This window comes from Oryctolagus cuniculus, chromosome 15 (assembly GCF_964237555.1).
Source record: "Oryctolagus cuniculus chromosome 15, mOryCun1.1, whole genome shotgun sequence".
Classification (NCBI taxonomy): Eukaryota; Metazoa; Chordata; class Mammalia; order Lagomorpha; family Leporidae; genus Oryctolagus; species Oryctolagus cuniculus.
Window position 1 is genome coordinate 64,604,757 of NC_091446.1, and position 282,261 is coordinate 64,887,017.

Consider the following 282,261-nt stretch of genomic DNA (forward strand, 5'->3'; position numbering starts at 1 on the left):
GACCAGGACTAGAACCCGGTGTGCTGGCGCCGCAGGCAGAGGATTAGCCTATTGAGCTGTGGCGCCGGCCTCTATGAACTTTCTTAAGACTACTTGTTGGTATGGAATTCAAAATTTTTGCCCCAAAATAAACATATCTTCTAATTCCATTTTTCCACGAACTTTTAAAAATACCCTTGTATCTTGATAGTATAGGATGCAAGTGGGATGGACTGAAAAATTCCTGCGCATCCTCTTGCTCAAATAAAACACGTGCTGAGAATCAGTTCGCAATGTCTGGTGATAATCAAGAGTCCAGAGTCTCAGAGAGTACCTTTGTACCTCTTCTTGGTGTTAATCAGAATGATCCTGAGACCTGGGAGAAAAGAGGAAAAGCCCAATGGGTCCTCCTCTTTGCACACAAAATAACTTTAGAGGGGAGGGGCTCTCAGGAGTGCAGCAGGGTGATGGTAACTCCCCAGGAGAAAGGGAAGGGGTTGCCATGGGAAGAGGACAAGGAAGGGACAGGAGGCACATCACAAACCAGGGAGGCAGCAGGAAGGCACCAAGAGTACCTGAATTTGAATTAGTCTGTAAGAAGAGTTCAAGTACCCAGAATAATCTTCCCTAAGGAATGGAGGAAGGAAGTATGTAACGTGTGGTGTATTGAGTACTGGCAGGAAAGGGATAGGAAATATGCTATTAGCAGTAGTGACAAGAAAAGGCACTCTATTTTAGAATCCATTGACTCCCACCTTGCGTGTGTATCTCTTGGCTCCTCCGGCCCCTCACTTTCACTCAGTCACAAACCACTTCGTTTTTATGTCCAGTCCTCCCCACCCCAATTAAAAAAGACCAAAAGCATACAAAAGGGAAGAATGACAAGGGATTAAATAGAACTATCTTATAGATTTATTAATGAAAAATACTTTACAAAAACAGTATGCTTGGCCTAAAATAGTTCAGCTGACTCAGGGTTTACAACAGTGACTGAGCAGTGGCAGTAATGGCTCTGCTGCTGAGGACAGGAGGGTGTGTTAGTGTGTCTGACTCCATCTGTTCAGAAGGGCAAATATTATATTGGCAGCTCTGCATTCTAGGTTTAAGGTTTAGGAACACAGGGAAGGTGGAGAGGCCATAACATCCAGGCAGGTGTGCTGTCCTGAATGATGTGGTCAGGACCAGGACCGCAGGGCTACATATCCCTCTAAGGATAGATGAGAAGACAGGTCAGGTAGGCAGGATGGATAGGAAAAACAAAACATACAAGTTGGGAACACAGTGGAGAACAGATGATGATGGTTTAGTTGGAGGTGGGGGCATAAAATATCCAGGAATAAAATGGTGACCTTAAGATCCTAAGGAATGGCTACTGTCAAGAGTAGTATTATGGATTAATCTTTAAAGTGGCTCAAATAAAGCCTTAAACAGCAGCTGCTTCCTTTTGCTAGGGGAAATAGAATGTGGAATTTCAAATATACCCTCCAAAAGAGCCAGGTCTCAAGTTTCAAAGTTCCTGGGATCCCTAGGAGAAACTGCCAATTCTGTGTTGAGGTGAGAACAGCACAATCATGGGCAGAGATGCAAAGTACCAACTCTGCCATAGAAGAAAGGCGTGGTCCCAGCAAAGGAAGACAATGACCCTTACCACCTGCTGTGCTGTAGGGCTCCAGCCCTGTTCTGCTCTCTTCCAGGGGCATCTGCTAGAGCAAACAGAAACCCCTCTCCCCCTCTCCTCCTGTGTCCAGATTGGGAAACATAACTGCTTTGCCTCCAGTCATCGTCTGGGGGCATATCTACTCTTCGAGGACCAGGGGCTCGGGACCCTGGAACAGGACCTGGATTCCAAGCTGACCTCAGGGGTACATGAAGACTGCTGGATGGTGGGGACACAGGGAGAACAACGGGAGGCAGGGAAGGTGAATGGGACAGATCTCCCCAGGACTGAGCATGAGGAACCTGCAGGCCCTGGCTTCTTTCTGGTAATGTGGCAGTGTGGGTTAGCTGAGGCTTGCACCCTGGAGTAGTCATGAATCTGGCCTCAATACGCTGGTTGGTCTCTAACCAGGGTCCCCAGGAGGCGTCTGTTCTGGAACGATGAGGGAGACTCCGGTAGTTCAAAGTCCTTCCTGTGTACTTGAACCCTTGGGAAGTTTCACCCCCGTCACACACAGCCAGAAACTGCTGGACACTCCTTGAAGTTCCTGGGGAGAGAAAAGAAACCCAAACACTGAGCATCTTCAGAAAACCACTACCCTTCTCAGAGGACCATTCCTAGCTATTCTGCCCCCTCCCCAATCCTCCAGGAGCATACACACAAGGGAAAGAAGCAACCCAGTTTTGCATTTGACTCTGTTTTTTAAAAATTTTAATATACATAAAAATCAAATCTCTTACTCCCAACCTGGGCGAATGAAAAAGACTCCCGGACACTGTCATATTTCTTCCTTGCTCCACTATAATGTTTCCTCTTTGTCTCTCTCTCTCACACACACACGGCTTCCTTTTTTTTTTTTTTTTTTTTTTTTGACAGGCAGAGTGAACAGTGAGAGAGAAAGGTCTTCCTTTGCCGTTGGTTCACCCTCTAATGGCCGCCGCGGCCAGCGCACCACGCTGATCAAAGGCAGGAGCCAGGTGCTTCTCCTGGTCTCCCATGGGGTGCAGGGCCCAAGCACCTGGGCCATCCTCCACTGCACTCCCTGGCCACAGCAGAGAGCTGGCCTGGAAGAGGGGCAACCGGGACAGAATCCGGCGCCCCGACCGGGACTAGAACCCGGTGTGCCGGCGCTGCAAGGCGGAGGATTAGCCTATTGAGCCGCGGCGCCGGCCACAAATGGCTTCCTGATATAGCAAATGTTTACTCTCTCATGGTAACAAGTTTACTCCTGGAGCCACCGATCTAAAATCTCACTCATCTTTTCCTTACATGGTACCTTCACTCCAGTCAAGCTGCCTCTTACATTCTTGCTCAATTTCTAAGATCTCCACTTGTGTTCACCCCACTTCTCACGATACACAATATAGAATGCCTTTTCTAAACACTTATTTGACCTTGGTGTTACTGATATATTGGGCTAATAATTGGAGGTGGTGAAGGAATGACCTGCAGGTGTGTAGCAGCCGCAGCCACTCAAATGGTCTCTATTCAGGATATGCCTGTAGTACTCCCTCTTTCCCTTTTAGAACCACTGCCTTAAGTTGTACACTCAGCGTGTGAGGAGGAAATGGAGAACATCTTGCCATGGAGAGTCAAAGCCAGAAAGCTGCTGCCCACATTCCCTAGGACTATTTGGATCTATACACATGGCATGGGTACCCCATATACAAGGTCTTTCCACATCTCCCATTTATTCCTTCTCAACCAGGGGCAGGGATCCTTTCTTCAGCCAAGGGCCATGTGGATATATGTAACATCATTTGCAGGCCACACAAAATTACCGACTTGCAGGCCACACAAAATTAGCCCACTGTAGATTTATTGACTTTCGAGTCTCACCTGGTTGCCTTGGTAGGACCAGACCAAATGATTTCATGGGCCTTATTTATATGGCCCACAGGCCAGACTTTCCCATTATCCTGTAGACCTAGACCATCCCTTCTGAGACTCAGTGGATAAAATGTGAGAAAACTAGCTAATGGAGTTGATACTTTCTGGTTGGGGAGGGCGGGAGGATTCCAAAGACTCTCATTGGTTACTTAAAAGCTTATTCCATCGTCAGTGAAACAGTTATTGCTCACAAATACAGATTCCAGGGGTGCTGTTCCAGGCCCCTGGTCTAAGAACCATGGTGCCCAAAACATTATTTAGTCATAATTCATCCAAATCAATGCTTGATCTTAAATGTGTAATTCGTAGCCTTATACCACCCCTCTTTGGGACACCCCTGTCCCAATAGGTACACTGATTATCCTCAGAAGTCCCTGGAAAGGTACCATGTTGTGGCATATATTTGTAATGTTAGATTGGGTGGGAAGTTACCTGGGGATCTATGGGGCTCCCCTGCCATGCTGGGCATCAGGACACCTGGGGACAGGAACTGTGGCTGGGGAGGGTAGAGTTGGGGACCAAGGAGACACACAGGAGGGTCATGGATGACAGGGAGGGAAGAGGAGCTCGAACAACGGTGCCCGGTTTCCAAAGGCTTTTTCCTCACGTTTGATGAATCCTTATAATGAGACAAGACAAAAAACAAACAAAAAAAAACATAGAGATGATGATTAACAAACAGCAGGATGTGGTTGGGTAAACACAGGCAAGCAAAAGGAAATGGAGGGAACTAGAGCGCAAATATGCCTCATTCTGGAGAAGGACCCAATCCACCAAGTCACTCTAAGAAACCAAACTTCATCTCCTTTTCCTTTAGCCATTCTTCCTCAGAGCCCTCACTTTCCAATCCTACCATTCAGTTTCTTAGCAAACTCCTTAATGCCAATAATAGAATTAGAGAGTGAGATAGAAATTAAAAATAAAGAAAAAATTGAGAGAGAGAGATACAGAATGCCTTAGAAGTTGTGAAACAATTCTATTCTTGCTCTAAGTATTGGAAACTAAAATGTGTCTGCTTAAGTGTAGAACTGATAACTCTACACCATTATTTTTCTTGCCACTGCCACATTCCACAGTGTTCCCTGTTGCCTATCAAGTTTGTATTCACTAATGCTATGTCTTGTTCTGTACTCATTACTCACTTGTGTGGTTAAAAACCCACAAGTATTGCCTTTAACATCTGAAAAACTAATATATCCAAAATTGAGCTGATTTCCTCCTGATACCATATTTTCCTAAGTCACCAAGACTCAAACATGGGCATTGCTCTTGATCTCCCACTTCCCATGCACAATTCTTTTAGTTGCCGAGTATTGTCATTTCTACACAGGATTTTAAATGCACCTGCAGCATTGCAGCAGCCTTCAATCTGATCTTCCTTTTATCTACCTCCTTAGAATGGACTACAAGATCCTATGTGATATGGGGCACTTCCAGTCTTTCTCACTTTATCTCCTTCCACTCCTGGACAATTTTATATTTTAACTTCCTCTTTTTTTAAAAAAGATTTATTTATTTATTTGAAAGTCAGAGTTACACAGAGAGAGGAGAGGCAAGAGAGAAAGAGAGAGGTCTTCCATTTGATGGTTCACTCCCCAATTGGCTGCAATGGCCAGAGTTGTGCCAATCTGAAGCCAGAAGCCAGGAGCCAGGAGCTTCTTCCAGGTCTCCCACTTGGGTGTAGGGGCCCAAGCACTTGAGCCATCTTTTACTGCTTTCCCAGGCCATAGCAGAGAGCTGGATCAGAAGTAGAGCAGCCAGGTCTCAAACCAGTGCCCACATGAGATGCCAGCGCTTCAGGCCAGGATGTTAACCCGCTGTGCCACAGTGCTGGCCCCTGTAGTTTAACTTTCTTAATGTTTCTCAAACACACCAAGCTCATTTCTATCTCAGGACCTTCATATTTAGTATTTTATTAAAAAGAATGTTCTTCTCATGGCCCGAACCTTCCTATCACCAGAGTCTCTGATCAAATGTGACTTCTAGAGAGCTAGTGTCCCCCAGTACCCTAACAAATTAACAACAGGCATTTGGCCTAGCAATTAAGATGGTCACATCCTACAGGAGAGTGTCTGGGTTCCATTTGCGATCTGGCACCCGATTCCAGCTTCATACTAATACAGACCCTGGAAGGCAGCAAGGATAGCTTACATAGCTGTTCCTACCACCCACATGGGAGAACTAGACTCGGTTCCCAGCATCTGGCAGTTCTAACCCAGCCACGAGTGCTTACAGGCATTTAAGGAGTGAACCAGCAGATGGGAGTGCTATATGTCTCTCTGTATCTTTCAAATAAATGAATAAACATTTTTTTTTTTTTGACAGGCAGAGTGGACAGTGAGAGAGACAGAGAGAAAGGTCTTCCTTTTGCCGTTGGTTCACCCTCCAATGGCCGCCGCGGCCGGTGCACTGTGGCCGGCGCACTGCGCTGATCCGATGGCAGGACCAGGTGCTTCTCCTGGTCTCCCATGGGGTGCAGGGCCCAAGCACTTGGGCCATCCTCCATTGCCTTCCCAGGCCACAGCAGAGAGCTGGCCTGGAAGAGGAGCAACAGGGACAAAATCCGGCGCCCCGACCGGGACTAGAACCTGGTGTGCCGGCGCCGCAAGGCGGAAGATTAGCCGAGTGAGCCGCGGCGCCAGCCGAATAAATATTTTAAAAATTAGCCCTGGAGCTGGCATTGTGGTGTAGTAGGAAAAGCTGTCAACTGCAATGCCAGTATCCCATATGGGAGCCAATTCATGTCCTGGCTGCTCCATTTCTGATCCAGCTCCCTAAGACTTGGGAAAAGCATCAGAAGATGTCCCAAGTACTTGAGCTGCAGCCACTCAAATGGAAGACCCAGGAGAATCTCCTGGCTCCTGTTTTCAGGCTAGCCCAGCCCTGGCTGTTGCAGCCATCTGGAGAGTGTTCCAGTGGGTAGAAGAAAGAGCTCTCTCTTTGTCTTTCCCTCTATCTCTGTAACTCTTGCAAATAAATAAATAAATATTTTCAAAAATTAGTCTAAGAAAAGCCACTATTAACATCTATATTCTTTATTTTCCTGCCTTGTTTGTTTTTTTATCACACTTATCATTGTCAGAGGTTCTATCATTTATTTATTTATTTACTTTTAACCATGCAATAATGTCTTTTATTATGTATGTTTTTTCCAATATTTCTTTAATTTCTGTATACATAGGCAAAAGTGTGCTGTTTGTCACATTCTTCTTTTTTTTTTTTTTAAGATTTATTTTATTTATTTGAAAGAGTTACAGAGAGAGGTAGAGAAAGAGAGAGAGATCTTTCATCCGATGGTTCACTCCCCAGATGGCTGCAGTGGCCAAAGCTGTGCCAATCTGAAGCCAGGAGCCAGGAGCTTCTTCTGGGTCTCCCACATGGGTGCAGGGGCCCAAAGACTTGAACCATCTTCTACTGCTTTCCCAGGCCATAGCAGAGAGCTGGATCAGAAGAGGAGCAGCCGGGACTAGAACTGGCACCCATATGGGATACTGGCGCGTCAGGCCAGGGCTTTAACCTGCTGTACCACAGTGCTGGCCCTTGTTTGTCACATTCTAACTGCAAGCTTTATCACTGTCTGGAAAAGGAACAATTATCTCTAACACATGCTTAATCAGGAGGCCAGTTCATCTGCTGACCCCTGAGAACATGGAGATGAACGTGATAGCCCGACTGTCCACCATCTGAACCCTCATTCACCACCATTCGGGAACCTTCTTCAGGCCCAGGTCAGCAGGACATTTCTTGCCAACAATCATTAAATATCCAAGAAGGCTTTCATCATCATCCTCTGCTGCAGAAATCTGGGATATATGTTTCTTTGGTATCACCAGAAAATGTGTTGGTGAATGAGGGGCAACGTTAAGGAAAGCAAGACACTGGTCATCCTCTAAAATGATTCTGGCTGGGATTTCCTTGCGGATGATCTTCCCGAAGATCGTGCTACCACCAGGCTGGGCAACCTGAGCCTTGGCGAGCTCATCTGCCATTCGGGCTGTCTCCTGTGTACCTCATTTGTTTATTTATTATTTTTCTCCTCTAGTTGAATATACTTTTCAGTATCCCCAATGCCACCAATGCTGGCATTGTAGACAGCAGGTTAAGCTGTAGCCTGTGACTCCAGCATCCCATGTAAGCACCGGTTTGAGTCCTGGCTGCTCCACTTTTAACCCAGCTCTCCGCTGGAAAGTCATGGGAAGGTTGTCTAAGTGCTTGGACCCCTGCCACACGAAAGGGGAGACCCAGTGCAGTTCCAGGCTCCTGGCTTCAGTCTGGCCTAGCCACAGTCATTGCAGCCATCATCTGGGGAGTAAACCAGTAGATAAAAGATTTCTCTCTGTGTGTCTCTCCCCTCTCTCTGTAACTCTGCCTTTCATCTTAAAAGATTCCAGCATCTTGAATAGCACCTGGAGCAATGCAGGCACTCAGTAAATAATACATTAAATACAATAACTTATATGCCACTATATCTAATTTCCTTTCATAGATTTCAATGTATTCAAGGGCAGAATATGTATTGTTTCATCAGTGTATGCTCACAGCACCTATCATGGGTACCAAAGTAAAAGTGTTTCAAGGGGCAGGCATTGTGGCATTAGTGGGTAAGTCCGCTGCCTGCAATGACAACATCCCATATGGGCACTGGCTGGAGACCCAGCTGCTATACTTCCTATCTGGCTCCCTGCTAATGTTCCTGGGACACCAGTGGAGGATGGCCCAAGTCCACTCCTACTCATGTAGGAGACCCTGCCTGTTGCAGTCATTTCAGGAGTGAACCAGCAGATGGAAGATTTCTGTCTCTCTCCCTATAGCTATGACTTTCAAATAAATAGATAAATAAATAAATAAGTCTTAAAAAAAGATTTATCTAAAAAAAAAGTGTTTCAAGATAAAAGGGATAATTTCCCAAGGACCCAGGAACCAGTTTTCTCAGCTACTGAAACACTCTTCCCTTGAACATCCAGTATATCCTACTTCCTGCTTTCCCTTCCATCTCTCTGGTCTTTTTCTTTTCCTCAGATTCCTTTTCAGGGTTCTTCAGAAGAACAATCTTAAATCTGATGTTCTTCAAGGAAATGTCCTAGCTCCTCTCCTCTTTCTGTAATATTCTTATCTTCTGTTCAATGGCTTTGATTCCCAATTTTTTTTCTTTTAGGAGATTTATTTATTCAAAAAGCAGAGTTACAGGGAGAGAGGAAGAGACAGAGAGAAGAGATGTCCATCTACTAGTTGACCCCCAAAATGACCACAATGGCCAGGACTGGCCAGGCCAAAGCCAGGAGCCTGGAATTCCATCTGGGTCTCCCACATGAGTGGCAGGGGCCCAAGACCATCTTCCACTGCTTTCCCAGGCACATTAGCAATGAGCTGGATTGGAAATGGAGCATCTGGGACTTAAACTGGCAGGCAGCATCTAAACAAGCTGTGTCACAGTGCCAGCCCAGATTCTCAAATTTTAATTTCCAGCTCACAAGTCTCATACCCAAAAGCCTACCAGATATCTACACTACAGTTAAATATATCCAAAACTTAATGTATATATTACCTCAAATATATAATTATCAACTCCAAAAGCTTGAGTGTGTCAACCTTGATTCTCCTCTGTTCAAACTGAGCAAGGAAGGTGCCATGTCCTATTGATATTGATTCCCTAGTTGGTTCTCCAATATGTCTACATCTCTGTAGCCTTCTAAACTCCTTATTATGACATACAGGGCGCTCTCTCTAGTCCATGACGTAACTCCTTGTTTGCATCCTTTCCAGGCTCACTGGTCAGCACTCTTGGTCATCTCCCATCAGCAGATTTACCATAACCAATGAGCTTCTAATTTAGTTAATATTTGTTTCAGGTCCCTTTACCTGCTATATTTATTTATCGTATTTGAAAGGCAGAGTTACAGAGAGGTGGGGGGAGAGACATCCCCTGGTTCACTCCTAAAATGGCCACAATGGCCTGGGCAAAGCCAGGCTGAAGCCAGGAGCCAGTGGCTTTATCCGGATCTCCCACAAGGATGACAGGGGCCCAAGCACTTGGGCTATTCTCTGCTGCTTTCCCAGGCCATTAGCAGGGAGCTGGATTGGAAGCTATGGCTAGGCGTCGTGGCATACGAAGTAAAGCCGCCACCTGAGATGCCAGCATCCCAGCTGGGCATTGGTCAGTGTCCCGGCTACTCCACTTCCATCTGGGACTGAAACTGTGGGTGGAAGACCTCTCTCTCTCTCTCTGTCTCTTCCCCTCTCTCTGTAGCTCTGACCTTGAAAATAAATGAATAGGGGCCAGCGCTTGGCCTAGTGGGTGAGGCCTCCACCTGCAGTGCCAGCATCCCATATGGGCACCGCTTCAAGTCCCGGCTGCTCCACTTCTGATCCAGCTCTCCCCTATTGCCTGGGAAAGCAGTAGAAGATGGCCCCTGCACCCTCGTGGGAGACCTTGAGGAAAATCTTGGCTCCTGGCTTTGGATCGGCGCAGTTCCAGCTGTTCTGACCAATTGAGGAGTGAACCAGCGGATGAAGACCTCTCTCTCTCTCTCTCTGCCTCTCCTTCTCTCTCTGTGTAACTCTGACTTTCAAGTAAATAAATCATCAAAAAAAGAAAGAAATGAAATGAATAAATATTTTTTTTTAAAAAAAAAGAAGAAGAGTAGCACGTGGGATTCAAACTGGTGCTCATATGGGATGCAGACGTTGTAGGTGGTAGCTTAACCCATTGCACTGCAATGACAGTCCCTCAAAGTTTTTGAATTATGTATTTTTTCAAATAATATATACTATATGAGCCCCATTTATTTTTTTTCTTAAGATTTATTTTATTTATTTGAAAGGCAGAGTTACAGAGAGACAGAGAGAGAGATCTTTCATCCGTTAGTTCACTCCCAAATGGCCACAACAGCTGGCCTTCCAATCTACAGATTATGAATTAGTACCATATAAAAAGTTACAATGAGGAAGATTTCATTTTCATAAATTTTATTTTCATTTTTCTACAAACTTATGTATTTATTTGAGAGGCAGAAAGACAATGAGAGAAACAGAGGGAGAGAGTGTCCCCATCCACCAGCATACCTCTCAAATGCCAACAACAACCAGGAGGCAGGGGGCTAAAGCTGGGAGCTGGGAAATCCCATGGTCCCAGGCCTCCCATGTGAGTGGCAGGAACCTAAATACTGGAGCCTGCACCAGCAGGAAGCTGGAGTCAGGAATGAGAGATAGGAATCGAAGCCAGGTTCCATGTGGAACACAGGCATCCCGAATGGTGACTTCACCTCTAAGCCAAAGACCCATTCCCAGGAAGATTTTTTTTTTTTTTTTAAAACATTTTCCTCTTCTTGTTAATGCACATGCTCTACACACACTGGATCCCACTCAATCACATACTGGGGAATAAAAGGCAAAAAAGCATGCCATCCTATTTCTTCCCTTCTTCCTTTGATCAGTGAGTTTTGTGAGTATAGTAAAGTGCTGACCCAGTCAGCAGTTTTGCTCCTTGGATTCTTCTTTTTTTTTTTAATTTAAAAAATTTTTTTATTTTTATTTTTTAAATTTTTTTGACAGGCAGAGTTAGACAGTGAGAGAGAGAGACAGAGAGAAAGGTCTTCCTTTTTCCATTGGTTCACCCCCCAAGTGGCCGCTACGGCCGGTGTGTTGCGGCCGGTACGCTGCACCAATCCGAAGCCAGGAGCCAGGTGCTTCCTCCTGGTCTCCCATGCAGGTCCAGGGCCCAAGGACCTGGGCCATCCTCCACTGCACTTCCCGAGCCACAGGAGAGAGCTAGACTGGAAGAGGAGCAACCGAGACAGAACCAGCACCCCAACCAGGACTAGAACCCGGGGTGCCAGTGCCACAGGCAGAGGATTAGCCAAATAAGCTGCGGTTTTGGCCCAGATTCCTCTTAAGGCTACTTTAAACCCTTTCAGAACTGTCATAGGAAAGGGAATATTCTCTGGGATCCAATTAAGTGCATGTAAATAAAATAATAACAATGTCCTCATTTTGCTGAGTACAAAAGGCAACAACCTTCAATTCCTCCCTCTCTCTGTACCTGCCCTGTAAATTGAACTGGCAAGGAAGAGAGTGATCTGAATGGATGGACCCTGATTCTACTTACAACACTGTGGTTAGAGACTGGAGCCTCCTCCCTCTCTGAGACAATGGTGCCACTGAGACCGTGTGAGATGCGGCGAAAGTTCTCCGCACTGTACTGTTCATCCTCCCCACACTCCCTGCTGTGGCCTCGGCAAGCTGCAGCCTTCAAACACACAGACATATACAGACACATAACACCAGACCTGTCATTTTCCCACAGACTCTGTCCTCAGGGATACGGGAGCAAATAGGCAAGACTTACTAGTAAATACTTAATTGTAAATACTTGAAATGGACATATTTGAAAAGTAATGACCATGTAGCAATCCCCTCTCACTTAAAAGAAGTCCAAACTTAGACCTTGTTCACTTCTCCACATTACCATGTCTCTGCCTTATCACCAACGCTACTGTTCACTTCTCTCCATAATTCCATCCCCAACACAAATCCTAGGTCTAGCATTGTAGTACCCGAGGCTGCTACCTGAGATGCAGGCACTATATTGGCTTCATGAAGACTGTGCTCCATTTCTGCTGTTGGGGTCTTTGAGAGACCAGGACCAGGGGCTGAGTGCAACCTCCTTCCCATGCCATCTGCAGAGCCTAAGGAAGAAAACAAACACAAATTAAAGCTATTTCTATGCTGGGGTATTAACTCTGAGCATAGCAGCACAGACTCAGAAGTTCCTGTTTCATTAAATAGCAAATATGCATTCCTGAACCCAATAGAGGACACATTTCCAGAACTTACAAACAAGATTTTCAGAATATGGGATAATTTACAGCCTTTGAAGAACTCTGTAGACAAGAGGCTCTTTGGACAGATGGTTCAATGTCCCCATCTCACCTCATTTTATTTTTCTAAGCATAATCAACTCCTGCCAGACTTGGGCCTAAGACCTATAATACGTACAGAGGGAACTCCCTGACATGGTGATTTTCTAGAGTATCTGTAGTGACAAAGGAAACAATTACATCCAGTCTAGCTCAGAATCAAAATGAACACAGTAATTATGAACCAAACCTCCTCATCTTATAAATCAAGAAAATGAGTTCTAGGGCCTGACAGGTAGCTAGTAGCTTAACCAGAATTAAAATCCAACTCAGTTTATAGCACAGTACTCTTCATCATCTCACAGTATCTTCATCATCTGATAACCTCCTTTTATACACAAGACTTCTTCAGGAATATTTTACATGTGTAATACTCTTATTTCCCCTGTTTCCCTCAATCACTTAAATTCCAAACAACCACTAAATGCTATGTCTTCCTGGAAATATTTCTAGATTGTTCAAAAAGCTGCTCTAAACTGGATATTGACCCCCAAAAGGCTATCCCCAGTCCAACTAATGAAGTCTCCCATTCTGAAACTGTACATGTCCTTGACCTACATTCAACATACTGAGTGTACGTCCATAGCCAATACATCTCTCTCCCTCCCTCCCCCCCCTTCTCTTTCTCTCTCTCCGAGATCTCTAAGATTTATTTCTTTATTTGAAAGACAGAGCATCAGAGAGACAGGCAGAGAGTGAAAAAAAGACAGAGATTAGAAGCTAGCATAGTAGCGTAGTGGGTAAAGCTACCACCTATGATGCCAGCAACCTATATGGGCACCAATTTGTGTCCCAGCTATTCCACTTCTGATCCAGCTCCCTGGTAATATCCTGGGAAAAGCAGTGGAACATAGCCCAGGTGTTTGGGCCTCTGCCACCCAAGTGAGAGATCCGAAAGAAGCTCCTGGCTTCCACCTGGACCAGCATTGGCTGTTGCAGCCATTTGGGGAGTGAACCGTGGAAGGACAATCCCTTCGTCTCTCCCTTTCTCTCTGTAACTCTTACAAAATAAATAAGTAAATAAAAAAAAAGAAAGAAAGAAAGAAAGAAAGAAAGAAAGAAAGAAAGAAAGAGAAAGAAAATAGAGAGATCTTTCATCTACTGGTTCACTCCCAAAATGTCTGTAACAGCAAGTTTGGACCAGGTCAAAGCCAGGAGCCATCATGCCAGGGATCCAAGCACTTGAGCCATCCTCAGTTGCCTTCCCAGGCACATTGTCAAGAAGTTGGATTGGAAGCAGAACAGCTGGGTCTTAAACCAGCACTCTGTGGAATGCTGGGAGCTGGGATCATGAGCAGCAAGTTAACACATTATGCCACAATGCCAGCCCCTCCAATTCATGTCTTGATCTGATACTTAGATTGTAATATATGATGGTATTTCAAAAAGTTTGTGGAAAATGTAATTAAAGATAATGTGCACTTTCCATGAATGTTTTGAAGTTCCCTCATATATATCTGGCTAAAGCATAATATTTCTGATATAAGTATTAAAGATCAGCTATTTTCAGCAGCTTTCTAGTGTTCAAAGGTGGTGGTTACAATACCAACTCAGATTCATCTGTAAATTTTAAAAATTACAGTTTCTGGCCGGCACCACGGCTCAACAGGCTAATCCTCCGCCTAGTGGCGCCAGCACACGGGGTTCTAGTCCCAGTGGGGGCACCAGATTCTGTCCCGGTTGCCCCTCTTCCAGGCCAGCTCTCTGCTGTGGCCCGGGAGTGCAGTGGAGGATGGCCCAAGTGCTTGGGCCCTGCACTCCATGGGAGACCAGAAGAAGCACCTGGCTTCTGCCTTCGGATCAGCGCGGTTGGAGGGTGAACCAACGGCAAAGGAAGACCTTTCTCTCTGTCTCTCTCTCACTGTCCACTCTGCCTGTCAAAAAAAAAAAAAAAAATTACAGTTTCTGAGGTCAATGTTGTGGCACAGCAGATTAAGCTGCCACTTGTGACACCAGCACCTCATATCAGAGTGCTGGTTTGAGTCCTCACTGTTCTGTTTCTGATGCAGCTCCCTCTAAAGTGCCTGGGAATACAGCAGAAGATGGGTTCCTGCCACCTATATGGGAGGCCCAAAAGGAGTTCCTTGCTCCTGGATTCGGCCTGCACCAGCCCTGCCTGTTGTGGCCATTTGGGGAGTGAACTAGCAGATGGAAGATTGCTCTCTCTCTGCTTTCTGATTAATAAATAAAACAAAACTTAAAACATAAAGCTTTCTGGATTTCACCACAGACCTGAATCAAAGCTTTATCAGATTTGGGAATCTTAATTTTTTATAAGTCTCCTAAAAAAGTATGAGAAAATATCCTGGGACATTTGTGTGTTATACACTTCCTAAAAAGCAAACTAGAAATCTCCATTAGAATTGAAAATATAGTGGCTGGGACCAGCACTGTGGCACAGTGGGTTAATGCCCTGGCCTGAAGCACTGGCATCCCATATGGGCACCGAGTCCTGGCTGCTCATCTTCCGATACAGCTCTCTGCTATGGCTTGGGAAAGCAGTAGAAGATGGCCCAAGTCCTTGGCCCCTGCATCCGTGTAGGAGATTTGGAAGAAACTCCTGGCTCCTGGCTTTGGATCAATGCAACTATGGCTGTCGTGGCCATTTGGGTAATCAATCAGATGGAAGACATCTCTCTCTCTCTCTCTCTCTCTCTCTCTCTCTTTCTCTCTCTCTGCCTCTGTAACTCTGCTTTTCAAAGAAATAAATAAATCATTTTTTAAAAAAGAATTGAAAATATATTTGGGTCAGTTGTTTGGCACAGCAGTTAAGATTTCCCAAGTGATGCCTACATCTCATATTGGAGTGTGTGGTTTGAGTCCAGGCTCCTCTGCTTCTAATCCACCTTCCTACTAGTGTATACCCTGGGAGGCAGTAGACAATGGCTCAAGGATCTGGGTCTCTGCCATCCAAGAGTAAGATTCAGAACAAGTTCCACGCTCCTGGCCCAGTTCTGGCTGCTATAGGCAACTGAAAATGAACCAGTGGATGGAAGATTTCTCTCTGTCTCTGTTTCTCTCTGCATTTCAAGTAAAATGAAAATAAACAAAAATTAAAGAACAAAAAAGAATTGAAAGAGCTAGCAGGGGGTTACGGTGCTGCTTATAACACAGGCATCCGATATGGGAATGTCGGTTCAAGTCCAATCTGCTCTGCTTCCAATCCAGCTCCCAGCAAATGCACCTGGGAATGCAGCAGGAGATTGGCCATGGAAGACTCAGACGCAGTTCTTGGCTCTGGCCTGGTCCAAGCCTAGCTGTTGTGGCCATTTAGGGAGTGAATCAACAGTGGATGATCTTTCTCTCATTCTGTGATTCTCCCCCTATCTCTGTAACTCTGCCTATCAAATATACTTTTTTTTTTTTTTTTGACAGGCAGAGTGGACAGTGAGAGAGAGAGAGAGACAGAGAGAAAGGTCTTCCTTTGCCGTTGGCACACTCCAATGGCCGCCACGCTGATCCGATGGCAGGAGCCAGGTACTTATCCTGGTCTCCCATGGGGTGCAGGGCCCAAGCACTTGGGCCATCCTCCACTGCACTCCCTGGCCACATCAGAGAGCTGGCCTTGAAGAGGGGCAACCGGGACAGAATCCGGCGCCCCGACCAGGACTAGAACCCGGTGTGCCGGCGCCGCAAGGTGGAGGATTAGCCTAGTGAGCCATGGCGCCGGCTCAAATATACTTTTTTTTTTTAAAGATTTACTTATTTATTTGAAATTCAGAGTTACACAGAGAGAGAGAGAGAGGCAGAAAGAGAGAGGTCTTCCATCTGCTGCTTCACTCTCCATTGGCCGCAATGACCAGAGCGAATCCGAAGTCAATCCAAAGCCAGGAGCCAGGAGCCTCTTCCATATCTCCCATGTGGGTGCAGGGGCCCAAGGACCTGGGCCATCTTACACTGTTTTCCCAGGCCATAGCAGAGAGCTGGATGGGAAGTGGAGTAGCCGGGACTCAAACCGGTGCCCATATGGGATGCTGGTGCTTCAGGTCATGGCGCTAACCCACTGCGCCATGGTGCCAGCCCCCTCAAATATACTTTTTAATTGAAAATATATTTACCTTCTTACCCAATAATTCTACTCTTGGGAAAAAGAAAAAATACCAGTTTGTACCATATATCTAAAATGTTGTTTTCTTCTTGCATTGTTTGTAGTTGCCAAGAACTAGAAATAAAGTAATAGTCATCTATAGCAGAATGGCTAAAGACCTTACAACATCCTCAATATCAAATATTGCTCAGCCACTTTAAAATGAATAAACTGGGGCCAGCTACTGGGGCATAGCAGGTAAAACCACCACCTGTAGTGCTAGTATTCCAAATGGGCGACAGTTTGAGTCCCAGCTACTCCACTTGCGATCTAGCTCTCTGCTGTGGCCTGGGATAGCAGTAGAAGACGGTCCAACTCTTTGGCCCATGCACCTATGTGGGAGACCAGGAGGAGGAAGCTCCTGGCTTCTGGCTTTGGATCAGCCTAGCTCCAGCCACTGTGACCATTTGGGGAGTGAACCAGGGATGGAAGACCTGTTTCTCTCTCTCTGCCTGTGCCTCTCTAACTCTATCTTTCAAATAAATAAATATATCTTTTTTTGAAAATCAAACAAAAATAAAGAAGAACAAACTAGGGGCCAGTCTTGTGGCATAGTGGGTAAAGCTGCTGCCTGTCATGCTGTCACCCCATGTGGGTGCTAGTTCATGTCCCAGCTGCTCCACTCCGACCCAGCTCCCTGCTAATGGCCTGAGAAAAGCAGTGGATAATAGCCCAGCTGCTTGGGCCTCTGCCACCCACTTAGGAGACCCGGATGAAGCTCCTGACTCCTGGCTTCAGTCTGGCTCAACCCTGGCCATTGCAGTCACTTGGACAGTGAACCAATAGATGAAAGACCTTTCTTTCTCTGCCTCTCCCTCTCTCTCTCTCTACAACTGACTTCCAAATAAGAAAAAAAAATTTTTTAGGCCGGCACCGCGGCTCACTAGGCTAATCCTCCACCTTGCGGCGCCGGCACACCGGGTTCTAGTCCCGGTGGGGCACCGGATTCTGTCCCGGTTGCCCCTCTTCCTGTCCAGCTCTCTGCTGTGGCCCAGGAGTGCAGTGGAGGATGGCTCAAGTGCTTGGGCCCTACATCTGCATGGGAGACCAGGAGAAGCACCTGGCTCCTGGCTTTGGATCAGTGCGGTGCGCCGGCCGCAATGGCCATTGTAGGGTGAACCAACGTTAAAGGAAGACTTTTCTCTCTGTCTCTCTGTCTCTCTCTCTCACTGTCCACTCTGCCTGTCAAAAATAAAAAAAAAATTTTTTTAACAAAGAATAAACTGAATTAAACAAGATGACTCAGAGGGATTTTCATGAAATACTGGTAAATTAAAAAAAGATGATCTACAATACAACCTCCAAGCAAAAAATTATATGTGTATATTTAAGTCTATACAGTGTTATATGAGCAGAAAAATATAGAGGTATACAGACTATATTATTATCTGGGGAGACAAGAGATAAAAGGTAGAGACTGAAGTGAAGAAAAAGAGACAGGACATTTAGTTATAATAAAAATAGCACTATGCTAGTTTCCTTTTACATACATCTCTAAACATAATTTTTTAGCCTCTCCTCAGATGACTATATAGAGTAAGTTTTTTTTTTTTTTTTTTTTTTTTTTTTTGGACAGGCAGAGTGGACAGTGAGAGAGAGAGACAGAGAGAAAGGTCTTCCTTTGCCGTTGGTTCACCCTCCAATGGCTGCTGCGGCTGGCGTGCTGAGGCCTGCACACCACGCTGATCTGATGGCAGGAGTCAGGTACTTATCCTGATCTCCCATGCGGGTGCAGGGCCCAAGCACCTGGGCCATCCTCCTCTGCACTCCCAGGCCACAGCAGAGAGCTGGCCTGGAAGAGGGGGCAACCGGGACAGAATCCGGCACCCCGACCGGGACTAGAACCCGGTGTGCCGGTGCCGCAAGGCGGAGGATTAGCCTAGTGAGCCGCAGCGCCGGCCTTATATAGAGTAAGTTTTAACAATTACAGCTGTCTGCCTGTGCCAGCATTCAATATGGCTGCCAGTTTGAGTACTGGCTGCTCTACTTCTGATCCAGTTCCCTGGCTAATGCTCCTGGAAAGGCAGCAGGTTACCCAAGTCCTTGGGCTCCTGCACCTATGTGGGAAATGCAGGTAGAGTTCTAGGCTCCTGGGTTCAGCCTGGCCCAGCCCTAGCCGTTGTGGTCACCTGGGAGAGTTAATCAGAAAATGGGAGTTCTTTCTAAGAAAGACAGAAAGGGGCCAGCACTGTGACGCAGCGGGTTAATGCCTTAGCCCGAAGTGCTGGCATCCCATGTGGGCGCCAGTTCAAGACCCAGCTGCTCCACTTCTGATCCAGCTCTCTGCTATGGCCTGGGGAAGCAGTAGAGGATGGCCCAAGTCCTTGGGCCCCTGCACCTGCATGGGAGACCTGGAAGAAGCTCCTGGCTCCTGGCTTTGGATTGGCGCAGCTCTGACCATTGTGGCCAACTGGAGAGTGAACCATCGGATGGAAGACCTCTCTCTCTGGCCTCTCCTCTCTCCGTGTAATTCTGACTTTCAAATAAATAAATAAATCTTTAGAAAAAAAAAGGAACGAAGCTTTATATTTTCAGTGCCATGCATGTCATCTATAAAAAGCTATATAAAATATACAATAAATGATTTTTGATACATCACCGCAATCAGTTTTGAAGTACTTTCATTACCTCAGAAATTCTATATCCATTAGCAGATATTCCTCATTTTTCTCTACTCTTCTTCTCTGCTTCAGGCAACTAGTAATCTATTTTCTGACTCTATATATTTGCCTGTTTTGGAAATTTCAGATAAATGTAAATGGAATCACACAGTATTTCTTAAAAGTTTTATTCATGTATTTATTGAAAGGCAGAATGACAGAGAGAGGGAGGGAAAGAGAGAGAGAGATCAAGATCTTTCTTTCACTCACTGGTTCACTCCCCCAAATGGCTGGAATAGCCTGGGGGAGCCAGGCCAAAGCCAGGAGAAAAGATCTCCATCCTGACCTCCCACATGGATGGCAGGGGCCACATTCACTGCCTTTTTAGGCACATGATTAGGAAGCTGGATCAGAAAGGGGGTGGCTAGAACTCAGACAGGTATTCCAGTATGGAATACAGTATTGCAAACAGTGGCCCAACACTGGCCCCAGTATGTTATATTTTGTTGCTATATTAAATTTGACATGATTATAGTTACCAAAGAATTACATAATCTGTGCTGTTGATCTATTCTGAATTTCATAGTATGTTGAAGTTGGGCAGACATTTTACTTACAGATATCACCCTATAGATATCTACTTAAAAAAGGAAAAATAACTCTTGTTATAGAAACTTTCAAATACATTAAAAAGTAAGGAGTAAAAGAAAATATTGTAATACCCTTCCCAGTATTTATTAACAACTTGGAAGCTGGAGCCAGGAATTAAAACTCAGGCACTCTGGTTTAGGGTTCAGGCATCTTACTCACTAAGCCAAAAATGCACTACAGGTAGATTCTTTTTTTTTTCTTTTTCTTTTTCTTTTCTTTTCTTTTTTTTTTTTTTTTTTTGACAGGCAGAGTGGACAGTGAGAGAGAGAGACAGAGAGAAAGGTCTTCTTTTGCCGTTGGTTCACCCTCCAAAGGCCGGTGCACCGCACTGATCCGATGGCAGGAGCCAGGTACTTATCCTGGTCTCCCATGGGGTGCAGGGCCCAAGCACTTGGGCCATCCTCCACTGTACTCCCTGGCCACAGCAGAGAGCTGGCCTGGAAGAGGGGCAACCGGGAAAGAATCCGGCGCCCCGACCGGGACTAGAACCCGGTGTGCCAGCGCCACAAGGCGGAGGATTAGTCTAGTGAGTCGCGGCGCCAGCCTAGATTCTGTTTTTTTTTTTTTTTTTTTAAAGACAGAGTTTCAGAGAGAGGTAGAGACAGGTCTTCCATCTGCTGGTTCACTCCCCAGATGGCCGCAATGGCTGGAGCTGTGCCAATCCGAAGCCAGGAGCTTCTTCCGGGTCTCCCACACAGGTGCAGAGGCCCAAGGACTTGGGCCATCTTCTACTGCCATCCCAGGCCATAGCAGAGAGCTGGATCGGAAAAGGAGCAGCTGGGACTAGAACCGGTGCTCATATGGGATACTGGCGCTTCAGGCCAGGGCTTGTAACCTACTGCACCACAGCACCAGCCCCTCTAGGTAGCTTCTTAAAATCAGTTTATGTTCACTATTAAGTAAAAAAATAACGGTTTGTAGACATTCTTTCACACTGTTTTCTTAAATATAATCTTGAGACTAATTTGCCAGTCTGTATCAATGGATTTTTAAAAGTTTATAACCTTCATCTAGTTATTGGACTTCTAATTTTTTTTAAGTTTTATTATTTATTTTCATCTTCTCTGAAAGACAGAGAGAACTTTTCCAATTGTCAGTTCACCCCCGTCTTCCAAGGGCCTGGAACAGCCAGGGATTGGTCAAGCCAAAGCCAGGAAGGTGGAATTTAATATAAGTATCACACGTGGTATCAGGGACCCAAGTACTTCAGCCAGCATCTGATGCCTCCAGGGTGCGCATCAATAGGAAGCTGGATTGGAAGCTGAAAAGTCAGGACTCAAACAAGGCATGCCACTACGGGATGCAGGAGTCCTAAGCAGTGAATTAACCACCATGCCAAACACTCATCTCTTTTTAAAAGTTCATTATGGGCTGGTGTTGAGCCAGCATCCCATATGGGTACTGGTTCAAGTCCAAGATGCTCCATTTCCAATCCAGCTCTCTGCTATGGCCTGGGAAAGCACTAGAAGATGGCCTGGGAAAGCACTAGAAGATAGCCTAACTCCTTGGGCCCCTGCACCTGCGTGGGAAACCCGGAAGAAGCTCCTGGCTCCTGGCTTTGGATTGGTGCAGCTCCAGCCATTATGGTCAATTGGGGAGTGAACGAGTGTACGTAAGACCTCTCTCTCTCTCTCTCTCTCTGCCTCTCCTTCTCTCTCTGTGTAACTCTGACTTTCAAATAAATAAATAAATCCTTAAAAAAAATTCATTCTAGAGATAATCAGACCCGGCAAAACACAAATGCAAAGATATTCCTCACAGTGCTACAATATAAAAAAATTGTGAACAATTTAAATATTCAATTATAGAAATATATAGAAATCAAAACCAAGTGTAAACATGAAAATATTGAATTTATCAATGATTTTTCTTATATTTTATATTTTATTTTTCTTATATTTTATGTGGTTTTAAAGCTATCTACAGTGAAAAAATGTTCCTATTTGGAGTAATCTATTTTAAGGTTATTTTGGCTTTTTTTTCTAAAACATAATATCTGGGGTGGGTGCTTGGCCTAGCAGTTAAGATGTTACTTGGGGAGAGCTCCGCCCATACAGTAATGCTTCTTGCTAATGCACAACCTGGAAGACAGTAGGTAATGATTCAAATAGTTGGGTCCTTGTCACCCAGTCTGGGAGAACCAGATTGAGTTCCAAGCTCCCAGCTTCATCCTTGCCCACTAATGGCTATTGCAAGCAATTGAGGGAATGAACCAGCAGATGGGAGCTGCCCCTTTTTCAAATGAACTAAGTATGATGTCTCAAACTTAAAAAAAAAAAAAAAAAGAAGAAGAAATATATATACACACACACAATGTTTAACATTCAACTAATTCAATATTGCAAAGTATTATTTTGTATATTCATTACTATTTTTAAAAAAGATTTATTAATTTGAAAGGCAGAGTTACAGAGAGAGAAAGGGGAAGACAAGAGACAGAGAGAGGTTTTTCCATCTACTGGTTTACTCCCAAAATGAACACAATGGCCGGAACTGGACCAAGCCAATGCCAAGATCCCAGAACTCTATCCGGGTCTTCTACATGGGTAGCTGAAGGACCAAGCATGTGGGTCATATTCTGCTGCTTTCACAGGTACATTAGGGAGCTAGATCAGAATTAGAGCAACTAGAACTTAAAACCACACTCAGATGGGATGCTAGCATTGCAGGGCTGGCTTAACTCAGTGTAGTCTGGAAATGCCCCACTGGAGACTTGGTTCAGTGTGGACACCCTTGTTGCAAGGTGAACTTGAAGGGTGATCTTGGGATTAGTTCAGTTCCTAAGCCACAGAAGAATGACTTTTTTTCTCTCAGACTCTCCTCCATCCCCCATCTCTTGCTAGTCACTCTCAAAGACCTATAAACCTATAAACCATTCTTTAGCACTGAATACTGGAGAAGCCACAAACAAATATTTAGTGTTCCATGCTTTTTTAGAAGGAAGGAATTGGTCCCCTATTCCCACACTCTGGTTCGAAAAACATCTAGTTCTTGTCCTGAAGACTTTCTGAGTAACTTCTGAATAAAGTCAGAAGTTCTACTACTTCTTTCTTAACTAGAAATATAGTATAGAATACTACTCCTCTTCTGATTTTGTCATCCTACTTTGAGCTTGTATGTTGGCATCTACTCCTCCCCAACCCTGGCCGAAATCTTACCTATTTGGCTAAGGGGGTGCCAGGGCACATCCTCCTGCCCCCATCCAGAACATCCAGCTTGAGAAGCCCGCAGACTGGCCTGGTAGAGAGACTCCAATTCTGAGGTCTCCTGCTCTGTGTCTTGGTTCCAATGTGGATGCAAAAGGATATGATTTCTCTCTGAATAGGTTACACAGGTATGGGAATTGTGGGGGGAGGACCTAATTCCTGGCCCAGGAACCCCATGTTCAAGCTGAGAATCACAGAGTCTAGTGACGTTCACCCAGGAATCCAGAGGCAAGGAAGTCCCCAAGTCGATACTGCTGCCCACCTCCTTAGGCCTAGCTTCTCTTACTTGGGACAGCTTTCCTTGGTATACAGATGGCTCTACCAACCTGGGCTGTCCTCTCCCAGAAGTTTCACCATTAGACAGTCCAGAGTTCATGGCAAGAAGAGGATGGTCATTAGGGTCTTCCCAGGAAGGCAGCCTGTCTCTTCCATCCACAGAGGGCTGCTGTTTTGCCCAAAGACAATGACCTTTCCCTTGATCCTGTAGGACAGGAGGCTTAAAGTTAGAGGGAGAAGAGTTCTTCCTTAGACTGTTTGGCAAATGTCTGTCCTGGGAACCTGGACTGTCCCTCGTAGAGGTACCTTGCATCCTCTGGAACTGCTCCGCCAGAGAACGGACAAGTCCCTTTTTGCTGGGAAAGTCTGGCCTATAGGGCTCCTCGCTGCCTCTGTCCACTTTTGAAGTCAGTGACGTTTGGGGGCTTTGGGTTTGGAGGCATTGGTTAGTTTTCTGCACAGTATCAGGAGAATGAAGCACAGATGAAGACGAAGCAGGCATTATGGGATGGCAGGCCCTATATGGGGGAAGGCTGGGCTGAGCTGATGAACTTGAAGAGCTACAGTTTGGAGCATGTACCTCTCTCTCAGAGGTGGCTATTCCAGTTGGGTATGACCCTGGCATCACCAGGGATGGGTCAGCAGAATCTCTCTTTTCTTGGAGCAACTGTTCTTGAGCAATGCCTCTTCCTTCTGGTGGAGGGAACTTGCTGCAGTTGCCATCATCCCTGTGGCCTTGCGGCTTACCCTCTGAGGCATCCAACGGCACCCAACCATGAGAATTCTTCTCTGTCCTCTCTGCTGGTTTGGGTAAACCCTGCCTATGGAATGCAGAGTGGTCAATACTGTCCACCTCAACTGAAGTCAGAATCTTTGAGGCAGATCTACTGGGAGAATTGTGCTGTGGGGAAGATGGCGCAAGTGATTCTGGGAATAGTGATGAGCGTGGCTCATGGCAGGAAGCAGATGAGTGGAAGAAAGAACTGGCCCCAAACTCTGTATCCGTGTGGGATTCCAAGTGGGCCTCTGGGCTTAACAATACTTGGAGCGGGATAGGCTGTTCACTGAAACAAATTGAGAGATCCAGTCAGAAGCTGCCTTGATTGACAAGAACACTTTCAAAAGGAACTGTTCATTCCATTTCCATTTCTAGCTATCCTTAGAGAGAATGGTTAAAAATAAATAGAGAGACAAGCACAAGTGTCAACCATTCAGAGGTTCACAAAAGACACACGGTCAGCCCCACCCCGGTGAAGAGGTAATATTAATCCTTTTTTATCAAATGCTATCAACAAAGTCGCACAGTACAGTGCAGTCTAATCACATTCTACCTGCAAATTAAAAAAAAAATAATATAAATTGTTAAACCCACAAGCAGATGACATAGACAGTAAGCAAAGCATGAAAACACACATAACAAACAACAAAACTCCAGGATGCTGTACAGGCAGGGAAGTCCTCCTACCTGAAGGATCCTGAGAGGTGGCCCAGCCAAAGGCACCAAAAGGCCACATTTAGAGAATACAGGGTGATATGGGCTCAGGAAATTACATAGAAATCAACCATTTCTAATGTGTTTTCATAATTTGGACAAGACTGTATTATTCCCTGAGATGTTTCCTCAAAATAATATACTACAATTATCTTAAGATTTAGGAGTAGAAATAGAAATTAACTGTATATGGCCAGCGCCGTGGCTCAATAGGCTATTCCTCGACCTGCGGTGCCGGCACCCCAGGTTCTAGTCCCGGTTGGGGCACCGGATTCTGTCCCGGTTGCTCCTCTTCAAGTCCAGCTCTCTGCTGTGGCCCGGGAAGGCAGTGGAGGATGGCCCAAGTGCTTGGGAGACCAGGAGGAAGCACCTGGCTCCTGGCACCGGATCGGTGCAGCGCGCTGGCCGCAGCAGCCATTTGGAGAGTGAACCAATGGAAAAGGAAGACCTTTCTCTCTGTCTCTCTTTCTCTCACTGTCTAACTCAGCCTGTTAAAAAAAATAAAAAGAAAAGAAAAGAAAAGAAATTAACTGTATTTTGTTGGTTTCTTACTAATTGTTTTGTATTTCTGACATAAAAAACTCAGTGTTACAAGCATGTAAATAAAACTTCAATCATTCACATATATCAAGTGGTGTAACTTTCCTGTAAAGAGTTTAGCTGCCTAAACTGCTGATATACAAAACGAGTTTCTAAATTTGAACAAGGGGAATGTGTTAGGTGCAGTGGGTAAGTACCATTTGGAACCCACATCCACTGTATTAGAGTGCTTGGGTTAAAATTCTGGCTCTCCTTCGAATTCTAGCTTCCTGCTAATGTGCACCCTGAAGAATAACAGATGTTGGCTCAAGTAGTGGGATCCCTGCCACTCACATGGAAACCCAGATTGAGTTTCTGGTTCTTAACTACAGCTTGGCCCAACCCTGGCTATTGTGGGCATTTGAGAAGTGAAATGGAAGATCTCTGTCTACCTGCCTCTCTCTCTCTCTCTATCTTAAATAAATTAAATTAAATATATATATATATGTAAATTACATTTGAATGAAAGCACAGGTTGAGCGTCCCTAACCTGAAAATCCAAAATCTGAAATGCTGCCAAATCTAAAATTGCTTGAGTGTCATGTCAATATTCAAAAGGTTTCGTCAGCGCCGCGGCTCAATAGGCTAATCCTCCACCTAGTGGTGCCGGCACATTGGGTTCTAGTCCCGGTCAGGGCGCCGGATTCTGTCCTGGTTGCCCCTCTTCCAGGCCAGCTCTCTGCTGTGGCCCGGGAGTGCAGTGGAGGATGGCCCAAGTGCTTGGGCCCTGCACCCCATGGGAGACCAGGAGAAGTACCTGGCTCCTGCCTTTGGATCAGTACGGTGCGCAGGCCACAGCGCGCCAGCCGTGGCAGCCATTGGAGGGTGAACCAACGGCAAAGGAAGACCTTTCTCTCTGTCTCTCTCTCTCACTATCCACTCAGCCTGTCAAAAAAAAAAAAAAGGTTTCAGATTTTGAAGCATCTCAAGTTTTAGATTTTCAGATTAGGGATGTTCAACCAGTAAAGACTATGCAAATATTCCCAAATTTGAAAAATGCCAAACTCTGAAATACTTCTAATCCCAAACATTTAGAGTAAGACATTCAATCTACATACTGTAAACTTTTGTGGGTACAGTCACCCAGCCACCCTTATAACATGAAGAATATGATATAGGGGAAGCCTAATTACAAAAGGCAATATTACAGAAGGAATAAGGAAATGCATTTTATATCAAACAGGCCTGGATATGAATTCCACACTTCTACCACTTGGATATCTTACTTGTCCTCTCTGAACCTCACTTTCCTTAAAGTGAAACATGCTAGATAATAGCCTCTATCTCTTAAGTTTAGCATTATGAGAATGAAGTAAAACATCCAGAGTGCTTACTTAGCTAAATGATTGGACTCGACAAATGCTCAAAAACTGTTAGCAACTTTTATTATTCTTATTTTTTTCAATTATTCTTATATTTGAGAACTACTCAAACCCATTAACAGCTAAAAATAATTTTTACTTAAATTCATGTATTCCAAATAAAAGCCAAATTCCAAGGCTACAATGTAGGAACTACACCAGTGGCTTCTGAGATTTTTTCTTAGCCTTGACCATAAAGAAGCAAGGCAAAAGGAATTTCATGTATTTTCTCTGTGGTTTAATCAGAGCAAGACTACTTTGTCTGATTCTGTAAGGGACAAGAAGCACTGGAATTCCAAAATAAACGACATGGTTGCTATTGCAACATCAAATGTAGCCTAGATTGATACATGTAAGAACAGAATATGTACAAGCACAATCACTGTGTTATTATACAAGTCCAAGGACAAACTCACCTGCAGGAAATTTGGACAAGTGGTCTACTTATGCTGCTGTACTTTTTGCATCTTTCTGGAAACTATTAAGCAAAGGACCAGCAGTGCATTGAGTTTTTCACTGTATGTCTCACCTGAGAGAAGAAAATCTTTTCGGAGGGCTCTTCTCTCTCCCCCTACAGTCACCAAGACAATGAGAGCTCTTGTACAGAGCACGCACGGTTACTTCCTCCCCTGCCATCCATATACTAACATGGCTCCCAAGCACTACCTTGTCAGCTGAGGGAAGGCCCCTCCCTGAGAGGGGAGGCAAGCTGAGGGCTGCGACGGCTGCTGCGATGACTGCTGCTGATGCATGCGATCCTGCAGGCTCCGTGCTTTTCGAATACTGATTTGCAACTTCTTATCGACTAGGGCTCTGCTGTGTGTGCTAGAGCTGGCACCATGCAGGGCAAGTCTTAGTTTAGCTAAAATGCAAAAGAAAATATAGCAGAAACAGAACACAAAATACGAACAAAAATAAAAAGAATAAAACTGAACTAAAAATGAGCAAATATATGCAGTAAAACTCAAAATATGCAGCAGGAATGCAATGCATGGACCATGCATGTGCTGTCCAAGGCACATAGCTGGCTCTGGCTGTAAGGAACATTCATGGAAGCCAGGGAGGCCAAACAGGTTAATTCAAATGAAAACAAAACAAAACAAAAGCTAAACTAAAATGAGTCAGGAAGATAAACTATTGCTTACATCTTAGAAGTTGCCACTCTTTACTCTTTTCAACTGACCTGTCCAACTCCAGTCTCTATACTCTACTCTCAACTCCCCCTTCCAGATGGCCAATAGCAGATATAAGATCCATACCTGCATCTGCATTTATAGAGCACAACTTCTTAAGGGTCACATTTAGGAATCAGATTCGAAGCCTCAGTCCCTTGATGCAACTTTATTGTGTTGCATACCAGGGAGGGAAGGGAGAAACAAAAGGAATCAATCAAATAAATTACAGTGGAAAGTCACAGTGCTAGGAAATCGTAACCAACTCATTCAGTTTTCCTACCATAAGCTCCAACTCAATAGTCAGTGACCAGAGAAAGAGCAGACTAACCTCATGTCTGAGGTCTGATAATCTTGGAGTAGGAAGGTAGGCAGAGCTGGAGGATTCTTTTGTGGATTCCTGTGAGGTTACTCCAGTAAATATCCATAGGCCATAGTGACCTTGCAGAGCAAAGACAGCTAATGGGCCTCAGTGTGGGAGCACGAGTGAGGAGACATAAAAACCATTTTTACCTCATATGAGTGACAACACAAATAAAATCTATTGTGAAGTTAGTCAAAATTGCATAGCCATAGCAGTTAGAGTTACTTACAGATAGCTTCGTTACAGAGAGCCAAAGCTGCGGCACAGTCTCCCTTTTGTTCCAGATGCAGCGACTCTTCAAACACTGAATCTGCCTCCTGTAGGGACCGCTCAAAGCCGTCACTCCTCCCTGAAAGGGCCAGCACTTTTCATTTTCATTACAATTCGTTCCAACTTTTGTTACATACTGTAATTTCCCTTTAGTACATGCAGATCCTTGCTGCTGAGCAACTGGAATACCCCTACTCCAACTGTCCACTGCGAGTGAGAATTCTCCAAAACACGTAGGACATCCACTTTTCTATTAACTGAGGTCTTACGGAGGCCATGAAAGAGACATGTCATCACTGGCCACATATTTCAACTACAGGACCTCTCAGAGTCCCTCAAGGAAAGAACAAAATGTCATCTCTTATGCCTAGAACTGAGCTCCTCTTCCATAAAACAGCAGGATACATCTTGTCAACTACTGTCAGAACACCCTAGACTTTCACTCACATCTCCACTACCATCTTACGGCAAAGTGGCTTCACTAATCTGTGGGAAGACATCTATACCACCTCTTTCCTATGTTAATTCACAGTGTTCTCTGCCCCATCCCAAACTGAAAAATCAGTGTACTTCCTGTCTCAGTGTATAGACCATTGTAGTTGGTTCACATTCAGAGACCTTTCATCAGCACTATTAAATACTTTTATCACGGCTTTGTTCAACAAAACTACCTCCAAAAAGTCACCTTCCTGTAAAGTAAACTTGGAATATTCTTTTGTCTTCTCAAAGTGAATGTGTGCCAAAGCCAGTGCAGAAGACTCCATGCACAGTGGCAGATGAAGAGGTTAGGAAGAATAGTAAGAGCAACTCTTGCAAATAAACCCTTGTTTATGTGCCCCTTTTATTTCTAAATTCACTCATAACCATAAACTGGCAGAAAGCTGTAACACATGTTTACCTACAATTGGAAATGACATTGAGCTTTCACAAGGTTGTAGGGGGAAAAAAATCAAAATGTCTAAGTCATTCCTCTCACAATGTCTCCACCTATCTTCCACTTAGCTTCAACAGCACTAGAAAGGTAAGAAAGGCTCTCCCACATCCCTAACATTCGCTCCTAATTCTTCATGGCTTTTTGAGAGCAATGGGAATTATAGGTTCGTTCTGAAGAATCTGAACAGAGGTGTCATCCCATCTCTAGAGGTATGGTTTTTATAATATTTAGAATCAAATATTGAATCTATATAACCTTTATAAACAGAGATGGGGAATAAAGCCATTAGAAACATTTCTGTGCTTTGTAGAAATGTAGGTAAATTGTAATGGTTCAACCACTGCAAGATTTTAATTCTTATCCTCCAGAATCTTAGCTCTCCAGGGAGAATCTGAACCCTAATTGTAAGGAGAATTGAAAATGAAATATAGCCAACAGGATTTCCTCCAAGATTTAATGTACTGCCCAAGTGACAGGGGTAAGGGTGGTGGTGGTGGCAGAGGGTAGGCAAGGAAAGAGACAAGAAGGCCCCTCTTTCAGAAGCAATATAAACCTGTGACACCATTGACATATAATGAGGTCAAAAAGGAAGAAAAGACTATCCAATTACAGAGACAGTAAGGAATTAGAAATTTGAAACTAACTTTGAAACAAATACAATGCTCTGGGAAATTTAAGGCAACAACTATCTTAAAGCAACAGACAGTAGGACAGGAGTAGAGAAATTGCTCCAAACTAGGACAACTTCGTCTGGGAAGCTTTTCTAAGTGTTGATAAAAAACAAAACAAAACAAAACAAAACGAAACAAAAACACAGAAATGGTCAACAGAATGCAGCCACCCAAATGGCAGTGATCCCAGCCTTTACACTGTTTTAGCACCACTTGTATTAAGAATGATAAATCCACTTTGTGGAAAGAGAAACTAAGAAATAGCCTTCATAGCCTATCCTAAGGTAGACACCTCAGCCTTGTTGAATTCTCATTTCAAAAGCTAGTCTCTTTTGGTGCAAAATGTTATCCTAATGAGAAAAAAGTGACTAACTTGGGCACCTTAGGTTAAGTCCATGCAAACAATAAGAGATTGTGAAATAAATTGTCATGGTATCAAAAATAAATTAGGCTTTGAGCTGTGTTCCTGTGTGGCAGATCCACCTCCCTGAATCCAGGATGGGTGTCTTCAGAGAAGGATTCTTTCCAGCAAGTAGAAGTCCCTCATCAATAAGCCTTGCCACTTCCTACTTTAACCAGTTCTCACTGGAATGGCTGATACAACTGTATTACAGAGCAGACAGGGAACTTACAAGCTTAGGCCCTTTTTTCTACCCTTTCTCTCTGTCCCAGTTACCCACAACCTAATGCTCACAATTACCCTGACTCTGCAGTTCATCCAAGTCCATGAAGCGGCTGGGATGAGGGTTGAATCCTTTAGCTGCCTCTAATTCCTTCTCTCGCTTCCTTCGAAGTTCCTGTTCCTGAGCCCTCCTGGCCACCTCTTCCTGCAATTCATCCAGTTCACTTTTAGAAGATATCTCTCCACCTGGAATACAAGCAAAGGAGTAGGTAAGTTAACACATTTCCACAACCAACACTAAGCATTGCATTTATGACTCTGATACTACTTTTCCTTTTGAATTGTTGTCTTCAATTTAGACTCCATGTTTTGGATAATGCTTTCCATGTAAGATTCAGGGTGGGACCTGAGCCATGAATAGTAATAGTAAAATCAATCAACAACAGCAAATATTTATTGAGTGCTTTATAACAACAGGACACCTAACATTTGTTGAACAATAACTATGCACCAGGAAAAGTTTATTTTATTTTTTGAGGATTTTTATTTATTTATTTGAGAAGCAGAGCTACAGAAAGAGACAGGGAGAGACAGAGAGAGGCTTCTATCCATTGGTTCACTCCCCAAATGGCTACAACAGTCGGAGTTGGGCAGATCTGAAGCCAGGAGCCAGGAGATTCTTCTAGGTCTCCTAAATGGGTACAGAGACCCAAGCATTTGTGCCATCTTCCACTACTTTCCTAAGCCTTAAGCAGAGAGCTGGATTAGAAGAGGAGCAGCCAAGACATGAACCAGTGTCCATATGGGATGCTGGTGCCAGAGGTGGAGGCCTGGCCCACTATGCCACTATGCCTCAGTTCTGGCCCCACCAGGAAAAGTTTAAGCACTTTCACATGAACCCACTATTTCAATTATTACCACCAATTTAGGAATGAGGAAACTGAGTCACAAAAAGGGAAATAATTTTTTTAATGTTTATTTTCATTCATTTGAAAGTGAGCCAGAATTGGGGGAGAGGCAGGATCTTTCATCTGCTGGTTCACTCCCCAAATGCTCACAATAGCCAAGGCTAAACCAGGCCAATGCCAAGACCTGGAACTCCATCCATCCAGGTCTTCCATGGTGGGTGGCAGGGAGCCAAGCACTTGATCCCTCATCTGCTGCCTTCCAGGATGCATTAGCAAAAGCTGGATAGGAAGCAAAGTAGCCAGGAATGGAACCTGCACTCCAACATGGGATGCAGGTGTCCCAAGAGGCAGTTTAACTTGCTGAACCAAAGGATAAATATTGACCAAAGTAGCACAGATGGAGAATGGTGCAGCTACATTAAAACCAAGTTAAATTAATAATCCATACTGTTATCCATTAGGGAGCACTCTCTAGAGGTATTGCCTTTGACTCATGGGAAGATTTTTTCACTGTAAATTTCCACCATCTCTTTAACGAGCCTGTAAAATGTACATAGTAAAATTTCAACTTTATGGCTGGCGCCGCGGCTCAATAGGCTAATCCTCTGCCTGCGGCGCCGGCACACCGAGTTCTAGTCCCAGTTGTGGCACCGGATTCTGTCCCGGTTGCTCCTCTTCCAGGCCAGCTCTCTGCTGTGGCCTGGGAGTGCAGTGGAGGATGGCCCAAGTGCTTGGGCCCTGCACCCAGATGGGAGACCAGAGAAGCACCTGACTCCTGGCTTCGGATCAGCGCAGTGCACCAGCCGCAGCGCACAGCTGCGCCGGCCATTGGAGGGTGAACCAACGGCAAAGGAAGACCTTTCTCTCTGTCTCTCTCTCTCACTGTCCACTCTGCCTGTCAAAAAAAAAATCAACTTTATAAGTGTTCATAGAAGGATCTAAGTAATCTAGATTTATCTAGATAAATCTAGAAGGAAGCTTATGATAAATTAAGTTTAAAATAGATAGAATAGGAGCCGGCGCTGTGGTGTAGGAGGTAAAGCTGCTGCCTCCAGTGCCCGCATCTCATATGGTCACTAGTTCAAGTCCCAGCTGCTCCACTTCAGATCCAGCTCTCTGCTACGACCTGGGAAAGCAGTAGAAGATGGCCCAAGTCCTTGGGCACCTGCACCCATGTGGGAGACCCGGAAGAAGCTCCTGGATCCTGGCTTCAGATCGACACAGCTCCGGCCATTGTGGCCATCTGGGTAGTGAACCAGTGGATGGAAGACCTCTCTCTTTCTCTCTCTGCCTCTCCTCCTCTTTCTGTGTAACTCTGACTTTCAAATAAAGAAATATTGTTTAAAAATAAATAAAAGAATAACATGACTTCATTTTATATTTTTAAAACTGGTAGTGGCCTATATACATATACATAAGGTTTTCCATGTTCTTGTGTAAGCCCAGAAGAAGATGTAAAAAGATAAAATACTGGCCGGCGCCGCAGCTCACTAGGCTAATCCTCCGCCTACCGGCGCCGGCACACCGGGTTCTAGTCCCAGTTGGGGCGCCGGATTCTGTCCCGGTTGCCCCTCTTCCAGGCCAGCTCTCTGCTGTGGCCCAGGAGTGCAGTGGAGGATGGCCCAGGTGCTTGGGCCCTGCACCCCATGGGAGACCAGGAAAAGCACCTGGCTCCTGGCTCCTGCCATCGGATCAGCGTGGTGCGCTGGCCGCAGCGCGCCGGCCGCGGCGGCCATTGGAGGGTGAACCAACAGCAAAGGAAGACCTTTCTCTCTCTCTCTCTCACTGTCCACTCTGCCTGTCAAAAAAAAAAAAAAAAGATAAAATACTATAATGATAACACTAAATTCCTTCAGTTTCAGGGCTCAAAGGGAGGTTACTGAATTATTAGACATGATTTACTTCTATAATTTTATCATCAGATAAAAGTGGCTATTGAGTGCTTTAATATCTTGCACTTGTCAAAGAAACCAGCTGGTCAGAATTGAGGACTATCAGGGAAATCCCGAGATTCAAGAGTACTGAAAAGTGTTGGTCTTTTGAAAAGAAGGAGAATAGGCATATACCTGAAATTTCTCAAAGTAATGTTATTCAACATGAAATTTTAAAATGTGGGAAATAAACCAAATTTATAATGTCATTGGGAAGACGAATTTCTTTCATCAATCTCTAGCTATAACTGAGTGTAACCCAGGATTCCTGGCATGTTAGCCTCCACAAGCACTGCTGTGCTCTGCTAGGTGTCAGCAACCTATAGCATTCACACGCAATGGGGTTCACACCTTCTTATTAGTGCTGCTTCAAATTTTCATCCTAGCCACCTTCAAGAACTTTAAGTGACTATCAAGAGAACTAGTAATTAGACTGGCTAGGACATAGAGGCAATGGTAAGGCCAGTTTGCATTGCTCATTTACCAATTCTGCCAGAGATTACGTGCCCCATTTTGATATTTTAATTCATAGTATTAAGAATAAGAAATCTGGTTCCCAGGGCCGGCACAATGGTGTAAGGGGTTAAGCCACTTCCTGTAGCCCCAGCATCCCATATGGGCTGCTCCACTTCCAATCCAACTCACTGCTAATGCAGCTGGGAAAGCAGCAGAGTCTGGCCCAAGTGCTTGGGCCCCAGCACCCACGTGAGACCCATAAAAAACTCCTGGCTTTGGTCTGACATAGCTCCAGCTGTTGCAGCCATTTGGGGAGTGATCCAGTGGAAGGAAGATCTCTTTCTCTCTGTCTCACCCTCTCTCTATATAATTCTGTCTTTCAAATAAAATGAATAAATCCTTAAAAATTTATTCCCCAAGAGATTGCCTTTATATTAAGGAACCTATTTATTATGAGGAATAGAGTTGTTATCAATACTGTTCACAATTATTTCTGTTCCTTCCACTTCTAGAAGGGCTATCTGCAAGATGGAAAGAAACATTCAGGCAAGCTCTGATAGAGAACAAAAAAGAAACCCAAAGATAAAGCAACTCAAAAGCATCTACATTTGCATTCTGATGATACACGCAAAATACAACTGTCTTCTAATTTCAAATATGCCCAGGACAGGCTGTTCCCCAAACAGAACTGGTAGTCAAATCCAACCCCCCAAATCCAGAGTCCTGCTTACCTGAGAAAGGCTGACTCTTTTTCCAGCCACTAACAGATGCTGTGGAATCCACCTCTAGGATGCTACTGCTGTGAGACTTCGGGATATGACGCCAAGAAGGGACAAAGCCAACTGATCTCTTAGCACTCGGATCCCTTTAAAAGAGAACTCAGAGTGGTGATTACTAGCAACATTCCTAGGGCTAAATTCCTCCAAGAAAACAACCCACTAATGTAATCAAAGCTTCTGCTAAACTGCTTCTGGAAAACTGAAACATCCACTCATTCCATCTTATTTCATTTCAGTTCCCATCTGGCACATAGTAGACATTCGAAATCTACTGAATGAGTTAGTGAAAACATTGCTCTTATATGTAATGCCTTCCTCGTTCTTACTAAATCTTTGTAGTATCTTCTCATAAGCAAACTGAACAGGGTCCTGTGGTCAGCAAAGAATAGTTGAAAATATGAGGATGTGACTGTCACCCTTGTGGGAGGTATAAACTTTCCTTCTAAAGCAGTTATACTGTTGGGAAAACTTCACATATGCCAACTCAGTAAATGCATGGAGATCCAAAGTATAAAGATCAAAATGAGCCCTATGGGCAGGGTGCAGTGAGTTCTATTATACTGGCATCAGTTTTGTATAAGATATGACTATCATTACCTCTGTAAAACAGAATCCTCAGAGCCTTAAAAAATAATTCCAATATGGAAAGAATAAACAAGTTGAGTTTCTTCTCTGATTTTAGCATTATAAAAGCTTTGAATCACTAATTCATTAAAAGATGTTTACTAAACAATTATTTCACACAAATTTTCTAAAATGTGTGCATTTAAACTACAATGTGATGTTCTGGGATATATATCAATAGTACTAACATAACTGCAGTGAAGCAAATTAACCTACCATTTCACAGATAACCATTATTTTTTTTGTGGCAAAAAAAAAAACAGTTACAATCTATTGACTCTGCATAAATTGTACATATAATATAATTTAATTACCTGTGTATAGTTCCCACACTGATTAGGTATCTAGACTTGTTCATCCTATCTATCTGAAAATTATGGAACATTTCACAAACTTATGTGTCACTTTGCACAAGGGCCATGCTAATGTCTGTATTGCTCCAATTTTAGTATACACATTCCTGAAGCGACCACTGAACAATTAGTTTGTACATATTTTAAATAAAAGCATTCGCTCATTTAACAAGTCCCTTTGCTTTTCCTACCAGCAGAGGGCGTTCTTGCAATACAAAGGTGACGGAGCACAGTGAGTACTGGGAATAAATCCCCTCTCTCCACTTTGTCCAAGCCATGGCTGAAAGCCCCAAGTACGAAGCTCCTGCTGCTGCAAGGCACAATAGCTCTATTCAAAGGCCAAACAATACCTGTAGACATTCGAGCTCTCAGGCAGAGCTGCATCCAAGCTGACAGGGCTGTTGCTGTTTCTCTCACTGCTCTCATAGCCAGATTCCATTCGCTGAATTAGGCGAGGGTGCTGCTCTAAAAGGTGAGAGCCTGGTCGCACTGGGCCCCAGGGCTTGTACTGGGGGCTTGGTCCTTCAGCTTTAATGTCATAAGTAGGTGGCTTGCTTAGTTCCTCTGGTGTGAATTCTTTAGCTATCCCAATCAAAACACAAGAACAGAAGAGGAGGTAGATTGAGCACTTGCCCCAAATCAAGACCTAACTAACCCCTCCCTCCAGTTGCTCTTCCAATGAATGCAGATCCTTAAGATCCCAGGTTTTTAAAAAATTTAAATCAATTTTATTTGAAAGCCCTATTCTTCCCTAATTATCTCCTCACCTGAATCCTCAGAAAAGGGGCTAAGCTGGGTGTAGCCACAATGCTTCCTTTTGTCCTTACTAAAAATACTGTCAATATTCAGAGACTCTCGCTTGGGTCTCCATGTGGGACGATACTTGCTGGAAGAGCTGGATTTTGACTCACTGCTGGTGCTCTCTATTTCCCAGTCACGAGAGTGTAAAGGTAGGCTCCTAGGCGCTTTTTTGTCTGGCTGCTCTGCTCTCCCCCCACAGGCAGAGCCTACGCTGGTCTGAGAAGCCAGGGAAGGTCTGTTATGAATCATGTTGCTGACTGTCTCTTTAAAATCTCTCAGCCTGTTAGTGCTGCTCGATGGTTTGGAGGCATTCCTAGGCGCTTGCTTCTCTTTCAGTGTTTCTCCTACAAAGAATGAAACAAATACAGATGTTGAAAGTAATCACAGATACCCAGACCCAAAAGCCTAAAAAGCAAGGGAAAGGCCCTTGAGAATAGAGGAGAAGCCAGCAGTCTGGGGTCTGAGAAAAGTTTGACAGCAGAGCTGGAGAGAGGAGCAGTGCAGAGTGGCTTGCCTTCACTGTGGTAGCCGGAGGCCTGCGGCTCATCGCCTTTCCTCCTCACCCGGCCAGAGCTCCTCTTGCGCTCTATCAGGGAGCCTTTCTTGGATGTGTGTTTCTGATTACATTCACTATCAGTCAGGTGTCCTGAAAGAAGGAAATGAGGGTAAGCTGGTTTCTAAGACTATCCTCCCGAGGATTTATGGCAGTGCCACTGATTTAGTGTACCCATGGGTCAGAAGTGGTAGAGGCAAAGGCCGTCTGATTTCAGAGTAGGCATTTTGGGGGGCTGGTATTATGGCATAGAGGGTTAAGCCACCACCTATGATGCCAGCGTTTCATATGGGCACTGGTTCATGTCCTGGCTGCTCCACTTCCAATCCAGCTCCCTACTAGTGGTCTGGGAAAAGCAATGGAAGATGGCCCAAGTGTTTGGGTCCCTGCCACACACATGGGAGACCCAGATGAACCTCCTAGCTCCTGGCTTTGGCCTGGCCCAGTGTTAACTGTTTGGCCATCTGAAGAGTGAACCAGTGGATGGAAGATCACTTTCTCTAACTCTGACTTTCAAAATAAATAAATCTTCAATTAAAAAAAAAAAAAAGTAGGGCGGGAGTAGGAGTTTCTCAGCAAATCAATATGGAGAAGTTTAAGTATTTAATGGGCACTTCCAAGTTTACAATGTCTCCTGAGCAACTGTCAGCCTCAATCTTGTTCATAATCTTTGCCATTGACACAGAAAGACAACAGATGGGTTCCTTGGTAATTTTTAAAAGGCCAAAGCCTTAAAGATTAGTCAAAATATCATGTACTCATATATTTCCCCTCATTACAGAATTTCCCTTTAACTTATTTAGTAATACATACCCAGGAAAACCTGATTTATTCTACATTTGGAATCATTCCAGGAACCCAGCGTTGGCCCACAAGAGTTCTGACTATATATAGCATTAGGACTCAGTTCTAAATCTTCCTGAGGCCGGTGCTGTGGCATAGTGAGTAAAGCTGCTGCCTACAGCTCCCGTATGGGTGCCAGTTCAAGTCCTGGCTGCTAAAGCAGTAGAAGATGGCCCAATTCCTTGGGCCCCTGCACCTGCGTGGGAGACCCAGAAGAAGCTCCTGGCTCCCGGCTTTGGATTGGCACAGCTCCGGCCATTGTGGCCAACTGGGGAGTGAACCAGCAGATGGGAGACACTCACTCACTCTCTCTCTCTCTCTCTCTCCCTCAGCCTCTCTGTAATTCTGCCTTTCAAGTAAAAACAATAAATCTTAAAAATAAACAAATAGGCCGGCGCCAAGGCTCACTAGGCTAATCCTCTGCCTGCAGCACAGGCACCCTGGGTTCTAGTCCCAGTCGGGGCGCCGGATTCTGTCCTGGTTGCCCTTCTTCCAGTCCAGCTCTCTGCTATGGCCTAGGAAGGCAGTGGAGGATGGCCCAAGTGCTTGAGCCCTGCACCTGCATGGGAGACCAGGAGGAAGCACCTGGCTCCTAGCTTCGGATCGGCGCAGCGCGCCAGCCACAGCGGCCATCTGGGGGGTGAACCAATGCAAGGAAGACCTTTCTCTCTCTCTCTCTCTCTCTCTATCTCTATCTCTATCTCTCACTATCTAACTCTGCCTGTCACAAATAAATAAATAAATATAAAAATAAATCTTCCTGAAAGAAAGATCATTTAAAATAACATTTTAACTCTGACACTCTCATTCCCATCCCCAAGCCAGGCTTCACTCAGAAATGATACTCCATGGCTCCTCAATACTAGCCACTGGGAAACCCAAGAGAGCTGGGCTATTTTCTGTAGCTTGCCCTACTTCATGCCTACAATATGCAAATATATAAGTATGATTTAGATCATTCAGTAAAGGTCAGATTCTAAAGGATATAATCAGCTAAGTTGTTGGAAGCCAAACATGAATTAAGTTTCAAGATAGGCTTAGAGAAAACCCACTCAATTCTGAAATGCACTGAGAGCTGAGAGAAATTTGTTTTCATCTGTTAATAAGTAAAAAATCCTCTGCATATTCATGTATCAGTAATATAGTGATATGTAAACATATAATTTTTTTTTTGGACAGGCAGAGTTAGAGAGTGAGAGAGAGAGAGACAGAGAGAAAGGTCTTCCTTCCGTTGGTTCACTCCCCAAATGGCCGCTACAGCCAGCGCTGCGCCAATCCGAAGCCAGGAGCCAGGTGCTTCCTCCTGGTCTCCCATGTGGGTGCAGGGCCCAAGCACTTGGGCCATCCTCCACTGCACTCCCGGGCCACAGCAGAGAGCTGGACTGGAAGAGGGGCAACCGGGACAGAATCCGGTGCCTTGACCGGGACTAGAACCAGTGTGCAAGCACTGCAGGCAGAGGATTAGCCTAGTGAGCCGCGGCACTGGCCTGATATGTAATTTTTAATCAATTGCCCTGCATAGTATTTTATTGCTTTTATCTGCTCCTTTGCTATCTATGAGTTCCAGAAAGATTTAATAAAGGAGGAAATTATCTGGAGCAACAAAATCTTATAAATGTTAAACCAATGGCCATGCCCTCCCGCCCTAAACACACCTTTAACAGGAACCTGACTCTCCTGGAAATTATGGGTCGTTTATCCTATGTCTCTGGTTCATGGTTTCAGAAATATGGTCTTAAAAATGCACTTAGGAGAGCCGGCGCCGCGGCTCACTAGGCTAATCCTCCGCCTACCAACGCCGGCACACCGGGTTCTAGTCCCGGTCGGGGCGCCGGATTCTGTCCCGGTTGCCCCTCTTCCAGGCCAGCTCTCTGCTGTGGCCAGGGAGTGCAGTGGAGGATGGCCCAGGTGCTTGGGCCCTGCACCCCATGGGAGACCAGGAGAAGCACCTGGCTCCTGGCTCCTGCCATCGGATCAGCGCGGTGCGCCGGCCACAGCGCGCTGGCCGCGGCGGCCATTGGAGGGTGAACCAACGGCAAAGGAAGACCTTTCTCTCTGTCTCTCTCTCTCTCACTGTCCACTCTGCCTGTCCAAAAAAAAAAAAAAATGCACTTAGGAGGACAGTGCTGTGGCATAGTAGGCTAAGCTGCCGCCTGCAGTGCCAGCATCCCATATGCAAACGAGTTTGAGTCCCGGCCACTCCATTTCCAATCCAATTTCCTTCTAATATGCCTGGGAAAACAGTGGAAGATGGCCCAAGTCCATGGGCCCCTGCACCCACGTGGGAGACCCAGGAGCAGCTCTAGGCTCCTGGCTCAAATCAACTCCAGCAGTTGCAGCCAATTAGGAAGTGAACCAGAGGGTGGAAGACTCTCGCTCTCTTGCTCTCTCACTCTCTGCCTTTCAAATAAATAAACAAATCTTAAAACAACAACAACAAAAAAAACCCTCATACTTAACACCATTTATTCAGTAGTCATGAAAAGAAAAATCATTGTAATCTAACCAAACCTCTGGGTCCAACTACTAATTTATAATTGAGGGTAAAGAAACATGTTAAAGAATACCATGGGGATACAATCAGCAAACTATAGAATGTGGCATATCTAAAGGACAACTACTTGGTTCTTCAACAATAAATTACATGGAAAAATAGAAGAAAAACCTATACATTTAAAAATAATAAAAAATAAAAGTCTTATTGAGGCTGGCGTAGTGGTGCAGTGAGTTAAGCTGCTGTTTATGACTTTGGCATACTATGTGGGAGTGCTGGTTCAAGTCTCGGCTGCTCCACTTCCAATCCAGCTCCCTGCTAATGTGCCTGGCAAGATGATCCAAGTGTTTGAGCCCCTGTCAACCATTAGGAGACCAGGATGGAGTTCCTGGCTCCTGGCTTCAGCCTGGCCCAGCCCAGGTTGTTGCAGCCATTCTGGGGAGTGAACCACTGAATGGAAGTTTTCTACCTCTGTCTTTCCTCTCTCTTTGTTTCACTCTGCCTTTCATATAAATAAAAATAAACCTTTAAAATTTTTTTAAAAGTATCAACCTATAGCAACATATAGACCTCATCTGTATTCTGAGTCAAACATACAAACCATTAGAAAGTTATAACATTTATAATTGGATAAACGCTAATTGGTTTTAAGGAGTTTTTAAGTGTGATAACAGTATACTTAAAATGACTTATTTTTTAGCAGTATATACTAGGATACTTACGGGAAAAGTGATATGATATCTGGGATTTGCTTCATATTAATTCAGGAGTTGGGGGAAGTGGGCATAAGTGCAGATAAAACTAGATTGACATAAAGTTATAATTATTAAAACTAGGTAGCAGGTCCATGGAGGGGCAGTAAAATATTCTATATACTTTTAAACATGTTTGAAATTCCCAATTTTAAAAAATGGCCGTGCACACACACTACAACCCACAATCTGAAGTTATGAGCTTGCTACGTCTCAAAATCCCCAAGGGAATGTGCATTGTTTTATGCCTTGGCTGTTTTATCTCCCATAATGAACTTTCCATCTCAGCAGTAACTCACTATTCTTCCTTTCATGGCTGGTATTGATTTCTTCCAACATAAGCACTGTCTCCTAAAGATTAACAAAACAATTTAAGAATGTGTTCTCTGCCAGGAACACACAATAACAAACAGGCTATCTTTCATCTTTTGCTCCTCTGTCCTTCAGGAAATCTAGAAAGCTGTTAAGTAGGTGTCCCCCACCCATAAATACACCTGCTCTCAACACCCTTCACTCAGCATGAAGCATGGCACAATAATATGACAAGGTGCAAGACTACAAGGGTGTAATAGAGTACAATGGTAAGGACAGGGATCAAAAGGATAGCAAGAGAAAAGCAGGCTTCAGCATAATTACAATAATAATCACACTACCATAGTCCTTACTGATATGCTGCTGTTGACAGGAGTATGTGCAAGGGAACATTACTGTTCTTTCAGAAATGGGTTCCTTCTTTGTATCCCACTGCATTACCCAACTTCTGTGCCTTTCAATATTGAATGGCAAACATTTCTGATTTGCCCCAGTTTCTTTTCCTTGGGAGCAGGCATTGAATCAGGCAAGCAGAGTCCACTGTGTAAGTCCCTACCTGTGTCCCGACTGCTCTGGGACATGGAGTCATTCTCCACATTACAGATGACTGTCCCCTGAGAATCAGAAGAGAAGTGACTGACCACAGACTCATGGTGGGAGTGTTTGTAGGGATAGCTCTCCGTTGAGGAATCTGTTCGAGTGTCACTTGAGATGGAGGGCTCCCTCCCTGAGGGAAGGAGGAGACATATATGCAAAAGTGAGGAAGGAGAGAACTATGACAGAGAGAAAGCAAAGCGATGGATGCAACAAAGGTCCATAAGGCAACAACTTCCTAGATGGAAGGGTGAGAAGGAGATACCACAAAGCCATTCTTCCCAACTCCCAACTTCCAGATCACCCAGACAAACATACAATTCCTCCCGTCTCTGCCCCTACCTTGCTGAAGCCCTCACTTTGCCTGCCACTGTGAAAAACTGTGTGGTTTTTAGTAAACCTACGGGGGAAAAGTGGAAGAAATGAAAAAGTTGTGAAAAATAGATCTACTTAGATGAAAAGTCCTAGGCCAACTGGTCATACATAACCAGTTGTTCTGCTATCCCAAAATTTTCTCCTATACTGTGATCAATGTTACTTCAAAAAATATAACTGACATTATGTGCATTTTTAATACCTGATGATTTATGGGGCTGTAACATATACTCTAGTGTGGATTTCTTTAAGCAGAATGCTTTGCTCTCAATACCCATCTGAGATAAGCATGACAGGACAAACGGGCGTTTGACTGAACGGAGCAGGAGTAGAGCAGGTTAAGGTGGGGTCCAAGAGTAGGAAGAAAGCACCAGGTAAAAAGCAGAAGGGGGGTACAAAGGGGAGGGAGAATGATTTTAAAGTCAATTTCCTTCTTTTTCAAAATCATAGTCCTAGACCTAGAAGAGCAAAAGAACATTTCGCTGTGACTCCTTTTCAGAAATCAAGCCAAAACAATTAGAATTATACTTCAGATATATTATGAGCCTCTGTAGGCTCCCCTGAGACTTCAGCCATCAAGCTGTAAGCTGTTTCTAGAGGAAGGCATTATTTAAGTTCCAAACAATTGACTTGGAAGTGAACAACTAATTCACAAACTAAGGAATATCACTACTCTTACCATTTAAAAAAATATTTCATTTCCCCAAAATGACTAGCTTTGTAGTGACTTAATTTTTCTTGTCTTAACTCACTTTAAGTCACTGTTGAATTGCTATTAAGAATCTTTACCAGTGTTAGAAGGCTAAATGCTGGGGCTGGTGCATTGCTGGCATACCGTATGGGCGCAGGTTCGAGTCCCAGCTGCTCCACTTCTGATCCAGCTCCCTGCTAATGTGCCTGGGAAGGCAGTAGAGATGGCCCAAGTGCTTGGGCCCCTGTACCCATGTGGGAGATCCAAATAAAGCTCCTGGCCATTTGGGGAGTGAACCAGTGGAAGGAAGATCCCTCTCTTTCCCTCTCTCTCTCTCTCCCTCCCTCTGCCTCTCCCTCTCTGTAACTCCGACTTTCAAATAAATAAATAAAATATTAAAAAAAAAAAAAGGGCTAAATGCTGAGGTCTCCGTATCTCAGCTTCAGTAAACAAAATTTCCTTTTCATTTTTGAGTTTGGGTCAAGTGATTGAAGCAATAACTACAAGGCTGAGGGAAACAAAAACCTGGCACAAGGCTTCAGCACAAGTTGACACTTCTTTCTCATCTTTCTTTCTCCCAGCTAGGCACACAGTGAGGTATGATTCCCAACTACCTGATCACAGGGGAAGGGCAGATGGGAGAAGTAAAGAGCTAGGCTGCTCACCCGAATCTTCACTATCATAGCATGTCCTGCTGTACGACTGGAACTCAGCGTGGGAAGGCAGGTCCTGAGTGGATACTGGGGTTCCCTGGGGATCTGCATAAAGCAGCAGCAAAGGCTGATAATGACCTTTGATGCATTTGGTCACCACATCTTTCCATTTGGGCCCAATCTGAACCAGAAACAAACAAAAAATATGACAGTTATATTTCATACCCATAATTTAAAACACATCTTTGTGTTTTTTTCTAAAGAAAATAAAAGAGATGAAAACAGAAGAATTGTGTAAAAAGACAACAAATCTTACATTTAAATATAATTAATATTTTATAAATTTTTTGCTAAATCCTTTTAGAAAGCACTAAAATTCTATAAGGAAGAATAAATAGAATTAATTTTATTTCTGTGAAACATCAACTTAGTTATGAAATACAAGTTTTCAAAGGTAGATATTCTATATACTTCACCCACCTTGGGGATCAATTTCTTTTTATAGACATCAGATTAAAGCACTCACTTGAAATTTGCATATCCATAATTTTCCTCCAAATATTAAAATTACTTTTATGAAGCTGAAGAGGGGACAGAGACTCTCTCACATACTGCATTAGAATAAATGACATTCAGTTTCAGAGTTCACTCATGGCAGGACATGAAATGTCAACCTGCCTAGAATAGACGGCTGAACCTTCTGGACTTACCAAGGGATTCAGCTCCACTAGCACAGTGGAAAGCCTAGTGACAGAACAGCCATGGAAACCATAATCCAACCAAATCCCCAAACTCGTCCCAACTTAAGCTCGAGCTAGTGGCATTCTCAGATGGCATGCTCTTCACATTGGACAACTGGATAGTACTTCATTCATATTCATAATAGATGCATTTTTATATGCTTTTCACATAAAATATTATTTAATAATTTGTAAGGATTTGTGAATGAAGGTGAAATAAAGACCTTTCATAACAAACAGAAATTGAAAGAATTTGTTGCCACTCCTCTAGCCCTGCAAAAGATGCTTAAAGATGTGTTACACACAGAAACACAGAAACACGGTCATCAATATGAAAGAAGGTAAAGGAAGGAAACCTCACAGCAAAAGATCACAGGAAGTTCAAAGCATATATTCGAAAATATCTTTGGGAAATGGCAGGGCAAAGTTACTACTTATCAATACTCACACTGAACATTAATGGCCTGAACTGTCCAGTTAGAAGACACCGATTGGCTGATTGGGTTAAGGAACAAAACCTATTTGCTGCTTACAAAAAACACATCTTTCCAACAAAGATGCATACAGACTGAAAGTGAAAGGCTGGAAAAAGATATACAATGCCAACAGAAATGAAAAAAGAGCGGGCGTAGCCATCTTATTATCAGACAAAATAAACTTTAACACAAAAACTGTTAAGAGAGACAAAGAGGGACACTATATAATGATTAAGGGATCAATTCAACAGGAAGATATAACGATTATCAATGTATATGCACCTAATTACAGGGCACCAGTTTATTTAAAAGGTTTGTTAAGGGACTTAAAGGGAGACTTAGACCCCAATACAATAGTACTGGGGGACTTTAATACTCCACTCTCAGAAATAGACAGATCAACAGGACAGAAGATCAACAAGGAGACAGTAGATTTAAACGACACTATAGCCCAAATGGATCTAACAGATATCTACAGAACATTTCATCCTACACATAAAGCATTTACATTCTTCTCAGCAGTACATGGAAACTACTCTAGGATTGACCACACGCTACGCCATAAAGCAAGTCTCAGCAAATTCAAAAGAATTAGAATCATACAATGCAGCTTCTCAAACCATAGAGGAATGAAGTTGGAAATTATCAACTCAGTAATCCCTAGAGCATATGCAAACACATGGAGATTGAACAACATGCTCCTGAATGAACAATAGGTCATAGAAGAAATCAAAAGAGAAATCAAAAACTTTCTGGAAGTAAATGAGGATAACAGCACAACATACCAAAACTTATGGGATACAGCAAAAGCAGTGTTAAGAGGAAAGTTTATATCAATAGGTGCCTACATCAAGAAATTGGAAAGGCACCAAATAAATGAGCTTTCAATTCATCTCAAGGATCTAGAAAATCTGTAGCAAACCAGACCCAAATCTAGTAGGAGAAGAGAAATAATTAAAATCAGAGAAGAAATCAACAGGATTGAATCCAAAAAAACATTACAAAAAATCAGCCAAATGAGGAGCTGTTTTTTTCAAAAAATAAACAAGATTGACACCCCATTGGCTCAACTAACTAAAAAAAAAGAGAAAACACCCAAATCAATAAAATCAGAGATGAAAAAGGAAACGTAACAACAGACACCACAGAAATAAAAAGAATCATCAGAAATTACTACAAGGACTTGTATGCCAGCAAACAGGGAAATCTATCAGAAATGGATAGATTCCTGGACACATGCAACCTACCTAGATTGAATCAGGAAGACACAGAAAACCTAAACAGACCCATAACTGAGACAGAAATTGAAACAGTAATAAAGGCCCTCCCAACAAAGAAAACCCCAGGACCAGATGGATTCACTGCTGAATTCTACCAGACATTTAAAGAAGAACTAACTCCAATTCTTCTCAAACTATTCAGAACAATCGAAAAAAATGGAATCCTCCCAAATTCTTTCTATGAAGCCAGCATTACCTTAATTCCTAAGCCGGAAAAAAGATGCAGCATTGAAAGAGAACTACAGGCCGGCGCCGCGGCTCACTAGGCTAATCCTCCGCCTAGCGGCACCAGCACACCGGGTTCTAGTCCCGGTTGGGGCACCGGATTCTGTCCCGGTTGCCCCTCTTCCAGGCCAGCTCTCTGCTGTGGCCAGGGAGTGCAATGGAGGATGGCCCAGGTGCTTGGGCCCTGCACCCCATGGGAGACCAGGAAAAGCACCTGGCTCCTGGCTCCTGCCATCGGATCAGCACGGTGCGCCGGCCGCGGCGGCCATTGGAGGGTGAACCAACGGCAAAAGGAAGACCTTTCTCTCTGTCTCTCTCTCTCACTGTCCACTCTGCCTGTCAAAAAAAAAAAAAAAAAAAAAAAAAAAACTACAAACCAATATCCCTCAATAAAATTCTGGCCAATAGAAACCAACAACACATCACAAAGATCATCCACCCAGACCAAGTGGGATTTATCCCTGGTATGCAGCAATGGTTCAATATTCACAAAACAATCAATGTGATACACCACATTAACAGACTGCAGAAGAAAAACCATATGATTATCTCAATAGACGCAGAGAAAGCATGTGATAAAATACAACACAACACCCTTTCATAATGAAAACTCTAAGCAAACTGGGTATGGAAGGAACATTCCTCAATACAATCAAAGCAATTTATGAAAAACCCATGGCCAACATCCTATTGAATGGGGAAAAGTTGGAAGCATTTCCACTGAGATCTGGTACCAGACAGGGATGACCACTCTCACCACTGCTATTCAATATAGTTCTGGAAGTTTTAGCCAGAGCTATTAGGCAAGAAAAAGAAATTAAAGGGATACAAATTGGGAAGGAAGAACTCAAACTATCCTTCTTTTCAGATGATATGATTATTTATTTAGGGGATCCAAAGAACTCTACTAAGAGACTATTGGAACTCATAGAAGAGTTTGGCAAAGTAGCAGGATATAAAGTCAATGCACAAAAATCAACAGCCATTGTATACACAGGCAATGCCAAGGCTGAGAAAGAACTTCTAAGATCAATCCCATTCATAATAACTACAAAAACAATCAAATACCTTGGAATAAACTTAACCAAGGACGTTAAAGATCTCTATGATGAAAATTACAAAACCTTAAAGAAAGAAATAGAAGAGGATACCAAAAAATAAAAAAATCTTCCATGCTCATGGATTGGAAGAATCAATATCATCAAAATGTCCATTCTCCCAAAAGCAATTTATAGATTCAATGCAATACCAATCAAAATACTGAAGACATTCTTCTCAGATCTGAAAAAAATGATGCTGAAATTCATATGGAGACACAGGAGACCTCGAATAGCTAAAGCAATCTTGTACAACAAAAACAAAGATGGAGGCATCAGAATACCAGATTTCAGGACATACTGCAGGGCAGTTGCTATCAAAACAACATGGTTCTGGTACAGAAACAGATGGATAAACCAATGGAACAAAATAGAAACACCAGAAATCAATCCAAACATCTACAGCCAACTTATATTTGATCAAGGATCCAAAACCAATCCCTGGAGTAAAGACAGTCTATTCAATAAATGGTGCTGGGAAAATTGGATTTCCACGTGCAGAAGCATGAAGCAAGAGCCCTACCTTTCACCTTAAAAAAATCCACTCAACATGGATTAAAGACTTAAATCTACAACCCGACACCATCAAATTATTAGAGAACATTGGAGAAACCCTGTAAGATATAGGTACTGGCAAAGACTTCTTGGAAAAGACCTGGAAGCCAGGCAGTCAAAGCCAAAATTAACTTTGGGATTGCATCAAATTGAGAAGTTTCTGGGCAGGCGCCGCGGCTCACTAGGCTAATCCTCCGCCTTACGGCACCAGCACACCGGGTTCTAGTCCCGGTCGGGGCACCGGACTCTGTCCCAGTTGCCACTCTTCCAGGCCAGCTCTCTGCTGTGGCCAGGGAGTACAGTGGAGGATGGCCCAAGTCCTTGGGCCCTGCACCCATGGGAGACCAGGAGAAGCACCTGGCCCTGCACCCATGGGAGACCAGGAGAAGCACCTGGCTCCTGGCTTCGGATCAGCGCGATGTGCCTGCCATAGCGCACCAGCCACGGCAGCCATTGGAGGGTGAACCAATGGCAAAAGGAAGACCTTTCTCTCTGTCTCTCTCTCTCTCACTGTCCACTCCGCCTGTCAAAAATAAAATAAATAAATAAATAAAAATAAATAAATAAATAAATTGAGAAGTTTCTGTATTTCAAAAGAAACAGTCAGGAAAGTGAAGAGGCAACGGACAGAATGGGAAAAAATATTTGCAAACTATGCAACAGATAAAGGGTTGATAACCAGAATTTAAAAAGAAATCAAGAAACTCCACAACATCAAAACAGACAACCCACTCAAAAGATGGGCCAAGGACCTCAATAGACATTTTTCAAAAGAGGAAATCCAAATGGCCAACAGACACATGAAAAAATGTTCAAGATCACTAGCAATCAGGGATATGCAAATCAAAACCACAATGAGGTTTCACCTCACCCCGGTTAGAATGGCTCACATTCAGAAATCTACCAACAACAGATGCTGGAGAGGATGAGGGGAAAAGGGACACTAACCCACTGTTGGTGGGAATGCAAACTGGTTAAGCCACTATGGAAGTCAGTCTGGAGATTCCCCAGAAACCTGAATATAACCCTACCATACAACCCAGCCATCCCACTCCTTGGAATTTACCCAAAGGAAATTAAATTGGCAAACAAAAAAGCTGTCTGCACATCAATGTTTACTGCAGCTCAAATTACAATAGCTAAGACCTGGAACCAACCTAAATCCCCATCAACAGTAGGCTGGATAAAGAAATAATGGGACATGTACTCTATAGAATACTATACAGCAGTCAAAAACAATGAAATCTGGTCATTTGCAACAAAATGGAGGAATCTGGAAAACATCATGCTGAGTGAATTAAGCCAGTCCCAAAGGGACAAATATCATATGTTCTCCCTGATCGGCAACAACTAACTGAGCACCAAAGGGGAAACCTGTTGAAGTGAAATGGACACTATGAGAAACAGTGACTTGATCAGCCCTTGTCCTGGCTGTTGATGTACAATGTAATACTTTATCCCTTTTAGTATTTTTTTTGTTCTAGTACTATTGGTTGAACTCTGTAATTAACACACAATTATTCTTAGGTGTTTAAATTTAACTGAAAAGTGATCCCTGTTAAATATAAGAGTGGGAATAAGAGAGGGAGGAGATGTACAATTTGGGACATGCTCAATTGGACTTGCCCCAAATGGTGGAGTTAGAAATGTGCCGGGGATTCCAATACAATCCCATCAAGGTGGCATGTACCAATGCCATCTCACTAGTTCAAGTGATCAACTTCAGTTCACAATTGATCACACTGATAGGTCTAAGAGTCAAAGGGATCACACAAACAAGACTAGTGTCTGCTAATACTAACTGATAGAATAAAAAAGGGAGAGAACGATCCAACATGGGAAGCGGGATACACAGCAGATTCATAGAATGGCAGATGTCCTAAATAGCACTCTGGCCTCAGAATCAGCCCTTAAGGCATTTGGATCTGGCTGAAGAGCCCATGACAGTATTTTCGGCATAGAAAGCCAAGACACTCTGGCAAAAAAAAAAAAAAAAAAAAGAAAGAAGAAGAAGAAAGAAGAAAGAAGAAAGAAGAAAGAAGAAAGAAGAAGAAGAAGAAGAAGAAGACCTAAATGAAAGATCTCTGTGAGTGAGATCCCAGTGGAAAGAACAGGGCCATCAAAGAAGCAGGTACCTTTCGGCCGGCGCCACGGCTCACTAGGCTAATCCTCCGCCTTGCGGCGCTGGCACACCGGGTTCTAGTCCCGGTCGGGGCACCAGATTCTGTCCCAGTTGCCCCTCTTCCAGGCCAGCTCTCTGCTGTGGCCCGGGAAGGCAGTGGAGGATGGCCCAAGTGCTTGGGCCCTGCACCCATGGGAGACCAGAATAAGTACCTGGCTCCTGCCATCGGATCAGCGCGGTGCACTGGCTGCAGCACGCCGGCCATGGCGGCCATTGGAGGGTGAACCAACAGCAAAGGAAGACCTTTCTCTCTGTCTCTCTCTCTCACTGTCCACTCTGCCTGTCAAAAAAAAAAAAAAAAAAAAAAAGAAGGAGGTACCTTTCTCTGAAGGGAGGAGAGAACTTCTACTTTGACTATGACCCTGTCTGAATAAGATTGAAATCAGCAAACTCAAAAGGCTTCCATAGCCTTGGCAACTCATGACTAGAGCTTAGGGAGATTACTAACACCATAAACAAGAGTGTCAAATTGTTAAGTCAACAACAGGAGTCACTGTGTACTTACTCCTCATGTGGGATCTGTCCTTAATGTGTTGTCCAATGTGAAGTAATGCTATAACTAGTACTGAAACAGTATTTTACACTTTGTGTTTCTGTGTGGGTGCAAAGTGATGAAATCTTTACTTAATATATACTAAATTGATCTTCTGTATATAAAGATGATTGAAGATGAATCTTGATGTGAATGGAATGGGAGAGGGAGCGGGAGATGGGAGGGAAGTTATTGGGGGGAAGCCATTGTAATCCATAAACTGTACTTTGGAAATTTATATTTACTAAATAAAAGTTAAAAAAAATAATTTGTAAGGGTATTTTTTATTAAAAATACCTAAAGCTCAGAGAATTCATATAAGTCACCCCAAATTCAAAAACAGCAAAAAAGGAGGAACAATGTTGCAGTGTAGTGGGTTAAGCCGCCACTTGCAATGCCGGCATCCCATAAGGGCACTAGTTCAAGTCCCACTTGCTCCACTTCTGATTCAGCTCCCTGGTAAAATGCCTGGGAAAGCAGCTAAGGACAGCCCAAGTGCTTGGAACCCTGCATGCATGTGGGAATCCCAGATAAAGCTTCTGGCTACTGGCTTTGGCCCGGACTAGCCCTGGCCAATGTAGCCATTTGGGGAGTGAACCAGTGAATTGAAGATCTCTCTGCCTCTGCCTCTCTTTCTCTGTAACTCTATATTTTAAATAAATGCAAATAAATAAATAAACAAGTCAACAGCAAAAAAGAGGCAAAAAAGAATGTAGGAATTTGACAAAGACTATTATTTGAGGAAAACATTGCTTAAAGAACATGAATTGGGGCCGGTGCTGTGGTGTATTGGGTAAAGCCGTCGGTTGCAATGCTGGCATCCCATATGGGTGCCGGTTCGAGTCCTGGCTGCTCCACTTCTGATCCAGCTCTCTGCTATGCCCTGAGAAAGCAGAAGAAGATGGCCCAAGTCCTTGGGCCCCTGCACCCGCATGGGAGACCTGGAAGAATCTCCTGGTTCCTGGCTTTGGATAGGTGCAGCTCCAACCATTGTGACCATTCGGGGAGTGAACCAGTAGATGGAAGATCTTTCCCTCTCTCTCTCTCTCTCTAACTCTGCCTTTCAAATAAATAAATAAATAAATAAATCTCTGAAAAAAAAAAATAAAAAGAACATGACTTAGTGTAGATTATGGTCAGCAGTCCCTGGCCTAGCTGCTAACATCATAACAGCGGGCTTCCTACTCTTGCAGATGACCTAAACCACTTCAGCCAGATTCTGAGCTTTAGATAGTACCAAGTTTCTTGCATTAAGTACCATTATGTGTTTTCCCTATACTATCTCCTCAGAATGTAAATCTGTGATAGGGCACTTCTAACAATTGAAAAATAATTCACAGATGCCTGAGATGAAATATCATCCACTAATAATTCTAAGATTTACAACTGTGTCAACCTTATAACCCATTTTGAGGCATTACACTGTTGCAATTCAAAACAAACAATTAACACACTGAAAAAACGAACTTTGAGTCAGACATTTGGCCTAGCAGTTAAGACGCTTGTATCCCATACTGAAGAGACTGGGTTTTGAGTCCCAGCACAGGCTCTCAGGACTAGTTTCCTGCCAGTACGAACCCTGGGCGACAGTATGTAATAGTTCAAGTAGTTGGGCTCCTGCCACCCACATCAGATCCAGATTGAGTTCCAGCTTCCCAGTCCCACTTGTTACCAACATTTGGAGAATGTATCAGTGGATGGAAGCTGGTTTGTTTGTCTTCCCCTGTGTGTGTGTGTATGCCTCTTATGTCTTACAGAGGCTGGAGGATTACCACCCAAAATTATGAAAATGAAACACTGAAGATAAATAATTATCTTTGTTTTTTTGCTGCAGTCACCAAAAACCTCAAGGAAGACGTGACTATTCTTACCTCCTTGACATGAGCATCATCAAAATACATCCATTTGCGGATCTTTGTTTGAAAAAAGAACGTAGAATAATGTTTGCCATAGTAACAGATCATTCCTACTAAGTACAGTTCAGACTGCTTGGCCCGGTCATCAGTCACTCTGAAAAACAGCTTTGGGGAAAGAAGAAAAAGCAGGGAATTATCATATACTCAACCATCTCACATCACCTCTCAGTAGACTCAATCTACATTTCTTAATTAAAATACTGAATTGTGGGGCCGGCACGGTGGCACAGCAGGTTAAGCTGTCATCTGCAGCGCTGGCATCCTCTGTGGGCTGCTGACTTCCCATACAACTCCCTGCTCATACATCTTGGGAAAGCATCGAAAGATGGCCAAAGTAGTTGTTGGGCCCCTGCCCCAGTGTGGGAGAAACCAGATGAAGCGCCTGTCTCCTGACTTTGGCCTAGTCCAGGCATGAGCTTTGTGGCCATTTAGGGAGTGAACCAGTGGGAATGGAAGACTCTCTCTCTTCCTCTCTCCCTCTCTCTGCCTCTTTATCTGTAACTCTGACTTTCAAATAAATAAGTCTTTAAAAAAAAAAAAAAGATACTGACTTGCCTCTCCTCCTTCCAGTCTAAGCTTTTTTTGATAGTGCAAATCAATTATCAGAAAAAACTCTAAAAAGGTTTAAAAAAAAAAAAAGAAAAACAAGACAGATAGTGGCCAGTAAACTGGTACGGTGGTGATGTTTCTTCTGTTTCTTCATCCCTTCAATAATATTTTTTTTACTGGAGCCTAACATGAGAGGATCAGAAAAGCTGAGGAGGGAAAAAAAACTCCTAAGTTTCAAAGGTTTCTTTACCATAAATGGAACTATCCTACTGAAAACCTAAGTGGAAGGAAGAAAGCCCTTAGCAGAAGCAATACCAGTACAGTCACACTGGTTATCAACATTTCAATTCCTAAGTGTGCAGCACTGTCCTAAGTGCTAAAAGACACACCAAAAATTTTGTGGAAAAGGATTCTGATCTTGAAGAACTTCTCTGGTTGAGAAAACAACAATAATAATTATTAAAGGACACATCATATAGATAAAAGGAATTTTTGAAAAGGAGTTTTAATTGTGCATAGTCTACTCAGATCAGATTCCTTGGGAGGGAACCAGCACTGTGGCGTAGCAGGTAAAGCTGCTGCCTGCAGTGCAAGCATCCCATATGGGCATCGGTTCAAGTGTCCCAGCTGCTTAATTTCCAATCCAGCCTGCTATGTCCTGAGAAAGCAGTAAAAGATGGCCTAAGTCCTTGGGCCCCTGCACCCAGGTCAGAGACCTGGAAGAAGTTCCAGTCTCCTAGTTCCTGGTTTCGAATCAGCCCAGCTCCAGCCATTGCGGCCATTTGGGAAGTGAATCAGCAGATGGAAGATTCTCTCTCTCTCTCTCTCTCTCTCTCCCTCTCCCTCTCCCTTGCTTTCTCTGCCTCTCAAACTCTGCATTTCAAGTAAATTTTAAAAATTAAAAAAAGAGATTCCTTGGGAAATAGACCTAAAGTAAGATCCCAGATAGTTCTTTCATTCTCAATCATAGCTTAATGACATGAAAAAACAAGGAAGGCTCTTCTTAATCATAGGACTATCTCAGAGAGAAACTGGTAGAAATAAAGCCAAAAGTTTCTAGTTCTTCTTGAACTAAAAGAAAACTCTGGCTTCATCTACACTGGAACATAGGGCTGACATGGTAGAGACCCAGGTCTGAAGTATTTTTCCCTGTTTATATCCCTGAATAGGTTCACAAGAAACTAAATTCTCATCAAGCTGTTTTGTTACCTTCTGGTTCCTCACTGTGAATTTCACTCTTGAGTTCAAGTCACCAACTTTACCTCCTTCAGTTTCCACAGCAGCTCTAGTCAGGACTGTTCACTCCTGTTCACACCTAACCACATTCCATAGTTGAATACACATCTGAACTCTACACTGCTATAAACTAATACTGAGTAGAGCATGCAACAACTCTATAAATTGATTGATTTTCATCAGAAGCAAACCTTTCCTCATCCTGTCTCTCAAGGCTAAGGTTATCCCATTTCTATTAAAACACCTTTGCCATCTATACAAGGAAATATGTGAGCATGTACACACGTGCACACATATCTGTGTACACAGATGCACGTGTATCCGTCTGAAACACTGTATGTGTCATCTAGGACATACTTTTTTATTCAGGGTTCTCTACCCTTGAATAATGCTAAGACACAGAACTCTAAGTCACAGAAAAGGGTAACTATCACTTACATCTCCCAGCTTAAGGCAGGTGCCCAGGCTGTGGATGACGTCCTCTGCCAAGTCTGAGTGGTCCGAGTCCCATACCAGCCCAATTGTAATAATCTGCGGAGCATTCATCAGTACACGGCGAATCCGGATCCTCTCTCCACAGTTGCTCTGAAACATATTTACATAAAAGGCTTGTTCAACACATTTCCCATCAGCTCTGCCTCAATTCCACTGACCTCAGGGTTTGCCTTCCCATCCTGAATTCCAGCCCTGACTTGACTCACAGGACAGTTGCGCAGATCTCCCATAGTGCTGGCATTCTGCAGTAGCTCACCAAACATGCTTGGAGAAGGCTTTTCTCGTCTTTCCAGCATACAAATAGCCTGGTTGCTTCAGGATGGGGAAAGTAAGAAGATGACAGTAGGAGTTGCATTGAGTTATAGGTAAATAAAACAATTCAATCATGTGAATTTCTAATTCACATGTTTGACTTTCATCCTCTGCCCACATATCATAGCCCCATGTCCTGACCCGCCTCAGTGTCCCACACACACAGTGAATGCCTCTATCTATCCCTATACCCAAAGCTCATAAAATCCTCATTCCTCCTTCCACTTTGCTGGCCAGAACTGAGCCTAAGAAAAGGGGAGATTCAAGGGCTGGTGCTGTGGCATAGTAGGTTAAGCATCCGTCTACGGTGCTGGCACCCCATATGGGCACCAGTTCAATTCTCGGCTGCTCCACTTCTGAAACAGCTTCCTACTGATTGCCTGGGAAAGCAGTAGAGGATGGCCCAAATGTTTGGGCCCCTGCACCCACGTGGGAGACCCAGAAGCTCTTGGCTCCTGGCTTCAGATCAGCCCAGCTCCGGCCATAGCAGTCACTGGGGAGCGAACCCGCAGATAGAAGACCTCTCTCTGTCTCTCCCTCTGTCTGTAACTATGCCTCTCAAATAAATAAATAAATCTTTAAAAAAGAAAAAAGAAAACGGGAAGTTTGGGAGAAGAAAGAAGGAGAACAAAGGTTATTTTAAAATTACTGTTCTGAATTCCTGCAATATAGCATAGACTCAGCAATAATGATATAAAGTATTTGGTTGCCTTCAGTTAAAACCCAGCTGTCGCTCCCCCTCTTCGTGAAGGAACGACACAGGACCCTGCGCTGTTCTTTCTGTCTGCTCGGCCCTCCCCGGGTTTGCTGCTGGTTCTTCCCGGGTTGGCTACTATCCCTTCCACCTCCGTGGAAGGGCAGTTCCCCCTGGCCACATTCCCCACTTCCGCAGGGGAGCGGCACACCGCCGGCCGGCTTTCTCGGGGCTGCACGGGTTCCCTTAGATGTTCCCCATAGATGTTCCTGATGCATGCCGTCTCTCTCCTCCTTTATAGTCCTCCTCCGCCAATCCCAACTCGGCTGCCCACACGCCGAGTACGCTGCTCTCCTCCAATCAGGAGCAAGTCCTACAGTTTATTAGTTGAACTGGAGGCAGCTGTGCGGAAGCTGTTTACTTCTCTCCCAGCGCCATATTGTGGGAGAGCAGATGCATAGAATAAGTCCTAATTCGAGTAACTTAGTCTAGTCCGGATTGCTCCCCACACCCAGCCAACTGATAAAGTGTCTGAAGGTTCAACAGAAAACCCTGTAAGGGGGCCAACATTGTGGTGCAATGGGTTAAAACGCCACCTTTAATGCTGGCATCCCATATGGGTACCAGTTGGAGTCCTGGCTGCTCCACTTCCAATCCAGCTCCTTGCTAATGCACCTTGGAAGGGAAGTAGAGACAGCCCAAGTGCTTGGGCCCCTGAAAACACATGAGAGACCTGGATGAAGCTCCTGACTCCTGGCTCCTGTTTGGCCTAGCCCCAGCCATTGTGGCCATGTGGGGAGCGAACCAGTGAATGGAAGATCTCTGTCTGTAACTCTACCCTTCAAGTAAATAAATAAATAAATCTTAAACAACAACACCTGTAAGACTCACCAAAGTGAAGTGGTAGAGATGTAATGCACCATCTGGATGAAAGGCAGCGGATCAGAAGTGGCACCGCAGCTGGTACATACACACTAGGCAGGAGAGAAGAAAGCACAACCAAGCAATCATGGTCATGAACTGTCCTGGCACCCATTTAACACCCCAGACCCCATGAATAAGGTGTTCTTGGATAAAACGTCAAAGAAGAGATGTGGATATAGATAGGGTTCACCTGCTCAAACAACGTCATTGCAAATTTCTGGTGAGATATGCAGTGTTGGGCAGTACATATATCCTCTTTGGTCTCATCAGCAATGTGGAAGTGAATTCTCATCAGGAGGTTTTCCTGACAGGAAAAGAACAAAAACAGCATCAATAATACTTAAAAGACAAATGTACGAATTGGTAAAGCAGTTTACCCAGAGAAATAGCAACCCTACTAGAAAACAGGAATATCTCTAATTAAAAAAAAAAAGCTTTAGAACAATATCAAAACCAGGAAATGTATAGTTATATAATCCAGTTTATTCAAATTTCAGCAGTTTTACATGCACTTATTTGTGTGTGTGTAGCTCTATGCAATGTTATCACATGTACAGTCATGTAATACATGTGATACATGTATATGTGATTGTACACAATCAAGATATACAAAAATTCCATCACCACACTATCTCATATTACCCCCTCTATAGCCTTATCCATCCAAATCATCTCTAATCTATAGCAACCACTAATGTGTTTTCCCATCTCTATCAATGTGTTATTTCAAGAATGCCATGTAAATGGGACGATACAGTACATAATCTTTTGAGATTGCATTTTCATTCAGCATTATTCCCTTGAGATTCATTCAAATTATTAAACAAATCAATAGCTCACTTTATTTTAATCATGTACCCCTGAAGAACATTTGGGTTGCTTCCATTTTTTACTATTATGTATAAAGCTTCCATGAAGATTCACATATAGATTTTCATATTAAGTTTTCATTTCTGGAATACATGTCCAGGAATCCAACTGCTAGACCATATGATGGCATGCATTTTTAGTTTTTTAAGAAACTGCCAAGGGGCCAGCGCTGTGGTATCACGTAAAGCCACCACCTGCAGTACCAGCATCCAATATGGGCCGCCGGTTTGAGTCCCAGCTGCTCCACTTCTGATCCAGCTCTCTGCTATGGCCTGAGAAAGCAGAGGAAGATGGCCCAAGTCCTTGGGCCCATGCACCCTTGTGGGAGACTGGCAAGAAGCTCCTGGACCCTGGCTTCAGACTGGCCCAGCTCTAGCCGTTGCAGCAAACTGGGGAGTGAACCAGCATATGGAAGACCTACCTACCTCTCTCTCCCTCTTTCTCTTTCCCTGCCTCTGTGTAACTCTGCCTTTCAAATAAATAAATTAATCTTAAAAGAGAAAGAAAGAGAGAGAGAGAGAGAGAGAGAGAGAGAGAGAGAGAGAAACTGCCAAACTGTTTTCCAGAATAGCTATATTCTTTCAGATTCCTACCAGCAAGTATCAGTGATCCAGGTTCCCAGGGGTACCTCTGATTTGGGCCCAATTTTTACCCTGTAGTGGGGTGTATATCACATTCAGATATTTTTAACAGTTGTACAACAGAAAACTTTTTGAAGGTTGAAGGAGCATAGAGTTCAAAAGAGTCAGTATCTTCTACTAAAGTTATTTGGTGCAATGTAGCTGTCTATAAAGTATATCACACTTGTGCCAGGGACTCAGTTATTCCCTGCCCAATTATCTTTAGAAACGGAGGAGTTCAATAGGCTGGCGCCACGGCTCAATAGGCTAATCCTCCGCCTTGCAGCGCCGGCACACCGGGTTCTAGTCCCGGTCAGGGCGCCAGATTCTGTCCCGGTTGCCCCTCTTCCAGGCCAGCTCTCTACTGTGGCCAGGAAGTGCAGTGGAGGATGGCCCAAGTACTTGGGCCCTGCACCCCATGGGAGACCAGGATAAGTACCTGGCTCCTGCCATCGGATCAGTGCGGTGCACCGGCCACAGCACACGACCATGGCGGCCATTGGAGGGTGAACCAGTGGCAAAGGAAGACCTTTCTCTCTGTCTCTCTCTCTCACTGTCCACTCTGCCTGTCAAAAAAAAAAAAAAAATTAAAAAAAAAAAAAGAAAGAAAGAAAGAAAGAAACGGAGGAGTTCAAAACTTGTGGTTCCCAGCTTCATCCAATATCAGGATCCCCTAGGAACTTGTTAGAGATGGGTATTTTTGGAACCCACCCCATGCTACTGAATGAGAAACTCTGGGAGTACACTTAAAATTTGTGCTTTAATGAGCCGTCACTCCTCTGAAGGTGAAAGCCACTTTTTTATGCAGTAGCAAGCACAAAATGACACTATGTCTGAAGGAAAATAATATATACCCTATGTGACTGACACCACAATAGCAATCTGCTATTGCAGTGTCAGAGACACTCTGGAGTTCTGTAAAACTAGAGAAACTCCCAATTCTAACTGTAGAGATCAGGGCACAGCAAATTCCATCATGAAGTAGCCAGTCCCTGATGGGGACCATCAACAGTCCCACCACATATCAAAGAGGGCCAGAGGCCAGCACTTACAAAGCACTCCGCAGCATCATCCATAATCCCCAGCTGGAAACGCTGTTCATCCTGGAAAGTCTTTGCCAGAGCACTGCGCAGAGTGTCAGATGGAAGCACTTTTTCATTACTGCATTGAAACTGGTTAAAGATTCCCTGTAGGGAAGAGGTTAGACAAGAGAGAAAGCACAATGCTGTTACTAAGCTTCTCACATTCCAGTCTGTTATGCTAACATCTTCATGCTGATAGCTACAGAACTAAATGTACTTCCCATATGCTTGCAATTGATTAAAAAAATCCAGAGTCAAAATGAAGGGCATGATGTGTGCTAATAGGAGTCCTCACTCCTACCTCTGAGTGTGATGCCATCAAGGACACATTAGGACAGACCATGAATTAATGTAATGCAGTTATCTCATTTTCTTTAATACACATAGAAGTAGATAGCTTAAAAAGTACAAGTTGCATATATACAGAATGTCAGAAAATTATTCCTGGAGGGCCAGTGCTGTGGCACTGGCATCCCATAGGGGCGCTGGTTCAATACCAGCTGCTCCACTTCTGATCCAGCTCCCTGCTAATGACCTGGGAAAGCAGCTGAAGACGGCCAGGAGCCAGGAGCTTCTTCTGGGTCTCCCATGTGGGTGCAGGAACCCAGGGACTTGGGCGCCATCCTCTACTGCTTTCCCAGGCTATAGCAGAGAGCTGGATCAGAAGTGGAGCAGCCGGGGACCAGCGTCATGGCTCAATAGGCTAATCCTCTGGCTGCGGTGCTGGCACACTGGGTTCTAGTCCCAGTGGGGGCGCTGGATTCTGTCCCGGTTGCTCCTCTTCCAGTCCAGCTCTCTGCTGTGGCCCAGAAAGGCATGGGAGACCAGGAGAAGCACCTGGCTCCTGGCTTCGGATCAGCGCGGTGCGCCAGCCGCAGCAGCCACTGGGGGGTGAACCAACAGAAAAGGAAGACCTTTCTCTCTGTCTCTCTCTCTGTCTAACTCTGCCTGTAAAAAAAAAAAAAAAAAAAAAAAAAAAAGTGGAGCAGCTGGGACCCAAACCAACACTCATATGGCATGCTGATACATCAAGCAGTGGCTTTACCTGCTACGCCACAGCACTGGCCCCTAATTGTCTCTGACTTTACAGGTCTGTAAATCCTGATGAGTGCATCTTCCAGAGAATGGAAGCACAGGTGGCAACAAGTGGCACCTGATTTGATAAGTCCTTTTCAGGAGGTATTAGAGCCTCCCCAGAGAGTAGAATGTGTTCTCAGACATCATGCATCCCAGATCCTCACTAAGCCATTCAGCTAAATGACTCATTCAGCAATGTATTACATTCTAGTAGGCCAGAAGAAAATTCTTCATTTGAAATTATTAGTAATTCTTTCATACAAAAAGAAATACCAGTGTTATTTTTTCAGGACAAATTAGCAATGAGACCAGAAGTTAGACTACTTTATAAACATAACCACATGATTTAAGAATAGGAAGCCCTCTTGGGGCTGACACTGTTGTGCAGCAGGTTAAAGCACCAGCCTACAGTACTGGGATTCCATATGGGTGCCAGGTCGAGACCCAGCTGCTCCACTTCCAATCCAGCTCCCTGCTAATGCACCTAGGAAAGCAGCGGAGGATGGCCCAGGTCTCTGGGCCCCTGTACCCACATGGGTGACCCAGAAGAAGCTCCTGCCTCCTGGCTTCAGATTGGCCCAGCTCCGACCATTGCAGCCATTTGGGGAGTGAACCAGCAGATGGAAGACTCTTTCCCTCTGTCTCTACCTCTCTCTGTAACTCTGTCTTTCAAATCAATAAAATAAATCTTAAAAAAAAAAAAAAAAAAAAGAATAGGAAGCCCCTCCAACCTTGAGTGGTCAATTCTTGTTCTTCATCTTATTTGGTCAAATAGCAGCATTTAACTCAGCTGATTTGTAAAATACTTTCCCCCCTTGGCTTCCAGGGTACTACACTCCCCTGATTTTCTTTCTACCCCATTGGCTACTCAACAGCCATCTCCTTTGCTGGTTCCTCTTCAATTCCAGGACTCAGGTCTCAAGCCTCTAACTTCTTGACTTGGCTATAGACTCACATTCTTAGCGGGCTCATCTAGTATCATGGTTGTACATACACATATATTGACAACTCCCAAATTTACATCAACAGCCCAAATTTCCTTCCTAATTCCAGATTTGTATAACCAACTATATACTAGACACCTACATTTGAATACCAATAGGCATCTGAAGTTTAACATGCCCCAGACTCTATGTGGGTCGCAGAAACGCAAGTTCTTGGGTCATTCATTATCTGATGCCTCCTAGAATATATTAGCAAGAAACTAGATAAGTAGTAGAGCAGCCAGGCCTTGAATTGGCACTCTAATATGGGAGGTGGATGTATCAAGCCCATCAGCTGAGCTTCTTATCTTTCCCCTACAAATCAGCTTCATCTGCATTCTGTTCCATCTCAGTAAATGACACCAGCCTTTCAGGTACTTGGGCCAAAAACCTTAGAAGTGATCTTCACCCACTCTTGCTCACACAGTTCACATACAATCAAATCCTCTTAATTCCATCCTCAAAACACACCCCACACTCGTCAACATCTCATCTGCTTTCACTCTAATCCAATCCACCCTATATTTTCACTGGAAGACTATTGTTTCCTAACTGATCTTGTCTCCCTGAGGAAACACACAACAGTGAAAACAGCATTCTTTTTTTTTTATTTTTTTATTTTTTTTATTTACTTGAGAGACAGATACAGATAGGAGATCTTCCATCTATTGGTGCACTCCCCAAATGTCCACAACAACTAGGGCCAGGCAAAGACAAAGGAGCCTGAAATTCAATTTGGATCTCCCACATGTGTGCCAGGTGGCCAAGAACTTGAGCTGCTGTCCCCCAGGTAATGCATTCACAAGAAGCTGTACGTGGAAGTGGAGCTGGGACTTGAACCTAGGCACTGTGCCAGTATGAGATGCAGGCATTCCAGGAGGCAGAGCTAACTACTACACCAAATGTACTCCCCAAGGTGTTTATGTAAAAGGATAAATCAGATCATGCTGTTTCTCTGCTCAAAATCCATTGTCCCCCCACTGACACAGTAAAAGTTAAATGGCAAAGCCTTACACAATTTGGCCTGCTAATCTACTTCTAGCTTACCCCACACCAGTCACACTGTTCCTCACTGTACCCCAAATCAATCATACAGGTTCTGGACCCAGGGCCAGAAAACTTGAAATCTCTGCTGGGTCACTCTTCCTTTAGCTATCTGTATGGCTCAGATGCTCATTTCCTATAGGTTTTTATGCAAATATTACTTCTTCAATATAGTATTTCCTGGTCATCCTACTCAAAATTATAGGCTCCATTTTCCCTTATCCCAAGTCCTCCATGCTCACCTGTTTTATTTTTTTTTAAAAGATTTCTTTTTTTAAAAAAGATTTATTTATTCATTTGAAAAGCAAAGTTACAGAGAGGCAAAAGCAGAGAGAAAGAGAGAGGGAGAGAAAGAGGTCTTCCATCCGCTGGTTCTCTCCTGAAACGGTCGCAATGGCCAGAACTGGGCCAATCCGAAGCCAGAAGCCAGGAGCTTCTTCTGGGTCTCCCACGTGGGTGCAGGGGCCCAAGCACTTGGGCCATCTTCTACTGATTTCCCATGCCACAGCAGAGAGCTGGATCGGCGGCAGAGCAGTTGGGACTTGAATCAGCACCCATATGGGATGCCAGCAGTGCAGGCAGCAGCTTTACTCACTACACCACAGTGCCAGTCCCAAGATTAATTTCTTTATTTGAAAGGCAGAGTTATACAAACAGAAGAGAGACAGACAAGAAGAGATAGATTGTTCATCAGCTGATTCACTCTACAAATAGCTGCAATGGCAGGGGCTGGGCTAGACCAAAGCCAGGAACCAGGAACTCCATCCAGGTCTCCCACATGGATGGCAGGAACCCAAGCACTTGGGTCATCTTCCACTGCTCTCCCAGGCACACTAGGAGGGAGCCAGATCTGAGGAAGAGCAGCCAGGGTTGAAATCAGCACTCATGCTGGCATAGCAGGAGGCCACTTAACCTACTGTTTGCCACTATGTGGACCCCCTTACCATGTATTTTACTTATCAGATTCTACTCTCTAGAATATAAGCACACAAATTTGTATGAGGCCACAAATTTTTAACCCTTTACTCCCTACTACCTCTTAGCACTTAGAATGGTACTGGAATATAAAGGGTCAACAAATGATATTTTTGAATCAATGAATGAATGAATGGTGTGGAATGGATAGATCTTACTAAGGAAGATATTATTGAGTTTCCTCTCTTTTTAAATTTTTAAGATTTATGTATTTGAAAGGCAGAGTGACAGAGAAAGAGTGAGACACAGATGGCAAGAGAGCTCTTTCACCCTTTCATTCCCCAAATGTCTACAACAGCCAGGGCTAAAGCAGCTGAAGCCAGGAACCAGAACTCCACCTGGGTTTTTCACATAACTAGCAGAGAACTAAGTACTTGGTTTAGTCGTTTTTTCAAGAGTCCAAAACTTTGTCTAAAAACAAACCAATGAGAAATTATTTCTAGGGCCAGCACCATGGCATAGTGGTTAAAGCCCTGCCTGCAGCACCAGCATCTTATATGGGCACCAGTTCAAATCCCAGCTACTCCACTTCCTATCCAGTTCCCTGCTAATTGCCCAGGAAAGCAGCAGAGGATGGCCCAAGTTCTTGGGCCCCTGTATTCACATCAGAGACCTGCCTGGAAGAAGCTCCTGGCTCCCAGCTTTGGATCGGCTCAGCACCGGCCATTGCGGCCATTTGGGGAGTGAACCAGTGGGTGGAAGACCTCTCTCTCTCTCTCTCTCTCTCTCTCCCTCCCTCTCTCTCTCTCTCTCTCTACCGCTCTCTGTAACTCTTTCAAGTAAGTAAAATAAATATTAAAAAAGAAATTATTTTCAGGATATTTCTGTACAAATTTGATATTTTCAAACTTTGACTAATTTATTCCCCTTAACTGGGCTTCCTAGTACTCCAAGGCATCCACTGTTCCTAATGAATAACCTACTTTTGATACATAGCAGTAGTCATACACCATCTTAGGGAGAAAAACAAATGTAATCAATCCCATTACTTTTTTTTTTTCTTTACTAAAAAGTAGTTTATTACACAAAGTTTAAAGAATCCCCAAGCACCCTTAGATTTATAAAAAAAAAAAAAAATCGGCATCCTTTGTAAAGTTACAATTTGTATATATGGTGATACCTTTCTTCTGTACAGCCCAAGTCAGAGACGCTGATGAGGAAACTTTTAATAGAAACAAGTAATTCAAACCACTGAATTTTCTCAGATCACTTGGCTATGTCCTATGATTCAAATGACTCTGAGAAAGGACAGGGCTCCACTAGGAGATGGCATAGTGTAATAGCTAAGAACATAAACTCCAGAGCCAAACTGACTAGGTTCAAACTTCAAAAAGTTCATGGAAACATGTATTATGAAAAAATTACTACATAGATTTCAAACTTTAGTTGCACACAAAAACTTATCTTTTAGTTCCATTTTTCCATGGACCTTTTGAAGTATCTCAAATATCTATCTTGGATCAATACCTGGCAGCATGATAGGTACTATCCACGTTTTAGGTTATTATGTTATTGTATCTGGAGTCATTTTATGTTACTAAAGAGGCTTTATGCCAGGGTTCTGTGGTGAAGACGGGCCCAGAGTCAGATGCTTCTATCTTGGGCTACTTCTGGGGTCTCTGAGACCTGAGTAGGAAGAACCAAACTTCTCTATTCAGCTGCTCCCATTCAAGGGAGGCCGGTTTCCCCTGACCTAGATATAACAAGGGTTTCATGGACAGACAAAGGAAAAAGTCTCAGGTCAGAGTTCTGCCTGCACCCACAATGGGTCTGCAACAAACAGTTCTGGCTGTTGCTTTCAGTGGTTTCACTGTTTCCATGCAATATTCTTTTTCCATCTATTATAAGCAGTCTTCTCCAAATACACAAAGTATCTGAGTACATTCTGAATAGCCTCTGGCTGCATCTCCTTTATTTTCTTACTTTAATTATTGTTGTCTTGCTCTGCTATTGTTAGGAAGAAGCAAGTGTACGAGGGATGAAGCAGCCTGAGCCTGCCAGCACGCATCTGGGAAGCTGCAGCTCCGGAAGAAGCTGCAGCACAAAGCCCCTCTGTTAAGGCAGCACACTAACCACTGTGTGTCCCTCTCACATGAGCACAGGGGCTGGAACCGGCCTCCCCCTGTTCCCTTTTTCACCCTCCTCCCACCTTTCCCAGAGGGAGATCCTGTTCTCACCAAAGAAAGCCAAGAACATTTAGTTCAGCAGTAAGAACAGGTGGCAGCACCAATAAGGAACAAAAACTGGTATTCTTCCAATCGCTGAGTTCTATGGCAGGGAGGGAGAAAGGGTAGGGAGACTAAACCCCTGTGGGGTCCCTGACAGTTCCATTTCAACAAGAAAAGAAAACCCACCTTTGAGGTTTCTCTTTGATCTTCTTCACAGGGTGAAACCAAAGAGGTCTTCCTTTTCTTCTCAGGAAAAGGCAATTATTTTTTGTCTGTTAACTATTTTCTTGGATACAGTACAAAAGCAACAAGACTCTAATGACTAAAAGCAGGTGATTCCCCACCCGGCTCTCTTGGATCAAGTAGCAAACAATTCTATCCACATGAACACATAATTATTTGGATTAGTAAAAACCATGTAAATACGACAGAAGTGCCATAAAGACAGAAAATCTTTGTGCTCTGGCTGCTACAAATGCAGCTGTTGCCCAAGCTTTTTCCACTGAAACACAGGCTTTTGTCTCTAGGCAGGGAACAGTTGTTTGTTTCTCTCTTGAGATTTCCTAGTTTTACATCTAAAAGAACTCAAGAGTAGAGTAGAGAAGGTGTGGATTTAGGAGAAAGGCAGTGACTAATTTTGGTGCTTTGTGGATCCAAAGTCTTTGGAAAGTGCCCCAGTCAGCAGTCTAACCCATCACTGAGGGGGATCCAACATTATCTTCTGCAAAGGCGAGACACAGTTTCCACCTTGCCACTAACTCAACTCCTCTGGTTTCCTTCTTTATCTGGGCTTCCCAAATCATCCTTTTTCTCATGATCACTCCTTTCTCTACACCTCCTGGGAAATCATAGAACCTAAATGTGGCCAATCTAGCCTGTTTGTAAACATAATGCTCTGGAAATAAGATACAGGACTAGTCCTTAAGGATACTGACTTCCAGAAAACAGAAATTTCACTGGTTTTGTGTGTTCAAAAGAATATTGTGGCAAAAAAATATGCAAATTTACCCCTTGGTACTCAAAATAATAACAAAGGATTCTTAATATTTTATTGTAGAAAATTCCAAATGTACAAAGAGTAGACAGACTAGCATAATAAACTCCCAACTATCCATCATCCAGTTTCAACAATTATCCACCCATGGCCAACCTCACCAACTGCCCCACTCTTAGAGCATTTTGAAACTCATGTAGACATTTTTCATTTGTACATATTTCAGAATACATCTGTTAAACAGAGAACTTTTTATTTAAAACATAACAACATTGTCAACACACCTAAAAAAGGTAAACAAAAATTACTTAATATCATCAAACATCTAGTCAGTATAATAGGAACTTCATCCAACTTTGGGGAAGGCAGAGAACAGCTGGGTAGTTTCTCCCTTGGGATTCTCTAAACTTATGTCTAAAAACCACTACCTATTGGGCTTCCTAGTTAGAAAAGTATTCATATATCCTATATTAGTCCATTTAATCTAAATTCGGTTATAAGTACCATATCTCCCCCAAGAGTCCAAGGGTTTATTTGCATTTGATTCATAACCCTGTATTTTGCATTTGTAGTTGTGGGGTTTAAGACCGTCATAACCTACCTATTACACTCTTTCCCACTATCTATACAAAACACAATTCCACATACACACAAAGACAGAGACAGAAACACCAAGACTCCCAGACAATGCACAAAAGACAGAGATGAGCCACATTCTGGGGCATTGCTTTTAGCGGGGAATCATAAAATAATGTTGAGGTGTGGTGTTGTGGCCTAGTAGGTAATGTCACCATCTGCAATGTTGGCATCCCATGTGGGCACTGGTTCATGTCCCAGCTGTTCCACTTATGATCCAGCTCCCTGCTGACTACCTGAGAAAAGCAGCAGAAGTCCAAGTGTTTGGATCCCTGCATTCACATGAGAGACCTAAAGGAGTCTCCTGGCTCCTGGCTCCTGGCTTCAGCCTGACTCAGCTCTGACTGTTGCAGCCATCTAGGGAGGCAGTGGCGGAGGGTGGGGCAGCAGATGTTAGAAGATCTGTCAGGGCCAGCACTGTAGTATAGTGGAGGTAAAGCTACCGTCTGCAGTGCTGGCATCCCATATGAGAACTCTCTGCTATGGTCTGGGAGAGAAGCAGAAGATGCCCAAGTCCTTGGGCCCCTGCACCCAAATGGGAGACCCGGAAGAAGCTCCTGGTTACTGGCTTCGGATCAGCCCAGCTCTGGCTATTGCAGCCATCTGGGGAGTGAACCAAGGATGGAAGACCTCTCTCTCTCTCTCTCTGCCTCTGCCTCTCTGTAATTCAGCCTTTCAAATAAATAAACTTATAAAAAAACAAACAAAAAAGATTTATCTCTCCCTCTCTATATATAACTCAGATGTTCAAATAAATAAATCTTTTAAAAAAATTAATGTTGAACATATTGCCTACTGATTTTTTTTTTTTTAAGATTTATCCATCTATTTATTTAAAAGGCAGAGTTATAGAGAGGCAGAGGCAGAGAGAGAGAGACAGGTCTTCCATTCATTGGTTCACTCTCCAAATGGCTGCAACGGCCACAGCTGCGCTGATACAAAGTCAGGAATCAGGACCTTCCTTCGGGTCTCTCATGCAGGCGCAGGGGCCCAAGGACTTGGGCCATCCTCCACTGCTTTCACAGGCCATAGCAGAGAGCTGGTTCAGAAGTGAAGCAGCCGGGACTTGAACTGGCATCCATATGGGATGCTGGCACTGCAGGTGGCAGATTTACCTGCTATGCCACAGTGCCTACCCTACCGTACGGGTTTTTGACAAAAGTGCTCAGACCATACAGTGGAGTAAGGATAGGCTCTTCAATACACGGTGCTGGGCAAAACTGGATTTATATATGTAGAAGAATGGAATTAGATCCATATGTCTCACCATTTGCAAAAGTCAATTCAAGATGGATCAAAGACCCATATTTAAGACCTGAGACTATGAAGTTGCTGGAAGAAAACATAGGGGAAACACTCCAAGATAATGGCACAGGGTATGACTTCTTGGACAAGATTCCCAAAGCACAGGCAACAAAAGTGTAACTAAATAAATGAAGCTTTTGCACAGCAAAGGAAATGATCAACCGAGTGAAGAGATACCTTACAGAACGGGAAACATATTTGCAAACCACCTATGTGACAAAGGATTAATATCACAAATATATCAGCAACTTAAAAAACTCAACAATGGCCAGCTCTGTGGCATAGGAGGTTAAAGCCCCAGCCTACAGCGCCAGCATTGCATATGAGTGCCATGTCTGGTCCCAGCTGCTCCATTTCCAATCCAGCTCCCTGCTAATGTTCCTGGGAAAGCAACAGAGGACGGCCCAGGTCCTTCGGCCTCTGCACCCACATGTGGGTCCTGGATAAGGCTCCTGGCTCCTGTCTTTGGATCGGCTCTCAGCTCCAGCCATTGTGGCCATTTGGGGAATGAACCAGTGGGTGGAAGACCTCTCTCTCTGTCTCTACTTCACTCTGTAACTCCATCTTTCAACTCAATAAAATAAATGTTAAAAAAAAAATAGGAAGCCCCACCAATCTTGAATGGTCAATTCTTTTTTTTTTATAGAAAACTTTTATTTAATAAATATAAATTTCAAAAGTACAACTTTTGGATTATAGAGGTTCTTCCCCCCATAACCACCCTCCCACCCACAAACCATCCCATCTCCTACAACCCTCTCCCATCCCATTCTTCATTAAGATTCATTTTTAATTATCCCTATATAAAGAAGATCAACTTTATACTGAGTAAAGATGTCAATGGTCTACACCCACACAGATACACAAAGTATAAAGTACTGTTTGAAGATTAGTTAGGACAGAGGTCCTACAAGGGGAGCAAGTGCACAGTGACTCCTGTTGTTGATTTAACAATTGACACTCCTATTTATGACGCCAGTAATCACCCGAGGCTCCTGTCATAAGCTGCCAAGGCTATGGAAGCTTCTTGAGTTCACAAACTCCGACCTTATTTAGACAAGTTCATAATCAAAGTGGAAGTTCTCTCCTCCCTTCAGAGAAAGGTACCTCCTTCTTTGATGGCTTCTTCTTTCCACTGAGATCTCACTCACAGAGATCTTTCATTTAGGTCATTTTTTGCCACAGTGTCTTGGCTTTCCATGCCTGAGATACTCTCATGGGCTTTTTAGCCGGATCTGAATGGAATGGTCAATTCTTGGTCCTCATTTCATTTGGTGTCTCAATATCATTTAACTCAGCTGATCTGTGAAATATTTTCTTCCCATAGCTTTCAGGGCACCACACTCTCCTGGTTTTCTTTCTACTCCATTGACCATTTCCTTTTTCAATTCCAGGACTCAAGTCTCAAAGCTCTGACTTCTGGAATTCCATATAGTCATTCACACTCTTAGTGGGCTCACCATCAAGACAAAGAGCATAATAAATGTTGGGGACGATGTGGACAAAGGGAAACACTAACACACTGTTGGTGGGAATGTAAATTAGTACAGCCACTGTGGAAAACAACGTAGAGACTTCTTAAAAATCTAGAAATAGACGTGCCATATGATCCAGCAATCCCCCTTCTAGGTGCATACCCAAAATACTTGAACACGATGTATCAAAGATACCTGCAACACCATGTTCATAGCAGCACTGTTCACAATAGTCAAAATTTGGAATCAACCAATGTGCTCATCATCAGATGAATGAAAAAAGAAAATGTGGTATATATACACAAAGGAATATTATTCAGCTATAAAAAGAATGAAATTCTATAATTTGCAGCAAAATAGACACAACTCTGAGGACATCATGTTGAGTGAAATGAGACAGGCCCAGAAAAAAATACTGCACGTTCTCTCTTATATGTGGGACCTAAATTAGAAGAAGGAGAGGAGAAGAAGGAGAAGGAAGGAAGGAGGAGAAGGAGAAGGAAGAAAAGGAGGAGAAGAAAGAGGAGGAGGAGAAGGAGGAGGAGGAGGAGGAAGAAGAAGAAGAAGAAGAAGAAGAAGAAGAAGAAGAAGAAGAAGAAGAGAGACAGAAAGGTCTGGATCAATATTGCTGAAAATATAGTTTTATATTTCCAGATACAGACATTTCAGGACATCTTACAAACAAAAAGGTACTTCTTACCCCCCCCCCCCCCCACCTTCAGCACCATTCCGGCTTTTAAGACTTACACTAGCGTTCTTAAAAAGAAAAATCACTAATTGAGAAGATTTGTCAAGTTTAATCAATCAATGCAAAATTCTTTTTTTTGCTTATTAACAAAAAACACTCTGTCCTACATCCTGGCACTGCAAAGCCTCTAGTACAATCCCTGGAAGGAGAACAAAATCTTTGTAGCATACTAAGTACAGAGGACGGATTTCCTCCCCTGAACAGAGATAAATAAATAAGCCAACACCAAAGTAAAGTTATACCCTAGGGGATGGGGGCATGACACCAGATTCAATATGAATAATAATACGAAGTCTGGGCTACAGACAACAATTAAGGTCCAGAAAAAATCTTTTAGTGATACTAGATGGGAATAAATTTGGAGTTTCTGAGGGAGCAAAGTAATTAGCACACAAACTTCTTTTATTTGCTAAGTCAGGGTTGATAGGCATATAGTTCAAAGTAAGTAAAACAACAGACTGACTCAAATTCTTTTCAATGAAAGCCATTATTACTAAAACCCATGCAAGGTTCTGAAGCTGAAATTATTTTAGGGACTTAGGATCAAGTAACACAGGGGAAAAAAATAGTACATTTTGCCAGACCAAAAGAAGTGAATAATCATAAATATTTTGTAGAAATCACCAAAAGAAACTATGAGCGCTGCATAAAATATATAGAGAGAAGATCACAAGGCATAGGAATATTGACAAATGTTCATAGAGCAGAAGGAAAGAAAATATTAAAGACACGAACTGAAAGATGTTCACTGAAGGCCAATTCTAAGTGCATTTTAGAAGTTGGTACAAGGTAAAGTATGCAACTGAGAAAAAGAACAGTGATGCATCTCACCTAATAGTAGGTTGTAGGGGTCGACACTGTGGTGTAGCGGGTAAGGCCGCTGCCTGCGATGCCAGCATCCCATATGGGCACTGGTTCAAGACCCAGCTGCTCCACTTTTTTTTTTTAATATTTATTTATTTATTTATTTGAAAGGCAGAGTTACAGAGAGGCAGAGGCAAAGAGAAAGAGAGAGGTCTTCCATCTGCTGGTTCGCTCCACAACTGGCCAACAGCCAGAAATGAGCCGATCTGAAGCCAGGGACAAGGAGCTTCTTCCGGGTCTCCCACATGGGTGTAAGGGCCCAAGGACTTGGGCCATCTTCTATTTCTTTCCCAAACCATAGCAGAGAGCTGGATTGGAAGTGGAGAAGCCAGGACTTGAACCAACGCCCATATGGGATGCTGGCACTGCAGGCAGAGGCTTTACACACTACGCCACAGTGCCAGCCCCTGCTGTTCCACTTCTAATCAAGCTCTCTGCTATGGCCTAGGAATGGTGTAGAAGATGACCCAGGTCCTTGGGCCCCTGCACTCACATAGGAGACCTGGAAGAAACTCCAGGCTCCTGGCTTTGAATCAGCCAACCCAGCTCCAAGCCCTTGTGGCCATTTGGGGAGAGCATCAGTGGATGGGAGACATCTCTCTCTCTCTCTCTCTCTCTCTGCCTCTGCCTCTGTAACTCTGCCTTTCAAATAAATAAATCTTAAAAACAAAAAGAAAAGAAAAGTAGGTTGTAGACTAAACATTATACTCCAAAATAAAGAAAGTTGAGAGGCCAGCACTGTAGCACAGTAGGTTAATCCTCCGCCAGCGGCACTAGCATTCTATATGGCTGCTGGTTCTAGTCCCGGCTGTTCCCGTTCCAATCCAGCTCTCTGCTTTGGCCTTGGAGAGCAGTAGAAGATGGCCCCAGTTCTTGGGCCCCTGCACCCACATGGGAGACCAGGAAGAAGCACAAGGCTCCTGGCTTCGGATCGGTGCAGCTCCTGGCATTGTGGCCATCTGGGTAATGAACCAGTGGATGGAAGACCTCTCTCTCTCTTTGCCTCTGCCTCTGTCACTCTGCCTTTCAAGGAAATAAATAATATTAAAAAAAAAAAAAAAAGAAGAAGAAGAAGAAGAAGAAAGAAAGAAAGAAAAAAAGAAAGACGGTTGATTTGGGAGCAAGTATTCAGCACAGGATTGAGACACGGCTTAGAACACTGCAGCTCCTATCAAAGTCCTGGGTACGGTTTCGATAAAACACACCCCAGGAGGCAGAGGTGATGGTACTGGGTCCCTGTCACCCAAATGGGCAACCCAGCTTGAGTTCCAGGGTCCTGACATTAGCCTGGCTAAGTCTTGGCTATCTATGAACCTTAGAGGAATGAACCAGCAGATGGGCGAACTCGCTCTCTTAGCCTCTCAAATAAAATGAAAATAAATAAATTAAAATTAAAAATAAATTTGACTTTATAGAATTGGCAAGTTCTTACAGAGTATTTCAACTTGAGAAATTTTGAAGTTCCTTGTTACAAGAAAATATCAAACTTAGTCTTAGAGAATACAAACAGGGGGCTGGTGCTGTGGCACAGTGGGTTAACGCCCTGGCCTGAAGCACCAGCATCCTATATAGGCGCCGGTTCTAGTCCCGGCTGCTCCTCCTCTCATCCAGCTCTCTGCTATGGCCTGCCTGGGATAGCAGTAGAGGATGGGCCAAGTCCTTGGGCCCCTGCACCTGCATGGGGGACCTGGAGGAAGCTCCTGGCTCCTGGCTTCGGATTGGCACAGCTCCAGCCATTGCAGCCGTCTGGGGAGTGAACCATTGGATGGAAGACCTCTCTCTCTCTCTGCCTCTGCCTCTCTGTAACTCTGCCTTTCAAATAAATAAATAAAATCTTAAAAAAAAAAAAAAAAAAAAAAGACAAAAGCAAATGAAAGGAAAAAGACAGACACCAACATCTCAGTAACAGAAATCCAACAACTATTAAAGAGTATATCACTCCAAGAAAGCAGAGTTGTTTTTTTTTGTTTGTTTGTTTGTTTGTTTTTTTGACAGGCAGAGTGGACAGTGAGAGAGAGAGAGACAGAGAGAAAGGTCTTCCTTTTGCCGTTGGTTCACCCTCCAATGGCCGCCGCGGCCGGCGCGCTGCGGCCGGCGCACCGCGCTGATCCGATGGCAGGAGCCAGGAGCCAGGTGCTTTTCCTGGTCTCCCATGGGGTGCAGGGCCCAAGCACTTGGGCCATCCATCCTCCACTGCACTCCCTGGCCACAGCAGAGAGCTGGCCTGGAAGAGGGGCAGCCGGGACAGAATCCGGCACCCCGACCGGGACTAGAACCCGGTGTGCCGGTGCCGCAAGGTGGAGGATTAGCCTATTGAGCCACGGCGCCGGCCTGAAAGCAGAGTTATTTACATTATGGTCAGGGCACTGTGCTAGACACTGAAGAAACACTAAGAGGGAGTAAGAATTGAGCTCCCTTCCCTAAAACGTATTTGGCCATGCTAAATACTGGTAAACTCAAACAGGCATATTTTTTAAAGTTCATGAAGAAGGAAACTTTCTGAAGCTGAGTTCTGCAAGGTGGATGTGGTTTGGCAAAACACAGAAAATAATCCAAAGTGAATGGTGTCTGAAATGTTTGGGAGATAGGCATAGCAAGGGTCTGCTACCAAAGCTGAAATGGAGAGTGTCTAGGGAAGAGAAAGAGAGAAAAAGAAGTGTGAAATTAGGTCTTAAAACATCTATAATCACACCTTTTTAAGTGATTTAAGAGACAACTAGGAGTCACTTCAAGGTCATAAGAAGACAGTAACTTTAAAATAGCAATCCAGGGTATTCTTAGGTTAAAGTAAATAAAGTAGGGCTGGCGCCGCAGCTCACTGTGGCACCGGCACCCCGGGTTCTAGTCCCGGTTGCTCTTCCAGTCCAGCTCTCTGCTGTGGCCTGGGAAGGCAGTGGAGGATGGCCCAAGTGCTTGGGCCCTGCACTCGCATGGGAGACCAGGAGGAAGCACCTGGCTCTTGGCTTCGGATTGGCGCAGCGCACCTGCGGTAGCAGCCATTAGGGGGGTGAACCACCGGAAAGGAAGACCTTTCTCTCTCTCTCTCTCTCATTGTCTAACTCTGCCTGTCAAAAAATAAATAAATAAATAAAGTAAATAAAGTAGGAAAATACTACACATAGAGAAAATTTAGAGATCTAAAAACAAGTATTCTTCTTACAAAAATACTAAGCAAAAGACTTATTGCTAGAAGGATCACAAGCCAGAGAGGAAACCTAGAATGACAATCTCTATGTTGGAATTCAGGCAATTTCTAGTTTTTTTTTAGTTTAGTGTGCTTTCTAGAATGATCACAGTACTTTTCTATATTTTATAACAAAAAATGATCACACAAAAAAACGAATATATTACGTACTTATAATCACTTCTCAGCCTTTTGGCTAAGATCAAGTGTAATATATATTTGCATATGTTCAAATGCTACATATAGGGGCTGGCACTGTGGTGTAGAAAGTCAAGCTGCCGTCTGCAGTGCTGGCATTCCATATGGGCATCAGTTTGAGTCCCAGCTGTTCTTCTTCCCATCCAGCTCTCTGCTATGGCCTGGGAAAGCAGTAGAAGATGGCCCAAGTCCTTGGGCCCCTGCGCCCATGTGGGAGAACCAGAAGAAGCTCCCGGCTCCTGACTTTGGATTGGTGCAGCTCCGGCCATGGCGGACATTTGGGGAGTAAACCAGAGGATGGAAGACATCTTTCTCTCTCTCTCTCTCTCTCTCTCTCTCTCTCTGCCTCTGCCTCTCTGTAACTTTGCCTATCAAATAAATAAATAAATAAATATTTTTTAAAATGCTATAAATATAGCCAAAAAATAAATAAATATCCATGTGCCCACAACCCAATTAAAGAAATGGAAAAATAAACACTGAGTTTGAGGCTCCCCAGGTGTTACATCCTCCTCCTCTCATCTTGCAGAGGCAACTGCGATCCCAAATTTGATGAAAATCATTCCCTTTTTCTCTATTAGTTTTATGATATGTATGAATCTCTGAAAAATATGTAGTTTGGTTTTGCCTGGTTTTCATTTGTATATAAATGGAATAAAAATTTACATAATCTTCTGTGACTTTTTTAAAAAAGATTTATTTACTTATTTGAAAGGCAGAGTTATGGAGAGGCAGAGAGAGAGAGAGAAAGAGAGAGAGAGATGTGTCGTCCACCCGCTGGTTCACTCCCCAGATGGCTACAAAGGCTGGAGCTGTGCCAAACTGAAGCCAGGAGCCGGGAGTTTCTTCCGAGTCTCCCACACAGGGGCAGGAGCCCAAGGACTTGGGCCATCTTCCACTGCTTTCCCAGGCCATAGTAGAGAGCTGGATTGGAAGTGGAGCAGCTGGGACTCGGACTCGAACCGGCACCCATATGGGATGGGGCACTATAAGAAGTGGCTTTACCGGCTATGCCACAGCACCAGAACCCGACTTGGTTTTTCTTTAATTCTAAGTGGTATCTTTGAGATTACTGAAAACTGAGAAATGTAACTGCAGGCTATTCGTTTTTACTACTACATGATATTTTACTATGGGAATAAAACTATAATTTTAAAATCCACTCTACTATAGTTGAAATCAGTTATTTACATTTTTCTTTATCACACAAAAAAGACTAGTTTCAACATTCTCATTATCTTTTCAGTATATCACATATCAAGACATTTTTTAAAATATGCCTAGGAGTGAAACTTCTGGGTGGTAGCTTATGTATAAGTTCAATTTTACTAAGCGATGACAAAGTTTTCCCAAGTAGTGGTATCAGTTTATATTCCAAATAGCAATGTATATTCCAAATAGCAATGTATAAAAGTTCCCACTAGTCTACCTTTCTGGTGACAATTTTATCAGCTTTTTTAATTTCTGTCAACCTGAAAGGTTAATTGCATTTCTTAAATTACTAATGCAAGGAAGCATCTTACATATGCTTGGGGTCCATTTAGGTTTCCTATTCTCAGAAATGCCTATCTATATCTTTGCTCATTTATCTTTTTAAATTAATTTTTATTTTCATTTTACTTGAAAGGCAGAGAGACAAAGAGAGAAATAGAGAAAGATCTCCCATCACTGGTTCATCCCCCCGCCCCACCAAACACCTGCAACAGCAAGGGCTTCATCCGAGTCTCCCATGTAGATGAAAGGAACCCAAGTATTTGAGAGGAACCAAATATTTGAGTGTGCACCTACCTTTTAGGATGCACATTAGAAGGAAGCTAGATGTGAAGTGGAGTAGCTGAGACTGAACCAGGCAAATTGATATGGGATGCAGAGGTTTTAAGCAGTGACTTAACTGTAGCACCAAACAGCTGGCCATCATCTATATTTTATTTATGCTTGCAGCGCTAAGCTAGATACTAACCCTTTGACGACTTACATATATCAGATATTTTCTTCCAGTTTGCAGTCTTGTCTCTTTATTTTATGGGGTCTTAAGTTCTTGAACTTTCTACAATAAAATATTTATTCATTTTTAATCTTGTATTTTGTGCCTTTTTTACTTATTTATTTTCATTTTATTTAAAAGTAAAGAGACAGAGAGAAACCAAGAGAGATCTTCCATTCACTGCTCACTCCCCAGATGCCTGCAACAGCTAGGGCTGGGATAGGCCAAAGCCAGGAGCCTCCAACTCCATCTGGGTCTCCCAAAAGGTTTGCAGGGACTTTAGAACTTCAGCAACATCTGCTGCCTTCCAGAGTGCACATTATCAGGAGGGTAGAGTTAGGAAGTGGAGTAGCTGTTGACATAAACCAGTCACTCTTAAATGAGATGCAGATATAAGCGTCCAAAGGGCAACTTAACCACTACACCAAATGCCCACCCTCTCATGTCTTATTTAATTTAATAAGTCCTTTCCTATCTTTGAGTCATGACATTATTTCATATTTTCTTTTGAAACTTTAAAAATGCTGTCTTTCATATTTTAGTCCTTGATTCATATCAAACTCTTATTTTTGGTATAATACCAAAATAGGATCTATTTCTCTTTTTCTATATGGATAACCAATCATCCAAACACCATTTATTGAAAAGTTCACTTTCTCTTTTGATTCACAGAGCAAACGGTAAGCTTCCAATGTCTGTTTCTGAATTCTTGATTTTGTTCCATTGATTTATTCATCTTACTGTAGCCAAACCACACTATATTAATTATTATAGTTTTATAACAATCTTGATTTCAGGTAAGGTATGACAGTCATTTATTCTGTTGGCAGAATACTCATTATTTCTGGCTCTTCCCTCTTGTAAAAATCATGATAGGATCGTATGTCTTGGCCCCACTGTGGTTCAGTAAGACAAGACATTAGCTCTTGCCAATAAGTTGTGAGGAGAAGGAAAGTTACAGCCTTTATCTGCCTATGCCAGTTCTATGTTCCCCTGGCATAGCAACTAATAATATCCAGTATGATTTTAGCTTTGGCAACTGAGTCCTGAGTGACTATAATGAGTAGGGTTTCCCTACTAACTTGGATGGAATTCCAGGCTCCTGGTTTCAGCCTGAACCAGCTGTTGGAAGGCATTTGGGCAGTGGATCACCAGATGAAAGCTCATTCGCTCAGTCTCTGCCTTTCAAATAAAGTCAAAGTAAATAAATAAAATTTCAGAATTGACTTTTCTCAACCTCAAGAAAAAACTTGCCAATCAGACTATACATTAATACCACAGCTTAATATATGAAAACAATGGAAGACCACATTGTTTAAAAAAGCTAGAGACATACAAATCCTAGGATACAGTAATTCCAGTCCTGGATATCCACACAAAAGAAACAATACACATATGTAGACATATACAAGTATGTTCTTAGCAATGTTGCTCATAAAATTCAAATACCAAAAACAATTCAAATGACTATTAGGAGTAGAATGGACAGTGATTTATTTATGCAAAGAAATACAACAATGAAAATGAATAAAATAAATCACAAAAACATGAATAGTTTTATAAAAACTATTGCTGATTGGCCGGCGCCGTGGCTCACTAGGCTAATCCTCCGCCTGGCGGCGCCGGCACACCGGGTTCTAGTCCCGGTCGGGGCGCTGGATTCTGTCCCGGTTGCCCCTCTTCCAGGCCAGCCCTCTGCTGTGGCCCGGGAGTGCAGTGGAGGATGGCCCAGGTGCTTGGGCCCTGCACCCCATGGGAGACCAGGAAAAGCACCTGGCTCCTGGCTCCTGCCATCGGATCAGCGCGGTGCGCCGGCTGCAGCGGCGGCCATTGGAGGGTGAACCAACGGCAAAGGAAGACCTTTCTCTCTGTCTCTCTCTCTCTCACTGTCCACTCTGCCTGTCAAAAAATAAAAAAAAATTAAAAAAAAAAAAAAAAAACTATTGCTGATAAAGACACAAAATGCATATATAATGATTCTATTTAAAATGAAGCTTCAAAACCAAGTAATTTTAAGGTAGTTTTTTGTTGTTCTTGTTGTTGTTGTTTGTTTGTTTGTTTGTTTTTGACAGGTAGAGTGGACAGTGAGAGAGAAACAGAGAAAAAGGTCCTCCTTTGCCACAGGTTCACCCTCCAATGGCTGCCGCGGCCAGCGCGCTGGGGCCGGCACACCACACTGATCCGATGGCAGGAGCCAGGTACTATCCTGGTCTCCCATGGGGTGCAGGGCCCAAGTACTTGGGTCATCCTCCACTGCACTCCCTGGCCACAGCAGAGAGCTAGACTGGAAGAGGGGCAACCGGGACAGAATCCGGCGCCCCGACCGGGACTAGAACCCGGTGTGCCGGCGCCACAAGGCGGAGGATTAGCCTAGTGAGCCACGGCGCCGGCCTTTAAGGTAGTTTTATCATTGATGTATCCATTCTATAAACAAGGACACGATTATCACAAACAGTAATAAAGTGGTTTTCCCTAAGAAAACAGGTGATGTGGCCGAGAAAAAAGGTAAAGTGAATATCTATGGTGCTAGCAATATTCCATTTATTTATTTATTTAGATTTTGTTATGTATTTATTTGAGAGGTAGAGTTACAGACAGAGAGAGGGAAAGACAGAGAGAAAGGTCCACCATCAACTGGTTCATTCCCCAAATGGCCACAGTGGCCAGAGCTGGGCTGACCAGAAGCCAGAAGCCAGGAGCCTCTTCCCGGTCTCCCACAAAGGTGCAGGGGCCCAAACAGTTGGGCCATCCCCTCCTACTTTCCTAGACCATAGCAGAGAGCTGGATTGGAAGAGGAGCATCTGGGATTAGAACTGGTTTCATATGGGATGCTGGTACCATAGTCAGAAGCTTAGCCCACTATGCCACAGTGCCAGCTCCAGCAATATTCTATTTTGACCTAAACACAGTGGCCACTTGAAGATTACTCATTACATTGAATTTCTGTGATAATTTACATAAATATCTTTTTTTTTTTTTTGACAGGCAGAGTGGACAGTGAGAGAGAGAGACAGAGAGAAAGGTCTTCCTTTGCCGTTGGTTCACCCTCCAATGGCCGCCACAGCCGCCACGCTGCGGCCAGCACACCGCGCTGATCCGAAGCCAGGAGCCAGGTGCTTATCCTGGTCTCCCATGGGGTGCAGGGCCCAAGCACTTGGGCCATCCTCCACTGCACTCCCTGGCCACAGCAGAGAGCTGGCCTGGAAGAGGGGCAACCAGGACAGAATCCGGCGCCCCGACCTGGACTAGAACCCAGTGTGCCGGCGCCGCTAGGCGGAGGATTAGCCTGTTGAGCCACGGCACCGGCCTACATAAATATCTTACAGTCTTTATTAGATTTCTTCAAATCTACCACATACACATTGCTGCTATGACAAAAGCTTTTTTCAATTTATTTTCTGTTTGTTGCTACTTATAGAAACACAACTAAATGTGCTATCTTAATCTTTTTTTTAAAAGATTTATTTTTTATTTATTTGAAAGAGTTACAGAGAGGTAGAGACAGAGAGAGAGGTCTTCCATACGCTGGTTCACTTCCCAGATGGGAACCGCCTAAGCTGCGCTGATCTGAAGCCAGGAGCCAGGAGCTTTTTCCAGGTCTCCCATGTGGGTGCAGGGGTCCAAGGACTTGGGCCATCTTCTACTGCTTTCCCAGGCCATAGTAGAGAGCTGGATCAGAAGAAGAGCAGCTGGGACTAGAACTGGTGCCCATATGGGATGCTGGTGCTGGCCCTTCAGGCCAGGGCTTTTGTGTGTGTGTGTGTGTGTGTGGCCGTTGCACCACCGCACCGGCCTCGCTACCTTAATCTTTTTTTTTTTTTTTTTTTTTTTTTTTTTTTTTTTTTTTTGACAAGCAGAGTTAGACAGTGAGAGCGAGAGAGACAGAGAGAAAGAGAAAGGTCTTCCTTCCGTTGGTTTACCCCCAAAATGGCCACTACTGGCCAGCGCGCTGTGGCCGGAATGCTGCGCAGATCCCAAGCCTGTGAATCATTAAGTCCTCTAAGAAGTGAAGCCATTCTATTAAAAATAGTTAACACTCATATAATACTTACAAGGTAATTTATATTGTTTTCACTGACCATTTTTAAAGATTATTTATTTGAAAGGCAGAGTTAGAGAGAGACAGAGAGGGAGATCTTCCATCTGCTGGTTTACTCCCCAAAGGGCTGCAATTTGCCAGGACTGCGCTGGACAGAAGACAGGAGCTTTATATGGGTTTTCCATGTGGGTGCAGGAGACCATCTTCCACTGCTTTCTCAGTTGTGTTAGCAGGGAGCTGGATTGGAAGTGAAGCAGCCTGGAGTTGAACTGGCTCCCATATGGGATGCCAGTGTTGCAGGCGGCAGCTTAACCCATGGCACCACAATACCAGTCCCCTGTTGCCCTTGTTTTAAGTGTGTTACTTTTTTTTTTTTTTTTTTTTTGACAGGCAGAGTTAGACAGTGAGAGAGAGAGAGAGAAAGGTCTTCCTTCTGTTGGGTCACCCCCCAAATGGCTGCTACGGCTGGCACGCTGCGCTGATCCAAAGCCAGGAGCCAGGTGCTTCCTCCTGGTCTCCCATAAGGGTGCAGGGCCCAAGCACTTGGGCCATCCTCCACTGCCTTCCCGAGCCACAGCAGAGAGCTGGACTGGAAGAGCAACCGGGACAGAATCCGGCGCCCTAACTGGGACTAAAATCTGGGGTGCCGGCGCCGCAGGCGGAGGATCAACCAAGTGAGCCGCGGAGCCGGCCATTCTTATATGCAACAATCTGCTATACACTCTTAGGGATTCTTTTATTAATCAGTAGATTCTGGGGATTTTTAAAAATAGTCAATCATGGGGCCAGCACTGTGGCATAGTGGGTAAAGTTGTCACCTGAAGTGCCAACATCCCATATGGGCGCTGGCTGGAGTCCCAGCTGCTCCACTTCCAATCCAGCTCTCTGCTGTGGCCTGGGAAAGCAGTAGAGGATGGCCCAAGTCCTTGGGCCCCTGCACCCACGTGGGAGACCTGGAAGAAGCTCCTGGCTCCTAGCTTCTAATCAGCGCAGCCCTGGCTTTGCGGCTATTTGGGGAGAGAATCAGCCGATGGAGGATCTCCCTCTCTCTCTCTCTCTCTCTCTCTCCCTTTGCCTCTCTGCCTCTGCCTCTCTGTAACTCTGCCTTTCAAATAAACAGTATAGTCAATAACATCATCTACAAATAACCAGAACTTTGTTCCTTCCTTTCTAATCTTTGTATTTTTCCTTTGTTTTTCTTATCTTAGTATACTGGTTAAAATCCAGTTCAAAAGGCCGGCGCCGTGGCTCAATAGGCTAATCCTCCGCCTTGTGGCACCAGCACACCGGTTCTAGTCCCGGTCAGTGTGCCGGATTCTGTCCCGATTGCTCCCCTTCCAGTCTAGCTCTCTGCTGTGGCCCGGGATGGATGTGGAGGATGGCCCAAGTGCTTGGGCCCTGCACCCCATGGGAGACCAGGATAAGCACCTGGCTCCTGCCATCAGATCAGCGCGGTGCGCCAGCCGCCACGGCCATTGGAGGGTGAACCAACAACAAAGGAAGACCTTTCTCTCTGTCTCTCTCTCACTGTCCACTCTGCCTGTAAAAAAAAAAAAAAAAAAAAAAAAAAAAAATCCAGTTCTAAGATACAATATATTATTTTCATATTCTATAAAAATATTTTTAAAGTGGGAAATAACAGCAACATCCTTCAGGTAGAATCAAGTTATGATGATTCACTCCTTCACATACTTTCAAGAAATGAAGCTCTCTAGCCTGGATGAAGGACTATTTCTTCAAACTACTATTCTAACAATTTAAATTTCTCAGCTACTAGAATCAAGTTCAGCTCATCCACACTTTCAAATAATCCATCTGTATTATAAGTCTATTTATACTTTTCAAATTTATTATATAATAATTAAAAGAATGCAAACATTGCAATCTAAAATGTGAAGCGTATGTAAACTACAGCCTAATTATTTAATGTTTATGTAGCACTGAGAGATTGAAAAGCTCTTTAGGGGGGAAAAAGTTAAACCTTTTATACCCTTACAACATAACAAAAGAGGCAGGGTAGGAAAATAAATCTCTTAGACCAGGCCGTGATGTAATCAGGAAAGTACCAGAATTCCAGCACATTCCCAGAGTTATGAAGATCCAAAATAACAGCCTTTGATCTCCTAAACCCATTTACCTTCCATCACAAGCAAATTCTTCTCTGAAGGGGTTTCAAGATATTTCCTCCAACAAGTTAATAGAATAACTTTCCTTTTGTACTTGGGTGTCTCAGAGTGTGTCCTGTGCAGTCTGGTTGTTGGTTTTCTTTATCTCCCAGGCTTATAATGATACTGATTTACATTAAAATAACAATTTGTCCCTCTGGAAAATGAAACATAACCTTGTGGCAACCAATTGTCCAGAATCTCATCTAGGTCAATGAAGAGTACAGCATAGCCCTGACCAAAGGCATGGTAGATGTCATATAAGTTCCATTATCCCTTCATGGTACAGGTAAGTTTCTACTTATAGTAGATTCCTCTACCAGGGATTTCTCCAGGATTTACATCTCTCCAGCTAAGTATCTCCCTAGCATTGTCTTAATGTCATGAATCAGACCTCCCTTGCACTTGTTAACCAAGCGCTGGGTTATTTCTTATTTACCTAAACTTAAAATCCATGTACCATTCAGAAAATCAGGTCAAATGTTCCTTTGAATGAACTTCTGTTTAAATGAGCAAAGTAAAAAATGTTACAATCAACTTGTAATTTAAAATTCACACTTAAACTCCTCAGTTAATCAAGAATTTATTCTGTTTTGCTACAAGTTACAATGATTCCAAACAAAGATGCTTGTGAACCAAGTAACAAAAAGTTCACAAGACTCACTTATCTCCTAAAGATATGTCTACCATGGACTTAAAATTTCAAATTCATACTGGCCAAAAGATCTTTCTTTTTTTTTTTTTTTTTAAAGATTTACTATTTATGTGAAAGGTAGAGTGACAGAGAGAGGAGAGACAGAAGGAGATCTTCCAACTACTGGTTCTCTCCCCAAATGGCTGCAATGGCCAGGACTGGGCCAGACTGAAGCCAGGAGCCAGGTACTTCTTCCAGGTCTCCCACATGGGAGCAGGAGCCCAATCACTTTGGCTATACTCTGCTGCTTTCCCAGGCACATCAGCAGGAAGCTGGATCAGAAGTGAAGCAACCAAAACTCAAAATGGCACCCATAGAGCATGCTGGCGTCATGGGCAGTGGCTTAACCCTCTATACCACAATGCAGTTCCCAAAGAATTTTCAAGGGACCAGTGTTGTGGTATAGTGGGTAGAGCCTCAGCCTGTAACACTGGCATCCATGTGGATATTAGTTCAAGTCCTAGCTTCTCCACTTCCAATCCAGATCCTTGCCAATGCTCGGGGAAAAGCAGCAGAAGATGGTCCCAAGTATTTGGGCCCTTGCCATCCACATGAGAGAGACCTGGACAATGTTCCTGGCTCCTGGCTTTGGTTTCGCCCAGCCATGACTGTTGCAGCCATCTGGGGAGTGAACAAGAAGACTGAAGACCTCTCTGTTTCTCCCTCTCTCTTTGAAACTCTACTTTCAAAATAAATAAATCTGGGCCAGTGCTGTGGTGCAGTGGGTTGACACCCTGGCCTGAAGTGCCAGCATCCCATATAGGCACCAGTTCGAGACCCAGCTGTTCCACTTCCAATCCAGCTCTTTGCTACGGCCTGGGAAAGCAGTAGATGGCCCCAGTCCTTGGGCCCCTGCACCCGCGTGGGAGACCCAGAAGAAGCTCCTGGCTCCTGGCTTCTCATGGGCATAGCTCTGGCCATTATGGACAACTGGGGAGTGAACCAGCAGATGGAAGATCTCTTTCTCTCTCTGCCTCTCCTTCCTCTCTGTGCAAGTCTGACTTTCAAACAAATAAATAAATCTTTAAAAAATAAGTAAATAAATCTTCCAAAAAATAGATGTAAAAGCAACTAAATTAAAAATATAATGATTACATCCAAGCATCTTCATGAAAGACCAAAAATTCAGACTTCATGAGATTAAAACATGACTTCGAAAGTTTACTCAGAACTCATTTAAATGAAGCAGATCCATCTAAACACAAATTAACCATCATATATTTGGACCAAGGAAACAAGGGAAAGCTACAAATTGCAAAAACAAGTCACAGCGATGCAGTCCTTCACACATCACAGTTCTCTCTCTTTTGCAGCATACCTAAAAATCTCTGAGTCAGAAATGTCTCGATATGGTTCCTGCCACCCATGTGGGAGATCTGGATTGAGTTCCCAGCTCCCAGCTTTGGTCCGTCTCCGTTCTCGTCTTGGCAAGTATTTAGGGAATGAACTAGCATGTGGGAGCACGTGCTCTCTCTCTCTCTTCCTGCCTGAGATCTTGTTTTAAAAACATTAAACGTGAGGGGCCAGCATCATAGCATAGCAGGTAAAACCACCAACTGCAACAACAGCATCACAAACAGTGTGCAGGTTCAAGTTCCAGCTTTTTCACTTGAGATCCAGCTCCCTACTTATGGCCCAAGAAAAGTAGCAAAAGATGGCCCAAGTTCTTGGGCCTCCACCGTCCACCTGGGAGGCCCAGATGAAGCCCCTGGCTTTGGTCTTGCCCAGTCCTGGCAGCTGCATCCATCTGGGGAGTGAACCAGCAGATAGAGGATATTTCTCTCTCTCTGTAAGTCTGACTTTCAAATAAATAAACCTTTTTAAAAATAATATGAAATATGGGGGCCGACACCCGTGGCGCAGTAGGTTAATCCTCTGCCTGTGGCGCCGGCATCTCATATGGGCGCCAGTTCTAATCCCGGCTGCTCCTCTTCCAGTCCAGCTCTCTGCTATGGCCTGAGAAAGCAGTGGAACATGGCCAAGGTCCTTGGGCCCCTGCACCCGCATGGGAGACTGGGAAGAAGCTCCTGGCTCCTGGCTTCAGATTGGCGCAGCTCCAGTCATTGTGGCCATTTGGGGAGTGAACCAATGGATGGAAGACCTTTCTCTCTGTCTCCCCCTCTCACTGTTTGTAACTCTACCTCTCAAATAAATAAATAAAATATTAAAAAAAAATAATATGAAATACGGTGATGTGAAAAATGGAGAAGTGGGAAATCTTTTCATACTGTTATTACTCAATAAAAAGAGTTTCTTACAAAACCTAGTTTTTACAAATAATAACTTCATTAAAATAATGAATTGTTTATTCTTTCAAAACGACAAATTAGCTTTTCAGGTAAATAAAATAGAAGCACACTTGAGTAAGAATCCTATCACATTAAATCAGCTATTAAAAGGTTTAGGAAAAGAAACCATCAATCTGAGCCATATAGTAATTCTTTCAAGCAAGCAAAGTAAATCATATCCATTTTGGTACTAAACCACAGGCAGATAATTCAGGAGTAAATTTAGAATTGCAATGATTAAGCAAATATCTTCAATATTGACCATCTAGAACTCTCATATTAGTAAGAAGAAATAATTTGAAATAACTGCCATTTAAAAAAATTGGTGGGGCCAGTGCTATGGTGTAGCGGGTGAAGCCGCTGCCTGCAGTGCCAGCATCCCATATGGGTGCCGGTTCAAGCCCTTGCTGCTCCACTTTCAATCCAGCTCTCTGCTATGGCCTGGGAGAGCAGTGGAAGATGGCCCAGGTTCTAGGGTCCCTGTACCCACATGGGAGGCCTGGAGGAGGCTCCTGGCTACTGGCTTCGGATTGGCGCAGCTCCGGCCATTGCAGCTGATTGCAGAGTAAACCAGTAGATGAAGGACCTCTCTCTCTCTCTGCCTCTCCTTCTCCCTGTGTTACTCTGACTTTCAAATAAATAAATAAATCTTTCAAAAGATTGATTTGAAAAGCAAAGCGTCAGAGAGAGAGAGACAGAAAGACCTTCCATCTGCTGGTTTACTCCCCAAAGGCTATAACAGTCAAGTCTGGGCCAGGCAGAAACTCCATCCTGGTGTCCCACATGAGTGGCAGGGGCCCATGTACTTGGTCTGTCTTCTGCCATGAAGTGGGGCGGCCAGGACTCAAACCAGTCCTCATAAATGGAATACTGGTGCAGTGGCTTAATCCACTGCACCACCCGCCAGCCCGTCAAGTACTTACCTTGAGAGCACAAAAGATACAGGAATCTCCCATGCACTTGTGAGTTGTGAGCTGCCTAAAACTACGTCGGAAGATGTCCAAGTGCCACAAAACCTGATGAAAATGGTAAAATACATCATTAATCTACAAAGAAGCACAATTAACTTTAAATTGAAGAGCTAGGGCAAACATAGGTAATGGCTGCAAAAGATTTATTTCTAAGAGAAAGCTACTTCTTTTTTTAAAGATTGATTTAGTTATTTATTTCCTTAAAAGGCAGAGTGACAGAGAGAAGGACAGAGAGATAGAGAGCTTCCATCTGCTCGTTCATTCCCCAAATGGGTACAACAGCCAGGTCTGGGCCATACCAAAGCCAGGAGCCAGGTGTCAGGAATTCTACCCTGGTCTTCCATTCAGGAGAAAGGGGCCCAAGTACTTGAGTCATCTCCTACTAGCTCCCCAAGTTCATCAGCACAAAGCTGGATCAGAAGCAGGGTAGCTAGGATTGTACCTGCCTGATGATGCCAGTGGAGGCTTAATCTATTGCACTGCAACAGTGGCCCCAGAAAGCTCATTCCAGTATATTAAAACACACACACACACGGCAAGATATCTAACAAAGGAACAAATGTCCATATGCTGGAAAAGATTAATTTGAACATTAAGAGAAAGTCATGGCAACAATATGGTATAACATAAATTAAATATGACCCTGAGGGGCAGAAGACACAGATTGAGAAACTCAATTCAATTTGAGAAATTTAATTAATCAGAGTACCTAAGTTCAGTTTTTAACTCTGGTTCCCACTTCAAGTTTCCTACCAACGTAGACCCTAAGAGGCAACAGGCAATGTCCCAAGTAATCAGGTCCCTCACCACCCACATTGGAGACCTGGATTGAGTTCCTAGCTTCTAACTTCAGCCCAACTCAATCCTGGCTGTTTCAAGCATTTGGGGAGTGAACTGGCAGATGGGAGCTATGTCTGTCTGTCTTGTCTGTCTACCCATCTTGCTCTCTCTCTGCTTTTCAGATTAAAAAAAAAAAAAAAGTGATCCTGAAAAGGAAATTTATGGGTCACAAGCTATAGAATAAGGGTCTCTTTAATGATTCACTCAAGAAAAGCAAGAATATTTTAAAACCATTTGGGGCCATTTGGGGAGTGAACCAGTAGATGGAAGACACCTCTCTCTCTCTATCTCTCTCTCTCTGTCTCTGTCTTTCTCTCTGTGTAACTCTGTCTTTGAAATAAATAAAATAAATCTTTTTTTTTTTTTTTAAAGAATCCTCGGGGGCCACTGTTGTGGCATAGCAAGTAAAGCCATTGTCTACAGTGCAGGCATCCCATATGGGCACCTGTTCAAGTCCCAGCTGCTCCACTTCCGATCTAGTTCTCTGCTGTGGCCTGTGAAGGCAGTAGAAGATGACCCAGGTCCTTGGGCCCCTGCACCCATGTGGGAGACTCAGAGGAGTCTCCTGGCTCCTGGCTTCGGATCATCACAGCTCTGGCCATTGCAACCAATTGGGGAGTAAACCAGCGGATGGAAGACTTCTCTCTCTCTGCCTCTCCTTCTCTTTCTGTGTAACTCTGACTTTCAAATAAATCAATAAATTAAAAAAAAAAAAAAAAAAAAGGAATCCTCAATCTTTGAACCTTTCTGAGACAGATGTGACCTCCTAAGACAATTCTGGCTCTGCTTCTGATGCCAGCTTCCTGCAAATGTGCAACCTGAAAGGCAGCAGGTGATGGCTCAAGTACTTGTGTCCCTGTCACCCACATGAGAGAACCACATGGAGTTCCAAACTCCTAGCTTGGGCCTGGTTCAGCTCTAGTTGTTGCAAACATATGGAGAACGAACCAAAAGATGAAAGATTCCTCTCTTCAGCAGCTTTCCCAGGCCATTAAGCAAAGAGCTGGACTGGAAGTGGAGCAGCTGGGACACTGGTGCTGCAGGTGGAGGCTTAATCTACTATGCCACAGTACCAGCCTCAAGGACACAAGTTCTTGAGCCATCACTTGCCACCTCCCAGGATGCACATTAGGAGGAAGCTGGAATCTAAAACAGAGCCAGGATTCAAACTCAGGCACTCCAATTTGCAATGAAGGCACCTTAAGCAGCATTTTGATTGCTATAACAAATGCCCACCTCTAAATAACACCTTTTTGTTTGTTTTGTTTTTGTTTTTGTTTTTTTTTTTTTTGACAGGCAGAGTGGACAGTGAGAGAGAGAGACAGAGAGAAAGGTCTTCCTTTGCCGTTGGTTCACCCTCCAATGGCCGCCGCGGCCGGCGCACTGCGCCTATCCAATGGCAGGAGCCACGTGCTTCTCCTGGTCTCCCATGGGGTGCAGGGCCCAAGCACTTGAGCCATCCTCCACTGCACTCCCTGGCCACAGCAGAGAGCTGGCCTGGAAGAGGGGCAACCGGGACAGAATCCGGTGCCCCGACCGGGACTAGAACCGGGTGTGCTGGCGCCGAAAGGCGGAGGATTAGCCTAGTGAGCCGTGGCGCTGGCCTAAATAACACCTTTTTATAACAAATGTATTAAGTTCAACTTATCTGTAGCAAACACTGCTTTCATATCAAAAGTTAGAACATTATAGGAAAGGCACTATGGCACAGCAGATTAAACTGCTGCTGGGGATGCCCATATCCCATATGGGAGATTACCTAGTACAAATCCTGACTACTCTGAACTTCCAAGTTAGCTTCCTGCTAATGTGCCTGGGAGGAAGCAGATGATGGCTCAAGTATTTGTGTTCCTGTCATCCACATGGGAGAGCTCCTGACTTTAGCCTGGCCTATTCTCAGTTGTTACAGGCATTTGAGTAGTGAATCAGTGGATGGAAGATCTCGATTCATTCTCTCTCTCTCTCTCTCTCATGCTGTTTTTCAAATAAATAAATAAATAAATCTTTTTTAAGTTACAATATTAGCTCATAGTTACAATTATATTCAACTTGCAACATGATTATAATAGAGACTCCAAAACCATCAATGTCTCAATCTTTAAGTATGGATAAAGAAATATGTATGTGTGTACATACAGCATTTGTTGTATAAGGCACTAGAAATTAAAATGGAAAGTAACAAATATTGTTTCAATTGGCAATATAGCTACCACACATAGAAAGAAACAGAATTACAAAAACAGGATTATGGCCAAGAAGGAGATAAATACACATCTATATCTATTGCCTGTTTCTAAATTATGAAAAGTTTTATCAGTATATAAAGCCATTCAAAAAACTCATATGCATCATCTAGGGGAAAAATCTGACGAATCCTAGTTAACTGCATAAAATTTGTGATAGTGATGAAGGAAAGTACATAAACTCTTTTTGAAGATTTAAAGCATATGATTTTTTTTAATGTTTTCAAACAAAAACTTGGAAATTTGAGAGTATAAAATTATTATTACATAGGTAAGTTTGGCAAGATTCTTGTATAATAAATGAGGAAACTCAGATACTATTACCTGTATTAGGTTAGTCTGTTTACACAAGAGCTAAAACTAGAATCCAGATCTCATAATTCTCAAGTTCAGTGCTATTTATACCAAATGCACTGTCTTTTCTTTTTTTGTTTGTTTGTTTTTAAAGATTTATTTATTTATTTAAAAGCAGAGAGAGAGAGAGAGAGAGAAAGAGACCTTCCATTGGCTGGGTCACTCCCCAAAAGACTATAACAGCCAGTGAGTGCTGGGCCAGGCTGAGCCAGAGTCTGGAACTCCATCTGGGTCTCCCATGTGAACTCAGGGGCCCAAAGACTAGGGCCATCTTTCACTACTTTCCCAGGCATATTAGCAGGGAGCTGGATTGGAAGTGGAGCAAGTGAGACTCATACCAGCACTCACACAGGATGCCAGCCTTGCAGGTAGCTTAACTCTGTGCCAAAACACTGGCCCCAAGTTAATACTTTATCTAAGTATAACTACCTTGGTTAGCAGATTTCATTTACTTTTACTCTGAAAAGCAGAATAGAAGGGACAGTAATTACTTAAATGTTAGACCACAGGGGATGGATCCAATAAACTAAGAGCCTGAATGGACAGTCAGGAATTTTGAAATTCTGAGACTACTATGGTGGCAAACAATAGCAAACAGGCAAATCTAGGGTAAATAATCACTTTGGGAGAATTTACTTTCCACTAGCTCTGTTCAAGTATATCTGACAAGATACCAATCATGAGCTAATACATGAGAGGGCACCGAGGGGTGAACTGGACAAACATTGGACTCCCTTCAGTGTGCAGGCCGGGAGTCTGAATATTATGAGAGAAGAACAATATGCCTGCAAGTCTTTCACTTGTGAAAAGAATTTTGTTTTCTATAATAAAGAAAAGCAAATACAGTAATAAGACCTGTAGTTGCAAAAGAAAACTTTATAGACTGATGAGGAAAAAAGTAATAAACAAGTAGGAAGATCACCTGGTTCATGTAACCTTCCTTTGCACAGGTAAATAATCATTGTTATTATTATTATTTCTATTATCATTATCAACAGATCGTTTTATAAATGAGGTAATAGAGATTCAAAGACAAAGCAGCCTGCCTAAAATTACATAAATAAAACTTTAAAAATGATCTGAGGTTACTGAGTTCAAACCAAGACTGTGAAAGTATTATATTTAAGAGTTCCCAGAAATACAGTATGGGCGACTAACAGTCAAAATTTACCAAAAATAAATAAATAAATAAATAAATAAAGCAATGACCCTTACCTGCAGGGCACTGTTGAGGAAGCAGCTGTTTTGCCCCGGCTCATTGCTGAGGCCTTTGCTGGGGGCTATGGAGGTTGAGCTTCGAGGTGCAAACATCCCTTGGACACTACCACGGCTCCCTGAAAAGTAATTTCTCTTCCAAGACATTATTGTTCACATTTAGCCTAAGAACACAGAGAAGGTTTTATTTCTTTATGGCAGAGAATTTTCATCTGCCGAAGTCCTCAAAGGAAAGGAAATTCAGAATTTAGTGAATTTATCATGAAAGATTTTGAGTTTACAACTTTCCAAGCATCACACATGAAACTCAAGGGGCTCAGGTATCCTCTCAGATCCAGATGAGAGAACCAGCCCTCACTTGCTCCAAACAATGTCACATGGCACAGGATTAATGCAAACAGAGAAATCCCAAGTATAGATTTCTTCAATTTTTCTTCAACTGCCTCCAAAAGCCCTGGTGCATTGGATGTAATCCTCAACTCCAGCGGTATCCAGGATCAGAGTAAGACTTGTTCTTCAGGCTTGTTTACAATGCTTCTTGTGGAATGAAGACTTTTCCAACTAGAAGGTGAGGCACACAGATAAGCAGGAATCCAACATAACTCTCCTTGTTCTCTGCGGTCTTGTCCCAACATTCTCTGAAATAAAAATTCAAGTTCTAAGCAACTGACAAAGATTCCACAAAGCCAAAAAGTTGGTTTAGATTATCTGGAGTTTTTGTTGATGTTCTTCTTCATAATGTGCCCCAACTTCTATCGTCCCGTCCAGATCTCCAGAAAGTTTCTTCTCCTCCTTTCTTCTGAGACTAGAATAGCAAGCCGTGCCAGAGAGCTTTAACAGAAAGAAAAAATCAAAAGCTTGCGTCACTTAATGACTCTACTGGCTTTGCACTGTTCTGCCAAGATCAACGTTGCCTCACCTCTCACATAAACTTGAAACCTTGGCAAACAATGCCAAAAAAGAAGGAAAAAAACCCAAACAACAACAAAAAGAAACACTCAAGCTAAAGAGGAAAAAAAAGAAGTGTGAGCAGCTTTACGTTCATAAGAAATGTCATGAAAATTTCTTCAAACAGAAGGAAGATGATTGGGATAGAAATAAAAACCAAATAGAAACTTTCCAGAAGCAGGCTAGCAAAAAAACAAAAAATTCACCAAGTAAAACACAAAACAAACTAGGAACCCAGTTTCTTCTGGGTGTTGTTGAGTAAAGTACTTTTCTAAAGGTGTTTTCCGTGGGTATACTTATGAAAATCTGCTTAAAAGTGGGAGGGACAAACTGGCAGTCTGGATTGTATTCTGAATAAAGATGTCCCAGACAAACACCCACAGTAAGTAAACCACAGGTCCTTAACATGCAGTCCAAGAGAATTAAATCTTTTCCTGCCTTGTTTGTTGATTTTTGCTACAGAATCAGAGGGATAATTTGGGGCACAAATCACTTAATCCTCAGATTATATTCAAGGGGCTCACAATCAGAGGCCATCCATTGATCAACCTTACTTTCCCACTAATTAAAATGCCAGTGAGGCAACAGTGAGCAATTTCAAACAAGCATTTTCCCTCCAAAGAAATCATTTAATGTCCAGATTTAAGTTTTCCTACAAGACTGCCATTTCTGCATAGGGAAAAAATTAAGAATAATTTGTTAAATTTGTTTTCTAAAAGTTCTTCAACCCTCTCCCTTCCTTCCCACCATAATATGCATCACTAAAAAAGCAAAAATGCTGTGACATCTTAATCATTCTCTGAAAGATCACTTAGCATTATCCACAGCATGTCCAGTGGAAAAACTGAAGCACAGGAATATTAAATGGTTGCATAAGACTGTTTTTCCCCTTCTTTAAATTCTCAAACTATTTATAATCTTTATAATCTACATGTCACAAAGTATTTGATTATATACTATACTGTCATATTATTCACTATGTTTAATTACTCTCTATTTGTTTTATATGGTATCACTCATGTATCCTGAACCTGCCTTTATAAAATGAAATATTAACTACTGTCAGCTACATGTTAAAATTATGCTTACAGTCCTTATTTCATCTTCATAAGAGCCCTATCAGGTAGGTATTAATAGTTCAGTTTTACAGAACAGTAAAGTGAGGCTTGAAGACATTAACTTGCCCAGTACAGAAACAATGATGAACAGAACTGTTTGACTATTACACTGTGATTTAATTATGTGTTTGATATGCTATTCCAAAAGTTCCTATCACAGTACTTGTCATAAGGATGCACTCAATAAATATTAACATGGTGTCAGGAGGGAATGACACCACCCACACAGACTCCAAGACCCTCACCTGTCTATGCACACCCTCATGCACACCCTACTCAAGGCCGCTAATCAACTTCCAACAAGCTATGCAGCATTCCTTTAGCTCAAGTGCTGCAAAGCAGTGACAAGTACCAAGCCTTCGCTTTGCTCTCAGCCAAAGGACTTGGCAGGCAGGTGAGGTTTCCAGTATCCACATTAGGAGCTTACTGAAACTCAGTCTGCCTATGACACATACAGCTGAGTACAGGGAGCAAAGGAAAAAAAAAAAAAGTCAGTAACAGAAAGATTCTCAGGCTCTGAATGGCATCATTCATAATGCAAGGTAAGGTAATAAGTTCTCACACTTCTAGGTGTGTCAGAAACTATAAGGGAGAGCCCAAAGAACAAAGGCAAGAGAGGCAACAAATGGTCTGGAGAATTACTAATGATGAAAACATTTCACTGAAGTTACAGGTCCAGCAACAAATAACATAATCCTTCTCTACTACCTACCTACATAGATCTAACAACCTATTTTTAAAAAGAAAAAGAACTCCTTAGGCAACACTGAAGAATTCAGGTATAAGAACATAATGTCTGGGGCCAGTGCTATGGCATAATAGGTTAAGCCTCTGCCTGCTGTCCCAGCATCCCATATGGGCACCGGTTCCAGTCCCGGCTGTGCCACTTCCAATACAGCTCCCTGCTAATGGCCTAGGAAAGCAGTAGAAGATAGCCCAAGTGCTTGGGCCCCTGCACCCATGTGGGAGACCTGGAAGAAGCTCCTGGCTCTTGGTTTCAGATCTGGCCATTGCAGCCATTTGGGGAGTGAACCAGTGGATTGAAGATCTCTCTCTCTCTGTCTGTAACTCTGACTTTCAAATAAATAAATAAATCTTTTTAAAAAAGAACATATCTGCGATTTACTTTGAGGTGGTTCAAAAGGAAAAAAATTAGTTGTGCATATCTACTTGTATATGAGGATACTTTAAAAACTTCATGGTGAGGCAGGTATTTAGCCTAGTTAAGATGCTGGTTTAGGTGCTTATGTTCCCTATCAGAGTGCGTGAATTGGATTCCCAGCTACAACTCTAGCTTCTGACTCCAGCTTTCTGTAGACCATGAGACATAGTGGTGATGATTCAAGTAACTGGGTTTCTGTCACACACACAGAAAATTTGGATTGAACTCTCAGCTTCAAGTTTTGGACCCAGCCCAGCCCCAGCTGTTTCGCACATTTGGGGAGTAAACCAATGGATGGGACTCTCTCTCTCCCCCTCTCTCTGCCTTTCACCTAAACTAAACAACAACAAAAGAAATCATGTAAAAATGGAATTAAAAGGTAAATTTATTTTTGTACAAAAACATAATCCCAGTGAGACAAGGTCTCCTGACTTTGTATTCTGAATCTGTAAAACACAGACATAACATCAACTTCACAAAGTGGTTGAGATTAAGGCAACAGTTTGACAAAATATCAGGACATTTGAAAACAAAGAATGAATAATGAGTTCACTGAATGAGTGAACTGCTGCGCTTAAAAGTAGAAAAACTTTGTTTTGGGGTTCTCAGAACATTAGAAGTTATAAACCACCATGAGTAAGTCTTCTAGTTGTACAAAAAGAACAACTTGCCTCACAAGGGACAAGTGATGTATCAGCACAAATTAACTACATATTGAAAGATTTTAATTTCACAACTATTTTTAAAATAAAAATTTTAACTTAAAAAGAAAATAACTGAGCCTGTTGCAAGGTAACATTTTAAAAGGTCTTCAAAGAATGATCATGCAACACTGATCAATGATTCAAATGGAAAAAACACGATCAGCATCCCATGACAAGCAATAAAGTCAAAAGTAATCCAAACACTGTGAAGTCAAACATTATCATACTAAGACAGACAAATAGCTTAACCAGAGAAAAGTTGCTCACATTCCTAGCTCTGTTCATCTACATGGTACTTCAAAACAATCATGGGAAAATGGAATCAAAATATATTTATTTTGGTGCAAAATAAATTGGAAACCATGTAGTGTTTTCAGAACACACATTTTCCACAAATTTTTGAAGAGCCTTTGCATATCCAATTTCAGAAATATTTCACACTAAAAATCAACTTATCTTTGGCAGAGCGCCAGAGAGAGAATAAGAGAAGGAGAGATATCTTCCATCCATGGGTTCACTACTCAAAAATGGCCACAACGGCTGGGGCAGGCTGAAGCCAGGATCCAGGAACTCCACCTGGGTCTCCCTAGTGCATGGCAGAGGCTCAAGTATCTAAGCCATCATCCACTGCTTTCTCAGGCATGTTAGCAGGGAGTTGGTTCAGAAACAGAGCAGCCAGGACTCAAACCACTGTGCCACAATGGTGGTCCCTTAAAAAATATTTCTAAAAGCAAATAAATGCCGGCACCGCGGCTCAATAGGCTAATCCTCCGCCTGCGGTGCTGGCACGCTGGGTTCTAGTCCCAGTCGGGGCGCTGGATTCTGTCCTGGTTGCTCCTCTTCCAGACCAGCTCTCTGCTGTGGCCCAGGAAGGCAGTGGAGGATGGCCCAAGTCCTTGGGCCCTGCACCCACATGGGAGACTAGGAGAAGCACCTGGCTCCTGGCTTCAGATCAGCACGGTGCGCCGGGCAGCGGATATTGTGGGGTGAACCAATGGCAAAGTAAGACCTTTCTCTCTGTCTCTCTGTCTCTCTCACTAACTGTCCACTCTGCCTGTCAAAAAAAAAAAAAAAAAAAGGCAAATAAATAATTTTAAGCCGGCGCCGTGGCTCAATAGGCTAATCCTCCACCTTGCGGCGCCGGCACACCGGGTTCTAGTCCCGGTTGGGGCGCCGGATTCTGTCCCGGTTGCCCCTCTTCCAGGCCAGCTCTCTGCTATGGCCAGGGAGTGCAGTGGAGGATGGCCCAGGTGCTTGGGCCCTGCACCCCATGGGAGACCAGGAAAAGCACCTGGCTCCTGGCTCCTGCCAGGATCAGCGCGGTGCGCCGGCTGCAGCGGCGGCCATTGGAGGGTGAACCAACGGCAAAAAGGAAGACCTTTCTCTCTGTCTCTCTCTCTCACTGTCCACTCTGCCTGTCAAAAAAAATAAAAAAAAAAAAAAATAAATAAAAAAAAAAAAAAAAATAATTTTAAAAAATATTCTTGAAAATAAGAAAGAGAAGAGGAAAGGGGGTGGGAGAGAAGGTTGGAGGGCAGACACAGTGGGAAGAATCACCAAGATCATAAAGTTGTAACTGAAATGTATGAAGTACACAACTGCAAAGCAGTATAGTCCTACTTACATACATAAGGACATACTTCTAAGGGTACAACCTAACAACTAGCTATGAGACCCCAAAATCCATTAAGCTGGCTGATAAAAATAGCAGCTTATGTGTTACTAAGATCAAATGGATAGGAACAAGTGGTAAAGATATAGATACAATCAAGAGTTAAAGTGATCATATTAATAGGACTGTTTGGAAACAAAAATAGACAGAATTAAAAAGGAGCAAAGACTCCAACAAGGGAAGCAGTCCATACAGCAGACTCATAGAATAACAACTGCTGTAAGAAGCATTCTGACCTCAGAATCAGCCCTTAAGGCATTCTAGTCTGGCTAGAAAACCAAGACATTATGAGAAAAAAAAATGTCCTATATAAAGAACGCCTGTGGGTGAGACTCCAGTAGAAAGAAGTGGCCACCAAAGAAAGAGGTACCTTTCTCTGAAGGGAGGAGAGAACTTCTACTTTGCTTATGGCCTTGTCGAGCTACTGGATCCAAAAACCTTTTATAGCTGAAGCAGCTTATGTCAAGTGCCTTGGGTGATCACTGATATCATATATAAGAGTTAAATAAACAAGAGTTATTGTGCACTAACTTCCCATGCAGGACCTCTGTCCACAAAGAGTTACATCATGAGACTTAGTAGTAAAACTTGTTCTCAAGAATCACTTCCTGGGGGCCAGCACTATGGCATAACAGGTAAAGCCGGCACTGCAGGAGGCCGTATGGGTGCAGGTTCAAGTCCTAGCTGCTTCACTTCCTAACCAGCTCTCTGCTATGGCCTGGGAAAGCAATAGAAGATGATCCCAGTCCTTGGGCCCCTGCACCCATGTGGGAGACCCGAAAGAAGCTCCTGGCTCCTGGCTTCAGATCGGCACAGCACCGGCTGTTGTGGCCATTTGGGGAGTAAACTATTGGATGGAAGACATTCTCTCTCTTTCTCTCTCTCTCTGCCTCTCTGTACCTCTGCCTTTCAAATAAGTTTAAAAAAAAAAAAAGAATCACTTCCTTTTAGTGCATTTAAAGAATATTATAGTGTCTAATAAGTTACAGTCATGTCTAAGAGCTCACAAAAGATATATTATCCTTGGGTTCTTCCTTAAACACAATTCAGTTTCAAAAAAGAAAGAAGGGGGAGGAAGGAAGGGAAAAGAAAAAGAAAAACAAAAGCAAAAACACCTTCGAGAAGCAGAAACAAAGAACAGCCCTTGTTTAGACTGTTGAGGAAAAGTTCTCTTAGATTTTTTTATTCCATTCTTTTTCTTTCTTTCTTTCTTTTTTTTAAAGATTTATTTATTTATTTCAGCGTCAGAGTTACACAGACAGAGGAGAGGCAGAGAGAGAGAGAGAGAGAGAGAGAGGGAGGTCTTCCATTTGCTGGTTCACTCCCAGTAGGCCGCAACAGCTGGAGCTGTGCCGATCTGCAGCCAGGAGCCAGGAGCTTCTTCTGGGTCTCCCACGCAGGTGCAGGGACCCAAGGACTGCGGCCATCTTCTACTGCTTTCCCAGGCCATAGAAAAGAGCTGGATTGGAAGTGGAGCAGCTGGGTTTCGAACCTGGCGCCAAGCCAGAGCGTTAACCCACTGTGCCACAGCACTGGGCCCCTCTTTCTTTCTCGGACCAAAGAGGAGAAGGGAGAGGATGAGGGGAGAGTGGGTAGAAGGATGGGAGTAGTGAGAAGAATTACTGTGTTCCTAATGTTGTATTTACTAAATACATATAAATAAATAAATAAAATTCTGAAAAGTTATCAATTAAAATTTTTTTTAAAATCTTCCCTAGGTCCCTGCTGAAGAATAAACTTTTTTTAAACATAGTTCTCAACTCAATCTAATCTTTTTTTTTTTTTTTTTTTTTTTGGACAGGCAGAGTGGACAGTGAGAGAGAAAGGTCTTCCTTTGCCGTTGGTTCACCCTCCAAAGGCCACTGTGGCTGGCGCACTGTGGCCGGTGCATTGCGCTGATCTGAAGCCAGGAGTCAGGTGCTTCTCCTGGTCTCCCATGCGGGTGCAGGGCCCAAGCACTTGGGCCATCCTCCACTGCACTCCCGGGTCACAGCAGAGAGCTGGCCTGGAAGAGGGGAAACCAGGACAGAATCCGGCGCCCTGACCAGGACTAGAACCCGGTGTGCCGGCGCCACTAGGCAGAGGATTAGCCTAGTGAGCCGCGGTGCCGGCCTCAATCTAATCTTAATTATGTTATTCTTTTTCCTAGTATTTCCCTATATGAACCAAAGTGTTTTCTCATATTGCATCCTTATTAATTCTACTTGGGATTATCACTATCCATCTTCCCTTCTTTATGAAACCCAGCTTTCCTATCAAACCTCCCTTGCCAAAGTCAAGCCTGAAAGGACTACTCCCATGGCTGATACAAATTATGCTAATTTCTTATAAGGGCAATTAATGCTTATATCAATATTTCTAGAGGCCTCTCTCCCTTTCCAGGTCTCCCCTACTCTCAGAGACTAGAGGTTTTACCTCACCCAATTTGAAAATAGGGAATGGATGCAAATCAGAAGCCAATTATGTTACATCCACATTCCTGTGATTATTATGGAACACATCACAGGATTTTACTAATTTCTCTTTATAAAATTTATTTTAAAGGCAGAGAAATAGAGAGAGATCTTCCAATCTCTGGTTCACTCCCTAAATACTCACAATAATGAAGGCTAAAAGCAACACTTAAACCAGGAGCCCAGAATTCAATCACGGTCTCCCAGATGGGTGGCAGGGACCCAGGAACTTGGGTCATCTCAACTACCACCTCCCAGGTGTGCATTAGCAGGGAACTGGAATTGGAAGAGAAGTGTTATTCAAAGCCAAGTTCTCCAATATGAGATGCAGGCATCCCAAGAGGGTATCTTAACAGCTGTACCAAACACCTACCCCTATCATCTCCTTCATTTGTCATATCACCTATCTTTCTATTTATAAACTGTGATTCTAATTAAAAAGTATGATTCTAAACACATACATATAGATTTTTTAAACTTTCTATACAACTGCTTCATCTTATAAAGCAAGATATTCTATTTTATTTATTTTTTTATTATTTTTTATTTTTTTGACAGGCAGAGTGGACAGTGAGAGAAGAGACAGAGAGAAAGGTCTTCCTTTTTGCTGTTGGTTCACCCTCCAATGGCCGCCGCGGCCGGCGCGCTGCAGCCGGCGCACCGCGCTGATCTGATGGCAGGAGCCAGGTACTTCTCCTGGTCTCCCATGGGGTGCAGGGCCCAAGCACTTGGACCATCCTCCACTGCACTCCCTGGCCACAGCAGAGAGCTGGCCTGGAAGAGGGGCAACCAGGACAGAATCCGGCGCCCCGACCGGGACTAGAACCCGGTGTGCCGGCGCCGCAAAGTGGAGGATTAGCCTAGTGAGCCACGGCGCCGGCTAAAGCAAGATATTCTAATATTAATGTGACTCAGTTACAACTTCAGGTATTTCTTATAGTCAATATAAATACTTTGATGAATATCACGCAGTTTGAGGCTGATGAGATCAGTGAGATAATTTTGTACAATGCCTGCAAGAGTCATACCCTAGAGCCAGCGCTGTGGCACAGCTGTTTAAAGCCCTGACCTGAAGCACTGGCATCCCATATGGGCACTGGTTTGAGTCCCGGCTGCTCTTCTTCTGATCCAACTCTCTGCTATGGCCTGAGAAAGCAATAGAAGATGGTCCAAGTGTTTGGGTCCCTGCACCCACATGGTCGATCTGGAAGAAGTTCCTGGCTCCGGATCAGCTCAGCTTCAACCATTGCATCCATCTGGGAAGTGAACCAGTGGATGGAAGACCTCTCTCTCTGTAACTCTTTCAAACAAATAAAAATAAATCTTTAAAAAAAAAAAAAAAAGAGTCGTTAGCCTTAGATAACGGCTTTAAAAAAAAAACTTGGGGCTGGCACTGCAGCATAGCAGGTAAAGCCACTGCCAGAAGTGCTGGTATCTCATATGGGCGCCAGTTCAAGTCCCAGCTGTGGCACTTCTGATCCAGCTCTCTGCTATGGCCTGGGAAAGCAGTAGAAGATGGCCCAAATGCTTGGCCCCTGAATCTGCGTGGAGGACCTGGACAAAATTCCTGGCTCCTGGCTTCAGATTGCCCTGCTCCAGCCATTCTAGCCATTTGAGGAGTGCACAGCAGATGGAAGACTTCTCTCCTCTCTCTCTCTCTCTCTCTCTCTCTCTGCCTTTGCATCTCTGTAACTCTGCCTTTCAAACAAATAAATCTTTAAAAAAAAAAATGGAAGCACTTCTTAAGCCTAGCACATTAAAGAAAAAAAAAAACCTCATAAGTATGCATTATCTGTCCAGTGGCCATCTGTTCCAAGTAGTTATTCACATATAGTTTTCAATATCTGTATTATCTTGCTTAGCTTTCAGGCCAGCCAATTAAATGATGATTAAGAACCATCAATATGGCCGGTGCAGCGGCTCACTAAGCTAATCCTCCACCTTGAGGCGCCGGCACACGGGGTTCTAGTCCCGGTCGGGGCGCCGGATTCTGTCCCGGTTGCCCCTCTTCCAGGACAGCTCTCTGCTGTGGCCAGGGAGTGCAGTGGAGGATGGCCCAGTACTTGGGCCCCGCACCCCATGGGAGACCAGGAGAAGTACCTGGCTCCTGCCATCGGATCAGCGCGGTGCGCCGGCCGCAGTGCGCCGGCCGCGGCAGCAATTGTAGGGTGAACCAACAGCAAAGGAAGACCTTTCTCTCTGTCTCTCTCTCTCACTGTCCACTCTGCCTGTCCAAAAAAAAAAAAAGAACCATCAATACCTGGTAATGGCAACTAAGTTGAATATGTAAATTTTTTCATATTTAAATTAAAATTGATTAAAGGCCTCTTACCTAGTACTCCTATATGATTGATTTTTCCCCTATAGCAGTAACAACCAAAGGGGTAACAGAATCCTGCAGACAACTGTCCCAGACGTTAAAAAAAAAAATCACATACTACAGGCCACGTAACAACTGGAATAAATTCCTGATTATTCCCAAAGACTTTTGGCAGAAACTGTATCATCATCATCTTCATATACATTTACTAGTTTCTGGCCATGCCCTTAAACCATGGAATAACTGATCACAGTTAGAAAGAAGAGAATCAGCTCATCAGAATTTTATTACTGTGTTGCTCTCAACTCTGAAAAAGACACAGGGATAGGTAACGTCAGATATACTTCTATGGAAGTAGAACCAAAAATTTGTGTGGAAGGAAGCATATAATTTTATTACCTTTTTCCTTGTATAGTAGACCCACTAAATTATATATCCCACATTGTTTACAAGCCTTCTGTGAGCAGACCAAAAACCTCCTCATGCATGAGCTGATGGGAAACAGTGGGTCTCAATCTTTTTGCAAACCTCTATATCACAAGGCAAACACTAATGAGCCTACGCTTCAAGGCTCCTCTCTTACACAGGCCCCAAGACTCAATAACTAATTTTCTATTTTTAAAAATATTTGAGGGGGCCAGCGTCGTGGCTCAATAAGCTAATCCTCGCCTGCAGCGCTGGCACACCGGGTTCTAGTCCTGGTCAGGGCACCGGATTCTGTCCCGGTTGCCCCTCTTCCAGGCCAGCTCTCTGCTGTGACCTGGGAGTGCAGTGGAGGATGGCCCAAGTCCTTGGGCCCTACTGCTGGTCTCCTGCATGGGATCAGCGTGGCTTCTGGCTTCTGGCTTCGGCTTCAGATCAGCATGGTGCGCCGGCCGCAGCGGCCATTGCAGGGGTGAACCAATGGAAAAAGGAAGACCTTTCTCTCTGTCTCTCTCTCTCACTGTCTACTCTGCCTGAGAAAAAAAAAATTTTTTTTGAGGGGCCCGGCATTGTGGCATAGTGAGTTAAGCCACTGCCTAAGACACTGGCATCCCATATAGACATTAGTTGGTGTCCTGGCTGCTCTGCTCCTGATCCAGCTCCCCTGCTAATGTGCCTAGAAAAACAGCAGAAGATGGCCCATATCCTTGGCCCCCTAGAGCCACATGGGAGACCCAGTGGAGTTCCAAGCTCCTGGCTTCTACCTGGCCAGCCTAGTCATTTCAGCCATTTAAGGAGTGAACCAGTGGATGGAAGATCTGTGTGTGTGTGTGTGTGTGTGTGTGTGTATTCTCCCTCTCATTCTACCTTTCAAATGAATATAAACAAAATATTTTAAAATAATTATATATTTAGGAGTAGGCATTTAGCCTAGTAGTTAAGGCACCTGCATTCCATAATAGGAGTGCCTGAGTTTGAATCCCAGCTCTGGATCTTAAATCTAGCTTCCTGCCACGATATAGACCTGGAGAAGCAGTGATTACAGGTCAAGAAGTGGATGAGGTTCCTGCCACCCATGCTGGAGAGCTGGATTGTGTTCTCAGCGCTGACTTCAGCACAGGCCCCACTGCAAGCACTTGAGGAGTGAACCACCAGAAGGAGCTCCCTGACTCTCTCAAAAACAAATAAAAATAATTTTTAAAAGCAAATATCCCGGTTGCCCCTCTTCCAGGCCAGCTCTCTGCTGTGGCCCAGGAAGGCAGTGGAGGATGGCCCAGGTGCTTGGGCCCTGCACCCGCATGGGAGATCAGGAGAAGCACCTGGCTCCTGGCTTCAGATCAGTGCAGTGCGCCAGCCGCAGGGCGCCAACCGCAGCGGCCATTGGAGGGTGAACCAACGGTAAAAGAAGACCTTTCTCTATGTCTCTCTCTCTCTCACTGTCCACTCTGTCTGTCATAAAAAATAAATAAATAAGAATAAAAAATAAAAAATGAATGCATGTGACTGAGACCAATTAAGACTACACAGGATTTGTTCCTGCATAATCTGAGAGCCTTTTGAGGAAACCAGATATAAGGTGTAGGAAGCATAGAACAGGAAGTCTTTTAAAGGAATTCATTTCTCAAACAACTAAATAAATTTTAAGGGCCAGGACTGTGGTGTAGGTTAAGCCTCTGCCTCAGTGCTGGCATCCCATATGGACAACAGTTCAAGTCCCAGCTGCTCCTCTTCCAATCCAGCTCTCTGCTATGGCCTAAGAAAGCAGTAGAAGATGGCCCAAGTGCTTGGGCCTGTGCACCCATGTAGGAGACCTGGAAGAAGCTCCTTGGCTTCAGATTTGCCTAGCTCTGGCCTTTGCAGCCGTTTCAGGGGGTGAACCAGCAGATGGAAGAACTTTCTATCTGTCTCTCCCTCTCTGTCTGTAACTCTACCTCTCAAATAAAATCTTTTTAAAAAATAAATTTTAATAAAGTCACTAAGTACAGTTGTAATCCCATATGTAGAGACTCTATGACATTTATCCAAGTGATAATTTCAGAGTGTCTCCACCAAGAAATGTATTAACAACAAAGGGAAAGATATTAACTTTACAATGGAGAAAACCAGCAAAAACCATCTCAACCAAATGAGCCAGGTCAAAATCACCAGTACTAACAAAAACTGACATCATGAGTGTCATGATACAATGCAGTAAAAAGGAAGCAGCATTATTTCTGTGGTAGTCTTGCCTGAATCACATAATCTCAGTCCAAATATGAGAAAATATCAGAGGGACATCTGACAAAAGACTGAGAAACTTTCACAGAATACAAGACACTAAGGAAGAAAAATAACTAAAATGCCATATGCGGGGGCTAGTGTTGTGGTTCAATGGGTTAAACTGCCACTTGTGATGCATATGATCCCATATGATCACCAGTGTGAGTTACAGCTGCTCCACTTCTGATTCAGCTCCCTTATAATGTACTTGGGAAAGCAGTGGAAGATGGCTTAAGTGCATAGGCCCCTGTCACACATGAAGGAGATGGGGATGGAGTTCCAGGCTCCTGGCTTCAGCATGGCCCAGCTCCAGTCATTGCAGCCATTTGGGGAGTAAACCAAAACATGGAAGATCTCTCTCCATGTCTCCCTCTCTCTAACTCTGCCTTTCAAATAAATAAATAAAATCTTTAATGGCCGGCGCTATGGTGCAGCGGGTTAATGCTCTGGCCTGAAGCGCCAGTGTCCCATATGGGCTCTGATTCAAGACCTTGGCTGCTCCACTTCCAATCCAGCTCTCTGCTATGGCCTGGGAAAGCAGTAGAAGATGGCCCCAGTCATTGGGCCCCTGCACCCATGTGGGAGACCCAGAAGAAGCTCCTGGCTCCTGGCTTCGGATCGGCGCAGCTCTGGCTGTTGTGGCCATCTGGGGAGTGAACCATCGGATGGAAGATATCTCTCTCTCTCTCTCTCTCTCTCTCTCTCTCTCTGTGTAACTCTGACTTGCAAATAAAGAAATAAATCTTTTAAAAAAATCATTTTAAAAATAAGTAAATTTAAAATAAGAATAATCATAATATAGGTAGTTGGACCAAGAGCAAGATAGAGTTACAGGAATTTACAGAGAAAGAAGAAACATTAACCTAGTTTCTGAACCTGGTAACCAGTAAAAATTCCATGTGAAACCTCTTGGTTCACTATGTTTAACATCACAGTATAGCAGTTACTGATGTAAGTTTTATTAGTTCAGGAATCCATTTTTCAGAGCTTGATTTATTCTAGAAGGAAGTAATAAAAAAAAGTTTAAAAATCTACCAGATCAAGGGTAAGTAATGTAAAGTAACAGAGGCTTGTTGGGGGTGATGGAGTGAAGGGCTCTTGTTTCTAAATTATGTAAAATTCATAGATCAAGTATCTTTAATCTGTAACTTCCTTATGTAAAGTAAAACTAAAATAGGAATTCAAACTCACGTCCCTGGAAACAGAATGAAAGGGGTCTGTACCAGAGGTACCAATCATTGAGACATATAATATCCCAACAATATAAAAGCTGTTTAATAACTGGGTAACTATTTCTTATGTAGAAAAAGGGCCAGATTTGGATCTCCATTTCCTTTCATTCCATTCTCAGTGGTACTGTGGCTGTTCAGATCCTTACCACCTCTGGACCACTGTACCACATTACTGACTCATTATCAGTCCTTTGCTCCTACATGTGACTACCAGAGGACTCCTAAAATACAGTTCAGAACACACCACTCTCCCTTTCAATAATCTTCAATGGCTCCTAGGCCCCTTGATGGGAGTGTTCTTCTGCCTAGGTAAGAATAAGAGTATTTTTCTAGTTCACAGAGGGAATTAATGGATGGATTTTTCAAAAGTTTCTCTACCCTATTTTTTTCTTGTCTATTTATCCTACTACTAGCAGGGGGAAAAAAAAAACATAAACAAATAGCAAACTCAAGGGCGAAAAAAAAATCAAAGCAGCCAATCAGACCTATTTTAGCAATTTATTTTTTTGCTAATTGAACCATTCATAATTATGATTTTACACTGCATATTTTTGGTACTCACATATACTGCCAGTTAAAGTAATTCCTAATTTATTAGAACTAAATATGCGTGGCACCTGCACAAAGTTTAACTAACACTGGGACTTACCACCATTTCCAGGTTCATCTTTTTTTTTTTTTTTTTTTTTTTTTGACAGGCAGAGTTTAGACAGTGAGAGAGAGAGAGAGAGAAAGGTCTTCCTTCCATTGGGTCACCCCCACAAGGGCTGCTACAGCCGGTGTGCTGCGCCGATCCGAAGCCAGGAGCCAGGCACCTCCTCCTGGTCTCCCATGTGGGTGCAGGGCTCAAGGACTTGGGCCATCCTCCACTGCACTCCTGGGCCACAGCAGAGAGCTGGACTGGAAGAGGAGCAACCAGAACAGAATCCAGTGCCCCGACCAGGACTAGATCCAGGGGTGCCAGCACCACAGGCGGAGGATTAGCCTAGTGAGCCGCGGTTCTGGCCCCCAGGTTCATCTTCTACTCACTCAATGATCAGACATTTCATTGACTACTCAATTATGTGCTTCTCCATTCACCCTCTACTCCAGGTAAACTGGACTCCTTTTGGTATAATGAATATATTCTGTACTCTGCTTTTCATGGCTTCGGCTCTAATATGGCCTCTAAGCGAGAAACTATTCCTCTCCATCTCTTCTTGCTGATAATTCCATCAAAAGCCTTCCCAGATCCTCTCCCACTTACTTTTCTAATTTCCCAATTTCCTTCATCTCCTCTCTGCTCTCAGTGCATAGGGGGTATGTTTGGTTTTTTTTTTTGTTTTTTGTTTTTTTTGACAGGCAGAGTGGACAGTGAGAGAGAGAGACAGAGAGAGAAAGGTCTTCCTTTTGCCGTTGGTTCACCCTCCAATGGCCGCCGCTGCAGCCGGCGCACCGCGCTGATCCGATGGCAGGAGCCAGGATCCAGGTGCTTTTCCTGGTCTCCCATGGGGTGCAGGGCCCAAGCACCTGGGCCATCCTCCACTGCACTCCCTGGCCATAGCAGAGAGCTGGCCTGGAAGAGGGGCAACCGGGACAGAATCCGGCGCCCAGACCGGGACTAGAACCCGGTGTGCCGGTGCCGCAAGGTGGAGGATTAGCCTATTGAGCCACAGCGCCAGCCTAGGGGGTATGTATTAAAACATCTACTTTCTCCCTCACATTGCAGTTATCTGTGTACAAGGATTATAGTACATAATCTATAAGTACATCTTTATATTCTATATAGGGGTCAAATATAATAGTAGTCATTGGGGACTTAATAGTGAGAGAAAAAAAAATTTTGTCTTTTATTTGAAAGACAGCAAAAAAGAGAGCTTCGATTTTCTGAGTCACTCCTCAAAGCCCCACAACAACTGGGCCTGGGTCAGATGGAAGCCAGGAGCCAGAAACTCAGTCCAGGTCTTCCATATTGGTGGCAGGGACCCAAGTACTTGAGCCATCATCTGCTGCCTTCCATGGTGGTATATTAGTGGAAAGCTTAAGTTGGAAGCTAATCTAAGACTCAAACCCAGGCACTTCCATATGTGATGCAGATGTCCCATGTAGTGTCTGAACCACTACTCCAAACACCCACCGCAAGAGAGAAAACTGTGTTTGAAAGGGCAAGCGCCAGGGCCTGCACTGTGGCACAGTGGGTTAACGCCCTGGCCTAAAGCGCCGGTATCCCTTATGGGTGCCAGTTTGAGACCCGGCTGCTCCACTTCCTATCCAGCTCTTTGTTGTGGCCTGGGGAAGCAGTGGAAGATGGCCGCAGTCCTTGGGCCCCTGCACCTGCGTGGGAGACCCAGAAGAAGCTCCTGGCTCCTGGCTGCAGATTGGCACAGCTCTGACTGTTGCAGCCTACTGGGAGTGAACCATCAGATGGAAGACCTCTCTCTCTCTCTCTCTGCCTCTCCTCTGTCTGTGTAACTCTGACTTTCAAATAAAAATAAATAAATCTTTTTTTAAAAAAAAGAAAAGGGCAAGTGCCTAGAACAACCAATTCCAACATCCTAATAAATTCTGACTCTCTTTAAACAAAAGAGCCCCACAACATTCATATCCAGCTTGAGAGATATTGGAGATAATTTTTTCTAATAGAGGCACTATCAACAAAATCAATATTTATTTGCTTCTGATTCAAGTTTAAAAATAGAGATAAGCATCTACAACCACAAAAAAGGCCAAACTATTTGTTGATTTATGGACTGGTAACCTTAACTCCCCAGTGAATAGTTACTCAACTCAAACAATCTCAGGGTTGGACTTTGGCAGCTTTAAATTATTATATCACCTACAACAGGAAGAACAGAATGCTTATAAAGGACAGAAAGTCTTATTTTTCCAATTTTAAGAAATCAAAAAACTCTCAAATTGTTGGAAAGAAAACATGTAAGAAGACATGTTTTTCTTTGTTATAAATTAACTAATTCTAAGAAATAAAACTTGGGGCTAGTGCTGTTACATAGTGGGCTCAGCCTCCTCCTGAGACACTGGCATCCCATATGGGTGCTGGTTCATGTCCTGGCTGTCCCTCTTCTGATCCAGCTCTCTGTTAATTGCCTGGGAAAGCAGGGGAAGATGGTAAAAGTGCTTGGGCCCCTGCACTCACATGGGAGACCCAGAAGAAGTTCGTGGCTCCTGGCTTCAGATCATAGCTCTGGCCATTGCAGCCATTTGGGGAGTAAACCAGCAGATGGAAGACCTTTTTCTCTGTCTCTCCCTCTCAAAAAAAAATCTTTAAAAAAAGAATTAAGAATTGACAAGTTACAGGGTATTTAGCACCTCCCTATAAAGATGCAGAGCTAAACAGATAATTTACCAGCCTCAAAGGGAGGTGGCATAGCAATAGAAAGAATGCAGTAGATGGGACTAACACTGTGGCATAGTGGGTAAAAGCCAACTGGCTCTACCAATTATATCCCATATGAGTGCCAGTTCAAATCCCAGCTGCTCCACTTCTGATCCAGCTCTCTGCTATGGCCTGGGAAAGCAGTAGAGGATGGCCCAAGTCTTTGGGTCCCTGCACCCACATGGGAGACTCAGAAGAGGCTCCTCCTGGCTCCTGGCTCCGGCTCAGCACAGCTCCAGCCATTACGGCCAGTTGGGGAGTAAACCAGCGGATGGAAGACCTCTCTCTCTCTCTCGCTCTCGCTCTCGCTCTCTCGCTCTCTGCCTCTCCTTCTCTCTCTGTGTAACTCTGACTTTCAAATAAATAAATAAATCTTTAAAAAAAAAAAAAGAAATATATTCTACTTTATAACCAGTAGAAAGAACACAACATTCTCTCTCAACCATACTGCAAATAGTAGCAAACAAACTATCAACAGCAAGCTAGTTAAGAAATTGAAGGAAACAGAATCAGACAATCATGAATCGCCGAGTTGCCCTATACAGATCTCTGGTTCAGTAACAGCAGTTTTTTTTTTCCCCTTAATTTTTTAAGTCACTAAGAAATGCTTTTTAAATTCAAATACTTGATTGCAACTATGCATTATTTATGAATCATTATAAACACACCAGTACTCAAATTATTTCACCACAAATAATAAAAGGAGGATGGCTGTAATCAACAAGAGAAACATGGGAGGGAAAGCCACTGACAGCACCAGTTTCACTCAGTTCTGTCAGAAGAACACTGGTACTGAATGGCACAAGCAACTCCAGTGTGAAACAGCAAGCACATGACTGGGAAGGTAACAGATGATCCCAAAGAGAGAAGGGCATCTATAAAGAACCACTCCTCAATGGGGGCAGGTGGTGGAGGGAGGAACAAGGAACAGAGATTCCAGTGAAATCTACTCTAAAAGTCTCTACAGTACTCAAATGAAAATGTACTACCAAACTCCAGGTTTCGAGCCAGTTCAAATCCTGGCTCTACCAATTACAACTGAGTGACCTTCAGCCAATTTCTTGGCCTCTCCAACTCTCTCAACTGTAAAATTATTAAAAAAAAAAAAAAAAAAGTAGCTGCCACTTAGTGAATACCAACTATGTGTCTGGCATTAGGTTAGGCACCAGACATGTTATGTTCTTTATTTCTCACTCTTAAGCCACTAATGAGGGGTTGTTTTCCTCATTTTACAAAAAAGAAAAACCTGTGATCTTTCTACCTACGTATGACTGCTTCCTAGCACATAGCATAGGACCCATAATAAGAGCTTAAGAAATCATGTTGTCTAAGTACAACCACCACTTGGATAAGCAAGCAATTCAATCGAAAAGCAATAAAATTTTACAAACAAGTTTTCCCTCACATCATGTACCATAAAGATGACTTTTTATTAGTAGTACTCTTGGGAGTATCATAGGCTCATCACTTATAACTGCGTGAAATACCAAAGTATGATTCATACAACCTCTCTCTCTCTGTCTGTCTCTCTCTCTCTCTGAATACCAAATATTAGATATTTACCTTGAAAAAGATTATAGACCTCACACCTCAAGGGAACAGGTGCAAAGGAACAAATCAAACTTCCCAAAAATAATTCCCAGAAGCATCTGTCATCGTGAAGTAGTCAGCAAACCATTTCCCAGAATTGACAACATATTGCCAAAATCTTGGTGAATTTAGGCAACAACATTTGCTGATAGGAAAAAAAGAATCACTAATTCTGGAAGTAAATGCTACTTTCCAGTTAAGACACAGAACAGGCTCATTTCCTAATTATTACTTAATCACTATACTAATACTGAAAACAAGAATGAAAAACATCACAAGTAACTGTTTGAAGTAACTCTAAAATACGACTAAACTCACAACTCAATTCTAAAAAGCTTAAGAAAACCCATGAGAATTTTTTAAGTTAATAATGAAAACAAAATTTCTAAAATTTAGTAATTGACAGAGGATGGAGGAAGAGAAGAAGCAACAGCCAGGCAGCTTTAAAGAAGCCTCCCGAAAGTTAGGAGCTCTAAAATCTCATTTCAAAATCTGAACTGTTCCTGTTACAAGAAACACTTCACAAAGACTGACCACTTCAGGCATCTCCATCAACCCGCTTTCACCACAACTGTTACACTTACCAGACAGCAACACTCAATCTCCAGCGAAAGACCTCCAGCAACCACAAGGGCATTTGTGGGCAAGTGATACAGGAATGGGGAGGGACAAGGGAGTAACTAGAGTGGTTGGGAGAGAAGAGTGCAGAGGGAGGAGACAACTGTGGCTAGCAACAATGGGAAACTGTGAATCTAAACCACAAAGGCTTCCCACACAACAGGGTATCAGGGAAAGACAATTCTCTTTACCAAATACCAGGAACTCTGCCCCTGACAATTCCAGATAAAGTTAAAAAGGTAGAGTCTCCAATTAAATGCAAACAAAATAAACTTAAGAAACTCACTAAAAGTAACTTGAAAGGGCATATCACAAACTTTACTAGAAGCTTAAGAAAAACAATTATGAGGTTATTTCCTCTAGGGGCATTCCTGATGACAGAGGTCATCAAACAATAATGTTTGCTGGGTGGCAGCTACTTCCAAAGAGCCAGCTCTGAAAAAGTCCTTTGCCCTACAGCAGAAAAAAAAAAGGGGGGGGGGGGGGGGGCGGGAGAAGAGGACATTTTTGGAGTGTGTTACAGAATCGCCAAAATCATTTTTATTGTTTGACTTTCTAATTCAGAATTCCAGTATTATCTTGATTCAAATTAAATCAAATCATTTTAATAGGCAAAACTCCAACTATCTTATAAACAGAATACACTATTAAAGAAAATTATTATGTAAACTAAGCTGTGGGGATCGAGTAAAGCAATTTACAAATGCTTGGGATCGAAAGTGTTTTTAAGCCCAAAGTCTGTAAAAGATCTCCACCCTTCTCTCCGTGAAGACACCAAGAATCAACAGCAGGCAGTGTCCTGCCCCCTAGCATGTGATCAGTCAGCCCAGGACTTTTTTTTTTTGCAGGCAGGGCACAAAGGACCCAGAGAACCAACACACACTCTTCTATGTATTACTTGTGATTATAAAATAGCTCTTTTGAAAGGAGTTATTTTATAAGCATACAGATGAAAAAAATTCACTACCAGAATCCTTGTAAACATGAGGGTTTGTTGTATTTCTACAGATTAAGAGAAAATATATGACATGATTAAAAATGGTTAAGATTTATCAGTAAAATTAAACAGGCACTGTGCAAAACTAATTGATTTCTTACATTAACAATATACTAAAGTAGTCTTTTGGCAAGAGAAATGAAAAAAAAAAAAAACACCACCATTGCTTTTCTTGTTAACCATTATCTTTCATAACTCAGATCTCCTAATGCCAGATGCAGGAGAGGAAGGTAGCACTATCTCCAACAGATTTCTACTGATGGGTGCTAAAGACAAAGCAGGATGTACAAATATCAAGGTCAAGCTCCCCATTCAGGTTGTTAACAGACAAGTATATATTCGTTGTGGAACTAATCAGATAAAACTAGGGTATGGAAAGAGTTACAGAGCTTCAATTCTGGTTACAATACAACTAGATAACTTTTCACATCTCACCAAAGTGAGGGAGGTAATCTATAAGAAAATCTCACCCTAATAGATTGTAATGTCTTTTGAAGCCCTTCAGAAATTCTTGTTTTAACATTTTATTGGGGCTGCACTGTGGTGTAGCAGTGGTGCGACCACCTGCAGTGCCGGCATCCCTGCTCCCAGCTCCCAGCTCCTCTCTTCTCTCTCTCTTCCTCTCCAATTCCTGGTCTCTGTCTCTCAAGCTCTCCTTCTCCCTCCTCCTGCCTCGCCCCTTCCCTCTGGTCTGCTGGGTTTTCTCCAATAAACCCTTTCCCTTACTCCAGCGTCTGGTGTGTTTTGTGGTGGCCTTACACCATATCCATGATTCCTTAGCCAGCCCTGGCTGATTGCCTTTAGAGCTAGGCTACCTCTTCTCCATTCTTTGACCACTGATTTAAGATTATGCTATTGATGTTCAGCTTTGGTTTTGTTATTAGCTTTGTAACAATGAACAAAGGAAGCTATTAGGAACCTATTGTGAGGTTCTTTGCCCCCACAAAAAAAGAGTAATATTTTCTTCTAATGCAGAACCTGAGAGGCAGCAGTGGTGGCTCAAGTAACGGGGTTCCTACTTACTACTGATGTGGGAGACATGGATTGAGTTCCTATCTCCTGGCTTTGGACCCAGATCAGCTGTGGCCACTGTAGACATCTGGGGAATGAATCAGTAGATAGGAAGGAGCTCTCTCTGCCTGCCTTTCAATAAATACATAAAAATTTTAAAAAAGAACAAAAACAAAAAAGTTCTTTGTAAGACTGTACTTCAAAAAAATTTTAATAAATTATATTTCACAAGTGTTAGTAAAATGGCACAGTCTTATCTGTGGCTCCATCTATGCCCAGACACCACCTTAGGCCCTGCCCCCCGCCCCCCATCACCATGTTGCACAGTAGGCTTTTGTCCTAAACCCCATGGCCCAACTACCTGTGTCAGCTCCACTCCCATCCTAATGGGATTCACTGCTCCTACTTCCCTAGCTGCCCCCCAGCAAAAGATTTAACAGGAGCTGTTCCCAAACACCTGCTCTGTCTCTTATGCCCTCCTACTCTCTCTTACTGTCTTGCCTTCTCCCCCTGGCCTGTTGGGCTTCCCCCACCTGACAATAAACGTTTCCTCTAACTTCGGTGTTTGGTGTGTTTTGTGGCGGCCTTACAACAAGTACTTTGCAGGGAATATATAACATGTTAATAGGCTCACCCGTGACTATAACAAAGGCCTCTGAAAAATATAGAAATACTATTAGCAGGAATAAAGCACCTCTAAGACTTCAATAAAGCAACTGTTATATAGGAAGGCAGATAATAGTCTATGCATGTGAGGGTCTGAAGAACAAAAACGGGAATACCACACAGTTGAATGAGGGGAGAAAGGTAGAAGCGTGCTTCAGAAGCACACAAGCAGAAGCATCTCAAAAGTTTTGCCCAGGGACCAGAGCTGTGGCATAGTGGGTAAAGCCACCACCTGCAGTGCCGGCAAGCCATATGAGCGCCAGTTCAAGACCCGGCTGCTCCACTTCCAATCCAGCTCTCTGCTATGGCCTGGGAAAGCAGCAGAAGATGGCACAAGTCCTTGGGACCCTGCACCTGCGTGGGAGACCTGGAAGAAGCTCCTGGCTCCTGGCTTCAGAAGGTGCAGCTCCGCCTGTTGCAGCCAATTGGGGAGTGAACCAATGGATGGAAGACCTCTCTCTGTCTCATTCTCTCTGTGTAACTCTGACTTTCAAATAAATAAACAAATCTTTAAAAAAAAAAAAAAAAAAGCCTATTGGGCCGGCACTGTGGCTCACTTGGCTAATCCTCCGCCTGCGACACCAGCATTCCACATGGGTGCAGGGTTCTAGTCCCAGTTGCTCCTCTTCCAATCCAGCTCTCTGCTGTGGCACAGGAGGGCAGTGGAGGATGGCCCAAGTGCTTGCGCTCCTGCACCCGCATGGGACACCAGAAAGAAGCACCTGGCTCCTGGCTTTGGACTGATGCAGCGCCGGCCGTAGCAGCCATTTGGGGAGTGAACCAACAGATGGAAGACCTTTCTCTCTGTCTCTCTCTAACTGTCTATAACTCTACCTGTCACATAAAAAAAAAAAAAATGCCTAGCTTTAAAAAAATTTTACCCATGGGGCCAGTGTTGTGACATACCTCTGTAGTCACTAGTTTGAATTCCTGCTATTCCACTTCTGATCCAAGTCTCTGCTAATGTGCCTGGGAAAGCAGCAAAAGATGGCCCAAGTAGGAGACCCAGATGAAGCTCCTGGCTCCTGGCTTTGGCCTGACTCAGCCCAAGTTGTGACCATTTATGGAGTGAACCAATGGATAGAAGACCTCACTCTCCTCTCGCTGTAACTCTGCCTTCCAAATAAATAAAATAAATCTTAAAAAAAAAAAAAAAAAAATGGGGCTGGCGCTGTGGCACAGCAGGTTAACACCCTGGCCTGAAGAGCCGGCATCCCATATGGGCGTCGGTTCGAGACCCAGCTGCTCCATTTCCGATCCAGCTCTCTGCTATGGCCTGGGAAAGCAGTAGAAGATGGCCCAAGTCCTTGGGCCCCTGCACCCTCATGGGAGACCCGGAAGAAGCTCCTGGCTCCTGGCTTCGGATCGGCGCAGCTCCAGCCATTGCGGAGTGAACCATCGGATGGAAGACCTCTCTCTCTCTGCCTCTCCTCTCAGTGTAACTCTGACTTTCAAATAAATAAATAAATTAAAAAAAAAAATTTTGTCTACCTCTGATAACCTTTGTCAGGTGGGCCTCCAGCCCTCCCCCAGGGGTAGCTTAGAGCAATCTTTCCAGCACATCCAGCCCCAGGGGGCTATTAATATCAATGACACTGCTTTGATAAAGTCCTGGGAAGAATTCTAAGCCCAGAAAGCCCTCCACCTACCAGTATTCCAGTAGAGGGAGAATTGGTAGGCCATACCCATATCTATTAAAACTCCTGTCTATGGGCCAGGTTAACGCCCTGGCCTAAAGCACCAGCATCCCATATGGGCGCCAGTTAAAGACCCAGCTGCTCTACTTCTGATCAAGCTCTCTGCTATGGCCTGGGAAAGCAGTAGAAGATGGCCCAAGGACTTGGGCTCCTGCACCCATACAAGAGACCTGGAAGCTCCTGGCTCCTGCTTCGGATCGGCGCAGTTCTGGCTGTTGCAGCCAATTGGTGAGTGAACCATTGGATGGAAGACTCTCTCTCTCTCTCTCTCTCTCTCTCTCTCTCTCTGCTTCTCCTCTCTCTGTGTAACTCTGACTTTCAAATAAATAAATCTTAAAAAAAAAAAAAAAAAAAAAAAAAACCTCCAGTCTAATACAGACTATGCTCTCAGTTCTTTCCTGAGATACCCACCTGGCCTATCAGATGCATTCATAAACTTGGCTGGCATTTTTCCTGTTACTCTCTGCCTCATGTCTGAAAGTCTTTCCTAGCATAAAGACAAGAACCTTTGATCTATCTGTCTCTGATGATGGCATAGGATAAAGCAGGTAGCTAGATTAGGGCCAGGAACTGGAAGGAATCCCACTAACCACTCCCCTGCCCTATGTAATCCTATCCAGCTGTCAAACAGCCCCCCTTCCCAGGATGTATGTCTCCTCCTGGGACCTGGGAGAGATGCCATGTAAACATTCCTCTTCTGACCTTATAAGAGGCCAGCAACTGGTAGGCATTCTCTTCTTTCCTCAGAGACCAGGAGGAGAAGAAGCACTGAAGGTGTCCCTTCTCTACCTACCCTACCCCTTTTCTCACATTCCACTCCTCAGCTATGCTCATGTGGATGTGTGTTTGCTTTCTCACTTTTAAATAAATTTTACCACTTTGTGCATCGTATATGTGCCTGCATTTAGAATGCTGCTCTATGCACAAGGCCAGGACCTGGATTAAAATTAAACCCCACCTCTCCCATATCAATAACACAACGAAGAAAACTGCTCGAGTGGAGAAGGGATAGTAGTGGAAGATCACAGGCAACTCTTTGCTTAGATCCCATACCTTTTCTTATTGGTCTCTACTATATGCAGCACAGGACACAAGAGACTGTTCTATTTCATGAAGCAATATTTAGCTTCTCTTCAAAAGTCAAAAGAGAGTGTCACAAGACAAAATTACAACAACCTTAGTTACAGATCTAACAGGCCTACTATGGCACAGTGCCGGCCCCAACTTCAAGTCTTTATATCCTTTCTTTGAGCAATTCAACATGCAGAAATTTATCTTCAAGATGTACAATTTTTCAAAGATAAATTACAAGAATGTTAATAGCTGCACTGTTTGTATTAAGTATAAACCAGAAACAAACAACATGTACATCAAATAGGGGGCATTCAGAGCAGTGATTAAGTCATCACCTGGGATGTCTGCATCCCATATCAGAGTACCTAGGTTGGAGTTGTGGCTCTCTCCAATTCCAGTTTCATGTTGAAGTATGCCATGGTAGACGGTAAATGATGGTTGAACTAATTGGGTACCTGCCACTCACATGGGGAACCCAGACTGAGTTTCCAGCTCCTAGCTTCAATCTGGCCTAACTCCAGCTTTTATAGGCATTTGGGTAGTAACCCAGTAGATGGAAGATATCTCTGTCTCTCTACCTTTCAAATAAATAAAATTTAAAACAAATAAATAGGGGCCAGTGCTGTGGTTTAGCAGGTAAAGCCACTACATGCAGTGCTGGCATCCCATATGGATGCTGGTTCAATACAGGCTGCTCCACTTCCAATCTAGCTCTCTGCTATGGCCTGGGAAAGCAATAGAAGATGGCCCAATCCCTTGGGCCCTTGTACCCATGTGGGAAACCCGGAAGAAGCTCCTTGCTCCTGGCTTCAGTCTGGCCCAGCCCTGGCCGTGGCAGCCATTTGGGGAGTGGACCAGTGGATGGAAGACTTCTCTGCTTCTGCCTCTCTGTGACTCTGCCTTTCAAATAAATATTTTTAAAAATAAATAAAGCAAATAAATAAAAACAAAAGTTTATCACTAGGGAACTGGTTAAATTATGGTAAATGTTATTGTGGACTATTTATAGACAAATTAATATATAATGTCTGACATTTACTTCAAAATACTCATGGACTGGGTAGAGGGAATAGGAAGGAATATAGATGAAATAAGAGTGATCATGTATTTGATAATTCATGAGGGTACTGATGGGCACAGGTAGATTCATTATATTCTTCTTACACTTATATGTTTGAAATTATCCATAAGAAAAAGATCAAAAGATACACTTGTACAAAACACCATAGGTATTAAAGGTATTAACCTAAACATCTTTGGAAATGACAGATTCTACTAAAACAAAAGTCACAATGAACTATACATTAGCTCTAGCTAATAAAACTGATTACGGGAGGTGTACAGCATAACCATTCTGAGACCACTAAATTAGTAAATACTTAAATGAATAAATGCAATGTGGTATACCTCATGGGATTCTGGAATAGAAAAGGACACTATAACTAAAAATAAACTATAGACTTTAGTTAATAAGATAAGTGTAAATATTGGTTTATTAATTACAACAAATGTACTTCAGCCTGGCCCAGCCTAGACTGTTATGGCCATTTGGGGGAGTAAACCAGCAAGTGGAAGACTTTGCTCTCTGTCTCTTTCTGTCACTCTGTCTTTCAAATAAATAAATAAAGTTTAAAAGAAATGCCTTTAATAGGTTGCTTATCACTCTGTTTCAGTCTTCTCCAGTAACACCTCCAGTTCCTAACTTCAGCTTCCTGCTGACACAGATCCCAGGAGGCAGTGGTGATGGTCTAAGTACTTGGGCTCCTGTCCTCACATGGGATACCTGGATTGAGTTCCTGGCTCCTGGCTTTGGGCTGGCCCAGCCAAGACTACTGTGGGTACTGGAAGAAGGAACCAGTGAATAGGAGCTCTGTCTATCTTTTTCTTTGTTTCTTGAATAAAGTCCATTTCTAAATGTTTTAAAGCTTATGAAAAAAAGATAGGAACTTAATAAAAATCCGTAGCATTTTTTTAAATCTCCCATGCAAATAATTTTAGTGTATATAATACAACTATATAATATATAGAAAGGATATATTCCAGTTAAATGCTGTTTCATAGGAAATAGTCCACATCATAACAAAGACATTCAGAATATATTTTTTTAAAGATTTATTTTATTTATTTGAAAGACAGAGTTACAGAGAGAGGTAAAGATAGAGAAAGGTCTTCCATCCATTGGTTCACTCCCTAAATGGCCACAATGGCTGGAGCTGAGCCGACCTGAAGCTAGGAGCCAGGAGCTTCTTCCGGGTCTCCCATGTGGGTACAGAGCCCCAAGGACTTTCCCAGGCACATTAGCAGGGAGCTGGATCAGAAGTGCAGCAGCCGGGCCTCAAACTGGCACTCATATGGGATGCTGGCACTGCAGGTCAGGGCCTTAAGCCGCTATACCACAGCACTGGTTCCCAGAATATTTTTTATACATTACAACACAAAGACAATGGCTTAGGGAATAAGATAAGACAAACAAGAAGCCATTAACATTTAGTCATCCTTAGAATCAAAAGAAGGAACCATAAATAGTCTCTACAGTTTAGAGAATTTAAGCATAATAATACTTATATAATTACACAATAATGGGGGCCAGCCGCATTGTGGCACAGCCAATTAAGTCTCCACCTATGATGCCAGCATCACATACGGACCCCGGTTTGAACCCAGCTGCTCTAGTTTGGATTCAGCTCCCTGCTAATGTACCTGGGAAAGCAATGGAAGATGCCCAAGTCCTTGGGCTCCTGCCCCCATGTGGGAGACCCAGAAGAAGCTCCTGGCTTTGGCCGGGACCAGTCCCAGCTGTTGTGGACATTTAGGGAGTAAACCAGATCTCTGTCTGACTCTGTCTCTGTCTGCCTTTCAAACAAATAATCTTTTTTAAAAAGAAGAGCAAATAAAGATGAATGGAGAAGGAATAAAATGAGACCACTGATTCTTTTTTGACCTTAAAGCAATTCTAAGAAGATTCTACAATGAAATTCCCATCTATTTCTAAGTTATATATCAAATATTTTAATTAATGACATATTTACTGAGCATCTATAAGCCACATACATGCTATTATTAAATATGCAAATATGAGTAAAGTCATGAGACCTTCAAAATGTTCACTCATGAGGGAGAGAAAAAATGATAATAGAGATATAAACAAAGTCCCTTGGAAAACCTGTAAAGGCTGTGCAGAGGACATAATATCTGAACTGGATTTTAACATCATTGTATAATAATTTGGCTGGATTTTCTCTTTTGTTCCTGGAGGAACATCTTGGAATTTCCCAAGTGACATGAGTGTCTGTTATTCATGGTGTGCAGCCTCGGATTATGCTATCCAGGTGACTCACAGTGCAACCTTGGAGTTTCAAGCTAGAGGTTGGCTATGCTGGAAAGAAATGACTGAAGGCTGGGGCTTTAAATTACATGACATCAGGCTAACCTCTCAGTAGTGAGACTCAGTTCAATTGTGTGGCCGGTGATTCCATCAATCGTGTCTATGTAATGAAACTCCAATGAAAACTATGAATACTGAGAATTGGTGAACCTTACTAATTGATGATACATACTGATTGTCAGAAAGGTGACACATCTGGATAGCACAGAAGCTTAAAGTTTGGGATGCTCCCAGATCTCACCCTATGCATCTCTCTGTTTTGATGTTCAGATTTGCGTCTTTTTGCTACTAGAAAACTGTAATGATTGGGGCCGTTGTCATGGCGCAGCAGGTCAAGCTGTCAGCTTTCCATAAAAGAGCACTGGTTCATGTCCTGGCTACTCTACTTTTGATCCAGTTCCCTGCAAATAAACCTGGGAATTCAGGTTCATTTGTGGAAGATGGTTCAAGGGCTTGGGCCCCTGCCACCCACAATGTTGTTCCAGGCTCCTAGCTTTGACTGGCCCAGCCACAGCCATTTGCTGAGCAAACCAGTGGATGGAAGATAGCCCTCTCCTACTCTGTCACTCTGTCTTTAAACAAATAAAATAAAGCTTTAAAAAATAATAAAATCTCTCTTTTTTAAAAAAATATTTATTTATTTGAATGTCAGAGTTACACAGAGAGAGATCTTTCATCCGTTGGTTCACTCCCCAAATGGCCACAATGGCTAGAGCTGGGCCAATCCAAAGCCAAGAGTCAGGAGCCCCTTCTAGATCTCCCTTGTGGATGCAAGTGCCCAAGCACGTGGGCCACCTTCTGCTGCCTTCCTAGGCACATCAGCAGGCAGCTGGATTGAAAGTGGAGAAGCCTTGAACTGACACATATATGGGATGCTGCCGTCACAGGCAGCAGCCCTACCCACTACGCCACAACGCCAGCCCCAAGAAAATATCTTTTAAAAACCTGAAAATGTGCTAGATTTTAATATTGTAAGTTTTCAACTTTAAAGGAACCACTTAGTCTATAATGTTATAAATAAAAAAAGAAAAGTCCATACTAGGCACAAACATAAAATTGTAAAACACTATAGATAAAAAGAGATTTCTGTTCTGTCCTGGTTGCTCCTCTTCCAGTACAGCTCTCTGCTGTGGCCCAGGAAGGCAGTGGAGGATGGCCCAGGTTCTTGGGCCCTGTACCCACATGGGAGACCAGGAGGAAGCACCTGGCTCCTGGCTTCGGATCGGTGCAGCGCCGGCTGCAGTAGCCACTTGGGGGGGTGAACCAACAGAAAAAGTAACACCTTTCTCTCTCTCACTGTCTAACTCCGTCAAAAAAAAAAAAAAAAAAGAGAGAGAGAGAGAGAGAGAGAGAGAGAGATTTCTATAAGCTTCTAAAGAGGAATAAACAAAGGTCAAACACAAAGGACTGGGAACCAGAAAGGCATCAAAACAATGTCACTATACTAAATATAACTATACACATAAAATGATCAAAATGGCAAATTTTATGTTATATATATTTTACCAAATTAAAAAAAAATTAAAGAAATGATGGACAACTTAAGTCATCAGACACCCAACTTCTTGATAAGAATTAACTTCAGAGGGCCGGCACTGTGGCATAGTGGGTAAAGCTGCCGCCAGCAGTGCCAGCATTCCATGTGCGTGTCAGTTTGGGTCCTGGCTGCTCCACTTCCAATGCAGCTCTGTGCTGTGGCCTGGGAGAGCGGTGGAGGATGGTCCAAGTCACCCGCATGGGAGACCCAGAGGAGGCTCCTGGTTACTTGCACAGCTCCAGCTATTGCAGCTAACTGGGGAGTGAACCAGCAGATGGAAGACCTCTCTCTCTGCCTCTCTTCTCTCCGTATAACTCAGACTTTCAAATAAATAAAATTTAAAATAAATAAACAAATAAAAAGAATTAACTTCAGGGCTGGCTCAATGACATAGCGAGTGAGGTCACTGCCTACAGTGCTGGCATCCCATATGGGCTTCAGTTCAAGTTCCGACTACTCTGCTTCCAATTCAGCTTTTCCCTGCTTGGGAAAAGCACTGAAAGATGGCCATGCACTTGGGCTCCTGAAACCCACGTGGGAGACAGGCATGAAGCTACTGGCTCCTGGTTCCTGGCTCCTGGCGCCTGGCTTTGGCCTGGCCTAGCTCTGGCCGTTGAAGCCAATGGGGAGTGAACCAGTGGATGGAAGATCTCTCTCTCTCTCTCCCTATCTTTATAACTCTGACTTTCAAATAAATAAATCTTTAAAAAAATTATAACTCCTTGAGCAAGCCCATTTGACCTGATGGTCAAGATGGTCAAGAGGTTAAAATGCCAACTGGAATACTCACATACCCTATCAAAGTATTTGAGTTGGATTTCCATCTCTGGCTCCTGTTTCCAGCTTTCTGCTAATGCAGACCCTAGGAAGGCAGCAGTGATGGCCCAAGTGGTTGGGTTCCTACTACCCAGATGGGAGACCACGACTGAGTTCTGAGACCCCAGCTTCTGCCTGGTTTCCAATGTTTTGGCCTGGCACAACCCAGGCCACTGCGGGCATTTGAGGAGTTAATCAGAGGATGGAAGCTCTCATTTTCTTGCTCTCTCTCTCTCTCTCTCTACCTCTCAAACAAATAAAGAAAAATATAAAATAAATTAATAAATTAGTTGCTTGGAGCAGGCATTTGGTCAGGTTGTTAAAATGCCAATTGGGATGCCCAAGTCTCTAAGTTCAATGCCTGGCTCCTGACTCCAGCTTCCTGCAGATTTGGACACAGGAAGGCAGTTTTGATGGGTCAATTAACTGAGTTCCAGTCACCCACGCAGGACATCTGGATGGAGTTCCCAGCTCCCAGCTTTGGCACGGCCCAATCTTTGCATTTGTGGGCGTTTAGGAAGTGATAGGAGCTCTCTCGTCTTTGTATTTCTGCCTCTCAGATAAATAAACTCACTACTACCTGGCTGCTCCTCTTTCGATCCAGCTCTCTGCTGTGGCCTGGAAAGGCAGTGGAAGATGGCCCAGATCCTTGGCCCCTGCACCCACGTGGGAGACCCAGAGGAGGCTCCTGGCTCCTGGCTTTGGATCAGTGCAGTTCAGGCTATTGTGGCCATCAGGGGAGTGAACCAATGGATGGAAGACCTCTCTCTGTCTCTGCCTCTCTCTGTAACTTTGTCTTTCAAATAAAAATCTTTAAAAGAATTTTTTTAAATGCTATATTTTGTATAGAATTCCTAAGTAAAATGTACATTTTTTTTAAGATTTATTTACTTTTATGAAAATCAGAGTTACAGAGATAAAGAGACTTCCACCTGCTGGTTCACTCCCCAAATAACAGGAATGGCCAGGAATGGGCTAGGCCGAAGCCAGGAACTCAAGTCTCCCGCATGGGTGCAGGGGTCCGAGGACTTGGGCCATCTTCTGCTTTTCCAGACACATGAGCAAGGAGCTGGATCAGAAGTGGGATAGCCAGGACTCAAACCAGCACCCATATTGGATGCCACAAAATGCCAACCCCTACATGAAAACTTTTAAGACAAAAAAAGGCAAGACAATAACCACATCTAAGGAAAATTAAAAGTTGCACAAAAAAAAAATTGCATTCATTGAACATTATTTAGTTCAAGTACAATATTTGTATAATAGCAACAAAAAATAGTGATTTAATCCCAAAATTAGTGACTATATTGGAAGCATAACAGAAAAGATATATAGGTATTTAAAAGAGTCAAATGTTGGAGCCGGCGCTGTGGTACAGTGGGTTAACGCCCTGGCGTGAAGTGCCAGCATCCCATATGGGTGCTGGTTCGAGACCTGGATGCTCCTCTTCCTGTCCAGCTCTCTGCTATGGCCTGGGAAAGCAGTAGAAGATGGCCCAAGTCCTTGGGCCCCTGCACCCCCATGGGAGACCAGGAAGAAGCTCCTGGCTCCTGGCTTTGGATCGGCGCAGCTCCGGCCGTTACAGCCAATTGGGGAGTAACCATCGGATGGAAGACCTCCCTCCCTCTCTCTCTCTCTCTCTCTCTCTCTGCCTCTCCTCTCTCTGTGTAACTCTGACTTTCAAGTAAAAATAAATAAATGAATCTTTTTAAAAAAAAGAAAAATAAATATTAATAGTGGTTATTTCTAGGTGGTGAGAATATGGGTATTTGTTTTACTATTTTTTTACAGTTTTAAAATTTCTCATACTCCTTCCTTCAAAGTTTCCAATATAAGTGGTTTTTGGACCAGTTATGGTTCTGTGTGCCTTTCTTGGAGTGTCCTCAACTTTGTCAGTGTTCATTTAAACCAACACCTAAAATCTGTTTCCAAACCTTTTATACAAAAATATATTGGAACTGCCTGGGATTCCAGCATCCTATTTGGGGGGGCAGTTCAAGCCCTGGCTGCTCCCCTTCTGATCCAGCTCCCTTCTAGCAGCCTAAGAAAGAAGTGGAAGATGGCTCAAGTGCATGGGCCCCTGCAACCATGTGGGAGACCTGGAAGAAGCTCCTGGCTCCTGCCTTCAGCCTGGCTCAGCCCTGGTTATGCGGCCACCAGGGGAGTAAGCCAGCAGATGGAAGATCCCTCCCTCCATCTCTTTCTCTCTCTCTCTGTAACTCCAACTTTTTTTTAAAATGAATTTATTTATTTGAGAGGCAGAGTTACCAACAGAGAGAGGGAGAGACAGAGAGAAAGAGATCTTATAACCATTGGTTCACTGCCCAAATGGCTACAACAGCCAGAGCTGGGCCGATCCAACGCCAGGACCCAGGAGCTTCTTCTGGGTCTCCCACGTGGGTGCAGGGGCCCAAGCACTTAGGCCATCTTCTGCTGCTTTCCCAGGCTATTAGCAGGGAGCTGGATTGGAAGTAGAGTAGCTGGGACTTGAAACGGCGCACATATGGGATGCCAGCACCACAGGTGGAGGTTTAACCTACTATGCCACAGCACCAGCCCCAACTCTTTCAAATAAATAAAAAAAAAAAGACTGTAAGTAAATATAATTACTCAATGCTTTATATATTCAATTAATCAACCAAACATATTTCACTACATATCAGCCAAAAGTATATCATGAAAGAATGTGTGGCCAGTGCCATGGCTCACTAGGCTAATCCTCCGCCTAGCGGCGCCGACACACCAGGTTCTAGTCCCGGTCGGGGCGCCGGATTCTGTCCCGGTCGCTCCTCTTCCAGTCTAGCTCTCTGCTGTGGCCCGGGAGGGCAGTGGAGGATGGCCCAAGTCTTTGGGCCCTGCACTCCATGGGAGACCAGGAGAAGCACCTGGCTCCTGCCATCGGACCAGCATGGTACGCCGGCCGCAGCAGCCATTGCGGGGTGAACCAATGGAAAAGGAAGACCTTTCTCTCTGTCTCTCTCTCACTGTCCACTCTGTAAAAAAAAAAAAAAAGACTGTAAAGCAGATTAAATGAAATTTTATTTATTTACTCTTTATTTATGATAGAGCGAAAGTTCTCCTAACCTGCTAGTTCACTCCCCAAATGCTAGCAACAGCCAGGGTTCAGTCAGGCAGAAGCCAGGAGCCCAGAATTCCACCTGGGTCTCACTTGAGGGTGGCAAAGATTCAACTACTTGATCCATCATCTGCTGCCTCCCAGGGTGTGTATTACCAGGAAGCTGGATCAGAAGTAGAAGAGTCAGGACTCCAATATGGGTTGGATGCATTCCAAGCAATGTCTTAACCACAACACCAACACCCACTCCTGATTCATTAAATCTAGAACAATCACCTGATGTAGAAACCTCATAATCCTAAACAAAAATAGAAGTACTTTGTTTTAATGTTCAACATGTTCACACTTAATTGCTTTGCTGCTAGATTTGCAACTAATTTTTTAAAGTATATCCCATTATTTTGCATTTTTGATGTGAGTCAGAATTTTGACAGCTTTTATGTAGGACAAAAATATTTTTAGATTTGTGTATTTGCATATGTTTGCATCAAGCTAGCAGCTAAGAGGTTAACTGTATAACTGTTAAAAAAAGAAAGTTTGCCTAAAGTGTATTTAAAAAGAAAAATGTAAGTAGCATTTATATTTACTCAAATATACTACCATATGCTGGATTTCTATATCAGAAATGGCCAGTTGATGTACAAATGTACGTTAATTTTCCTTAAATTCATTTAAATTTTTTAAAATAAAGGGGCTTCTAAATAAAATAAAAAAAGTAATGGAATGCCAAAACAGAAGTCATTTGTCATGATCAATCAATACATACTAACTCAGCTGGCGCCAAGGCTCAATAAGCTAATCCTCCGCCTCCAGCGCCGGCATACTGGGTTCTGTCGCGGTTGCTCCTCTTCCAGTCCAGCTCTCTGCTGTGGCCCAGGAGTGCAGTGGAGGATGGCCCAAGTGCTTGGGCCCTGCACCCGCATGGGAGACCAGGAGAAGCACCTGGCTCCTGCCTTCGGACCAGCGCGATGCGCCGGGCAGTGGCCATTGAGGGGTGAACCAACGGAACAGGAAGACCTTTCTCTCTGTCTCTCTCACTGTCCACTCTGTCAAAAAAAAAAATACCTACTAACTCTTCAAATTCTACTCAATATCTTGAGTTAGTTTCTAGTTTATAATTTGCTATACACTTTCTACCTTGAGAACTATTACTCTTGCTCACAATAATTATCTAACACTTTTTTAATGGGATTTTTTAAAAGATTCACTTATTTATTTGAAATGCAAAGTTATAGAGAAAGAGAGGGGATGGGGGGAGTGGGAGATATCTTCCCAAAATGGCTGCAATGGCTAGGGCTGGGCCAGGCTGAAGCCAGGAGCCAGGAGCTTCATTGGGGTCTTCCACATGGGTACAGGAATCCAAGTACTTGGGCCATCTTGTAGAAGCTGCTTTTCCCAGGTACATTAACAGGGAGCTGGATTCAAAGCGGAGCAGCTGGGCCTCAAACCTGCACGCATATGGGATGCCAAAACTGTAGGCAGCAGCTTTACCTGCTATACTATAGAGCCAGCCCCAAAATTAGAATTCTAATTATGACACTGCACTACAGTTTTGCAAGTTGTTATACTGGGAGAAAGTATGTAAAGGGTAAATTAGATCACTCTATATTAGTTATCATAACACTGTATGTATATAGGATTATCTTAAAAGTAAAATTTAAAATAGTATATTATTGATTTTTTTCCTAAATCAATTTAGTTTTTAAGAACCTTACTTAAACTGAATGGGAAAGTTCAGATACTCAAAACAAAACAAAACAAGCTCATGCAGAGGAGCTCTGGCATCCAGCAGAGTAGACTTCAACTGTGGGAAAGTCTTGCCAACCAAAGCCCTAGAACAAGCCATAAAGACCTCAGACATGAGCAAGGAGCTCCCAGGATCCTTACTTCCAAAGCAATGAAATCAGTCAAGACAATATAGGAAAGAACTTACTAAGTCACCTCAAAAAGAACCATGAGTTTTCCTCAGCCCACAAAACACATTACTGCAATCCAACTTACAGAAAGCCTGAGTGTGTGTGTCACCTTCAACCTGATATTCACAGCCATACATTTCAAAAGATTCACAAATATGCTTTTTTTCTTTTAGCTACTCACAAAGTGCCTGAAGCTTCAATCACTTCCTGCTTCTCCCAGCTGCGGGACTTGCAATTAGAAAAACACTCATTCAGCGTCTAGGGCAGGTCTGGTTAGAAGGATGAGCTCATCCCTTCAGATGCGCACCTGATCCTGAAGAAGCTGCTCCTCCTCCACCAAGCAGGTCTTTGTATGTTTAAAGTGACACCCACAACTGTGCAAACCTTCGGCCAGAGCTAAAACAAGCCCTTCCCTCTCCACGCCTAGGGCCCTGAAATCATTTCCTGCTCTAGACACTTCACATAGCCACTGAATTCAGACAGCAGTGGCCCTGGCTGCTGCTGAGCAGGACTTCAGTTTCAGCTCTAATGGAGGTCAGGTCTTTCACCACCACCCTGGACACATTGTGTTGTTTGTCTCAATAGTTCCTTGCCTACAGTCAAATCGTACCAGAATCACCCCTTCTTTCAGAATTCACAACCCATTTTCCTGAACCAGGAATGTAGGGTCTCTATATTTTTCCTATTCTATTTGTTCTGCCTACACATCTAAATCAGCCAAGGCATCTAAATGCACTGTACACAGTTATAGCCTAGTGCTACAAACTTAATAGTTCTACTACCTTTAAGAAAACATTTACTCTGCTACAGTTGTCCACTTATTGGTACAGCACATACAATAATCTTTGTATCAGAGTCTATCTCTGATAAGATGATGAACTGGGCTTTTTCAACAGTAACAGTAAAAATCTGAGAGAACCTTTCTCACCTTAGCCTTCCACAGGACCACTGCAATATTTTTACCTCAGCTATGATAAGTTTCTTATGTGGTAACAGGCTATCTAAAGAGTATATGAGTCAGAGAACATCAAATTCATTAGTGGTTACCCTTGAAGGATGTCCAGGGATTTGCAATCAATAAGGCGGAACCCAGAGACCTTCAAATGATTTCATGGCGTTTAATTTGCTGGATAGTGGATACTAGGATGTTCATTGTATTATTCTTTTAAAATCTTTTAAAACACATAATACAGAGGCCAGCGCTGTGGCATGGCAGAGCCACTGCCTGCCATGCTGGCATCCTGTACGAGCACTGGTTCGAGACCTGGCTGCTCCACTTCTGATCCAGCTCTCTGTTGTGGCCTGGGAAAGCAGTAGAAAAGGACCCAAGTCCTTGGACCCCTGCACCCTTGTGGGAGACCCAGAAGAAGCTCCTGGTTCCTGGCTTCAGATCGGCTCAGTTCCAGCCGTTACGGCCATTTGGGAAGTGACCCAGCGGATGGAAGACTCTCTCTCTCTCTCTCTCTCTCTCTCTGCTTCTCTGTAGCTCTACCTTTCAAATAAATAAATAAATCTTAAAAAAAAAATACACACACATAATTTAGAAAACAAAAACAGGGGAAGGCATATAGCTTTATTAAGATTAAATTGCTAGTTAGGATGTCCACATTCCATATTTGAGTTACTATATTCAATACCCATCTCTAGTTCCTAAGGCAGACCCTGGGAGGCAACAGTGATGACTCAAGTAACTGGATTTCTGCCAGCTGCATTGAGGTTCCCAGCCTCTGGCTTTGCCCTCAGCCCAGTAAAGTTGGGGGACATTTGGGAGAATGAACCAACAGATGGAAGCACTCTCTTTTTTAAATAAATATTTTTTAAAAGATATATTTTATTTATTTGAAAAATAGAGCTACAAAGAGAAGTAGAGAGAGAGATGTCTTCTATCTGCTGCTTCACTCCCCAAGTGCTGCAACAACTGGAGCTGAGCAGATCCAAAGCCAGGAGTCAGGAGCTTCTTACGGATCTCCCACATGGGTACAGGGATCCCAAGAATATAGGCCATCTTCTCCTGCTTTCCCAGGTGCATTAGCAGGGAGCTGGATAGGAAATGAATTAGTTAGGACTCAAACCAGCGCCCATATGGGATGCTAGTGCTGCAGGCCAGGGCTTTAACTTGCTGTACCACATCACCGGCCTCCAAATAAATACATTTTTAAAAAGAGATGACATGCATGTATCAAACAACACAATAAAAGTAAAGGGGGCCAGCGCTGTGGCATAGCGGGTAAAGCCGCCACCTGCAGTGCCAGCACCCCATATGGGTGCCAGTTCAAGTCCCAGCTACTCCTCTTCCAATCCAGCTCTCTGCTGTGGCCTGGGAAAACAGTGGAAGATGGCCCAACTCCTTGGACTCCTGCACCCATGTGGGAGACCCAGAAAAAGCTCCTGGCTTTGGATTGGTACAGCTCAAGCCATTGTGGCCATCTGGGGAGTGAACCAGCGGATGGAAGACCTCTCTCTGTCTCTACCTCTCTCTGTAACTCTGTCTTTCAAATAAATAAAATAAATCTTACAGCTTGGAGATTCACATTCCAAGATCAGGTGGCCCTATTAATCTAGCATCTGGAAGAGGCTGGCAATGGTAGAGCATGTGCAAAGGAATGATCAGGGGCAAGCCAGGAAGTAGAGGAACAGAAAGCACACTTAGCTTATACATCCAATGCCAGTTCGAGTCCCTGGCTGCCCCACTTCCAATCCAGCTCTCTGCTATGGCCTGGGAAAGCAGTAGAAGATGGCCCAAGTCCTTGGGCCCCTGCACCCATGTGGGAGACCCAGAAGAAGCTCCTAGCTCCTGGCCCCCACCTTCGGTTCACCCAGCTCTGGCTGTTGCAGCTGTTTGGGGAGAGAACCAACAGATGGAAGACTATTCTCTCCTCTGCCTCTGCTTCTGTGTAACTTTGCCTTTCAAATAAATAAAATAAATCTTATTAAAAAAAAAAAAGAACATAGCTCCAAATACTAAGAATGGTAGTTTACAAATAAAATCATTTATGAGTCATATTCTGCAGAAAATTTGCAGTCTGTGTTAAATTACATTAGCCCATTCCTAAGGCTTATTCAGAAAGGGTGGAGATAAACATTAAAAAAATTAAGAAATAATCCTTCAGAGGAATAAATGTGCTTCATTAAGTTGTTGTTGTAAGAATTAAATAGGTTACTACATGTAAAGTGTTGAGAGTAGTTCCTGGCACATAGTACTCTTCAACAAAAGTTATTCAAACTTGCTCCATTTTCTCATATCCCTTTATAACCCTCTTGAATCAAAAATGTCAAAATTAGCTTGTGTTTTTTGTTTTGTTTTGTTTTTTTGACAGGCAGAGTGAACAGTGAGAGAGAGAGAGACAGAGAGAAAGGTCTTCCTTTTGCTGTTAGTTCACCCTCCAATGGCCGCCGCGGCCGGTGCGCTGTGGCCGGCGCATCGCGCTGATCCAAAGCCAGGAGGCAGGTGCTTCTCCTGGTCTCCCATGCGGGTGCAGGGCCCAAGCACTTGGGCCATCCTCCACTGCACTCCCGGGCCATAGCAGAGAGCTGGCCTGGAAGAGGGGCAACCAGGACAGAATCTGGCGCCCCGACCGGGACTAGAACCCAGTGTGCCGGCGCCGCAAGGCGGAGGATTAGCCTATTGAGCCACGGCGCCAGCCAAAATTAGCTTGTTTTTAACACAAACACAAAAAGTATCTTAAATAACTGTATGTAGTTCACAGGTAATTTTACAATCACTATCTTTCAACAATTAAAATAGTTCAATGAAGCAAAAAACTAAAATTTAAGTGCCTATTAAATAATAGCTACTATTCTAAGAACTGACAACTATTGATTCCCTTAATTTATTGGTTTTTTTTTTTTTAATGTCTATCTATTTTCCTCTGCTTAAAGGCAGAATGGCAAAGAGAAACAGATCTTCTATCCATTGATGCACTGTTCAAATGCCCACAACAGCCACAGCTGAGCCAGGCAGAAACCGGGAGCCTGGAACTCCATCCAGGTCTTCCAGGGGGATGGCAGGAGCCTGAGTACTTGAAGCATCATCAGCTATCTTCCCAGGATGTATCAGGAGGAAGCTGTGTCAGAAGCAGAGGTGCCAGGACACAAACCAGCATTCCAATATGGGATGTGGGTATCCCTAGCAGTGGCTTAACTCTTCTGAGTCACAAGGCCCAACCCCACATGGGTTCTTACTACCTAATTTCACAGATATGAAGACTGAGGTTCAGAAACATTTAGTAATACACATAACTTCCCATAGAACTTTTTTTTTTTTTTTTGACAGAGTTATCGACAGTGAGAGAGAGAGAGACGAAGGTTCACCCCTCTCAAATGACCGCTATGGCCGGCGCTGTGCCGATCCAAAGCCAGGAGCCAGGAGCTTCTTCCAGGTCTCCCACGTGAGTGCAGGGGCCCAAGCACTTAGGCCATCCTACACTGCCTTCCTGGGCCACAGCAGAGAGCTGGACTGGAAGAGGAGCAACCAGGACTAGAACCCAGTGCCCATATGGGATGCCGGCGCCACAGGTGAAGGATTAACCAAGTGAGCCACGGTGCCACCCCCCTGCCCCCCCCATAGAAGTCTTAAGTGAAAGGACTGAGATCTGAATTCTGACTGGCTTCAAAGAGCACAGTTTGTGACTAAAACTATTTTTAAATACTGTGAAAGATAGCCTCTCATTCTCTTTATTTGTTCCTTCATTCACTCTCTATTCATTCCTTCAATCAATCAATTCAATGGTACCAGGCACCCTGTAATAAGGTAGTTATACAGTAAATAAATAAAACAGCCTCGATTCTCAGAGCCTAGAAACTGTGTTTGCGGAAAGGGAGGGAAGCATATCAAGTACAACACAATTGTGTAAGAGCTCAGTAACAGTAGTATAAGCAGTATGAGATTCAAACACATAGGATAAATACTTACTCTGCTTGGAACAATCTGGAAAAGCATTATAACAGAAATAATATCTCAGCTGAATTTTTTAAAAGATTTTTTATTTATTTGAGAGGTTAAGTTACATAGAGAGGGAGAGACAGAGAGAGAGAGGTCTTCCATCCGGTGGTTTACTCCCTAAATGGCCACAACGGCCAGCACTGGGCTGATCCAAAGCCAGGAGCTAGGAACTTCCTTTGGGTCTCCCACATGGGTACAGGGGCCCAAGCACCTGGCCCATCCTCTGCTGCTTTCCCAGGCCATTAGCAGGGAGCTGTACCAGAAATGAAGCAGCCAGGTCTCAAACCAGTGCCCAATGGGATGCTGGCGCCCAGGTGGTGGCTTTACCCACTATACCACAGCACCAGCCCCTTCAGCCAAATTTTTTAAATATTTGATTACAACCTGATAAAGAGCATCTACCAAACAAAACAAAGCAAAACATTACAGCTGTCAGGATTGTAGCGTAGCAGGTTAAGCGACCACTGTGATGCTAGCAACTCATATGTGTGTTGGTTTGAGTCCCAGTTGCTCTGCTTCTAATCCAGCTCCTTGCTAATGTGCCTGAGAAGGCAGCGGAAGATGGCCCATATACTTGGACCCCTGCCACCCAAATGGGAGAGCTGGATGAAGTTCCTGACTCCCTGCTTTGGCCTCGCCTGGCTGTTGAGGCCATGTGAGAAGTGAACTAGCAATGTAAATTCTCTGAATTTTTCCCTGTGGCCAGGCCAAATCAGGAGCCTGGAACTCAATTCAGGTCTCCTACATGGGTAATGGGGACCAAAGTACTTGAATCATCACTGCTGCTGCCTCCCAGGGTACATATTAGCAGGAAGGTAGAATCAGAAATGAAGCCAGGGAGCCAGTGCTCTGGCGTAGCGGGTAAAGCCACCACCTGCAGTGCCAGCATCCCATATGAGTGCTGGTTCAAGTCCCAGCTGTTCCACTTCTTTCTTATCCAGCTTTCTGCTATGGCCTGGGAAATCAGTGGAAGATGGCCCAAGTCTTTGAGCCCCTGCACCCGCGTGGGAGACCCGGAAGAGGTTCCTGGCTCCTGGCTTCAGATCAGCACAGTTCCAGCAGTTGTGGCCATCTGGGGAGTAAACCAGAAGATGGAAGACCTCTCTCTCTCTCTCTGCCTCTCCTTCTCTCTCTGTGTAACTCTGACTTTCAAGTAAATAAATAAATCTTAAAAAAAAAAAAAAAAGAAGAAGAAGAAGAAGAAGAAGTGAAGCCAGGACCCAAACCCAAGCACTCTAATATGGAATGCAGGTTTCTCAAGCACCATCTCTCTCTTTAAAAAAAAATTTTTTTTTAATTTATTTATTTAAAGGCAGAGTTATAGAGCAGCAGAAAGAGCAAGAGAGGTCTTCCATCCACTGGTTCACTCCCCAACTGGCTGCAATGCTAGAGCTGCACTGATCCGAAGTTAGGAGCCAGGAGCTTCCTCCAAGTCTCCCATGAGGGTGCAGGGGCCCAAGGACTTGGGCCATTTTCTACTGCTTTCCCAAGCCATAGCAGAGAGCTGGATCACAAGTGGAGCAGCTGGGACTTGAACCGGTGCCCATGAGATGCCAGCACTGCAGGCAGTGGCTTTACCTGCTACACCACAGCACCTCAAGCAGTGTCTTAACTTCTGTGACAAATGCCTGGCCCTAAATTTAAAACTCCGATGAAAATATGATCGGTAACTGGCTTTACATTAACCTATATATTAGAATTTATTTTCAGTATTATTTCTAGTGGGAGCAATAGTTTCTTCCTATCAGTTAAATGCTCTTTTTAGTAGTTCATGTTATATTTCCAGCTCCATAATCAATCATTCCTGACCCAGAGCTTCTACCAGGTCTCCCATGTGGGTGACAGGGGCCCAATGTCTTGGGTCATCCTCCACTGCTTTCCCAGGAGCATTAACATGGAGTTGGATTGGAAGTGGAGCAGCTGGGACTTGAATCGCCACCCATATGGGATAGAAGCACTACAGGCCATGGCTTAACCTGCTGTGCCACAGTGCTGGTCTTGGAACTGAATGTTTACCTTTATTTAACCTTAATGGCCACATTTAACTAGAGGCTTCCATATTGGACAGCACAGGTAATGACAAACCTCTTGGCTGGTAAACAAACATACAACCAGAATATCTTGCCAGACCTCTCTCCTGGAAGATATTATTTGCTGAAAAGTAATAAATAAATCATCTGCAACCACAATGTTACTATCTGCCTAAATTTCTATAGCTCCTTGTCAGTCAACTCCTGCTGCTTTATCAAAACTTTTAAATTAGACTTTTTGAGCTTGAAGTTACCACACTCCTTTTAGATACTGCACATTAGAGCTTTCCTTCTCAGACTTTAAGGTGCATATGAATCACCTGGGGATCTTGATAATTCTGCATCTCTAACATGTGTCTAGGTGGTCCTAACCCTAAGCTATAGGTTCTCTTAACCTCTAACCTAATTAGATGCATGTTAGATAACAGTGTCTATCTTCTACTGTTTCCCCAGGTCTATTTGCAGAAAACTGGATCAGAAGTGGAGCAACCAGGACTCAAAATGACACTCTGATATTAGATGTAACATCACACACTGTGGCTTTAACTGCTGCACCACAACACTGGCCCCCGGACTAGAAATAAAGAATTCTCTAAAAACAACAACAACAACAACAACAAAAAACCACATTTATTTATTTGAAAGAGTTACAGAGAGAGGGAAGGACAGAAAGAGAGAGAGAGAGAGAGAGATCTTCCATCCACTGGTTCACATCCCAAATGACTGCAACAGCTAGGACTGGGCCAGGCTGCAGCCAGGAACTCCATCCAAGCCTCCCACACAGGTGGCAGGGGCCCAAACACTTGGCGTATTAGGGCATTTTTGGCTGTTTTTTTCATGCCAGTAGCAGGGAGCTGGATTGGAAGTGGAGCAACCAGGTCTCGAACCAGTGCCACTATGGTTCATCACATTACAGGAGGTGGCTTTACCTGCTTTGCCACAATGTCCACCCCAATTTAAAGAATTCCAATATTTTAGAATTTTGCTTTGTCAAGATAATATGGGACAGGCATTGTTGAATAGAGGATAAAGCTGCTGCTTGCAAGTCGTCACCGCGGCTCAGTAGGCTAATCCTCCACCTTGTGGCGCCGGCACACCGGGTTCTAGTCCCGGTTGGGGCGCCAGATTCTGTCCCGGTTGCCCTCTTCCAGGCCAGCTCTCTGCTATGGCCCGGGAGTGCAGTGGAGGATGGCCCAATCCTTGGGCCCTGCACCCCATGGGAGACCAGGAGAAGCACCTGGCTCCTCCCTTCGGATCAGCGTGATGCGCCAGCTGTAGTGCGCCAGCCGCGGTGGCCATTGGAGGTGAACCAACGGCAAAAAGGAAGACCTTTCTCTCTGTCTCTCTCTCACTGTCCACTCTGCCTGTCAAAAAAAAAAAAAAAAAAGCTGGCACCCATTTGGGCACTGGTTCATGTCTCGGCTGCTTCACTTCCTATCCAGCTTCCTGCTAATGCTCTGGGGAAAGCAATGAAAGACTTCCTGAGTGCTTGGCCTCCTAGCACCCATGGGTGGGACCTGGATGAAGCTCTTGGCTCCTGGCTTGGCCTGGCCCAGCGCTGTTTATTGTTGTCATCTGAGGAGCAAGCCAGCAGTTGGAAGATCTCTCTGTATCTCTCCCTCTCTGTAACTCTTTGAAAATAAATATTTAAAAAAATAATAATCAATGGGGCAGATGTTGTGAGACAGCAGGTTAAGCTGACATTCCATAATGGAGAACCACTTCCAGTCCCAGTTACTCTACTTCTGATCTAGCTTCCTACTAATATACTTGGAAAGACAGCAGATGATGAGGAATGAACCAGAAGATATCTCCTTCTCTCTTTCTCTTTCAAATAAAATAAATCCTTTTTTTAATCCCTTACTCTTTTCTGCATATGCATATGCATATGTTCTAGTGTATTCTAGCTACTCTTCTTTCAATCCAGCTTCCCGCTAATGTGCCTGAGAAGGCAGCAGAAAGATGCCCCAGATGCTTGGGGCCCTGTCACCTAAGTAGAAAACCATAATGGAATTCCTGGTTCCTGGTTCTGCCTAGTGCAGCCTTGACTGTTGCGACCATTTGGGGACTGAACCAGCATTAGCTTTCTCTACTTCCTTCCTTCCATTCATCTATCTTTCTTTGTGGCACATTGTAGCACAGCAGGTTCGGCTGCTGTCTGCTACATTAGCATCCCATATCAGAGTACCGGTTCAAGTCCCAGCTGCTCTGCTTTCTTACCCAGCTCTAGTAGATAATGACCCAGGTGTCCAGGCCCCTACCATCCACATGAGAGACCAGGGTGAAGTTCCTGGCTCCTGGCTACAGTCCCAGGTGTTGCAGCCATCTGGGGAGTCAACTGGTGGATGGAAAATCTCTCTTGGCCGGCGCTGAGGCTCAATAGGCTAATCCTCCACCTAGCAGCGCCGGCACACCGGGTTCTAGTCCCAGTCGGGGTGCCCAATTCTTTCCCGGTTGCCCCTCTTCCAGGCCAGCTCTCTGCTGTGTCCCCGGAAGGCAATGGAGGATGGCCCAAGTGCTTGGGCCCTGCACCCGCATGGGAGACCAGGAGAAGCACCTGGCTCCTGGCTTCAGATCAGCGCTGTGCGCCGGCCGCAGCGCGCCAGCCGTGGCGGCCATTGGAGGGTGAACCAACGGCAAAGGAAGACCTTTCTCTCTGTCTCTCTCTCTCACTATTCACTCTGCATGTCAAAAAAAAAAAAAAAAATCTGTTTCTCTGTTTCTCCTTCTCTCTGTCACTTTGTCTTTCAAATAAATAAAATAAATCTTTAAAAAACAAGCTATATAAATAAGTATATAAATTATAAATGCATTTTTTTAAAAAGATTAAAAGAAAGTCCTTTAAACTTAAACTATTTCTGGGAGGGTGATTTTTTTTTTTTTTTTACCTTTTAATTACTACGTATTCTTTTAGTGAACTGGCACTGTAGCAAAGCAGGTTGAGCCACCCCTTGTGATACCAGCTTCCCACATGGCAATGCCAGTTTGCACCCCAGCTACTTTACTTCGTGGGAAGGTAGCAGAAGATGGCTCAAGTATTTGAGACCTTGCCACCCACATGGGAGACCCAGATGAAGTTCCAGGCTCCTAGCTTTGGCCTGGCCTAGCCCTGGATGTTGTAGCCATTTGGAGAATGAACCAATGGATGGAAGATTATCTCTCTCTGTCCCTCACTCTCTGACACTCTGCCTTTAAAATAAATAAATAAAACTTTAAAACAGAATGTATTCTTTTTCATTTTTCATTCTTTTTTATTTTTATTTTTATTTTATTAGACAGGCAGAGTTAGACAGTGAGAGAGACAGAGAGAAATGTCTTCCTTCCATTGGTTCACCCCCAAATGGCTGCTATAGCCGGCACGCTGCGCCGATCCGAAGCCAGGAGCCAGGTGGTTCCTTCTGGTCTCCCATGTGGGTGCAGGGGCCCAAGCACTTAGGCCATCCTCCACTGCCTTCCTGGGTCACAGCAGAGAGCTGGACTGGAAGAGGAGCAACTGGGACTAGAACCCGGCACCCATATTGCATGCTGACGCCACAGGCGGAGGATTAACCAAGTGAGCCATGGAGCTGGCCCCACATTTTTCATTCATTTTAAGTATAATTTAAATACTTAGAAATTTGAAAAGCATTTTAAAATGACAAACAGGGAAATAAAGGAAGAAAAATAACAAATATGAGAAAATGTTCAACTTCAAATCAAAGAGATGAAAATTTAAAATGAGATCACCTTTCATCTATCATGTAGAGTAAATTGCTGTTGGTTTGTTCAATATTTATTTACTATTGTTAATGTAAGTGGCAAGAAATGAATACTTTTGCACACTGCTGAAGGAGTGTAATCAGATAGAACATTTCCAGGGGGTGTATTAAAGTAGAAAAAAAGCTCACTGGACTCTGCTGTGACAGGTGAGAGTTAAAGAACACACTGACCACATCTTACTGTTCTTTCAACCCTTGGAAAGAAGCCCCATTCTCAGCCCTCCAAGCTCTTCCTCTCCTTTCATTCCCTTGCTTTAAGCCTTTCTTGGAAATATGTCTGAATGCCTCAAACATAACTCACATAAAAAACACTGGCACGGGGCGGTGCTGTGGCATAGTATGTTAAACCTCCATATGGGATGCCGGTGCTACAAGTTAGAGTTCTGACTGCTCTACTTCCAGTCCAGCTCCCTGCTGATGGCTTAGGAAAGCAGTAGAAGATGGCCCAAGTTCCTGGGCCCCTGCAACCGTGTGGGATATCTGGAAGAGGCTCCTGGCTCCTGGCTTCAGATCAGCCCACCTCTGGCCATTGCAGTCATTTGCGGAGTGAAATAGCAGATAGAAGACCTCTCTCTCTGTCTCTCCCTCAACTGTAATTCTGCCTCTCAAATAAACAAATAAAAAAATGTAAAAAAAAAATTTTAAAAAGGGCACCCATGGGGCTGGTGTTTGTGGCACAGCAGATAAAGCTGCCACTGCAACCCAAGCATCTCATACTGGAGCAGCAGTTGGAGTCCCAGCTTCTCTGTTTCCAGTCTAGCTTCCTGCTAACATGCCTTGAGAAGCCAGCAGAAAAACGGCCCAGAAGCTCGGGCCGCTGCATCCACACGGGAGTCCCAGATGGAGTTCCTGGTTTCAGCCTAACCCAGACCTGGCTGTTACAGCCATTTGGGGTATGAGCCAGCAGCAGATGGAAGATCTCTCTCTGTGTGTGTGCCTCTCCTACCCTGTCTCTCTACCTTTCAAATAAATAAATCTTTAAAAAGAAAAAAAAAAAATGGGTACCCAAACCACTTGGTTAAAAGGTATAAACAACAGGGGCCGGTGCTGTGGTGCAGAGGGTTAACGCCCTAGCCTGAAGTGCCGGCAACCCCCCAGTTCTAGTCCTGGCTGCTCCTCTTCCGATCCAGCTCTCTGCTATGGCCTCGGATAGCAGTAGAAGATGACCCAAATCCTTGGGCTCCTGCACCCATGTGGGAGACCCGGAAGAACTCCTGGCTCCTGGCTTCGGATGGGCGCAGCTCCGGCTACTGCAGCCAACTGGGGAGTGAACCAGTGGATGTAAGACCTCTCTCTCTCTGTCTCTACCTCTCTCTCTAACTCTGTCTTTCAAATAAATAAAATAAATCTTTAAAAATAAAAAAAGATGTAAAAAAACAGAAAAATCACATTTGTACCTATGTGCCATTCCTGCTAAAATCTATACAGGTGAGAGAATGCTGCAGAAAATCAAATGAATGGAAAAAACTATATCACTTACCCACCTTCCAATCTGCATTTCTTTCTTTTTTTTAAAAGATTTACTTCTTGGCTGGCACCGTGGCTCAATAGGCTAATCCTCCACCTGCGGTGCCGGCACATCGGTTCTAGCCCCGGTACACCGGGTTCTAATCCCGGTGGGAGCACCGGATTCTGTCCTGGTTGCTCCTCTTCCAATCCAGCTCTCTGCTATGGCCCGGGAGTGCAGTGGAGGATGACCCAAGTGCTTGGGTCCTGCACCTGCATGGGAGACCAGGAGAAGCACCTGGCTCCTGGCTTCAGATCAGCGCGGTGCACCGACGCAGCGCGCCAGCTGCGGCGGCCATTGGAGGGTGAACCAACGGCAAAGGAAGACCTTTCTCTCTGTCTCTCTCACTGTCCACTCTGCCTGTCAAAAAAAAAAAAAAAAAAAAAAGAATAGCATGTATGGGGCCAGTGTTGTGGCACAGTGGGTTAAGCTACCATATGCTATGCTGGCATCCCATTTGGAGCACAACTTTGAATCCTGGCTGCTCCACTTCTGATCCAGCTCCCTTCTACTGCTCCTGCGAAGGCAGCAGAACTTGGGCCCTGGCCATCCATGTGGGAGACCCAGATGCAATTACTGGATCCTGTATTGGATCTGGCCCAACTCTGGAGGTGGCAGCCACTTTGGAATGAACCAGCAGATGGAAGATCTCTTTGTCTCTCTGCCTTTTAAATAAATAATTTTTTTAAAAGAGTAGAATGCATTGGCCAGCAACGCGGCTCAATAGGCTAATCCTCCATCTGCGGCACCGGCACACCAGGTTCTAGTCCCGGTTGGGGTGCCAGATTCTGTCCCGGTTGCCCCTCTTACAGTCCAGCTCTCTGCTGTAGCCCGGGAAGGTAGTGGAGGATGGCCCAAGTGCTTGGGCCCTGCACCCCCATGGGAGACCAGGAGGAACCACCTGGCTCCCGGCTTCAGATCAGTGCAGTGTGCCGCCGTAGTGCGCCGGCCATAGTGGCCACTTGGGGTGTGAACCAACGGAAAAGGAAGACCTGTCTCTCTGTCTCTCTCTCTCTCACTGTCTAACTCTGCCTGTCCAAAAAAATAGTATGCATTACAACATAGTTGTACTCCTCTACTTAAGAAAAAAGTGAGAGAGATAATTATTTATTAAAATAGCCCAGCAGGGGCAGGCATTGTGTCATAGCAGGTTAAGATACTGCTTGGGATGCTCACATCCCATAAAAGAGCGCCAGTTGGAATCTTGGTTGTTCCATGTCTGAATTGGCTTCCTGCTAATTTACTCTGGGAGGCAGCAGATGATGTTTCAAGTGCTTGTGCCCCAGCTATACACATGTCAGGCCCAGATGGAGTTCCAAGTTCCTGGCTTCAGCCTGGCCTGACCTTGACTTTCGCTGGCATTTGGGGAGTGAACCAGTAGGTGGAAAATTTCTCTCTTTCTCTTTCACTATTTCTTTTTCTGTCACTCTGCTTTCTTTCTTTTTTTTTTTTTTCTTTTTTGACAGGCAGAGTGGACAGTGAGAGAGAAAGAGACAGAGAGAAAGGTCTTCCTTTACCATCGGTTCACCCTCCAATGGCCACCGTGGCTGGCACGCTACGGCCGGCGCACCGCGCTGATCCGAAGCCAGGAGCCAGGTGCTTCTCCTGGTCTCCCATGCAGGTGCAGGGCCCAAAGACTTGGGCCTTCCTCCACTGCACTCCCGGGCTACAGCAGAGAGCTGGCCTAGAAGAGGAGCAACTGGGATAGAATCTGGCGTCCCAACCGGGACTAGAACCTGGTGTGCCGCCACCACAGGCGGAGGATTAGCCTAGTGAGCCGCGGTGCCAGCTGCACTCCGCTTTCAAGTGGAAGAAAATAAACTTTTTTTAAATGGCCCAGTAATACAACTGATACCGAAAAATGAAATAGAGCAAATCAATACAGAATCACTAGAATAAAGTAACTGAGTACATTTATCTTAAATATAAGTAGAAATTATAAGTACAATGTAAAGAAAACAAGTTATCAGTTTATACTGTCATCTATTGATAATCTCCTGACAAAACTGGTTTCCCAGTATTAACTGAGAGCATCTATAACTCTCTTGCAATTATTATATAAAATTTGACAATATGGGACAATAAAAGGAACACTTAATGAGAAATCAGGACATTGCAGCTATGTGACTTTGAGCAAGTCATTTAAAAATTCACCAAGTTGGGGCAGGCATGTTTGGTATTGCACTTAAAATCTACCTTAGGGGGTTGGCCCTGTGGCACAGTGGGTTAAAGCCCTAGCCTACAGTACTGGCATCCCATATGGGCACCAGTTTGAGTCCCGGCTGCTCCACTTCCTACCCAGCTCTCTGTTATGGCCTTGGGAAAGCAGTAGATCACAGCTCAAGTGCCTGGGCCCCTGCACCCACGTGGGAAACCAGGAAGAAGCTCCAGGCTCTTGGCTTCAGATTGGCTCAGCTCTGGACATTGGGGCCATTTTGGAAGTGAACTAGTAGATGGAAGACCTCTCTGTCTCTACCTCTCTCTGTAACTCTTTCAAATAAATAAAATAAATAAATAAAACCCACCTTGGAAACCCCACATCCCATATTGGAATGCCTGATCCAAGTTCTAGCTCCACTTCTGATCCAGCTTCCTACTAATTTGCACCCTGGAAAGACACCACTTGAAGTACTTAAGTCCCTGTCACTCACACAGGAGACCCAGGTTGATCCTGGCTCCTGGATGCAATCTGGCCCAGGCCTGGCTGTTGTAGGCATTTGGGGAGTGAACCATGAAATGGATAATCTCTGTCTCTCTCTCTCTCTCATTCCAGGTTAATAAAGCATATATTTAAGCTTAACAGTTAAGAAAACCACATCCCATATTACAATGCCTGGATCTGATTCCAGGCTCAAGTTCCTGACTCCGGCTTCCTGCTAATACAGACCCTGGGAAGCAGCAATGATGGCTTATGTGGCTGGGATTACTGTCATACTCTTTCCAACAGATCTGGACTGAGTTCCCACCCCCTGGCTCCAGCCTCAGCCCTTGCAAGTGTTTGGTAAGTAAACCAGCTGGTGAGAGCTTTTTCTCTGTCTCTGTGTCTCTGCTTCTCAAAAAAAAAAAAAAAAAAAAAGATTTGACTAAATGCCTTGAAGTATATTGAAATAACATTTGTCCTATAAATGAACATAGATAATCATTTCTACTACTAAAGTAATCACTTTCTGGAAGCTCATAAATGTTAACAATTGCATGTTACAACTATTTTCCCTAGTATAGCTCCCTATACAATTATACACAGCATGAATATGGCAATTTACTCAATTCTCTGTATAATAAAACCTTATGTTTAGCATCATAGTAATATTCCAATTAGCTTTCCATATGTAGTATAAACATTTGAGAGAGAGATCTATGAATAAAAAACAGATATACCCCTAACCATAAATTTATACCCTCAATAGCTACTACCTGAATTTTGGTCTCCTAATTTTACTTTGACCATCTCCCAACCTTCCACCATTACAAGGTTTCTCCCTGCAAAACAAAGGAATCTTTCCAGGCTAGCACTATAGTGTAGTGGGCTAAGCCTCTGCTTGTGGCGCCAGCATCCCATGTAAGTGCCAGTCAGGTCCTGGCTGCTCCTCTTTCGATTCAGCTCTTTGCCAAGGCCTGGGAAAGCATTGGAAGATGACCCGAGCTTAGGAGACTTGGAGGAGGCTCCTGGCTTCAGATCAGCGCAGGTCCTGCTGTTGTGGCCATTTGAGGAGTGAACCAGCGGATGGAAGACCTTCCTCTCTGTCTCTCTCTCTCTCTCTCTCTGTAACTCTTCCTCTCAAATAAATAATTTTTCAAAAAAAATAGAAAGGAAGCCGGCGTCATGGCTCAATAGGCTAATCCTCCGCCTGCGGCGCCGACACACCAGGTCCTAGTCTCGGTCAGGGCGCCGGATTCTGTCCCGGTTGCCCCTCTTCCAGGCCAGCTCTCTGCTGTGGCCTGGGAGTGCAGTGGAGGATGGCCCAAGTGCTTGGGCCCTGCACCCTCATGGGAGACCAGGAGGAACCACCTGGCTCCCGGCTTCAGATCAGGGCGGTGGCCATTGGAGGGCGAACCAACGGCAAAGGAAGACCTTTCGCTCTGTCTCTCTCTCACTGTCCACTCTGCCTGTCAAAAAATAAATAAATAAATAAATAAATAAATAAATAAATAAATAAATAAAATAGAAAGGAATCTTAGTTGTTTTTTTTTTAAACATTTCATTCCGGGGCCAGTGCTGTGCATAGCAGCTAAAAGCCACTGCCTATAGTGCCAGCATCACATATGGGCGCCAGTTTCAAGTCCCATCTCCAGTTCCGATCTAGCTCTCTGCTATCTGAGAAAGCAGAAGATGGCCCAAGTTCCTGGGTCCCTGCAACCCATGTGGGAGACCCAGAGGGGGCTCCTGGCTCTTAGCTTCAGATTGGCCCAGCTCAGCTGTTATGGCCATTTGGGAGTAAACCAGCAAATGGAAGACCTCTCTCTGCCTCTGCCTCTGCCTTTCTGAAATTTTACCTTTCCAATAAAATTAATTAATTAATTAATTAAAGAAACTAGTTAAGTCCATTTTTCCATAAACTTTTCAAGTTTTAATTTTTATTCATTTATTTAAGAGACAGAAAGAAGCAAAGAGAGAAAGTTAGAGTAGACTCTCCCATCTATTGGTCCACTCCCCAAATGCTCACAACAACTAGGGCTGGGCTAGGCAACTCAACCCAGGTATCCCAGGATCTCCTACAAGAATGAGACTCAAGTACTTAAGCCATTACCTGCTGCCTCCTGAATGGCCATTAGCAGGAAGCTGCAGTCAGGTGCAGAAGTGGGACCTAAACTCAAGCACTTGGATACAGGATGCAGGCATCCTAAGCAGAATCTTAACCTAAGCCTAAGGTCTGCCCCTTTCTTATTTTTCTATAACCACAAAAATTTCTAATTCCAATCCCTAATCTGCCATTTACTAGTCCTGTGATCTTCAGCAACTTCCTTAATGTTTTAAGCCTCAGTTTTCTCCTTTTAAGGTAGGGGCCAGCACTGTGGCATAGTGGTCTAAGCCTCTGCTTTGCAGCGTGGACATCCCATATGGGCGCCAGTTCAAGTCCTGGCTGCTCCACTTCTGATCCAGCTCTCTGCTATGGCCTGGGAAAGCAGCAGAAGATGGCCCAAATGCTTGGGCCCCTGCACCCATGAGGGAGACCCAGAAGAAGCTTCCAGCTCCTGGCTCCTGGCTTCAGATCAGCTCAGCTCTGGCCACTGTGGCCATTCAGGGTGTGTCTCTCCCTCTCACTGTCTTTAACTCTACCTCTCAAATAAATAAATTATAAAATCTTTAAAAATTAAATAAAATTAAGGTATTAGCAGTGGGCGCTGTGCATAGGGTAAGTTGCCACTTTGGATGTCTGCATACCCTATCAGAGGGCCTGGAATCAAGTTTCACGTCCACTTCCCACCCAGCATCCTGCTAATGAACACCTGAGGAGGCAGCAGATTATGGCTCAAGTACTTGGGTCCCTGTCATTCGTAAATGAGACCTGACTGGAGCACTTCGCTCCTGTCTTTGGCCTGGCTTAGCCCTGGTTATTGTGGGCATTTGACAAGTGAACAAGTAGATGGAAGATCTATCTCTCCTTCTCTGTCACTCTGAGAAAAAATTAAGGTACTAGTACCAGCTGCATAGTGTTTTTGTAGAGATAAAATGAGACAATGAGCATGGCACATTAATAATCATTCAATGAATATTAGCTATTATTAACTTAAGAATGTTGTGATGCTTACTTTTTTTTTTTAATTTTTATTTATTTATTGAAAAGGCTGAGAGACAGAGAGCTCCAATCTGCTGGTACACTCTACAAATGCCCACAATGGCTAGAACTGGATGGAGCTGGGGCTGAAGCTGAGAGCCAGGAACACAATCAAGGTCTCCCAAATAAGTAACAGGCAACCAAATATTTAGGCCAAGACTGCTAACTGCTGCCTCCTGAAGCCTCCTTTAGCAGGAAGCTGGAGTTAGGAGCAGAGCTGGATATTAAATGCAGATACCCTAATGTGGGATGTGAACATCTTAATACACATTAACTAATAGGCCAAATGCTTTCCCTATGACATTTATTTTAAAGAGTACTAAAAAAAGACTATTAAATTATGACTGGTACCGGCGCTGTGGCTAGTAGGTAAAGTCAATGCCAGCATCCCATATAGGGGTGGGTTTGAGTACCAGCTGCTCCACTTCTGATCCAGCTCTCTGCTATGGCCTGGGAAAGCAACAGAGAATGGCGCAAGTGCTTGGGCCTCTGCATCAGAGACCTGGAAGAAGCTCCAGGCTCCTGGCTTCAGATTGGCTCAGCTTAGGCCAGACGTTGTGGCCATTTGGGGAGTGAACCAATGGATGGAAGACCTCTCTCCCTCTCCCTCTCCTTCTCCCTCTCCCCCCACCCCTGCCTCTATAATTCTGCCTTTCAAATAAAATAAATATATCTTTAAAAAAAAATTTTAACTGGGGCCGGCACTGTGGCTTAACAGGTAAAGGCCACCACCTTCAGTTCTGGCATCCCATAGGGGCGCTGGTTCGAGTCCTGGCTGCTTCACTTCTGATCCAGCCCTCTGCTATGGCCTGGGAAAGCAGTGGAGGATGGCCCAAGTCCTTGGGTCCCTGCACCCACGTGGGAGACCTGAAAGAAGCTCCTGGCTCCTGGCTTTGTATTGGCACAGCTCCAGCTCATTCAGCCAGCTAGGGAGTGAACCAGCAGATGGAAGAATCTCTCTCTCTCTCTCTCTCTCTCTCTCTGTAACTCTTTCAAGTAAATAAATATTTAAAACATAAATAAATAAATAATTATAAAAAATAAATAATTATAACTGTCTAGTGAATTTTCTCCTTAAAAACTTCTTTTATCATTTCTAAGAAACTAAGTGTTTTATTAATGCAACACAGCTTAGAAGTTGCTTAATAATTTGCAAGTTTTAAAATTCTTTCTTCCTGTTTTTGTTTTTTTGTTTTTGTTTTTTTTTTTTTTTTTTGACAGGCAGAATGGACAGTGAGAGAGAGAGACAGAGAGAGAAAGGTCTTCCTTTGCCGCTGGTTCACCCTCCAATGGCCGCCGCTGCAGCCGGCGCACCGCGCTGATCCTGGCAGGAGCCAGGAGCCAGGTGCTTTTTCCTGGTCTCCCATGGGGTGCAGGGCCCAAGCACCTGGGCCATCCTCCACTGCACTCCCTGGCCATAGCAGAGAGCTGGCCTGGAAGAGGGGCAACCGGGACAGAATCCGGCGCCCCAACCGGGACTAGAACCCGGTGTGCCGGCGCCGCAAGGTGGAGGATTAGCCTATTGAGCCACGGCGCCGGCTCTTTCTTCCTAACTACTATGTAATTCCTCAGAGCCCGAACCCTGTTTCATACCGCAGAGTTAAACGATGTACTTAACACATTGTAATAATTTGTTTTCCTATCAGTCTCCCCTCCTACAGTCTGCAATTCCAATGAAGAGATCAAGTTTTACCAATATTTGTATTTCAAACACAAAGTAAACCTCAGTAAATGTTTGTTGGATGGATAAGTGAATTAATAAATCTATTTTTTTCTGTGAAATGCCTCACATAGTACTCTATACATAGTAGAAATTCAGTTTAAAGCTTGTTGTTGGCTTTATGCAGAAATTTTTTTAATCCAACCGCTAAGCAAAGCTTTATCTTGCCTCAGAAAATCAACTCTACTTTAAAGCTTGGCTACTAACATTACAAATTAAAAGTTTTACTTTAACACATATCAAATAAATGAGTTCAATAACTAACCACATCTAAGCAAGCTAAAGAAGGATTTAAAAGCCATTATTCTAATTAATGAATTTGTGAACCTCACCATGGAAAAACCCAGTTACATAATCAAAAGAGGGGTTATCCCTTGCAAATTTACCTACAAATAAATGATAGAGAAACCAATGGTCAGAAAGCTTGAATTTATAAATGGAAATGAAAAAATTATTTTGTGCCTGACTTAAAGCCTTAGTTTCCACTAGAAATAAGAGTTAACCAGTAAAGTGTTCCAAACCCATCCCCAGAAAACAGTCTTTGAAGCTAAGAGACCACATGTTTTCCTCTTCCAATGATTTCAATTCCTGGGACTCATTTTATTTTCACAAAAAATTGACATTCAAAACTTGCTCTGTCTCCTAAAATAAAACCTCTGATTTCTTAAAAGGCAAATAACCCGAAAAGGCACACTTTGGGAAACCGAGGTTTTATATCCGAGTAACCAAAACTATTTCTCGTTTTAGGGTTGAGCCTGCTGCTGCAGTAGAAACACTTTTCTTGGTTTTTCAGTTACGTTGGTGGAGGATTTAAGTGTCATACTGCACATTATTTCACTACATTATCTAAACTGATTTTTACACTGCATACATAATTCCCTAAGTACACTGTAAAGGAGTTCCGCACTTGAATGAATCCGGGAAGAACCGCGATCTTAGCACACACCCCCTTCTTCCAATTCAGCACACTTTAGAGGAAGCACACCTTAGTGTTTTGGTTTGGTTTTTTCTTTTTTCCCCCTCAAGAATTGTTCTCCCGCCCCCACCCCCGCTTTATTTTACAGCAGCAATCATTCATGAGCCCACTCTCGGTATCTCTGCCCAAAGAACCTTCCCAACTAACACTAGTTCCCCGGGACTCTCCCCTCTGCCAGAGCGACCATAGGGGTATCTCTTTTGGAATGAGGGAAGGAAGGGAAGCGAGGAGGGTTCGGGACGCCACCATTCCCGCCACGCCATTGAGGATACAGGTCCTGGCGCGCAGCGGAACCTGGGGAGCTGCAAGGGTCTGATCCTCTCTCCTCCCCTCGAGCTCCCCAACCAGCGAAAAACAAACTGGGCCCAACCTCTGTGCTCCCATTCAGTCAACACATCCTCCTCCTCGCTGTACCCCGTTTCTTCCCACTTCTTCCCCAACGTAGCAGGGTCCTTTTATCTAGTTCCAAGTCCCAGGAAACCTCCTGCTCCCAACACATACACCCCTCCCCGATGCGGCCCCACTCCCCTCGAATCCCACTACACCCGGGTCCCTCCCCTGGACCTCTCAGAAGCTCCAGCCCTCCCCGCACGCCCCAGAGCAGACCGGCGCCCGGTCCCTTTACCTACGGGACCTGGGTCCTTCCCCGCACGTCACACTCCGGTCCACTCCCCAGCGACCCGACCTTCCCCACACCGTCCCCGGGAGCTCTCCGCCAGTACCCCGTTACCTCCGACCCCGCCCCCCTGAGGGTGTCGCACTCACCGCTCCCGCCGCCGCATCCTTAACCGCCGCGGCTGCTATAGCTACAGGGAGCCAAGGCAACCAGCTCTCGCGACACTTTCCTCAACTACAGCGAGAACAGCCGAGAAGAGACTCTCGCAAGAAAGTAAATGAGTCAGGCTGGAGACAGCTAAGTATATCTCGCGATAGTACTGTTTAAAATGGCGGCTGCAAGGCGTTTCGGGGGTGGCTTGAAGGGTTTGGAGGTGGGGCGCGGGCGAGGGCGAAGCTTGAATGACCGAAAGTCGTAGAACTAGTGTAGCTGGGACAGTATGTCCAGGCTGAGGAAAGTGAATATGGCAGGCCCTACTCTGGGATAACTTTGGGGATACAGCTTTCTTAAACTGCCGCAAACGTAGCCTCCTGTAGCTGAAATTTGTTTTCTCGGCGTTTTCTTAACGCATGTAGAGGAGTTTGAGAGGGAGCGGGCAGGCCAGAAATTGACCTTCCCATCTCATTAACTGTCTTCAAAAAGTTTTCATGTGTTCTTTCTCCACCGTGGTCTGTAGAAGGCTTCTCAGAAATGTTGCTCCGTGAGTGCCCCGCCCTAATAGATCGCCGGACCAAAATAGGAAATGTGTTACCCTAGCACCCCTTCCCTCCAATCGAACGTTGGCACAGGTGTGTCGCATCCTGTCGCCTGGGACGCGGAGGGAAACCGCACTGCTGTGTGATCTGACCTTTGCGATTGTTGCTTGCCATCCTGTGGACACATCGTTCCTTCAACTGACTCAACACTCAGTAGAAGAGCCATCTCTGTAAATGCAGACTAACTGAGCAGCATCTGAACCGGAAGATGCATGAAAAGAACTTTGGGTAATAAGGAAAAGGAACAAATGGGGCAGAAATTAATAAATAGAGAATTCATTTTCATTTGTTGAAGTCCCTAAATAACTTTAATAGGGTGGTTTAGACTAGTATCGTCGGTGGAAACATGTTGTGACCCTCATACAATTTAAAAGCTATAGTCACCACATTTTTAACAGATTTTTAGTAGTTTTTTTTTCATCCAACATGTTCAACATATCACTTCAACATGTAATCAGTTTTGTTACTAATAATAACTTTTTTTAAATACTGAATTTTCAAAAATGTGGTACTTTTTTATTCATGTGGCACATCTCAGTTCAGACTGTTAAGTTTCAAGAGTCCAATAGTCAGTCACCTGTGGCTAGTGACTACCATACTGAACATCACAGACTAGGACTCTAATAAATGATCAATCTCAGTGACTTTGGATAATGGTATTATGGGTGTGCAGTTTATATAAAAGAAACCCTTGAAGTTGCTAACTCAAATGCCACAGAAGCTACTCAAGTAATACTGAAAGATGATCTGTTGTAAAACAACATATTAATGGGGACTAAGTCAGATCTGCTCCCAATTCCAGCTTCCTGCCAATGCACAACCCTGGGAGGAGGCAGCAGGAGATGGCTCAAGTACTTGGGTCCCTGCCATCCACGTGGGAGACCTGGACTGAACTCACAGCTCCTGGTCCTGTCATTTGGGAAGTGAACCAGTTATTGGGAGTTATTTTCTCTCTCCCTCTCATCCACTTTCAAATAAATAAAAATAAAGATTTTAGTAAAAAAAAAAAGGTTATTTTACCAGATGTAATGCCATTTCTTTATTCTTACATAATAAATCTAGGACTCTAGAGAGACCCCATGCTTAAAATCAATAAAAAGTATGGTTGCTCATTTCTCTGAGGTTCTTAACAGCTTCTTTCCAATTACAGTGTTTTCTGGGCACCATTGCAGCAGTGCCCTGTAATCCCTAGATCTTTCTTTGATTTTTTTTTTTTTTAAGATTTATTTTATTTATTTGAAAGATGGACTTACAGAGAGAGGTAGAACCAGAGCGGGGGTTGGGGGGTGTCTTCCATTCACTGGTTCACTCCCCAGATGGTTGCAATGGCCAGATCTGAGCTGATCCAAAGCCAGGAGCCAGGAGCTTCTTCCAGGTCTCCCACGTGGGTGCAGAGACCCAAGGACTTGGGCCATCTTCTACTGCTTTCCCAGGCCATAGCAGAGAGCTGGATCAGAAGTGGAGCAGCCGGGACTCGAACTGGTGCCCATACTGGATACCGGCCCTGCAGGCTGGGGTTTTAACCCACTGTACCACAGCGCCGCTCCCTCTTTCTTTGATTTGAAAGGCAGAGGGAGAGTAGGAGAAGGAGAGGGAGTGAGATTGAGAAAGAGAACCTGGCCGGCGCCGCGGCTCAACAGGCTAATCCTCCACCTTGAGGCGCCGGCACACCGGGTTCTAGTCCCGGTCGGGGCGCCGGATTCTGTCCCGGTTGCCCCTCTTCCAGGCCAGCTCTCTGCTGTGGCCCGGGAGTGCAGTGGAGGATGGCCCAAGTCCTTGGGCCCTGCACCCCATGGGAGACCAGGATAAGTACCTGGCTCCTGCCATCAGATCAGCGCGGTGTGCTAGCCGCAGCGCGCCAGCCGTGGCAGCCATTGGAGGGTGAACCAACGGCAAAAGGAAGACCTGTCTCTCTCTCTCACTATCCACTCTGCCTGTCAAAAAATAAAAATAAAAATAAAAGAAAAGAAAGAAAAGAGAAAGAGAACCTTCTGTTTGCTGGTTTACTACCCAAATAGCCACAATGGCCAGGGCTGGTCCAGGTCAAAGCCAGAAGTTCAGAACTCCACCCTGGTCTCCCACATGGGTGGGGGGCCCAAGTACTTGAGCCATCACCTGCTGCCTCCTCCTAGGATTGTGCTTTAGCAGGAACCTGGAATTGAGAGTAGAGTCCAGCTTAGTCCCCATTACTACCTGTTGTTTTACAACAGTCATCTTTCAGTGTTACATGCCTAGATTCTGCAGCATTTGAGTTAACAACTAGAGTTTCTTTTACATAAACTACATGCCACAATACCACGACCCGAAGTCACTGAGATTGCGCATTCATTAGAGTCTAAGTCTGGTGTTCAATACAGTAGTACTGCTTTCCCAGGAGGTGGATGGGAAGTGAAGCAGCCAAGACTCAAACTGTTGCTCCACTATGGGACGCCAGCATTGCAAGTAAAAGCTTAACCCACCACACCACAATGCCAGCCCCAGCCCTTAGATCTTTGCTTGCTATCTTCACACAGGGCCAGACATCCTCTATAACTGCAGCGGCTTTTTCCCACTCCCTTCTGAATTTCATCCACATGGCTGCTCTGTATTCCATTTTACCCTTTTGGTTATCTGTAACCTTTGGCATATACATTCCTAAGCAGATTCTGGTGTCATCCGAAAACTTTACGACATGCCCAAATTCTGTGATAATCAGAGTAACCTGATTTGTCTCCCATAGCACTCTATTTCCCCTTCCTGGTGTGCTGTTTCTCAGTTTCCAGTCAGTTATATAGAGAGCTATTAACACTTTTTCCTAACCACAATGCACAACAGTCAGCTTTGCACACACAGAGGCTAGCATGTGTGTTTGTGCATGATTATTTGACTTGTGTGCTACTGAATAAGTATGTCTTTGTACATACCCATGAATGTGGTTTTTGGGTGTGGATGTACATGTGGGAGTCAAAGCAACTAGAGCTCAGGTCTGGTCTTAAAGTGTGAATAATGAATGCTTAGTATTTGTGTTTAGTTAGTCTCTGTGCATTGTTGGCCTCAGCTTTCATCTAACCTCAAATATCAGAGGAAGAATGAATTCATTTCCTTGAAATTTATTATTTGTTACTGGTGGCAGAGCAAATTCCATAAAAGAGCAGGTTCCCTGTGGAGCAAGTGGAAGGGGAGCTCTGAGTCGGTGAGGAGCGATGCCTGGAGTAGGGACTGGCAGTGAAAGATAGAAAGTCAGATCTCCCCCTTTTTTCCCTCCGTTCCCACAAGGACACTGAATTAACAGTGGAAGTATCCTGCTCAGCATTCTCTCTCCAAACTAGAACCAGAGAGGGGAAACTTGTTGCAAATTAGAGGAGGAAGCACATCACAGCTCCTCTGTTTCTCCATCCAAGGGGATGCCAATATCCACATGGTAGTCTGCGTGCTCTCCAGAACTCAGCCAGGGAATAGGGGTTCTATTGAAAGAAGGCCTGTTGGAAAGGTTCTGGTTGTAGAGGACCAGAGGTTCACTCAGCAGGGGACCCAGGTCAAACTTGGGCATCTGGAAGGTCATGCGTTTGGAGGCCTTCTCATATCCACCGTAGGGCATTGCCGTCCTGAAAAAGAACACATTAATGAAAAAATCAAAACAAACAAAGCCAGATCAATGAGATGTTACCCAGTTTTGAGGATGGGGAAGTCTGTGAATTCTAGTTTGAAATTACTTCTGTATTCCTTATTTTCTCCCTTAGCACCCCATTTCCCCTTCCTCAGCTGACTGTGACCCCAAAGCTGTTAATAAAATAAGCTAGTGGGTACTGATATCTCATGGATAGGTGTGACCCAGATCCACATTTCCAAGGAAGGGACCCCAAATACTACAGACCCAGGGTCTGAAGCCACATTAAATTATAATGTAGAGACTCCCTCATCCAATCCTCTCACCCCCAGTATTCCTCTGACTGAGAATTAACATTTCCTAGAAAATCTAGGCTCCTTACCACCAAATGCAAAAAGCACTTCTCTAGGTCTTCCCTTCCATCCATGGTCTAGAGAAGCCAACTCTGAAAGAATAGATGCCTGGAGCCTAACTTAAGTAGAGTATAAAAAAAAAAAAAAATCGTACTATGGAGAAAGTAATGGCATCCTATACTTAAAGAGAGCATCAGAGGGCTTTAAACACATCATTATTCCCATTTTACAGTCAAAGCTCCCGAGGCTGAAAAGTAGGGTGATGTTCCCAGGCCCACACAGGTAACAGGTGGCCTATAAATCAGAATTCAAATCCTGCCTCCCAACAAATTTTTCCTTTATCACACTGCTGGGATAAATCTGAGCTAGGATTAAAAGAACACAGACCTTCAGTTAGGGGCCCCATATGCCTGCCATCCCTGCTTTGAAACATTTGAACATTCCAGCTAAGGGCCCCAGAGCCACACACTAGAACTCATTCCTTCCCCAGTACCCCTACCTGTTGAAGGACTTATATTTGGGAAGTTCAGCTTTGGCTCCATAGGCCAGCAGGTCAATGCCAAGTTCCACTTTTTGCTGGGGGTCAACCCCCATGGCTCGCTCCCATGGGGAAATATAAGTCTTGAACACAGTGATATGTTTTCCATCTCCACCTGTCTGGTCTCCTGGTAGTCATGGCAGAGAAAAGCAAGTCAAATAATAACAGTTAGTAGCCAATGAAAGTTAATCCCACACTCCTGCACTGGGGACGTTACTGGGGCCAGGGGCCAAAGGTATAACATCCAGCAATTGTTTAAGGTTTGTTGTGTGGTGGCAGCTTGAGCTAGGACTGAATCTCTAAAGCCAGAAAAGTGACTGAAAGATATGACTTCAGAGTGGACTGAGAGTCCACCAAGCCATCTCTAGGTTTGCCTCCCCTTCCCTCCCACACCCAGCCTAGGCCTCATTTCTGAGGACATCTCTGCTCTAGGGACCAGATTCCTTACTCTTGGATGTGAATACTTGCCTGATCCTGTCTCGCCAACCCCTCCTGCACCAGCAGCTCCTCCTTTGCCAGCCTGACCCCCAGGACCACCTGCACCTCCAGCTCCAGACCCAGAGCCATGATGGTGCTGGTGGTCAGAGCCATACTGTCCAGCAGAGCCACTGCCCCCTGCCTGGCCTCCACCACTGCCCTTGCTGTAGGAGACTCCCTGACCAGCTGTGCCCAGCTGTCCTCCCACTGTGGGAAGGAACTTCTGAAAATGATCCTGAAAAGAAAGAACAAAGTGAAGAGAAGGTTAGCAAAGGTTATGGGAAACATACAAAGACAAAGGTGTACATAGCAAAGAAGGAGGTGGTCAGAGACAACGGGCAGACAGAAGACACTGACTCCTCTGAGATTCCTCTCTCCAAGAAATGGAGAGTGGATTGGTAACCTGAGGGGAACTAGACTCTCCTTAAGAGGTAGGACTCCTTTGGCTCCCTCCAGTTGTAGGGTGGGAGCAGATCATTCCCCACACTGGCCTTTCCTATCCTTACACAAGCAAAAAGAACCAAGACTTCTGCTCCACTCAAACTTGAGAGGATGAGGTTACCAGGGAAACCCAGTTTTAATTTGAAGAAATAGAGATATCACTACCCCCTTCTCTTTGCTTGTCCAACAGTTAGAACTCTCTTTTCTCTCTCACTGTCTCTCTGCCTCACCCTCCCCTTCCCCCCTCCCTCTTTCCCTTTCTCTTGGTGCCTGTTGAAGCAAGACTTCTTAACAGGGAAAGGGTAGCAGGTGGGGGGAAGGGTAGCCTAAAGGGCAACACTGGCTTCAGCCCCAAAACCCAAAAATAGCCTCGCCAACTCCTTCAGGAGACTCTCCTGTCCACCTCACCACATACACCCCCATGCTCCACCCAGTGTAACCAGACCCAGGCAGAGAGGAGGGATTTCAGCCTCCCTAAAGTTAGGTATAGCCGACTCAGCACTTTTACTCTGCTCCTGCATTGGGCCAGTGACAGACACTCCTGCCCCTGGCTCCATCCATGTAGGAATTGATTTCCACCCTCCTCCAGCCATGCAGAGATGGTGGAGTATGAAGAAAGGAAATGGAGAAAGGCCCCTTCCTGCTCAGCTGTCACATCCTGTGCCTGGCCCCTCTCCAATCCCTTCTTCTCTTTCTCTGGAAAAGGGGCCTGACTAGGAGATGTAGGATCTTAAAGCATCTAGAGAAGAGACTGACCCTTTAAATAAAATAACTTAAGAAGACATTCCTGTAAAAACTCACATAACTCCTTCTAGGGTTGCCAGATTTCATAAACAAAATTGCAGGACATCACTTAAATTTGAATTTCAGATACACAACAAATACTGTGTATTTGTTTTTAGTATAAATATGCCCTAAATATTGCATGGGACATACATATGTAAAAAAGTACTGTTTGCATAAATTTGAAGCTCAAATTTAACTGGGCAGCCTGTATTTTAATCTTAAATTTAAATTTGATTTTTATGTCCAAAATTTGCACAAGGCATATTTTACTAAAAAATTATTCATTGTTTATTTTTACTTCAAAATACAAGGCTGGGTGTTTTGTGTTTCATCTGGCAACCCTATCTTTAACACTTACCCATACTGGGAAGGAATTTTCTCCCTGAGGGTGTGGTACTCCCCACCCCTTCACTGACTTTCAGATGGAGACTTCAGTTTCAGAGATGGGCTGTAACACCCTGTAGCTGTTGGGGGCTTAATATATCTGGGGGGTTAATGAGCTTATAAATTCTCAGGGAGCGGAGGTTGATGGTATTTTGGAGGTTCAGAGCCTGCCAAGAAACTGTCAGAAAAGGCATTAGGCTTTGAAAGAGTGGTGAAGTTCCAAACGCACCATTGAGCTGTCAGAGAAAACATCAGGATGGTTCTCATAGATGAATTTCTCCACTCGCATCTGCCGCAGTTTGAACATCTTGGAGCCCCGGTTGGTGAGCAGCGACAGCTCCTCCAACATTACATCCCGTGGGACACTGATCTTCTTACCCAGATTCAGGCCTGAGCTCTCTTGTCCACCTTTCAGAGAGGTAGGGAGGAAGAAGCAAGGGAAAGAGTAAGGTGGGGTTTTCTGACCTCAGAAGGCAGACTTTATCCACAACTGAGTGTGTTTGTCCTGCAGAGATCATTTAGGGGAGCAGCTGCTCTCTGTGATGCCAGACCAAACTCTCTAGTTTATGGGACATTTTGACTTCCTGGGTTCAGAATTGGAGAGCATGCATGAGACTGAAGAGAGTGGGGATACTAGAGTGAAAGGGTGTTTGAGGTCAAAGGGGCATGGGTTTGGGGTGCAGTGTAAAGAGGTAAAGGAGCATCCTAGAAAGAGACCATTGGAGAAACTAGGGCATGGGGAAAAGTCCAGGGGCCAGACCTTGGTAGAGTAGGCAGCTGTCAATACAGAATTTTCCTTCTCCCATCCCAACTGGAGTTCCTCCTGTCTGTTCACCCTCAAACCTATATAACTTTATATTTCTGGGACCCTTGGGGCAAAGATACTCTAAATAAGAAGTCCCACACTGGGTACATGCAAATGTCCCCTACCTCCAGTGAGTTCCATGATCAGCTTGCTGGATTTCCTCTTCTTGTTAGGGGCAGGGGTTCCTGAGAGCGGCATTGTGGAGGTGGACTCGATCTGGGTGGAAGGGAAAAATAGTTGGAGGATGGACGGAGACTGACAAAACCAAGTGTCTGCAGTATGGCAGTACTTTTTTTTTTTTTTTTTAGATTTTATTTACTTATTTTAGAGGTAGAATTACAGACGGACAGAAGAAAGATGGAAAGAGAGGTCTTCCATCCACTGGTTCAGTCTCCAAATGGCCCCAATGGCCAGAGTTGAGCTGATCTGAAGCCAGGAGCCAGGAGCTTCCTCCAGGTCTCTCATACTAGTGCAGGGGCCCAAGCACCTGGGTTATCTTCTATTGCTTTTCCAAGTCATAAGCAGAGAGCTGAATCAGAAGAGGAGCAGCCAGGACACGAATGGGTTCCCATACGGGATGATGGCACTACAGGTGGAGGCTTAACCTACTACACCACAGCACCAGCCCCGGGAAGTACTTCTTTACCTGAGGCTAAGGGCTTCAGGGGACAAAATTTCATCAGATTTTCAAAGAAGTCATCTATGCCCCAAAGGTGAAAATCCACTGCTTTGGGGTTTCTCTTTTCTTGGGAAGGAGGGCAGGAAGTATAGATGCACCCCTTGTCTTTATTTTCTACCAACCTCCAGTGTGCTGTTTACCATAGAGCTGATGCAGGGAATAGGAACAAAACTAAGGGTGTGAATATTTAAAAAACAACAGGAAAGCAGGCAGGGCAATGCACCCAGGATTCATTGGCTTGGCATGACTTGAAGTTTTCATTTGCAATGGGATAACAGACTAGGACGATGAATCCAGGCTCTGGTCTCTCCTCATTCTTACCCCAAGCCCCTGGAGGTTAGAGAAATGTTCTGCCAGGGTTGATGAGATTCAGCCAAAAACATTCTCCATAAGAAGGAGAGGTTGTTGTTCTACCACTGGGCCAGCTGGAACATGGCCTGGGAGGTCATGGCTATGCAGCTTGTCCCTTCAGTCACAACCCCCCACCCCCACCCCGGACCCCAGAGCTGCAGTGGAGGGAGAAGCCAGAAGACATTTGAACCCTGACACATGTCAATTCAGCAATATCATGGCAGTGGGAACTGAGGGGAGACAGGAACATGGTAACAGCATCTGGCAATGGAGAGGAACAAGTTGAGATAAGATAGACTCCAACTTATCTAACTAAAAATTGGCACTTGGTGAAATGTGGTCTTCTTCTGAATCCTGTCTCACAAACACATCTGCAACTCTGCTGGCGTAGTGGGGCCTCATATCTGCTTCCCATTCCTCTAGTGCCTCCCGCAACATCTCCATTTCCCCCAACCTCCTTGGCCGTTCTCCTTCCAACACTCTGTGGCTCCCCAGACCTGGACAGCTGGGAGCCAAGGGTAATAAAGAAGGGAGGCCACACCCCCCAGATCAAGAATCATAATTGCATAAAGAAACGGAAGTCAACAGAGTGGGCTCCAGACCCTGTAGCTGGAGACCTGGAGACTTACCAGTTGCTCAGGCGGTGGTCAGCTCTCCCTGGGGTCCAGCAGCTTTGGAGGACTGAGCTGCTGTGACCGGAGAACATGAGCTGGGCAGGCGTGGGGGCAGCACTGGCAGTGGGGGAGGGAGGGTGTTTATTAATAGAGATGATGAGTGCAGGCAGCTCAAATGGCACAGGGGGCACTGAGACCCTGGAACCAGGATCCTGCCCTCCCTGCCCAGAGGCTCAGGAAAGGAGGAAAGGCCTTTGGGATTCTCCCCTAGAGCTGTCTGAGCCAGGGTTCAGACTGTCCAGGGACTCCCTTTCTCTTTGCCCTGGAGTCTGAGATCCAAAAACACCTTCCGGGAGAAACTGAAGACTAAGAGGGAGAGAGGAAGCAGGCAGCAAGTGGCGGATAGGAATTCAGAGTGCAAGAGAGACAGAACCTAGAGAACATGCTCTGATGGCCACTGGGAGCCAATCCAGGTCTGAGCCAGAGGGACCTGTGGGTGTACTGGGGAATGGGAGGGTTTAAGGCACTATGTCTGATAAGGAGTCTTCACAACAGAACCGCTCTTTTAAAGTTCCTGGATTGCTTGGTCTTTCTCTGTGAGATTGGATCTTGGCAGGATCAGAGACAAAATTAACCAAACTCGGTGCTTTCTACGCAGCCAGGGGTGATGTGGGGAAGACTTGTCCAGTAATTCTTGTCTGCTTTACTTTATTTCTTTCTTTCCTCTTAAACTCTGGCAGGTTTAAGAACAAGTGAACATGCAGATCTTCCTTTATTTATTTATTTATTTATTTATTTAAAAGATTTATTTATTTATTTGAAAGGCAGAATTACAGAGAGGCAGAGACAGAGAGAGGTCTTCCATCTGCTAGTTTGCTCCCCAAATGGCTGCAGTTGCCAGAGCTGGGCAGATCCGAAACCAGGAGCCTCCTCTGGGTCTCCCACATGGGTGCAGGAGCCCAAGGGGCCCAAGGGCTTGGGCCATCTTCCACTGCTTTCTCAGGCCATAGCAGAGAACTAGATTGGAAGTGGAGAAGCCAGGACACAAACCGGCACCCATATGGGATGCCAGCACTTGAAGCGGTGGCTTTAACTGCTATGTACAGCGCTGGCCCCACTGATCTTTCTTTAACAGTCATTTGCTGTTGGAGTACTCAGTTCAGCCTGCTATGCATATGCAGGATAGATATAATAAAAGCACATTTAGGCTCTCTGAGGTTCCTACTTGAGATTTTCTTCAAATGGGATCTGGGCCATCCCATTCACACTGTTTGAAAGGAACCTCTAGGTAGGAGCACAGTGTTGAAAGTCCCCTTGGGAGAAGTCTATCATTTGCCTAACCCCTTGCTCAGTAAGTGCATGAACAGGCTGGATCTTCCTCCACCTCCTGCTCAGGTTCTGGAACCAGCTCTGCTGTTCATCTGCTGCAGCCACCACCACCCCAGTGCAGCTGCCTTAGGAATTGGCTTTTAACAGTTTCCAGAATACCCATTGTCCCTGTGTGAGCTCACTATTCTTCCTATCTATGCCCGTCTCCTGTGTCCTGTTCATAGGAAGACTAGCGGCTGAAAGCTACCCCACCTCCAGCTGGCCTCTGCCCAGACCCATTATGTCTATAGACCCCTCATCTTTTGTCCTCCTTCTCCATTTCCTCTCAATCTAAGGGAGCAATTAGAAGGGAAAAAAAGGGCAGGGGTATGGCGCTGTGGCACAGCAGGTAAAGCCGCTGCCCGCAGTGCCAGCATCCCAACTTTGGCGCTAGTTCAAGTCCCAGCTGTTTCACTTCTGATCCAGCTCTCTGGTATGGCCTGGGAAAGCAGTAGAAAACGGCCCAATTCATTGGGACCCTGCACCTATGTGGGAGACTTGGAAGAAGCACCCTGGCTCCTGGCTTCAGATCAGCCCAGCTCCAACCATTGTAGCCATTTGGGGAGTAAACCACCAGATGGGAGACTTCTCTCTCTCGCTGTGCCTCTGCCTCTGTATCTGTCTGCCTTTCAAATAATTAAAAGAAAAAAAAGGGAGCTGGCATTTAGCCTAGTGGTTAAGATGCTCACATCCCACATTGGAGTCCCTGAGTTTCAAACCTGCCTCTGGCTCTAGACTCCAGTTCCTGCTAATGCAGCTCTTGGGAGGAAGCAGTGATGACTCAAGTAATTGGGTTCCTGAATTGTGTTCCCTGTTCCTTGCATTGCCCCACCCCACCCCAGACTTTGTAGTCATTTGAGGAGTGGATCAGACAATGGTGATTCTCTCTCTCTCTGTCTCTCACTCTCTGCTTCTCAGATATTTAAATTTTTTAAAAAAATTTTTGGAAGATTTATTTATTTATTTGAAAGTCAGAGTTACACACACAGAGAGAGAGAGAGAGAGAGAGAGAGAGGTCTTCCATCTGATGGTTCACTCCCCAATTGGCCACCATGGCCGGAGCTGCACCAATCTGAAGCCAGGAGCCAGGAGCTTCTTCTGGGTCTCCCACATGGGTGCAGCAGAGAGCTCAAACTGAAGAAGAGCACCTGGGACTAGAACCGGCACCCATATGGGATGCTGGTGCTTCAGGTCAGGCGTTAACCTGCTGCACAACAGCGCCGTGCCCCTAAATTTTTTTTTAAACAGCAGAAGGTGATTGCATCATCACTCTCACCCTCTCCTCAAAAATGCACTGAAGGTTGGATCTACTGTGAATGAGTATGTAAAACTACTGAGTGGGTTAATATAGGCTATTTTATTTAGCAAATGGTCTCTGGGCCCTTTTGGAATTCTCAGAAATTGTACTTGGGATTATATGGGTCCTGGATCTGGTTATTCGCACAAATGTGCCCTCTGCTGGTAAAGTGGAAGCATTGGCACTTTTCTCCCTCCAACCCAGGTTTTTTTGTTTGTTTGTTTGTTTGTTTGTAATTAACATTTATTTACTTAGGCCGGCGCCGCGGCTCACTAGGCTAATCCTCCGCCTTGCAGCACCGGCACACCGGGTTCTAGTCCCGGTCGGGGCGCCAGATTCTGTCCCGGTTGCCCCTCTTCCAGGCCAGCCCTCTGCTGTGGCCCGGGAGTGCAGTGGAGGATGGCCCAGGTGCTTGGGCCCTGCACCTCATGGGAGACCAGGAAAAGCACCTGGCTCCTGGCTCCTGCCATCGGATCAGCGCGGTGCGCCAGCCGCAGCGCGCCGGCCGCGGCGGCCATTGGAGGGTGAACTAACGGCAAAAGGAAGACCTTTCTCTCTGTCTCTCTCTCTCTCACTGTCCACTCTGCCTGTCAAAAAAAAAAAAAATTAAAAAAAAAAAAAAAGATTTATTTACTTAAAAGGCAGTTACAGGCCGGCGCCGCGGCGCACTAGGCTAATCCTCCGCCTAGCGGCGCCGGCACACCGGGTTCTAGTCCCGGTTGGGGCGCCGGATTCTGTCCCAGTTGCCCCTCTTCCAGGCCAGCTCTCTGCTGTGGCCCAGGAGCAGTGGAGGATGGCCCAGGTGCTTGGGCCCTGCACCTCATGGGAGACCAGGAAAAGCACCTGGCTCCTGGCTCCTGCCATCGGATCAGCGTGGTGCGCCGGCCGCAGCGCGCCGGCCGCGCCGGCCATTGGAGGGTGAACCAACGGCAAAAGGAAGACCTTTCTCTCTCTCTCTCTCTCTCTCTCTCACTGTCCACTCTGCCTGTCAAAAAAAAAAAAAAAAAAAAAAAAAAAGGCAGTTACAGAGAAAGAGGCAGAGACAGAAAGCAGAAAGAGAGGTCTTCCATCTGCTGATTCACTTCCCAAATGGCTGCAATGGCTGGGGCTGGAATCCCGGAGCCTGGAATTCCATTTGAGTCTCCCATATCTGGGTCTCCCCTATGGGTGCAGAGATTGGAAACTGAGCAGCCAAGACTCTAACCAGCATGCAGAGACCTCCCCTCTCCAAAGTCAAATTCTAACCAGCCTCCAGCTTTCCCTTCATTAGTCTCAATCCATGCTGATACATCTCACTCTCCTTTCCTCCCCACCCTTCCTTTCCTATTCCACCTTTACCTCCAGTCATTGTTCTCCCTCCATTTAGTTCTCAAAGACTGTTTAACATGACTGCTCCCTCCAGGGAACTAGGAAATGTTGAGTTCAGAGAGACTTTCCAACTTCTCTTAGTCTGTAAACAGAGAACTTGCCTGAAAAGCATGGAGGAGGGGAAGAAAACAAGGAGAACCTGAGGGGGGTGGGGCAAGAGCCATGGTGGAGGTGACTAAATAGGAATGAGACAAAATGAGTGGAGAAGAGCAAAAGACCTAGGAAGGAAAGGCAACAGGGTGGAAAATGGGAGAGCAGAAATGGAGATCGAGCTCAGGAATCAGATCCAGGGAATGGGTTAGAGAAGATCAGGGGGCACTCAGGATCTCATTATAAAACTAGAAGAGATGACAGCAACAGACAGTATGGAGCATACATTTATTGTTGTGCACAAACCAAAGTACTGTGACTCACACCCAATATGCAAAGGAAATTATCACCGTCCATATCAAACAGCAAATGTGGCTGGTGATTATCTTGGTGAGAGGAGAGTCCATACCCCTCTGGGATTAGAGATCAGGCCCTGAAGCTAAAAATGAACAAGAGCTGGATTTTGAGAGATGAGATAGGACTGAAAGCAGGTTTGGGCTCTGGGTGTTTCCCTGTCCTTTCCCAGGTAGTCATGAGATGCTGCAAGAGACAAACTTAAGGATAGACTCAGAGGAGGTAGCACAGACTCTGTTCTTTCAACACTCAGCACACACTCCCATGCCTCCCCCCATCATCCCCCTTCACTCCAACAAATACATTCGTCCCCCTCTCGCACACAAGTGATTTCTTGTTACTCAACTTTACTCTGCCAGCTGCACGCTCCCTCACCATGATCCCCTCTGTGGATCTGTCACTTCTACTCATGTCTGCTCTGCTCCTGGTTTCTACCACACACCCTGGTTCCGTTGCTCTCCTTTCTGTCTCAGGCTCATGAGGCCAGCCATGAAGCCAATGATTTATTCATTCTCAGAGGAAATTTCCTTTCTTTTTTTCACTTCTTGGATTCTGGGTTGCTCAGCACAGGCCTCTCCAGTTGCTTACTCTAAATGCAGCAGAATAGATGAATTCTTGTTCTCTTTCTGGTCTAGCTGGTTTAACAGGCCATACAAACTGTCCTGGCCCTTCAGTCTTCTCATACTCCATTAGTTTCACGAGATGCTGTATCCTTGCTACAGATGCTTGTCTTTAAGGACTTACTCTCTAGTGAAACTCTTTCTCCCCACTAGATTCCACGTGGGAATATCTGACTCTTTATCACCCAAGAAGAAAATCCAATTGGGTATTTAGACTTCCCTTTTACTCTTGCCCCAGACAGCAGAGCACATCCGTGCACACACACTCACAAACTTGCACACATATATGCATACACACCTAGTTATATGCCAACCAAGCTTGGAAAAGCACAGTAAGGCATAGCTCAGTGTAAACGGGTCAGCTCAGTCTCATTGCTGTATGCCTGGTGGTGAGCTGCTTGACTGAGGTCCCGGGGATAACTTCTACTCTGTGTGCTTCTTATTGAATAATAAAATGAGGCCAGAGAGAAAGACAGAAATGCAAAGAAACAGAAACCTGTGGAGGAGTATGGGTGGAGAGGTGGGAGATAAAGACAGAGATGCAGGCCAGGAAACAGAGACGAAGAGATGCAAAGAAACTAAGTAGAGATAATAGGTTGAAAAGCAGAGCAGTGAGGAGGAAGCTGGGGATGGGATTCCAACTCTAAAACTATCTTTGGCAGGACGAGATTCACCCTCCAGATGACTGGGCAACGGCGTGGGAAAGGGCAGGAGAAGCAACTTTAGGAACTCGATGTTCTACCTCTCCTTGGTCCTGGGACTTATGCCCTGCTCACTGGTGCCCTGCCCCAGGCCTCCACACATGAGCCTGCAATCCTGTTCTGGTGGCTGAGAATCGAGGCCTGGCTACTTGGAAACCATAGGAGCTGGGGGAAGTCCCAAGGCCTCTAGGAGACTCTGGAGGAACAACTGGGCTAGGAACAGGGGTTGAGGACAGCTCTGCCCTCCAGATGGGCTCATCCAGTGTAGTGGCTGCTCGTGGGGCAAGCACCGTAGGGGCCAGGGGCTCTGCAGTGGGCTGGGGTGCTGGAGTAGAAAATCGGCGGATCTCCTGGACTCGAGCTGTTTTGGGGGGCCCTAAGGAGGTGGGACCGGGGGTTGGGGGAACCTCATCAAAACAGAACATGGCAGTTTTAAGTTGGTAGGGCTGATGCCGCATGAAATCCAGAGCCTTGATGCCCTGCTTGGGGGTTGCCCGGGGCCCCTGGGACTGGGCCTTACTAGGGGGAGTTCGGGCAGCCTGCGGGAAAAAGGGTGAGAGCAGTGGATTGTAAGCAATAGGAGGTGGGGCACGGATGTTAGGTGAATATTTCCAGGAAGGGGGTAGGGAGGGGGTGGGAGAAGGACTTCTAGGCTTAGGGCCCAGGCCAAGGCCAGGACCAAGGCCAGGACCAGGTGTAGCTTCCACCACATACCTGTCCGCCCGACTCTGCCTCTTGGCAAACAGCTCCCCACCCCTGCCCTGCAGCCTTGGTGGCTCTGAGATTCCAGCCGAAGGGGCTGCCCCATTTACTAGCCCATCAAGGAGCCCCCGGGATGAGGGCTTAGGCGCCACTGGGGGTGGAGTCTTAGGAGTCATAGGGGGTGGAGTCTTGGGAGCCATTGGAGGCGGGGTCTTAGGTGCAGGCAAGGTCTTGTAACTCCTGCCCCCTGGTGGCTGCATGAAGTTGCAAGCTTCAGCGCCGAGGCTCAGAGCGTCTTCTTCTGGACCTGATTCAGCACCCCCGGCCCGGGGTTTCTCATCCAGATTCTGCACCAGCGAGAGAAGCTCGGGGTTGGGCGAGTTCTTCGTCTCCTCCTTTCCCTGCCGGAACATCTGCTTCCGCGTCCCGCGGCGCCGGGCCTCCTGCAGGATGCCGGTTCGGGCAGCTGGCACAGAGATGCGCTGCTCCCTGGTGCTGGGGGCCTCGGGGACCGCAGAGCCTGTGGTCGGCGCCTCTGGACGCGCAGAGGGTCGCAGAGGCGCCGACAGGAAGATAGAAGCGGTGGAGGTCATGGCAGCTGCGCTAGGGGGAGCCGGGGACTCCGGGGCTCCGCCTGGGGTAACGGGCCGACTGGGGGCTGGGATGTATAGGGAGCTGGTGGCTGTCACAGGGCCCGAGGAGCGTGGGGCGCTGGGGGAACCGGAGGCTGGCACATGGCTGGGACCCCCTATGGTGAAGCTGGGTAGCGGGGTGGGCCCCTGCGAAGAGGATATGAAGGGGGGTGGGGCAGGGCTCGGGCCTCCCACACTTTCACTCGCCCTCTTCGGTGCTAGGGGACGGAAAATGACCGAAGTGGTACCAGGCCGCTGACCTTGTAAGCCCGGGGTAAAGGGCCTGGCTGACCGGTTAAAGACACTTGCGGCTGGGGTGGAGGTGCTACCACCTGGGAGGAAGGGTCTGGGGCTGGTTGTGGGGGCCAGCAGAGGGCTGGGTGGGAGCACAGCTGCCTCTGGGGGAGCGCTCTGGGCCCGAGGTGGTGACTGCGGACCCTGCCCGTTGAGCACGGCTGCTGGGCCAATGTGAGTCAACTCCTGGGTGTTGGAGTCTGCGCGCTGGCGCTGCTGTTCAAAGAGCTGGACCCCTCTCCCAGAGACCTCACTCAGCCCGGGGCTCTGGCCCTCTGCCGTGCTGGAACCCACCCTGGCCAGTTCCATGTCCAGATAAGGGCTGTCCCAGTCCGACTGATTGGTGAGACTGCGGGCGTCGGAGAAGGCCTCTTCGTCCAACTCAGACTCACTGGTCGGGGGGACCCCGTCCTCCTCCTCGTTACCGGTCCCAGCCGCAGCCCCAAAGCTCACTAGGGTGTATTTCTTGGCTCTCTGCCGCCGTTTCTTAAACATAAGCACCCCCTTGGAGTGGGGGTTGGGGGCTGCAGTTAGCAGGGATGCAATTGTCCGGCATTTGGTCTTGGCTTCCTTCACACTCTTCTCCTGGAGGCTCTCTGCCCGTTGCAGTTCTGAGGAGGTCAAGAGGTAGAAGGGTCAGTGGGGCTTTGCCAGCGTCTTCTAAGCTTATTCCCCAAAGCTTGAACCCACACCCAGCCAGCTTGTTCACACCTCCCACCTCCTGTCTTTTCATTTGCAGCACCCACAATGTCTTCTACCTGTGGCAAAGGCTTCTGGCTTGGGGGCAGAGTGGAGGGTGAAAGGTGAAACCAAGGGCAGTTCGAGGGAGGCAGAATCCAGCTCGCTGCCCTGGCACTGCTCTGACCACAGCTCTTCTGTCCTTTCCTCCCTCTACTCCACACTTATCTTCCCAGAGATGTGCTCTTATCCACCTAACACTGCATTCCTCACCTGCTTCCCATTCCACACTGGCAAAGGGTCAGGGGGAGGTGTTGCTCCCCATAGTAGGCAGGGAGACAAAGCAGTTCCCAGGGAGAGAAGACAAGAAGGGACACTTTTCTCCCACCATAGAGACCATGTCAAGAACCTTCTCACAAAGTTTGGAATATAGCCCCTTCTTACATTCCTTATCTCTACGATAAGCACACAAAGGACCCTTTGCAATGTGTATCTTATTCACTATTCCACCCCATCAGGCAGTTCACATCATTACTATTCATAGCAATAACTCCCATCACATCATTTAACAAGCCTGTCAGTCCAGTGAAAGCCAGCTGTGGGCATACTTTCTCTGATGTACTTTTCTCTGCCACTCACATATACCCTTACTTATACCACAGTTCACATACATTTATGTAAATACACATGGTCCATGCAAAACCACATTGAGTCATTCAAATGCATTCACACACCTATGTGTGTCAGGTGACCCTTCTTCCCAGAGTTTCCCCTACAGAGATTCCATTACTAACAGTTTGGACAGAATTTCAGGGTTGAACTTGGCCTTCCAACTGCCAGAGCACACCTCTGTGCTTCACATTCCTGCTGCTCACAGCCAAGGGTAGTCTCTGATCCAAGACACAGGACAAAACCAGGGTGCTACTCTCCAAGACAAGCCTCCAGATCTTTAGCATACCTCAAGGTCTCAGGCTAAATAGCTTCTCCTTTTCCCCAGCTGGAGATGGGAAGTGTAGTAGGCTTCTTTGGGGGTCAGAGCTGCCTCCTATTTTCCAACCTTCTATGTAGAGAACTCAGACAGCCACTACCAGGGAGGCACGCAAGGACTGTGTGCTAAAGAGAACTAGGGCAGGGCTTCCTGTGCCATGTGGGGCCTGGGTAGGTGGGGCCAGAAAATGGGAGAGGCTGCCCTGCTACTAGGACCCCACCCTGAACATGGATATTTTCTGGTCCATTGTCCCCAGTTCATCCTGCAACATCTGTCTACTTTCCATTCAAGACACCAAGCTCCTTTTTTTTTTTTTTTTAATTTAACAGGTAGAGTTATAGACAGTGAGAGAGAGACAGAGAGAAAGGTCTTCCTTCCGTTGGTTCACTCCCCAAATGGCTGCTATGGCCGGCACTACGCTGATCCAAAGCCAGGAGCCAGGTGCCTCTTCCTGGTCTCCCATGAAGGTGCAGGGGCCCAAGCACCTGGGCCATCCTCCACTGCCCTCCTGTGCCACAGCAGAGAGCTAGACTGGAAGAGGAGCAACGGGGACTAGAACCCGGCACCCATATGGGATGCCGGTGCCACAAGGCGGAGGATTAGCCAAGTGAGCCACAGCGCCGGCCCTACCAAGCTCCTTTCTAACAAGGACTCACTCCTCTCATCCCAACATGTCTAATAGAACAGTGCTGTGGATGAGAGAATGGGCACTGCGGTCAGAGTTCAGTCCAGGTTTTTGGGTCTTGGAAGAGTTGCTTCATTGAAGTTCAGTTTCCTCATCTGTAAATAAGGATGATAATAGCTACCTCATAGGACTACTATGAGAATAATGTGAGATAATTTGGTAAATTTAGCATATAACTCACCACTAAGGCCCAAAGTGAGTAAATATTAGTATCAAAGCTTTCTTGATGCTAGCTGCACACGTACACAGACATTTTTTCATTTGCACATATCTTCTCCCATGGACTCATATATTCATAACATACTCACACCTCTCTCTCACACACACACGTGGACATTCCATTCCCATGAGTTTGTTCAGGTCATGTCAAAAACCCTATGACATGTGGCCATAGCATCAACCTATTCCAATCAAGGGGCAGTGAAACTCCCAAGAAAAGGAGGAAGAGGACAACAAAAAGGATGAGGGGACAAGAGAGTAAGACCTTGCCCAAAGACTACTCTTCCCAAACTATTAATATATTCCCTTCCATTGTAGACCCCGGAACTCTCTCAGATATGGGAGGATAGTACCTGCATAGAATGGGTCTTGGAGCTCAGGAATTGGACTTGGGCCTTTGTTGAAGCTGGCTTGGCTGATGGGCTCAAAGGTGTCCATGCTGAGAATGGCAGTGTTGCTTGGAGCAAGACCAGCTTGAGCCACCCCCCACGCCTTTTAAAACCCCTTTGTCTCATCCCCAGAACTGGCAGCTGTGTGAGCTCACTGTGCTATTTTTGGAGCCTGGCCCCTTCCCTTCTTTTGACTGCCCTACAAGCCCCGGTGTGATGGACGTAGCCACCTGCCTTCCCTTCACCCCACCCTGCCCCACTGGACAATGAGGTCTACTTGTCTAAAAATATCCCTGAGCTGCTAGCTACAGTCGCGCCCAGCATGATGGGAAAGGGAGGGGGTGTTGGAATGAGAATTGGGGATAAGTTTGGAATCCTGCCCATGCATCTGGAATTTCTTTGTTGGATACTGGCAATCTCAGGGATGTCGAACTGAACCGTCATATCCTTAGGCTCTATGCTGGACTTAAAGACACACAATCCCATGGATTCAGAATCAGAAGAGTGGAGGGGAAGAAATAAAGATGAGGACTAGAGGAGAATCCTGGTATTTCAGGGAGTGATAAAAAAAAAAAAAGTCTTAGTGGGAGGGGGATGAGAGGCTTAGAGCAGGGAGAAAGTTCACTCTTAAATCTCATTCTGTAGCTCACATCAAAAATAGCAAAGAGCCTTAGATAGTGGAACTGGCTTTTTCTGCCCAGGCCTACATTCTTGCCCAAGATAAGGAGCCAAAGATCCCTCCCTTCACCACTTCCTAGAGATCTCATGACCATCCCATAGCTTCCCAGTCCCTAGGAATCCTAGCTGAACTTATAAATGTCAAAGGTAGCTCTGATGCTATGCCTGTAATTAGCACTGTGACGAGCCCCTATAGAATGGCCCCACTTCCAAAGCCTCCCCCGCCCTGCATCTGTACTCTGCCCTCAGCCCTTCCTGACACCTATAGCAGCCACCACCACCACCAAACACTTCCTCTATTCACGTTACTTTCCACTTCCCCTACTTACCCCATTCCTGGGTTGCATTCAACCACCTGGACCTTTTTGCCTCACTGGATCAAACAGCAAAAATAATGGGGATCATGAGAATAATTATTCCCCCCCAACTCATCTCTCTTCATTTGTCACCAAGACTATACCCAAGGGGGATAATGTAGGTAGAAATTAAGGTTATGGAAGAATAGATTTAGGGCTCAGATTGAAGGATCCTGACTTGGAAAAAGGGGTTCAGACACTTACTGGCTTGCTTGGCCTTCTGGGTGTAGGTGGTAGTAAGATCTTCTGCCACTGGATGAGGAACAGGCCCCACCATAGGGATGAGGTGAGGACCAGGCCGGAGGGGACCATGGGGTAATAGTAGGGCTTCAGCTGGGGGTGGCTGAAGGGCTGCCCCATCCTCCCAAGATGGGGAGCTCACGCGGCTGTCACCCTGGCTAGAAGGCTTGGGGATGGCAGCTGCAGGCTCTGCAGGGCTGTCAGACAGGTAAACTTCATCAGGTGGGGCTCCCGGAGGAGTGGGCCTTGTGGGACCTCGGCGGCGGGGGCGGCGGTGCTTCTCTTGGGTGGCAGGGCCATCAGCATCACTGTCTGTCTCTCCATAGTAAGCCTCACTGTCAGGAGGTGAGCGAAGGCTCCCAGGCTGAAGAGGCTGGGAAACTGGAGCACCAGGGGGCTCAGGACTCAGTGGAGATAAAGGTGACAGCACTTGAAGCTCACCAGGGGATGGAGATCGCACAGGCCCCAAATCTGCTGCCCTGGATGGAAGAGATGACAGAACGTGAGGGCTGTGCTGCATGACTGACAGCTAGAGATACCTGCAGGAGATGAGGGGAAAAGGTAAGGGAGTGGACGAGGGCTGGCATACAGTGGGAATGGGTGGGCTAAGAAGAGTGAAGATCAGAAAAGACAAAGTGGGAGGCAAATGTGCTTGGAGGAATGTGAGCGGAAATGAGCTTAAAGGAAGACGTGATGAGGAGGAGACAGGCCAGGGGTTGAAGTAGGCCCAACACCCAAATATCCATTTGGCACTCCCATCTTTTAACTGCAGATACATTTGAAGCCTTTGGGAGGCATACACAAATGTCTGTGCTCCTGCAGAAATGCCCAAGCATAAGTAGGTACTTGTTATTTGCTGAAGCCAAGCCGGTGAGACACAGAGCTGAGACAGGCAGTGGGAGCCTTGGACCAGAGGAAGAGTCCATACCGTCGCACAGTGAGGATAAGTTGATTCCCTGAGGTATCGATAAGATTCATGGCACTGGCATGAGAGAGGCTGGTACAAGAGATCCCATTGACTGCCAAGAGCTGGTCCTTCTCACGGAGTCCTGCTCTGCCAGCCTGGCTCCGTCTTCGGATCTGAGATGTTGAAGAAGAGATTGTAGGTAAGAGAAGATTCCAAAGGGAATAGGATGAAAAGACAGGAAGGACCCAAATGAGAGGATTTTCAGGGTAAGAAGGGGGACAGCTGCTAGCCTGCCATTGAGGAGGCTTGTCTAGAACAAAGAAGGTGCAAACTGAAGAGAGTACTACAAACAAGAGAGTACTACTGGGAGCTAGGATAATCACTGAATGAAAGAGGCCTGGAGACCGCTGCATGAGAGAGGTGTTAGAAATTACAGTTATATCCTTAAGATTTTCCTCCAGGAGCAATATCTATACCAGCCAGTAATTCTCTTCTAGGCCTTGGAATTCCAGGTGCTATTATACAGTCAAGATCTAAGAGCAGCATACCGGATCAAAAGGAGTCCAGCTGGATTCTGGGAGATCATGATTGTGTGTGTATGGGGGGGGGGGCATGTGTGCACACACATGGCTACCATTTATTGAGTTAGGCACTGTGCTACAGATGTTATGCATTTCATCCTTAGAAGATTCTATGAAGTAGATACTATTATTACCCACATTTTACAGTTCAGAAAATTAAGCCTGTAGGGTGAAACCAAGAAGGTAATGACTTCATCTGAGAGGCCAGATCTTGCCATAATGCTTCCAGCACCTAAAAAAGTCTTGCCTAGTGAGAGAAAGGATCTGAATTAGGGAAAGAGGAGCACAGAAGGCCTGGGCAGGGCAGGACAGGGCAGGGCTGGGCTGGGCTGGGCCGGGCTGGGTTGGGTGAGACAGTCCCAGCTAATCACATATCATTTTAGCCAGAGAGAAATTAGAACCTTCCCTACATTCCTAGAGTTTGGAATAGAGACATACCAGGAGAGCAAACGCTGGATGACCAGATCCGAGCCTCTTCTACTGTCATGCCGCAGAGGACAGAAGCAAAGTCTTTCTTTTTCTCTGCTCCCTGGGCGCCAGGAACTTACCTTTTCTAACAGTCCCCAATAAGAAGCCCATGTTCAGACACTACTCCCACTACCAAACTTGAACATGCTTCCCTGCCCACCTACCCACCCCCACTTTGTCAAAGCCCCCCTGCCCCCAGAGGTCACAAACATGACTCTTCCCAGGTTCCCTTGGGCTCCCATTTCCCAGAAACCTCATTTCAGGGGTTCTCCCTTACCTTAGATACCTGTAAGGGTTTCCTCTGCTCGGCCCCCCCCTGTAGTCGGAAGCCCCAGGGGGCTCCCCCTGATAGTGTGACCAGCACCTCTTCCTCAGCACCCATCGCTCAGCTTGGCCTATGGCCCCCGCAGTTTGGACAGTATCCCAGGGAGAGAAGTCGAGGTGCTGGTACCCCGTCCGGCCTGCCTGTCCTGCTGTCCTGCTCCTGCGGCCCCAGGCCTCCCCCCCCCCCCCAAACCACACACCGCAGGCGGGCAGCTTGGCCCTGGGATCAGTACAGTCCAGCACATGCGTCCTGTCAATCCAAGCTGTGCTCAAAATAGTTGCCGGCTATACTCCCCTCCCTCCCCCAGCTGTGTTACTCCTAGAGCTAATTATAGTACTGGCGGCTGTCCTCCATGGCCCCCATTCTCCTGATGGCCCTTTTATTCAGGAGTCAAGAGTACTGCATAACTAATATGTACCCTTTCGGGGACCATGTCTTCTCTGATAGGATGATGAACTAACTCAACTGCTATCATTTTAAGGTAGTAGCAGCAGGGGCTTCAGTTCCAGAGCTGTCGAGGAGTGGGTTTGTTCCACAAGCTCCCAGGAGACAGTGCCCCCTTGCTGCGTGAATTAACCTGTTAATCTAAATGGAAACCTATAACTCACAGCACTGCTGGGTGTTGTGTGGAGGAATTCTTTTCTTTTAAAAAAGATGTATTGGTGCTGGTGCTTTGGTATTGCCAGTAAAGCTGCCACCTGCATTGCTGACATTCCATATGGGCATGGCTTCCAGTCCCAGCTGCTCCACATCACTCTCTCTCTCTCTCGTTTTAGGATTTATTTATTTATTTGAAAGTCAGAGTTACACAGATAGAAGGAGAGGCAGAGAGAGAGAGAGAGAGAGAGAGAGAGAGTCCTCCATCTGCTGGTTTACTCCCCAACTGGCTGCAACAGCGGAGCTATGCCAATCTGAAGCAAGGATCCAGGAGCTTCCTCCGGGTCTTCCCACATGGGTGCAGGGGCCAAGGACTTAGGCCATCTTCTACTGCTTTCCCAGGCCATAGCAGAGAGCTGGATTGGAATGGATGGAAGTGGAGCGGCCAGGACTTGAACCGATGCCTATATGGAATACCAACACTGCAGGTGGAGGCTTTACCCGCTACACCACAGTGCTGGCCCTTGCTCCACTTCTGATAAAGCTCTCTGCTAATGTGCCTGGGAAGACAGCAAAAGATGGCCCAAGTCTTTAGGCCCCTGTACTCACATGGGAGACCAGGAAGAAGCTCCTGGCTCCTGGCTTTGGATCGGCTCAACCCCAGCTGTTGCAACAATTTGGGGAGTGAACCAGTGGATGGAAGATTTCTTTCTCCCTCTCTGTGTCCCTTCCTCTCTCTGTATAACTCCAACTTTCAAATAAATAAATATTTTAAAAAAAGATAAAAAATATATATTTTATTTATTTGAAAGGGACAGTTACAGAGACAGAGATCTTCCATCCACTGGTTAAATCCCTAAGGGGCACAGTGGCCGGGACTGGACAGGCTAAAGCCAAGAGCATGGAATTCTATCCAGGTCTCCTATGTGGGTGCAGGAGCCCAAGGAAGGTCATCTTCTGTTGCTTTCTCAGGTGCATTAGCAGGGAGCTGGATCAGAAGTGAGCAGCCAGGACTTGAACCAGCACCCATATGGAATTTTGGTGCTGCAGGCCATGGCCTAACCCATTGTGCTACAATGTTGGCCCCCCTTTTTTTTAATGTTTGTGGGTTTTTTTTGTTTGCTTAAGATTTATTTTATTTATTTGAAAGGCAGAGTTAGAGAGAGAGAGAGAGAGAGAGAGAGAAAGAAAGAGAGAAAGAGAGAAGGAAAGATAGATCTTGAATCTGCTGGTTCACTCCCCAAATGGCCATAACAGCCAGAGCTGGGCCAGGCCAAAGCCAGGAGTCAAGAACTTCCTGATCTCTCATGTGGGCAAAGGGGTCCAAATACTTGGGCCATCTTCTGCTGCTTTCCCAGGTGCATTAGCAGGGAGCTGGATCAGAATTGGAGCAGCCAGGACTTGAACTAGCTCTGATACAGTATGCAAGCACTGCAGGCAGCTGCTTAACCTGTTATGCCACAGTACTGGCCCCTCTTTTTTTAATTAAAGATCTATTTGTTTGTTTTAAAGGCAGAGTGACACAGAGAGAGAGAGAGAGAGAGAGAGAGAGAGAGAGAACTTCTATTTGCTGGTCCATTCCCAAAATGGCTACAATAGCCAGGACTGGGTCAGGCCAAAGCCTGACCATCTGGGCCTCCCACAAGAGTGGCAAGGACAAGCCCTTAGTCCATCTTCTGCTGCTTTCCGAGGCCCTTTAGCAGGGAGCTGGATTGGAATCAGAAGAGCTGGAACTTGAACAGCACCCTGATATTGGTGTCTTTTGGTGTAGCAATGGTGGCTTAACCTGCTGCACCACAAAGCCAGCACCTTGTCTAGAGGAATTCTGATCATCCCTGCCCCAGTTGAATTGTTACCCCTTTCATAAAGTTTTTCCTAACCATCTCCCAACTCTTCACTTATAGAATTAATCCTTCTTTCCTATGGGCAATGTATGTATTTTGTTAATATTTTTACTATTGTCTTTCTCAGTCAATAACGTAGTTGTTTAAATGCATCTTCCCTCAGAAATGCCCCCAGAAAATTGAAGGTCAAGACTGCCAATCAATATACCACAGAGCAATGACTGCTGTAATTTGTGCTCAATAACTATTTGCTGCACTATATTCTCTATTACAATACATAGGTGATCATGGAAAAAATAGACACCCAGAATAGGTGTGTCACCTTAAAAATCTTTTATCCAGGTTTTCATTACATGAATATGTCCTACATTAAGAGATCTTTTTCCATTATAAAACACGATGTCCTGTAACAGATTATCAAAGGCTGCAGAGTTTTGTGGAATAGTTGCTCTCCTAGTGTGCTAAATGCTGTTTGCTTTGATACATGATATAGTCATAAATAATGTTAGGATTGGGGCTGGCGCTGTGGCATAATGGGTTGAGCTGCCACCAGTAGTGCCAGCAGCCCATATGGGGGCCAGTTCGAGTCCTGGCTGCTCTACTTTCCGATCCAGCTCCCTGCTAATGTGCCTAGCAAACAACAGAAGATGGTCCAAGAGTTGGGACCCCTGCACCCACATGGGAGACCTGGAGGAAGCTCCTGGCTCCTGCCTTTGTGGCCATTTGGGAGGTGAACAAGTGGGATGCCAGCAGCACAGGCAGAAGCTTAACCTACTATGTGCCAGTGCTAGTCCCTATAAAAGAGGATTTTAATATCCAATCACTACTTAATATGTATTGCATTTTACTAATGTCAACCATTGTGTTATACCAGTGACTTTAGTTAACTCTCAGTACTTACTAGAATTAGTTGGAAAACATTAAAGCTACTGATTCCCTAAAATAAGACAACACATAGGACCAAATGATTATATAACAAAATTTTATGCACATGCTCACAAATACATGCCTCAGCCATCAGGATTTTGACTTTATTGATCTGGTACCTGCCATTAATATTTTTTGAAGCATCACAGATGGGCCAGCACTGTGGGGTGGTGGGCTAAGCCTCCACCTGCAGGGCTAGAATCCTTTATTTGTACTGGTTTGTGTCCTGGCTGGTGCTGGTTTGTGTCCTGGCTGCTCCTCTTCTGAAGCAGCTCTCTGCTATGGGCTGGGAAAGCAGTAGAAGATGGCTCAAGTGCATCCACATTGGAGACAGGGAAGAAACTCCTAGCTTCTGGCTTCAGATAGTCTCAGCTCACCATTGTGGCCATCTGTGGAGTGAACCAGTGGATGGAAGACCTTTCTCTCTGTCTATAAATCTACCTCTCAAATAAATAAATACTTTCTTAAAAACTTTTTTTACTTTTAACATTTTTTTACTTTTTAAAATTAAAAAAAATCTTTCAAAAACCTCATAGATGATTCTGATATGCAGCCAAGGTTCAGAACCTATGAGCAGAGATACAGGAACCAATACAATGCAACATGCCAACCTCTATCCTCAATATACTATGATCTAGGCTCTATTTCATACTAGGGACTGCAGCCTTAAGCAAGACATGCTCAGCAGAGGGTCTAGTCTTCAGCACATGCTCTATAAATGTTAGTTGAATTTGACAAATTATTCAAGACCAGTGGTTTTCAATGTTCGACGGACAACAAGATCACATGGAGGACTCCAGCTCCAGAATTTGACTCAGTATGTTCAGGTGAATTTTGTACTTCTATCAAGTGCTAATCTGAGGATCCATTAACTGGCTACAAACTACAGACAGGAAAATCTGCCTGCGTAGTAAAGCATGCTCAATACCTAATACAGCTTCCAACAGACTAAAGTGCAAAAAAAATTTTTTTTCAAAAAATGAACCACCTTGTGCCTCAGAATAACTGTCTACTGTCACTAATATGAGAGCAAGAACATTTGTTTGTTACTGTATTCCCAGAACCTAGAATATGGTTTGGGACACAGTATTGCTCAAAAATTATTAAATGAATAAACAGTATTGAAAGGATTAAAGTGAAGTCATGTATATGAAAAAAAAATCCTACAAACATTAGCTCCAGTTAATCTAATTCATTAAGCTGTGGGATATCTACTACAGGAACTGTGATTCTTCCAACAGAGCAGAAAAATCTTTGGGTCTGGTTGAGCTCTATATCCTGTAAAATGGTTAACTAATAACAACGGAGCATCACTGAGCACCTTACTATGATGCCAGGCAATCTATGGAATCTATCTAATCACATCTTCTCAACAAGCTCTTAGATGGGTATTATCTCGATTTTACAGATGAAAGAAACCAGGACATAGTTGCCCAAGTTTTAACCGCAGAGCTAAAACTCCAATTCATGCACACAGCCTGATAGTAGAGTCAGCGCTCTTTCCCACCCAAACACATTCCTCAAATTTTACAACCAGCTGAAGTCAAGGGTGATATCAGCCTAGAGGACGGAAATCAATAGGGTCAAGGATTATAGCAGGAAGTGGCTACAAGACTCTAGATCAAAGGTCATCAATACGTCACAGCCTGAGGATGCGTTACTAAAGACAGTCTGACTCAGTTTTCTCAATCGCATTTCAGTTAGCTAGGCCATAAAGCGACTAGGGCGCCTGAAAAAAAACAAAAAAACAAAAAAACAAAAACCCAAAAATGCACAAAGCTCAGCGAAACCTCCCAGTGTCAGCCATACTGGGAGGCAAAAGTAGCGCGTGCGCGACATCCGGGTTTCCAATTACGAGCCTAGTGCAGACGTGGCAGAAGGAGTGGCCCAGCCCTGGAGCGTGGGGGCGGAACTTCCGGGAAGGTGCGACAGCTCCCTCGGAACCGGAAGTGGAGCTTGGGATCCTTGACGTTAGGAACGAAGTCGAACCTGGATCTGGAGCCGGGTGAGGAGTGGCATCTGGAGGTTGGGTGGTGGGTAGGAAAGTAGAGGCAAGCCAGGGGTACTACTGACCAGATCAGGGTCCGGTTTTAGAAGGAAGGGAGGAGCCTGGGGGCGGGGCCCGGGAGGAGACCCTCGCCTCACGTATCCGCGATGCAGGATCAGTCCTACACCCTCCCTTACCTACCGGCCCACATTCCGGCTCCGGCTTCCTGCCTTGAGCCTGCTGAAGGGCGTAGAATTCTCTGTTTTTGTGCTTAATGGACCAGCCCTCTCTCGTCGTGACCCGAGAAGCTGGCTGACTTGGCTTTTCAGTCTTAATCCTCGGCGCTCCCAGCCTCCACGACTCTACTACTTTCAGAGTTCTAGGAAGCTTGCCCCGCCCCCTTTGGTTGTCACCCTGGACTGTCCACCCAGAGTCGAGTCGAGATTTGAGTCAGACTCCTAGCTCTTGAGTGTGTTTGAGGGGATTATTTCTTGGAAAAGCGGCTCTTTACATTCCCGGTGCCTCCCTGCTTAACAAGATAAAGGGAGAGGGGCATGACTCAAGCCTAGTGTCAGTGACTTGTGCAAGCTTTAGCATTTGGAAGAACAGTTCCTGAGGTGGATTCGAGTTGAAAAAGTTTTAGTCTAGGAGCAGCCCAGATTTTCTGTAGTAAAGACGGTCCTTCCCAGCAAAGGTGAGAGGCCCCTGGTTCCATTGCAGCATCTGTGAGCTCTCCTGCCTCCTAGATCCCTGTTGTCTAGAAGATAATTAGAACGATAAGGGCTGCTTTAGAATACCTGTGATCACATAGTCCTCCTTTAGGAAAGAATAATTTAGGCCCTCTGATTTATCTTTCTGTTGATGGACAGGTTTGTAATAACTTTGGTGTCCTAGATCAGAAACAGGAGAGCTGAAGTGCAGTAGGATTTGGAAAACTCACGATGCTCTTCTTGAGGGCTGAGAAGAGTAAATTTTTCCGTGAAATTTAACTGTGTTGCTGATCCTTGGGATATTTCTTTGGATTATGTGAAGTATTTATGCCTGCCCTCACTCAGTCCTAAGTTATTGCCTTGTTAGAATTTTCAAGTATCCTTTAAATTTATTGATTTTAATGCCTCAGTTCTAAGATCCAAATACTCTTTTTCTTTCTTTCTTTCCTTTTTTTTTTTTTTTTTTTTGGACAGGCAGAGTTAGAGAGAGAGACAGAGAGAAAGGTCTTCCCTCCATTGGTTCACCCCCAAATAGCTGCTATGGCTGGCACACTGGGGCCGGTGCACTGCGCCAATCCGAAGCCAGGAGCCAGGTGCTTCCTCCTGGTCTCCCATGGGGTGCAGGGCCCAAGGACTTGGGCCATCCTCCACTGCACTGCCGGGCCACAGCAGAGAGCTGGACTGGAAGAGGAGCTACCGGGATAGCATCTGGCTCCCCGACCGGGACTAGAACCGGGGGTGCTGGTGCCGCAGGCAGCAGATTAGCCAAGTGAGCTGTGGCGCCAGCCAATCCATATGCTCTTTATGAAAAGACTAGGACAGGAGTATCAGTTGGATTATTGTAGTTAATCAAAGAATGTCATTTCTCTAAATCAGTTATTCTAAAATTGATCTTTTCAGGTGGAGGGATTTTAGCTGGTATATTTTAAACTTTTGGCCTAAGTAATTGAAAACCACTAGCATACTAGAGCTTACCAGATGTTTGTTGAGTGAATGGAAAGTGGGAACACTGTTTCATTTACCTGTGATATCCTGATAGTTTGTCAGCCACAGGACTCCTTGTGTGACCAGGTATTATAAACCATACCACTAGGGAATGAAGACTGTTGCTCCGTTCCAGTGGGCCTGCCTAGAGTTGAAATGTATACCCTCTTGGCAGTTCCAAAGCATGGGGTTCAGAGTAACAGAATCTTTGCTTTAGGGAGGTAATCTGCCTAATGGCTGGGGCAGAAAATTATTGAGATCATTTGGTAGTATAAGAATGATTAAGCTGATCACTGCTTGATAAGCTCAATTCCTTTTTATTTCTATTTTCTTGCTTTCTCTTTAGGAAAGAGAAACTTTGACTAACTTCTCTCTTCTTTCTCATCTTGTAGGTGAGACCAAGTTGGGGATGCTCTCATAATGAATGTCAACCAGTCAGCTCCACCTGTGCCGCCGTTTGGGCAGCCCCAGCCTGTCTACCCCGGTTATCATCAGTCCAGCTATGGTGGGCAACCAGGACCCACAGCCCCCCATATTCCCTATGGAGCCTATAACGGACCAGTACCAGGCTATCAGCAAACACCTCCCCAAGGTATGTGTCCAAGTTTCCTTTGAGTGAAGGAGAGAAATATGCAGTTTTTAGGTAGGGTTGTATTTTTATAGCTAAGCTACCTGGAGAGTTTGTGCAATTAGCTGAAGAACATGAATCTGAGAGCCCTGTGGACAGTTTTCCCTGTTTTTAGATAGGGTGACATTTAATGGAATCACATCTTCCAGGTTCAGTGGCATCTCACTTCCTGTGGGTGTCATCATATGCAGCCATACCTGTCTGCTCTGTTCAGAGCTAAATGGAAGGGTGATCATAGCTCCTCCAGAGCCTGTGGCCAGGATTGTATATTTCCTTTTGATCTAAAGTTTTACTAAAATTATTTGTTTCTCCTATATGAGTATGTTGAGACTATGTATGATGGTTTTATCTCCATATATATTTAATTAATTAATTAATTAAAAAAACTTTTGTTTATTTGAAAGGCAGAGAGAGATTTTCCCTTCACTGGTTGACTCCTCTAAATGTCTGCAATAGCCAGGGCTAGGCCAGGCCAAGCCAGGAACTCAGAACTTAGTCTGTGTCTTTGATGTGGGTGGAAGGGACCCAAGTACTTGAGCTATCACCTGCTACCTTTCAGGATGTGGATTGAATGTGGATTATCAGGAAGCTGGATTGGAAGTGGAGACAGTCTTGAACCCAGGCATTCCATTATAGAATGCATTGTCTTTACCACTGTGTCAAATGCTTGCCCATGTATTTTTGAAATTTTTATTTATTAATTTTATTTGTTTGAGAGACAGGAGAGAGTGACATAGCGAGAAAGACAAACAGAAAGAGATCTCTCATTCTCTGGTTCACTTCCAAAATGCCTGCAACAGCCAGGGTAGGCCTAGCCAGAGCTGGAAACTAGGAATTCAATCTGGGTTTTCCATGTGGGTGGCAGGTACCTAACTACTTGAGCCATCACTTGCTGCCCTCCAGGGTGTGCATTAGTAGGATGCTGGAATTGAGAATGAAGCTGGGACTTTTGAACTCAGATATTCCAATATGGAATGCCGGCATCCCAAGCAGTCTCTTAACCACTGAGTCAAATACCTGCCCCTGGTTTTATCTGTAAGTGACTCTGGGACAAAGAGATCTAATTCATGGATGAAAAGTTTGGTGTTTGTGTGCCTGATTTCCGGTGCCTGTCATATTTCTTCTGATACCATTCCTTTTCCTTTCATTGAGTTTCCTCTGCTTCTTAGGTATGCTGTAATGTCAAAGCAATAAGAAAATACTAATCTGGCACTGCTTTAGGTTCAGCACTTGGCTTTTACATTTCTTTTTTTCAAGAAGAGCAGCTGGTACCCTACAGATTCACCAGAGGGACTTGTTGGAATGTAGGTAACAATAGATCTTTGATTAGTCTAGCAGAGGACTTTGGATATACGTAACTCTTTGTGCTTTTCAAGAGTAAATTCAATAAAGGGATATGAAAAAATGAACACACCAAGGAGGCATAGATAAGATTTGGAAAATGAAGTGTTACCATTTTGATTATAACTGTGAAAAAAAAAAAATTGTGGAGTGGTGAAAGTAGGTCTCGGGACTTTAGAAGAGCCTTACTTGGGGTTGGGACTTTGGCTGGACAGAGTCCACCTCTGCTCTGTCAAGTACTGACTTATCACGCTTAATGTTCCCTTATGAGAAAGCTTTGTTATTGAGAGGAGAGCATATGTACTTCTGTCATGATTAGTAGGTAAGTTCAGCTTAGTCATGTTCCTACAGGCACTGTTACTGAGGGCAGAGCAAAAGGAAAAAAAAAATTGAATAATGGGATCAGTAGTGTTTCACAAGTGATGTGCCAAATAACCAGTCTCTTCCTGCATTTCATGTGGGAAAGATGGCTAAGGATAGTAGAAGCAGTTTTAATGGCAGTTCTGATAAATGGAAAGGATGGAGTAAAGCTTTTGGAGGACTTGGGTGGTAGCATTAGTGGGAGAGCAGACCAATTGTTCTCACTGAACACTTGAACAGAAATAAGGTCTCTAACTCATGGGAACATTTCCTGGAACCACAGGCGATTGGAAGCTTCTACACAGTGGAATGGATGTGGTTAGGATAAGTAGAAACAAGATAGTTTCTTTCTTTCTTTCTTTTTTTTTTTTTTTTAATATTTATTTTATTTATTTGAGAGAGTTACAGAGAGAGGTAGAGACAGAGAGAGAGGTCTTCCATCCGATGGTTCACTCTCTAGATGGCTGCAACGGCCGGAGCTGCGCCGATTCGAAACCAGGAGCCAGGAGCTTCTTCTGGGTCTCCCACGTGGGTGCATGGGCCCAGGGACTTGGGCCATCTTCTACTGCTTCCCCAGGCCATAGCAGAGAGCTGGATTGGAAGAGGAGCAGCCGGAACTAGAACCAGCGCCCATATGGGATGCCCGTGCTTCAGGCCAGGGCTGTAACCTGCTGCGCCACACCACCGGCCCTGACCAAGTAGTTTCAATAGGTGCCTTTCCTTATATCCTAGTTCAGTGTATTACTTGGTTATCTTCTGTGCCACCTTTCTATATATTTTTTAAATATTTATTTATTTATTTGAAAAGCAGAGTTACAGAAAGGCAGGAGAGAGAGAGAAGTCTTCCATCCACTGGTACACTCCCCAAATGGATTCAACAGCTGGAGCTAAGGTGATCTAAAGCCAGGAGCCAGGAGCTTCTTCCGGGTCTCCCAGCCAAGTGCAGGACCCAGGAACTTGGGCCATCTGCTGCTGCTTTCCCAGGCCATAGCAGAGAGCTGGAGTGGAAGTGGAGCAGCCAGGACTCGAACCAGTGCCCTTATGGGATGCTGGCACTGCAGGCGGTAGCTTTACCTGCTAAGCCACAGTCTCAACCTCATGTGCCACCTTTTTCATTATGCTACAAGTCTTTGAGTTCCAGAGAAAATCTTCTCCTTAAAAGAGTTGATTATTTGACTTGTATGACAGTGTTAGGCTGAGTTGATTGAGAAAGTGTGATGATTACAGGAAGTATGATGATCCTTTGTTCTCATGGCTCTGGCTACTACCTCACTCTTAGTATTTCTGTCTGGGTGAGTGTGGGCGCTCTGTTGGGTATCTGTGTTGAGAATACCTGCTGTAGCTAGAGTTGCATGTGGATTGTGCCTTTTTTGCTGCAAAGCTGTGTTATTGGGTCACTGAAGTTTTGTTTTTATTGATCCTTGCTTTGCATTCCTGGCTGAGGGTGGAAGGGAGTTATTTCCTAATCACTTAGTTTCTGTCCTTTACCCTCAGGTGTGTCAAGAGCCCCACCTTCCTCAGGGCCACCTCCAGCCTCAACAGCACAGGCTGCTTGTGGCCAGGCTGCATACGCCCAGCTGGGCCAAGGAGATGTACAGAATGGGCCAAGTTCCACTGTTCAGATGCAAAGGTATGTATTTGGATCAACCCAAAATTGTTGTAATGAAAGTGGAAGAGTTAGGAATGTATGGGGGACTGTTATTTTTCTCCCCCCTCTCTTTGCCTCTCATTTAGACCACTTTTTCTCCTCTGTTTGCTCTTTGTAATTTACCTTTTTTCCAGGTTAGAGGTGCTGCTGATATCCAGCCCTATGGATTATTAACGTATCTGGTACCTGGATTCTTTTCTTTCTGTTTTATTTTTAAAATTTTTTTAACTTTGTTTGAAAAGCAGAAAGAGAGAGGAAGAGAAGGGGTGGGGGAGAGAGGGAGAGAGAAAGAAAACCTTTCATCTAGTGGTTCACTCCCCAAATGCCCATAATATCCAGGAATTCAGTGCAGGCCTCCCACATGGGTGGCAGGGACCCAAGTACTTGAGCCATCACCTGCTGCCTCCAAAGTACTCATTAGTGGGAAGCTGGGGTTGGGAACAGAGCTGGAACATCAACCCAGGCACTCCAGTATGGGATGTAGGCATGCCAAGCAGTGTCTTAACCTCTGTGACAGGTGCCTGCCCCACTACTTGGGTTCTTTTGCATATTGTTTTATTTCTGTGAACTTGAGTTTTTTACTTTACTGAACATTTTCAGTAACAGTTATAGTCCTGGGGCTGGCGCTGTGGCGTAACAGGTGAGGCTGCTGCCTGCCGGCTGCTCCACTTCTGATCCGGCTCTCTGCTGTGGCTTGGGAAAGCAATGGAGTGTGGCCCAGGTGCTTGGGCTCCTGCACCCCTGTGGGGGACCCAGTGGAGGCTCCAGGCTCCTGATCAGGTTGCCAAGATGCCACTGTTACAGGTGGGAACTTAGCCCACTGTTCCACAATGCCAAATCTGATAATACTAAATACTACTGAGGATATGGACTAACAGGAGCTCTAACTGGTGGTGGGATACAAATTAGTACAACCACTTTGGGAAAGTAATTTGACATTATCTATAAAAATTGAAGTATGCATATTTTGTGATCTAGTAATTTCACTCATAGATATATGTCTTACAAAAACTAATCTGTATAATACTCAAAATTAAAAATATGATTATATATAGTAACATTGTAATAACCCAAAAGTTAGAAAATCTCAAATGTCCATCTGCATTAAAATGTTTCAGCAAACTGTAGCATATTAGTGGAATAACTTTCAGTGATGAAACAGAGTGAGCTATAGTTAAAAGCTACCGGGGCCGGTGCTGTGACACAGTGGGTTAAAGCCCTGGTCTGAAGTGCCAGCATCCCATATGGGTGCCAGCTCTCTGCTGTGGCCTGGGATAGCAGTAGAAGATGGCCCAAGTCCTTAGGCCCCTGCACCCACATGGGAGACCCAAAAGGGGCTCCTGGTTTTTTGGATTGGCGCAGCTCCGGCTGTTGTGACCATCTGGGGAGTGAACCAACAGGTGGAAGAACTCTCTCTCTAACTTTCTTTCAAATAAATATAATAAATCTTTTTTTTTTTTTTTAAGATTTTCTTTATTATTTATTTGAGAGAGAGAGAGTTACAGACAGTGAGAGGGAGAGACAGAGAGAAAGGTCTTCCATCCATTGGTTCACTCCCCAGGTGGCTGCAACGGCTGGAGCTGCGCCCATCCGAAGCCAGGAGCCAGCTGCTTCTTCCTGGTCTCCCATGTGGGTGCAGAGGCCCAAGGACTTGGGCCATCTTATACTGCTTTCCCAGGCCACAGCAGAGAGCTGGATTGGAAGAGGAGCAGCCGGGACTAGAACCGGTGCCCATATGGGATGTTGGCGCTGCATGTGGAGGATTAACCTACTGTGCCCCGGCGCCGGCCCCCAAATAAATCTTTAAAAAAAAAAGCTACCATACAACTTTGTTGTGGTGGCATGATTGGTTGAGAAGCTCCTGTGTACACTGGTAACCATGATGTGGAAGGGCATGCTGCAGTCCTTGAAGGTTTTTGGATGCAAAAGTTGGCTACACCCATGGTGCACTGCACATGAAGCAATGACCCCATCAAGGTGAACTGACAGTCCTGGAGATGATTAAGCTATGCACGCTACAGCACAAGCTACTACAGCCTGTTTTATTTCTGGGAAAAGAGGGATTTGTTGGTGTGAATATCCAAGTCTATGTGAAGGGTAGCAGTCCCATGGCCAGATTTGTGCTGTTCGTCAGTGTACTTCCAAAGTTCCGGTGGCCTATTACCAGAGATATGTGGATGAGGCTCCCAAGAAGGAAATCAAAGCTGGCCTCATCCGTTTGATCCTACTCTGCTGGTAGCTGACTCCTGTTGTTCTGAATCCGAGAAGTTCCCGGGACTGTGCTCCATACCAGAGATCCTATGGGCAAGCTCATCGTGAAGACCAGTGTTCACTCTATAATAAACAATGATTGTGGGGTTTTAAGGTTTAAAAAAATTAAAACTGGGGCCGGTGCTGTGGTGCAGTGCGTTCAACCACTGTGTAGCACTGGCATCTCATATGGATGCTGGTTTGAGTCCTGGCTGCTCCACTTTTGATCAGCTCTCTGCTGATGAGCCTGGAGAGCCGTGGAGGGTGGCCTAAGGGCCGGCACCCACATGAGGGACCTGGATGAAGCTCCTGGCTCCTGGCTTTGGCCTGTCCCAGCCCTGGCCATTGCAACTGTTTGGGGAATGAACCAGCAGATGGAAGATCGCTATCTCTCTCTCCTTTTCTTTCTGTAATTCTGACTTTCAAATGAACAAGTAAATCTTTTTAAAAAAAATTACAACTGGGGCCAGTGCTGTGGCATAGCGGGTAAAGCCACTGCCTGCAGTGCCAGCATCCCATATGGGCGCTGGTTCAAGTCCTGGCTGCTACACTTCTGATCCAGCTCTCTGCTATGGCCTAGAAAAGCAGTAGAAGATGGCCCAAGTGTTTGGGCCCCTGCATCCCTGTGGGAGACCCCAGAGGATCTTCTGGCTCCTGGCTTTGAAATGGCGCAGCTCTGGCCATTGTAGCCATCTGGGGAGTATACCAGCAGATGGAAGACAGACTCTCTCCTCTCTCTCTCTCTCTCTCTCTCTCTCTGCCTCTCTCTGCCTCTCTCTGCCTCTTTCTGCCTCTGCCTCTGCCTCTCTATGACTCTGCCTTTCAATAAATAAATTAATCTTATAAAAAATTTTAAGATGAAGGCAACCTTACAGATCAATTTCATAAATGTACGGTTAAACAAAAGACACAAAATCAAAGTCTACAATAAGCTTAAGTTTACAAAAGATTAAAAAAAACTGACAAACTTGAACTGTACTGTGTTAAACACAAGGAAATGATTATTAGGCTGTTAGGAAAGTAGTTATCTCTGGAAGAAGGGAGAGGGTTGTGATGAGGGAGAAACATGCAGAGCCTTTGACTCCAGTGTCTTCTATTTTTCGACTTGGTTTTTGGTATGTGAATGATGGTATTCAACTTTGTATGTATTATATACTTTTTCCTATTTATATTTCACAATTAAGTTAGGAATTGAGTCTGGGCTCTAGTTCTGGTTTGGTCTGTAAGTACATTCTTAGTGTTCTCAGTTTCCTCTCTACTGTGTCTTCCTCACTATTTTGCTATGAGTATTAAGTTAAAAAACTTAGAGAAGTTTTATAAGTCATAAAGCTATATACACGTAAGGTGCTGGTTTATTGTCATTATGGCATATGTCAGGATGACATTGAATAGTTGATAGTATTATCTGTATTAATAGGGCAGTACCATGGAATGTTGTTGTTCTGACAAAGATTTAGTGAGCATGTGTAACATTAGGCTTCATGCTGTGACATACAAAAACATGCAAAGCACAACGAAGAGCTTAGGGAGGTAAGGTTCATTCCAGAAATATTAACTGAGGACAGTACCAGTTGAGTGAGTGAATGAAAAATATTAAAATGCAGAACTCCTAGAAGCTGGCTAATTACAAAGAACCAGTTATTTAGTAGAGAGAAAATAAGGTAAGAAGTATAAATCAGAATTTCAGTGTAACAGACTATTTCTATGAAAAATTTGATTCCTGAAATCTCAGAAGGATCTTGCTATGTATAATGCTCTCTATATATATATAACCATGGAATGTTGTTGTTCTGACAAAGATTTAGTGAGCATGTGTAACAGTAGGCTTCATGCTGTGACATACAAAAACATGCAAAGCACAACGAAGAGCTTAGGGAGGTAAGGTTCATTCCAGAAATATTAACTGAGGACAGTACCAGTTGAGTGAGTGAATGAAAAATATTAAAATGCAGAACTCCTAGAAGCTGGCTAATTACAAAGAACCAGTTATTTAGTAGAGAGAAAATAAGGTAAGAAGTATAAATCAGAATTTCAGTGTAACAGACTATTTCTATGAAAAATTTGATTCCTGAAATCTCAGAAGGATCTTGCTATGTATAATGCTCTCTCTATATATATAACCATGGAATGTTGTTGTTCTGACAAAGATTTAGTGAGCATGTGTAACAGTAGGCTTCATGCTGTGACATACAAAAACATGCAAAGCACAACGAAGAGCTTAGGGAGGTAAGGTTCATTCCAGAAATATTAACTGAGGACAGTACCAGTTGAGTGAGTGAATGAAAAATATTAAAATGCAGAACTCCTAGAAGCTGGCTAATTACAAAGAACCAGTTATTTAGTAGAGAGAAAATAAGGTAAGAAGTATAAATCAGAATTTCAGTGTAACAGACTATTTCTATGAAAAATTTGATTCCTGAAATCTCAGAAGGATCTTGCTATGTATAATGCTCTATATTGTAGATTCCTGTGATAATATTACCATAAGAAACCAACACAGTTGCCGCAAGTTAGTATGTAGTAATATTTTGTTTATATTTGAACATGCCTTCTGATACCTTGGGAGTTTCCTACATGGCCATCCAGATAACAAGTTGTGACTACATAAACCCAGTTGGAAGGTGATCCTGTTTATGCAATTGTACCTCTAGTCCTTTTCTGGCACACTTAACATCTTTTTTGATTAGTAAAAAATGCCAAATTTGGCTTACCTGATCCTGTGATCTTATATATTTTTCTAACATCTTTCCCAGGATAAAGTAAATAAATAATTTAGTGTGAAAGTTAAATGGAGGTGAGTGAGTAACCTAGTGGTTAAGATACTTGGTCATGGGGCAGGTGTTGTGGCATAGCAGGTTAAACTGCCTCTTGGAATGCCTGCATCCATATCACAGTGCCTTGGATCAAGACACTTCCCATCCAACTTCTTGCTAATGTGCCTGGGAGGCAGTAGATAATGGCCTAAGTGCTTAGATTCCTGCCACCCTCTTGGGAGACTCAGATGGAGTTTGTGGCTTCTGACTTTGACCTGGCCCAGCCAGGGCTATTAAAGGCATTTTCGGGGTAAACCAGTGAATGGAAGATTCTCTCTCTGTCACTCTGCCTTTCAAATAAAATAAATAAATCTTTAAAAAAAATCTGGTTAAGGCACCTGCATCTCATATGGGGTCCTGGTTTTGTTTTGTTTCTAAGATTTTATTGTTTTTGAAAGGCAGAGTTACAGAGAGAGATGGAGATAGAGAGATCTTCCATCTGCTGGTTTGCTCCCCAGATGGCTGCAATGGCCAGAGCTGGACCTATCTGAAGCCAGGAGCCAGGAGCCAGGAGCTTTTTCTGGGTCTCCCACATGGGTACAGGAGCCCAGTGCCTTTGACCAACTTCTGCTGCTGTCCCAGGCATATTAACAGGGAGCTGGATTGGAAGTGTAGCAGCCAGGACTCAAACCGGTGCCCATTTGGGATGCTGGCATGGCAGGCGAAAGCTTAACCCATTACACCACAGTGCTGGCCTCAGAGTCCTGGTTTTGTTTCCTGGCTCTGGCTCTGGCTCCTGATTCTAGCTTCCTGCCAGTGCAGACCCTGTGAGACAACGGTAATGGCTTAAGGGATTGGGTTTCTGCCACACACAAGGGGACACCTGGACTGTATTCCCAGCTCCTGGCTTCCCAGCTTCCAGCTTTGGCTCATTCCAGCCATTCCCAGCTATTGTGGGCATTTAGAGAGTAAACCATTGGTTGGGGGCTCTTTGTGTCTGTCTCTGTCTCTCTGCTTCTCAAGTAAATACTAAAAAATAAATTAGTAAAAATTGAACTATCAAACTGCATTTTTTGATACCACATTTATTAAGTACATGTTAATGTGCATGCTTATGTGTGCCTTTCCTTTCAACTCCTTCAGGACCTTAGATTACAAAACAGGCCATTTGTCAACAAAGGATTGAGGCAGAAGAGGTGATAATTAACTAACAGAGTAAATAATTTAACTATCAGAGTAAAGTGGTATTTGACCTGAGGGCCCTCAGCATATGTTTCTGGAGTGAACCTAGTGGAAAACAAGATTTTCATGAATAATCATGGTGTACGTGATAAGAAATATAATGTACTCACAAATATACAAGGATATGAAGCCATAAAAGAGCTCAGGATGTGAGTAAGATGCTTTGAAACAGTGTAGCTTCTTGGAGGATGTGGCATACCTGCCACTTTGAAGGGTACCTGAGCCCCACTAGTCACCTCTGCTTTCCTTGTCTTCACAGGCTCCCTGGGTCTCAGCCATTTGGGTCCCCGCTGGCCCCTGTGGTCAGCCAGCCAGCTGTGCTTCAGCCCTATGGGCCTCCCCCAACGAGTGCACAGGTGACTGCCCAGTTGGCTGGAATGCAGATCAGTGGTGCTGCGGCCCCAGCCCCACCCCCTTCAGGGCTGGGCTATGGTGAGTAGCTTCAATCACAGAAACGTTACTGTCCCCTTGTTTTCAGAAGCATTAAGCCTTAGGAGTGTACTAGAATCCCTTTTATTTGCTGTGCTTCTGAGCCCCACAAGGTACAGCAGTCTTATGTAATAAGGGAAGTAGTTTACTGAGCAAGGAGCATTTATGAATGAGGAGATGAGTTATCTGGGTTCTGACTCTTACCTCCCCTTCTTTGCAGGACCACCAACATCACTGGCCTCAGCCTCAGGAAGTTTCCCTAACTCTGGTCTGTATGGCTCCTATCCTCAGGGCCAGGCACCTCCCCTTAGCCAGACCCAAGGTCATCCTGGGGTCCAGCCTCCCCAGCGCTCTGCTCTACCACTGGCCTCCAGCTTCACACCCCCATCTTCAGGGGGCCCTCGGATGCCTTCAATGACTGGTCCACTTCTGCCTGGACAGGGTTTTGGGGGGCCTCCAGTGAGCCAGCCCAACCATGTGTCCTCACCTCCTCCTCAAGCTTTGCCCCCTGGTACTCAGATGACCGGGGCCCCCGGGCCACCGCCACCTATGCACTCCCCTCAGCAGCCTGGCTATCAGCTTCAGCAAAATGGTGAGTTCTCTTTAGAAGCCAAAGGCTTCAGCTATTCAGGTGTGTTTGTTTCTGTTTATTTTCAGTATAGCTTGCTAAGTGGTGAACTAGATGGACAGGTTCCAGGTATTAGTAGGATGTGGAGCTTACAAGACATCCTTTTTTCTCATAGTTTGGATGGAGTGGTTTTTGGATGGTTTTGCCAGACATTAATATAATCAATGACTCTACATTTATAGGAGTTTCCTCATTTCCCTGAGGCCTGAAGAGATAGGGCAGGGATTTGCTCTTATCAGCCTGTGTCCTTGTCTCTCAGGTTCCTTTGGACCAGCCCGGGGCCCCCAGCCCAATTATGGAAGTCCCTACCCTGGAGCACCTGCCTTTGGCAGTCAGCCTGGGCCTCCTCAGCCACTGCCTCCTAAGCGCCTGGACCCTGATGCCATCCCAAGCCCTGTAAGTAGATGTTTAGGTGGTCCTGGGGAAGGAGTGCCAGAGAAACAGGTCAACCTAGATGAGATGTTTGCCTAGTATTTTTTGATAATTTTCCCTTTTCATTCATCTGTTTATAGACCTAGAATCTAGATGTCATTTTTGACTCTCTACACTAGAACTGGAAGTTCCAGAAGTCTTGGGGGGGGGGGGGCAGACCAACTTCTGCTGCTGTCCCAGGCGTATTAGCAGTGAGCTGGATTGGAAGTGGCACAACCATGACTCAAACTGGCTCCCGTTTAGGATGCTGGCACTGCAGGCAAAGGCTTAACCCGTTATGCCACAGTGCTTGCCCTGAAGCCCTGGTTTTAGCTGGGCAGGGAGGGAAGGAGTGATTAGCAGTGTCTGTAGAGCTCTAGATTAAGGACTATGTTCTGTCACTCTGGGACATACATAGCATAGTTACCTTTGGCTTCCTGTGAAGTAGTAGCTGGGTTTGTGCTTTTAAATCTGGGGGGATGGCATTCCTGCTAATCTATAGAGCAGGTGGGATTCTCTGGTGTAGGTGTTAAGAGAAGGAAAACCTCAGTGGTTTCTCTCTGTTCCTGCTTGGATCAAGTTTTAGGAGTAAGCCCTTGTGCTTTGTCTAGTAGGCTCCTGCTTTGTGGTTGTGGAAAAATGATGTACAGTTTGGGGGGACAGTATGTGTGTGTGTAAAGTTTGCTGAGAAAGCCACTTCTCCTGGGAAGTGGGTGTCTCACCTTCAGAGCCATCAGATGCCTCTGGCCCTCTTTATGAGACTTGGCACAGAGGCTGGAACTATACTGCTGAGTAGGGGCTACTTTATAATTCTGTCTATAACGTTTGCTATGTCAGTTACCTCACCATGCTTAGCCATTGTCATATTCCATTCTGTTTCTTCCCTCTTCCTTTGGGGAGCCACCATGGTGAGCGAGCCTGATGGCTAAGGAGGACCTGAGAGGAATAAGCTACCCACCTTCCTTTTCTCTCCTTCGGTGAGGAGAGTCTGGTTGGATGTAAGAAGCAGCTGCTCTCTGCAAAAGAGCGGTCCTTAGCTGGGAGATTGGCCTTTAGAGGAAATGTTTCTCTTTCCCATTCAGCCTCTCTCTGTATAACCCTTGCTTGCCTCCTGTTTGCGCCTTTTCCTCATCTTGCTGTATCATAGTCTGAGCCAATAAGGATTTTATGTTGTGCTAGAAAGACTTGGAATGTCAGATCTAGAGGGGACCTGATTTCAGCATAAGCTGGGCTCCAGTTATTCATGTCTAATTCATCAGGGTTGAGAGATGTAACATCTGCCTCTTGTTCTTTTGTCTCCTTCCCCATTTTCCCCTGCTGCCTTTATTTATTAAAACACTAAAAGCAACTCAATGAGCTGCCTCCTCAGCAGAAAACCAGGCACAGAATAGACCCTGATGCCATTCCTAGTCCAGTAAGTGCAGAGGGTGGGTGTGTGTACCTGTCATCCCTGTGTTAGTGCCACCATGCATGCCTGTGACCTCATCTTCACCTCATCCACCATGTCCATCCCTCTCCATCTTCTTCCCTTAGCCCTTCTAGATTCTTGCTTTTACAGCTAGAAGGATATGCATGCCTCAAGTCACCATGTAGTGAAGAGGTAGCAAGTGGTTGGCAGTGCCTTGAGTATGGGGTGGTGGAAGGTCAGGCTGTAAGGGTTGGGGTCAGGTGGCATGTTAATGTTTGGTTTTAGTCCTGCTGGCTCCTCCAGGAGCCTGGATGTGACATGTGATGGAATAGGACAAAGTTGAATGGTAGGTCCTTCAACTTTGAGTTTGATTTGTCTACAGCCAGTTATACAGAAACATCTGGGTAGATAGCTGCTATTGTACGGGTTCATCATATCCCAAACTGGCATTTATTTTTGATTTTCATTTTTATTTTTATTTGAAAGGCTGAGAGACAGAGGGACAGGAAGAGAGAGATCTTCTCTCCAATGGTTCACTCCCCAAATGCCTGCAACAGCCAATGATAAACCAGGCTGAAGCCAGGAGCCTGGAACTCCATTTGGGTCTTCCATGTGGTGGTAGGGACCCAAATACTTGAGCCATCATCTGCTGCCTCCCAGGGATGCACATTAGCAGGAAGCTGGGTCAGAAGTATAGCTGAGACTCCAACATAGGATGCACGTGTCTCAGTGGTGACTTAAGCTGCTATGCTGAATGTTACCCCTCCTCCAACTGGCCTTTTTTTTTTTTTTTTTTTTTTTTAAGATTTATCTATTTGAAAGGGAAAGAGACACAGAGAAATGGAGAAAGAGGTATCTTCCATCCACTTATCTACTTGTTCACTCCCCAAATGGCTGCAAAAGTCAGGTCTGGGCCAGGCCAAAGCCAGGAGCCAGGAGTCCCATCATAGTCTCCCACATGTGTGGTAGGAAGTCAAATACTTGGATCATTAGCTGTATATTAGCAGGAAGCTAGATTGGAAGTGGAGTATGTGGCATTCTAACCAGCATTCTAGTATACGATGCTGATGTTATAAGCAGTTGGCTTAACCTGTTACACCACTATGCTATCTTTTTTTTTTTTTTTTTTGATAGGCAGAGTTAGACAGTGAAAGAGAGAGACAGAGAGAAAGGTCTTCCTTTTTCCATTGGTTCACTCCCCAAATGGCCGCTATGGCCAGTGCGCTGTGGCCGGCGCGCTGTGCCGATCTGAAGCCAGGAGCCAGGTGCTTCCTCCTGGTCTCCCATGTGGGTGCAGGACCAAAGGACTTGGACCATCCTCCACTGCACTCCTGGGCCACAGCAGAGAGCTGGACTGGAAGAGGAGCAACCGGGACAGAATCCGGCGCCCCAACCTGGACTAGAACCTGGGGTGCCGACACTGCAGGCGAAGGATTAGCCAAGTGAGCCATAGCACCAGCCCCACTATGCTATCTTATGACATTTCTTTCTTTTTTCTCTTTTTAAAAATTTTATTTATTTATTTAAGAGGCAGAATTACAGACAGAGAGAAGGAGAGACAGAGAGAAAGATCTTGCATCTACTGGTTCACTCTCCAAATGGCTGCAACTGCCAGAGCTGGACTGAACTGAAACCAGGAGCCAGGAGCTTCCTCCAGGTCTCCTATGTGGGTACAGGGGCCCAAGCACTTGGGCCATCTTCCACTGCTTTCCCAGGCCATAGTAGAAAGCTGGATCTGAAGAAGAACAGCCAGGACATGATGCTGACACCATAGGTGGAGGTTTAGCCCACTATGCCACAGTGCTGGCCCCATCTTCTGACATTTCTTAAAGGAAAAGGGACTGCTGGTTTGGGAAAATGTGGCTCATTTTCTCATCTGGAGAGCCTTTTACTTTTTTTTATATATTTTAAAAATTTATTTGAAAGAGATACAGATATTCCATTTGTTGGTCATTCCTCAGATTTCCACAACAGCCAGGGCTGGGTCAAGTTGAAGCCAGAAGTCTGTGATTAATTGCAAGTTTCCCACATGGGTGGCAAGGATCCAAGTATTTGAGCCATCTTCTGCTGCCCCCCAGGGCGAGAAACTCAGATTGGGAGTGGAGCTGAGGCTTAACCTAGGCACTCCAGTATGAGATGTGTGTGTCCTTAGTGGCATCTTAACCATTGCGTCAAATGCCTGCCCTCAAAGAGTCTTTTTCCTTTTTGTAAGGTTTATTTATTGTTTATTTGAAAGAATGACAAAGAGGGAGAGGGAGAGAAAGTGAGAGAGGAGAGGAGTAGAGACAGATCATTAATCTGCTTGTTCACTCCAAATGGATGCAGTGGCTGGGGCTGCTAGGGCTGGCCCAAGCTGAAGCTAGGAACCTGGAACTCCATTTGGGTCTCCCACATGGGTGGCAGAGGCCCAAGTGGGCCATCATCTGCTGCTTTCCCAGGCATATTGTTAGCAGGGAGCTATATCAGAAGCAGAGAAGCCAGCTCTCTGTTATGGGATTTGGGCTTTCCAAGCAGTGGCTTACTTCATTGTGCCACAGTGCCAGTGTCTGGCAAGTCTTTTTGACTTTGATATATTTCTTAATTTTTTAAGATTTATTTATTTTATTTGAAAGGCAGTTACAGAGTGAGAGGGAGAGACAGAGATCTTCCACCCGCTGGGTCACTCTCCAAATGGCTGCAAGGGCTGGAACTGGGCCGATCTGAAGCCAGGAGCCAGGTGCTTCTTCTAGGTCTTCCAGATGGATGCAGGGGCCCAAGGACTTGGGCCATCTTCCACTGCTTTCCCAGGCCATCAGCAGGGAGCTGGATCAGAAGTGGAGCAGCTGGGACTTGAACCGGCGCCCATATGGGATGCCAGCACTACAGGCGGCGGCTTTACCTGCTATACCACAGTGTCAGTCCGACTTTGATATATTTCTAAGTTTCAACTTTATTGCTGTGGGATAGAGTCTTATTTGCCCTTTACTTTTTCTAGTTTTATCATAAGTCCTCTTAAAGTAACTGAATGAAAGTTGGCCAGCCTACCAGGGGTTTGATTACCATCTCTGCAATTCTTTTGATTGGGTATTCATCCTCTCTTCCCGTGTATTCACACTGATGCTTACCTGAAGGAAGGTAGCATCTGCTTCCTCACCTTACCCGACCATTTCTGGCTGTCTAATTATCTCCTTACCCTGTCCCCTGTTCATCAAGTGTAGAGTCATTCCAGGTAGATTCATTTTTACATGATTACTGCTGTCTGTTTTCTTGCTCTGGCTCAGAATGTATTTGGGGAGAGGAGGGGGAAGGCATGGCAGAGGAGGGGAATGGAATTAATCATATCTAATGGTTTTCGATCAGAGCTGCAGCTTTCCTGGAATAGGAGAAACTACAGGTTGCCTGCCATTAATTTGGGGTCGGGGCAGCTCCCCAAGAAGCCTGTTGGCAATGGTGCCTGCCCAAGCCCTTGCTGCTGCTCTGGTGGAAGATCGGCATTGCAGCAGTTTGTGTGGTCTCCAGAAGGAGAGCAGACCTGCTGCATGAGGTGTTCCCTGGCAAACTGTTAGTTTCTGTGCTGTGCCCTAGCATGTCTTTCTCATGACCCTCTGGAGCCTAGTGATTCCTCTTCCTTTTGTCACCTCACTCATTTCACTTCTTCCCTGAAGATTCAGGTCATTGAAGATGACAGGAACAACCGGGGTTCAGAGCCATTTGTTACAGGAGTCCGGGGCCAGGTGCCACCCCTAGTCACCACCAACTTCCTGGTGAAAGACCAAGGTGAGAAGGGCATGAACTCCTCCTGTGAGGGCGTTTTCTCCAACATAATCAGCTTGTAGATTGGGTTTTTGTCAGTCTTTAACCAGAGACCAGCCCAACCCCCTATCTTTCTGGGAGCAAAACCTACCAGCTCCAGCATTTGTGGAGGTGATGGGGTGGATTACCATGGAGAGCTGGTGTCTGGAAAGATTCTGTGATCTGACTCAGGTGTTCTGCCTCCTCCCCAGGGAATGCAAGTCCCCGGTACATCCGATGTACATCCTATAATATCCCTTGCACATCTGACATGGCTAAGCAGGCTCAGGTGCCCCTGGCAGCTGTCATAAAGCCGCTGGCAAGGCTGCCCCCAGAGGAGGTGAGTCAGGGAGGGGGCTAGGGTAAAATGAGAGGGAGGAAGGGAGGGGGAACAGGGATCCCTGCTAGGTGTGATTCTGGCTGTTCAAGTGGGATATCTTGGTCGGACTGAAGGCAAGAGTATTTGCAGCAGTTTCTGTCCCAGGACCCGTGCCTGGAGGAGATGGTAGCAGATGAGAGCAAAAGCCCAAGAAATTGCTGCATAGGAACAAGGTGCAGAGGAAAAGCAAACAGCATGAAAAGAGCAGGGCCAGTTTTTAGGGGAGAAGACAGCTGAATATGAGGACCTCTACTGTCATGGTCATCTCCAAATGAGAAGAACATCATTCTGTGCTTTCCTTATAGGCAGTCCTGTCAGCCCAGGTAGGTTAGGGATGTTAGGATAGCATATAAGAGAACAGGTAGTTTAAAATCCTTGGGCCCTGATCTGTCATTCCAGCACCTGAAATCAGCATGAGAAGAGCTGGGCAGCTGCTCAGCCAGGCCTTGGTAGGATGTCCTGATGTTCATGCATCTTTTCTCCAGCTTAAGATAGAGTCCTCTGGAACTGGAACCTCAAAGTTTAGTTCATATGGTGTGTGTGTATGTGTATTAATATTTATTTATTTGAAGGAAGAATGTGTGTTTGAAAGAGTGCTCTTCCATCCACTAGTTCATGCCCCATAAAGCTGCAACAGCTAGGGCTGGGCTAGGCTGAAGCCAGGAGCCTGAAACTGTGGGTGGCAGGAACTCAGGTACTCCAGCCATCATCCATTGCTTTCCAGGCACATTAGCAGGGAGCAGGATAAGAAGTGGAGTAGCCAGGACTTGAACTGGCACTCTTATATGGGATACAGGGGTCCCAAGTGGTAGTTTAATCTACTGTGCCACAAATCCTGCCCCTGTGTTTTTGTTTCTTTATTTATTATCATTTTATTTGAAAACAGTGATAGACAGAAAAATCTTCCATATGCTGATTTACTTCCCAATGCCTTGAACAGTTGGGGCTCAGGCTGGCCAAAGCCAGGAGCATGGAACTCATTTTGGGTCTTCCACTTGGGTGTCAGAGACCCAAGTACTTGAGCCATCATCTGCTGTCCCCCTTAGTGTGCCTTAGCAGGAAGCTAGAATCAGAAGCAGAGTTGGGACTCAAACCCAGGCATTGTTTTTTTTTTTTTTTTTTTTAATTTTCATTTATTTTATTTGAAAGGTAGAGAGAGATCTTCCGTTTGCTGGTTCACTCCCCAAATGCCTGCAACAGCGAAGTTGGGCCAGGTTGAAGCCAGGAGCCCAGGATTCAGTCTGGATTTCCCAGGGACCCATGTGCTTGAGATATCATACACTGCTTCCCAGGATGTGCATTTAGCAGAGACCCAAATTGGAAGTGGAACAGCCAGGACTCGAACCAAGCACTCTGATATGGGATGCAGGTGTCTTAAAAAACATCGTAACTGCTGTGCCAAATGCTCCCCTTTGGTTTTTCTTTTTTTCTTTCTGGGTCCCAGTGGGAATGGTTGGCCACTGGTCTCTTTATCTGTTTGACATCTGCTTAGGGCATAAATAAGTGTCATAAAATCCTGAGAGTAGAGCAGTGTCATAAATAACTTGGTTAAAGAAGGAAGCAGGAGTCAAGATTCCTAATGCAAGAGCAAAGGGGAATGAAGACGGACCCAGAGTCTTAGATAATCTTTGGCTTTCTCCTCATTTTCCCTTGGCAACCCCTAGCTTGGTTTCACATTTCTACTTCAAGAAGAAGTATAGTTCTGGGAGTGGAGAGTAGGAAAAAGAAACCATTGAATTTAGACACCTGGGGACATTTTCCTGTGATCGGCACCCTCATCCTTAGACCTCATTGCCTTCCACTGTATTTCCTCCCCAGGTGGAGTATCTGAGCCATGCTCCTTCTCCCTCCAGGTTGTTCTCCTCGTCTGCTACCACATGTCTGAACCCACTGTAGCTTCCCTCCATGTCTCAGCCCCCTCCCCTTTACTCCTCAGGCTTCACCTTATGTTGTGGATCACGGAGAATCAGGCCCTTTGCGTTGCAATCGCTGCAAAGCGTACATGTGCCCCTTCATGCAGTTCGTCGAGGGAGGGAGGCGCTTCCAGTGCTGCTTTTGCAGCTGTGTCAATGATGGTATGTATGTTCATAGAGGTGGGATTTGGGGAAGGTCTTGACTGCATGTTCATTGTTCTCTGTTTAGATAAATTAGGGTCTGTTTTTCAAGAGCTGGGGATATGAGGCTCAACTAGGGCCAGAATTACTAAGATTAAGAGTAGACCCTTGAGTAACACACTGCCTTACTCCCCACAGTTCCCCCCCAGTATTTTCAGCATCTGGATCATACCGGCAAACGTGTGGATGCTTATGATCGTCCTGAGCTATCCCTGGGCTCTTATGAATTCCTGGCCACTGTAGATTACTGCAAGGTGAGAGAGGGTAGCAGGGGGTGGAGCAGTGGGAGGAGGATAATGAGACAGCTAAGAACTGCTGTTGTCATTTCCCTCACTCCTTCTAAGTCCCCTTTGATGCTGACTTCTCTCTAGTTAATTGGCCTGCTTAACAAAACCCCTCTCCTCGCAACATTTCCTTCCTCTGCAGAACAATAAGTTCCCCAGCCCTCCTGCCTTCATCTTCATGATTGACGTCTCCTACAATGCCATCCGGACTGGCCTTGTTAGGCTCCTCTGTGAGGAGCTAAAGTCACTGTTAGACTTTCTACCTAGGTGAGCGTTCCGGAGCCCAGGTGCTTCCTTCTGTTAATGTTGGGGTGTCTAGGTTGACTGGGCAAATGGGTCCTGATATCATGATGTTGTGGGTGATGGAAAAAGCGGCAAATCTGGGTAACAGTATCACCTTCTATAGGGAAGGCGGGGCAGAAGAGTCAGCAGTTCGCGTTGGTTTTGTCACCTACAATAAGGTGCTCCACTTCTACAACGTGAAGAGCTCATTGGCCCAGCCTCAGATGATGGTTGTATCTGATGTGGCTGACGTGTTTGTGCCACTGCTGGATGGATTCCTGGTCAATGTCAATGAATCTCGGGCAGTCATCACCAGGTAGGAATCAGATTGTGGAAGTAAAAGAAAGTGGAAAGGGTCCAGCCCAAAGGCCAGAGAATGTATCATAGGAATCAGTAGATGGACAGGGGCTGTGGCTGTGGCTGTGGAGTTTTAGAGTCTTGAGGCCAATAACTCTTCTGGGAATTAAGAACTGAAGCATCTGGGATCAGAATAGCAATTCTGGTTGTCTCCCATCACCTATCTCTTCAGCTTGTTGGATCAGATTCCAGAAATGTTTGCAGACACAAGGGAGACAGAAACAGTATTTGCCCCAGTTATCCAGGCTGGCATGGAAGCTCTGAAGGTAAGGCTGAAGTCCCTGGCATCCTCCATCACCTCCTTTCCTCTGGCTTCTCACCCTGGGATACAGCTTCTGTTACTTCAGTGGTTGATGACTGTCCAGTAATTCAACCTGTCTGAACGTTGTTGGTGCTTAATACATGCAAGGGAAGGGATGAATGAATAACAGATGATGAAAGATAGACATAGGGTGCTGTCTTGTTTCCTAGGCTGCCGAGTGTGCAGGGAAGCTGTTTCTGTTCCACACATCCCTCCCCATTGCAGAGGCCCCAGGGAAGCTGAAGAACAGAGATGACAGGAAGCTGATCAACACAGACAAGGAGAAGGTGTGGGACTGGAAGACGGGGGGAGGACTTCCCATTACAGAATAAGGTGGTGACTCTTCATAATGTCGTACTCTAAGCTTTCTTGAGGGGGACTGGGACCAAACGCCCTGCCTTTTCACATGTCACATCAGTGACTGCCAGCATTCTCCACTGTTCCCATACCTCCCTATCCCACCTTGAGCCAAAAGCCCTTGGTAGACTTTTTTATAAGAACATTGTACTATTATTGCAAATTCCTAGGAACTAACAGCCTGTATTACATATATAGGTTTCACACACAGAGCTGAGATATTTGATATTGTCTTTTTCCTCCCCAGACATTGTTCCAGCCTCAGACAGGTGCCTATCAGACCCTGGCCAAAGAGTGTGTGGCCCAAGGCTGCTGTGTAGATCTTTTCCTCTTCCCTAACCAGTATGTGGATGTGGCCACGCTCTCTGTGGTGCCCCAGCTCACTGGTGGCTCTGTCTACAAATATGCTTGCTTTCAGGTATAGTGTGGGATTCTGGGTGGCAGGTGGCACGAGACTGGGAATGTGTGCTTACATATGAAGTGGCTCTTTAACCACTGTCTCATTGACAGGAGGAATAGTAGCCGTGCAGTGGAAAGAAGTAAGCCTGAGAGCATGATGGTTAGGAGCAAGGGCCTTGCAGTCAGTCCTGTGTTGATTTTCTGGCCTCACAACTTACTGGCTCTAGGACCTCCATTTTTTTTTTTTTTTAATTAAGAAATGTTTAAATTTATTTTCCTTTTATTTGAAAGGCATAGAGAGACAGAGAGAGAGAGATACAGAGAGATCTTCCCTCCACTGATTCAATCCCCAAATACCTGCAACAGCCAGGGCTGGGCCAGGTAGAAGCCACATGTCTCCCATGTGGGTGGCAGGGGCCTAAGTACTAGAGCCATTACCTGCTGACTCCCAGTGGGCATTAGCAAGAAGCTGGAATTGGAAGTAGAGCTAGAACTCAGGCACTCTGACATGCCTGACATACAGGCATCCCAAGTGATGTTCTAACCACTGTGCCAAATGCCTGTTACTCAAATAAATTAATTAGTTCCTTTGTTCTTTAATTTGTAAAATGGGTTGTGAGATGTGTTAATTAGGATTTGTTTACAGAGTTAAGTAATTATATGTGAACTACTCAGTGTGGTAACTGGCGTGTAGTAAGTGCTTAAAAGCTATCATTGTCATCATCATGATAATCTTCACTGTTAGTGTTATTCAAATAAAGCAGATGTGTGGAGTGGGAGAGGTGGGAGAGGTGAAGGGAGGCGGACTGCAGGGGGAGCTGTTTACTCAGTGATGTGACTCTGCGTGTGGGGGAACTGCAGGCAGAGAATGACCAGGAACGGTTCCTGAGCGACCTGCGTCGTGATGTACAGAAGGTGGTTGGCTTTGATGCTGTGATGCGAGTCCGGACAAGCACCGGTCAGTCCTGGCTGGAGGAGTATGTGGGAGGAACACTGAGAGGGAGGCACGTGGTACCTGTCCTACCTTAGCCCTCACCCTATTTCCTGTGATTTCAGGTATCCGTGCTGTAGATTTCTTTGGCGCTTTCTACATGAGCAACACAACAGATGTGGAACTGGCTGGGCTGGATGGGGACAAGACAGTGACTGTGGAGTTCAAGCATGATGATCGACTCAACGAAGAGAGTGGTGCCCTCCTTCAGGTGGCAGGCCAGAGGCAGGGGCCAGGGAGGAAGTGTGGGATGTCAGTCTCTGGGTATAAAAAGGCTGCAGGGAAGAGGGTGAGGAGTGGGGAGAGAGGCCTGGCAGAGGAGGCTGAGGGGAGAGACTTCATAATAGAGCACAGGGGCAGTTTTCCTGGGGGCTTCTGTGAGGTAGGGGTGTGAGTTTTCCTTTTTCCCTTCCTCTAGTGTGCCCTGCTTTACACCAGTTGTGCAGGGCAACGTCGGCTCCGCATCCACAACCTGGCCCTGAACTGCTGCACCCAGCTGGCTGATCTGTATCGAAACTGTGAGACTGACACGCTCATCAACTACATGGCCAAATTTGGTGAGGGTAGAGGCCGAACAGGGAGGGAGTAGGGCTGAGAGAAAGGTCTAGGATGGTCAGTGAGCCCTTGGTAGGTGTGATGGTGGGAAGGCATGTATGGTGGGTACCTAACCAGTGATGTGCCCTGTCCCTTTCCTGTCCAGCATACCGGGGAGTCCTCAATAGCCCTGTGAAGACTGTCCGTGATAGTCTCATCACCCAGTGTGCCCAGATCCTGGCCTGTTATAGAAAGAACTGTGCCAGCCCTTCCTCTGCAGGACAGGTGAGGAGGGATGTTAATGGAGGGGTTACTGTGATAACATTTTTGCATTTGGGAGGCATTTTTCATGACTGATTTCATTTAATTTGATGAACCCCTCAGTTGATCCTTCCTGAGTGTATGAAGCTACTCCCAGTTTACCTGAACTGTGTGTTGAAGAGTGATGTCCTGCAGCCTGGAGCTGAAGTCACTACTGATGACCGTGCCTATGTCCGACAGCTGGTTACCTCCATGGATGTGGCTGAGACCAATGTCTTCTTCTATCCTCGGCTTCTACCACTGGTATGACTGAGGGAATGTGAGACACTGCACTGAATAAAGTCTCTTAGGAGAGGGGAAAAGGGCAACATTATCTGTGACTGACATTAGTGGATTTTTTTCAAAAGATTTATTTTATTTATTTGAAAGAGTTACCAGGAGAAGTAGAGACAGAGAGAGAGAGAGAGAGAGAGAGACTCTTTCATCTACTAGTTTACTCCCCAAATGGCCTCAGTGGCTGGAGCTGAGCTGATCAAATCTCTTCCGGGTTTCCCATGTGGGTGCAGGGGCCCAAGGACTGGGGCTGTCCTGTGCTGCTTTCCCAGGCACATTAGCAGGGAGCTGGATTGGAAGTGGAGTAGCTGGATTCAAACTGGCACCCATATGGGATGCTGGTGCTGCAGGTCAGGGCCTTTTTTTCAATTTTATTTTATTTGAAAGGCAGTTACAGAGAGGCAGAGAGAGGGAGAGAGAGAGAGAGAGAGAAAAAGAGCTTCCATCTGCTGCTTCACTCCCCAATTGGCTGCAGTGGCCAGAGCTGTGCCAATCCAAAGCTAGAAGCCAGGAGCTTCTTCTTGGTCTCCAACACAGGTGCAGGGGCCCAACGACTTGGGCCATCTTCCACTGCTTTCCCAGACCATAGCAGAGAGCTGGATGGGAAATGGAACAGCCAGGACTTGAACTGGCGCCCATATCGGATGCTGGCACTGCAGGCGGCAGCTTTACCTGCTATGCCACAGCACTGGCCTGTCAGGGCCTTAACCCACTGTGCCACAGTGCCCATCCCTGAATTTTTTTTTACATACATTATCTGATATAATTTTCATATACAGAGTTAGAGACCCTCAGAAGGGATGGTGTATGGAGATGTAGCTTTCTGAATTGGGAAGGGGTGGCACAGATGTGTTCTCTGGTCCTTGGTAACCTTCTGCTCCCTCTTGTCCTTGTGTCTAGACAAAGTCTCCCATTGAGAGTACCACTGAACCACCAGCAGTTCGAGCATCTGAAGAGCGTCTAAGCAGTGGGGATATATACTTGCTGGAGAACGGGCTCAATCTCTTCCTCTGGGTGGGAGCAAGTGTCCAGCAGGGTGTTGTCCAGAGCCTTTTCAGCGTTGCTTCTTTCAGCCAGATCACCAGTGGCTTGGTGAGGGCATGGTGTGGGTATTAGAAGTACAATTCCTGATATAAGTGGGAGCTGATAAAGTTAGAATGCTAGACCCTTAAATATCAGGAAACAATAGGGGGAGTGGGAATGTATCATTGTTCCCTGCTTCGTGGTACCAGATGATGTGTAAATCTTGTGCTGTCCCATCTTGACTGAACTCAAGAGTACCTTACCATGAATGAATGTTGTGTTCCAGAGTGTTCTGCCAGTTCTTGATAATCCACTGTCCAAGAAGGTTCGAGGCCTCATCGATAGCTTAAGGGCACAGAGATCACGGTACATGAAGGTAACACTGATCTGAACCCTGGATTTCTTACCTTATCGAGTCCTCACCTGGAAAAGAGGGGATGGGGAGTAGGTGACTAGGTCATGGGATTTCTGGGCAGGTTTAATTCCTTTTGGCCCCACCTCATAACCCTGTGTTCTGGCCGTAGCTTATCGTGGTGAAACAGGAGGACAAGCTGGAGATGCTGTTCAAGCACTTCCTGGTGGAAGACAAAAGCCTGAGTGGGGGAGCATCCTACGTGGACTTTCTCTGTCACATGCACAAGGAGATTCGGCAGCTACTGAGCTAAAGCAAGAGGGTAACTGGCATAGGGTCTCAGGCCAGCTTCTATAAAGTAATCCAGGATGGCAGAGAAATCGGGACAATTCCATATCTTATAAGTCATGTAAGCTGACCTCAGTCTCTTTGCTGGGAGGGGGAGACATAAGGAGGCACCTTCTTTCTGGGCTCAAGTATCCTACCACTCTTGTCATGTCCTGCTGATGGAAGGTGCCCTCATCCCCTCACTCTACCCTCCGTTTCCTGCTAATCCTGTTGTAATGAATGTAGTTTCTCAGTTCACTGTATATGATTTGGTGTTGGGGGTCTGGAGGCACCCAGACCCTAGCAATATTATATGTCCCTTTGGACCAGCCTCCAAGAGGAGAGGGACAAGCAGGAAGGAGTGGGGATCCCAGCATTACTAGAGGGGTTGGCTAATTCAGCTCAGTGTCATCAACAACTTCCTATATTAGGGATAAAACATACAGGTGCACAAGAGCTGGGGTATAGACCGTAGGTGATGGAGAGACAACGGATGGGTCCTTCTTGGGCCTGGGGAACAATAGCCACGTAAGCATTACTGAGGGTGGTTGATTTTCTCTCTCTGCTTCCACCACGTGTTCTCTGTCCCATGCAATGACCGGTGATCACATTGTGGGTGGAGGCACACTGTCAGAGATGAATGAGCCTGGGAACTGAGTTGCAAAATATGTTAACACCTGGGAGAGGTACCAGCCCCCATCCAGCTGGAGAGGGCCCAACACTAGATGGTTCTGGAGGGAGCCTGATCATCAACTTGCAATACCTCACAGAGCCAGCCCACATCCCACTCTGAGCTCCCACTGGAAGCACTGCTTCTCCAAGCCGGTGGTTGTTGGGAGAGGGGCAGAGGTAGTCGCAGCCATGTTCTCTCCCACCGCGACGCCACTAGGGCTGTGGTACTGACCGAGTGGCTGACAGTTACCTTCAACCCCAACTGGCTGGGGCAGAACAAGGGCTAGGATTGATGGTGGCCAGGCTTGCCTGCTCCCAGCCTGGGATGCCCCTGCTCTGGACCTCTCATTTCTCTTCATTGGTTTATTTTTCAATGCATCTTTAATTTGTAAAGAAATAAAATAAATTAAGATGTAACCAGTAGCCTCATCTCCAGCTGTCATTTTCTCCAGCTCTGGCCACCGGGTGAGGAGCTGCGCATGCGCAGCGCGCCCCCTTGGTGTAAAACCTCGTCCGGTCGCTACTCGCCGCGGGGCGGGTCTTGGTCGGTGGGCGGGGTGCCTGCTGCCAGAGTGGACATGGCGGCCGGCCGCGTCGCGGCTGTAATAGCCGCCCTCGCAGTGCTGAGTGTCTGTGCGGCTAGCGGCTCTGGGCCTGCGGGGGAGACCGAGGCCGGCGGGGAGGCAGAGTGGGCGGAACCGTGGGATGGCGCGGTTTTCCGGCCACCCTCGGCGCTGGGTGCGGTGGGGGTGGCGCGCAGTCCTGGGGCCCAGCAGCCGGGGGAGGAGGCAGCGGACTTGCCAGTGCTACTATGGTGGAGCCCGGGGCTATTTCCCCACTTCCCGGGTGACTCGGAGCGCATCGAGTGTACGCTCGGCGCGTGCTTGGCGTCCCGGGACCGACGAGTGCGGGGAGACTTGCGGACGCGCGCGCTGCTCTTCTACGGCACCGACTTCCGCGCGTCTGACGCGCCGCTGCCCCGCCTGGCGCACCAGAGCTGGGCGCTCCTGCACGAGGAGTCGCCCCTCAACAACTTTTTGCTGAGCCACGGCCCGGGCATCCGCCTCTTCAACCTTACCGCCACCTTTAGCCGCCACTCGGACTACCCTCTGCCGCTGCAATGGCTGCCCGGGACCGCCTACCTGCGCCGCGCGGCGCTTCCGCTGCAGGAGCGCGCGGAGTGGCGGCGCCGGGGCTACGCACCCCTGCTCTACCTGCAGTCGCACTGCGACGTGCCGGCGGACCGGGACCGCTATGTGCGCGAACTGATGCGCTACATCCCGGTGGGTGGGGGGCCGGGAGCGGGCCGGGGGAGGGGAGGGCCGGGCCGGGCTGAGGCTGGACCCAGGGTGCCCCGGCCGTACGCTTTTGAGCTTTTGACGGCGGTACTCTACCCCCGCTCAGGTGGACTCATACGGGAAATGCCTGCAGAATCGGGAGCTGCCCACCACCCGGTTACAGGACACAGCCACGGCCACCACCGAGGATCCAGAGCTGTTGGCCTTTCTGTCGCGCTATAAGTTTCACTTGGCTCTAGAAAATGCCATCTGCAACGACTACATGACGGAAAAACTGTGGCGCCCCATGCACCTGGGGGCCGTGCCGGTGTACCGCGGCTCGCCGTCTGTGCGGGACTGGATGCCGAACAATCAGTCCATCATCCTTATTGACGACTTTGAGTCGCCTCAGAAGCTGGCAGAGTTTATCGACTTTCTGGACAAGAACGATGCGGAGTATATGAAATACCTGGCATACAAGCAACCGGGGGGCATCACCAACCAGTTCCTTCTGGATAGCCTGAAGCGTCGCGAGTGGGGTGTGAACGATCCTTTACTGCCCAACTACCTCAACGGCTTCGAGTGCTTCGTCTGCGACCACGAGCTGGCTCGGCTGCAAGCCCAGAGAGCCCATGCAGCCTCTCCTGGGGACATCCCAGTCCCCGAGCCTCACATAGCCCAGCCCTCGCACATGGACTGTCCAGTGCCCACCCCCGGCTTTGGCAGTGTGGAGGAGATTCCCGACAATGACAGGTAAGAGTTCCTGGGGTGCTCTGCAGCCAGCAAGTCGCAGCATTTACTCGCTTGCTTGCTGTGGCAGTGAAGGGGGCCGGCAGTATGAGGAAACCACTGCCTGGGCTCCCTTTGCCCTGAGGGTGTCAGGAAGTCCAGGTGGGGAGATGAGGCAAACTGAAAAAGCGGAGTAAAGGTGCAGATACAATTCAAGGCAACAACATATGAAAATCAGCTTATGTGGACAAAGTGTGCAATAGTGATTCAAAAAGAAAGGGGGCCTGTGCAGGGAGCTGAGGAGGGAGACAGAGTTGGGCAGATAAACTGGGCTTGCACTATAAATAGCCTGAATAAGAGGCTCATGAGTTTGGATGGTCCTGAATATCAACTCAGCTATTTGAGCACCTGCTATATGATAGGGGTGGGGGTGGGGAATGCAGAGATGGGCATTTTGAGGGAGGTTTTTCTAGAGTTAGGGTTTATACCTATTAACCAGACATAATTATTAATAGCACTTACTTTCACTCTTAAAGTACCCTGGGGTGGGCATTTGGTGTGGCAGTGAAGATGCTTCTTGGAACAGCCACACTGCCTCCCATACTGGAGTACCTGGGTTAGAACTCTGGCCCTGCTTCTACTTGCATATTCCTGCTAATGCACACCCTGGGAGGCTGCACGTGGGTCTCTGTCACCCATGTTGGAGACCTGGATGGAGCTCCGGGCTCCTGGTCTGAGCCTGGTCCGTCCGGTCATGGCTGTTGCCAGCACTTGAGGAGTGAACCAGTGGAGAGATCTCTGGCTCTACCTCTCACTCTGTCTCTCTGCCTTTCACATAAATTTAGAAAAAAAATTTCAAAAAAGTATCCTGACTTGGGTGACACATTGTATCTTCACCCTAGACAGAACTGAAGGAATGTTTTCAAAAGATTAACAATTAACAGTGGTGGGCAGTGGGGACTGGAAGTGAGTAGACTACAGTAGTAGATGGCAGGAAAATGTGGCATCAGGTGGGGTGGGAAAATGTTGAAGCCACTTGCATTGAGCCACATCTACTGGGAGAAAGGCAGAAAGACTAAACTGGAGAAAGGCTGCTAGGATGGCCTGTAGAAACCTTCCTGAACAATGGATGGCAGCAAAGAGCCGTCTACATATGCTGCTTGCTAAAGTTCTCCACCGAGTAATCTGTACCTACTTTGTGCTAGACATACTATTAGGACTTACTAAACGAAAATTGTAAAACATTAAGGAAATAAATTCTCAGGTTCTATCTTCTAGAAGTTGGATGCACTGCGTCTTCATTTTGATTATTGGATCAAAAGTGAAACTTGGAAATACAACCATCTAGACTCCTCCCTTGCTTGCCTGAGGGAGACTACTACTTCCAAGTCTAGTCCCTGCTGTGCCTGCCTCTGAGCTCCTTCCACATTTCAGAGTAGGCAAGTCAGGAGTTTTAACTCACTGGGAGAGCTGTATGATACTTGTGTGTTGTGACTTACTGCCTGTCACTTGAGCTAGGGCTAGATTTATTCCACGTTTCCCTCCCCTCACAGCAGAGCTTTTATCCTAGCCAGAGACTACTCTGTCTGCTTAATATTTCTTTGGCTCACTCACAGAAACCCAGGACTGTGCTGTAGTCCATAATCCACCTCCCCATTTTGGTATTTCAGCTGGAAGGAGATGTGGCTGCAAGATTACTGGCAAAGTCTGGACCAAGGGGAAGCTCTCACTGCCATGATCCACAACAATGAAACACAACAGAGTAAATTTTGGGATTACCTACATAAGATCTTCATGAAAAGGAACCAAAATCTCTAATTGCTTTTGCAAGAGCCTTTAACTTGGTAGAGCTAAGGAGATCTTATTCTGTCATGCGACAAAAGGAGTATCCACTGCACAAACCCTTACTGAATGTTGCATTATCATGGATTCAAGGAAATCAGTGCCATCCACGGATGTTTTATCTTAACGATGTGTCTGTGGTGAAGACCGCCTCTCCTGAAGACGATATGGAGGCGTCCAGCTGTTGTTCAGTACAAACAGAAGTCCGAAGGTGCTGGTCCAACAGTATTTTTAGAGGACTGCTCGCTTCTCTAAGCTATTTCATCCCCCCAGTTGCACCTGACTACCAGAGAGATAAGATGGGCCAGGTCATGACATACATGTTCTTTTGTTGGATTCCTCAAACCCCTCAATATGTAGTACCTTTCCCAGTCATCTCATTCTCAGAACTGTTGAGTTGGTAAAAAAGCAGAACTGCTGATCTATTTTTATTTTGTAAAATCATATACCTTGCCATTCATGTTAAACTTTTTATTTTAAATGCCTTTTTCTTTCCTGGTTTTAGGCCCTTTTCTACCATTTCAGATGGAGATAGAGAAATCTTGTCATCATCCTTACTGCTGGTTTGCTTCTTTCTTGGCATGTAATTGGAATTTGTTTCCGTCTCATGAACAGAAAGATCCAGTGGCTGATACATGCCATGACAACTTCATACTTCCCTATTCTATTTTAGATCAAAGGTGGGCACTAAGTCTGGCAGAAAAAGTCAGTCCTTCATTCACTCTATTACTGATTTCCTTTCATCGGCTGAGACTTTTTGATGGAGCCCATTCAAGGCCCTAAACTCAAAGGAACATGAAGACAAAGCAGGAGATTTAAACCATGGCAAGCAGCTGGCTAAAAAAAAACCTCAGTCAGGCTTGGGGATGCAGCCAAACCCTTCTATTGCTGTGGTTTGAACATATAGTATAAGGAGTAGGGAGACTATGAGCTTTATCTGGGGCAGTGGAACACAAAAGTTAGAGCTACGCTGGTTGTAGTGTTAATATGACTAGAGAAGTTCCATAGCTTATCGGTACATTTGACTGTAATTTTATTATATCTCTATGGATAGACACATTGGATTCTTCAACTATGCCCCATGCTTAGTAATGAGACATCTAAAGATATGGCCAAGCAAAGTTGTAACTCAGGTTGGTTTCACTGCCAATATCCTTCTTTTCACTTTTTTTTTTTTTTTTTGGACAGGCAGAGTGGACAGTGAGAGAGAGACAGAGAGAAAGGTCTTCCTTTGCCGTTGGTTCACCCTCCAATGGCTGCTGCAGCCGGCGCGCTGTGGCCAGCACACCGCGCTGATCCGATGGCAGGAGCCAGGTACTTATCCTGGTCTCCCATGGGGTGCAGGGCCCAAGCACTTGGGCCATCCTCCACTGCACTCCCGGGCCACAGCAGAGAGCTGGCCTGGAAGAGGGGCAACCGGGACAGAATCCGGCGCCCCGACTGGGACTAGAACCCGGTGTGCTGGTGCCGCAAGGCGGAGGATTAGCCTAGTGAGCCGCGGCGCCGGCTTTCACTTTATTCTTTAATAAAAGATGTCCCTCATAATGGCAGGGAAAATTTGCTTAACCTGTTTGGCCTTTTGCATAAAGAACTGGGAAAGACAGACGTTCAAAAATATATATGTGATATAGTAGACACTCAAAGTCAAATATAGGACTCTGACTTCTAAGCTTTTAGTCTTTTTAAAGGTAGATGCTAATACAGTACAAAATACATATTACACAAGAACAAACCTAGGTTAGGATTGAATTATGTACACGCATTGCATTTCATTATGTGCAATAAAAAGGGTAAGTGATGGTTATGCAAAGAGTGGAATTACTCTTACCTCTCCCATGTAATTATACTAGCCCGCACTGGCATTTAGCACTTCCGCATACAAAGTAGGCCAGTTGTTTATGAATTCCTGGAGACTCGGGCCTGCTTTGTGCTAATTGCTTCCCAGATATTCTCTTTTACTCCCATCACCTTATACGTTTTCACAACAGAACAGGGTAAATGAGGTGCTACATTTCTACAAGGGAAAGCACTTGTGGAACCAGGACTAGCTGCATGGTCCTTGTCAGCTAAAAGCTTCACTTTCCTTACAGATAAAGCGAGCAAAGTCAATTTTCTATGGTTTGAGACCCTGCCTGTTCTGTTTGCAGCAACAAACAGGTTTACTTGCTGCAGGCTGGGTTCTTGGTAGTGGAAGTGTCTGATGGGAATCTTATTTACACTTACTGGAGTGTGTCGGTTGTGCCCCTTTGTTACTGCAAATATTGCTATTTTTTATTATCTCAGGTTTCATTTTGTATAATAAACTGCTTTTTAAAATAGTGTCCTCTGCTTGATTTTTTTGAGGGGTGATTATGATAAAGTTGGAAACTTGTAAAAAATATTTCAAACATTTGTTCATTCAACAAGTACTGGCACTATTATAGGCACTGAGAATTCAGCCATGAACAAGATAGACAAGCTCCCTTCTATTTTTAAATAGGTGTTGGGGCAGGGTAAGGCCATAAACAAAGAAGAAATGAACAAGATAATTCAGACTACAATAGGTGCTATGAAGAAAATAAAACTGATGGTACTTTCTTAAGCCTGGCGAGAGGAATTAATAAGACGAGGAATGCGAAAGAGTTTAAACCTCACCCTAGCCAATGGATCGTTTACAAACGAAAAAACATTCGAAGTAGTAGTTAGAAAATAAATAAACGTAATTTTTCTTCGCAGCTTTGGAGTGTTCCTGTAAGTAGTTTCTTTCTTTCTTTCTTTTTTTAAGTTTTAGTAGGTTTATAAAAGCAGAAAATTTTCCCACCCTAATATCAAGTCTCCTATTTTAATTCGCTCTCAACCTCTGCGCTGGCGTATGTCAATCACCCTCCCGGCCAGCCAGCTACCTCCAGGAAAGAGCGTCCACTTTACCGGGACACTTTCAGGGACGTCGCCGTCCCAATACTGTCCTCAGACGTAAAGGTCTGGAGCCCGCAAGGGAACGGCCCAAAGTGTTTCCGAACCGGCTGAGTGGTATCGACCCGCCGGCGTTCCAACCCAGCGTGGCTGCTGCCCAAACCCCAGCCCACCCCACCCCGCCAAAAAAAAAAAAAAAAAAAAAAAAAAGTAGCAGAGCCTGTTTGCTCCTCCCACAGCCCCGTCACGCTCGTAGGGGTCACGCCGGGTCACGCACGGCGCCGCAGAGCCTGCCGGGAGCTCCGGGAGCAATGGCGACGCCCAGTCTTCGGGGCCGCCTGGCCAGGTTCGGGAACCCGCGGAGGCCTATACTGAAGCCCAGCAAACCCCTCATCCTAGCTAACCGCATCGGGGAGCGGCGCCGGGAGAAGGGCGGTGAGCAATCGGAGCTAGGTGGTCCCCGAGCGACTGGGTAGCCGGGCGGGAGAGGAAAAGGTCTCCTTGTGACTGAGCATCCGTGCATTTCTGGTGCTCCAGAGGCGACCTGTGTCACGGAGATGTCGGTGATGATGGCTTGCTGGAAGCAGAACGAATTCCGCGATGGAGCGTGCAGGAAAGAGATCCAGGATTTCTTCGATTGTGCTTCGAGGGCTCAGGTGACGACTCCTGAGGTTTTCTGCTGGGAGGAGAATTGGGAGGGGAAATACCAGTGATGGTTCTCCTAGGCTTTTACTAGCTTATAGGAAAGGCCCTTACTTTCCTTTGTGAGTCAGTTAACCCATGCCAAAGTGGGAAAGGTTACGGTGTTGCCAGGCGATCTTGATCGATTTACTTCACTGCCTTAAGCTTTAGCTTTACCATCTATAAAATGAAGTTAATATCAATACCCACCTTGTAGAATTTTGTGGGTGTCAAATGAAGTAATGTATGGGAAAACAACTTTGAAAAAATTAAATTGCTGCTCAAAAAGACATTGTTTGAAACAGAGCTCAGGATAGTGGTTTCCAGCCTAGATCTAATTACTAACCAGCTTGTAGGTCCCAAGTCCCAAGTGAATGACACAGATCTCTTCAGGCTGGTTAATATCTTAGTGTGCTTTGTAGGGCATTGTGAGAACCACGGGCTCAGGGCAAGGCCGACATTGGAACTGTCAATCTTGTTCTTTGTTTTCAGGAAGCCAGAAAGATGAGATCACTCCAGGAAGCTTCGGGAGAATCTGGGAGTTTACCCCCCAAGAAACTGAATAAGTTGTTACAGAGGTTTCCTAACAAACATCACATCAGCTGAAAATAGAGAAGCATTTCCAATGGCTGGAATATAGCTTCTGAGGACTGCATGAAGATGTTTTAGAGACATTGATGCCACTGTGCCCTCTTTGAAAGGCATATGCTCTCTTTGAAGGATGCATAAGGCAAACTACTTTATTCTTTGGCATATGCATGGTCCGGATGGAAGTTTTGCTTTATTTTGAAATAAAATCCTTCGAAGGGAACTCGACCTTTTGTTGTGAACTAGGTATCCCTGCCATTCTTGAACCCTGTTTCCTCCTCTAGACCCTGGAAGATCTTTGCTTCTTCTCTTTTCGTGCATTTGAAGTCCTTTACACCATTTAGTGCCTTTGTCTTTGGATGCAAAGAAGACATTGATGTCTGGCTGTATGGAGAGCATTTTGTCATCGCTGAATTTTTAGTGCCTGCCTATTTAGTGCATAGCCCCTACAAGGTGTTCCCTGAATAGTCAAGTTCACAAATTGGCAACCCAGAAGTTTTATAGATGTGTTTTATTTGATTCACACAATTAAAAAGTATTAAAATTTGGGAATGACATTCAAAAATAGAGAAAAAGAGGCAGGCATTGTGGTGCAGCAGGTTAACCACTGCTTGGGATGCTGTGTCTCATAGAGCCAGATTTGAGTCCTGGCTACTCTGCTTCCTGTTCAGCTTCCTGCTGGTGTGCCTGGCTCAGGTACTTGGGTCCTATCATCTGCTTGGGAGACCCAGAAGTTTCTGGTTCCTGGCTTTGGCCTGTCTAGCCCTGGCTATTGTGGACATTTTGGAAGTGAACCAGCAGATGGAAAATCTCTGTCTTTGCCTCTCGTCACTCTGCTTTTCAAGTAAATATTTTTAAAAACATGAAAAAAATTTAGAAAAGCTACTTTTGGCTTAAGAAAAAAAAAAAAAAAAACTCTGGCAATTCTATTTTCTTATTCGCGCCTGGCAGTAATTAGGTAGAGCTGATTATCACTTGTCCCCATTCTCCTCACCACTAGACCCTTGAAGATACTGAAACCTAGGCTTACTCAGCAATTATCTGTGTTTCACCTGTTGATGTCTATTTATTTTTAAAGATTTATTGATTTATTTGAAAGAGTTACACAGAGGGAGAAGGAGAGGCAGAGAGAGAGAGTGTCTTCCATCTGCTGGTTCACTCCTCAATTGGCCACAACTGCCAGAGCTGCGCTGATATGAAGCCAGGAGATTCCTCTAGGTCTCTCATATGGGTGCAGGGGCCCAAGGACTTGGGCCATCTTCTGCTGCTTTCCCAGGCCACAGCAGAGAGCTGGATCAGAAGTGGAACAGCCGGGACTTGAACCGGCGCTCATATGGGATGCCAGTGCTTCAGGCCAGGGCATTAACCCGTTACACCATAGCGCCAGCTCCAAACGTCTCTCAATTTATATGTCTGGTTGCTAAAGGCACTTAGTTTTGTGATTCCCTGATACTGGGAACAGTTGCATAGCATTTTTTGTATTCTTTGCCCTTTTTGCATGATTGAGCTCATCCTTTTCGATGTACCTCACACCTTTAGATGTTGATCCAAGAGGTCAGTGGAGTTTTTAATGCTCCAGATGGGGTAGTTGTTAGGGTTTGCAGCTGTCTTCTCATAGTCCTCATACCCCATGGAGGGAGCACTGGGCCAATGTGTAATTTTCTGTAAACTGAGCTTTTTAGCTACAGTAAGAAGCTCAGTGCTAAGGCACTTCAGACTAGATTTCAGAAATCTTTTTTTTTTAATGTTTATTTATTTTCATCTATTCAAAAGGCAGAAAGAGAGATACACAGATCTTTTATCCTCTGGTCCACTCCCCAAATGCCCACAACAGCCAGAGCTGAGCCAAGCCAAAGCCAGGAGCCAGGAACTTGATCCTGGTGTCCCAGGTGGGCCCCAGTGACCCAAGAATTTGAACTGCCACCTGTTGCCTCCCAGGATGCATATTGGCAGGAATGCTGGGTTGGAAGCAGAGTAGCTGGGACTAGATCTGACACTCAGATGTGAGATTCAGGTGACCCAAGCAGCTGCTGAACCCACTGCACCACAACACCCACTCTAGATGTAAGAGTTCTTAACCAATATGACTCTCAGAAAGAGATACATAAACTTGAATGGGAAAAAATTTTCTATCTTTAACCACAACTGAAATTTAACATTTCAATTCAAACCACATTAGCATCAGCAATACCTATAGGAAATTATAGTATTTTCATAGTTGGTTACAAAGATCTTGAAATAACATTAATTTTTTTTTTTTTTTTTTTTTTTTTTTTTGATAGGCAGAGTGGACAGTGAGAGAGAGAGACAGGTCTTCCCTTGCCGTTGGTTCACCCTCCAATGGCCGCCGCTGCAGCCGGCGCAGCGCGCTGATCCGATGGCAGGAGCCAGGATCCAGGTGCTTTTTCCTGGTCTCCCATGGGGTGCAGGGCCCAAGCACCTGGGCCATCCTCCACTGCACTCCCTGGCCACAGCAGAGAGCTGGCCTGGAAGAGGGGCAACCGGGACAGAATCCGGCGCCCCGACCGGGACTAGAACCCGGTGTGCCGGCGCCGCAAGGTGGAGGATTAGCCTATTGAGCCACGGCGCCGGCTCGAAATAACATTAATTTTTAAAAACTGACTTATTTATTTGAAAGGCAGAAAGGGAGAGAGATCTTCCATCTGTGGCATTACTCTTCAGATGCCTGCAACAACAGGCTAGGCCAGGTTGAAGCCAGGTACCAGGAACTGCAGGGTCTCCCATATGAAGAGGGAGCCATCACTGCTGCCTTCGAAGGGTGTGCATTAGCAGAAACCTGGAATTGGAAGCTGATCCTCTGATAGAGGATGCGGGGTCCCAGGCAGTGCCGAATAGCTGCCCCTCACAATCACATTTATGCTCATCACTAGTTTCAAAGCTAAGGTAGTTATTACACTTATTGCTACATTTTTTTTTTAAATGATTCACTTATTTTACTTGAGAGAGTTACATAGAGAGAGAAGGAGAGGGAGAGTCTTCCATCCCCTGGTTCACTCCCCAATTGGCCGCAACAACCGGAGCTGCGCGGACCCTAAGCCAGGAGCCAGGAGCCTTCTCCCCGTCTCCCAAGCAGGTGCAGGGGCCCAAGCACTTGGGCCATCTTCTATTGCTTTCCCAGGCCATAGCAGAGAGCTGGATCGGAAGCGGAGCAGCCGGGACCAGAACCAGTGCCCACATGGGATGCCGGCACTGCGGGTGACGGCTTTACCCGCCACGCCGGCCCCTTATTGCTAGATTTTTGTCATTTTCAATGTTTAAATTAGGAAGCAGTACTATGCTGAAATTTATTAATATTTTTGTCGAAAGTGTTTCAGCATAATCGTTTCCTTTGTCATTCCTGTATTTTGTGTATTTATAAACAATCTGGGCAGAGGGCCCACAGACTTCACCAGACTGCTGACGGGTTCCCGGCACAAACAAGAAACGGCGACGAATCCCTAGTCTTGAAGTCCATATCCTGAAATCAAACCATATCCTGAAATCAGTGTCTTTCGTGGCGATTCCCATTAGCCCCTGTAAAAAGTCGGCTTCATCGCAGGCTTCTGGACTACAATTCCCTGCAGGTGATGCGGCCCCAGGGCCTATCCGGAGTTAGCACAGTAACTCCATCCAATGGTTCCCGTGAGGCCCTGGACAGCCTACGATTCCCAAAATGCAAGGCGGCTGCTTATGCCTTGGGGACACTATGGACACCAAGTTATTGCTGGGATCTGTAGTCGTTTTGTATACTTTTGGGGGTTAGCTTCCTCTTCACGGTGTCTGAGGGGTGGGCTCAAAGAAAAAGGCAGGAAACGTAGTAATTAAACAAACTTGTCCCCTCCACCCGCCCGTACCCGGCCCTCTTCCCGAGAGCGCGAGAGCGGAAGTGGTGATGGCCGGCGCGGCCGGAAGTTCAGATCAGCTGATGGGGGAGGCGGTGCCGCAGCCGCCTAGAGGCCCCGGCCGCCGAACGCTTGGTCCGGGCCCCGAGTCTCGGAGGCTGGCCGCGATTCCCTTTCGCACCTCGCTGTGGGGCGAGGCCCGGTCCCGTCCCTCTCCCAGGCCTGAGATCTTCGCCCGGCACGGCCGCCCTGAGCGCCCCGACCACTCCCAGCCCCGGCTCGCCCCTCAGGCCCCGGGCCTCCCCTCAGTCCCCGGCCGGCGGCCCAGGCCCCGGATCCGCGGGGGGGGACCCGGCCCCGGGGGGAGCGGGCCCCATGGAGCTGATGTTCGCCGAGTGGGAGGACGGAGAGCGCTTCTCGTTCGAGGATTCGGACCGCTTTGAGGAGGATTCCCTCTGCTCCTTCATCTCCGAGGCCGAGAGCCTCTGCCAGAACTGGCGGGGATGGCGCAAACAGTCGGCGGGGCCCAACTCTCCTACCGGCGGCGGGGGCGGAGGTGGCGGCGGCGGTACCAGAATGCGAGGTGAGGGGGAGCGGGGCGGGGGAAGGGGAGCGGGCAGGCCCTGCTCGGGCCTCGCCCGGGAGCTGTCTCAAGTTCAGAGTGGACGGCAGGACTGTGAGGTGGCTGCCTGTGTGTGTGTGTGTGGGAGCGGGGGAATCCTGCACTGGAGAGCAAGTAGATCTTTTGTTTTTCGTTCTCCCTGGTGGAGTAGGAGAATCCCTTCTCGGACTTGGGAATGCTTCACTGAGTTTAGCCTGAGCAGACCGGAAAGTAGACCACAAAAGAATGCGGGCAGGGAACGGATCGTGAAGTGACCCTTTGGGGTGTGTCAGCCCATTGCCAAGTGCTTGGGAGCTTCTTGCCTCGGGGCGTTGACCTCTGACCGCAGCTGCACCAAGAAGGGATCCCCGACCCCCCAGAGTTCCGTGGGGGCGAACCTGCCTTTGAAAGGAGGTTCCAGCCTCCATAGATTCCCATGAAAAGCTTTGCTGCTGACCGTACCCAATATCTGTCAGAAGCCAGACAGAGATTTGTAGATTGGAGCCTTCGGTTTCCTTGCCTGGGGAAGTGTCCTCGTGAAACACTTTCCATTCTTTTATGTCTGTGGGTTTCTTACATCCCAGGGTCTTTCCTTGAATTAACTGATTAGTGGTGTTTTTTAGAGGGGATGGAGGGGAGAATGACAAGAGAGACTAGCTAGCCTCAGGACCCTGCCTCTTTTGCCCGACTCCCGGTTTGTCACTGGAAGTTGGCAGCAGCAACTGAGTTCAATTTGTGTGGTTGTGCTCAGGCCATTCCAAGAGCCCTGTTTCATAGACTGCTCTGCAGAGATTTCTGGTGTCCCTTTGGGACAGAAATTGACAGGGGTCACTTCTTAGGAGTGACTGCAGTGGTGGTATTGACCGTCAGGTTGGAACACCCACCCACACGCGGATGGTAGGCAGTTTCAGGATTGGTCGTTCTTGGCCCCCCTGCTTTTTTATTTGCATGTGTGCGTGGCCTTGTGGCACTTGCCCATTTTGGGGGAAGTGTCTGCAATCCTGCTGGTGTAGACACACTGGTGTTTTCTTGGACAGGTTAAAGTCTGGGAAACAGGATCAGTTCCACCTGCCCACCCTCTGGCTACCCTCAGTTACTTGTCAAATAGAATAGTTAACTTGTTTTTAAGAAGAGGTTCTTGCTAGTTGATTTTCTGATCTGTCTTCTAATATGATTGGCAATCTGGTAAGAGCTGTAGTACTACTTTTTGATTAAAACATTGTGAAATCCTTCTTGAATGATAACTCTGTCACGTTCCAGGTGATCCCAGGAGCAGCAGCGTGGGCCCCTGGGGTAACTGTCTCCCCACAAGGGCTTCTGTGGGAAGTCAGGGCTTAGGTGTGTTCAAGAGAGCGTAGCCTCTGTCTTCTTGAGGTCCCTTCTTAACTCTGCCCTGCTGTGCTCTGTCCTGTCTTCTCTCCCTCGAGGGGCCTAGAGTCCTCTAGAAGAAAGGGATAGTTAAAACACTGTCAGAGACCAGAGTGCCAGAGGAGAGAAATCGGTGTCTGAAGGGCATGTAGTCTACGGGCAGTTCGACGCCGGGCCACGTGAGCCGGATTGTGAGCTAATCTCCTGGAACACACCTGGCCAGGAGTTCCCTGGGATGTCCCTGAGATCTTCTGTTCTAGGCCTTGGGCAGCGGACTGTGGGCTGGGCATTGTTCGTTCACGCCCCCCCCAGGTGGAGGTCTAAGGGTTAGTATACCATGACAGAGGGTATCTGGGATTTTCACGCAGGTCTCTTCTTTGTTTCATAGTGAGGTGAGGCCCAGGATGTGGCGCTGTCATTAATGCCAAGTAATTGTGTCCCTTTTCATTCCCCTTCTCTTCCCTGCTTTCCAACCTTTGTTTCCAAAGATGGACTGGTGATCCCACTGGTGGAGCTGTCAGCAAAGCAGGTGGCGTTTCACATCCCATTTGAAGTGGTGGAGAAGGTGTACCCCCCAGTGCCCGAGCAGCTGCAGCTCCGAATTGCTTTTTGGAGCTTCCCTGAGAATGAAGAGGACATTCGGTGAGGACTGACGGTGGCCAGTAGGGCCCTGATTTCCCGCTGTCGGCTGGGGGGCCCTAATATCCCGCTATCGGCTGGGCTGGGCTGGGCTGCCCACCTAACAAAGGAGATACTATGTGTGGAGTTGTGGTGAGGAGAGGAAGAGAGAGTGCCGGGGAGGGAGTGCCTAAGGTCCCGTGGCCTTTGCTGGGGTTTGTTCGAGGTTTTTGCTGAGTTGCGCCCATGTCCTTCACCCCAGGCTGTATTCATGTCTGGCCAACGGCAGCGCGGACGAGTTCCAGCGAGGGGATCAACTGTTCCGCATGCGGGCTGTGAAGGACCCACTACAGATAGGTGAGGTTTCCGTCATGTGCTGGGGCGCGCCTGCCTCGCCAGTCTCCTTTGTTGAGACTTAAGGATCACTGCAAGAAGCTGGAGCAGGTCGTCTGAATGAGTGCCCAGGCCGGGCTGCAGAACACAGATCGAGTCTTGGCGGCCCTGCTTGACCGTGTCTGCATTTCTCCCCAGGGTTCCACCTGAGTGCTACAGTGGTACCGCCTCAGATGGTCCCTCCTAAAGGGGCCTACAACGTGGCCGTGATGTTTGACCGCTGCCGGGTCACTTCCTGTAGCTGTACCTGTGGGGCTGGGGCCAAATGGTGCACCCACGTCGTGGCACTCTGCCTCTTCCGCATCCACAACGTGAGGCCCTCCCAATTTGTCCTGGCCCCATCCTACGCTCCACCCCGCCCCCCTTCTCTGCTGCATGCCTGGCCAGTGTGAGCGCCCCTGCCTCCTCTACTCTGCCTCTCTGTCCCAGCTGCAGTTTCAGCAAAGCTTTTCTTAGATGTGCCTTGTTTCTCTGTGTCCGTGTCAGGCTTCCGCAGTGTGCCTGCGTGCCCCAGTCTCAGAGTCCCTGTCTCGGCTGCAGAGGGACCAGCTGCAGAAGTTTGCTCAGTACCTCATCAGTGAGCTTCCTCAGCAGGTGAGAGGGGCTGGCACACGCTCCCACAGCCAACTCCAGGCCCAGGCCTAGTGGGGTCACCTGTGCCGTGTTCCCTCTGCTTTTATCCCTTTTCCTCAGATTCTTCCCACAGCCCAGCGTCTCCTGGATGAACTCCTCTCTTCCCAGTCCACCGCCATCAACACGGTGTGTGGAGCCCCAGGTGAGTGTGGTGAGAAAGCCAGTGCAGAGCACAGTGCGCTGTTGTCAGGTGCACGCAGGCCTTGTCTCGAGGTGACGGACTGCCTGTCCTCAGACCCCACAGCAGGGCCCTCTGCCTCGGACCAGAGCACCTGGTATTTGGACGAGTCCACGCTCACCGACAACATCAAGAAGACTCTGCACAAGTTCTGCGGCCCCTCCCCCGTGGTCTTCAGGTAAGTTGGCTCTCTGCATACTGTGTCTGTGATGGAGGGGGAGCAGCTCTCAGGCTATTGACAGAGTCTTTGTTCTGTAATGTCTGTCCCCCACCTTTTATTCTCTGCACAGTGCCTGGTGCACAAGATGTCACCAACAAATCAATGATGGATGGTGATCACACATCATCAGAATGGCCAGTCTTTAGGGCGAGCAAGAATTATTTTCTTTCTTTCACAGATCAGGAGATTGAGGCAGAGAAGGATGGGGAGTTTTTTTCGAGGACATCTCTTTGCCCCTGTGCTCTAGGCCAAAACCCAGTTGCACTTTCACTCATTTCTTTTTTTTATTTTTGGACAGGCAGAGTGGATAGAGAGAGAGACAGAGAGAAAGGTCTTCCTTTTGCCGTTGGTTCACCCTCCAATGGCCACCACGGCTGGCGCGCTGCGGCCGGCGCACCGCGCTGATCTGATGGCAGGAGCCAGGTGCTTCTCCTGGTCTCCCATGGGGTGCAGGGCCCAAGTACTTGGGCCATCCTCCACTGCACTCCCGGGCCACAGCAGAGAGCTGGCCTGGAAGAGGGGCAACCGGGACAGCATCCGGCGCCCCGACCGGGACTAGAACCTGGTGTGCCGGCGCCGCTAGGTGGAGGATTAGCCTAGTGAGCCGCGGCACTGGCCACTCACTTCATTTAGCCCCATCTTTGACTCAGCACGTTCTGCTCTCTAATTTTCTTTTTTAAAAAACTATTGATTTATTCATTTTGAAGGAGTTACAGAGAGTTTCCATCTGCTGGTTCACTCCCTACATGGCGCAATGGCCAGCGCTAGGCCAGGCTGAAGCCAGGCACTGCATTTGGGTCTCCCACATAGGTGCAGGGGCCCAAACACTTGGGCCATCTTCCGCTGCTTTCCCAGGCACGTTAGCCGGGAGCTGGATGGGAAGTGAGCAGCTGGGACACGAACTGGAACCCATATGGGATGCTGGTGTTGCAGGTGGCAGCTTTACCCACTACACCACAACGCCGGCCCCCTGCTCTCCTATTTTCTTAGTGATGTGAACTCAATGTATCTGTCTTCCACGGAGCCTCCGGCCGCTGCTGAATGGGCATGTCTGCTGCGCCCTCTGAGGGGCCGCGAACCCGAGGGCGTCTGGAACCTGCTGAGCATTGTGCGGGAGATGTTCAAGCGGAGGGACAGCAATGCTGCCCCGCTGTTGGAAATCCTCACTGACCAGTGCCTCACCTATGAACAGGTAATCCCCTTGAGTTGAGCTCTGTGGTGGCTCATTTTCCCTCACCCGCCTCATTCTTCTCTTCAGGGCTCTTGGGGAGGGCTGCTCTGTCTTCCATGGAGCCATCAGCCAGAGCTCACAGCCCTCTTTGTCCCCAGATAACAGGCTGGTGGTACAGCGTACGCACCTCAGCCTCACACAGCAGCGCCAGCGGGCACACAGGCCGCAGCAATGGGCAATCAGAGGTGGCAGCCCACGCGTGCGCCAGCATGTGTGATGAGATGGTCACACTGTGGAGGCTGGCCGTGCTGGACCCTGCACTCAGCCCCCAGCGGTGAGTCTCCCCCCGAGGCTCGCCACAGCCATGCCAGGACAGACCGAGCCCGCATTTCCCTGTACGCTGACATCTACCATTATTCTGGCCCGAGCAGATGCGAGGTGCAGAGACGTAGGGTTCCTCGTGACTTAGGACCCCTTTCACAGCGGCGTTTTTCCTCCGTCCTCCACGCGGCACCTACTTTCCGAGGTTCCTGAGCGTGGCAATGATGCCTATGGGACAGGCTCCACAACTGTTCCTCTGTGTCCTTTCTCTGTATTCTTTGAGGCACACACATGCCCTCCTTTCCCTTCTCTGTGCGGAGTGTACCCTGCTCCCCTCCAGCAAACCCTCCCTCTGTTCCCACAGCCGCCGGGAATTGTGTGCGCAGCTGCGCCAGTGGCAGCTGAAGGTGATTGAGAACGTAAAGCGGGGACAGCACAAGAAGACCCTGGAGAGGCTCTTCCCTGGCTTCCGGCCAGCCGTGGAGGCCTGCTACTTCAACTGGGAAGAGGCCTACCCACTTCCTGGTGTTACCTACAGCGGCACTGACCGGAAGCTGGCACTCTGCTGGGCCCGGGCCCTGCCCCCTCGGCCAGGTGCCTCACGTTCTGGGGGCCTGGAGGAATCCCGTGATCGGTCCCGACCTCTTCCTACTGAGCCAGCTGTGCGGCCTAAGGAGCCTGGGGCCAAGCGCAAGGGATTGGGTGAGGGGGTTCCCTCATCGCAGCGGGGTCCCCGCCGCCTCTCCACTGAAGGGGGAGATAAGGCTCTGCATAAGATGGGTCCAGGTGGGGGAAAAGCCAAGGCACTGGGAGGGTCTGGCAGTGGCGGCAAGGGCTCGGCAGGCAGCGTGAGTAAGCGACGGCTGAGCAGTGAGGACAGCTCCCTGGAGCCAGATCTGGCAGAGATGAGCCTGGATGACAGCAGCCTGGCCCTGGGTGCAGAAGCCAGCACCTTTGGCGGATTTCCCGAGAGCCCTCCACCCTGCCATCCCTCTGGTGTGTCTCGAGGGCCTTCTGCCTTCCTTCCTGAGCCCCCAGATACTTATGAAGAAGATGGGGGAGTGTACTTCTCCGAGGGGCCTGAGCCTCCCACAGCCTCTGCTGGGCCCCCTGGTCTGCTGCCTGGGGAGGTCTGCACCCGGGACGAACTCCCTTCCACAGATGAGAGTGGCAACGGGCTCTCCAAAACCAAAGAGGCAGCCCCAGCAGTTGGAGAGGAAGATGACGACTACCAGGCTTATTATCTGAATGCCCAGGATGGGGCTGGGGGCGAGGAGGAGAAGGCCGAGGGCGGGGCTGGGGAGGAGCACGACCTGTTTGCTGGGCTAAAGCCGCTGGAACAGGAGAGCCGCATGGAGGTGAGGGGACTTGGGACTGAGGGAGGGAGAGCTGGGTACCCCTTAGCCACAGCTGGGAGGGTCTCCCCCCGCCCCCCCCAGCCCCAGGTGGGAGTGTCAGGATGCTCAGCATGACTGTTAGAATCCCATAGCTGGCTGCAGTCCACATGCTTCCCTGCTGCCACACTGACTTCTCTGAGATGCCTCCTCACGTCACTCTGCTGCTGAAAGCAAGCAGATTCCCACTGCCCTGAGGATAAGCATGAAGATCCTTGGCATGGTGTAGGAAGCTTTGCTCGGTCTGATCTCTGCTTGCTTCTCCAGCCCCGTCTGGCTGCTCTGTCCTCATACTGCAGTCTGCTGAGCCTCTCCCACAGCCTGCCATGCCCTTCCTGCTCCGTACTTCTGTGTGGATGAGCCTTTTGGCTAGAATGCACTTAGCCTATCTGGCCTGGTTAGCTCCTGTCTCTTTGGGTCTCAGACATCTTGAAGTTCACTTCCTCTGGGAAGTCGCTTTGTACTGCTCCCTTGCCCCAAGTTCCAATGGGGTATCCTGCCTGCTTGCTTAGTTGCTGGCATCACACTGGCTTGTGTGTTTATGTGTTTGTCTCTCTGATCAGGTTGAGCTTCTGTGGTATACTGGGACTAGCCCAGCATACAGCAAGTGCTCAAGGAATGTTTGTTACATGAGTGAAAATTGTGCCCCACCCCTCCCTGCAAGTTGAGGCTTCAACCTGTCTGGCCCCATGTCCTCTCTCCAGGTATTATTTGCCTGTGCTGAGGCCCTGCATGCGCACGGCTATAGCAGTGAGGCCTCTCGCCTCACGGTGGAGCTTGCCCAGGACCTGCTAGCCAACCCACCCGACCTCAAGGTAGAGCCGCCCCCTGCCAAGGTGAGAGAGACCCCCTTGCTCTACCTTCCCCAGCCCCACTTACCTGAATCCTATTCCCACGCCCCACCCAAGTGAGAGCCTCCTACTGTCTCTACCGAAGAGAGTCAGACTCATCTGCCTGCCTCCTTGTGCTTCCCTCTCCAGGGCAAGAAGAACAAGGTATCCACAAGCCGTCAGACATGGGTGGCTACCAACACCCTGACCAAGGCAGCCTTCCTGTTGACGGTGCTAAGTGAGCGCCCAGAGCATCATAACCTGGCCTTCCGAGTTGGCATGTTTGCCTTGGAGCTGCAGCGGCCCCCAGCTTCTACCAAGGCCTTGGAGGTGAGCGCTTCCATCCGAGCCTCATACTTCAGTCTCCTCAAAGCCTGGCACCTTGACCTCCATGCAGGCCTGGGGGTCTGAGTCCACTTCTGTGCACAGGTGAAGCTAGCATACCAGGAGTCTGAGGTGGCCACTCTACTCAAGAAGATCCCTCTGGGTCCCAGTGAGATGAGTACCATGCGGTGTCGAGCTGAAGAGCTTCGGGAAGGGACGCTCTGTGACTATCGGCCTGTGTTGCCCCTCATGTTGGCCAGTTTCATCTTTGATGTTCTCTGTGCTCCAGGTATGGTGCCTGACCCTAGAATAAGTGGGGAACTGGGTAGAGATAACTTTTTCTAAGGAAAAATCAAGAGTACCAAGGTTCTGAATCACTTTTAGGACCCATCAGGCATGGGTAGGTCTGGGATGATGAGGGTCTTGGGTTCCCTTGTGTTCTTTCCCATGGTTCTTCTAACTTACCCCAACTTTGATCCAGTGGTTTCTCCCACGGGTTCCCGGCCCCCAAGTCGCAACTGGAGCAATGAGATGCCTGGGGATGAGGAACTGGGATTTGAAGCAGCAGTTGCTGCCTTGGGTAAGTCTTTCAGTGCCTTGAGTACATCCATGAGCTAAGCCTGGCCCAGGCCTTGGAGGACATGAGAACTGGGCATTGCTCCTGAGGGGTTATATGATAATGGGAAAGTCAGCATGATATGGGTAAGCCATCTGATGCCTCTTAGACACTCAGAAATTCAGGGCATTGGAAGCTATGGGTGTTGACTGCTGCAACGCAGCAAAACAAATTTAGAGAAGGGCCTGGAGGGTAGCAGAATGTAGGAAGTGAATTCAAAGATGAATGAGTTCCGGATAGGGGACTGCCATGGGTAGAGACATAGCTGCAATACAGTCCTCGTGAGAAGACGTCCCCAGAGTGCTAGGTTGCATGCTGGGTAGGCAGAGCAGACAGGTTGTAAAGGTCTCAAAAGCAGACCAGAGCTTAGATTGCATGTAGCAGGCGGTGGGAACCTTCTCCAGGTGATGTGGTGTGGACCAAGGGAACTCCTTACATCACGTGCCAGGGGTTGAGGAGTGCTGTGTTTGCTCGTGCTGTCTGGGGGGGTAGGGCCACTGCCAGGCCCCATGAGGCCCACCTTTCCACAGGCATGAAGACAACTGTGAGCGAGGCAGAACATCCCCTCCTGTGTGAAGGCACACGTCGGGAGAAGGGTGACCTGGCGTTATCACTGATGATCACTTACAAGGACGACCAGGCCAAGCTCAAGAAGGTAAGGGACAGAGGCACTAGGCTTTTGATGTAACAAGAAAGCCTCATCCTTTCTCAGGGGTTTCCTGTATAATGAGAAAAGTGGTATTCTGCCCATAGGAGTTAAGTAGGAAGTCACTGGGACATTACATAAAGAACAAGAGACGGTGTGGGTGTTGTGGTGCAGCAGTTAAGGTGCCACCCATCCTGTGTCTGAGTGCTGGGTTTGAGTCCTAGTATCTGCACTTCCAATCCAGTTTCTTTCCAGTGTGTACCCTGGGAGCAGCAGATGATGGCTTTAAGTACTTGGCTCCCTGCCACCCACATGGAAGACCTGGAGTTCTGGGCTCCTGGTTTTGTCCTGGCCCAGTTATGGCTATTGCTGGCATTTGGGGAGTGAACTAGCAGAGGGTAGATCCCTCTCCATCTGCCTCTCCAGCACTCAGTCTGTTTCTTTGAAATAAAATGGGGGAAAAAAAGGGCCATTGGGGTGTTTGGGTGTGGGGTGTAAGAGAGGCAGAGGCATAAGGTCCTTCATTCATTTATTGCTTAATATTCATTGAACATCAGGATATTCAGTCCTGCAGCACTAACAGAGAATACCAAGGTACAAGAGTCAAGGTCATCCTGTAGTAATAACTGGGGAGAGCTTCCTGAGGAGGTGGCATCAGGCTGTTTCAAGGAGAAAGGTGGGCAACAGAAGTTGGGGGACAAAGGGCATCCTTTCACCACTTCTCTTTCCTTCAGATCTTGGATAAACTTTTGGACCGAGAGAGCCAGACACATAAGCCACAGACGTTGAGTTCTTTCTACTCATCTAGCCGCCCAGCAGCCGCCAGCCAGAGGTCTCCGTCAAAGCACGGGGGCCCGTCTGCCCCTGGGGCCCTGCAACCACTGACCTCAGGCTCTGCAGCAGCTGCTCAGCCAGGGAGTGTGGCAGGGGCTGGGCCAGGCCCCACTGAGGGCTTCACAGAGAAGAATGTGCTTGGTGAGGTGTGGGCACTGGGCAGGGGGAATGAATGGTATAGAGCCACGTGGGGTTCCCTTTCCTAGGCTCATCCCGATGTCCTACTTTTCCCACCTAGAAAGTTCCCCCCATTCCCCCTGTGAAGGTCTTCCATCTGAGGCAGCTTTGACCCCAAGGCCGGAGGGGAAGGTTCCCAGCCGTCTGGCACTTGGCAGTCGAGGAGGCTACAATGGACGGGGCTGGGGCTCCCCAGGGCGGCCTAAGAAGAAGCATACAGGTAGGACCACTTGTAGGATGGCATAACAGGACAGACAGTCCTCAGGGTTACAGCCTGCTTCTGAGACTCGTGATTTCTGAGACTTAACTTGTCTTGGGGGGTTAGGTATGGCCAGCATTGACAGCAGTGCCCCTGAAACAACATCGGACAGCTCCCCCACCTTAAGCCGGAGGCCACTTCGAGGGGGCTGGGCCCCCACCTCCTGGGGTCGAGGACAAGACAGTGACAGCATTAGCAGCTCTTCCTCAGACTCCCTGGGCTCCTCATCCTCCAGTGGAAGTCGCCGAGCCAGTGCCAGTGGAGGGGCCCGGGCCAAGACGGTTGAGGTTGGCAGGTCAGTGGGAAGAAATGCCAGTCTCCCCTGATCCAGCCCACCCTGAGCCACATCCCTAGTGTAATTCAGCCACTGCCCCTCCCTTCAACATCCTCACTTACCCTGGTCCTTCACAACCTACCTGGAACTCCCATTTCAAAGAAACCCCAACCCCGTCCCTACCCCATCGCCCCTTCAGGTACAAGGGCCGCCGCCCCGAGAGTCATGCCCCCCATGTACCCAATCAGCCATCAGAGGCAGCTGCACACTTCTACTTCGAGCTGGCGAAGACGGTGCTGATCAAGGCAGGGGGCAACAGCAGCACTTCCATTTTCACACATCCATCTTCCTCAGGGGGCCACCAGGGTCCTCACCGCAACCTGCACCTTTGCGCCTTCGAGATCGGGCTTTATGCCCTTGGCCTGCACAACTTTGTCTCTCCCAACTGGCTCTCCCGTACCTATTCTTCCCACGTTTCTTGGATTACAGGTAAAGCCAGTGTCCTGACTTGGGTATGGGAGGGAGATATAGTCGTGGAGAAGAGCTTTTGTAAAGCTCCAACAGGAGAGACATTATTCCCATGGCCCAGTGGTGCCTGTGCTAACCCCACTCTGCTCTTCTCCCCTATCCCTGAAGGCCAGGCAATGGAGATCGGCAGCGCAGCCCTGACTATACTGGTAGAGTGCTGGGATGGACATCTGACACCCCCTGAGGTGGCGTCACTGGCTGACAGGGCATCACGGGCACGAGACTCCAATATGGTGAGGGCGGCAGCAGAGCTGGCCCTAAGCTGCCTGCCTCATGCTCATGCGCTGAACCCCAATGAGATCCAGCGGGCCCTGGTGCAGTGCAAGGAGCAGGTATTTCTACATGCAATCTGGGAGCTTGCTCTGGAGCTTCTGAGCAGGGAGGATGGGGATGGGAAAGCTGAAGGCCCAGCTCTTTAGTTCCACATCCTGGAGTTTACAGATTATCCAGTTTGTCCCGTTACAGTGACATTTTACATATTACAGTTTGAATATCCTGTATTTGAAGTGCTTGGGACCAGAAGTGTTTTAAGATTTTGGATTTTTATTTTTGTGTATTCACATAAACATAATGAGATATCTTGGGGCTGGGACCCAAGTCTTAACTTGAAATTCGTTCGTTTCATGTGTACCTTATGCACATAGCTTGAAGGTAATTTTAGAGAAGAGTTTAATAATTCTGTGCATGAAAGAAAGTTTCATGGCTGGAATTTTCACTTGTGGCATCATGTCAGTGCTTAAAGGATTTTGAAGATTTCGCAGCATTTCAGATTTTTGGATTAGGGATATTTAGTCTGCAATTACATTTTCATATCCGTCATCTCCTTTACCTAGCAACTGTATGGTTAGGACTATTCCTATTTTACAGGTAAGGAAATAGAGGCTTATACTTTAGGGACCAAGATGATCACCTATGAAGGAAAATTTAAGGCAGGCTTTAGAGATTACAAGGCTTAGATGGGAGGATGTGGAACTGGGACTGTAACTTGGGTTTGACTCCTGTCGGTCAGCAAGTACAATCTGTGCACATTCACTGCTGTGATACTGAGTACTGACCCTGACCTCTAATGTCTCCCTGGGAACCAGCCTACTCTGAGGGGAGACAGTGGAATGTCATCTGAAACCATCTCTGGGGTAAAGTCTACCCACTAACGCTCTGTTGCCCCTCCCTTCCAGGACAACCTGATGTTGGAGAAGGCCTGCATGGCAGTGGAAGAGGCGGCTAAGGGTGGGGGCGTATACCCCGAAGTATTGTTTGAGGTTGCTCACCAGTGGTTCTGGCTATATGAGCAAACAGCAGGTGGCTCATCCACAGCCCGCGAAGGGGCTACAAGCTGTAGTGCCAGTGGGATTAGGGCAGCTGGGGAGGCTGGGCGGGGGCTGCCTGAGGGCAGGGGGGGCCCGGGGACTGAGCCAGTTACAGTGGCGGCAGCAGCAGCAGCAGTGACAGCAGCAGCCACCGTAGTGCCAGTCATCTCAGTCGGGTCCAGTTTATATCCAGGTCCAGGTCTGGGGCATGGTCACTCTCCTGGCCTGCACCCCTACACTGCTCTACAGCCCCACCTACCCTGTAGCCCTCAGTACCTCACACACCCAGCTCACCCTGCCCACCCCTTGCCTCATATGCCCCGGCCTGCTGTCTTCCCTGTGCCCAGCTCTGCATACCCACAGGTGAGACCAGAGTTCTGCTGGGGGTAGGGCTTGTGGGAGTTCACTGGGGGTTGGGGCAGGGTACCCTAGGAATATCATGGGGCTGCCCCAAGCATCTTAGGTGGGGGGAGTCTGAGGGGACCTAGCTCAACTTAGATGATAAATGTAGGGACTCCCCTATGGGGTGAAGGAGGAGAGCTACATCATAGTAACATCGTGTTCTCCTTTTTCCTTCCCTTCTCTAGGGTGTGCATCCTGCATTCCTGGGGGCTCAGTACCCTTACTCGGTGACTCCTCCCTCACTTGCTGCCACTGCTGTGTCTTTCCCCGTCCCTTCCATGGCACCCATCACAGTACATCCCTACCATACAGAGCCAGGGCTGCCACTGCCCACCAGTGTGGCCTGTGAGTTGTGGGGACAGGGAGCAGGTGAATGGAGGGGAGGGAGCCTTCTCCTTTGGTCTGCCCCTGCCTGGACTTTGAGCCGCTCACACGCCTGTCATCCCACCCTAGTGAGCAGCGTCCACCCAGCATCCACATTTCCAGCCATCCAGGGTGCCTCACTGCCTGCCCTGACCACGCAGCCGAGCCCTCTGGTGAGCGGGGGCTTCCCACCGCCCGAGGAGGAGACCCACAGTCAACCAGTCAATCCGCACAGCCTGCACCACCTGCACGCTGCCTACCGTGTCGGTGAGAGGTGGTCCCTTTCTGCGCTTCTACCCGCACCTGTGCCACAGGCTCTTCAGGAATCCCCTTCCAGCAGCTCTTGTTTTTTGCAGGCTTGGGGCAGAGGGGGAGGAGAAAGCAACCCACCAGGGCTCACCTTTTATCTCCTAGGAATGCTGGCGTTGGAGATGCTGGGTCGCCGGGCACACAACGATCACCCCAACAACTTCTCCCGCTCTCCCCCATACACTGATGATGTCAAATGGTTGCTGGGGCTGGCAGCAAAGCTGGGTAACACCTCCCCTCCCCAGGACCATAGTCCTCCCATCCGTTCCCCTCCCCACCTTCCTATCCCAGACCTCCTTCCTAGCTCTTGCTCAGAGTTGAGGCCTTGGTCGGGTACGTGTGCGGGCGTGGGGGGCGGAGGGCTACCTCAGCTCCTGGGGTGGAGGGAGGCTTTCGGCCAGGCCAGAGCTGAGATCTATAAGTTGGGTCCCTAGGGCAGAGGTGGCCACCCCCGTCTCATGCCCCTCCCCCTGCCCCCCAGGAGTGAACTACGTGCACCAGTTCTGTGTGGGGGCAGCCAAGGGGGTGCTGAGCCCGTTTGTGCTGCAGGAGATCGTCATGGAGACGCTGCAGCGGCTGAGCCCTGCTCATGCCCACAACCATCTGCGTGCCCCGGCCTTCCACCAACTGGTGCAGCGCTGCCAGCAGGCATACATGCAGGTGACAGTCCAAGAAGTATGGAGCTGGGGGAAGAGAAGGACCTCCTGGGCCGGCACAGAGCAGCTTGTGCAGCATGGGAGGGAGGAGGGGATGGACTCGGTGCTGTGCACTGAGGTTCCTCCCCGGCTCGTTTTCCCACAGTACATCCACCACCGCTTGATCCACCTGACCCCTGCCGACTACGACGACTTTGTGAATGCGATCCGCAGTGCCCGCAGCGCCTTCTGCCTGACACCCATGGGCATGATGCAGTTCAACGACATCCTGCAGAACCTCAAACGCAGCAAACAGACCAAGGAGCTGTGGCAGCGGGTCTCACTCGAGATGACCACCTTCTCCCCCTGAGTCTGGCCCCCATTGGGCCCTATACAGGGACACAGGCCTGTGGCTATGGGGGCCTTTCACACAGTGGGAGTGAATCTTGGCTGGACAGATCATCCCCACTCAGTTCCCTGGTAGCCCAGACTGGCAGCTGCTCTTGGGCTGTAGCTTGGGGCCAAGATGTCTCAGACCCTAGAAGCCTAGGGCTGGGAGAGACAGCCCTGTCTGGGAGGGGGCGCTGGGTGGCTTCTGGTATTTATTTGGCATTTATAAATATATAAACTCCTTTTTTACTCTAGATTGCCTGGATTCCTCCTTTCTTTGCCTCCATCTGTGGTTAAACCTTGAGCTAAGGGTGGGGGAGGGGAAGGGAAGTATAGGGGTTGAATGTCTGACATTTGCCTTATCACAGGGTTTTTTTTTTTTTTTTTTTTTTTCTTTTTTTCCTCTCGCTCCAGTGAGGCAGACAAAACAGAAAAATAAGGATGTTTATTAAGGACATTTCTAGCCCACCACTAGGGCTCAGACTCAGCTCTATGAGCTACTGTCCGACCTCATCCCCATTCAATGTGAATGACGTTAGGGAGGCCGGGCCACAGGTAGATCCCACCACCTGACTCAAGTGGCCACAGCAAGCAGTCCCACCCGGAGCCAGGTACAGACAAGACACTGCTGGGGGTGATGAGAGAAATCACTGGACTTCTATGTTGTCCTACACCCTGCCTGGACCCTCTCACTCCTTCTCACCTTCCAAAATTAGGGGTCAAAGGTGCCTAGTACCATGACGTGGGGCACCAAGGGAGCCCCTCTATTAGACCCCAGAGCTGTGGAAAAGGGAAGTCTTTGCCTTCTCAGACATCCCAGGTCTGGGGGCCACTGAGGTAGAAGGGGGAGGGGTCAGGCCACTCTAATCCCCTTGTGGGCCCTGCTCTGGGCTCGCCCCTTAGAGAAGTAGGGGGCTTTTTGCTGGTATGAGAGGCTGGAACATCAGCCCACACTGGAATGCTGCAGTTCTTCCCGAAGCCATGAGGGCACTGGCTGCCCGAGCCGGCTCAGCAGCTTCGAAAGCTCCAAATTATGGTTCCGGAAAAAATCCGTGAGGAAAAGGCGGGACTGACAGGAGAAAAATGAAGGGCAGAAACAAATGATGAGGGGTGGGACAGTGTCCTCCACCTGCAAGTGGGAAGGAATCCCCTGCCCCAGGCTTTACTTACCTCAGTGTCCATGTCTGGGTATTTCCGGCCTTTGCTCTTGCCTAGACAGCGGGTCTTGCCACCTTCAAGTCCCTGGCACCAAAAGCCCTTATCTTCATCAAACCTGCTCAGCGGGAGGAGGCCATTAGGTAGCAAGGAAAAGAGATATTCAAGTCTCTCAAGTGCACACTGCCCCACCCAGCCCACAGGGACATGTGTCTCTCCTTGGGAACCAAGGGAAGTCCACGTCTCCTCCAAACACGAGGATCTGACCTGCTTCCCCATTCCCCCCGAGCACTCCTCCCCTGGCTCATGCTCTCCCACCTGAGGGTCCGTGTGTAGTTCAGAAAGGGTGTGATACCCAGGAACTTCTGGATGCTCTCCATTGAGGCGGCTGGGTTGGTGCGCAGCTCTTGCCCGTCCACGATCAGCAACTGAAGGACAGGGGTGCGGTTCCCTGTGTCCCTAAGAAGCCTCCGGCCGAAGGGAAGGGGAACCCCAGTGAGGGCTCTTAGGGGTGGTACCTGTCCAGAGGGGTAGTAAGTCAACCAGCGTTGCAGGTGGGTGGAATAGTAGCCGGGAATGAGACAGCGGTTCTGCAGGGAGCGAAGCGCCAGAGGGGCCTGGGTGGAGGCCGAAATCACCTGGTAGAAGGTGTAGTTCAGAGCAGCTGGGTCTCCATGGGCTCGCTGGTGCTGAAGGGCACGGTGTAAGGGAAGAACCAGTGACTGGACAGGAATGGTTGGCTCTCGTCCCTGACAGCCGGCACAGGCGTCCCTCCCCAGCACACCAGTTCGCCCACCCTCACTCCTTTCTGTTTCTCCAACAGCTGCCCCCTCGCTTCAGGCACACCTGGTACCAGGAGTAGGCCCTGTCAGCAGGGTTAGTGAGCACAGTGATGATCTTGGCTCTTGGCAGAAGGGCAGCCCCTCGCTGTGGTACAACCTCTGAGTCAAAGTAGGTGGCGCTTTTTTCAAACAGGAAGTCAGTGCTCGCATTGGAAGGGACAGGGAAGAAGTCCATGTACCTGTGAAGCAGCAGAGAGGCAGAGAAATTTGCAAAGAAGCCACACATCTATGCTGGAGGAAGCTGGAATGAAGTATTTTTGGAGGACTGTTCCTCTGAGAAGCATTCAAAGGAGTCCCAATCTCACCAGTCAATACCCTTGTGGTAATTAGGGCCGCTGAAGAACTGAATCTCCTCAAAGGTGCTGGGGCTGGGAAAGCTGCTGGTCACAGCGGGGTGTAGGCTCAGGAAGAAGTGAACAGCCGTGGTCCCTAAGTGGGAGAGAAAGACCAAGCCACTGTGGCGGAGAAGCCAGGTCAACAGCATGAGCGCCAAGAAGGTAAGAAAACCACCACTCTGGGTTTTAAACTCCCCTTTGGCCAAACTACAGCTGGAGAAGGAAAAGTCCGAGAGAGGCCCTGCAGAATGGTTAAAACTGGTCCTCAACCTTTCACTGTATCAGAATCATTTGTGGATCTTTTAAAAATTCCACATATGATCCTGATACCCAACCAAGGCCAAGAATCACAGCTAGCGCTGCGGCACTGTGGCTTACAGTGACCTGCAGCAATGGCATCACATATGGGCACCAGTTCAAGTGCTGGGCGTTCCACTTCTGATCCAGGTCCCTGCAGTAGATGGCCCAAGTCCCTCTCCCCCCCACACACGTGGGAGAACCAGAAGAAGCTCCTGGCTCTCTCTTTGCTTCAGCCTGGCCCCTGGCTCTCTCTTTGCTTCAGCCTGGCCCAGCCCTGGCCACTGTGACCATTTGGGGATTGAATCAGCAAAATGAAAGATCTCTCTCTTCTTATCTCTCTAACTCACCTTTCAAGTAAATACATAAATCTTAGAAACAACAAACAAACAAACAACTTTCAAGAGATTGGACTGGGACCAGCACTGTGGTGTAGTGTGTAACCTGTGGTGCCAGCATCCCATATGGGTGCTGGTTTGAATCCCAGCTGCTCCACTTCAGATCCAGCTCCTTGCTGATAACCTGGGAAAGCAGTGGAAGATAGTCCAAGTGCTTGGGCCCCTGTACATACATGGGAGACGCACCGGAGGCTCCTGGCTATTGGCTTTGGATTGGCCCAGCTCTGGCTGTTGTGGCCATTTGGGGAGTGGACCAGCAGATGGAAGATTTCTCCCTCTCTGCCTAACTCTGCATTTTAAATACTTTTTTTTTTTAAGAGGATGGATTAATGAGAGTGCTAGGTATGAGGGGAGCACTGCTTGGTTAAAGGATCCTTTGGAGTTTAATGCCGGACAACAGAAGTTGGCTAAGGATGATTCACCTGTCTTCTGGGGTCCCACAATGAGGAACTTGGGGAGCCGGTCACAGGTTTTCTCCTTCGACCAGATATCTTTGTGCCTCTTGTCATCACAGGGATTCTGTAGGTGAGGCCAAGAATCAGATGAAGTCTAATCTTTTGAAGCACAACCCAATCGTGTCTCTGGCCGGCCCCCTTACCTGCCAAAGGGGGCTTCGCTCCTCAGGGAAAAGCTCAAAGTACTTCTGTGCAAGCGGGACGGGAGGAAGGGTCTGCAGGCGCAGCCGTGTCCAGCACTGGAGGAAGCGCACCAGGCTCTCAAAGGTGTACAGGCCCAGCCGGTCATTCCCGTAATTGGACAGGTGGGTCATAAAGATGCTGATCTGTAAGAGGGGTGCCTGCATATCAGACCTAGCAAGTTTACCCCATCTCAGATCAGCCTGGAGGAGTCAAGTGCCAGCCTGCAACACTGCTCTCCCATCTTCTAGCCCTTCCTCCTGGCACCTTACCGGATTAAGCAGCACTGTCAGGAAGAGCTCTCCCCCTCGGATGCTCCGGTCTAGTTCTCGAGAGCCTCCAGGATACTCATTATAGAAGATCGTGTGAGTGAAGAGGCCACACGTCTGCCGGGGCAGCACCTGGCGGACAAAGAACAGGGTCAGAGGAGATCGGAAAGGCTGGGTAAGTGGATGAAGGACAAACATCTTAAGGCACTGGGATTCCCTGGGCTACAGAGGATTCAGTCTGAAGTTACAGCAATAACGCTCTTATATGTGCACTGTCATTGTTCACCCTTCTAAACCCTGTTTAAGCGTAGGAACTGGGCCTAGCAGTCATTGCAGGCTGGAGGCTGTCTAAATGTGGGGATGTGATGCACATTTGACTGGGAGTCCCTCACCATAATGCCATTGTGAATGAAGCCTCGGCGGTAGCGGGCAGGGCGGAGATGGGGATACTCCTCAGTGCTGGTCACCTGGATGCCCCACACAGATTTCCAGGCCTCATAGAGCTGCGTGTGGATGGGGTACACGCCCGAGTGGTGGGGGGCCACAGCGTACCCCAGGTCCGTGGGAATCCCATGCTCCTGGGAATGGCATAGACTCTCACCAGGACCTGGTGAGGTTCGGGGAGCAGAGGGTAAAGAGGGTGGGGATGCCTCGACAGAAGGAAGAATGGAAAGGGTAGGGAAAGGGGATCCCACTAGGAGAACTGGAAAGGAAGCATCTGTCGGCAGGACGAGGAAGGATAAGGGAGAGATCCGAGGGTCTCACCAGAGCAAACTGTTTGTTGAGCCTCATCTGGTCAGCCAGCACGGAGCGATTGTGGAACAGGTGTGGCTGCATGTGGCTCCACATGTGAGGGAACCACCAGAACTCTCTGCGGTACTTCAGCAGCATGTCGTCCCCTGCATCCTCCTCCTCTGTCCCTACAACCACACACTGACCACTGATCACAGCCGGCGGGCCCGTGCCTGCTTTGTTTCCTAACAGCCTGATCACCTTCCACCCTGGGACAACATCCCCGACCCCTGCCCACGAAGGCTCTGTTTGCCACACTGGCAACCTGCCCTCCAGCCACCCACGCTGGTAATTCACGCTCACCACTGTGTCCTCAAGCAGTCTGACCCCAACCCGTCCCCACTTCCTTGGCTGTCCAGGCAAATGCACACTGAAGGGACAGATAATTAAAACTGAGGCTGACATGCTGAAGGAGCAGGGGAATAATAAGCTCACCAGTGTGATAGAACTTGCCCGAGAAGCCCAAGTTGAAGGTGAAGTTGGGAACTAAGGTCCTGAGTTTGTTCTGCGTGGTCAACAGAGCCTGGGAACAGAGCCAGGGACAAGAGAAATCAGGAAAGAGCAGAATGAGTGGGAGACATATGAGAACCAGCATTCTTCCTGCCTGTAGGACAGAGTACAACTACGGCAAGCTCAGCATCAAGGAAGAGAGCTGGATAGGCCAGAGCCCGAATGGCTTCTAAGAAAAGAAACTGAAGAACAAGGAAAGACTGACCTCAACGTCAGCCACCTTCATGCGGGTACCTTCCTTGCCCACAAAGATGTCATCAATGTCTACCAAGATGTAGCGGTCCAGGTCCAGGCAGAGGCGCTTGCCAGTGAGGTATGCAACAGCATCGACAAAGACAAGTTTGTGGAGCCAAAAGGAAAGGCCGTGGCCAAAGAGCACCCGCTGGATGCCATCGTGGAGCCCCAGGTCCTGTACCACAGTAGGAAGCCGGGCCCGACGAGACACTGGTCCTGGCACGGGGGCCTCAGCTGGCCGAAGGCTGGCAAGAAGCACTGGTTCATATGTGCTATGATTGGATTGGAAGATGGTCCAGTCATCACCAGGCAGAGGCCCGGGTTCTAGGCGGCTGGGGCGGGTGAGATGCAGTAGGGGGGCAGAAGGATTCACTTGGTAGTCCCGGAGCCCCAAGTTTGAGTGTAGAAAAAGAGGAAAGCCCTTGAGCTGGGCGCTCAGTAGGCTGTGCTCATGGGCTCGGAAAAAGCCAATGATACCCACGCCATATTCCACACAGTATCGGTCTAGCAGTTCCCTACTCCAGGCATCCAGGTTGACATACTTGAGCAGGTTCTCGTAAATGACCAAGACGTAGCGGCCGTGGGTGTGGTCAGTCAGTGTGGGCATGTCCCCTCGACCAGGTGCCAGCTCAGTGCTGTAACGAAAACGACTAGACTCCAGGATGGCCACAATCTCCTGCCCCAGCTGGGAGTATGCGCTCTCCACAAACACAAGGACCACGGGTTCAGTTCGGACTGTCTCTGGAGGCCTGGGAGGCCGGGGTGGGACTGGAGGCAGTGCAGCACCAGGGCCAGATGCCCCACCACTGCTGCAGTCTCCCAAGGGTAGGGGCAAGGGTTCCTTAGCCTTGGGACTGGTGGACACGTAGTAAGCCAGGAAGCCCATGGAGCCCAGGCTGAAAGCAATCAGCAGCAGTATGAGGCGGTGCAGTTCCAGCTGCCGAGCTGGGCGTACCACCTTCCACAGCTGGAGCATGGCGGGCGAAGGGAAGGAGGGATGGGGACCACCTCGGGACAGGAGGCAGGAGTTCTAGCGGCTAAGACTGTGCTGGCAGGGTGAAAGGACAGGAAAAGAGGGGAAGGGGATTCCCTCAGGGTTAGCTTCCTGAAGAGGTGGCGACAAGTCCTCTCAACACAGGACAGGGAAGTAGGAGGGGCAGCAGGGGGTGAGTGGACAGAGTCCTCAGGTCTCAGGTCACCATGGCCACGGGGCCCATGGCTTCAGGCTGCAATTCTCGCCAGGCTCTACTCTTGGCCTTGGCTGGGCTCCTTACATCACAGGTCAGCAAAATTCACAATCTCTGCCCCTACTGTCTGTAAGAGAGAGAGATCAATGGGTTACTTCTCTCCTGGAAACCGTGTCATGGACCCATCCTCCTCCTCACCGCCTCTCTTACCTCCTGCTCCCTGGACGATGTGTTCTCCAGTGAGTCCTGCAGAAGGAGAACATGCGCTGAGCCCCAGCTCCGAGCTTCAGAGTGCCTTCCCTTTCTTAGAACAACCGAATCAGTGCCCAACGTCTCCCTCAGCAAAGTGCAGTAAAGGACAAATGTTCTATCAATGAGAGGCCAAACAGCCCAGGAAGCTGGAAACGGGCCTGCTGTAGAAACAGTTCCCGACCTGTGACCGCACAGTTGACCAGCAAGAAAATTCTGATCTTTCCATGAAAAAAGGATGGAGAGCCCCAGAAGTCCCATGCTCCAACAAAATACCAGGTAAGAGGAAACTCATGAGTCTGGTAATCTTCCTCATCAATGAAACCCACATCACGGTCAAGAGCACTAAGGAACGTGCAGTCATGTGGACACGATGGTAGAGGAATTCAAGAGGAAACAGAGGTGGCTAGCTAGCATTCTGTAACTTCCACACCTAGAACCTGGGGACTCTTTTCCGATGCTTATTATAAACCACTCACCCCCTACCCTGCACCCCTCTGTGCTGGTCAGGAGAGGAGAAAAAATGAACCAGAGGACTGGAACCTGAGGAAACGCGAAGAGTTGAATCCAGAGTCTACCTCCCTGTCCACTCCAGCTCTTCCTAACTTAGCCACGGTGGTACTACACCCTCAGGCCTACAGGCCCCAAAGGGTCCCCAAGCTAGCAGAGACATGTGAGGGACTGGGTCCAGTTACAGAATCAGAGCAAACGGAGTGCGGCTGGATGACAGATGGCAGGCAATGAGACACAGTGACTGGAAAACACAACTTTAGGGAGACCCTAGTTTGAGAGACTTCTTTTCTCACACTGCTTTGTTGTCATTCCCCCACCTAAGCCACTGTTAGGAAGGCTGGTGGCTGGCAATCCCACTCCGTCACCCATCCCTATACACAGCCGTCTCAGGGGTCCTTTAGAACCGGGACAGAGTATTTAAGAAAAGTTCATCCTCGGCCTGGCTAAGACTGACAAGAGAAGAGAACTGGGAGAAGCGTGATCTGATAGGAAGAGGTGACTCCTTGAAACAGTGGCTGTCGGGGAACACAGCGGCATGCAGGAGTCCCTGCGGGACAGCTGACCCTCAGGCCACAGCACTCATGTTAACACTGACCCTTTGTTGAGCATCTACTATCTGCCATTCTCCTGAGAGCTCTACCTATTCAGAGGGTCCCTGACTTAGGATTTTTCACCTTAACAGCATGAAAGCAACCTGCATTTAGCAGAGACCATATTGTGAATTTTCGTCTTTCCCAGGGCTAGCCGTATGTGGCATGGTCCTCTCTTGTGATGCTGGGCAGCAGTAGCAGCAACCCACACACGACAATGCACCGTGTTGCTAAGTTTCTACAAGGTGGATTAAATACATTTTCAATTTAAGATATTTTCAACTTATGGTAGGCATATCAGGAAGCAGCCGCACTGTAAGTCAAGGAGCACCTGTACTTAATCCTCAGTCCAGTCCTAAGAGGTAAGTAAGGGCTGGATACTATTATTATCCCCATTTTACAAAAGAGTAATTTGAGGCCCAGAGAAGCTTAGTAACTTGCCCAGGATCACACAGCTCAGTCAGTGGAGGAACTGGGATTCAAAGGGAGGCCTGTCAAGGTCCAGAGCCGGTGCTGGTAACCACTGCATGTAGCGTCATACCTGGAAGAGCAGGAAGACTTAGAGAAGGGTGCCGGCAGAGTCGCTGGGTAGGGCGTAGGGAGTGGGCTGATAAATACTGAAGTAGGAACATGGTGTGTGTTGTGGGGCGGGGGGCTGGGAGGGGGTGTTGTGTGCAGCAGGGGAACGGTTGCCCAGGCGACAGACTTCGAAGGGACCACCGGGCCCAAGCCTGAGCAAGTCACACGTGCAGGGGTAGGGGCAGGCACCGGGAGCTGAGGCTGCATGAGCACCAGCAGGGCAGATGCTGGAAGGGAAAGGGGGGGCGGGTGGAGCGCGGGGACCGGGTCTCATGGACGGAGAGACCCTGTCGAGGGGAAATGCGGGGCCAGACGGGGGTCCGGAGAGTGCAGCGGCCGGGGAGCGTTAAAGGGAAAGGGCAAGGGGCGCGCCGAAGCGATCCTGGGTGACCTGGAGACTGGGCTGCAGGAGCCCGAGGTGAGGGGCGAATTGAGCGGAATGAGGCACCCACGAGGGCCGAGAGCGGAAGGGACGCCGGGCGAGGGGCGCGCTGGGCCGCACCGAGGGGCCGCCCGGGACGACCCTGCGGGTGGTTATGGTGGCAACACTCACGGGAAGTCAGTGAGCAGAGAAACTGAGGGCAACCGTGGTGGGGGCCACACTCGCGGCGTGTTTGAAGGTTCCCCTCAAGGGCAGCTCACCCGGCGGACTGGGCGGCGTCCCCGCTGTCCCCGGGCTCCGCCGCGTCCCGGGGCTGCCCGACTTCCCGGCTCTCGGGGCCTCGGGCCGCGTCGCGGCGACTCCGCCATCTCCGAGCGAACGCTCTGCCGCAGCCGGAACCAACCACTGCGCCCACGGGGGGAGGGGGCGCGCTCGCAGCACCTGCTCGGGTCCCCGCCGGCTCTAGGCCTGGCAGCCACGCGAGCGAGGGCCGGGAAAACCAGTCTTCCGCAGCGCACAGCCGAGCCGCGGCCTCCGAAACGGCGGGCTCCACGCCCCGCCCGCGGCAGCGCGCCCCCTCCTCCTCGCCGGGTGGCACAGTCTGGAGAGCGTCAGGCGCCGCGGCTCCTCCCCGGGCAGGGGCGGGCCGAGGGTGCGGGCCCGTCCACTCAGCCCTGCAGAGGGGGAGCCGAGTCGGCCCACGGAAAGGCAGGGGTGGGTGGGGGCGGGGCGTAACCGTGACGGGGGCTGAGCGAGACCTTCGCCTACCACTTAGGGCCCACATCCTCCCGCCCCCTCCAGAAATCCTCCGCAGCCGCTGGGGTACCTGGGGTTGATGGCTAATGAGCTTATGCGAGAAAGTTGTATTCTATAAAGGGCTCAAACAGAGTGGGAGAAGGTACTTCTTTTATCTGAAACCTCCAACGCAGTCTGCTAAAATCTGAGCCTCTTGCTGTAAGCCTCCAAAAGCAATAACACAATGGACTGTTTAAAGGTTATTTTATTAAATATCTTCAGTTCAAGGTTTCATTGTAACAAAGCTATGAAGGGTCTACCAACATTCAGAACAAACACTAATTTTAAATTATTTCTATGTCATCATGCAAAAATTCTGCATCAAATGCCTTCCATTTCCTGTTTAAAAGGTGATTTTGTTTAAATTTTGTCTACTGTCTATAGATGCCGACATTAGCCCCAGAAGAGGAGTAAGAATGCTAAGTGGGGCTGGAGCAGCCATATGAAGCTATGGGTCTCAATGAACTCTAAGACCGTTTGTCTTCAAGCCAGCAAAATCAAACCCTGTGGTGAAGGTATTTGCGTGCTGGCACTGCAGGCTGCAGGGCAGGGAAGGGCTGGGGCATGCATGAGGTGCTCGGTGGGGCCTGGCTGAATCCAAGCACCAGCACCTGCGAGTTCGCCTGCTTGTCAGCTGGCTCCAAAGCAAAACTGTAGTTTTGTCTCTTCTCCAGCTCTTGTGCCTCCAGAAGGTAGTCCAGGAAACGGGGGTCCACCCACCTTTCCCCTCAAAGTGCAGATAAATCTGCACAGCTGTTTTTTTTTGGGGGGGTGGGGGTGGGACCAAGGCCATGACCAATTGCTCCTCCATCATCTTCTCTGCTGTCTGCTAGGGTGTGGCTCTCTCCCTCCTGCAATGGAGCTCCTTGAGCACAGAGAAGGACAATGAAGGGAGGAGCCTCGGCTCTGGACACCTCTTTGGGGTACATGCAGGTAAGGGAGGTGATGCCCATGCAGATTGTCCAGCAGCAAGTCTATACTTTAGTTGGTCAATAAGAGGCCTCTTTAACGAGGACACCTCTTCTTGTCAGAGCAGTCAGGTCAATCTCAAAGACAGGAAAAGAGATGGACGTGCAGCAAGGGGAGAGTTAAGAAGGGAGGCAGCCCTGAGGGCAGCATGAATGCATAGAAACAACCACCATCTCTTACCCCGCTGCCTCACTCCTCCCATCCCACAGGGGCACTTGGCAGAGGGCTCAGGCCCAGATGAGGGTCAGCATGGGGACCACCACCACGAAACGGCAAGACCAAGATGGCCCAGATCGGCACGGAAACACAACCGCCGAAGCCGGCACAGCAAGCTGGGCCAGGGCCTTGGCTCTGGCTCTCTCCTTGCTAAGTTGTAAGAAAACAAACAGGAAGCTGAGCAGCTGCCCCTCCCCTGTCCCAGCTGCAGGGATCAGGCTTCAAGATCAGGGCCGCGTGCACTGTGCAGCCTACAGAAATGGATGAGTGAGCGAGTGCATGTCAGACTAACACGAGGTCTCTCTTCAGCTCCGTAGCAAACACGCTTCTGCAGCACCAATTCTCTTCCCCTCTACACTACGTGGAACAGTACAGCAACGTCTGGGCCCTCACTCCTGAGGTCACTGCTTCTCAGCTGCCCCACAGCAGGCTGGGAGCTCTTCATTCTCTCCCAAGTCGGTCTCCTGTCCATGATGTTCTCATCAGCCTCCTTCCAGGCACCTGTACAAGTTCTGCAGCCGTACACGCTGAGGCCTGGGAAGAGCAGGCCACCTCAGGGGCCGCACGGCCCCCAAAGCTCTGTCAGAGTTCTTGCCTGGTCCCCTGAGTCCGTGGGGCCAGAGGCCGAGCACACCTCTTCAGGGCTGGTGGGTGAGCCCGCTGCTCGTGCCAGGATGGGCGTCACACAAACTCCTGCCTTCTTGCCAGCCCAAGGGCTGTCGGTGGTTTTAAAACGCATCATGTACGGATTCCATTTCTCTCTTTTTTTTAAACAATCTTTTTTTTCTTTTTTTTTTTTCCTTAAATGTAAAAAAACACCTCGGTACAGCAGAGACAGACACGAAGGGCGGGCGGGAGGGCTGCATGCAGGGGCGTGCATTGGCTGCTGCCGCTTTGTAATTTAATTGTTTTAAACCTCAAACGAACAGGACTGCCGCTGTCACTCCGGCCCTCCAGAGCCACTGGCTGCGAAGGTTCGACCTCCGGCTGGAATCTCCTAATGCCCCTGTCAAACAGGACAGAACGCGGTAACAGGACAGAGGACGGTGAGCATGCGGCCGAGTTCCAGGGATTTAAACCCACCACACATGTGGCCCAGTCTGCCTGAGAAGTGTGGGGGGCGGGGGCTAGGGGGAGAAGCTAATGTTTAAACAGAACACTGCTTCAAGTTTGCGGAGCACTTACTGAGTGCTTGACTTACTGCATCTCATTGAACCCCTACAACAATTCACTGAGTTAACCATCCCTCCTTCCCACTTTTTTTACAGCCTCGGAAACTGAGGGCTTAGGGAGAAGGAACTTTGTCCGGGGTCACCCTATTTGGAGTCACGGAGCCAGATCCAAGTCTGTGCGATTGTAGAGCACAGCTTATCACAACCATACTGTCCTGCCTTTGCCACTCCTCTGGGGTAGTCCACACCTCCTCTCCCACTGCCACCGCCCAGCATTCTCTTCTCCCTCTGACCCCATCTATCCCAGCCCCTTCCCCATCAGCCCCCACCAGATGCACCTGTTGCTGAGCTCACTGCAGCGGTGCGGCAGGGGCCCCTGAGCAGTGGTAGTGGACATTGAGCCACTTGCCATCCCGGCGGTGCCAGACCCGGGTCTCCTCCGACTGGCTGGTGCGGGGCCGACCCTGCCCGTCGATGTACTGGGTGAGGCGGATGTAGGCGATGCAAGCTGCGTCCTCTCCGATCACGTGGACATGTGGGTTTAGGATGGTGGTATGGATGGGCTTGCTGTTCTTGGACAGGACTGCAGGGGGCAGGGCAGGGCAGGGGGTGGTAGGTAGGAGGGTGTCAGACCTGGGCGCCTGCATGTGGCTCCCAGCCTGCACTTCCAAGTCTCACCCCATCTCCAGCAACCATTTCCAGTTTGCAAGGGTCCCCGGACACCCCCCAGAGGCCAGGATACTCTGTTACATCAGCTACAGTGATCCGAAGGGAAGAGAAAGGTGGGTACCCATGACAACAGCAGCTACTACTTTCATCAGGCATTGTGCTGGGAATTTACATGCATAACCCTGGTTTATATTAATCACTTCATTATAAGGATAAAGCTCAAGAAGATTAAGTAATGTGCCCAGATCACGCATAGGAACTCAGGACCATGTGACCATAACGGAAGCCTCTGGCCTTGCTTCTGTGTTGGGCTGATGTTTAGGTTTCATAAGGGTTGGCTTGTCCTGAACTAGGGCTGCAGAGCAAAATCAGGACCTTAAAGCATTAAAACTGATTTGTGATTTTTTTTTTAAAGGCATCAGAGTTTAAATAAAATCACCAAAGCACCAAACTTAGGAAATCCCCTGGAGTGCCCAGGATCGTCTAGGGGAAAGGCCGAAGAAGGTGGATTGCCGTTATCAGCACATGCTGGCAAACCACGTTGCTTTTACTGAGATTCACATTTTTAGTTCAATTCAGATATTAAGGGCTACATGAGACCTTTCTTAGAACTAACAGAAACTGCGGAATGGCTTCTAGCTAACAGAATAACTCAGACGGCTGAGGGTTTACATGTGGCGCTGAGATGCAGAGTGAGTAGGAGTCAGTAGAAAAAACCAAGACAAAATATAACTCAAGGCAGGATGGGAAGGGCTAGGATAAAGTGGGGAAGAGAAAAACGGTGAAGGGGAGGCATCATACACTGTGGACATGTATTGGACTGTCTCACTGTACCCCATCAATATGCTGATTTAAAATAAAATAATAAAAAATGAGGGGGAGGGTCTCAGAGAGTGGAGGGGAAAAATGGGAGGGGGCAATGATTCAGTTCCGTATTCCCCAGAACTACCATCAACTTTCCAGATGTACACCCACCCCCCATCCAGAACACCTGCTCTCTGATACTCAGGAGGACCCAAGCCACAACTATGGATCTCACCAGTACCACCAGTGCCCTATTACTTGCTTACACATTCTTATTCTGGTTTTAGTTCCTCTACTGCGACCCCTGCAGACACACAGCTTCTTTACCTGCTAAGAACATCTCAACCTAATCTCAGAGGTTTTCAGTCTGTGTCAGAAAGAGGTGAGGCTTCAAGAAATACAGTGACCCTGAGTGTGCCTAATGGGACTCTCTGAGGCAGCTGCAGAAATGAATGGGCACTTTGGAGCAGGGCCTTCCAGGGTGCCAGTTTAGGGCACAAGGAGGCAGGCAGAAAGAGGTACAGCAGAAAGGTCAAGTACGGGAAGAGTGAGCAAGTGGGGTGAAAAGGTGGGCGAGCGACAGAGGCAGAGGGTGAAGGGGCAGGCAGGAGTATATCGGCAGCACGAACCCACTCACGATTCTCAAAGTAAAACTTATGGAAATCCATCCCCTCCACGAGGTTACCAAGGGCCTCCGGCTCAAAGGAAGTGAGGCCCGGATCACAAATCTTCCTGCAGGGGAAAATAGAAACGGGCAGTCTGTCAGGCTCCCATGGGAGTTCCATGGCTTCCTGTCTGTCCTCAGGCAGCAGGCTAGCTGTTGGCCAAGCCTGATGATCCACCCAAGATCTTCCAGGGCTGCCTGCTGAGCCACCCCGCACCGTCCTTTCAGCCCACCCCCAGGATACCACGGGCAGGCTCAGTCACACAGAATGTACCCGGAAGGGCTCTCTGGGTTTAGCTCAGACACTGTGCCCAAAGGCCCAGCTCTTCCTTTTTCCAGTGTCCTGGCTGCTTTTTGGAAGCAAGAAAGGCCTTGGGAGATGGCTTAGGACTAAGGAAATGGGTCCCTACTCACGTGTAGGCCTCAAAGTCCCCATTGTTGATGGCTTCAATCAGCTGTTCTGTGATCTTAATGATCTCCTGTTTTCGCACTGTGGGGAGGAAACAAAGCCACCGGTTTACCTGCTATGCAACCTCCATGGGGCAGAAAGCCCTCCCCAGTCCTTCAGGGAGTCCCCCTGTGATCGCCTTCACAAAGACATCTCCCTTCTCTGTCTTCAAGGCCCTCTGCAGGAAGAGTAAGCCTGTCTTTGTCTCCATGCCCCTCCCCGTGTCTGCAGAGCCAACGAGCCCCTCCGTTAGTCACAGTTCTGGGACCTTCACCTTCCCATCGTCAACAACCGCACTGCAGAAAGCACCCTTGTCTGTAGCAGCTGAGGAGCCTGGAACGTCAGGAGAGCCCTGCCCAGGTCCCCGTCCCCAGCCGGTTCAGCCACTGGAGAAGCCCTGCCTCATATGCCTGCCATCCCTTTCCCGAGCCCCGCCACCACTTACTTCTCAGGCAGATCTGTCACCAGCCCCATTCTCAGCCCTCACTCAGTGGTCCAGAACCTAGGCTTGGGCAACAGGCAGCTGCAGAAGCAGAATCCAGCTAGGGGCTAGGGCTCCATCAGGACGACCAGAACCCTAGGGTGGGTGCTCACTCTCCTCGCCCTGCTCATCTCCTCCTCGGGGCCTTTCTGGGATAAAGGATCTTGGCACTGCGAAAACCCATGGCAGCCTCTCGCCAGAGAGATGGCTCCATTTACCCGGACCAAGCCTTGGAAAAGCTGTGACTCTCATTAACCAGCTCTCTCCCTCGAGAAAACCAAGACAAAGCTCAGACTGACGGGAAGGCACAGTGTGTGTCTTCAGAGCTCCCTACCCAGCACGCCTCGAGTCAGAGGACAGCGGGTGATGTCCTGTTCTCGCGGGTAGCTCTCCTCCAGGGAGTGCCACTATTAGCAGGTGGAGATGCCAGGCTGACCCCGAGCCCCAGATGACCCAGGCCACAAGCCCTTCCTCACAGGAGCAAGAGGCTGCAAGACAAACGCAAGCCTGACTAAAGCACTGCCACGGCCCAGCTGGCCAGCACAGCCATGGGCACAGCTGAGGTGGACTCGCACGACCAAAGGTGCAGCCAGGAGGGCGCCCCACAGCCATCAGCACCACCAGGTGGCGGCAGCTCCAGGTGAGCAAGCAGCAGATCAGGGAAAACACCCATGCGCTCGATCCCTTTCTAAAGGGGCAAGCAGGTCCCGCACACAACACACAGCCGCTCTCTGCCCCACCACACCCATCCGCAGGACCTGAGTGGGGCGCCACGGGGGCAGAGGCCTGTGTGTAGACTCTACAGTGAGAAGCAGTGGGAGGAAAAGGAGAACAAGCCTTCCTCTATCACAGATGGAGCCGCTGCTAACCTGGCGAGGAAGCAGGTCACCAACTTTTCCCATCTCCCTTGTCATTCATGACAACGCTATGAGGTAGCGGCCACTTTATTGCCACATCACAGCTAGGGAAACTGCAGCTTTGGTCTTTACACACTTTGGAAGGTGTGTAGTTGGGATTTTTACCAAAGACCTGCCTTACCCAAGCCTCAGGCTTTCAGCAGGACATCGTGCTGAGCCTCTGGGAAGACCACACCCTCACAGGGCCCCTAGCTGCCACATTTCACCAGTGCCTCTACTCCCAGCCCCTCAGGCCTCACCCTACTGCCCTTGTCCTGGCTGGGGCTGAGGCAAGGCCCACTCACCGCAAGGCCCATTGCCTTCTCCTCCCTCCCTCCACGCCACATTCCTGCACCCCGTTCCAGCATCTCTAGGTACCCCAGACTCAGGGCCCTTGCCTGGGACCATCAGCACCTCCAGTCACTCCCCCACCCGGCAGAGGCCACGCTCCCGAAGCTTACTAAGAGGGGCAGCTGGGCTGGGTTGACAGCTCTGGGAGGGATCCCCGGGGAGGCTTCAGGACAAGCCAGGGAGACGGAAGCCAGAATGTGCCTCCCTCACACTTACTGGCTGAGGAGCAGAGAGAAGGCTGGGGCTGCATGCCTGCAGAAGGGGCTGTTCTGTCCCGGGAGCTCCTTCCTTCAGGCACCGAGCTGCCATTCCCAGTGCGGAGCGGGGCAGCTAGCCAGCCAGGGCAGGGCAGGGCAAGGCAGTGCAGCCAAAACAAACAGAACAAGGCAGGTGAGCGAGCAAGCCGGACAGAACCCAAGCCCGTGGCACTGCAGAGCCGGGGCAAGGTGACGCCTCGGGCTGCTGTGGACGCTGGACCACATCCCGTGCTGCCGCCTCTGCCAGAGAGGCCTCCCAGCTGACAGCACCAGGAAGGCACACAGACCTGGGCTCCAGGTTTCTGGAGGAGCCTTGAAACAGCTGGGACAAGGACCCCTGCTCCCGAGGAAGACATCTGAGGGGGTCAGGCCCCGAGGTCAAGAGCCCAGAATAAAGGTGCCTCCTACTCTGCCACCATCACTGGAACTGAACTCATCTGACCTTCATCCCAGCAGCCCTGCAGATACGATCTTCCTTGCCTTCCAGATTTAAGCTTTTTATTTATTTTGAATGTTGGATGCCCCTCAGTGCCCGCAGGCATGCTCTCTCAACTCTGACCTACAGCCTTTCTCATCTTTTGTTATCCTGGCCACAGGTCACTTACTGAAGGCAAAGGGAGTAATTCCATGCGGTGAAACCAAAGAGTGGAACAGGGCGTGCCAAGCCCACATACCCCCTGGCACTCTGGTCAGCTCCAGGCTGTCTCATGGCCCTTACAGGACACGGCCAAGTGTGCCCTCACAGATATGATGGCCCCATCATTCATGCCCAGATCTCAGGAATAGAGCAACCAGCTCATCCCAGTGTGCCCGGGACGGTCCTTGTTTCAGAGCCAAAAGGTCTACATCCTGGGGACTGCCTCAATTCTGGGAAAACCAAAACAGCTAGTCACCCTGCTTAGGCCTGTGACGCTTGTGGGCTGCTTCTTCAGGGACTTGAGAGGCCCCGTCCTGGCATGCTGCACCACTGTCAGCAACAGCGACAGTTCTCTGGGCCCTGGCTCCTGTAAAAGCTCCAGGTTTGCTGTTCTATCTTTGGGATCAAACAATTTGAGAAGCCTCTTGTCCAGCCCAGCAACACCCAAGGAAAAGAACTTTCGTGCCACTCCCTCTCCTTGGGTGTAAGGAGCCTCCAATCCCAGTTTTGGGGGCAGACAAGGCAGGTGCCTCGTCAGAGCCAAGGCACCTGGGTCCCGGGGGAGTCCCTTCCCCTCCCAGGGTCAGCACCTACCTTTGAGGTCCTCATCTTCTGTAGTGGTGTTGCAGCTCTCTGTGGAGCCCTGTGGGCCAAAAAGAACATATTTCTATATGCTCAGGCCCTTGGGAGCTTGGAGGAGCCAAGTACAACAAATGCTCCTACAAGAGGTCTGAGTAGGAATCATGGAAGGTTTGACCTCTACCTTTGCAATCTGTCTTAGAAAACCCTGGGTCCCCAGGTCCCCCTCCCAATGGCACCATCTACTCAGTTACTTAGACTAAAACCTGCTGTCATCCTTGACTCTTCCTGTTCTCTCTTTTCCCATGTCTCAATCACCCAACCTAAAAAGCAAACCTGGGGCTGGCGCTGTGGCCTAGTGGGCTAAGCCTCGGCCTATGGTACCAGAATCCCATATGGGCACCAGTTCAAGTCCCAGCTGCTCCTCGTCCAGTCCAGCTCTCTGCTGTGGCCTGGGAAAGCAGTTGAAGATGGCCCAAGTGCTTGGGCCCCTGCACCCACATGGGAGACCTGGAAGAAGCTCCTGGCTCCTGGCAGCTCCAGCCATTGTGGCCATTTGAGGAGTGAACCAGCAGATGAAAGATCTCTCTCTCCACCTCTCCCTTTCCGTAACTCCAACCACCTTTCAAGTAAAATAAATAATTTAAAAAAAAAATTTTTTTTTTTTTGACAGGCAGAGTTAGACAGTGAGAGAGACAGAGAGACAGGTCTTCCTTCCGTTGGTTCACCCCCCAAATGGCCGCTATGGCCAGTATGCTGCGCTGATCCGAAGATAAAAGGCAGGTGCCTCCTCCTGGTCTCCTATGAGGGTGCAGGGCCCAAGCACTTGGGCCATCCTCCACTGCCTTCCCAGGCCACAGCAGAGAGCTGGACTGGAAGAGGAGCAACCGGGACAGAATCCGGTGCCCCGACGGGGATTAGAACCCGGGATGCCAGCGCCGCAGGCGGAGGATTAGCCAAGTGAGCCACGGCGCCAGCCCAAGGGTCTCCCTACTTCTACATTTCCTTTCTTGTCCATAACACAGAGTGATCTCTCAAGGTGTAAATTAGCTTATATTACTTCCTAGCTAAGAGCCACCAATAGCCTCTCTTTGGTGCCAGGAAAAAAAAAAAAAAAAAAAAGCAAGTTCAGTGAGGTCCTAGGGAGCAGGCCCTTCCTGCTACTCTGCCTCTTGCTTGCCACACTCAGGCCTGCTTGGCCTCTTCCAGTCCCTACACTCATACATGCCACACCTCTGCACTTGCAGTTCCCTCTGCCTAGGGCACTCTGCCCCAGAACCCACCTGGCTGCCTCCTTCCTGCCTGTTCAGTCTTTTTTTTTTTTGACAGGCAGAGTGGACAGTGAGACTGTTTAGTCTTTAGATCAAACATCACCTCCTGAGAAAAGCCCTTCCTGATCACTTCATTAAGGGCTGTTCAGCTCTCCTTACTTTGTGCCCTTTCCTTCAGAGACTTGTCACGACTGGATCTTGATGTGATCTGATGACTGGTTCGTTGGCTGCCTTCCCTGCAGTGTTGCCCTGCCCCATTGTGGGCAGGAAAGTTGTCACCTCTGCAGCCAGGGCCATGCAGGGTGTGTGGCTCAATGGACATCTACTAATGTTTATGAAAATACGGAAGACACAAAGGTGTGAGCAATGGCTGATGCTCCAGGTCTGATATCCTCTTGCTTCTGTTTTTTTTTTTTTTTTTTTTTTTTTTTTTTTTTTATGCTAAGACAGACTCTCATTTAAACTTCACAATTCGTGGAGGAAGTTTCTATTATTATCCCTGATTTTCAGATAGGAAAACTGAGGTGCCAAGTGGTTATGTGACTAGCCTAGAGGCTCAGGGCTAGGATGCAAACCAGGTCTGCCTGCCTGCAGAGCCTGGGCTCAGATCAGTAAGTCCCTCCCTGGAACGCAGCACTAACAGGCACACACCACCTACCCCTGTGATCCAGCCCAGCTGTCTGCTGTCAACCAGGAAAGCAGGAGACAGGTCCCAGAGCCACTTACCTTGATCCCATCTGTAGCGTTGTGCACCACGGTAGTTTGTGGCTCCTGTGAGAGAAGATGACAATTACCCTCCTAACTTGGGGACAGACTTTCAGCTCTTCCCTGAGGGACTCCACCCCTACCCCGGCACCTCCACAGATCCTGTGATAACCACTGAGGCCTGCCCACCAGCCAGAATATCCTGGCTTAACTGGGATCCCAGGCAGCTGGGAAGCCCCGGAATGTGGCGACAGCACCAGCTGGTATGGAGAGGCCTGGCACTGAAGTGGAAGCGGTGCCTGGGAAGCCGTGACGACAGGAGCCTTCGTCCCTGATTCCTGCTGGCTCCCAGGGTTTTTCCCACATGGGGGTCCTATGGGGCAGATACACTGGAGAAGCTGTGGGGCTGAAGGCACAGGCCAGGCCCTGCCAACAGGATTCATCAAGGGCTGCATGGGAGGCATGGACACAGAATGGTAAGGCCTCCAAGAAAGATCCAGGACACTGCCTCTGCAAGCTGAGCTCAGGGAGCTGGCCTCTTCTCCCGCCTTCTGCCCTCCCCAGAGTTCCCAGCCCTCCAACACTGTGTCCAGAAGCACTGGCATCTGCAAGAAGTAGAAGGAGCAGGTATTATGGCTCCTCCTTCTCTCCCAGCCACCCCCTCCTAACATTCTAGTTCGCACCTCAAGCAGAAGGCGCTCCCTTGGAAGAGCCCAAAGAGAATACAGGCAGCCTGGGGCTCTGCCAGGAGCTCAAAGTCCTCAGCACCATCCAGAGGTGGGGGACCCCAGTCCTCCTTCCTGTTCTTGGCTTTGCAAAGCAGAGGCTAAGTTAGGCTTTCCAAGGGCCCTTCAAGAGATCCGTGAGACCTCTCCTTTTCTAAGCAACTCACCTTCCCGGCCCCCACCACAGAGCCCCTGGGGGTCCCAGCCTGGGGCTGGGAGGTTTAACTGAGAGCCCTGATCACTCTTCCCCCAGCAGCGAAAGGAGCAGGAGCAGCAGTTCTGCCATGCAGGATGGAGAGTGGCCAAGCGGGACAATGGAGGGCAGGGACCCTGGGGGTGCACACAACGCAGCCTGCTCTACGGGGATGGAGAGCGGCAAAAGCCCCAGGAGGCCTGGGAGGGAGAGCAAGAAGAGGAAGAGGGAAGGAGCAGGAGGCAGCCAGGGGCAGAGGCGGAGAAGCTGTAGTCAGGAGGTACCATGGCCGTCTGCAAGGGCGCGGGCTCTTGGGCTGGGCTTACGAGACTGTTTTTGTTGTTGCTCTGTGGCTGAGACAAGAAAACAGATGGTTTAGTTCCTCTGGAGTCACCAAAGCCACGCCGGTTTGACTCCCAGACCTCCCTTGCCCCCTGGCCTGGCCCAGAGGAGCCAGGCCTGAGGTGGCCTCTGTAACTCTGTGCACATGGGAGCGATGGCTGCAGAGATGGTCAGAGGACGGGAACGTTAGGAGGGGCCCAGAGAACCGTCCAAAGACTTGTCTTCGAGCTTCCCTCTGAAGTCTCTGCTTATGCCAGGTGTCGTGTCACTGCACAACCGTACTTGACCCAAAGAAATCAGATCTTCCCACTTTACAATGGGAATGGACAGTGGTTTATAAGAAAGCAGAACACAATTCAGAAACTCTGGTCCCCTATCTGAGGGCAGCCTCCCGATGCCCTTCAACCCAGCACCTGCATTTCCTTCGCTTTAAAACACCAGCTTGAAGAATGAGCTGCAAAGACGAGGAAGGAAAAAAGAAAGAAGGCCAGGCCTAGGAGATTGTGCAGAGAGGAACGAGGTGAAATTTCTACTTTGGATACAAAATGCATCCATGGATTCCAGGGAACAGAGACAGGGTTCTGTTGTTCACCTTTCTGCCTGGGAAATATTGGACTTGATCAGTTAGAAGAGGGCGGAGCTCCAAGGAGAGGCGGGTGAGTCTCAGCAGAGACTATGGCTGCCATTCCAAACCCAGCCCCTAGAAAGGGCAGGCTGCCCAGGGGCCAAACCTCCCAACAGCAACCCAACCACCAGGGATATCTCCTTGCCTTGCAGAATGTTCCATGGAGTGTCACAGTAAGGGGGAGGTGGGGAGAAGATGGCGAGGAAGGGAAGAGGCCAACCTCCAGGGAATGGGGCCGTATTGATGCTGTCTGCCTCTTACGACTCCCTAACCTGTGCCCTTGGTCTCACTGGGAATACCAGTGGAGTCAGCAGCCACTGAGGAGCAGCCTGGTACCTGCAAGTCCTTCAACAATAAACGGGCACCATCTGTGCACAGAGTGCAAAGGAGGACATGCTGACAGCCACAGCGTATGCCTTCTCTCCTAGGACACACACGGACAGCATCCAGACTGTCCTGTAGTTTACCTGGAAGCCTCTTATATCAGACTGAAGCCACCCCCAACTTGCTGGCAATGGCTGAGCCATCCCACAAGTCAAGGCTGGGCATGGAAACTCAAGCCAGGCAGCAAGTGTTACAAGCCTCCACCGAACTCTGCAGGCCTGAGAAGAGAGGTCCCAGTAGACAGGATGTGGCTACAAAACCATCAGCGCTGCTCTCTTCTGTTCCCATCAGGGAAGTGCACCGCCTTCCTGGCCCAGCCGCTGCCGGCCGCTGACCTCCTGTTCACAGCTGGCTCCTCCAGGCTTCTCTGCCAGCACAGCCCCACTGGGACCAAACCTTTGCTGAGGGCAGGGATCCCAGGGAGCCTGTAAAACCTTCCCTGTCTGCAGAGGGCTGGGGATGTTGCCCCAGGGGCCCCACCTCTGCTGCTAATGGATGGTTTCACAACAATACAGATGGCTGTGTTCCCCTGTCCCGTGAGAAAAAGGCTGCACTCACTGATCTTTCAGCTGTTCCCCCTGAGGGCCGGGTGGGCAGGAGGAAAACATTGTGTGGGACTCGCACAGGGGAAAACTCAGGAAAGCAAGACACAGAGCCTATAACTAGCTCCTCAGCCCACCCCACCCCGCTGCCCACTGACTGCCAGTCTCAAGGAGCACCTGCCAGATGCTCAGGGCCTCTCTTCCTGAGCAACACAGAGGGTGGGGTCTCTCCCTGTGTGTGCCACTGGCCCCAAGTCCCTACTAGCTTCGCTTACTGCCCTGTGCTGCTGGGGGCCAACCAACCTCCACAGCAGGGCTGCCATACCACGCTTTGCAATGCCCACTCCTTAGGCCACTGGGTGACCTTGGGCAATGGCCCCCCGCCTGGCAGGACAGGCCACACCTGCCCACACAGCACAGACATGCAGTGAGGATGAGTGAAGCACACGCACATGGCAGAATGGGTTTGCGTGGCTGGCAGACGGGCGCAGGCAGCATGGAGTGGGCGATGGGTGGGCAGGCAAGGCTCACCATTAGGTGCACGCTGGAACTCGACTTCCTTTTCTGGACACACCACAGCAAGAGGGAAAGAAAAGGGGAAAGAGGAGGTAAGAAGAGAAGCACAGAGACACTGCAGGTTAGTGCACCAGCGTGGGCTCTGCATTAGGGAGAGAAAAGAGTAGAAGAAAGGAGACGAGGAGTCTAGCACCAGAGGAGGTAAAACAGCACGTGTGTTATACAGACGGGCAGGCTCACCCCTCTCCAGACCCCGGAGGGGAAGACCTCCTTTGCTTTCAGGTTCACAGACACGGATTAGTTTACTCTGAGATGCCTCAGCCTTGCCCTGAGAAGGGTTCTTAAGGAGATGAAAGCCCCAGTCTGTAAAGGCAACATTTTGCTTCAAACTTAGACTTGGGTTCATATGTCTAGTTGTCTCAACAGTCGTGTATTTTCTCTCCTCACTGGGTCTGTTTGAAATCTGGGTGAGTGGCTACCAGGTAAATAGTAAAAGTTACTACAGGCTGTCCTCTGCTTCAGAAACGGTGGATTTCTGAACCTAGATTTTGCTGTACCCTTAAACTGTTTTTTCAGATAAAGGTGAAGAGCTTCTGAAAATCATGTAGCAGTTAGATGCTGGCCGCCCCTCCTTCATCGGTACTAGCATGCTTGTTTAAACGAGTCACATGTTTTTTTTTGCATTTAGCAAAGAGTGGGCAAAGGAAAAACAGATATACTGGGTGTTAAAGGGACAGTCATCACAAAGGTGCAGAAATGTAGGCCCTGAGCAAGGCTGAAAACCACTGACTCCCTTAGCTCAATCAGATGCTCAGACTTCATGTTCAGATGCGAAACAAGAGCATCAACACAAAGACCACATGGAACACGGGAAATACATCTCTAAAGACGTCTGAAAAGTGAGGGGGAATTGTAAATTTCCCAGCTGGCTCACTTGGAATGAGCGAGTCTGCTGTCTGACACTGCACATTCATGTAACAACATCCAACACCGACTGATGGCTCTACAACACGCGATCAATTGTTTCCGCCCTCAAGGGGCTGGCATTTTACTTAAGAAATTTGGGAGAAAATATTATAATTAAAAGGAATGGGCTACAAATACTTACAAGAGTCCACAATTGAGAATTTGGTCTAAAGAGATATAAAAACCTAAATATAATGAGGCCTCTTTAGCTTTCGAATATGCTGAAATGCTAAGATGAGATTTGCCTTCCAAAACGGTCCCTCAACAGGAAGGAGCTGCCTGACACTCCCATCCATCCCCCAGCCCTTTACCCAGCTAGAGTGTGTGTAAAGCTCTGAGGAGGGCCCACGTCGCAAACATGAAATGCTCATGGCTAGCATTCAGCCAGCAAATGCTTGCTGAGTTGAACTGGATTTGCTGACTCTGGTTCTTCCCCAGGCTAAAGCAGAATGCAGGTTTCTAACTTGCCTGGGCACTCACCCTCCAGCTTGGTCTTGATTTGCAGAAGCTTGCTGCCGAAGGCTGTGGCAGGTCAGCGGTACCTGCACCCTGCCTTAGAGCAGAACACACGGGGCTGGGTTCAGCCTCATGGCGGACAGCATTCCGAGTCTCCTGAGCTGACTCTCTCTCCTGAACCGCCCTGCGTGAGAACCCACCATCACCCTTCTCCACAGGCGGCTGTTTCGCACGCTACTGAACACTGTCCGTTTCTCTCTCCACGTTTTCAGCCGAGCACTTTTCTCAGCCAGCACACAGCAGCGTCGTTCAAATGCCGCGTGAGGTTGAAGAGCCACACGAGGCTCTCTCACTTTTCCTTCTGAATTATACATGTATTTAAAATTGTGACCTGGGAAGGGTTTGAATCTCTTTTCTATACTTAATTTCAACAAACAAATACCCAAACCCAAACAGAACTTAAGGAGGTACGATTACCTTCCTCCCCGACCCCCACCCCTTGTTTCTTTAGAGACTGGATGACCAGTCCAGAGCGCACAGGTTGTCCTCACAAGTGACCCACTTCTGCACAGACCCCAGGTCACTGTGTCTGCCTTCAAAGGAGCCTAAGCAGAATGGAGTCAGCAGACTGAGGAGCGCAGACAGACACGTTGCTCAAACCAATGCTAGTACCTCGCCTATCTCACAGAACAGTGAGAAAGAAACCTCCCTGTGTTCACCGAAGCAGTAAGGCATTGGGGAAGGTGGAGCTGAGGGAGATGGGGGTAAAGGAATTCAGGATGCTTCCCACCTAACACTGATCATCACCTTGACCTGCAAGAGCCCAGAAGGGTCCAAACCCCCACATCTTGCTTTGTCCTCCTCCTTCTGGGATCAGCCTTTTCAGGGAACTGCATCTGTCCACTGTTACCATAAAAGGCCCGCAGCCACATTACAAACAATTGGAAAACAAAGAGGGAGAAAAACCAGACTTCTATCACTCCTCAGGTCTCCCTTCTTATGCAATTAAAATTATAATTATACAGATTTATGCCTTTTTTTTTTTTTTTTGCCAGGCAGAGTTAGACAGTGAGAGTGAGAGACAGAGTTATAGACAGTGAGAGAGAGAGAGAGAGAAGGGTCTTCCTTCTGTTGGTTCACTCCCCTAATGGCGGCTATGGCTGGCGCTGTGCCAATCTGAAGCTAGGAGCCAGGTACTTCCTCCCAGTCTCCCATGGGGTACAGGGAGCCAAGCACTTGGGCCATCCTCCACTGCCCTCCCAGGCCATAGCAGAGAGCTGGACTGGAAGAGGAGCAACCGGGACTAGAACCTGGGGTGCTGGCGCCACAGGCGGAGGATTAACCAAGTGAGCCACGAGGCCCGCCAATTTATGCCTTATTTTAAAAACAAACAGTATTTTGATTTTTTACTGTGATTATAACAGTAATACCTGGTTTACATGAACAAATATAGGAAAGCATATTAAAAGAAACCAAAAGGTTCCTAAATTCCCATCACCAAGTGAAGTTATTAAAATTTCAGTGCTTTTTTTTCTGGTTCTTTTTCTACCCACCTATTACATACTGAATAAGTATCTACGTTTTTTTTAAACACAGCTTAGGTGACAGTATGTGTACTCTTTGATATCCCACTTTTCCCATGCAATACAAAGCACTGCTGTCACGACATTGTCTTTGAAGATTAGTAACTCTAATGGTCTATTAAATCAATTCCCATAATTAGTCATTCCCTCTTTGGCTTTTGAGATTGTCTGGAATCTTTTTACGGTTGTAAATAATGCCAGGTTGACTATCTTTCTGCTTGCAGCATTTCTCTATTTTCAATTATTTCTTTACAAAAACAGTGGGGAGAAATTCACAAAAGTGGGGTCCCAGGATAATAAAGGCAGGGACATTTCTATGACTGTGGATCCACAGGCTGTTTCACAAAGGACTATTCTGGTTTTCACTGCCATCACTCACTTCAGAGCCAAACCACAGAATGTTGCTTCAACTTGCATTTCTCTGACGCTAGTGAGGCTATACTAGTGTAGCTTTGCCACATTGGTTATCCAGTTCTACTTTTTTTTACATGGTCAGCTCATCTTCGTTGATCATCTTTCTGCATCTTTTTCTTTTTTTCTTTCTTTTTTCTTTTTTTTTTTTTTTTTTGACAGGCAGAGTGGACAGTGAGAGAGACAGAGAGAAAGGTCTTCCTTTGCCGTTGGTTCACCCTCCAATGGCCGCCGTGGCCGGCGCGCTGCAGCCGGCACACTGCGCTGATCCGAAGGCAGGAGCCAGGTACTTCTCCTGGTCTCCCATGGGGTGCAGGGCCCAAGCACTTGGGCCATCCTCCACTGCACTCCCGGGCCACAGCAGAGAGCTGGCCTGGAAGAGGGGCAACCGGGACAGAATCCGGCGCCCTGACTGGGACTAGAATCCGGTGTGCCGGTGCTGCAAGGCGGAGGATTAGCCTAGTGAGCCGCAGCGCTGGGCCTTAGGGGGAATTCTTATTTGTTAGAGAAACTCTTTGAATAAAAGTACTACTAACCCCTCCCAGCACACCTCATGTGAACGTTTCCCAGCCCATCTGTGGCCGGCCTTTCACTTTTGGTTGGTCATTTGCTTTTCATTTCATTTTTAAAATTTGATTTATTTGAAAAGAAGAGAGATTGAGTCAGACGAGAGACTTCTCCCATCTATTGGTTTACTCCCCAAATGCCCTCAACAGCCATGGCTGGGTCCGTCTGAAGTCAGGAGCCAGAAACAGCATTCCAGGTCTCCCATGTGGGTGGCAGAGACCCAAGTACTTACTTGAGCCATCATCTGCTGCCTCCCAGGCTGCGCATTAGCAGGAAGCTGGAATCAAGGAGTGGAGCCAGGACTCAGACTTGGGATGTGGACAAGCTATGCCCAACACCTGCCCTTCAATCCCCTTGAAAACACCTGCATTTTGGTCTCTGGTCCCACCACGATATTGAAAAATGCTTTTCAAAATTACAAAATTAGCATAAAACTCACTGAGCGCATATCAGGGTCAGACACATACCAAACAGAAGGCTAGGCTCCCCAAACACGTTCTCACTTAGAGCAGTTTATCTTACGGTCTGCCTGCCAGGCCTTCCTTGTAGGATCTCACTTTGATGCACCCCTCTCTTTCTCCATTTCCTTCACTGAGCCCTCTTCTTTTAGCCCCTTATTGACAGGTATCTTTGAAATGTGGCCTCTATCAGACTCTTAAACCTTTAAGTGGTCTGGATTCATGTGAGGGAAGGAAAATATTAAAATCCCAAGATTCAGCTTCCTACCAAAGGCCTACAGAATCTGAATTCCAAGCTGGATCCTGGAATCTGTATATCTTAAACTAGCCCCTTAGGTGCATGATTGGCCCTGACGTTCATCTTTGGGACTAGCATCTAGAAAGTTCTGCCAGAAATCTAGTCCCTAAAAGCTCCTCTATCTACTCTCTCCCTTCAACCTCAGCAGTTACTGCTTTATTTCAGGCCATGAGCAATGCTAAGCCTCTTCTCCAGCCTGCAGAAGCTACTGCAGTTCCCAGAATCCCCGCTGTTTCAAACCTGTGTATCCTCATGTGTGCTGATTCCCTCCTGGAACGCCCTTCCTGTGCCCTCCTCTTCTTGACCAGGCAAAACCCAACAGTCCTTCTTCCAATTCAGGGGCCAGGCCATCTCTGTCGTGAAGATTTCCTCTTCTGGTTTCAGTGTTCCTCTCTCTGCTCCCCTAGCACCTGCCTTGTGTACACCTACACCAGGACTTTAGCAGACTGCACTCCGCAGAACTCCCCCACTGTGAACACCTTGAAAGGTGGTAATGCCACTGGTCTCCCAGCTCACAGGGGACAGCAGGCAGCTCATAAACTGAGAAGTGCACCCATGTGATCCACTCATGTGAGTCCCAAATCGACACAGCCAGTACTGCTGGCCACTTCCCTGGGCTACACAAGATGTTTGTCAGGGCTAGTAGACATCTCTACTCAAGTACTCCATCACTCCTCAGTTACTTTCTTCCAGCATAAATGGACATTTCTCCTGCTAGGGAATTTTACATATTTATTTCATTCATTTGAAAGAAAGAGAAAGAGGGAGAGAAAGAGAAAGAGGGAGAGATAGAGATAAAGAGAGAAATGGAGACAGAGAAAGCGTTGGTTCATTCCCCAAATACTTGCAACAAGTGGGGCTGGGCCAGGCAGAAGCTGGGAGCCTGCAACTCAATCCAGGTCTCCCAGGTGAGTGACAGAGACCCACTTACTTAAGCCATCACCTGCTGCCTCTCAGGGCATGCATTAGCAACAAGCTAGAATCAGAAGCAGAGCCACAGCTTAAATCCTGATACGGGATGCAGGTGTCCTGCATGTTGTCTTAACTGCTCTGCCAAGCGCTCACCCCTGGTGATGTTTTCTGAATAAATTACCCCTCTCTATTTCTAATCACCTTTTCTCCTTCACCTACCCCTGGATTATGACAGACCCCAACTCACAGCTCCATGTCTCGTTCTCTTCACCCTTATGCCCTCCCTCAAATCTTTCCTACCACTGCTCTTACCACAGCTTCCCTGCTCAGTGGCCTCTATGCTTCCTGAACCTCCAATTCCACCCAACCAGGCTGATCCAGCCACATTTCTGACACCTACCACACATCCACCCTGTGTTCTACTTGTGCAGAAAACATCAGTAGGTATGAGAATCCATAGAAACATGTGGTGTTGCTTCTAAGTTAGAGAAGTAATATTTTGTTTACAAAGAAAACATGTAGGTGTACACCATAAAAACAAAGGAGTGTCTGCCTGCACCTCCAATCCTATACCCTACAGGCAATCCCTGACTTGGTTCTCATCTTCCTATGCCCCTGAAGCTTTATCAACAAGTTTTCCCCCATACACTTCTTAGACTGAATCACCCCAGGTATGGTCCAATGCTTAGGTAACTCCAGCTGTGTTCTTCTGTATCCTTTGTGTACTTCGCAGAACTGAGTACAATGTCAGACCTGTGACAGGTACTGATGAAAAACTCTGTAAACATTGACTGATTTTTGCTTCTTCCACTCAGGCAGAAATATCCAACTAAACACATCTCTTTTTTCTAACTTGGCCCCACCCATCTAGCTCACGCCCAGAATGGAAGGGGGCTGATGGGGGTGCTGCCCGGCCCCACCAGCTCCAGGTCAGCAGGTGTGCACAGAGCCCAGGCTCCCTCCTTGGGACAGAGGGACACAGAAGCAGGCATGCAGAGAATGAGGGAAAGAGGAAGGGGTAGGGGATGGGCATGTGTGTATATCTCAGCTGTGTGCACGCAAGATCCCAAGAAAAGACCCAATCAAAACTTTTATTGGAGGTTTGAAGGTTTGGATAATTTCACGGTTTGCAATTCTCTACTGTGGGAGTTCATAGGCTTTAGGAGAGCATGAATTCCTATTCTGTGCCCCAGCCCCAAGACCCTTCTGTCTCCAAAGCACCCACAGCATGCCTTGGCCCTGGGGCTTCCCCCAGCTACCTCCCTTCTAACCAACAAGCAGCCACTGGAGCATGGCTTCCGCCTAGTGGTCCCTGCAGGCCCCTGGTCCATTTTCTTTCCCCAGAGTCATAGAAAAGGTTAGGATATGTCATGCCCTTGACCTTTTTCTGAAGAGCCCATGCCTTGAGAAGGCTTAAGACTCTTTCACTCAGTGGTATCTGAGCTGGGTTCTGTTTTCCTTAGAGACCAACAGAATAGTGGTTTCAGGTTCTGAGTCCTGCACCCTGCCTGAATCACCAGGGCACACTTTGCTTTCATTTCATTAATTTAAAAAGAAAAAAGAAAAACATTCATCAAATGAGCACAAAAAAGCCAGAGTCAAGCCGTGGAGAGGCCGCGGTGTGTGGAAGCCACACTCAGACTGGGCTCTGGCGGGCTGTAACTTGGAGCACTCTCCCAGAGCCATTCCTATCATGCCGGGCTCAGAAGCACCTCTCCCCTCCTCCCGCTCAGGCCAGTGGAACCTGCTGTTCTGACCACCAAGGCTTCTGGTTTAAAGCAGAAGAGCCAGGATAGGAATGTTCCCAGGAAGAGGGGATGAAGGTGCCAAGAATTCCCCAGAGTGGTGGCTGGGAGTGGGCAGTCTTGACCAGAGGGCTGAGAAACACCTACCTTGACACCACCATCCGACTTCTTGTTCAATAGGCTTTTGGCAGCTGTGAAAACAAAGAGGAAAATCATGTCTCCTGCACTGCACCCTCTCCCCAGCCTCAAGTCCGGCAGCTGGATCCACAGGCGACTGCTGTGTCTGACGAGGGGGCCAGGGCTCTCTGAAACCCGTGAAGCAGGGTCCTTCCAAGTAGTCCCTCAGCAAGAAGGGCAGTCGGAGCGGCACGCCCGGCATCTCCTCCGCCTCGCAAGAGGCCTCGGCGGAGCCAGACACACTGTGCTTAGGAGAAACCGCGCTCAGTACTGGAGCTGCCTGGGGCAGTGGGAGCCGTGCCTCCGACAGCTTCCACCTGCTTGGGTGAAAGGGGGAGGGCTCCATCCCTAGATGCCTTGGAGGATCTCTGGAAGGATGCAAGACATCTCCTGAGTGTTTCAAGGAACAGTGTCACAGTTCACGAAGGCGACCAGACGTGAGGACGGACAGACAGACACAGACAGAAACCAGGACCACCTACAGGAGGGTTTTGCCAGGGGGTTGAAGCCTTCACTGGGCAGGTCCTCACCAGGTTTCCTGGGTCCTAGCTGCCACCCTTTCCCCAGAGTCCCCACTTTGCCTCCATGAGCAGGAAGGGCTGGGCAGAATAATCCATCAAATACATTCTAGCCAGGCATGGGGGTGAAACTCAAGGCTGGTGACTCTTGCTGGCCATAAAGGTTACAGGAAGGCAGCAGACAGCCGGTGGTACAGTCTGGAAGGCAGAGGAAGATGGGCTCAGCCAAACTGTCTGATCCACCTGGACTACCTTGGGTTTGCTCCATCTGCCAGTTGTGTGACCCTGAGTGAGTGACTTAACCTCTCTGAGCCACAATTTCTTTATAATATTGGACAAAATAGGGCTAGGTCACAGGATAGAAGTGGGGATCCAAGGGGATCACACCTGACAAGCCATTAGCAGAGTGCCTGGCACATGGCAGTCACTCAGGTTGTCACCAGTGAGCCTCTCTTCTGTCCCACAGGTGGCCATTCCTACCCAAGCTATGTCCCAACTCTCGCCAGTGAGAACAGGGGTCCTTCCATCACAGGGTTCTGGCTCCGAAACATCTCCAGTTACACTGGATTTTAAAGTTATTTTTAAAGTGGATTTATTATTATGCCTGAGCACCTACTGATTAGGTGCTTCTCACACACCAACCAGTTCTCAATCCTGGTTGCCCATTAGAATCACTTGGGGGAGTTTAAGAGTGCTTAACAACGCCTATCCCATCCCCTAAGGAATTCTGATTTGCTTTGTCTGGGGTGGGGTCCCAGCAACAGATTTTTTCTTTCTTTTTTAAACACATGCCCAGATAACTGATTGTCCTGTGCAGGCAGGGTTGAGAGAGCCTTCCACGTATAATGATCTTAAGCATCGCCATGGGTTTTTTTGGTTGTTGGTTTTTTTTTTTTTTTTTTTTTTTTAATCTCCATGGGGTGTTTTTTTTGTTTGTTTTATCTCCATGGGAGAGCTGCCATAACTTGCTCAGGGTGTGGCAGGGCTAGGATCCAAACCCAGGGACTCTGAGGCTTCTGCACGCCAGAGAAGGTCAGAGCTGGAGGCCTGCAAATGCCAGACTTGGAAATTTTGAGAGGCGTGGCTTCCTCTGTCGGGGTCTTAAGCCGCGCTGCAGAAGTCTAGTCCCCGCCCTGGGCAGCTTGGGGCCCAGCCCAGGGCTGCTGTCAGCTACAGTCCTCCCAGGGAGGTCAGGTCCTCGAGCCGGCGGGAGGAGACGCTCGCCTGCCCAGCTCCACGTCCCCAGGCTTCTGCCTCCTGAGAGCTGGCAAGCGCCCAGCATGCACGGCTGGTTAGGGGGCTCCGTAACACCAATGCGCTCGCAGATGCCAAGTTAGGTGGTCCTTCTGGCATGCCCATCTCAGCCCGCAAGCATGGGACTCGTCTCCCTGGTGAGTGGGCCTGGCATGCTGGCCCTCCGGTGGGGTGGCAGGGAGCCGAGGCAGGCGGTCGGGGAGGACTCATGCCACGTACCTTGCCCGGCCAGGCCGGCGGCGCTCGCGGCAGGCGAGGCGGGGGCGGAGCTCTGCCTGCCAACTGAGGGGATACAATCTCTCAGTGCACAGCGCTGCCGCAAAGCCACGGGGGCGTCAGCAGCCAGCATGCCCCAGCGCGAGGCGCGGAACCCGCTGGCTGCCCACGCACAGCAGGGCCCAGGCGGCGTGGCCAAGCCAGCCGAGCCGGGGGAGCGGAGGCGCCGGGCGGGGGTGGGGAGGGCGGCTGATGATGCAGGTGCAACCAGCCCTGCAGCAGTCTGGGGGCCTGAGAGGACAGGGCTGGGGCGGGGATAGGGCGTGGGTAAAGCCACGCTGCACTTGGTGGACGTGGCTTCGGTGCGTCTCATGACCATTTCCCGGTGAGGTGCCGCAGGGAAAAGCCTGGTTTGCTAAGAGGCTGGTGCCCTTGCTGAGGTAACCGAGCAGCGGAAGGCTGTGTGGACACTGGGCCTCCCCGCGAGACCTTCCCTCCCTAGGACCTACCTGAGCGCCGTAGCAGAGAGCCTGGAGCACTCAGCAGCCCCTCCCCCTCATGGCCCTCGGGACAGCAGAGGGATTGGCTCTGGGGGCCCAGGAAGGGTCCGAGGCCTTTGTGCAGCTAAGAATGCAGGTGGACCCAGCTGCATCTACCCCACCCTCTTCAGAGACACAGGTCCCTTCCCTCTTAAGGGATGGGGCCAATAAAGACACTTTTCCCAGCCTGTATTTCACAGGGTGCTAGAGGTGAGGATGCCCAAAAAACAAGTCCCCAGATAGAAACCAGAGGCTGCTGAAGGAACACATTCTAGAGGCCCCGACTGCATCACTAGCTGAGCTACCAGCATCCAGGACTGCACCGCACCTCCTGTTTGGGGTCATCTCAAGGAACACACGGGTGCTTTTCCTTCTTGGTTACATCTACAGACACCTCTTTCAGCAGAAGCTTCCGGAGACTGCCTGTCCCCACCTGGCCTGGAGACCGGGCAGAAGAGGCCGCCCCAGAACACGTGGAAGCGTCTGGGCGGAGGGAGGTCTCTTCTGGCCCAGAGTAAAGTGGGCTCAAAGGCCAGACAAGGTCCAGGTAACAAAGGCAGGAAGCTGTTTAGGGATGAATTAAAGTGCTTTTTCCTAAGGGAGAGCCCAGTTTCCTGAAACCAGGGCACTAGGTCCTGAAATGAGGGGGAGGTAGCTGTGGAGGCCCGAGGTCACGAGACAGGGCGCCTGCCATGGATTGGCTGGATTGGCACCTGTCTTCATATTCCCATGATTGAGAGAGGAGAGGGGAAAGATCATCTAGGGGCCCTGAGTATCCTCTAAGGTGGCTCTTAAACCCAGTGGGTAGAAGCTGCAAGGAATTCGAGGACAAGAACCATGGGGTAGGGGCCAGCACTGTGGCATAGTGGGTAAAGCCGCCACTTTCAGTGCCAGCATCCCATATGGGCGCTGGTTCGAGTCCTGGCTGCTCCACTTCCAACCCAGCTCTCTTCTATGGCCTGGGAAAGCAGTAGAAGATGACCCGAGTCCTTGAGCCCCTATACCCGCGTGGGAGACCCGGAAGAAGCTCCTGGCTTTGGATTGGCACAGCTCCAGCCAGCCGTTGCGGCTAACTGGGGAGTGAACTAGCGGATGGAAGACCTCTCTCTCTCTCTCTCTCCCTCCCTCTCTCTCTGCTTCTCCTCCTGTCTCTGTGTAACTCTTTCAAGCAAATAAATCTTAAAAAAAAAAAAAAAAAAAAAAAAAAACCTGGGATAGGGCTGCAATTGCCCACCTGCTGGAGGTGGCCAGCCACACCTTCCCGTTTCCAACTGTGAAAGGAGACTCCTGAACCACCACCTTCCCCTCATGGGTCCCCAAAGCACAAAAACAAGCCCAGATCAGGGGCAAGGGGATTGGCCTGAGGCGGGGTGCTCCCCTGGCTCACTGGCTAGCTCGGACATTCCACGGCCCTGTGGTAATTCTCAGACCAAGGCTCTGGAAGCACTAGGCCTTGCTGCCTGTGGTGTTCTCAGAGCTCAAGCACTTGGGTTACCCAGAGCCAGCACAGCAGAGCCTCTGGGACTGCAGCTCGGGGTCAACCTCTGCCTAGAAGTGGCGGCCCATCCTGAGCAGTGGTACAAGCCCCTGTCCACGGCAGTGCAGGAGGAAAGCAAGGGAGGGAGTCTTGTTAGGAGGATGAGAAGGGTGGGTGGGGCTCTTAAACCACAAGAGCGATGCTGGGGGGTTAGAGGGAGGGAAGCCTGGGGCAAACAGCAAGCCGGGAAGGCACCCCTCTGTCTTCAGTTAAGCCTGGACATGAATCTTTTCTGCACAGGAAAAGCCACTGTGCTCCCAACTGAGGGCCCACGGGGATGGGGTACAGGGTGGGGGGTGGGTTTTGGGAGGGGAGTGTCTTGCATCTTAAAAAGAAACATCAAGGATGATTTTCAAATCACTGGTCTCCCCAGACTCCTCATGCAACTTTTCCCTCCCGCTTGCTGGCCTGTTTCTTCATTTTTGACAGCTGGTGTCACGGAGAATGTTTTAAGCACAAGTCACTGCAAAAGGTTTAAGCATCTAGAGCAATTCCTATTAGTCATCAGTGTGTGGACACGGTGGAGTTCAGAGATCGTCCCAGGGGCAAAGCAACGGTGCTGACCGAGAAGACTCCCTGACCCTCATCTCCCTCTTCCCCCAGCTCCCGAGGACGACTCGCACCCTCAGAGTTCTCCGCGTCTCCAGAAAATGCAGTAAGAATCTGTAGGGACAAGGAGCCCCAGCAAACCCCCCTTCCCCAGTGTTTCACCAACAGGATTCGGCGGCGGCAGCCCCTCAGAACGGAGTCCTCGGTCATCCTGGCCAGAGAGCTGCCCGCAACACCCAGCACTGCGTGGGCTGGCAGCCGCCTGTTCCTGACCCACTCACCTCGGCACATTAAAGTGCGCAGCTGAGAACACATACCTGAGAAGTTCCTGGAGACCAGCATGGTCGTGAGGATGGCACCCTGGGGAGAGAGGAGGGTCCTGTGAGTTCACCTGGGCCTCAGAAAAGGGTAACCTTGTCTCAGGCCAAGACAGCTCCTGGCTGGAGCCCAACAACACCAGGTACAATCTTCACAGTTCAGCTGCAGCCAGGAAGGGGCTTCCTTCTGTGGAAGGCACGAGCTGCGGCATCTCACCGTGGCCCCACAACCAGACTCACCTTCAGTTTCCTCCGGGCATTGAACTTGCGCAAGCACTCCACGGTCTCCTGGCGATGCATCATGGAAGCCACCGTGGCTCGTTGCTGGAAGCCAAACAGACAGGCCCGTGAGCCCCCAGTCTAGAACCTCTGCCCCTTACCATGGCCCCAGTATCGATGGCCATGCCTAGGCAGGGCTCGGCCACCCCAGAGTTGCTCAGAGGCTAAAATGAGGTCACTGATGTGCAAATGCTTTTAAAACAAAAGCACTACCCAAACTCAAGGTTACGTGAGGACAACTTGAACATGAAAACACCACTGATAACTGATGGCCGATGAGGGTGCCAAGAGACGGCTCTAATCTTTCTTGGGAAGTGGAGGCTGCAGAACAGAGCGGGTGCCCCGCGTGCTGCGATCCTCGCTCGGGCACTCCCTCGGCACTGGTCACCAAGCACCTGCTGCATTCCGGATTCTGAGGGGTGAGAGAGCAGCAGGGCTCCTGCTCTCGATTGAGAACGTTCATTCCTTCCCAGATGCCAATGCTGCCCCACTACATCCTGAATTAAACTGGGATCTAAGATGTGAACCGTCTTTACCTTGAAGCATCAACTCTTTTTTTTTTTTTTTTTTTTTTTTACAGGCAGAGTGGACAGTGAGAGAGAGAGAGAGAGAGAGAAAGGTCTTCCTTTTGCTGTTGGTTCACCCTCCAATGGCCACCGCGGCTGGCGCGCTGCGGCCGGCGCACCGCCCCTATCCAAAGGCAGAAGCCAGGAGTCAGGTGCTTCTCCTGGTCTCCCATGGGGTGCAGGGCCCAAGCACTTGGGCCATCCTCCACTGCACTCCCTGGCCACAGCAGAGAGCTGGCCTGGAAGAGGGGCAACTGGGACAGAATCCGGCACCCCGACCGGGACTAGAACCCGGTGTGCCGGCACCGCAAGGCGGAGGATTAGCCTATTGAGCCACGGCGCCGGCTTCATCAACTCTTTTCATCATTCTGGATGGAAATTTTTCTTCAGTGCATTTGTTGTTAACTTCCTTGCGTCCCCCTGCATTTCCTTGATGACTCAGGGTCATCAAGATGAGCATGAAGTATTACATAAGGTCCTAACAGTCATGTCCTCAGGGGTTAGAGACATCCAAGCTTGCAGGGGGTGGGGTCACAGCGATGACCCCCAGAACATGTCTCTGATTCTCGAGTGCCTGTTCTACACTGCTCACCCTCTCCCTTTGGGGCTGCTTTCTTGACCAGCCTGTTGGAAAATACACCCCAAGACTGGTAGCCTGGGGCCCACAACCCCAAATCCTTCCCCTCATCCTTGGTCACTCCCTGTCCTGGTTCCCGAAGCAGTGCTTCCCACCTTTTCCATCTTCCCGAGTCTCTCACTTCACCTCCTCCTCCTCCGCCTCAGTGTAACCGTTTGCACAAGCAGAAATGAAAGCTTGTCAAGCAAGAGCGGCTTCCACTTCAGCCTCCCACCCACAAGCAGATCTTCCCCTGCCTCCAGCCTCGCCCGAGTCCCCGAAGCACCACTGCTCACGCCCGGGGTGGCCCCTCGTCCTGGGCGTGAGAGGCCCCTGACTTTTAGCTGTCGAAACCTTGCTTTCTTGACTGGCCAATGTTTTCAACTCTTTCTTCTGGACTAGATTTTTCTCTGTCGTCTGTAAAATTATATTTAAGCTTCTCCTTAAATAAAATCTTTTAAAAAAAGACTTGAAACTGCCCTGTGCCATCCTCTCCTCTAGGGAGTACACTCGTCTCCCCTTCACGGCCTGGTTTCCGGGGCCCCACCCACTCTTCGCCTCCCTGAGAGCGGCTCCAGTCTATTTCGCTCTATCCCTGCAGTGATGACACAATGGTCTCTGGCTGCTCAGAGCGGTGGCTCAGCACCTCGCTCGCCCCTCCAGGCACTGCCTCTCCCTGGCTGAGACCTGTTGCCTCAGATCTTCTGAACCTTCTGCTGCTGATCCTCCTTCAGGATGCAAGCTCGCAGGCCCAGTCTCCCTGCCGTTGATGCCGGCGTTTAGCGGCCCTCTGTTCTCCCACCGAAACAACGCGAGCCCACAGAAGAACGCAGGCAGCATCACAACCAGCGCCTCTGTTCTGACAGTCTTATCATCGGTACGAAACTGCCATACAACCGACGTTTCCAACTTTCCTCTTCTGACTTCTAGAACCATATTTCTTTCTTTCTTTTTCTTTTTCTTTTTTTGACAGGCAGAGTGGACAGTGAGAGAGAGAGACAGAGAGAAAGGTCTTCCTTTGCCGTTGGTTCACCCTCCAATGGCTGCTGCGGCCGGCGCGCTGTGGCCAGCACACCGCGCTGATCCGATGGCAGGAGCCGGGTGCTTCTCCTGGTCTCCCATGGGGTGCAGGGCCCAAGTACTAGGGCCATCCTCCACTGCACTCCCGGGCCACAGCAGAGAGCTGGCCTGGAAGAGGGGCAACCGGGACAGAATCCGGCGCCCCGACCGGGACTAGAACCCGGTGTGCCGGCACCGCAAGGCTAGAACCATATCTCTACCTGCCCCCCACCCCATATGTCCAGCTGGAGGCCTTCAGACACCAGGTTCTCTCCAGAGGCATCAAATTAAAACCATCATTTCTCACATACCAGCTCCTCCTCTGGGGTTCCTATGGGTCAGCAAATGGTCTGACTCTCACTAGTTTTGCTCAATTTCCCAAAACTGGCAGTCAAAGATTCCTCCCTCTCTTTCGTTCCCCAGACCCAACTGGTCACCAAATCCTTTTGATTCTGTCTTCCAAATATCTCTTGAGTTTGTCTACTCCTCACCACACTGCCCACTCGCCCAGCTCTGCCCTCAGAGGAGACCACATCTGGTCTTGTCTGGACGAATGCAGCAGCTTCCTGAGTGCTCTGCCTACAGCCTCTCTTCTTCAATTCCATTTTCTACACAGCTGCCAAAGCGATCTTTCTGAAAGTGCAAATTTCATTCCCTCAAATGGTTCCCTATGCTTTCCGAATAAAAGCCAAATCCTTAGGGAGAAACTCGCATGTCATGGAATCTTCTTAGCCATATTTTCTTGTATTCCTATAGTCACAGCTTCATCTACAATCAAACCACTTAACATTCCTCAGATTTGCCACAATTTCCCACGGCCTCTCACCCTGGCCCATGCTAGCCTCTGTCTGCAGGGTAACATCTTAGGGAACTCGTAGTCATCTTCCAAGAATGAGGACAAAGGTCACCCCCTCCACGCAGCCTTCCGTACCTCCCTGGCCCACAAGGGGACAGCAGCAACGCCTGACCTCTGGTTAGCTTCTGTTATGTACTTGTCACAATGTAGCAGGGCTGCCTGTCTGAGTATCTCTCTTCCCAGGTAACCTTTAAGGTCTTTGGGGGTAGGGACCAGTGCCTTAGTCATCTTTGTATTTCCCACACCTGCACCAAAGTGGCATTCAACAAACACAGGAAAGGACAAATAAACACACACAGCATGGTTGCCAAGATGTCCCAAGTATACTAGATCTTTTTTCTTTGACGGAAAGTAGGTATTTCAGTTTGGCAGAACTGCACGAAAACAGTCTGTCAAGCCACACCCACATTCTCAGGGCCCTCCCAGGGATTCGGCATGGCAGCTCGGCCACTGAGCTGCAGGATCATGCTCTTTTTAATTGCTCCGAGGCCCCTGTGTTTATCTGTCAGGTCTTGGTAACAGCTCCATTAGAGCTGTGTAAGAGCTGGCTCGGAGTGTGCCCTGAGCTTGGCACCCACTTTGGGTTTTGTCAACTGCTTTCCATCATCCACTACTGCAGTCTGCAACCGTCAGCCCAAGCCCTCACATAGTAACGGAACCAAATCACAGCCTGACGACAGTGAGTGCGCAAGAAACAGGTAAAGATCTGTTAGCCTCCCCGTGCCCCTCCCCCCTTGATATGTGTGGACCTTGGGCCCCTCCCAGGCCCTCTCCCTCCTGCTGGGTCCCGACTCATGGCCTAGATTGATTCCCTGCAGGCAGAAAGGACGGGGGTCGTGGTTTACCTAAGACCCGTGGAGGACTGACACCACAGAACTCTTCGGCCCCAGGTGAAGACACTTACGCAGACCCATGGGTGCTTGAGAGCCTGGTCAGCCGTGATGCGCTTTGCCGGGTTTATGGTCAACATCTGGTTGATCAAGTTCTTGGCTTCAGGAGTCACCGTATCCCATTCTGGCGATGGGAACTACGAAGCAGGAACAGGGGGAGGAGTGATTTGAAACGTGTGAGCCTCACACCCCCGAACGCAGGCTCTGTCTTCATCCCAAATACTACAGTTGGGATTGTCTGTGGTACCCAGAGCTACTCAGCAGAGAGCCGGAGAAGCCCTGAGAGTACCCCAGAACCTGTGTCAGCTTAGAGACTGGGAAAAAAGACAGAACAATCATGGTTAGGATGCCAGCACATGACAGCAGAGCCGGAAGGGGACTCCGGCATCCTCGGGTTCAAGCCCATCTCTCTACTTAGGAGGAAACAGAGGTTCAGTGCTGTGTCCGGGTACCACTGCAGTGGTGGGAGCCTCTGGATGTCGCCTCCCTGTGTCACACTCCAGGCGGCCTCTCCACTCCTTGTAAATAAGGATCAAAGTGCTTCACTGGGCTTCTTAATTTTATAGCTACCAAGAAGGCTGCCCAAAAAAGTGAGTTGTTCCCTGTGAAGTGGGGTGGCAAGAATTGAGCCCTGTATGCCCGTCCCTGGGTCCTCAAAGTCCCCTGACAGCCCCCTGTGTCACGTGACACACTGAACACACCCCCTTCCTTGGACAGAGCCCGAGGGGCAGAAATCTGCCCAGCCCGGCCTGGTTGCTCGGCTCTCCAGCAAACCGGTCCTTACATCATAGGCTCCAGCCTTGATCTGCTGATACAGCTTGTGCTGATCCTCATCCCAGAAGGGAGGGTATCCCACCAGGAGGATATACAGGATGACCCCTGCGAGACAGAACACACAGGTCACGGGGGTCAGTCACCTACTTCCCTGAGGAACCAAGAAAAGCCATGCAGGGCTCAGAGCCACCCAGAAAGGCAAGGGCCAAACCAGAGTTGGAAGTGGGTGCCAGCCAATACTGCTGTGCCGCTAGCCCCTCCTGCTACACCTCACTCCTCACGTCACCAAAGTCACATCAGGGACTTCTTTAGGCACAACCCATCCAAGGCGTGGGCAAATCCCTCTCCAAGAAGCAGAGGACGTAATCCAGGAAGTACGGGGAGGGGGAGTGTGATGGGAACAGCCATCCCAGGGGATCAGAGCAAACACCGTGATTTCACATACACCAGGCACCATGGCAAGGAAGCGTGACGCCTCTTTCTCGCCATCACTGGAAGTCGAGGGCCCTTAACATAGGAAAGCGGGTGGCATGGAGTGGGCTTACCGCAAGCCCAGATATCCACAGGTTTTCCATACGGATCTTTCCTCAAGACCTCAGGGGACAAGTAACCTGGGGTGCCAGCAAAACCTGTAGTAGAAAAGAAGGTAGAGGCACAGTGAACCCCCCTTTTTTTCTCAGTAGATCCACATCAGCAATTCCCCCTAAGTCCCTTCTCATTCCTGCTATTTTTGCTATGTAAGCTTCTAGCACACAGACTGCAAGAAATGGCAGGCTGGGCTTCTTGCAAGTGCCTGGAATCTAAGCCAGAGGGCAAGTCTACATGCCTACCAGGAACTCCTAACTCCTCCCCAGAGCTCGCAAGAACGTAGTGCTGACAACAGCTGGACTCGCCATACTGAGTCACGTAGGGCCAGGCGCAGTCTCTGTGCCCTCCCACCCTCCTCCAGTCTCCAAGGAGGCCAAGACCATTTAGGGTCTGGCTTCTGGTTCTGAAAGAGGAAGGCAGATCAGGAAGAGGAGGAAGGGCGGGGGTTGCATTCCGGGAAGACAGGGTCACCCTTACCAAACCAAGCCTGCTGCTCTCCCTGTACTTCGATGGCGAGGCCAAAGTCAGCCAGCTTGACGGCGGCACCCTTGCATTTACTCGCCAGCAGCAAGTTCTCAGGCTGCAGAAGGAACAGAAAATCTTATGAGGCAGCCACCCTGTAGCCCAGAAGGAGCCTAGTTTGGGCCCACGCAGTACCAAGATCTGGCACCAGGTGGCGCCAACATATCACAAGCTGGAGGCAAGGGATGCGGAGCCTGGGTTGTACCTTCAGGTCCCTGTGTACAATGTCATGCTGGTGAATGTGGTTAACACTCTCCAGAATCTGGTGTATACAGTGGCTAAAAGAGCAGAAGGAAAATAAATGTCAGTGCATGGTTAAACCACCTCATCCACATCTACACGCTGCAGACTAATCGCATGGGGAACGGTGGGTCCCAGGTTCACAGAGAATCACTGAATGACGAGCTAGGACTTTGACCTCATCTAGTTCAACATACCTTGAAAATCTGTTTTGTTTTATTTTATTTTAAAAAGTTTATTTATTTTAGAAACAGAAAAACGCAGAGAGAGAAAGAGGAGGGAGGGAGGGAGGGAGAGAGAGACAGGGACAGAGAGACAGAGCTCTCTTACCCACTGGAACACTCCCTAAATCTTTGCAACAGCCAGGGCTGGACCAGGCCAAAGCCAAGAGTCTGGAGCTCAATCTGGTTTCCTATGTGGGCGGCAGGGACCCAGATACATCACCACTGCCTCCTAGGATCTACATTAGCAGAAGCTGGAATTAGGAGCAAAGCCAGGACTCAAACCCAGGCACTCTGATTTGGGATGTGCGTGTCCCAAGTAGTATCTTAACTAATAATTCAAGCACCCACCCCTTCATTTTATTTTTCATTAAAAGAATTGTATATATTTAAGGAGTACAATGTAATGTTCCAATCCATGTACACACAGCAGTGATTAAATCAGCTTACTTTGTATATCCATCACCTCACGTTCCTTCTGGTGAAACTATTTAAAATCTTTCATTTTCCTTATTTTGAAATATATATCATTAATTCCCATCAAAGAGCTGTGCAACAGGATGCCAGAACTTTTTCCTCCTATCTAACTGTAACTCTATACCCCACAGCCAAGTCTCCCCACTCCCTGTTCTCCACAGCCTTGGTGACCACCATTCTACTTTCTACTTTTATGCAACCACCTTTTTTAGATTCTACACATGAGTGAGATCACAGGGTATTTGTCTTTCTGTGTCCGGCTAATTCCACATCACATGATGCTCTCCAGGTTCATCCACATTGCTACAAACGACAGAGTTCCCTGCTTTTCTCAGGTTGACTAGTATTCCATCGTATTCATAGCACGTTTTAAAAACCTATTGATCTGTCGCGGGACACGCAGCTGATTTCCCATCTTGGCTATGTGATAGTGGCGTGAAATATGGGAGTGCGGGCTTCTCATCAACAAACTGACGGCAGCTCCTGGGCAACCTCCCACTACCGGCATTCCTGGAGAATTCTATTTTCCTTTCTTTCTTTCTTTTTTTTTTTTTTTTGACGCATATCTGTAATGTTTTCCAAAATGGCTGTACTCATTTATGACACCAGCAACACGACAGAAGGGTTCTCTTTTCTCCACATCCTCATCAACACTTATTTTACACGGAGAGAGCCGAGGCACAGACAGATTTGGTGCTTTTTTCAGTCACCTGCTACACAGATAAAGACAGAGAAGAGACTGGAAAAGGCGTCCACCTTGCCGCCTTTGTTCTGTAAGGGTCCAATGCAACCGATTTTTTTCCAAGAGGCTGGGAGAAACTCTAGTCTCCTGAGAAAGATGAAACCATTTAACCCCATTCCTTCTTTCTCCTTTCCCATACAATAACTTTTTTCTTCGAGAATGGGATTGTGCCAGAAACTTAGCATGGAGAATCTAAGTCTCCTAGGTTGTTTTGGGGAAGGGTGCGCTCATTTGTTTATCTGAACATCTATGGAGTACCTAAAAGGCATTGAGCTCGGTACCACAGAGGATATAAAGAGGAACAAGAGCCAGTAACTGCCCTTAAGGTGATCACTCAGCAGGGCAGATACAACCAGCACACTGATACAGTGAAGTGATGGATTAAGAAGGTTCCAAATGGGACACCTAGAAGTATTTCTGATGACTCCGGGAGGAAAAGACAAACTAACCCAGACTTCGATTCAGTTTCTGATCCTTGAATCAGACTGTCCATCTTGCAGGCCATTTTGGTGGCCCTGTGGTCACACTTCTGGCAGGGAGAGTGAGCAGTCTACAGCAGAGGTTTCCAACTAGGAGGTGAGTCTGTCTCCCGGGGACATCTGGCAATGCCACAGCCATTTCTGATTGTCACAACTGGGAGGTGAGGGGAGAAAGTGCTACTGGTATCTAGTGAGCAGAGGCCACGACGCCTCCATGTGTTTAAGACGGGGGCTGGCATTGCGGCACTGCAGGTTATGCTGCAGCCTGCACCACCAGCATTCCACGCTGGAGCACTGGGTCAAGTCCTGGCTGCTCTGCTTCCGATCCAGCTCCCTGATAACGCACCTGGGAAGGAAGCAGAAGGTGGCCCAAGTGTACTACGCAGGAGATCCAGATGGAGTTGCGGGTTTCTAGCTTCAGCCTGGCCTATTAATTATCACAGCCATTTGGGGAGTGAACAAGCAGATGGAAGATCTCTGTCTCTCCCACGCTGTCACTCTGCCTTTCAAAAAGTAAATCTTAAAACAAAAAATGCCTACCATGCACAGAAATGGCCCCACCATAAGGAATGATCTGGCCTCAAAGGTCAGCAGTGTTGAAGCTGCGGAGGCCCGGCCTGGAGAATGGGAGGCGTATCAACAGGCACTACTGGGTGTGCTGGGCAGGCCTGCAGTATCCAGGTGTGCCGGGCTGGGTGGCCTGCACTTCTGATTCCTTTCTCAAAAGTCTGACGCTGGGGCTCCAGCAGGAGCCAAAGGGGCCCGACTAGGCCCCTAGAGGCTGAGGTTCAGGCCTCGCCATGGGACACAGCCGAACAGTGGGCCAAAGAGACTCAGGGACCGAGCTGCAGAGGCGAGGCTCCACTGAAGTGTATAATTAGAACAGAGCCGGGCTAGCAGGGAGAGCCTTCTGGCCAAAAATGGCAAAAGTGCGAAGTGTCCCAGCAGAGCCAGGCCAAGCCCACTGGTACAGTCACCGCCCCTCCCCCCCAGGCTCCCGGAGCTATCACCTCCTCCTCCCACCCACAGCCTGGTCCTCCCCTGCTGGCACTGGAATCCATCTCCCCACTTGAGAATCTTTCCTGAGGCTGAAGCATCTGAAGCTGATCGGCAAACATTGGCCTCTCCGGGTTTGAGAAATCCTCTCGTGCAGGCTGCACTCCCCCACCCTCCCAAGGCAGAGGCAGCGGCATGAGCGAAGGCATAAGCCAGATAAGCTATGGGCAGGATGATCAAACCCAGGCTGTTGGGACGGCACCCTCAGAGAGCAGCAGGGACAGAGGAAGAGCGAGGCGGGAAAGGCAGGCCCCGTGAGTGCCTGAGAACCTCGGCGTGGGGACAATTTGCTGTGTCACGTGAAGAAACACAGGGGCTTCCATGGACAGCAGGGCTGGGGGCTAAGGTGTGTGGCCAGGGAACGGTCTCCGGCCAGAGGAGCCCCACAGTGAGACTGGTCACGGCAGTCAAGAGACCAGATGAGGGGCTGGTGTTGTGGGGCAGTGGGTTAAGCAGTCTGCAGAACCAGCAATGCATATAGGTACAGTCTTGAGTCTGGACTGCTCCACTTCTGATCCAGCTCCCTGCAAATAGTCTGGGAAAGCAGTGGATAATGGCCCAAAGCATTTGGGAGACCCAGATGAAGCTCCTGGCTTCTGGCTTCAGCCTGGCCCAGCCTCGGCTGTTGCAGCCATCTAGGGAGTGAACCAGCGGATAGAAGATCAATCTCTCTCTCTCACCCCTCCTTCTCTCTCTGTAATTCTGTCTTTCAAACAAATAAAGTAAATCTTAAAAAAGAGAGAGAGAGAGAGAGCGAGACCAGGAGAAGTGAGAAGCCCAAGGCTCCCAATTTGGGGACAGAACCACATTTTCCCCATCTTCGAACACCCCAGGCCCTCAGCCCAGTGACATGCACATACTAGGATATGTTAAAGGAGAAGGAGGGGGTGGAGAGGCCCCTCGTCAAGCTACTGAGTTCACAGCAGGGCAGTGAACAGCTCTTCCCAGGGTGAGAGGTAAAGGAGACTTGTAAGAGCTATAGAAAAATCCACCTGGGAGTGCTGATGTTTCAACTTCTAAATTCACCCAGAGAATGCGGTCCTGGCCCAGCTCTATACAACCTCTGTCCAGATAAGAGCTCTTCTGATCTTCCCCAAAGATGATCTGAGCGGGCACCATGCTGGCCCCCTAAGGTAGCCGACACTTACTTCAATCCTAAACTCCCAGCTGCACCTGAACAATGGGGCCTTCATCTCACCTGGCGTCTGCCTCGCTGTAGTACTCTCTGGCCACAATGTCTTCAAACAGCTCCCCTCCAGTGACGCTGCAACCAACAGAAAAGGAGAGTCAGAGGAGGCTGGAGCTCCTTAGCCAACCCCGGTGCCCAACAGGTAAAAGAGTCACATGGTAGAACAGTGTGGAGAGAAATGCCAACCTACGTGTATAGGGGTCCTTCAAAAAGTTCATGGGAAAACAGAATTAAAAGGTCAGGTTAGGGGCTGATGGTCAGCCTAGCCATTAAGGTGCTTGCATCCCGCACTGGTTCGAGTCCCAGCTCCAGCTTCTGATAGCAGCTTTCTCCTCATGTGCTGGGAGGCAGTGGTGATGGTTCAAGTGATTGGATTCCTGCTGCCCACATGGGACACGTGGACTGAATTCCTGGCTTCCAGCTCTGGCCTCAGTTTGGGGGCAGAGGGTGTCATTGCAGATATTTGGAGAATGAACCAGTCTATAGGGGCCTGTTCTCTCTCTCAGATAAATTAAAAAAATTTAGTATTCAAAATTTACAAAAAGAGATTTATTTTGGTGTAAAAATGTTCAAAATCCACACGTAGTCTTGTCATAATGTCATGTTACATGAACTTTTTGAGACCAGAACACGCTTGATCCCTCAACAACATAGGGCTTCTCCTTGGGGTGTCACAAGCCCCCCCTTCCTGTGGACAGTTCTATAACCTACAGATAAGCTACTACTCAGGCAGAGATGAAGATACAGGGACTGAAGATAAAACAACCAGCCTACCCAAAAAGTCAGAGCTTTGACATCAATAGGAACACTACAATTACAGCAGTCCAGGCAGGACAGACCTGGTACGAAGTTGAAGAATCAAGGACACAGAAACTCAGCCTGGAGGAGAATGGAGGAAGACGTGTTTCCAGGCATGAAGAGCCACTTTTAAGACATTAGACCACAATCGAAGTAGAGGAGAAAGCAAATGGAGCCTCGTTTACAACTAATAACAACTATCTTCACTTTCCCAGAATTTTTAAGGTCATGCAAAGAGCTGTATTTTATTCCTCCAGTAAGGACGACACAGGGAAAAACAAGAAAAAAACGTCCGCACAAGGTGTGCTGCTGGACAGAATGCGAGAACAAGGCCATCGGGGATTCAGGGCCCTGGGGGAGCCACTGAAAGAGCTCTGAGACCCCAAGGTCCGTCCCATTACCAGAGGAAGCTCACGTCCTCAAGCACAGGAGAGGAAGCCTCTGTAGAGGTTGAAGACCCAGCGTAGGCCTCTTCCTCAGCCCTTGTCCTGAGCCAGCAGGAAAGAAAGGTCCCCACGCCCTCAGACAGCACTTACAGGTCGAACACGAGGTAGTGAAACCCTTCTTCAGAAATACTGTCATGGAGGCGCACTGCAAGAGAGGAGATGGGGACAGAGATTAACAGAGAGGAAACTTGGAAATCCTACTCTCCAGCAGCCCACCCCGTCCCATCCTGGCAGCCTCACGGGGCTCCCTCCTAAGGGAGCTGCAGGGAGAAGTGCTCCAACACCCCCGCCCAAGGTTATGCCACCATGGAGTCAAAGAATGGAATTCTGATCTCCACTTTCGACTTAGGCGAGAGATGGAAGCTTTGTGGCTAAGGAGCCAAGGGCAGGCATTTGGCACAGTGGGGAAGGCACCACTTGGGATGCCTACATCCCACATCGGAGGGCCTGGGCTCACGTCGCAGCTCCACTCTCAATTCCAGCTCCCTGCGAATGCACACCCTGGGAGGCAGCAGTGATGGCTCCCTTCCACACAGATGGGAGAGCCAGGTTGAGTTCCAGGCTCCTGGCTTCGGCCTGGCCCAGCCACACCTATTGAAGGCATTTGGGAAGTGAACTAGCAGGTGGGGGTTCTCTCACTCTTCTCTAGTTTCAAATAAAAAAATTTTTTTTTATTAAAAATAAAGTCAAGATAGAAAAAAGCAGGAGCCTTCCCAGAGGGACTAGTGCCAGAGGAGGTGGTCCTGGGTTCTGACGCATGAGGGTGTGACCCACAGAGAAACAACCATCCACCTGACAGCAGGGCCGGGCAGGGCAGGGGACAAAGAATGACAAAATGGGAAACTGAGAGCTCTTCCTGAGGAGCAAAGAGGAACAGCAAAATGAAGAGGAAGGGAAGCAAGTAGAAAAGCCAAGCTAGCAGGAAGCACATGGAGCAGGACAACAGATGGTGAGCTCATGAGGCCACTTGCCCATTCAGGCGACAAGAACAAGAGCCACTTATCAAGTGTTTCCTATGTTCTGGGCCTTGCCTGAGGTTCCTGGCATACGTCATTTGCTCCCCACGCATTTTCAAGTGCCTACTGTGTGCTGGCCCCTGTGCTAGGTGGTAGGACTCTGAGGAACAGCAGACACAGCGCCTGCCTTTGAAGGGCTGACTGTTCTTTTTAATCCCCCCAAGACGAATGTGTTTCCCATTTTATAGATGAGGACACTGGAAGTTCTCAGATATGAAGTCTCTTGCCAAAGGTCAAAGAGCTTGTAGGTGCTAGGTCAAGATGTCAAACCAGTGCTCTCTGACCTAAAGGTTGGTCCACACCACTGCTTCCAGTATGAAGTGAGAATCAGCCCACACACTTGTGCAGCAGCAATGGGGCCCAGGAGAGAGGCGCTCACAGACATATCCAACAGCAGCATCAGGGTGGAGACCAGGGCAATCCACCAACCAAGAGACAGACTGGCGAGCAGAATCCTTTCCCACCCCAGCTCCAAGCTAGTGTCTTCCGAGGTCTCCTCTTCAAACTTCAGCCCACAAAGGAACCTTCGGGTCAAATGCCAGGCCCTGAGCAACATCCCAGCGCAAACAGGACTCACTCTGGCCCACGGTCCCCGCTGTTCCCAGCCTCCCCTTCTCCTGAACTCTGTGGATGGAGACCCTCTCTTCCTACAAGCTCCCTCTGTTTGACCTTTGCCCCAGTCCTCAGCAGGCACAGGAGCACCTGAGGAATGGCCTGACACAAACCATCTGCTGGAATGCTAGCGTGCAAAGAAATCACCACATCTCTTTCTAGGTAGGCCCAGGCTGCGCTCATTTAAAGGGTCAAAGGTCTCCTGAGAGCTGAGGCCCTTCCTTACCTCCCCTCCCCACCAAATAAGATCAGGCAGAAGGCAAACAAAATGCACAGCTCCCCCCGCCACCCCCTTTTTCTCACCTGACCAGGGCTGGGCCAGGGCCTACAGCCGATGACACACAATGCTGCCTACTTCATTTAATCAGCTCTGGTTCTCAGCCCTGCAATCCCACTCCAATCTCAATATTTCTGTGGTTTACAAATGTGACCAAAGGCAGAC

At 47.2% G+C, this 282,261-nt stretch overlaps 9 protein-coding genes, 3 long non-coding RNA genes and 3 pseudogenes across 98 annotated transcripts in view; 8 read left to right on the top strand and 7 right to left on the bottom strand.

The window, feature by feature from the left end:
- Nucleotides 1–868: 868 nt before the first annotated feature.
- USP54 (ubiquitin specific peptidase 54) lies at nt 869–149,733 on the bottom strand. 28 transcript variants are annotated; one of them, XM_070057807.1, is made up of 23 exons: nt 149,597–149,733; nt 92,075–92,905; nt 87,375–87,467; nt 59,601–59,735; nt 57,249–57,362; nt 57,026–57,108; nt 55,335–55,440; nt 55,072–55,218; nt 52,804–52,953; nt 43,858–44,026; nt 42,089–42,259; nt 37,093–37,224; nt 36,545–36,922; nt 36,128–36,359; nt 34,753–34,886; nt 30,805–30,972; nt 28,459–28,593; nt 27,360–27,555; nt 22,938–24,325; nt 12,092–12,210; nt 11,631–11,771; nt 3,959–4,145; nt 869–2,183 (listed from the first exon to the last, which is right to left on the bottom strand). In XM_070057807.1, exons 2-23 carry the CDS (start codon nt 92,219–92,221, stop codon nt 1,624–1,626), a joined length of 5,085 nt encoding a protein of 1,694 aa, XP_069913908.1. In that variant the 5' UTR covers nt 92,222–92,905; nt 149,597–149,733; the 3' UTR covers nt 869–1,623. The 28 variants fall into 28 exon arrangements, 23 of the variants coding, with proteins under 23 accessions (XP_069913908.1, XP_069913910.1, XP_069913909.1 ...); XM_070057809.1 differs by having other exon boundaries at nt 28,459–28,578; nt 92,075–92,712; nt 149,597–149,731; XM_070057808.1 differs by having other exon boundaries at nt 92,075–92,712; nt 149,597–149,724.
- On the bottom strand, nt 6,992–11,556 carry LOC127484120 (adenosine 5'-monophosphoramidase HINT1 pseudogene; annotated as a pseudogene).
- Nucleotides 35,795–35,893, bottom strand: LOC127484326 (U6 spliceosomal RNA; annotated as a pseudogene).
- Nucleotides 149,588–171,421, top strand: LOC138845381 (uncharacterized). Of its 2 annotated transcripts, none has more exons than XR_011382442.1 (2): nt 149,588–149,720; nt 150,124–150,487. It is a non-coding gene; the product is annotated as an uncharacterized lncRNA (long non-coding RNA). The 2 variants fall into 2 exon arrangements; XR_011382443.1 differs by lacking the exon at nt 150,124–150,487 and adding an exon at nt 171,202–171,421 and having other exon boundaries at nt 149,601–149,720.
- MYOZ1 (myozenin 1) lies at nt 153,276–159,339 on the bottom strand. Of its 2 annotated transcripts, NM_001082215.1 has the most exon segments (7): nt 153,555–153,786; nt 154,641–154,728; nt 154,731–154,739; nt 154,741–154,806; nt 155,148–155,391; nt 156,997–157,175; nt 157,698–157,770. In NM_001082215.1, coding segments are annotated over 7 exon segments (891 nt in total).
- SYNPO2L (synaptopodin 2 like) lies at nt 163,609–173,420 on the bottom strand. Of its 2 annotated transcripts, XM_051823211.2 has the most exons (4): nt 173,109–173,420; nt 171,804–171,955; nt 170,840–171,354; nt 163,609–167,253 (listed from the first exon to the last, which is right to left on the bottom strand). In XM_051823211.2, the coding sequence occupies exons 1-4, from the start codon at nt 173,211–173,213 to the stop codon at nt 165,086–165,088; spliced, it is 2,940 nt and encodes a 979-aa protein (XP_051679171.1). In that variant the 5' UTR covers nt 173,214–173,420; the 3' UTR covers nt 163,609–165,085. The 2 variants fall into 2 exon arrangements, with proteins under 2 accessions (XP_051679171.1, XP_017204193.1); XM_017348704.3 differs by lacking the exons at nt 170,840–171,354; nt 171,804–171,955; nt 173,109–173,420 and adding an exon at nt 169,566–169,743.
- A 4,415-nt stretch (nt 173,421–177,835) lies between these two features.
- On the top strand, nt 177,836–206,463 carry SEC24C (SEC24 homolog C, COPII coat complex component). 3 transcript variants are annotated; one of them, XM_051823207.2, is made up of 24 exons: nt 178,396–178,529; nt 180,598–180,797; nt 184,029–184,164; nt 190,687–190,859; nt 191,077–191,448; nt 191,744–191,880; nt 193,241–193,309; nt 196,948–197,059; nt 197,287–197,414; nt 199,390–199,528; nt 199,706–199,821; nt 199,994–200,118; nt 200,258–200,449; nt 200,663–200,756; nt 200,962–201,078; nt 201,396–201,566; nt 202,409–202,505; nt 202,604–202,749; nt 202,957–203,095; nt 203,239–203,357; nt 203,457–203,636; nt 204,567–204,758; nt 204,976–205,065; nt 205,214–206,463. In XM_051823207.2, the coding sequence occupies exons 2-24, from the start codon at nt 180,626–180,628 to the stop codon at nt 205,352–205,354; spliced, it is 3,357 nt and encodes a 1,118-aa protein (XP_051679167.1). In that variant the 5' UTR covers nt 178,396–178,529; nt 180,598–180,625; the 3' UTR covers nt 205,355–206,463. The 3 variants fall into 3 exon arrangements, with proteins under 3 accessions (XP_051679169.1, XP_051679167.1, XP_051679170.1); XM_051823209.2 differs by lacking the exon at nt 193,241–193,309 and having other exon boundaries at nt 177,836–178,529; XM_051823210.2 differs by lacking the exons at nt 193,241–193,309; nt 196,948–197,059; nt 197,287–197,414.
- Nucleotides 185,919–186,542, top strand: LOC138845378 (small ribosomal subunit protein uS9-like; annotated as a pseudogene).
- A 111-nt stretch (nt 206,464–206,574) lies between the features above and the next one.
- Nucleotides 206,575–212,204, top strand: FUT11 (fucosyltransferase 11). Its single transcript, XM_002718412.5, has 3 exons — nt 206,575–207,323; nt 207,445–208,070; nt 209,717–212,204. The coding sequence occupies exons 1-3, from the start codon at nt 206,619–206,621 to the stop codon at nt 209,862–209,864; spliced, it is 1,479 nt and encodes a 492-aa protein (XP_002718458.1). The 5' UTR covers nt 206,575–206,618; the 3' UTR covers nt 209,865–212,204.
- Nucleotides 212,205–212,792: 588 nt separating this feature from the next.
- On the top strand, nt 212,793–214,272 carry CHCHD1 (coiled-coil-helix-coiled-coil-helix domain containing 1). Its single transcript, XM_002718411.5, has 3 exons — nt 212,793–213,215; nt 213,318–213,436; nt 213,954–214,272. The coding sequence occupies exons 1-3, from the start codon at nt 213,092–213,094 to the stop codon at nt 214,065–214,067; spliced, it is 357 nt and encodes a 118-aa protein (XP_002718457.2). The 5' UTR covers nt 212,793–213,091; the 3' UTR covers nt 214,068–214,272.
- A 3,704-nt stretch (nt 214,273–217,976) lies between these two features.
- ZSWIM8 (zinc finger SWIM-type containing 8) lies at nt 217,977–232,936 on the top strand. 6 transcript variants are annotated; one of them, XM_051823189.2, is made up of 26 exons: nt 217,977–218,474; nt 220,349–220,502; nt 220,741–220,835; nt 221,010–221,182; nt 221,358–221,465; nt 221,565–221,646; nt 221,740–221,860; nt 222,836–223,094; nt 223,232–223,407; nt 223,759–224,752; nt 225,493–225,624; nt 225,769–225,948; nt 226,048–226,231; nt 226,424–226,522; nt 227,089–227,213; nt 227,939–228,179; nt 228,277–228,435; nt 228,541–228,769; nt 228,948–229,237; nt 229,385–229,608; nt 230,452–230,946; nt 231,171–231,330; nt 231,439–231,615; nt 231,763–231,882; nt 232,207–232,317; nt 232,459–232,936. In XM_051823189.2, the coding sequence occupies exons 1-26, from the start codon at nt 218,267–218,269 to the stop codon at nt 232,917–232,919; spliced, it is 5,757 nt and encodes a 1,918-aa protein (XP_051679149.1). In that variant the 5' UTR covers nt 217,977–218,266; the 3' UTR covers nt 232,920–232,936. The 6 variants fall into 6 exon arrangements, with proteins under 6 accessions (XP_051679149.1, XP_017204186.1, XP_051679150.1 ...); XM_017348697.3 differs by having other exon boundaries at nt 218,127–218,474; nt 232,139–232,317; XM_051823190.2 differs by having other exon boundaries at nt 218,127–218,474; nt 225,493–225,603.
- Nucleotides 232,937–233,112: 176 nt separating this feature from the next.
- On the bottom strand, nt 233,113–242,211 carry NDST2 (N-deacetylase and N-sulfotransferase 2). 4 transcript variants are annotated; one of them, XM_017348702.3, is made up of 16 exons: nt 241,910–242,211; nt 241,130–241,229; nt 239,547–239,582; nt 238,121–239,463; nt 237,841–237,928; nt 237,379–237,533; nt 237,006–237,191; nt 236,617–236,745; nt 236,308–236,490; nt 236,132–236,228; nt 234,985–235,108; nt 234,684–234,858; nt 234,356–234,526; nt 234,193–234,265; nt 233,853–233,955; nt 233,113–233,751 (listed from the first exon to the last, which is right to left on the bottom strand). In XM_017348702.3, exons 4-15 carry the CDS (start codon nt 239,123–239,125, stop codon nt 233,894–233,896), a joined length of 2,448 nt encoding a protein of 815 aa, XP_017204191.2. In that variant the 5' UTR covers nt 239,126–239,463; nt 239,547–239,582; nt 241,130–241,229; nt 241,910–242,211; the 3' UTR covers nt 233,113–233,751; nt 233,853–233,893. The 4 variants fall into 4 exon arrangements, with proteins under 4 accessions (XP_017204191.2, XP_017204188.2, XP_069913926.1 ...); XM_017348699.3 differs by having other exon boundaries at nt 234,156–234,265; XM_070057825.1 differs by having other exon boundaries at nt 234,156–234,265; nt 241,821–242,039.
- A 420-nt stretch (nt 242,212–242,631) lies between these two features.
- CAMK2G (calcium/calmodulin dependent protein kinase II gamma) overlaps nt 242,632–282,261 on the bottom strand; it is a 57,499-nt gene continuing 17,869 nt past the window's right edge. For 3 of the 47 annotated variants that reach the window (XM_051823086.2, XM_051823087.2, XM_051823088.2), the window contains 19 exons: nt 278,957–279,022; nt 274,749–274,821; nt 274,499–274,601; nt 273,979–274,062; nt 273,444–273,538; nt 272,674–272,796; nt 268,634–268,717; nt 268,394–268,436; nt 265,455–265,517; nt 263,434–263,477; nt 260,106–260,150; nt 253,766–253,834; nt 252,585–252,629; nt 250,603–250,651; nt 249,331–249,444; nt 247,353–247,428; nt 246,912–247,006; nt 245,140–245,384; nt 242,632–244,635 (listed from right to left, as the gene is read on the bottom strand). In XM_051823086.2, the coding sequence (XP_051679046.1) occupies nt 245,152–245,384; nt 246,912–247,006; nt 247,353–247,428; nt 249,331–249,444; nt 250,603–250,651; nt 252,585–252,629; nt 253,766–253,834; nt 260,106–260,150; nt 263,434–263,477; nt 265,455–265,517; nt 268,394–268,436; nt 268,634–268,717; nt 272,674–272,796; nt 273,444–273,538; nt 273,979–274,062; nt 274,499–274,601; nt 274,749–274,821; nt 278,957–279,022 (1,504 nt within the window). In that variant the 3' untranslated portion in view covers nt 242,632–244,635; nt 245,140–245,151. 47 annotated transcript variants of the gene reach the window in all.
- On the top strand, nt 244,538–245,077 carry LOC138845379 (uncharacterized). Its single transcript, XR_011382440.1, has 2 exons — nt 244,538–244,675; nt 244,898–245,077. It is a non-coding gene; the product is annotated as an uncharacterized lncRNA (long non-coding RNA).
- LOC138845380 (uncharacterized) lies at nt 265,109–269,203 on the top strand. Its single transcript, XR_011382441.1, has 2 exons — nt 265,109–265,372; nt 268,131–269,203. It is a non-coding gene; the product is annotated as an uncharacterized lncRNA (long non-coding RNA).

Coding starts and splice junctions, on each gene's coding strand:
- CHCHD1 (XM_002718411.5), top strand. CDS start 213,092: ATGGCGACGCCCAGTCTTCGGGGCCGCCTGGCCAGGTTCGGGAACCCG. Junction 213,216..213,317: donor GCGGCGCCGGGAGAAGGGCG/GTGAGCAATCGG, acceptor CTGGTGCTCCAG/AGGCGACCTGTGTCACGGAG. Junction 213,437..213,953: donor ATTGTGCTTCGAGGGCTCAG/GTGACGACTCCT, acceptor CTTTGTTTTCAG/GAAGCCAGAAAGATGAGATC.
- SYNPO2L (XM_051823211.2), bottom strand. CDS start 173,213: ATGGGTGCTGAGGAAGAGGTGCTGGTCACACTATCAGGGGGAGCCCCC. Junction 171,355..171,803: donor CTTATCCTCACTGTGCGACG/GTATGGACTCTT, acceptor TCTTCCATCCAG/GGCAGCAGATTTGGGGCCTG. Junction 167,254..170,839: donor CCAGAAGGCCAAGCAAGCCA/GTAAGTGTCTGA, acceptor TGACCTCCTCAG/AACTGCAACGGGCAGAGAGC.
- USP54 (XM_070057807.1), bottom strand. CDS start 92,221: ATGTCTTGGAAGAGAAATTACTTTTCAGGGAGCCGTGGTAGTGTCCAA. Junction 27,556..28,458: donor TCTCTGTAACGAAGCTATCT/GTAAGTAACTCT, acceptor TTTGCATTTTAG/CTAAACTAAGACTTGCCCTG. Junction 12,211..22,937: donor GCACCCCCTTAGCCAAATAG/GTAAGATTTCGG, acceptor TTTCTTCCTTAG/GCTCTGCAGATGGCATGGGA.
- ZSWIM8 (XM_051823189.2), top strand. CDS start 218,267: ATGGAGCTGATGTTCGCCGAGTGGGAGGACGGAGAGCGCTTCTCGTTC. Junction 221,861..222,835: donor CCCTCCCCCGTGGTCTTCAG/GTAAGTTGGCTC, acceptor CTGGTGTTGCAG/GTGGCAGCTTTACCCACTAC. Junction 230,947..231,170: donor CCAGCTCTGCATACCCACAG/GTGAGACCAGAG, acceptor TCCCTTCTCTAG/GGTGTGCATCCTGCATTCCT.
- MYOZ1 (XM_008269905.3), bottom strand. CDS start 157,770: ATGCCGCTCTCAGGAACCCCTGCCCCTAACAAGAAGAGGAAATCCAGC. Junction 157,176..157,697: donor GATCATGGAACTCACTGGAG/GTAGGGGACATT, acceptor CCTCTCTGAAAG/GTGGACAAGAGAGCTCAGGC. Junction 153,787..154,640: donor AAATATAAGTCCTTCAACAG/GTAGGGGTACTG, acceptor GTTCTTTTTCAG/GACGGCAATGCCCTACGGTG.
- NDST2 (XM_017348699.3), bottom strand. CDS start 239,125: ATGCTCCAGCTGTGGAAGGTGGTACGCCCAGCTCGGCAGCTGGAACTG. Junction 236,491..236,616: donor TGACAGTGCTGCTTAATCCG/GTAAGGTGCCAG, acceptor CCCCTCTTACAG/ATCAGCATCTTTATGACCCA. Junction 234,527..234,683: donor GGGCCTACTCCTGGTACCAG/GTGTGCCTGAAG, acceptor CGTGCCCTTCAG/CACCAGCGAGCCCATGGAGA.
- FUT11 (XM_002718412.5), top strand. CDS start 206,619: ATGGCGGCCGGCCGCGTCGCGGCTGTAATAGCCGCCCTCGCAGTGCTG. Junction 207,324..207,444: donor AACTGATGCGCTACATCCCG/GTGGGTGGGGGG, acceptor ACCCCCGCTCAG/GTGGACTCATACGGGAAATG. Junction 208,071..209,716: donor GAGATTCCCGACAATGACAG/GTAAGAGTTCCT, acceptor TTGGTATTTCAG/CTGGAAGGAGATGTGGCTGC.
- SEC24C (XM_051823207.2), top strand. CDS start 180,626: ATGAATGTCAACCAGTCAGCTCCACCTGTGCCGCCGTTTGGGCAGCCC. Junction 200,119..200,257: donor CTGTTAGACTTTCTACCTAG/GTGAGCGTTCCG, acceptor CACCTTCTATAG/GGAAGGCGGGGCAGAAGAGT. Junction 205,066..205,213: donor AGAGATCACGGTACATGAAG/GTAACACTGATC, acceptor TTCTGGCCGTAG/CTTATCGTGGTGAAACAGGA.